The sequence below is a fragment of the Rattus norvegicus genome, chromosome X (assembly GCF_021556685.1).
Source record: "Rattus norvegicus strain SHRSP/BbbUtx chromosome X, alternate assembly SHRSP_T2T, whole genome shotgun sequence".
NCBI lineage: Eukaryota > Metazoa > Chordata > Mammalia > Rodentia > Muridae > Rattus > Rattus norvegicus.
In genome coordinates this window covers 50,289,317-50,550,738 of record NC_141554.1, presented here as the reverse complement: position 1 = coordinate 50,550,738, position 261,422 = coordinate 50,289,317, and the positions used below count along the sequence as shown (strand labels likewise).

At 38.2% G+C, this 261,422-nt stretch overlaps 1 protein-coding gene, 1 long non-coding RNA gene and 4 pseudogenes across 11 annotated transcripts; 4 read left to right on the top strand and 2 right to left on the bottom strand.

Annotated features, from left to right (window-relative positions):
- Positions 1-5,010: 5,010 nt before the first annotated feature.
- Positions 5,011-8,083, bottom strand: C8h15orf39-ps1 (similar to human chromosome 15 open reading frame 39, pseudogene 1; annotated as a pseudogene).
- A 31,508-nt stretch (positions 8,084-39,591) lies between these two features.
- Positions 39,592-83,677, bottom strand: LOC120099307 (uncharacterized). Its single transcript, XR_015646551.1, has 3 exons — positions 83,546-83,677; positions 50,216-50,311; positions 39,592-41,518 (listed from the first exon to the last, which is right to left on the bottom strand). It is a non-coding gene; the product is annotated as an uncharacterized LOC120099307 (long non-coding RNA).
- Positions 45,783-46,744, top strand: Rnf41-ps1 (ring finger protein 41, pseudogene 1; annotated as a pseudogene).
- Positions 83,678-97,647: 13,970 nt separating the features above from the next.
- On the top strand, positions 97,648-98,949 carry Tubb4b-ps1 (tubulin, beta 4B class IVb, pseudogene 1; annotated as a pseudogene).
- A 20,092-nt stretch (positions 98,950-119,041) lies between these two features.
- Positions 119,042-231,448, top strand: Prrg1 (proline rich and Gla domain 1). 10 transcript variants are annotated; one of them, NM_001434275.1, is given in 6 exon segments: positions 119,042-119,165; positions 175,522-175,573; positions 196,773-196,845; positions 211,497-211,593; positions 212,547-212,707; positions 227,873-231,448. In NM_001434275.1, coding segments are annotated over 3 exon segments (669 nt in total). In that variant the 5' UTR covers positions 119,042-119,165; positions 175,522-175,573; positions 196,773-196,845; positions 211,497-211,571; the 3' UTR covers positions 228,359-231,448.
- A 27,308-nt stretch (positions 231,449-258,756) lies between these two features.
- LOC147998222 (SIN3-HDAC complex-associated factor pseudogene) lies at positions 258,757-259,117 on the top strand (annotated as a pseudogene).
- The last annotated feature ends 2,305 nt before the right edge of the window (positions 259,118-261,422 follow it).

Here is a 261,422-nt window from a genome sequence, read left to right as displayed (position 1 = left end):
AATTTGTGATGAGCAGAGTATGCTTATTAAAGCTCTGTAGGGAGGGTATTCCAGATGATTTAGAGTTAATCTAAAAGATTCTTCTCTTGTTACTAATGAGTCTCAATCTCCCATGTTGTAACAGAGATTATCTGCATTAAAAGCCAAGTTCTTCCTTCAAGGGCACAGTACTGACCCATGACCTCAAGTTAGCTCTTACCTCTAAAGTTCTAAAATTTGCAAAAAAAAGACATCAATTTGCTACCAAGAGTCCAAAATATGAGAACGTGGGAAATGATATTTGATCTTTTTTTATATTGGTGAAAACATCAGGCTTGTTGAGATATATAGAAATGGAAAGGGAAGTAAGATTAGAACAGACTATTGATGGGAACAAAGGAGAACAAGAGGGAGGAGTGAATTAAAGAAGACTGGAGAAATGTCAAAAATTCTAGAATCATACATGATTGGTCAGGTTCCAGGGTTTAGGGTATGCATTAAAGTCAAGAGCAACTGAAAATGCCTAAAAGATGAGCACATTGATGATATTCTAGGACTTCAATGAGGACACAATGAATGGGATAAGATATTTTGCCTGAGAACAGATAAAATGCAAGGAGAAACAACTGAAATCGTCTTTAATGGAGTTAGTTAAAGGGGATAAACAATGATGCATCTCAGAAGAATAAAAGGATGGATGGTGATTCATAGATGAGAAGGTCTGTGTAGAAGTCAGAGATATTAAGGTATCTGGACAACTAAAGTTCAGCAGAGTTGGGTGATGAAAAATAAGGCAGGTTTCTCTGATAAAAATTTCTATTTCAGATTTATGAAACCCAGTCTAACCCAGGTGCCTAACTGTACTGAACACAGTCATGAGCCCAGACATTATCTTGTGTAGCATTTCCTGAGATTATAAACTAGCATCTGATTTCTACAGTTGAATAGTAAGTATTGGGATAACAACGTTTTTACTTTACCCGACACCTGTTTGTTTAGATTGTACCTTGATTCTAGAACCCACCATTGAGTGCAGCAAAAACCAACAAACCCATTATTTTATATGCCATCATAGGTTAATAAAAATGAAAAAAAAATACTTCATCCTAAGTTAGTCAAATGTCACTTTTATGTAATTGACCTTCAATAAGTTTTAGGAAGAATGGAGAGATAAATGTGGTCAAGAACAATTGTATACAGGTAGGACACTTTTAAAGAGTAAATAAAATTTCTATTTTTCAAAGGGTCAAACTGAAGATGACAATCATATATAGAGGACATATGAAGTTTAAAATGGACAATATAGTTTTTAAGCAAGTAACTGTGTTCAGTATGTATGTTAGTAGATTCTTCTTTTGTGGGGTTCAAAAGGACTACAGCAGTTAATCGATACTTGGTAAACAGAATTGAAGCAAGTTTGGAAATAAACAAGAGACTCAAATTATGCCTCATTATAACATCTTAGCCCATTTAAAGTATGTGTTTCCAATAAAGACTTATTAATGCTAATAGCACACCATATAAAGAATTATTTTAAATATGACTAATTTTTCTAAGGTGCCCTATGGATTTGTGGAATTCCCCTAATATTTCTTAATACCACTGAATGAAGCCATAATTGTAGATGCCCTATTTTCTTCACACCCAACATAGAGACTTCTTCCAACACCTCTGCCTGCAGTCCATTATTCATCTGAAATACTGGATAGTCTTAGCAAAAATCAATGAAAATGACTTTTAAAGGAGTAAGAGGCTCATCATAGGGAAGATGTTATAATTCATGGTAGTATGTAACTATGTCTGAACTATAACATCCATGTAAGGATAAGAAACTACTGGGAGATGGGCATTGGGTCAACCTTCAAAACTGTTCTTAAGGAGTCACAGTAAAAATAAGGTGGCAATAAGTTGATAGCAGCATGCCTGGGTAATTGATTTTATAAAAATGTTTTCAACAAAGTAAAGACATGAGATTTTCTAAAGCTATGGCTGGAAGGGTTTGTGATGATTAAGTGATGAGGTGTTTTCATTCAGTTTACTCTCATTGTTTTGGAGATAACCCTCAAGTTTTGACAGTTTTAAAGTTATCACCACATATTATTTCAGTACATATATCTATTATGACTTACGATGGGGCTTAAGATATAGATTATGTCTGAGACAGGGATGACAATTTAGGTTCAATGCAGTTTGGCAATATATTCTGTATCCCTATGCTTTATTCTAGTATGATACTGATGATGATATATGGAAAATAGAATCCTTATTCACTATTGTTGATCATGTGAATTGATATGGATACTATAAAAGCCACTGTGATCATGCCTCAAAAATTTTAAAATTGATTTGCCATAAGATAAAATTACACCAATCTTGGCTATAAACCCTAAGCACCCCTACATATTACTACAGACATATATGCTAATCCATGTTTACTGATCTTCTATTCCTAATAGCCAGAAGTTGTAAGGAAGCCAGATATCCATAAACTGACAAAGTGATGCTGAAAATGAGGACATTACCAGCTGCTGGACCAGGTAATGAGAAGAAAAGGCAAAACTTCAGGAGAAAAAAATCTCTTTGGTTGGTGGATCTGGGAGCACATATATTGCCTTGTCTGGACTCAGTGGGGGTGGGTGCATCTAACCAGTACAGAATTGATGTCCCAGGGAAAGAGGATTGGGGCACACAAGGTGGGTGTGACTGGGTTCGGCAGCTATTCCATGGCTTTGATGTCTCCAATATTTAGGGGTCTTCAAAGTAATCCAGGCTTCACCCACACAGCTTCATACACTGGTCAATCTGGGCCTCAATGCAGTGGCACCCCTGACATGCATTGCCTCAGTGACTTTCCTTAGTCATTTAAGGAGTTTCTATTACACTTTCTTCTAACCTAGACTTGAAGCCAGAGACACATGTTCAGTGTTGCCAAGCTCTCATGATTGTTGGAGCTGGAATATGGCCTTCTTGTTCACTACATCTGTATCAAATGTAATTCTGTTTTCAATGGTTTTCTTCATTGCTTAAGCTTTTCTTTAGTTCCTTTTAACAAATTGTGATTGTTTGCATATGCTTGGCCCAGGAATTGGCACTATTAGAAGGTGTGGCCTTGTTGGAGGAAGTGTGTAACTGTGCAGATGGACTTGGAGACCCTCCTCCTAGCTGCCTGAGGATGCTCAGTCTGATCCTGGCTTCTTCCGGGTAAAGATGTAGAACTCAGCTCCTCCTGCACCATGCCTGCCTGGATGCTGCCATGCTCTGCCTTGATGATAATGGACTGAACCTCTGAACCTGTAAGCCAGCCCCAATTAAATGTTGTCATTTAGATGACTTGCATTAATCATGGTGTCTATTCACAGCAATAAAACCCTAACAAAGACACAAATTAAAAGCTTAAGTGGGATGGGATCTTGCCCTAAGGTTACCATTTCCTTACTTTATTCCATTAAGTATCAAGCTTTTCTTTAAGATTTTTATCTTCTTGAGCAAAGGAGAAATATTTCATTGAAAAAGGAGTAAAGATTCACAAGAATAATAGTAATTTTAAGAGTTCTGGGACATGATTAAGAATCTCAAACAAATCAGTAGCCTTCCTCTACTCAAAGGATAAACAGACTGCGAAAGAAATTAGGGAAGTGATACCATTCACAATAGTAACAAATAATATAAAATACCTCGGTGTGGCTCTAACAAAGCAAGTGAAAGATCTGTATGACAAGAACTTCAAGTCTCTGAAGAAAGAAATTGAAGAAGATTTCAGAAGATGGAAAGACCTTCCATGCTCGTTCATTGGCAGGATTAATATTGTAAAAATGGCCATCTTGCCAAAAGCAATCTACAGATTCAATGTAATTCCCATCAAAATCCCAACTCAATCCTATCTTTCTATCATAGAGATAGAAAGAGCCATTCACAAATTCATTTGGAATAACAAAAAGAAAAAACAAAACAAAACAGGATAGTGAAAACTATTCTCAACAATAAAAGAAATTCTGGGGGAATCATCATTCCTGACCTCAAGCTGTATTACAGAATAACTGTGATAAAAACTGAATGGTATTGGTACAGACACAGACAGGTATATCACTGGAATAGAATTGAAGACCCAGAAATGAACCCTCACAGCTATGGTCACTTGATCTTTGACAAAACAGCTAAAACCATTCAGTAAAAAAAAGACAGCATTTTCCCCCAAGACAACCGAAATGTTTTAATAGCTGTCCCCCAGAGCCCACTCTCCTCAAAAACTTAAATAAAACAGGAACTTGTCAGCTACCAGCTGAATTCAGCCCACTGGAGGGAGGTGACCCCAAGGGCCTTGGGAAACACCATGAGTGCCCAGTCTAGAACTTCTCCCAGCATTGAGCTCATACAGCCTGTCAAGTCCAGTCCCTGTAACTCCCTTGGCTGTAGAAGCATACAATTCTACACAACCCTACTGGGGTGCGAGATGCAGCCCAGGTAGGTCACAGATATGAATCCAGAACAGAATTAGGCTCTTCAGGCCAGCCCAAGTCCAGCCCCCTGCACCTGCTGCAGCCTGGGGAAAGAACTGTATGAGTCATACACATTGTACCATGTACCTCTAAGGTAACTGGGTCCCAAGACACATGAGGGATTGATAAGAATGTTCTCAATCTTGTTATTGCACAGGCTAACTGAGGTCACAGGCCTATCCTGGGCAAGAAGCAAACCAAAGCATGGTAGTTGTATTTCAGACAACATCCCTAGAACAACTTTTGTGAGGTAGGCTATGTTGTCTTATGCTACAAATCGGGAACAAGGGCTCATGAGAGGTGAAGTGTTTGCCCAGAACATAGCAGTCAGGATTTAAGGCCAGGTGGGGTTGGTTGCAATGCCCACAGGTTTTCTCAAGGGAAACAAACTCTTCTAACAAAGATCTTTAAGTTAAAAGTTCAGGAAGTCTCTGCCTAGCCTTATATCCACTCCTAGCCTTGGGAAGCTAGATGTCAGGACAGGTTCACAGTGGTCCCCAGATGGGTTGCTGTCCCAACAGCAATAGTAACAGTGCTACAGATTATGGGTCTGGCTACACAAGAGCTAGAGGTGAGGTGAAGGCCAATCTGCTCTGGAAACTTTGTGGCCCCAAGTAGGCAGTGCCACACCATTGAGCCAGGCGGTTTCTAATAGGTTGTAGAAGTGGGCCCTTAGGGTATGACCTGGTGGGCTGGTGCTGGCACCAGAACAAGGTGGGGGATTACATAACCCTTCCCCAGTGGTGGTCTTTGCTTTCTTGGGGTCAGGCATTGGTGTCTTCCTCCCTGGCTAATTTACCGTACCAACTTACAACTTCCGAGCCAGGACTTGGCTTTCTGGCTCATCTCTGGTCACCATGGGTTCTAATGGGGATTAAGTTCTGGTAAAGGCACCTGCTACTCATTCACACAGTTCCAGTTGCTACAGGGCTGTCCTGTGCTCACTCAGCTGGTGTCAGATACAGTCATGCCATTGTAGGCCCAGCAGGTCAGGCTAGGTTTCAGGCAGGTGACACAGTGCTAGCAGCTTCAGCATTCATGAGGAGCAGCCCTGTAGGGCACATTCATTCAGTATACCCTTCTCTAACAGAGTGGTGATCCGTAGTTGTGCATGGTGGTCCTGCAGCATATAGTTCACAGAAGCCTGTGGCAGATTTGGAAAGAGAGACGCCTTCACCAGATGGATGGGCACGAAGATAGCAGCAGCCTGTACTACATGAGGGAAGGGGCACTATTGTGTGCACAGAAACTTACGCAGCTGGGATAGCAGTTTGCCTAGTAGCCCTGAAACCACTCTGGCAGTTGTGCTACACAGTCTGGCCCCATCACCCAGTTGTCCCAAACCACTCACACAGTTTCTCTGGTGGAGAATGGGCCACAGAGCCAGAGGTGGAATCACAGAAGGATGTGTGCATCCCTGTAAAGTGCTGTTCTGGGGAGTCCACTGGGGCTGCAATGGGAGCTTAAGCAGAGGCTGCAATAGGGCCTGAGAATGGAGCAGGAGCTGGTGATGGAAGTGGAGCAGAGGCTGGGGCTGGGGAGGCCATGGCTATGGCTGGTGGGCTAAGCGGGCCAGGTTGAAACATGCTACCGGCAAAGATTGAGTGAGAATCTGCAGTCCTGTGGGCACAGATTGGGGGTTAGATGCAGGCTGTACAGGGGAAGGGGCAGGGACAGTTACAGGAGTGAGGGTAAGGGGACATGGGACCATAGCTGTAGGTAAGGGTGCAGGAGAGAGTATCTTGAATTTTCGGAACATGAAGGCCACAGAGCTGTGGAAGTTGGTCCTTGGTGTGACATCTGCAGTTACTTCAGGTATTTCTGTGACTATCTTTTTTAGGCCAGGCATACCTGACACTGTGTTTTCTATACCTGGCCCATCCACAGCTTCACTGGATTTATCATGCACCTCAGGACTAGGGACCTTGAGAGGAACACCCTCTGCCATTGACTTTTTCACACTGGCAAGTCGAGAGCAGTGAGGCCTGGAGTCTCCATCCTGAACAGGCAGAGTCCCCTTGCAATCTTTGTATTGGGTCTTACTGGTGGCAGGGGCTGAGTCCTACTCAGATCTGGGCTTAGGTATCGGCACATCCAGGTAGTCATGGTAGAGGGGTCAGACTAAAAACATTGTCAATCACAGGCATTGGTGGAGAGCTGAGAGGTCTAGCATCCTTCTGTGGAAGAGACTGGTGCTCCTTGGCACAGGGATACAGTGCTGGTGAGGTGCAGGGAACTGGACTGTCTCGGATAACAATAGGTACTCCAGGACGCTTATTGGGCCTGAGCTGGAGTTGTTCTTTCCTCCAGCGGGGCAGCCACATCTCTAGAGTTTCTGGCATTGGCTTCTCTGCAGGTCTCATGGCTCAGAACATGGCTGGCTGGCTGGCAAAGGCTGGCATGTTTGCTGGAAGGCACCAGACTGTGGCACAGGCTGCACACTGGTCTGGGAATGGGAAGGTGGGGTGCCCCCAAGCCTGGGGTATGCCCATAGAGAGAGATGTCATTCCTGGCATAATAAAAACCCAGAGTTTTGGGGACAAAGTCCAGTGGGTACCTTGGAGCAAAAGGGGCTCCAGCTTGATCCCTTGTGAAGGTTCTGGGAGGGGTGCATAGGAATATAGATAACTGTCTATCCTAACAGGGGGCATGTAGGGATTCCAGGCTGCCTGTTGCCTCAGGTAGGGGCTTCTCAGTCCAACAGCTTGGTACACAGCCCTTTATAGGCTCCTAGAGGCAGAAGTTGGAGCAAAGATATTTTCTGGGTGGTGACAAGATGGAGGGCAAGCTAAGTCCTGTAGGGGTAGGGGCAGTGGATAGTGGGCTGGCACTGCATCCTGGCAAGGTTGTCCTTGGGGCTGTGCAAGCTGGATCAAGGGAATGGAGGGCCCCTCAGACATTGCTTGCTTGGGAACCTCAGAATAAAGACCAGTGTACTTGGAATCCAGGAAATCTGTGCTTTGGATAGTTTGACACTTCTCCAAGAATGCCTAGCATGGGGGAAAAGTAAGGGAAGAGTCCCTGCGCAGATGGTAACCCATGCAAGAATGTCCCATCCAGGGGCTGACCCTTGCTAGGAGCTGTAGCTAGAGAACAGGGTGGGTCAACAGAAGGCAGCAGGGGCCCTGACACCAGGGTCCAGACAACATTCAGTGGTCTCTTTGTTCCCCCATCTCCGAGGCAAGTGGAGAGTCCAGAATACAACGGGCTGGGGTAGACGGGCTTGGGTGCTACCAGAGGTGGGCCTGAGTACACATGAGCCTGGGGACCAAAGGGCAGGAGCTCACTGTAATCTTCTATCTTTTCAGAGCATTCAGATGGAGGATGGTAGGGCAGGCAGTTTGTCAGTAGGTTGTTACCCTGAAGCGGGGATCCTGCCTCACCAGTGGGGTACAAGGATGAATATGGGGTCCAGGATACCAACTTCTCAGATGCTGCCTTGGAAGTACAGGAGGAGAGCAGGAGAAGTATGCACCTTTGTAAATCCAGGCATCTTGGTACCTAGCAGAAAAGGACAGACCTTGTCCTGTCCCTGGATCTGGCTCCAGGCAAGGCAGCTTGTCATAAATCATAGGCCCCAGAGACCCCAGGGGCCACTTCTCTGCCATTACTGTGAAGGTGTCAAGCTCTCCAAAACCTCTGCTACTTGACTTGCTGACATTCAGAGCACCAAGCTTCTGGCAGCTGCCACCCAGAGCAGCAGCTGCATCCTCCAGCACCGCCTAAACTGAGGGTCCCTGTCCTTCTGGCCTTGCACAGGAAGTCCCAGCAGGCAACTAGCACAGAGGTACATTCCCCACTGCCATTCCAGAAATGGTGCTGGTTCAACTGCTGGTCAGCAGGTAGAAGAATACAAATCAATATATTCTTATCACCTTGTACAAAAGGTCAAGTCCAAGTAAATCAAGGATATCCACATAAAACCAGATACAATGAAACTAACAGAAGAGAAAGAAGGGAAGAGCTTGGAACACATGGGCACAGGAGAACACTTCCTGAACGGAGTATCAGTGGCTTATGTTCTAAGATCAAGAATCAACAAATGGGACCTCATAACATTGCAAAGTTTCTGTAAGGCAAAGGACACTGTCATTAGGAGAAAACAGCAACCAACAGATTGGGAAAAGATCTTTACCATTCCTATATCTAATAGAGGGCTAATATCCAATATATACAAAGAACTCAAGAAATTAGACTCCAGAGAATCAAATAACCCTATTAAAAATGGGGTACAGAGCTAAACAAAGAATTCTCAACTGAGGAATATCAAATGGCTGAGAAGCACCTAAAGAAATGTTCAACATCTTTAGTTATAAGGGAAATGCAAGTCAAAACAACCCTGAAATTCCACCTCATACCAGTCAGATTGGATAAAATCAAAATCTCAGATGACAGCAGATGCTGGTGAGGATGTGGAGAAAGAGGAATATTCCTCCATTGTTGATGGGATTGCTAGCTGGGACAATCACTCTCGAAATCAGTCTGGCAGTTTCCCAGAAAATTGGACATAGTACTACCTGAGGACCCAACTATACCACTCCTGGTCATAAACCCAAAAGATGCTCCAACATATAACAAGGACACATGCTCTACTATATTCATAGCAGCCTTATTTATAATAGCTAGAAGCTGGAAAGAACCTAGATATCCTTCAACAGAGGAATGGATACAGAAAATATGGTACACTTATATAATGGAGTACTACTCCGCTATTAAAAACAATGACTTCGTGAAATTCTTAGGCAAATGGATGGAGCCAGAAAATATCCTGAGTGAGGTAACCCAATCACAAAAGAACACACATGGTATGCATTCACTGATAAGTAGATATTAGCCAAAAAGAAGCTTGAATACTCACAATACAACTCACAGACCATATGAAACCCAAGAAGAAGGAAGTCCAAAATGTGGATGCTTCCATTCTTCTTAGAATGGGGAACAGAATACTCACAGGAGGTAGAGGGTTGGAGGGACTTGGGAGGAAGAGAAGGGGGAGGTGAAATGGGGGGACTGGATCAGGTATGGGAGGAGACAGGGATGATATACAATGGATCAGGAATTTGGTTCTTTTTTTTTTTTTCTTTTTTTTTTTTTCCGGAGCTGGGGACCGAACCCAGGGCCTTGCGCTTCCTAGGTAAGCGCTTGGATCAGGAATTTGAACGGAGATGTGTAGCAATGGGGTAGGGGGAACTGGAGGTAGCCACCAGCAAGTCCCAGATGCCAGGAAAGCTAGAGGCTCCCAGGATCCAACAGGGATGAGATAAACTGAAATGCCCACAAAGGAAAGAAGAAAGAGTGGAGCAGAGACTGAAGGAAAGACCACCCAGAGACTGCCCCTCCTGGTAATCCATCCCATATACAGACACCAAACTATTGGTGATGCCAAGAAGTGCTTGATGGCAGGAGCCTGTTATAGCTGTCCCCTGAAAGGCTCTGCCAGAGCCTGACAAATACAGAGGTGGATGTTCACAGCCAACAATTGGACTGAACATGGGGACCCCAATGGAAGAATTAGAAAAAGGTCTGAAGGAATTGAAGGTGTTTTCAATTCCGTAGGAAGAACAACAATATCAACAAACCACATCCCCCAGAACTCACAGGGAGTAAACCACCAACCAAAGAGTACACATGGAGAGACCCATGGCTCCTGCAGCATATGTAACAGAGGGTGGCATTGTCTGGCATCAGTAGGAGAAAAGACCCTTCTTCCTGTGAAGGCTTCATTCCCCAGTGTACAGGAATGCCAAGGTCATGAGGTGGGAGTGGGTCCTTGGGAGGGGAAGCACCCTCAGAGAAGCAGGGGGATGACATAGGGGAGTTCTGCAGGGAAAATCTGGAAAGCGGATAACATTTGAAATATAAATACATAAAATATCCAATAAAAATTAAACATAAAATTACTATTGAAATATTTTATATTAGGTTTTCATAGTATATCTTCAAATAAAAAAAAATCCAAACCTAAGAATTTCTGGTACAAAGTAGAGAACTCAGCTACTAACTAAAACATATTAAAGGTAACCAATAGAATTATAGGGAAGAAACCCGTGGATCCCGGCCTGCAGCAGCTCTCTGCTCCCAAACCCCGTGGGAGAGAGACCTCACCGCCTGGACAGGTGGGAACTCCTGAGGCTGCAGAGCAGAAGAGACCACCAACACTGCCCACCCCTGCCCAAATCCCTGGCCCAAGAGGAAACTGTATAAGGCCTCTGGGTTCCCGTAGAGGAGGGCCCAAGAGCAGCAGGACCGCTGCGTCTGAGACACCGCCAGAACCTGAAGGGATCTACCAAATAAACAGTTCTCTGCACCCAAATCCCATGGGAGGGAGAGCTAAACCTTCAGAGAGGCAGACACGCCTGGGAAACCAGAAGAGACTGCACTCTGCACACAGCTCTGACGCCAGAGGAAAACACCAAACGCCATCTGGAACGCTGGTGCACTGAAGCTCCCGGAAAGGGCAGTGCAGATCTTCCTGGTTGCTACCCCCGCAGAGAGCTCATAAGCAACACCCCACGAGCAAACTTGAGCCTCGGGACCACATGTAAGGCCAACTTTTCTGCTGCAAGCGACCTGCCTGGTGAACTCAAGACACAGGCCCACAGGAACAGTTGAAGACCTGTAGAGAGGAAAAGCTACACACCCGAAAGCAGAACACTCTGTCCCCATAACTGGCTGAAAGAAAACAGGAAAATAGGTCTACAGCACTCCTGACACACAGGCTTATAAGACAGTCTAGCCACTGTAAGAAATAGCAGAACAAAGAAACACTAGATAATCTGATGGCAAGAAGCAAGCGCAGGAACCCAAGCAACAGAAACCAAGACTACATGGCATCATCGGAGCCCAATTCTCCCACCAAAACAAACATGGAATATCCAAACACACCAGAAAAGCAAGATCTAGTTTCAAAATCATATTTGATCATGATGCTGGAGGACTTCAAGAAAGACGTGAAGAACTCCCTTAGAGAAACACAAGAAAACATTAATAAACAAGTAGAAGCCTACAGAGAGAAATCACAAAAATCCGTGAAAGAATGCCAGGAAAACACAATCAAACAGCTGAAGGAAATAAAAATGGAAATAAAAGCAATCAAGAAAGAACACATGGAAACAACCCTGGATATAGAAAACCAAAAGAAGAGACAAGGAGCTGTAGATACAAGCTTCACCAACAGAATACAAGAGATGGAAGAGAGAATCTCAGGAGCAGAAGATTCCATAGAAATGATTGACTCAACTGTCAAAGACAATGTAAAGCGGAAAAATCTACTGGTCCAAAACATACAGGAAATCCAGGACTCAATGAGAAGATCAAACCTAAGGATAATAGGTATAGAAGAGAGTGAAGACTCCCAGCTCAAAGGACCAGTAAATATCTTCAACAAAATCATAGAAGAAAACTTCTCTAACCTAAAAAAAGAGATACCCATAGGCATACAAGAAGCCTACAGAACTCCAAATAGATTGGACCAGAAAAGAAACAACTCCCATCACATAATAGTCAAAACACCAAACGCACAAAATAAAGAAAGAATATTAAAAGCAGTAAGGGAAAAAGGTCAAGTAACATATAAAGGCAGACCTATCAGAATCACAACAGACTTTTCACCAGAAACTATGAAGCCAGAAGATCCTGGACTGATGTCATACAGACCCTAAGAGAACACAAATGCCAGCCCAGGTTACTGTATCCTGCAAAACTCTCAATTAACATAGATGGAGAAACCAAGATATTCCATGACAAAACCAAATTTACACAATATGTTTCTACAAATCCAGCACTACAAAGGATAATAAATGGTAAAGCCCAAAATAAGGAGGCAAGCTATACCCTAGAAGAAGCAAGAAACTAGTCATCTTGGTAACAAAACAAAGAGAAGAAAAGCACACAAACATAACCTCATATCCAAATATGAATATAACAGGAAGCAATAATCACTATTCCTTAATATCTCTCAACATCAATGGCCTCAACTCCCCAATAAAAAGACATAGATTAACAAACTGGATACGCAACGAGGACCCTGCATTCTGCTGCCTAAAGGAAACACATCTCAGAGACAAAGACAGACACTACCTCAGAGTGAAAGGCTGGAAAACAACTTTCCAAGCAAATGGTCCGAAGAAGCAAGCTGGAGTAGCCATTCTAATATCAAATAAAATCAATTTTCAACTAAAAGTCATCAAAAAAGATAAGGAAGGACACTTCATATTCATCAAAAGAAAAATCCACCAAGATGAACTCTCAATCCTAAATATCTATGGCCCAAATACAAGGGCACCTACATACTTAAAAGAAACCTTACTAAAGCTCAAAACACACATTGCACCTCACACAATAATAGTAGGAGATTTCAACACCCCACTCTCATCAATGGACAGATCATGGAAACAGAAATTAAACAGAGATGTAGACAGACTAAGAGAAGTCATGAGCCAAATGGACTTAACAGATATTTATAGAACATTCTATCCTTAAGCAAAAGGATATACCTTCTTCTCAGCTCCTCATGGTACTTTCTCCAAAATTGACCATATAATTGGTCAAAAAACGGGCCTCAACAGGTACAGAAAGATAGAAATAATCCCACGCATGCTACCAGACCACCGCAACCTAAAGCTGGTCTTCAAAAACAATAAGGGAAGAATGCCCACATATACGTGGAAATTGAACAATGATCTGCTCAATGATAACCTGGTCAAGGAAGAAATAAAGAAAGAAATTAAAGACTTCTTAGAATTTAATGAAAATGAAGGTACAACATACCCAAACTTATGGGACACGATGAAAGCTGTGCTAAGAGGAAAACTCATAGCGCTGAGTGCCTGCAGAAAGAAACAGGAAAGAGCATATGTCAGCAGCTTGACAGCACACCTAAAAGCTCTAGAACAGAAAGTAGCAAATACACCCAGGAGGAGTAGAAGGCAGGAAATAATCAAACTCAGAGCTGAAATCAACCAAGTAGAAACAAAACGGACCAGAGAAAGAATCAACAGAACCAAAAGTTGGTTCTTTGAGAAAATCAACAAGATAGATAAACCCTTAGCCACACTAACGAGAGGACACAGAGAGTGTGTCCAAATTAACAAAATCAGAAATGAAAAGGGAGGCATAACTACAGATTCAGAGGAAATTCAAAAAATCACCAGATCTTACTATAAAAGCCTATATTCAACAAAACTTGAAAATCTGCAGGAAATGGACAATTTCCTAGACAGATACCAGGTACCGAAGTTAAATCAGGAACACATAAACCAGTTAAACCACCCCATAACTCCTAAGGAAATAGAAGCAGTCATTAAAGGTCTCCCAACCAGAAAGAGCCCAGGTCCAGACGGGTTTAGTGTAGAATTCTATCAGACCTTCATAGAAGACCTCATACCAATATTATCCAAACTATTCCACAAACTTGAAACAGATGGAGCACTACCAAATTCCTTCTATGAAGCCACAATTACTCTTATACCTAAACCACACAAAGAGCCAACAAAGAAAGACAACTTCAGCCCAAATTCCCTTATGAATATCGACACAAAAATACTCAATAAAATTCTGGCAAACCGAATCCAAGAGCACATCATTCACCATGATCAAGTAGGCTTCATTCCAGGCATGAAGGGATGGTTTAATATATGGACAACCATCAACGTGATCCATTATATAAACAAACTGAAAGAACAAAACCACATGATCATTTTATTAGATGCTGAGAAAGCATTTGACAAAATTCATCACCCCTTCATGATAAAAATCCTGGAAAGAATAGGAATTCAAGGCCCATACCTAAACATAGTAAAAGCCATATACAGCAAACCGGTTGCTAACATTAAACTAAATGGAGAGAAACTTGAAGCAATCCCACTAAAATCAGGGACTAGACAAGGCTGCCCACTCTCTCCCTACTTATTCAATATAGTTCTTGAAGTTCTAGCCAGAGCAATCAGACAACAAAAGGAGGTCAAGGGGATACAGATCGGAAAAGAAGAAGTCAAAATATCACTATCTGCAGATGATGTGATAGTATATTTAAGTGATCCCAAAAGTTACACCAGAGAACTACTAAAGCTGATAAACAACTTCAGCAAAGCGGCTTGGTATAAAATTAACTCAAATAAATCAGTAGCCTTCCTCTACACAAAAGAGAAACCAGCCGAGAAAGAAATTAGGGAAACGACACCCTTCATAATAGACCCAAGTAATATAAAGTACCTCGGTGTGACTTTAACCAAGCAAGTAAAAGATTTGTACAATAAGAACTTCAAGACACTGAAGAAAAAAATTGAAGAAGACCTCAGAAGATGGAAAGATCTCCCATGCTTATGGATTGGCAGGATTAATACAGTAAAAATGGCCATTTTACCAAAAGCGATCTAGAGATTCAATGCAATCCCCATCAAAATACCAATCCAATTCTTCAAAGAGTTAGACAGAACAATTTGCAAATTCATGTGGAATAACAAAACCCCAGGATAGCTAAAATTATCCTCAACAATAAAAGGACTTCACGGGGAATCAATATCCCTGAACTCAAGCAGTATTACAGAGCAATAGTGATAAAAACTGCATGGTATTGGTACAGAGACAGACAGATAGACCAATGGAATAGAATTGAAGACCCAGAAATGAACCCACACACCTATGGTCACTTGATTTTTGACAAAGGAGCCAAAACCATCCAATAGAAAAAAGATAGCATTTTCAGCAAATGTTGCTGGTTCAAGTGGAGGTCAACGTGTCGAAGAATGCAGATGGATCCATGCTTATCACCCTGTACAAAGCTTAAGTCCAAGTGGATCAAGGACCTCCACATCAAACCAGATACACTCAAACTAATAGAAGAAAAACTAGGGCAGCATCTGGAACACATGGGCACTGGAAAAAATTTCCTGAACAAAACACCAATGGCTTATGCTCTAAGATCAATAATCAACAAATGGGATCTCATAAAACTGCAAAGCTTCTGTAAGGCAAAGGACACTGTGGTTAGGACAAAACGGCAACCAACAGATTGGGAAAAGATCTTTATCAATCCTACAACAGATAGAGGCCTTATATACAAAATAGATAAAGAACTCAAGAAGTTAGACCGCAGGGAGACAAATAACCCTATTAAAAATGGGGTTCAGAACTAAACAAAGAATTCACAGCTGAGGAATGCAATGGCTGAGAAACACCTAAAGAAATGTTCAACATCTTTAGTCATAAGGGAAATGCAAATCAAAACAACCCTGAGATTTCACCTCACACCAGTGAGAATGGCTAAGATCAAAAACTCAGGTGACAGCAGATGCTGGAGAGGATGTGGAGAAAGAGGAACACTCCTCCATTGTTGGTGGGGTTGCAGACTGGTACAACCATTCTGGAAATCAGTCTGGAGGTTCCTCAGAAAATTGGACATTGAACTGCCTAAGGATCCATCTATACCTCTCTTGGGCATATACCCAAAAGATGCCCCAACATATAAAAAAGACACGTGCTCCACTATGTTCATCGTAGCCTTATTTATAATAGCCAGAAGCTGGAAAGAACCCAGATGCCCTTCAACAGAGGAATGGATACAGAAAATATGGTACATCTACACAATGGAATGCTACTCAGCTATCAAAAACAATGACGACACCGCCGGAACCTGAAGGAAACATACCGGATAAACAGTTCTCTGCACCCAAATCCCATGGGAGGGAGAGCTAAACCTTCAGAGAGGCAGGCACGCCTGGGAAACCAGCAGAGACTGCACTCTGTGCACATCCAGACGCCAGAGGAAAACACCAAACGTCATCTGGAACTCTGGTGCACGGAGGCTCCCGGAAAGAGCCGCGCAGATCTTCCTGGTTGCTGCCACAGCGGAGAGGACTTAGGCAGTACCCCACGAGCAAACTTGAGCCTTGGAACCGCAGGTAGGACCAACTTTTCCCCTGCAAGAAACCTGCCTGGTGAACTCAGGACACACAGAGGCAAAATTCCTCTAGGACCGGGCACTTCCTGTGTTTACCGGAAGTCCCACACCCGCAGATCCCGGCCCGCAGCAGCTCTCTGCTCCCAAACCCCGTGGGAGAGAGACCTCACCACCTGATCAGGTGGGCACTCCTGAGGCTGCAGAGCGGAGGAGACCACCAACACTGCCCACCCCTGCCCATATCCCTGGCCCAAGATGCAACTGTATAAGGCCTCTGGGTTCCCGTAGGGGAGGGCCCAGGAGCGGCAGGACCCCTGCGCCTGAGACACCGCCGGAACCTGAAGGAAACAGACTGGATAAACAGTTCTCTGCACCCAAATCCCATGGGAGGGAGAGCTAAACCTTCAGACAGGCAGGCACACCTGGGAAACCAGAAGAGACTGCATTCTGTGCACATCCAGACGCCAGAGGAAAACACCAAACGTCATCTGGAACCCTGGTGCACGGAGGCTCCCGGAAAGAGCGGTGCAGATCTTCCCGGTTGCTGCCGCCGCGGAGAGGACTTAGGCAGTACCCCACGAGCAAACTTGAGCCTTGGAACCACAGGTAGGACCAACTTTTCCCCTGCAAGAAACCTGCCTGGTGAACTCAAGACACAGGCCCACAGGAACAGCTGAAGACCTGTAGAGAGGAAAAACTACAGGCCCAAAAGCAGAACACTCTGTCCCCATAACTGGCTGAAAGAAAACAGGAAAACAGGTCTACAGCACTCCTGACACACAGGCTTATAAGACAGTCTAGCCACTGTAAGAAATAGCAGAACAAAGAAACACTAGATAATCTGATGGCAAGAAGCAAGCGCAGGAACCCAAGCAACAGAAACCAAGACTACATGGCATCATCGGAGCCCAATTCTCCCACCAAAGCAAACACGGAATATCCAAACACACCAGAAAAGCAAGATCTTGTTTCAAAATCATATTTGATCATGATGCTGGAGGACTTCAAGAAAGACGTGAAGAACTCCCTTAGAGAACAAGTAGAAGCCTACAGAGAGGAATCGCAAAAATCCCTGAAAGAATTCCAGGAAAACACAATCAAACAGTTGAAGGAATTAAAAATGGAAATAGAAGCAATCAAGAAAGAACACATGGAAACAACCCTGGACATAGAAAATCAAAAGAAAAGACAAGGAGCTGTAGATACAAGCTTCACCAACAGAATACAAGAGATGGAAGAGAGAATCTCGGGAGCAGAATATTCCATAGAAATCATTGACTCAACTGTCAAAGATAATGTAAAGCAGAAAAAGCTACTGGTCCAGGAAATCCAGGACTCAATGAGAAGATCAAACCTAAGGATAATAGGTATAGAAGAGAGTGAAGACTCCCAGCTCAAAGGACCAGTAAATATCTTCGACAAAATCATAGAAGAAAACTTCTCTAACCTAAAAAAAGAGATACCCATAGGCATACAAGAAGCCTACAGAACTCCAAATAGATTGGACCAGAAAAGAAACACCTCCCGTCACATAATTGTCAAAACACCAAACGCACAAAATAAAGAAAGAATATTAAAAGCAGTAAGGGAAAAAGGTCAAGTAACATATAAAGGCAGACCTATCATAATCACACCAGACTTTTCGCCAGAAACTATGAAGGCCAGAAGATCCTGGACAGATGTCATACAGACGCTAAGAGAACACAAATGCCAGCCCAGGTTACTGTATCCTGCAAAACTCTCAATTAACATAGATGGAGAAACCAAGATATTCCATGACAAAACCAAGTTTACACAATATCTTTCTACAAATCCAGCACTACAAAGGATAATAAAGGGTAAAGCCCAACATAAGGAGGCAAGCTATACCCTAGAAGAAGCAAGAAACTAATCATCTTGGCAACAAAACAAAGAGAAGAAAAGCACACAAACATAACCTCACATCCAAATATGAATATAACAGGAAGCAATAATCACTATTCCTTAATATCTCTCAACATCAATGGCCTCAACTCCCCAATAAAAAGACATAGATTAACAAACTGGATAAGCAATGAGGACCCTGCATTCTGCTGCCTACAGGAAACACACCTCAGAGACAAAGACAGACACTACCTCAGAGTGAAAGGCTGGAAAACAAGTTTCCAAGCAAATGGTCAGAAGAAGCAAGCTGGAGTAGCCATTCTAATATCAAATAAAATCAATTTTCAATTAAAAGTCATCAAAAAAGATAAGGAAGGACACTTCATATTCATCAAAGGAAAAATCCACCAAGATGAACTCTCAATCCTCATCTTCGGTTGGTTTATATACAAGTGTGCAATTTCTAGGCTTGAAAGTAAAATGATGCTATCTGGTGCTGGATAGAGGAGCCGTATTTTTTATTATGGCAGCTTGCTATTTTTGTAACATGGTGATTTGGTTGAACACAATAAAGTACAGTAGTAACTGATCTCCCCTTCTTCCTGGATGAGTGAGGAGATGATTAAATGTTGATGTCAGCATCCTTGAGCATATTCAGATGAGCTTCTGCTTCTGTTGAAAAGGATGCTGTGTTTGATTGTGGTCCGAAGCTTTGAAGCACTACTTGGCATCTCCTTCCTTGGAGGTCTCACTGTTTAAACATAACAGATTTGATAGCTTGTTGGTAAGGTGAGGTCCAGCTTGTCTCCACTAGGTCATCGTCATGTGAATCCGGTGGTTATACGGTTTTGTTCTAGGGATATTTCATTTTTTTAATAACGGTTTTAGCTGACATTCATGGAGAGAATGAATCCTTAGAAGTGTGCCACTAGTGAAAGGAAATCCTGTCTAGAGTATGTTTCTTTACAAAGCTGTGTCACACCATCCTTTGGGCCCTCTGCTGGAAAAGTAGAATCAGGTCTCAAATAATGCCTTTTAAATTGTATCCTCTAGTATTATAGATGTAGGACAGTACTGTATCATACCTCTGTGGATGTAAAATAGCTTGTACCAGCTTTATGATACGTAGTAGTGACCGTGCTTTATCAGAGCTGTTTTTAATGATGTTGCTGGGAATGTTTTCTTTCCAGATGATGATTGAGAAGCTAATTTAAAAAAAAATGGTGCCAGGTACCACAAGAGTAACAGAACTGTGCTGTTTTCTCGGGTTTTGTTTTTTTACTTTTTTTTTTAATGGAGTGTGCTGGATGTCTCTACAGTTTTGTTCAGATGACTGCAGAACCTGGAAAAGCTGTTGCTGCTGTTGATGCATAACACACTGCTATTATTGGTCTTTTTATATAAATATAAATATATATATACAGATATATAATTTGAATATTTTGAAACTTTACCTGTGCTGTCAACTTTGGAAAAAAGTATCCCCGTTTACTGTGTTGAGTTGGCACTGTACAGAAATTAACAGCCATATTGGTCTAGAAATGTTGAACTTAAGTTTTTTTCCATTTGTACAGGGGTACCACACTGTATTAAATATGTAAGGTCTTATCTACGTGGGTTTGATTACAAAAACTAATAAAGTATTCTCTAAATTTAAAAAAAGATAAAATAATAAACAACAACAAAAAAAAGTGGAGTGCTAAACAGAGAACTCTCAACTGAGGAATCTCGAATGGCCAACAAGTACTTTAAAAAATGTTCAAAGTCCTTAGTCATAAGGGAAATGCAAATTAAAACAACTCTGAGATTCTATCTTATGCCCATAAGAATGGTTAAGATCAAAAACTCAAGTGATAGCACATGCTGGTGAGGATGTGAAGCAAAGGAACCACTCCTCCATTGCTTGTAGGAGTACTGAGAAGACTGCTTATTTCATGAAGTGTTAGGTGTATAAGCATGAGGACTTCGTATACATACATACATATATACATACATACATACATGCATATATACATGCATACATACATATATATCCGTGTGTGTGTGTGTGTGTGTGTGTGTGTGTGTGTGTGTATGAATACATCCAATTTTTAACAAGTCACAGTGAAAATGGATTCTCTGTGATAGCATATGGGGGAGTAACAATATATCCACCAGAAACATTCCGTGAAGAGAACCATCACAATCTGTTTTGGCCAGTTGTGCTCTAAGGAAGGTCTTATTGGATAGAGGGTTTAGAGTAATATTTTTGCATGGTGACAAATATGCTACATCTTGTGTGGAGACAAAAACATCTACAAATCCCTTCATCATAAAATCAGCACACACAAAATTAAAATAATTAGAATTGGAAGTTCTAAACCAACCTTAACACAATGCTAATTACTTTAATACTGACAGTGTCCTAGGTGAAGTCCAAAGGGAGCTAGCCTTTGCTCTCTCCATGAAGCTCCCTGGCAGAAGTTAAGACCACCTGTAATAAAGGGACTTTGGGGATGGAAGCAAAAGCAGACAGAAACCAGCAATGACTTTTCACAGGATTGCCAAGAGGAGGAGTCACCCTCTTCCCCTATGGACAAATGGCAATCCCAGCTGCCCTCCCTCTGGACTTTCCACCGTAACATCTCATGCAGGGCCAGACCTGAACTAATGTCTCCTCTCTCAATTGCCAACCTTGTTCAATCTTAGTTTTTGTTCCTGAAGACAACAGATTTATCATTTTCCTCAGTTTTGAGTGTTGCTCAGTATCTCATATCTTGCAGCATTGGTCTCTGAAAGCAGTCAGGGATGGAAAGGCAGGAACACTATACCTTAAATTCAAATATTCTGTAAGTGTTATGGCCGTGAACAATTTCGATAATGTTAGAGACGCTCTGGTTTTTTATCCATTATTTCCTTCATCAATAAAATGAGAGCACAATGAGCCCCTATGGATTTTTTGCATTTATTTATGCTTTTGTAGGGGCATTTCTCAAATCCCTTCTAAGGCTCTAAAAGATCTCTAACTTGTGTCAAGTTGACATAAAACTATACTGCAGACTCTATTTTCAAATATACTGAGTTAGATACAAATCTGTAGAATATGCGAATAATATTTTTCTTCTCTTTCTATCTGAAAACCATAGGATTTTTAAAAACCAAAAGAAAATACCAAAAGTAGGAATTCTAGAAAAAAAAGCCTTCATTTTAACTTGCTATCAGCACAGATGGGACTCCAGACTTGTCTTGAAAGTTCTAAATGAGCAGCTGCCTAGAGAATGGCCAACCTCTCTTGGAAATGCAGTCCTGATATTTTGTGCTCCTCGGGGGATAGAGATGTGCTCAACAAAGCTCCAAGAAGCTAGGCTTGGAACTTGGGGGTTCTTATTCCAGCTGCTCCAGGCAGATTGTGTAGATCTGTAAGAGCTTCAGCTAGAGGTCATATGTGGGTCCTAGGGCGTGTCTCCATAGCCTCATTAGCACTGTGCTGCTTCCTGTATTTAAAAAAAAATGGAAAAAAAAAACTCAACAAAACCAAAACCCAAAATAAACCCGCACCCACAATACAGTAACAGAAACAGCAACAACAAAAAAAAAACAAAAAAACAAAAAAACAAAAAAACAAAAAAACAATGACTTTATGAAATTCGTAGGCAAATGGTTGGAACTGGAAAATATCATCCTGAGTGAGGTAACCCAATCACAGGAAAACACACATGGTATGCACTCATTGATAAGTGGCTATTAGCCCAAATGCTTGAATGACCCTAGATGCCTAGAACAAATGAAACTCAAGACGGATGATCAAAATGTGAATGCTTCACTCCTTCTTTAAAAGGGGAACAAGAATACCCTTGGCAGGGAATAGAGAGGCAAAGATTAAAACAGACACAGAAGGAACACCCATTCAGAGCCTGCCCCACATGTGGCCCATACATAAACAGCCATCCAATTAGACAAGATGGATGAAGCAAAGAAGTGTAGGCCGACAGGAGCCGGATGTAGATCGCTCCTGAGAGACACAGCCAGAATACAGCAAACACAGAGGCGAATGCCAGCAGCAAACCACTGAACTGAGAATAGGACCCCCGTTGAAGGAATCAGAGAAAGAACTGGAAGAGCTTGAAGGGGCTCGAGACCCCATATGTACAACAATGCCAAGCAACCAGAGCTTCCAGGGACTAAGCCACTACCTAAAGACTATACATGGACTGACCCTGGACTCTGACCTCATAGGTAGCAATGAATATCCTAGTAAGAGCACCAGTGGAAGGGGAAGCCCTGGGTCCTGCTAAGACTGAACCCCCAGTGAACTGGTCTATGGGGGGAGGGCGGCAATGGGGGGAGGGTTGGGAGGGGAACACCGATAAGAAAGGGGAGGGGGGAGGGGGATGTTTGCCCGGAAACCGGGAAAGGGAATAACACTCGAAATGTATATAAGAAATACTCAAGTTAATAAAAAAAAAAAAAAAAAACAAAATGCCTAATTACACACAAACACACATATAGACACACACACATACACACACACACACACACACACACACACACACACACAAACACACTCTATTATTCTAGATCATGGTTGAAAAATTTTAAATACTAAATATTTTAGTCCTTACAGGACAATGATCTTATCACTACTAAAAGGTATTGTGGGCAAAACTAGTGCCAGAGAATATATTTTTTTAAAAAAAAATCAATGTGTCTTAATTCTAGTAAAACTTTTTCTATGGCCATAAATGTCTGTTGTTCCATTTTCAAAAGAAATAATCAGTTCAAATGTTTCTCATAAATAAATTAAACCCTTAGTATTTAGTCAAATACCTTGATTAGCCAAATTTACCAAATCAATAGAAACTTTGTTTCTGGACTTTTAAAATATTCTTACTCTTTGAGAAATACATACATGCAAAGAATTATGATCATATTCACTCATTTATTTCTAAACTTTGTATTTTTTATTAATGGTATTGCTGAAGTGAACATTTGTTTCTAAACTTCAAATTTATCTCAATTTACTATCGAAATCCAGAATATTTTCTGGAATATTTTCAATATTTTTGAAAAAAAAAACAAGGCAGTTCAATACATAAAATCTATCTTAGATTGATCTGAATCTTCAGATGCAACTGCTGTGAATGCCCTTAAGGAACCCGGGTCAGTTGGCCTTGCATACTTTTCCAGTATTCTATAAATAAACAAAACCATTAGAATGTTTTGTGGAGTTTTACAACCAGCCTTCCAGCCCATCCTGATATCTTTCAGATTAGATTGAGTAAAGCAAGGTATAATTTGCCATGCATGAAACCTGTCCATTCTATAGGCTTTTATCTTCCAACACAAATTGTGGAGATTCACAACTCTTGCTTCTACCCTTGACCATGCTTTTGTCATCATGTCCCAAATAAATTGAATTATGTGAAAGCTTTGATCTAGCTGCCTTTCTTCAGTCTCTTAACTTCATCCACCTATAGTGACCAGTTCTTAAACATACTGATACTGTGTCTTAGCCCCCAAGAAATTCTATTACAATAGTAGAGTATAGGATATACTACAGTAAAGGAAAATATAGAAAACAACTGCATTGTAACACAGTAATAACACTTCAGTAAAGAATAAACACAGTCCAAACAATTCTACATTAAATGAATGCTGAAAGATTGATAAACAGATATCTTTAAAGGTCTTGATAACTACTGAGAAGGAAGCAATTCAGATGATGTCACTGAAGAATACACATAAAATGTTTTTAACCTAAAAATGTATAATTTCATCTTCCCTTTTTATTTTCAATGACGAGGGGAAATCAAGGATCTTCAACACACTTGGCTAAAGTACAGCCTCAGCCACTGTTTATTTTTTGTATCTTTAGTAGATTTTTTTTTAATTTGCAAGCCAGATTACATTAACCATTTACACATTCAAAGTCTTATGTTTTATACAGCATAAAGTAATGGTGGTAAATCCTTAATTACTTTTTAATGTACATTTCCAAAATTAGAATATATTCATAATAGAAAATAATGAAATTCATTATGACACACATATATTTCATGTACTCTTATCGTGGTCCCTCCAATCTCCTTCTCTTGTTCCTTTCTCTGGCTCTGTTCCTCTTTCCAACTCATCAACTACTGACTTTAATATTTAATGGGTCTACCAAGATTGCTCAGCATGTAAGGGTGCTTCTCATCAATCTAAGCCTGAAGATCTGGGTTCTAGCTATAGAAATCATGTGGTGTAGGGATAGAATCGACTCCGGAAGGTAGCCTTCTGATTTATACACACATGTACACACACAAAATAGATAAGTACAATATAAACACATACACACATACAGTATCTGCATATGAGAAAGTATGCACTATTAAATTCTATCGTGTGTTTGTGGATTTTTTCTGTATCTGGTTTTCTTTTGATGTACATCTAGGCTGATTCCATAACAAGGTTAATTGTTATGAATAGTCCCAAGAAACATGTGCATTCAGACACCTCAACTTTATGTTGATTTAGATGTCTAAGGAATCTTTTGTATTGAATATTCCCCAAGATATTTTACTTTAGGCCCCTTCTTTTCTTTTTTCTTTTTTTTGTTCTTTTTAACCATGTATATATGTGTGTGGGGGAGTTCTATACATGAGTTTGGTGCTCAAGGAGGCTAGATAAGAAGTCAGATTTTTCTGGAGCTAGAGTTACAGGTGTTTGTGCTGTCTGATATGGGAACTTAGAATGGAACTCAGATCCTCTGAAAGTAATATGTACCATAAAAACAAAAATGCAAAGTATTTCTTTAAAGAGTAGTGGACACTATGACCAAACATACAATGCCTATTAGTCATATTACACAAGTGAAAACCTTTAAGCTTATAAACACTAGAATCACAATCATTGTTAAACTACCACACATGGTTTATAATTGGAATAGGTAATTTATATCTGCAGGTGTTCAAGTTGGGATGTGTGTCTGTGGTCTTTGATTCCATGTCAACCTTTAGAGATTAACAGAAATATTCAGGAAAGGACTCATAAGAAATCAGAGTTAAGACTTATTACAACAATTTTAATATTTCTAAATCATAAAGGGAGAAGACAAAGTAAGATTCTTGGAATCATGGTCAAGTTTCCTAATACTTGCAGTGTCTCAAAAGCATTGATAAAAGGATATCCTTTTCCCCATCAAGAAAAATTCAGCTATATGCATACAGTGTTACTGATCCAGAAGATTCTTTAGTATTCACTTTAGCATTGTTTGTTTATTTGTTTGTTTGTTTGTTTGTTTGTTTTGGGCAATCCATGCTGACCATGAACTCACTACATAGCTAAAGATGGTCTTGAACTCCTGATGCTCCTGTGCCATCAAGCTCAATTTATCCTGGGGTTTGTTTGTTTGTTTTTTAATGGATTTAGTAGCCTAAGTACTTCTACCTAGCCTATGCCAAACAGTTCAGACTCACTAAAGATAAAACATTGCAATAATCTGGAGACTTTTATCAACTAAAAAACATGTTAAGAATTTTCCGTAAATCCAAATTATACAAGGCTTTCCAAGAGCCAAGCTTGCAAGCTAGCTATGATTCTTAAGAATAGTAGTTTGAGACCTGCTACATTATCTGTTTTTTGCACAGAAGCTTTAAGAATACAGAACGTCAAATTAAAATTTTTAAAGTATTGAAAAGGGTAAAAAGTGTAGGTGAAACCGCAAAGGTGAGAGGTCTATTAAGGCAAAGCAAGAGCTTTGTATTAAAGTCCAAAAGACTGATTCAGGTTCAGGCAACATAGCTTGACAGTGATTAATGTGAAAAAACCCTAAGGGGTTTGTTGATCAATATCAATTAACAGTGTTAACTGTTCCTTCAAAAAAACTAATAAAATCTTACTCTGAATTAATAGAAATATTGTGTATAGATCAATAGTTAAAACCCTCAATGTAGTATGAAGTCTTTGGGCAAATGTATGTCTTTATAAGGTCATCATTCTGATACAAATAGGAATACATAGTTTATGCAATTTAAGTGGCTAGGTTGATCCTGACATCGGACATGTCTTTACATTGGTTGAATAAGGTTTTAAAGTTTGTCAGAAAATTGTGACTATTTATTTACTTATTTGGGCTTGATTTGGAAGATTGGGGACCAATACTGACAGGTTTAGAGAAGCAAAATCAGAATCAATCACCTTAAAAAGCAAGTAAAAAGAACCCATTATGAAATTAGCTGATCTGCACTGATATGTTATTTCGCAGTAGTGGACATATGCACAAGATTGAATTTATCTTTAGGCTGGAAAAGTAAATGGTCCCAAATAATTCCAGATTCCCTGTTACTGAACTTGGAGATAGCAATCTATACCCCAAGCCTGACCACCTGTTCTCAATAAGCCAGTTTCCAAATGAGCCAAAGACATTCAGTAATGCCCCCTAAGTCTGTCTGGTCCCTCTTTCAAATGGATATCTCATTTCCAACTCAAATGGCTTGCCCACTGATTTGCTCCAAAATTGGGTCACGACCAAGCTCATGGTGTACTGTAGAAGTACAAAGATTTCTGGTAGTTAAATAAAAGTCACCATCCCTCAGGAACTTGTGAAATTGAATTTATTCAAGATGCCCCCTCCTCCAACAAAGGAGTCATTTCTCTTCCCTCCAACAAATGGGGACATTTGACTTTTCATTCACCTGTGGCAACTATCAGAATATCAAAGTTCATACTAACTTCCAGGCTTCCTTGATCCCTATTCAAAAGTGCTCTTTATGCATTTCAAAGTCTATCCCAGCCCTTCTTGTCCTTACCTCTACTCTGAAACTCCCAGACTGGTTCAGTTCACACTCCACCCTCCTCACATATATTTTCTCTTTATAAATCTAGAGATTTTTTCCCCCATCTCACTTCTCTCTGCTTTCCCCCAAGAGACATCCTTGGCTATTAGGAATAAACTTTCCCTTTACCACCCATGAAGTTGCCATTTCCATTACTTTATCGTGCCTTTCTCATGCATATCCACAGTGACAAAACTGAATAAATCTCCTTTAAATTTCCTTTTTTTTATTTCTCCTTTTAATTTGGCTCTTTCGATTCACTTACTGAGGATGGCCAGACCTGACTTGGGGCACAGGTTGCAAACCAAAGTTTGATAACATAACTTTAGAATAAAAAATTCACAAACCTATAGTTTTATTAACTTGAGACTTTCCCATCACACCTGTCATCTCCATTGTATGCATTATACTCAAAGCAAGAGTGATCTTGGATCAATTTTTCAAAATATATTGTGATGGTCACATCATGTACTGTAAGAAAGATCACAAATACTGTGAACTTGTTTCACTATAATTCTTCATAGAGAAGGGCTCTAGATTTGGACACAAACCTTTTACATTGGTAATAGTCACTCTTGAAGTTCTGAGTAGAGTTAAATATTTAAGATTAATTTGTGATAAACATCAAGAACCTCAAGAATGTACTTGGTTTACTTTTAGTTATCTTTTAAAAGGACACCAAGAAGTTTCACAAGCTTCAGGAAACCCTGTTAAAAGCAAATACCATCTCAAAATAGAAATATTTTAGCTACAATCACATAAACTAGGCATCTCTAATGTTTATGTACTGTGTGCACATCAGTAAAAAGGTATTTAAATGTGTATCTATAGTATGTGCCTCTGCATTTTTTACATGCATTTTCAACTTCTTTGACTAATTCTCATTCAAAGGTTTTTCCTTAAAATAACTTCAACTCCAGTCACATGCTTCTTTTTGCTTATTTTGCAGGTTTGCTTACTGTACATTTGAGTTGAAAAAACTAACAACTATGGTGATGTCTCTCTTTAAATTCTTGCTGCAAACTTCAAAGGGGCCAGTTTCTTTTTGCCAGCTACCTTTCTATTTCAATTGCACAGAGAAACAATTAGAACTTTAAAAAGAAACTATTTTTTAGCACTTCATCTATACACCATGTAGACTCTGAACCACATATTCTATCATCTGGTCTGTTAATAAATGTTGATAATAAACTTCCCTAAAAGTGAATTCCTGATAGTGTCATCAAAATCTCTTCCACTACATCCATGTTTCCATTTCAACCTGTGTTGCCAATTGCTAAAATCAGAAGCTTTAGAACAGTCATCATATTTCTTTATATCCAATAGAGAATTCTACTTCTTTTACTTCATATAAATAGTCTGATCACCTTTGTTATGATATGACATTCAAATATTATCACAAAAGAATATGATCCTAGATGACTAGATCACTTTAATTATTTATCTGATATCCTCATTTCTATCCTTCCTCTCTCTCTTTCTCTTTTTTTAACCTTTGACCCAATTGGTAAGATATAATTGCCCACCTAATCATACAAAGCCCGATACCATCTATCCCTTGAGAACATAATTAACAACCTGTAAATACACAGAGTAGAATCTTAATGTCACTGGCCATGGCTTCTCGCCTTCTCCCTCCTGTCTCCTCCTTTCCGTTCCAGTCTCCTCCTCTCTGTTCCAGTCTCCTCCTCTTCCTTCAAACTCTCCCGCCCATCCTTCCTTCTCCTCCAATGACCTGCCTCCTTTTATTCTGTACCTGCCCCTCACCTGTATGTTACAAATTCAATGGGGAGAAGGTTCTGGTGAAGTCACCTGATTCCTGAGTATGTGACTAGACAGCTGTCCTTGGGGCAGTGGAATTAGCATCAAAATACAGATAACTCCAGGGCAAACCACAACATTTCCCCCTTTTTATATAGTTAAAAAGCCTTTTCACTTATATATAAATTGAGTACAATTATTACCATTCTACAATTTATAAAACATATGATATACTCAACACCCAGACCACCACTATATCAGTTAAACAGAACATTTAGTTATCCATTCCAGCTTAAGAAAGGCTTAAAATCTATATTATATCTTGGCTAGCTTGTATACTATCTGATAACTATCCAATAAAATATGTATTTTCAGAGTTAAAGTCTGACAGGCTATGAGACTGTAATCAGTCTTCAACCCCGTCAGAAATCTTTGAATGGCCAAATATCTACACACATAGGAAGCCTAACATGGCTTCCAGAACTGAGAGGTTGTAGAGACAAATCTCTACTAGTACAGTTCCTGTTAGCAACATTTGAACGCAAGTCTTCAGCCTTCTGGCCCAAAATCAACTGACAGACTCTTGAAATGCAGATTGTGAAGGGCTGATCACCCTCTCTTGGCAGAGTTTATCAGTCAACTATTCTGCATAATTTGTCCTTTTCTGGGCAGTATTAGTCTGCAGAAGAAACATGCAGTTTTGTCCAGTGACTGCCTAGCCACAAAGTATTGCCTCACCTAGAGGTAGAGATGTTCAAATTCTTCATTAAATCCACCAAAGGGGAACTATTAGGAGCAGGTAAGTCTCAACAAAAGATAAATAACTTTAAATCTCAAATTTTGTGGATTTCTGACGTTTTTGAAAACCATCTATCTATATAAGACAATCTGGACTGTTGTCTTTCTATCTTAATATTATCTTGAAAGTACTCTCACAGAATCAGAGCCATAAATTTGCTATTTGGCCCTTAACTCACATGTGTAATCAGCTCAGAAGTTCGTAATCGTATCAATAGAAGGACTAGCTCTATACCTTGTACTTTTAAACTATTTTAACAAATTATATATCAAAGCAAAGATATGATTGTAGCTTAGTTACCAAATGAGATTATGACTGTATAACTCAATCTACCTAATTCCTCCCTGTTAAATTACAACTAATTTTAAATTCCTCATAAAAACAACTTTAGAATAACTGCTTTCAGCCCCCGAAAGTCCAGGGAATTTGGGTGACAACTCCTCCATAACTTCTTCAAGTTGTACATGGGTATTGAGATATCCTTGGGGGTAGGGGGTAGGAAGAATGAAGCAAATGCTGTAGCCAATGTGTCCTGACTGGATCCAGCTGAAAGTCCTTGAGACCAGGAATCCAAGTAGGCACACTGTAAAATACAACTCTCAAGACAAAAGTTTAGAATAGAAATCTCTTTTTGTTTGATTCTCCTGAATTAATTTTTTCAGGCAGTCTACCTCTATCAAATCTGATCAGTATGACTCAGTGAGGTTTCCAGAGCCTAATCACACTTTTTAAAAACACAAAGACAAAATCTTTTTCCCAAAATATGGTGTTCCTTAGTCTGTAACCAGAAAAGCTTGTATCTTGCACTCTCTCCCAGAGTAATAATATAACCCTAAAACTCAAAGTCACACCCATATGAAGATCAAACAATTTTTTGAAAAAGGAAGTAAGCTAAACAATGAGCCTGATAGGCTTTTGTACTCTATGATATCAGGAAATGAACTCAAAATTCCCGTGGAACCCATGTTAAGAGAATCTGAGCTTCCTGTTGTGGTAAATACCAAAAGTCACCACAAGTCCTCACTAGCCAGCATCAACAAGCCATATGGCCTTTAGTGGGGTAATTCATAAAACAAGCCAATTACCTTCTATCAATTCCAATATCAATAAGCAACATATCAAACCCAGACTTTAGCCCGAAATATCTCAATCTGTCAAGCTCTCTACCCGGAGCCACGGATTTTTATTTAACCTTAATAACTTATATAATATATGTCTGCATTCACTCTGCCTGGTGTTATAGACATTTATCACAACTCTCTACTTGGAGTTAGTGACTAATTTTTTCCTATCTAAGTTCTGAACTGTGGATGAAAATCCCCACCTGATTCAGGTAATCACTTTACTCTCTTCTTTCTAAAAACAAACTTAATCACCTTTTAATAATACCTGTCATTAAGAAGTAGCTTGTCTAACTAGGATTTCAACCCAAAATTCCTGTGGAGCCCACATTAAAAGGAATGTGAGTATCCTGAAAGACTTTCTAACAACTTGTGAGTATCCTAAACAACTTTCTTTAAAAAGCAGCTTTTAATCTCTAACTCTCTGATCTGCCATTACTTATCACATAGCCTGGGACCTACAGCCTGCCAGCCCAGGCTTCTTCCCTGTTTCTTTATTAAATTCCCCCACTTGAGATAGCACATGACTTAATGTGGCGCTGGCCTCCTCTTACTTAGGAAATAAAAGCTTTCTCTCAACACTAGGATTACTAGTGGACTCTTGTCCATCACATTGGTTTGCCATCTGTTGTTGTAAAAATATAAAAAGTAAAAAAGGTAAGGTTGTCTTTTATCTCACTCTGTCCAGCACCTCAGTGCCCCAAGATATCTGCTAGATATCTTGGTGGAAACACATCCCAACTCCGTGGCGGCCCAGTGTCTCCTGATGCCGCACACTTTCCTACACTCAAACCGTCACATAAAAGAACACACAATATAATAACCTTTAACCCAATTGGTAAGATATAATTCCCCACCTAAACATACAAAGCCTGGTACCATCATCCCTTGAGAACATTAATAACAACCTGTAAATACACAGAGCAGAATCTTAACGTCACCGGCCATGGCTTCTCACCCCATCCTTGCTCTCTTGACATCTATTTTCAACCTACAACTAAGAGCAGTGTTGTTAGAATATACCATATGTTACTGAACCTAAAAGATCACCAATTACAAGATCTTACTTATGCATAATTTATGTTATTGAATTTGGTATGTCATACCCTGTGTCTCAAGTCAGGTTCAGCCAACTGTCCTTAGGAAACCAACAAAAATTTGATAAGTCACATCATTTCAGCCAAATTATTAGAGGAAACCAGAAGAGATATATTCAATGTCACCAGACTGGGAAGAAGAACAAAGAGTTACAGTGATTCCCCAAGTAACTTTTAAGTGTCTTGAGGGAAATTAATGCTAACTAGGAGCCAAGGATATGCACATCCAAAGGGTCTCGGCTTAGGTGTACTCCCACCCACCATTGACCCATCACAGTATGTGCTTCAATCTCATTCTGAAGGTGACCTGACAAATTGTTAGAACTCTGTGAAATCTCTTTCCAGGAGAGAAATTCTCCCTCTGGCTGGCACCTTTTCTTTCTCCCGGCCTGATTCCTGGGAAAATTTTCATTCTTTGAGACCCATTGTTTCCAATAGTCATGTAGTCACTGAAATACAACAGTCTCCTTAGAATATTTTCATTATTGCCTTGCTACTTATGGGAATGTTATCATGAACTAAACTATGATAATGTGTAAAACATCATTTCATCACATCAGAATATGTCTGATCTCAAAATACTTCCATCAGTATCAGGATATTTGACAATTTTTACTGTGGTAAATTGCATTTCCTGATACAATTTTTATCAATATTTCCACATATGTACTCAGAAGTAAGGAGAAGGTAAGTACAATTGATCTGGGTTCTTTCAATCTTTAAAAGTTCTATCTTTATATAAAAGTATCAAAAATGAAAACTCATTTCACGATTGTCATATTTATATGGCTTTGTTGCCTTGAAAACATTTAACATTTTAGTACCAAATAATTTTATATATGTTCAGAATACCTTAAAAAGTAAATTATTGATACTTCCAGTTTCCATCTGCACCCAGAGTTAGCATTGTGCCACAGCTCTCTGTACCCAGATCCTGCTATTAGAGTGCTGATCTCCCAGAAGTTCTGACACTCCTGAGAGCACAGGTGAGACCACTACTTCTTCTCAGAGGGACTTGCCTGGAGCTTGTAGGACACAAGAAATGAGGAAGAGTTTAGAATAGTATCCTTCTGGTTCCTATCTGCTGCAGCAGCTGACACTGTACTACAGATGCCTGTCCACAGATCCTACCAGGAGAGAGCTGGTCTCTGGGTAGTGCTGACACACTTGAAAGCACAGGTGAGACCACCACTTTGCTCAAATACCTGGCCCAAGGGGAACCTTCGAGTAACCCTCAGAACACAGGAACCCAGAAGCAGTGTGGCACAGGATCCTTCCAGTTTCTGACTGCGTATGGAGATGACCCTGTACCACAGATCTCATTACCCAAATCCTGCTTGGTAAGAGCTGGTCTCCCGGGAGTGCTGACACACCGAATTAAAGGAGGGTCAAGTCACTGTCAGAGACAGCAAGAGTAGCTAAGACCAGAAATAACCAAAGGGCAAAAGGCAAGTGAAAGAATCTAAGCAACAGTAACAAAAGCCACTAATAATCATCAGAACCCAGATCTCCCACCACAGAGAATTCTGGATACCTAAATACACCAGAAAACCAAGAATCTGATTTAAAATCACAACTCATGATGATGTTAGATGACTCTAATCATTTATGAAGGACATAAATAACTCCGTTTAAGAAATACAGTACAATATAGGTGACCAGGTAGAAGCCGTCAAAGAGGAAACACAAAAATCTCTTAAAGAATTACAGGAAAACATAACCAAACAGGTGACAGAATTGAACAAAACCATCCAGAATCTAAAAATGGAAATAGAAACAATAAAGAAAACATAAAGGGAGACAACACTGGAGATAGAAAACTTAGAAAAGTGATCAGGAGTCATAGATGCAAGCATCACTAACAGAATACAAGAGATAGAAAAGAGAATCTCAAGGGCAGAAGATACCAGAGAAAACATTGACACAACCATCAAAGAAGATGTAAAATGCAAAAAGCTCCAAACCCAAAACATCCAGGAAATCCAAGACACAATGAGAAGATCAAACCTAAGGATAAGAGGTATAGAAGAGAGTGAAGATTCCCAACTTCAAGGGCCAATAAATATCTCCCACAAAATTATAGAAGAAAACTCCCGAAACCTAAAGAAAAAGATGCCCATAAGCATACAAGACCCCTAGAGAACTTAAAATAGATTGGCTTAGAAAAGAAATGCCTCCCATTACATAATAATCAAAGCACCAAATGAACAGAACAACGAAAGAATATTAAAAGCAGTAAGAGAAAAGGTCAAGTAACATAAAGGCAGACCTATCAGAATTACACCAGTCTTCTCAACAGAGACTATGAAAGCTAGAATATCCTGGGTAGATGTCATACAGAACCTAAGAGAACAAAAATGCAGGCCCAGTCTACTATATTCAACAAAATTCTCAATGAACATAGATGAAAAAAACAAGAAATTCCATGAGAAATACCAAATTTACACAATAAATTTCCACAAATCCATCCCTACAGAGGATAATAGATGGAAAACTCCAACACAAGGAGGGAAACTACACCCTAGAAAAAGCAAGAAAGTAATCATCTTTCAACTAACCCAAAGAAGATAGCCACAAAAACATAATTCCACCTCTAACAACAAAAGTAATAGGAAACAAAAGTCATTGGTCCCTAATATCTCTCAATATCAATGGACTCAATTCCCCAATAAAAAGACACAAAGTAACAGACTGAATACAGAAACAGGACCCAGCTTGCTGCACAAAGAAAATGCACCTCAAAGACAAAGATAAAAATTTCCTCAGATCAAAAGATTGGGAAAAATTTTCCAAATAAATGGTCCCTAGAAACAAGGTGGAGTGGAGTAGCCATTCTAAAATAGAATAAAATCAAATTTGATCCAAAAGTTATCAAAAAATAAGGCAGAACACTTTATATACATCAAAAGAATCTACCAAGATAAACTCCCAATTCTGAATATCTATACTTCAAATGCAAGGGCACTCCCATTCATAAAAGAAGACTTACTACAGCTAAAACAAATTGCACCTCCCACAATAATAGTGGGAGACTTCAACACCCCTCTCTTAGCAATGGACAGATCATGGAAACAGAATCTAAACAGAGATACCGTGAAACTAAGAGAAGTTATAAACTAAATGGACTTAACAGATACTTATAGAACATCTCAGCCTAAAACAACTACAACAACAAAAAAATACCTTCTACTCAGCACCTCATGATACCTTCTCCAAAATTGACCATATAATCCCTCACAAAAGTGGCCTCAGCAGATACAAGGAGATAGAAATAACCTCATGCATCCTATCAGGTCACCATGGACTAAAGCTGGTCTTCCATAACAACAAAAAGCTGAACTGAAGCTCAAAAACTATCTACTCAATGATAACTTGGTCAAAGAAGAAATAATGAAAGAATTTAAAGACTTTTTAGAATTTCATGAAAACGAAGGCACAACATATCCAAACTTATGGGACACAATTAAAGCAGTGCTAAGAGGAAAACTCATAGCTCTGAGGGCCTCCAAAAAGAAACTGGAGAGAGTACACAGTAGCAGATTGACAGCACACCTAGAAATTCTAGAACAAAGAAAAGCAAACATACCCAAGGGGAGTAGACAACAGGAAAAAAAATCAAATTCAGATCTGAAATCAACCAAGTAGAAACAAAAAGAACTATACAAATTATCAACAAAACCAGGAGCTGGTTCATTAAGAAAATCAACAAAATAGATAAACCACTAGCCAGACAAAACAGAGTGTACAGAAACAATATGCAAATTAACTAAATCAGAAATGAAAAGGGACAGAAACTGAGGAAATTCAAAAAATCATCAAATCCTATAACAAAAACCTGTACTCAACAAACTGGAAAATCTTGATGAAATGTTCAATTTTCTAGACAGATACCAGGTACCAAAGTTAAATCTGGATCAGATAATCCATCTAAACAATCCCATAACCACTAAGGAAATAGGATTAGTCCTTTAAAGTCTCCCAAATGGAAAAAAAAGCCCAGGATCAGAAGGGTTTAGTGCTGAATTCTATCAGACCTTCATAGAAGACACAATACCAATACTCTCCAAACTTTCCATAAAAGAAAACAAAAGGAACACTAACCAATTCCTTCTATGAAGACAAACCTGTGTGTATACCTAAATCACACAAAGAAGCAAAAAAGAAAGAGAATTTCAGACCAATTTATCTTATGAATATCGACACAAAAATACTCAATAAAATTCTTGCAAACCAAATCCAAGAACACATCAAAATGATCATCCATCATGATCAAGTAGGCTTCATCCCAAGGATGCAGGGATGATTCAATATATGGAAATCCATCAATGTAATTCACTATAGAAACCACTGAAAGTAAAAATCCATGATCATCTCATTAGACGCTGAAAAAGCATTTGACAAAATTCAACACCCCATCATGTTAAAAGTATTGGAAAGATCAGGAATTCAAGGCCCATGCCTAAAAATAGTAAAAGCATTATACAGCAAACCAGTAGCCAACATCAAACTAAATGGAGAGAAACTTGAAGCAATCCCACTAAAATAAGGAACTAAAAAAGGCTGCCCACTCTCTCCCTACTTATTCAATATAGTACTAGAAATCCTAGCTGGAGCAATTAGACAACAAAAAGAGGTCAAAAGGATACAAAATGAAAAGGAAGAAGTCAAAATATCACCATTTGCAGATTATATGATAGTATACTTAAGTGATCCCAAAAGTTCCACCAGAGAACTACTGAGTCTGATAAACAACTTCAGCAAAGTAGCTGGATATAAAATTAATTCAAATAAATTAGTAGCCTTCTTCTACTCAAAGGATAAACAGGCTGAGAAAGAAAATAGAGAAATGACACTCTTCACAATAGTCACAAATAATATATAATACCTTGGTGTGACTATTAACAAGAAAGTGAAAGATCTGTATGACAATAACTTCAAGTCTCTGAAGAATGAAAATAAAGATCTCAAAAGATGTAAAAATTTCTCATGCTCATGGATTAGCAGGATTAATAGAGTAAAAATGGCCATCTTGTCAAAAACAACCTACAGATTCAATGCAATCACCATCAAAATTCCAAGACAGTTCTCACACAGTTAGAAAGAGCAATCGGCAAATCATTTGGAACAATATAAAATCCAGGATAGCAAAAACTATTCTCAACAATAAAAGAATTTCTGGGGGAATCACCATCTCTCACTTTAAGTTGTATTAAAAAAATAGTGATAAAAGCATTTGGTATTTGTACAGAGACAGGCAACTATTTCAATGGAATAGAATTGAAGACTCAGAAATGAACCTACAGAGCTATGGTCACATGATCATTGGCAAAGGAGCTAAAACCACCCAGTTGAAAAAAGATAGATAGCAGTTAGCATGTAGAAGAATACATATCAATCCATTCTTATCACCTTGTACAAAGCTCAAGTCCATGTGGATCAAGGACTTTCACATAGAACCAGATACACTGAAACTAATAGAAGTGAAAGTAGAGAAGAGCCTCTAACCATGGGCACAGGGGAAAACTTCCTGAACAGAGCACCAATGGCTTATCAAGATCAAGAATTGACAAATGGTACCTCATAAAATTGCAAAGCTTCTGTACAGCAAAGGATGCTCTCATTAGGAGAGAACAGCAACTAGGAAAAGATCTTTACCAATCCTACGCCCTATAGAAGGCTAATATCATATATAGATATAGATAGATATAGATATAGATGTAGATATAGATATAGATATAGATATAGATATAGATATAGATATAGATATAGATATAGATATAGATATAGATATAGATATAGATATAGATATAGATATAGATAGATGTAGATGTAGATGTAGATATAGATAGATGTAGATGTAGATGTAGATGTAGATGTAGATGTAGATATAGATATAGATATAGATATAGATATAGATATAGATATAGATATAGATATAGATATAGATATAGATATGAAGAACTCAAGAAGTTAGACTCCAGAGAATTGAATAACCATATTTAAAAATTGGGTACAGATCTAAACAAAGAATTCTCAACTGAGGAATATTGAATGGCTGTAAAGCACCTAAAGAAATGTTCAGCATCCTTAGTCATCAGAGAAATGCAAATCAAAACAACTCTAAGATTCTTCCTCCCATCAGTCACAATGTCTAAAATCAAAAACTCAGGTGATAGTAGATGTTGACAAGGATGTGGAGATAAAGGAACACTCCTCCATTGTTGGTGGGATTTCAAACTTGTACAACCACTCTGGAAATCAATCTGGTACTTCCTCAGATAATTGGACATAGTTCTACCTAGAACCCAGATATACCACTCCTGGGCATATACCCAAATGATGCTCCAACCTACAACAAGGACACATGCTCCACTATGTTCATAGCAGCCTTATTTTGTTTTTGTTTTTGTTTTTTTCGGAGCTGGGGACCGAACTCAGGGCCTTGCACATCATAGCAGCCTTATTTATAATAGCCCGAAACTGGAAAGAACCTCAATGTCCTTTAACATATGAATGGAACCAGATGATGGGAAAATATGTTACATTTACACAATGGAATTCTAATCAGCTATTAAAACCAATGACTTCATGAAATTCTTAGGCAAATGAATGGAACTAAAAAATGCCATCCTGAGTGAGATAAACCAATCACAAAAGAACACACATGGTATGAATTCCCTGATAAGTAGATAGTAGGCAAAGAGCTTGGAATATCCAAAATACAATTCAGAAACTACTTGAAGCTCAAGAAGAAGGAAGGCCAAAGTATGAATGCTTCAGACCTTCTTAGAAAGGAGAACAAAAATACTCACAGGAGGAAATATGGAGATAAAGTTTGGAGCAGAGTCTGAAGGGAAAGGCTATTCAAATAGTGCCCTCCCTGGGGGATATATCTCATAAACAGACACCAAACCCAGACAATATTGTGAATGCCAAGAAGTGCATGCTGACAGGAGCCCAATTTAGCTGTCTCTTGAGAGACTCTGTCAAAGCCTGACAAACACATAGATGGGTGCTTGCAGCCAACCATTGAACTGTGAATGGGGTTCCCAATGGAGGAGTTAGAGAAAGGACTGAAGGAGCTGAAGGGGTTTGCAACCCCATGAGAACAACAATATAAAGCCACCAGAAACACTACCACCACCGGAGCTCCCAGGGACTAAACCACCATCCTAAGAGTACACAGGGATGGACATATGGCTCCAGCCTGTAACAGTGGATGACCTTGTTGGGCATCAGTTGGGGGAGAAGTTCTTGGTCCTGTCAAGATTTGATGCTCCAGTGTAGGGGAATGTCAAGACAGTGAGGAGGGAGGGAAAGGATGGGTGGGTGAGTAAGAACCCTCATAGAATCAGGGAGAAGGGAAATGGTATAGTGTGTTTCTGGAGGGGAAACCAGGAAAGGGCATAAAATTTAAAATGTAAATAAAATAAATAAAATAAAATAAAATAAAAAAATGTAAAAAAAATCTGAAAAATAAACAAACAAACAAACAAATAAATAAATAATCAATCTTCGAAAGTATGGAGCTCACAGTAATCCAAGGAACCAAGAACCCCCTTTTCACATTTCTGTATACTGAAGCAAAAACACCTATGTATAAATCAACACCTAGCAAACAATTATAAGGCAGTTTTAGGAAGAAATCTTGATAACTAAGATAATATAAAATGTGCAACTTGGACCAGGTCAATTTTGGTAAGTCTTACCATCTCAGTTCTATACTACAGAACTCTCTATTGTTCTTATCATTTTCAGTAAGATGCCATTTGCAACAAGAAGAGTTTTAAAATATATTTGGAAGAAGTTAGAATTGAAATCTAGATACAGACACATATTTTGTTGGATTTCTAAGACATAGTTTTTTGCTTCATTGTCCTATGTGGAGGTAAGTTATATTTTCCAAATACATGGAATCAGTTCTAGAAACTCACCCATATTGGGCATGTAAAGTTAGAACAACAAGGAAGAAAGGCCAGTAATAATAGCAATATGTGCTAAGTATCCAGTACCTGTAAATATGCAGTTAGTGTATGATAAAGAGTTGTTTAAATGTATGATGCCAGAAGCTAGACTGTGAGAAAAGTCTTTTAATCATTAGTCATAAATCCTTAAACAGAGAAGTTGCTTCACATCAATTTCTGTCTAACTTGAAGGTCTTTCCTAAAGAAATCTAAAAATCCATATAAGCAGTGAATCGTGGGAAAGGGGTATAGCTGAGTTGTTAAAGGGTTTGCCTAATATTCACAAAACCCTGGATTTGGTCTCCAGTACTGTATAAACTGCAGTGGAACATGCCTACAATTCTAGCACTCAGGAGATGGAGGCAGCAGAATCAAATGATCAAAGTCATCCATGGCAAAGTTTCTTAAAAACCTCCAAACTAGGTAGGGTAGTTTGGGTAGGTATGCTGGATGCTGGTAGAACCTGGAGGCCAGGTCGGCTTTGGTACGTAAAATATGCACATTAGTCCCTCATTCCTGGGTCTAAAAACCAAACATCAGGACACACTGTGACACACTACAGCTTCCCAGACAAGATGAGATATTTTGTATGTTTTGCATGTTTATTTGCTTGTGTGTTTTATTGGGAGGGGTTGCAAGGATGAAGGATAGATATGAGGGAATGGGGAGATGAGCAAGAATAAAACTCAAAGTATCAATAAAACTTTTAAAAACGAGAAATATCATACACGTCAAAATCCTTAAGTATTAGTCCATGTTTAATTTGTATATATGAATTCTTTCACCTAAAAACCTAAAGCCTGTTATGCCTCAGACTGTTCACATACCTAAAAATAAGCTCAATCTAGTCTATATGATGATTTTATGTGGTAAGATTAAAGCCATCATTCTATGGTAGATTGAATATGTACTTCTCTCTTCAATAGATTCATATGTTTGAATTCTTGGCCCATATGGAGTAGCACTATTAGGAAGTGTGGCTTTATTGGAGTAGGTATGGCATTGTTGGAGGAAATGTGTCAGTAGAGGTAGGCTTTGAGGTCAAATATATATGCTAAGGCTCTGCCCAGTATGAAATCTAGACTCTTCCTGGCTACCTTCATATCAAAATGTATACCTCTTGGCTCCTGCAGCACTATGTCTGCCTGTATGCTGCCATGTTTCCCACCATGATGATAATGGACTGACCTTCTGAAACTATAAGCCATTACTTGTTTGCCTTTGTAAGAGTTATAAAGTAGAAATTTCTGGTTTCTTTGGTGAATCAGTTAGGTCATAATGATGTTTTGCTGGGGCAGACAGATGAAATAATATTTTGTTAAAGCAAACAGATGAAATAATGTTTTACTGAAACAGACACAGGTGAAAAGATGTTTCTTTAAAAGAGACATGTGATGTTTAGAAAAAATATAAATATAGCAACAGACAGTAGGACAAAGGTTGCTCTTTGGTTCATCTTGCACTGCCTTGTTAGTCTCTGCTGACAAATGTCACTCTGAAATTAGTTGGCCTTGCACTGTATTGTTGATCTTCCATTGTCATGCTTTTGTAGAGAGTAACTCATCAATGAACCTCTCATGATATGCTGGTGACTTATTGCTGCTTCCATGGACTCATGCTGACATCGTGGTTTATTCTCATCAAATTGCTGTTGCTGATTCATGTACAGTGTTCACCAAGTGCACTGGACTCAAGCTGCTGTTTCATGTTCAGAGGCTTGCTAGTAAACTCAACTGCTGATATCCTGATAAGAAAGATTGGAATCACCCTCAAAGAATGGTTTGTAAATAGGTCTACTTTCCCCATGTCCTAATAACCATTTTTTCCAGTCCTTCTGGTTGGTGGTGGGTTGGAAGAGAAGTTAAAGGATTTAAGAACCTATATTAAACTAGGTTTTGAAAAATAGAAGCCAACAGAGTTGACTTGGTCATATAGTGTCTCTTCACAACAATAGAATCTCAACTAAGACATACTCCATTGACATCAATAGTGGCAGATTCCTACTATAGAAAACAGGAAGATTTTTTCCAGTTGAATGGCTATGTGGCAAAACTCTGAAGATGCCTTTTATTGAAGCTTCTCGGAATTTTACCTCTTACTACATAAAGTAAGTACAGTATTCTGGTGATTATTTAGTTGAGTTTTTAAAAATAAATACAACAAAAAGTCCAGAATGCTGTTAACATTGAATAGAGGCCAGATACTGAAAATGGTTAGTTATGAACTCCCTTTTCTCCTTGGATTATTTTTTTCTGATTGATGAGTAAGGATGAATTTTCTATAGGGCTGTAATACAGAAGCTTCAAGGCTATATTTGTAACAACATCTTTACAGACATTGATTTACTTTGTCTCAGAGTAATGAAGCTATAATTGCTTCAAACAACACCGATAGGGAAAATGCCAAAGAAACAATATGTGATATAGGAAACCAGCTATATTTACTTAGGGCCAGGATGACATGGAACCTCAAATTGTAGCACCCATTTCCCATCAGTCAATTTAGAAAGCATTGTCAACTTTGTCTACAAAGGAAAACTCACCTTCTAAACCTATAGACTACACTCTTTGAACAATGTTTCATAAAAGGGCTTCTGAAAACCTTCAAGGATGGAATTAAAGTCTACTAAAACTAAAACACACACACACACACACACACACACACACACACACATATATATATATATATGTATATATATATATATACACACACACACACACACACACACACACACACACACACACACAGACCGAGACAGAGAGACAGAGGCAGACAGAGAGACACAGACAGACAAAGATAGACAGAGAAAGAGACAGACAGACATCCATTATAAAGACACTTAAGTGTGTCTTAAGATCCTCTCTTAAAAAGTTCATAATCATGGTTGGGTATATCTCATTTGTTCCCTGACCGCACCTCTCTTTATATTATCCCTGTACTTAAAATTCATGTTGAAAATGCCTTTTTTATAAAATTCCATTCTGATTCATAGTGGCTCATTCTGAAATTCTTTTCTATAGTGAAGTCAGGAATCTTAGTTTTGCCTAATTGAAAATCCCTAAAGGAGAAAGGAACTTCTTAGGCTACCCACTACAAACTCACAGAATACAGATAACCACTCTGCTTATGTTTAGTGTATCCTTGTAAAGGATATCATAAATGATACTGATTTTAAAAAATCAGATGACGTGGTATGTGTATGTGTATGTATGTATGTATGTATAAGCAGAGTTTGGTATATCACCTTTCTAGTGCCTTTGTATGTTTAGAAAGACAAAAACTCATGAAAATTCAGGGATTGTTATTACTAGTTTATTTATTTACATTCTAATTGCAGCTTCCCGCCATCCTCTCTCCCAGCCCCACCCTCTTCCCCCACATCTGCCCTCCTCCCTTTCTCCTCAAAAAAGGAGAGGCCTCCCATGGATATTAACAAGCCTTAGAACATCGTGTTGCAGTAAGACTAGGCACATCTCCTCCTATTAACGCAAGACAAGGCAGCCCAGCAGCTATGGAAAAGGAATTTAAAGGTAGGCAACAAAGTCAGAGACAGCCCTGTTCTTGTTCTTAGGGGTCTCACATGAACACCAAGCTGCCCTTCTGTTATATATGGGCAAAAGTCCCATCACATACATGCTCTCTGTTTGGTGGTTCAGCCTCTGTAAGGGCCTATAGACCCAGGTGAGTTGATTCTGTAGGTTTTCTTGTGGTGTCCTTGACCTCTCTGGCTCATTCAATCCTTCCTCCCCCTCTTCTGTAGGATTTCCCGAGCTCTGCCTCATGTTTAGCTGTGGGTCTCTGCATTAGTTTCTATCAGGTGCTAGATGATGCCTCTCAGATGACAGTTATGCTAGGCTCCTATCTGCAAGTATGACAGAATATCATCAATAGTGTCAGGTCTGGGCTCTCTCTCATGGCATGGGTCTCAAGTTGGTTCAGTCGTTGGATAGCCATTCCCTCAATTTCTCTTCCATCTTCATCCATACACATCTTATAGATAGGACAGACTTTGAGTCTAAGGTTTTGAGGCTGGGTTGGTATCTCCATACCTCCATTTTTTTCTGTTACAGGAGGTGGGCATTTTAGGTTCCACATCCCTCATTGCTAGAAGTCCTAGCTGGGGTCATCCTCATAGATTCTGAAGAGTTTTCATTGTTCTGGGTTTTTTAGATGGTCCCACAAATGTCCCCACTACTATGGATTTCAGTTCTCACAGATTTTTCCCTCTTTCCTCCACACAGAAGGTCATCATATATTATTAATTCATATTCCAATCCTTCTCCTCATCCTGCAGGATGAATGGGTGAAACTGAAAACGTCAAACTTTCTAGTCACGCCTGACCAATTCCAATTCATAAGCCAGTCAAAACTTACTTCATTACAAAAGAATACTCCTTTAATTCAGGAGATTTTAAGAGACTAGTAGAGCTAACTTGGAGAATACTATCAAAGATCATGTATCAAAACAAGTATACAGGGGTTCCTAGAGGAGGTTTAGTTGTTAGGAGCACTTGTCACTCTTCTAGAGGACATGTCATTTGTTTACAGAACTCAAAAAGAAGCTTACAACCAGCTTTATGTCCAGGCTTCTGTAGATAAAAGTGTGCATGGTACATATACATGCATGCATGCAAAACTCTTATCGTTAGAAAATAAAATGAATAAGGCTTTTTCAATCAAAAGCAAAAGCAAAAGTGAAACATAAACTATATACCCAATACCCCCTATCAGTCAAAAAATAAATGTTTTAGGAGCTCTAAGATGGGAATTGGAAATAACCTATATAGATTTTATTATCAGATAACATCACACAAAAATTAGTTTTAATGTGAAATGCTCATGGTGGCATAATATTTTGCTTTTACATAACATATATTCATAGCCTTGCTTCCTATTTAGCTCCAGTCTTTGATATCAATGAACTATATTTATTAACATCATTTAAGACTGGTTAAAATAGGCCTCCAATGGACATAAAATTAATGTAATGTCTTATAGGGTCAAGGGAGGATATATAAGTACCATATTTCATCGAGATTCTCTTGAGAGTTTTGTTACTTTGTTCTTCAAATTGAACAAGATAAAAGTCTCCCTGTTTGCATTTTTTTAAATTTTTTTCATCTTTATTAACTTGGGTATTTCTTATTTACCTGTTTTCTTTCTTATACCAACAGTACACTGTCAACAGAGCAGTTGCAATGCATCCTAATGAATCCAGAGGCAAATCATGACTCCTGAAATGATCCACACATTCCTTACAGTATCAAAGAAAAAAGAGTTTTCAAAATGCCCTATAAAACTCTCCTTGAATTTACACCTGCCCTTCTCTTACCTGGGGCACACTAGATTTGTAACTATCCTGGCTTCAAGAAAGTTATTATGAAAAAAATATGTGCTCTTCCCCTTGGCTATCGGACTATTGAAACAATGGCTCCCAAGAATGGAATTTGGGACTGGAGAAATGACTCAGTGGTTAAAAGCTTCCCTTCCAGCCCTTGGTCCTGCCAAGACTGAATCCCCAGTGAATGTGATTGTTGGGAGGAGGGCGGTAATGGGGGGGGAGGATTGGGAGGGGAACACCCATATAGAAGGGGAGGGGGAGGGGTTAGGGAGATGTTGGCCTGGAAACCGGGAAGGGGACTAACAATCGAAATGTAAATAAGAAATACTCAAGTTAATAAAGATGGAGGGGGGGGGAGCTTCCCTTCCCCTTCTACTGGGAAAGAATTGGACCAGGCACCCAGGCTGCCTCAGCTGCAGCCAGGCTCCGTGTCCAGAGAAGGCAGACCACATCCTGGGCTAGCGTTCCTGATTGTGACGTCACACCCACTCCTGGGCTATGAAATTTGTCACTAGGAAGAAAGACTCAATTGGAGAATAGCAAACAAGATGGGAATACTCAGAGTATCTCCTGAGTAGCAATGAGAGGAGGCAGCAGGAGGTTGGATCCTTGTAAACAGGAAACCAACTCCCATCACTTAGAAGGACCTGGGTTTTCTTGATGAGACATGGGGTATGATGAAACCCATTTCCCGAGAGACATTGACAAGGACCTTATCTGCCGTATATGCAGTGGAGTCTTGGAGGAGCCAGTACAGGAGCCTCATTGTGAACATGCCTTCTGCAATGCCTGCATCACCCAATGATTCTCTCAGCAGCAGACATATTCCATAGACCATAGCATTGTCACGGTTGCCCACCTGTGCCCAGTACCTCTGATCGTGTGGACCATGTTGTCAAACTATAGATTGCCTGTGACAACTCTGTGTTTGGCTGCAGTGCTCTTGTTAGACTTGACAACCTCATGCCCCACCTCAGTGACTGTGAGTACAACCCAAAGCAGCTGTGACCGGTGAGCAGGGCTGTGGCCTAGAGATGCCCAAAGATGAACGGCCAAACCATAATTGCATTAAGAACCTGTGCTCCAAGGTCAAGCAGCAGGAGACGTGCATTGCAGAGCAGGAGAAGACATCTGCTGAACACAAGCACCAGCTGGCAGAAGAGAAAGGAAACATTCACTCCTGAAGGCATATATGCAAACAATCCACAGAGTCAACCCCAACCTTCAGAACCTGGAAGAGACAATCGAGTACAACAAGATCCTCAAGTGGGTGAACCCCCTACAGCCGGCAAGAGTGACCCACTAGGGAGGGCTGATCTCCACTCCTGACTCTGTGCTCCAGGCTGTAATCAAGTGTTTCTCTGTGGAAAGTGACTGCCACCCAGCCTCTACAGTCAATGAGCTGGTGACAAAGCCCAGTGAATGTAGCTGGCCCCAGGGTCTGACTGCACTAGAGACAAGACAGATGAGAACCATGTGGCCAAGTGCATCCCTGGCAAGCAGGCTATAGTGGTGATGGCCTGTGAGAACCAGCACATGAGTGACAACATAATGCAGGAGCCAGAGCTCATCATGATATTTGTGCATGGTGTGGTGTTGTGGCTTGCCCTGAAGTTATGTGTATTTTGATGCTAATTCCACTGCCCCAAGGACAGCTGCCTAGTCAAGTACTCAGGAATCAGGTGACTTCACCAGAACCTCCCCCATTGAATTTGTAAAGTACAGTTGAGGGGCAGGTACAGGATAGATGGAGGCCTGTCATTGGAGAAGGAAGGATGGGTGGGAGAGAAGTTTGAAGGAAGAGGAGGAGACTAGAGAACAGAAAAGAGAGAGAGGAGAGGAGAGGGTGAGAAGCCATGGCAGGTAGTGTTAAGATTCTGCTCTGTGTATTTACAGGCTTATTTTTTATATTTTTACAACAACAGTGTGGAGGAGATATAAGAGTGTAACTGGCTATCAGGAAGAGGTAGAGTTGGAAAATCCCATTGCTCCAGCCGCTGAGCCCTGACTTCCACAACCCTATTGCCACAATTCGTACTTGATCCACATACTCCCTGCTTTTCTGGAATAAAGGACCTAGGGGCAATTTGCTCAGCATTTCAGCAGGGAACCCAAATTCCTGCCTTTTGCTATATTTATTTCCCACCATATCTATAAAATTTTCAGTCAGGGTACAGAAATCCACACTTCTGTATTTTCCTAAGATCCCTGGTGCCCAAATATTTTCAGAAAGCACAAAGAAATTTATTTTCCCTAGAGGATCAGGGTGGAGTGAGACATTTTTAATTGGTCCTTTCTTCCAAAACCAGGGAATCTGAGCAGGCAGGCTTGCTAACTCCATACAGCATTGAGTGAACAGCTCTGACATCCAGCAGAAGAGCTAAGAGTATGATCAAAACCCCCTCTAACTAGTGAGGCCAGGACTTGGTACTCACTAACATTCCTTGGGGAAGACCTTTCTGCTGAGCACATCCCTGCCCAGGTCCCCTGTGAAGGTGTAGGCCTTTCTCCGTGTACAGAGTGGGTTGCTGAAATGTCCGTTGAACTCTTTCTTAAAATGTTTCATAATTAGGGAAGGGAAGGAAGGAGTAGGCATTAGACCATTGATGTTCCATACACTCAGCATGAAGCTGCTCTTGAGGTATGTCTATATTGCCTCATTAGGCCTGTCTTCAGCCCTGGGACTGTAGCTAGCTTGATTTACTCTGGTGTTTTTTTGTTTATATTTCCCAAGTCATAAACCCTATCTGTTACCCAGTATTGTTTTCATAAAATGGACAGGTTGCATCTGTCTTCTCCAGGAGCCTAGTCACATTGTTGGCAATTTAATTTATTTACTATTTTTCAAGAAAGGAGAAAAGAAAAAAAAAACAACAAAACTTAAAACCTTTTTTGGCCCTTTCTTTTGCTGTTTTTATTGCGGGATTCTGGGTAGGGTGGGACCAGGTAAGGTCTCTTTCATAGGCCTCCTTTTCAGCAAGAACTTTGGTCTGATACCTGCTCTGGCCCTCCCTCCATCACCCTGTCTGAGCATGAGCTTTGGCTGTGGCTGTCGGTCTTGATGCCTGTGCCCCATGAAGAAATTTGTTCCCTTCCCCTTCAGGTCTTCTTAGCAAAACCTAGAATTAATTGGCAAGTGCATTTTGAAGGTGACTCTTCCATGTTTCCTGAGGAAAGTTCCTGTTTATCTGTGTTCTAACCTTCATCAGACAAAGGGGATACACAAATTAGATATGTCTCTAAAACCAGGCTGAATACACTGCCTAACTCAGGTCCACCTAAGGACTTTGGGCCCATTTAAGGCGTTTTGGGTCATTGCTGGCTTCCCTGTAGTGGCTGATAGAGTGGCAAGGAGAAATAACAGGTGTGATTATTTTAAAAAAGCACAGATAGGACTGTGATTGGTGAGGTCACAGGGCTCTGCTTCACCATGCAGTAGTTTCTCTCTGGGAGTTCCATTCCACGTTAGCTTGCTGTTGGTCTCAGTAGTTGAGTCCTGACTCCTTTGGGATTAGGGTAGAAGGATATATCTTGAGAACCACAAGAACAGGTTGGGTGTTTCAGCTCCAGGGCAATGTGCTCAGGAATTTGAAAAAGGCTGCTATATTTAGTTAGGTTACTGCATTTCTTGTTCCTCTTTGCCACTGCCTGCCTTACCCAAGCTCACAATGTCCCTTCCTTACTCTAAGATGCCCTCTGTACTGGTGTCTACAGCTCTCTGTGTTGTGTGCTGTACATAGTGTTCACTGTACTAATAAATCTCTCACTCAACTCTAAAAAAAAGGGCTTTGCTGTTCTTGCAGAAGACCCAAGATTAGCTTCCAGCACCCACGTGGCAGTTCACAGCCATTAATATTGCCAGTTTCAAAAGATTTGATTCCCCTTTTCAGGCTTCTCTGAGCACAGAACCTATGTGTGGTGCACAGATATACATGTAAGCAAAATGATAACACATAGAATACAAATAAATCTAAAAAGAAAATAGAATTTCTCCAAGAATCCCATACTGGGAGAAGGAAAGGCCTGACACCTGATACAAAGCCAAGGGAATGGTTTTTCCTGGAAAAAGATTTCTCACAATTCTGACAACTTATCATGCTACCTTACATAAGAGACTGGAGCAAAGATGATGATGTGTCAGCAATGGCCAAGACCATACCTAGACCAGGACTACTTAGTGATGAATATCTTGCCTTGTACTTAAACATAAATTTCATGTTAGGAATATGAAGATGGACTTGAGGAGGTCTAGTCACTGATCTTTGTTGCTCTTCCCAATGTGGGCACATAGAAAGAAATCTCTTTTTTCTGATTCTTGCTTTTATTTGTCTCTTTAATTGGGATGTCAAATATGGGTGGCAGCCTCTGAACCTAACAATTCTGACAACATACACTCCATTTTTTGATCTTATGGATTGTCTCTCCTCCGTGTCTCAAACTTTCTCTTCAAAGATTTTCCTAAAACATTCTACCATACCATCTATTTATCTCTGCTCAGCCCACAATTTCTACCCAGTATGTTGGTACTCTCTGTTTTCTTGGCAACTTTGGACTCTGAACTGAGAGGATAACCTGAGCCCAGATGTTCCAGGCCTTGTTGGAAAACATGCTGAGAGTGCATCTCAATAAAAGAGTAAATTCAGAGACTTTTTAAAAAGTGAACACATTTTAATTTCACAAACACACATGGACACACACAGACACACACAGACACACACACAGACACACACACAGACACACAGACACACACACACACACACACACACACACACACACACACACGGGGGCAGGGATTCTTTTTCTAGTATTTTCCCCATAGCCCTTTAACAGTATTTTAACATTATACCATAGCGTTCTTCATTACTTGTTGACTGCCTGAAATCCCTAGGGTATTATAAGCTGAAGGGGAGGGGGTGTTCCTGATTTGTGCACTGCCTATGCTTTCTGTCCTTATTCAAGCTACTGGATTATCACTTGGAATAGAGCCAAGATGGAAATTCTTACAAACATGGCAGACCAGTATATAGTATTCCTATTGTCCTGGTGTGATAATCAGTTTTTCCATTTAACTATCCAGGGTATTGGATGATTTATGCTTACCATATAACAGCAAAGACACTCTCAATAAATGTTGTTTTTCAGTTGATAGTCTGTTCCTGCCAAAGTAGAGCCTTCTTGAGTTTGGTTCAGTCAGTCCTAGGAGAGAAACAAAATACCCATGTCACACAACCAAAGCTGGGAAATGTTAGTAAAGAACGGATGCATCTGCAAAGTCAGCCTTTGGACTATATTCCTGCAATATCTAATAGTCAGGTTAACAAAGTCCAAATCTCTAACATGGAGTACAGTAGAGTGACAATCCTGCAAGGAGAATTGGGAGCTAGTTAGACAAGTGAAGAAATTCTGAATTAAATTCAAGACATACATCCAGTTTTTAGATGATGTTAAGGGAGGAAACAGGTAATCACAAGTTTCATTTGAAATTGAAGGAGAAAGGGTATGAAAGCATGTGGGTGGTTACCTGAGAGCAGAAAGAATATGATCACAATATGTTGCATAAACTTTAAAAAATAACTTATTTTTCAAAAATCTAACTAGCAAGATGGATTATTATGCAACTGTGTATATGGCTCAATAGAATGCTTGGCTAGCATACACAAAGTCCTAGGAATAGATTGAACTCCAGCACCAAATATAACTGGACATAGTGCCATATGCCTATAATTCCAGCATTTGGGAAGTGGAGGCAATGATCAGAACTCTTCAGTTACATAAAATCATCTTCAGCTACATAATGACTTCAAGACCAGCCTGGGATATACAAGAGCATGCCTTAAATCAGTAAAGTACTAGAAAGGATTCATAATGTCTTACTGTCTTGAACAAATGTTTGAATGTCTTTTACTTATATTAAAAAAATACCCTCCTTTTAAATGTGTGTGTGTGTGTGTGTGTGTGTGTGTGTGTGTGTGTATGTGTGCGTGTGTATCACATGTGTGCCAGTACCCATGGATGACATAAAATGACATGATATCCTGGAGCTGGAGTTACAGATGGCTGTGAGATGCAAACTGAACTTGAGTTCTTTAGAAGAACACTTTTTTTTTTCAGAGCTGAGGACCGAACCCAGGGCCTTGCGCTTGCTAGGCAAGCGCTCTACCACCGAGCTAAATCCTCAACCCTGGAAGAACACTTTTTAAAAAAGTTTTATTTAATTTCATTTTTGCTCCACATTCCTTTTCTGTAGTGTCTCAGGTCAGGAGGAGTGTAACTTTGTGGAAGGGATTGTTTCAATCTCCTAGATTGCATCAACTCTTAGATTCCCTTGCTGTGGCTCTTGAGACCCTTCATCCCTAGTGGCATTTGGTAAGGACTCTGTCTCACAACAGGAAGCAGATGAAGACACACATGCATTATTTCACACTGTACCCTATGGTGTGTGCAATCATTAATTATCAGCTGAAAGTAAAAGGGGTTTGCATCCCCATAGGAAGAACAACAGTATCAACAATTCAGACCCCAACAGAGATCCTATGAAATAAACCAGTGAGAATACACGGAGAGACCCATGACTTCAGCTACATATGTGGAAGAACTGTTTTCTTTCTTTCTTTCTTCCTTCCTTTCTTTCTTTCTTCCTTCCTTCCTTCCTTTCTTTCTTTCTTTCTTTTTTGATATTTTTTTATTTACATTTCAAATGTTATTCCCTTTCCCGATTTCCTGTACATAAGCCCACTATCTCAACCCCCTCCCCTTCCCTTCTGCTATAAGGCTGTTCCCATCCTCATCCACCCCCTCCCCCATTCCCGCAACCTGCCCGACATTCCCCTCCACTGGGGGCACAACCTTGGCAGAAGCAAGGGCTTCTCCTTACATTGGTGCCCAACAAGGCCATCCTCTGCTACATTTGCAATTGGAGCCATGGGTCAATCCATGTACAGTTTTTGGGTAGTGGTTAAGTCCCTGGGAGCTCTGGTTGGTTCGCATTGTTGTTCTTATAAGGTTGCAAGCCCCTTCAGCTCTTTCAATCCTTCTCTAATTCCCCCAATGGGGGTCCTGTTCTCAGTTGAGTGGTTTTCTGGTAGCATTAGCCTCTGTATTTGACATGCTCTGGTTGCGTCTCTCAGGAGACATCTATATCGGGTTCCTGTCAGCATGCACTTCTTTTTTTTTTTTTTTATCTTTATTAACTTGAGTACTTCTTACTTACATTTCGATTGTTATTCCCCTTCCCGGTTTCCAGGCCAACAACCCCCTAGTCCCTCCCCCTCCCCTTCTATGTGGGTGTTCCCCTCCCCATCCTCCCCCCATTACCACCCTCCCCCCAACAATCACGTTCACTAGTTGTTCAGTCTTGGCAGGACCAAGTGCTTCCCCTTCCACTGGTGCTCTTACTAGGATATTCATTGCTATCTATAAGGCTGGAGCCCAGGGTCAGTCCATTTATAGTCTTTGGGTAGTGGCTTAGTCCCTGGAAGCTCTGGTTGATTGGCATTGTTGTTCATATGGGGTCTCCAGCCCCTTCAAGCTCTTCCAGTCCTTTCTCTGATTCCTTCAACGGGGGTCCCGTTCTCAGTTCAGTGGTTTGTTGCTGGCATTCGCCTATGTATTTGCTGTATTCTGGCAGTGTCTCTCAGGAGATATCTAAATCCGGTTCTTGTCAGCCTGCACTTCTTTGCTTCATCTATCTTATCTAATTGGGTGGCTGTATATGTATGGGCCACATGTGGGGCAGGCTTTGAATGGGTGTTCCTTCAGTCTCTGTTCTAAACTTTGCCTCCCTATTTCCTGCCAAAGGTATTCTTGTTCCCCTTTTAAAGAAGGAGTGAAGCATTCGCATTTTGGTCATCCTTCTTGAGTTTCATGTGTTCAGTGCATCTAGGGTAATTCAAGCATTTGGGCTAATAGCCACTTATCAATGAGTGTATACCATGTGTGTTTTTCTGTGATTGGGTTACCTCACTCAGGATATTTTCCAGTTCCATCCATTTGCCTATGAATTTCATAAAGTCATTGTTTTTGATAGCTGAGTAATATTCCATTGTGTAGATGTACCACATTTTCTGTATCCATTCCTCTGTTGAAGGGCATCTGGGTTCTTTCCAGCTTCTGGCTATTATAAATAAGGTTGCTATGAACATAGTGGAGCACGTGTCTTTTATATATGTTGGGGCATCTTTTGGGTATATGCCCAAGAGAGGTATAGCTGGATCCTCAGGCAGTTCAATGTCCAATTTTCTGAGGAATCTCCAGACTGATTTCCAGAATGGTTGTACCAGTCTGCAATCCCACCAACAATGGAGGAGTGTTTCTCTTTCTCCACATCCTCACCAGCATTTGCTGTTACCTGAGTCTTTTATCTTAGTCATTCTGACTGGTTTGAGGTGAAATCTCAGGTTGTTTTGATTTGTGTTTCCCTTACGGTATACACTTCTCAGCTTCATCAATCTTATCTACTTTTGGTGGTTGTATATATATGGGCTACATGTGGGGCAGGCTCTGAATGGTCATTCCTTCAGTCTCTGCTCCAACCTTTGCCTCCATATCCACTCCTGTGATTATTTTATCCCCCATTTAAGAAGGAGTGAAGCATCAGCATTTTGGTCATCATTCTTCTTGAGCTTCATGTGGTATGTGGATTTTATTTTGAGGAATTCAAGCTTTTGAGCTAATATTCATTTATCAGTGAGATATACCATGCATGTTTTTCTGTGATTGGGTTACCTCACTCAGGATGATATTTTCTAGTTCCATCCATTTGCTTATGAATTTCATGAAGTCATTGGGGTTTTTTTTGTTTTTTGTTTTTGTTTTGTTTTGTTTTGTTTTGTTTTTTTTTTTGGCGCTGAGGACCGAACCCAGGGCCTTGCGCTTGCTAGGCAAGCGCTCTACCACTGAGCTAAATCCCCAACCCCGAATTCATTGTTTTTGATAGCACAGTAGCACCCCATTGTGTATACATACCACATTTTCTGTATCCATTCCTCTGTTGAAGGGCATCTTGGTTCTTTCCAGCATTTCGCTATTATAAATAATGCTGCTATGAACATAGTGGAGCATGTGACTTTGTTGTACATTGGAACATATTTGGGTATATGCCCAAGACAGGTATAGCTGGATCCTCAGGGAGTGGAATGTCCAATTTTCTGAGGAACCTCCAGACTGAATCCCAGAGTGGTTGTACCAGTTTGCAATCCTGCCAACAATGGAGGAATGTTCCTCTTTCTCCACATCCTCACTAGCATCTCTTGTCACATAAGTTTTTATATCTTACCTTTCTTACAGGTGAGAGGTGGAATCTCAGTGTTGTTTGGATGTGCATTTCCCTGATGACTGAGGATGTTGAGCATTTCGTTAGGTACTCCTAAGTCATTCAATATTCCTCAGCTAAGAATTCTTTGTTTAGCTCTGTACCACATTTTATGATAGGGTTATTTGGTTCTGTGGAGTCTAACTTCTTGTGTTCTTTGTATATATTAGATATTAGCCCTTTATTAGATGTAGGATTGGTAAAGATCTTTTCACAATCTGTTGACTGTCGTTTTGTCCTAATGACAGTGTCCTTTGCCTTATAGAAGCCTTGCAGTTTTATGAGGTCCCATTTGTAGATTATTTTAGAGCATAAGACATTGGTGTTTTGTTCAGGAAATTTAACACAGTGGCCATGTGATTAAGACTCTTCCCTACTTTTTCTTCTATTAGTAAGTATATCTTGTTTGATGTAGAGGTTCTTGATCCACTTGGATTTAAGCTTTGTACAGGGTAATAAAAATGGATAGTTTTGCATTCTTCTACATGCTGACCTTCAGTAGAACAAGGACCAATTGTTGAAAATGCTATGATTTTTACATTGGATGGTTTTAGCTCCTTTGTCAAAGAACAAGTGACCATAGATGTGTGGGTTCCTTTCTGGGTCTTCAATTCTAGTTCCACAGATCAACCTGCCTGTCACTGTACCAATACCATACAGTTGCCATCATTATTGCTCTGTAACACTGCTTGAGGTCTGGCATGGTGATTCTCCTGGAAGTTCTTTTATTGTTAAGTATAGTTTTTGCTATCCTGTTGGGTTTTTTTATTATTCCGAATGAATTTGCAAATTGCTCTTTCTAACTCTATGAAGACTTGAGTTGGAATTTCGATGGGGAATGCATTGAATCTGTAGATTGCTTTTGGCAAAAAAAGGTCATTTTTACTATATTAATCCTACCAATCCGTGAGCATGAGAGATCTTTCCTTCTTCTGAAATATTCTACAATTTCTATCTTCAGAGACTTGAAGTTCTTGTCATACAGATCTTTCACTTTCATGGTTAAAGTCACACGGAGGTATTTTATAATTTTGGGGACTACTGTGAAGGGTGTCATTTCCCTAATTTCTTTGTCAGCCTGTTTATCCTTTGAGTAGAGGAAGGCTACTGACATGTTTGAGTTAATTTCATAGCCAGCCACTTTGCTGAAGTTGTTTATCAGGGTTAATAGTTCTCTGGTTGGACTTTGGGGGTCACTTAAGTATACTGTCATATCATCTGCAAATAGTGATATTTTGACTTCTTCCTTTCCAATTTATATCCCTTTAACCTCCCTTCATTGTCTGATTCCTCTGACTAGGATTTTGAGTACTATATTGAATAAGTAGGGAGAGAGTGGGCAGTCTTGTCTAGTCCCTGATTTTAGTGGGATTTCTTCAGGTTTCTCTCCATTTAGTTTAATGTTAGCTACAGGTTTGCTGTATATTGCTTTTACTATATTTAAGTATGGTCCTTAAATTCCTGTTTTTTCCAGGACTTTTATCATAAAGTGGCATTGAATTTTGTCAAATGATTTCTCAGCATCTAATGAAATGATCATGTGGTTTTTATCTTTGCGTTTGTTTATATAATGAATTACGTTGATGGTTTTCCATATATTGAACCATCCTTGCATACCTGGGATGAAGCCTACTTGATCATGATGGATGTGTTTTGATGTGTTCTTGGATTCGGTTTGCAAGAATTTTATTGAGCATTTTTGTGTTGATTTTCATAAGGGTAATTGGTCTGAAGTTTGCTTTCTTTGTTGGGTCTTTGTGTGGTGTACATAAAAGCATAATTGTGGCTTCATACAAGGAATTTGGTAGTGTTCTGTCTGTTTCTATTTTATGGAATGATTTGGACTGTATTGGTATGAGGTCTTCTATGAAGGTCTGATAGTATTCTGCAATAACCTTTCTGGTCCTGGGCTTCTTTTGTTTGGGAGACTTTTAATAACTGCTTCTATTTCTTCAGGACTTTAGGGGTTGTTTAGATAGTTTATCTACTCCTGATTTAACTTTGGTACCTGGTATTTGTCTAGAAAATTGTCTACTTCCTCCAGTTTTTTTTCAGTTTTGTTGAATATAGGCTTTTGAAGAAGGATCTGATGATTTTATGAATTTTCTCAGATTCTGTTGTTATGTATCTCTTTTTACTTCTGATTTTGTTAATTCAGATATACTCTCTGTGCCCTCTGCTTTGTCTGGCTAAGTGTTTATCTATCTTGTTCATTTTCTCAAACAACCCACTCTTGGTTATATTAATTCTTTGTATAGTCCTTTTTGTTTTACTTGGTTGATTTCAGCCATGAGTTTGATTATTTCCTGGCTTAAACTCCTCTTGGGTGTATTTGCTTCTTTCTGTTCTAGAGCATTTAGGTATGCTGTCAGGCTCCTAATGTCTACTCTCCCCTGTTCCATTTCGAGTGCACGTAGAGATATGAGATTTCCTCTTAGCACTGCCATAAGTTTGGGAATGTAATGCCTTCATTTTCTTTAAATTCTAAGAAGTCTTTAATTTCTTTCTTTATTTTTTCTTTAACCAATTTATCATTTAGTAGAGCATTGTTCAACTTCCATATACTTGTGAACTTTTTGTCTTTTTTTTTTATTGAAGACCAGCCTTAGTCTGTGTTGATCTGATAGGATACATGAGATTATATCAATCTTCTTTTATCTGTTGAGTGCATTTTTTGATCGATTATATGGTTAATTTTGGAGAAGTTTCCATGAGGTGCTAAGAAGAAAGTATATTCTTTTGCTTTAGGATGAAATGTTCCATATATATACACACACACATATGTGTGTGTTAAGTTAATTTGGTTTGTAAATTCTGTTAATTTCTTTATGTCTCTGTTTAATTTCTGTTTCCATATTCTGGCCATTAATCAGTATGGGATGTTGAAAAGTCCTAATATTAGTGTGTGAGCTGCAATGTGTGCTTTGAGCTTTAGTAAGGTTTCTTTTATGAATGTATGTACCATTGCATTTGGAGCATGGATATTTAGGATTGAGAGTTTACCTTGGAGGATCTTTCCTTTGATGAATATGAAGTGTCCTTCCTTATCATTTTTAAAGAATTTTGGTTGGAATTTGGTTTTATTCAACATTAGAATGGCTACTCCAGTTTGTTTCTTCAGACCATTTGCTTAGAAAGTTTTTTAACAGTCTTTTCCTCTGAGGTAGTGTCTGTCTTTGTCTTTGAGGTTTGTTTCCTATATGGAGCAAAATGTTGGGTCTCCTTTACATATCAAGTCTGTCAGTCTATGTCTTTTTATTTGGGAATTGAGTCCATTGATGTTATGAAATATTAAGGAACAGTGATTGTTCTTTCCTGTTATTTTTGTTGTTAGAAGTGGTCTTATGTTTGTGTGTCTCTCTTCTTTTGTTTTTGTTGGAAGGAGATTACTTTCATGCTTTTTCTAGGGTGTAGTTTCTGTCCTTGTATTGGAGTTTTCCATGTATTACCCTTTGTAGGACTGGATTTGTGGAAGGATATTGTGCAAATTTGGTTTTGTCATGAAATATTTTGGTTTCTCCACCTATGTTAAATTAGAGTTTTGCTGTTTATGGTAGTCTGGGCTGGCTTTTCTGTTCTCTTGCAGTCTATATGACATCTGCCCAGGATCTTCTGGCTTTCATAGTCTTTAGTGAGAAGTCTGTTGTAATTCTGATATGCCTTCCTTTATATGTTACTTGACCTTTTTCTCTTACTGCTATAAATATTCTTTCTTTGCTTTATGCATTTGTTGTTTTGACTATTATGTGATGGGGGCAATTTCTTTTCTGGTCCAATCTATTTGGAGTTCTGTAGGCTTCTTGTATGTTTATGGGCATCTCTTTCTTTAGGCTAGGGAAGTTTTCTTCTGTAATTTTGTTGAAGATATTTACTGGCCCTTTAAGTTGCGAGTCTTCACGTCTTCTATACCTCTTATCCTTAGGTTTGATCTTCTCATTGTGTCTTGGATTTCTTGCATGTTTTTGTTTAGGAGCTTTTTGCACATTACATTATCTTTGATGATCATGTTGATATTTTCAATGGTATCTTTTGTTCCTGAGATTTTTTTTCTTCTATCTCTTGTATGTTCTTGTTGATACTTGCATCTATACTTTTGATCTCTTCCCTAAGTTTTCTATTTCCAGGGTCATCTCCCTTTGTGCTTTCTTTATTGTTTCTATTTACGTTTTTAAATCCTAGATGGTTTTGTTCAATTCCTTCACCTGTTTGGATGTATTTTCCTGCAGTTCTTTAAGGGACTTTTGTGTTTCCTCTTTAAGTGCTTCTACTTGTTTACTTTTGTTGTCCTGTATTTCTTTAAGGGAGTTATTTATGTCCTTCTTAAAATCCTCCATCACCCTCATAAGATGTGATTTTATATCTAAATATTGCATTCCAGAGTGTTTGGATATCTAGTATTTGCTTTGGTGGGAAAACTGCGCTCTGATGATGCCAAGTGGTCTTGGTTTCTTTTGCTTAGTTTCTTGTGCTTGCCTCTCTCCATCAGGTTGTCTCTGGATTTAGCTTGTCTTGGTGTCTCTGACTCACTCTTGACCCTCCTGTAGGCCTCTGTATCAGCACTCCTGTAGACCTATTTTCTTTCAAGTGGATCTGGGAACAGCTGCTTCTTCTCTCAGGTATGTAGACACACTTGGTGACTGGCATTCAGCTCTAGGCACAGACAGAAACCGGAAGGTTCCTGCCCCTGACTGATTCTAGGTCCCTGTGCCCAGGGGACACAGATGGCACTAGGCGATTTCCTCTTTGGTCGGGAACATGATCAGAGAGTTGCCTCTTCTGGGTTCTGGGACTTGTTTGCACATTTGAGGGTCCAGCTCTCTTCCCCATGGGATTTGGCTGCAGGGAGCTGTGTAACCAGGTCAGTTCCGTTCTGGGTGCAGGGCAGACCCAGCAGGTTCCTGGCTCTGACTGCTCCTATATTCTTGTATCCAGAGGCACTATACAGCTTCCTCTTGGGCCAGGGATGAGGGCAGTGTTGGGCAAAAGTGACAGTCTATCCTAAGGTCTCTGGATTGTCTGCATTTCTGGGTGTTCAGCTCTCTCCCCCACAGGATTCAGTTGCAAGGAGCTGTTGGATCAGTTCAGTTCAGTTCCAGGCACAGCTAGAAACTGTAAATGCCCTGTCCCAGAGGACTTCTGTCTTTTTGTGATCTGAATCTACCCAGCAGGTCATCTAAATCAAAAAAGTTCATCTTGCCTCTGCTCTCAGGTGTGTAGGTGCACCTGGAGACTAGCTTTCAACTCTCAGCACAGGCAGAAACCCAAAGGGTCTTGCCCCTGACTGCTCCTAGGTCCCTGTGTCCAGGGGCACAGATGGCACTAGGCTATTTCCTCTCAGGTTGGGAATGTATGCAGAGTGTAGTCTCCTCCGAATTCTCAGGAGTGTCCACACTTCTGAGGGTCCAGCTCTCTCTCCAGGGAAGAACTACATATATGTTATTTCTCTAGTTTCACCTCCCCCTTTGGCTCCTTATCCAACCTAGGCCATGCTACCTCAAAATAGGAGATTTTGGTAATTATAGAAAGCAGCAGAAATAATAAGCAATAGATATTAGAAACTAGAAAAATTCCTTCTTTCCTGCTGTCCTCTGAATGAATCCATTAAAACCAATTGACATTCCCCTGAAAAAAATCCTAAGACTGTCATTCCAAAGATAATTTGCTCTATACCCAGAGGAAAGGAATGCCACACATAGGAGTCAAAAATAATCACAAGGGTTTTTGCTAACTTAACCCTGCTCCATTCTTTTATCCATCTGACCATACCCTTATTTTACACAGCCATGTTTTGCCAGTTATGCACATCTTAAGCAGAGAAGAAGAACAGGCACAATTCTCCATGGTGGTTCTAGGTCTTCATTTCTGAACACTCTCATTCAATACAACATAATACATACATTTGGGAACATGGTTCTCTGATGAAACATTTGCCTAGCATTTACACAATTCTAGATCTAATAGAGTGAGGCACATTATATTAAACAAAAGTGCATGGTTTTCTTTTCTCGCTTTTTCTTTTGTTATAACACTCTGATTCATGAAAATTGTGAGGTTTTGTTCTTCTGTATATTTCTTCTATTTATCTTGTCAACATTCCTCAACATATATAAATACAAATATCTTTTGAAATATGTGTTTCATTTCTATTTTGGTTTCTATGACTATTCTAAGGAAGTGCTAGAAAATTTGCTACTAGCAAAACAAATGATATAATATAGTTCTGTAGTTCAGAAGCATAAGGTAAGGCTGAGATACAAGATCAATTGGGAGATTGCTGGCCTAACATTAACAGCCGTAGGTTTGATCCCTAGTACTGAAAAGAAAAAGAAAAGAGAGAAAACAATTGTAGATTAGGTAAGCAAGTTTCTCTGTTTGGGATTACAAAAACCCTGAAATGAAAATACTATTTTATACATTTCTCTGTATATTTTGGAATAATTTTCCATCCCAGTTTAATCAGACTGTCAACTAAGTTCAGTTCTGTTATTTTAGGTTTGAGAGCCTTATATTTATTTATGCTGAGTGTTATCCAGAAATCATTCTCCAATTTTGGAGGCTGCTTGAAATTCATGGTCTATGGTTCCCTTCATATTTAAATGCAGTGATAGTAGGTTGTATTTTTCTAGAACTTTGAATTTCCCCAACTTCCCTTTCTACTATAACTTTCCTCAGCTAGATGTGTATCCTGGCTCTGCTTCCTACTTGGCACTTTCTTACCAGACTTTGCTGCGCTTTCTCTTCTGTTCTGAGCTCATCTTATTCCATTGGGCCTGAAGAATATTCTTCTAAATTTAATCAGTTTTTCATTGTAACTATAGTTTTAAAGTCCCTTTACAGAAGTATCTACATGAATATTTTATACAGTAACCAGAAAAAGATATGCTGGAGCTGTGAAGTACCTTTAGATTACTATCTACCATATTTCCTTGTTTATAAGATGTATACTTTTCAAAATTGCCTTTCCAAATTTTTATAGTCAGCTGCTTGAGGTTTCTTTCTTTGCTTTTGAGTCTTAATGTTTTACTTTCTTATAGCCACCACATTTAGCTTGTAAAAGTGGGGGATAAGTGATCAAAGTATTTGGGCTTACTTAAAGAAAAAAAGAAAAGGATAAAAATCATAGGATGAAAACTGAGGTATGATTAGTGATACCAAAATGTCTAATAAATATCAAATCATATAGAGGAAAACATTGTCTAGTCTTTCATTTGTAAGGTAGGATAAATGGTTGCATTATGAGAATCATGCTAAGAATATTGCTATCAAAATTGTACATTAAAGAAATAAAGCAGGAGGATTCTATGAAGATAAGATTCAATAGATGAGAATTGCATGAAAGTGAGTGGGGATGATCCTCTTAGAGCAACTTTTACGTGGAACTAGAAAAGAAGCAGTTCTTCAAGTAAGATTCTTAAAGTACCAGCAACCGCATTACCTGGACAGTTGTTATAAATGAAAAAGCTAGAGCTGCAACCTCTGTTAATTGCTTCAGAATCTGTGATTAGCCAAGCATACTCTGTTTCAAGATGCTCTCTAGATCTTCCTAATGCAGGTTAATGTGATTACAAATCATTCCTCTTTGTATATTAGTTAAGAAAGAAAAGGAAAAAACACAGATATGATTTGTTTTAGGCTATCCATCTATTAAATCACTATTACATAATAACTTTAGACACCTACACTAAAGAAGGTAAAGGCATAATAAAAGCACATTATATTTTTAGTTCCCTTTTATATAGGAACACTATGTTAGTGATTTTTCGTGTGTGTGTGTGTGTGTGTGTGTGTGTGTGTGCGTGTGTGTGTGTGCCTGTGTGTCTGTGTGTATCTATTTATGTATGTCTCTATATGTGTTTATCTCTTTGTGTGTATTGTAATTGTGCTTGTTTTACATATATGTAAATATGTACATGTGCATTGTATATGTGTCTGTTTTTTAAATACATATGTATGTGCATGTGAATCCCAGGATAGAATATTGGGTGTCCTGCTTTATCACTCTTTACTTTATTACCTTGAGGGAATCTTACTGGGATTCATTGTCTCTTTCTAAATCTTCCTGAAGCCAATAAACTCCAGCAATCCTCCTTTCTCTGCTCTTTCTTTTTCCATACCCCTGGCAAACTAGTGTTACAGAATATATGAGTATGTGCAATTTTTCGTGTGTGGGATCTGGGGACTTCAACTCAGGTCCTTAAACTTATAAAATTAACACACTTGCCTGCTAAGCTTTCTCACCACCCTTCATTTTGTTTGAGGTCTGGATACAGAATTTAAACAAGACATAGTCTTCGAGTATTCAGTGACATTTCCTTTAAAATAGGAGTGTTTACTTTGCAACAGCCCTGTGAATGTTTTCAAACTACAACAAATTAGGTCTTTTCTGTATGCCTTCCAATAGGAACATTTATATTTTGAAAGCTATCCCTGAAGAGATTCTAATTGAGTTTATCCTTCTTCTGCTCTTTGTGAAAGGGACTGAAGAGTGTTGCCTTTGCTATTCTGTTCTAATTTCCAGTGATATCATTCAACATCTGAAGCCCATGAGATTGAAGTAATTCCAGTAATTAATCTAACTGATTCCAGGATTGTTTTCCTCTGAGTTCTTTCTTTAGTTTTTCTGACATTCCAGGAACCTGAGTCTAAGAAACAAACAGTCTATAAAACAAAGATTTTCCTCTTTCATGGTCATAGAACTAGGGGATAAATAGTTTGCGAAGCAAATGAAGATTTCAACTTAAGCTGCAGTAACTTTCTTGGCACCCTTAAGATTGTGATACTCAAGCCTCCTCAACTCTTTTTGCTTTCCTCTTCCACAGACCTCAAATTCACTATTTTTGTATCCATGCCTACCCTTAAACTTATACTCCCACATGGTCACACTGAAACTGAACTATGTTTTCCTGTTTAACCTTCAACTTCTGTTTTTCTGCTCTCCTTTCTTTTGAAAAGAATTTGGGCTTAAGTCATTGTGATGTAGGAACTCAGAATCAAGATCTGCCACTACTGACCTTTGCTGAGTCTGGCATGGCCTTGCTAGGGACAGAATGACATGGTTCCTACCCCTGGGGCAGGAACAGTAGGCTCTTCACAAGTGTAGATGGCTGCTGTGGGCATAAGGCTTGCTTGTGTAATAATGCACATATTTTCACAATCCTCCAAGGAATGTCTCCTCTGTTAACGTTAATGACTCCATGACAATCACAGACATCATGAGTCTGTGTGATGAAGGTCTCCGAAAAATAGTAAACACTGGGGCCTTCAGCACAATTCTTAAGGCTATGGAAATGTATTCTAAAAACATGAGTTTTAAAATATGCAATTTCTCAACTATGCAAAAAAATAAGGATGCAATATGAATTGTATAAGGGTCTTCACAGATCTAAAGAAATGAGCCAGATACACTATGAACCAACTTGTCAAAAAGATACAAAGCCTAGCAAACTCAAATACAGGCAGATTTCTGAATTCAGTGTCAGCCTGGGACACAATGAGACCAGTTCCAGGAATGGTTGGAACCGTAATACCAAGGTAAAGTCCCACCCAGCTAGCTTGTAGGCTGTGTTTCACAATGTCTTTCACAATGTTAAAACAAATGTGGTTGCTATCTCCTAAGAATTAAGGGGTTGGAGTCACAGAATGCTGATTTATAGGATAATCAAAAGGAAACATGGAATAAATAACTGAATTGATACGTAAATAAAAACTGGGCTTTTGCTCTGCATGAGACTAACTAGCAGGAAGTGACAGCAGTCCTTAAATTATCTTTTTTCTAGGGAAAGCTGAACTATCTGGAAATCTGAAAAACAGAGAGCAAAAGCTCATCAAGAATTTTTTCTGGCACCCAAATCCCATAGGGGACAGAGCTGAACTCCAAGAAATGTAGACAATCCTGAGATCTCAGGGGATACCATTACTTCTGCTTACATTGCTGACCCAAGAGGAACCTGCCTCTGGATACAGGCATATAGAAATAGTCAGCAGCAGGAACCTGCTCATTTCTGCCTGGGTTCAGATCTGAACTAAACCAGTCCCACAGCTCCATGCACCCAAATCCCCTGGGGGACAGAGCTGGACTCTCAGAAGTAAGGACAATCCTGAGAACTCAGAGGAGACAAGAATTTTCTGGTCACAGTCCTGGCACAAGAGGAAACTTCTAAGCCTGGACTATCTAGTGTAGGGGAATGTCGGTGTTGTAGGAAGTGGGTGGTTGGGGAGCAGAACACCTTTATAGAAGAATAGGAGAGGCATGAGATAGGAGACTATGTCTGGGAAACCAGGAATGAGAATAACATTTGAAATGCAAAAAAAAAAAAAATCTAATAAAATAAAATGGCAAGAAATTGAAAAAAAAGAGAAAAAAAAGAATTTTTTTCAAACAGAATTTCTGATTTTAGTTAGAAAATCCATGGAGAGTTAATACAGCTCTTTAGAATTTTTCATAGCTCATTTAGAATTGTTTAAATAGGATTTTTGACCTATTTCATAAATCCCAAGAGTTAGAGAGCTAACAGAGTTCTTGGAGAATGTTCGAAGAGCAAACACAGCTCTTAGATTTTTGGAGTGGGGGAGGGGGTGTTTTCTGATTTAACTGGAAAACCCAAGAATTATTTTCAGATTTTTTTTTCTAACAGGATTTCTGACTTGGTTGAAAGAGCCAAGAATTTTTTTATAGCAGCTTTTCTGACTTTGGTCAGAAACCCATGAGCTATCCAGAGAGCTATTAGAATTTTTACTAGCAGGAGAACTTTTTCGAGCAGAAAGCTAACTCTCTTAACCAGAGAGCTTTTAGAATTGCAAGAAAAAAATCTGTCTAGACTAGAGGAGAACACAGAGAGAACAATCTGAACAGCCATGTCAGCAGAACCTACGCTATCAGCTTGGACCCAAGATTTGACATTGAGTAGTTTCTTTTCACTGCTTCCAAACACCCTTTCTCTCAGAACATGGACCTAGCTTAGGCTATTCCTTGGTAATCTTTATAATCCAAGGTATGAAAAATCAGTTTATCTTATTTATATATAATCACGTGCAGGTTAAAATTAAATGTATACATGGCAAGTGAGACCTTTCTTGATATACTGAATTATTCCTTTAGCTAAATTTGTATGTAAGGTTCACAAGCTGTTCAATTCGTTAGATGGCGAACAAATTTACTGTAAGTCAATATAGCAAGCGTTGAGGGTGTGTGTGTGTGTGTGTGTGTGAAGTGGGTTCAAGTGGCCACTTAAAAGAGAGGAGTGAAATGGGCTTAAAGGGATTGAGGCTTTATTCTCTTTCTCCTTCCTTGATAATAATTGGCATACTTTACATTAAACTATATGCTTCTGCTTTGTGTTTTGATCTATTGTTGATCTGGAAGTTCTAAGATCAAAAGACATGGACTTCCTTGACATTTTGCAAACAGTGGTTCTGAAATATGTTCGCTGAGAGCTGCTTGACCCTTTCATGATATTGCCAAACTGTAAGCTTAAAAAGTCATGCATCTCAGCATCTAATCTCTAAATTAAAGCAATTCTTCCCCTATGGCATTATTTTAACAATTATATGAGTTCACATGGGAAGCATAGGCACACATCACATGGAAATTAGCATTGCTGATGTAGTAATTTTGCCTTCATCTCAATTTGCCACCTATCACTTTTCTATCTTCACTCAATTCATACCACAAGTCTGGAGATTACAATTAGGGGAAAGGATAGAGGGTATTTTTAAAAATATATGTATTTTATTTTATTTTATTTTATTTATAAGTGTTTTGCCCACATGCATGTCTATGCACTGCATGTGTGCCTGATATCCAAGGAGCTCAGAAAGTGTTGGGTCTCCTGGGACAAAAGTTATGGATGATTGTGAAATACTACGTAAGTGCTAGGAATCAAACCCCATCTGCATGCATAGCATCTCTGTCTTTGCTCACTGACCATGAGTCCATTAATAAAATGAAAGCAAAGCAAAATAATATTTTAATTGTTCTTAATGGCCCAGAAATTTCCTGTTAGAAGTCATAAATGCAAAAGATAGATATTCCAAAATACGCTTACTAAATAATTTTAAATCTACTAGGGGAGATAAATGTCCACCATGGTTGGCTTGTGTGGAAATCAGAGGACAGCCTGTGGGGGGAGTCCTTTCTCTCTTTTTTCTATATGTGTTCCAATGATTTAACTCTAGGCAGCACATTTGGCAGCAAACACCTTTACACACTGAGCCATCTCATTGGATCATAGATCAATTCAATATATTATATAGACTACATAAGTTAGAATGGAATCCTTGAGCTGGGGCTCAAGAAATTAGCTCTGAAAAAAATGCTCATGCACTAAGATAGAAGCATGGGACTACAATGACATACAGAAATAAAGTCTTATTTATATATTTTCTTTAATAAACAATTTGCTTATGAATTATTTTAAAATTTAAATATGTTAAATAAACAAATGAAAGGCACAAACTAATGCATCAATGCAATTAGACAAAAGTTTTTGATACTATACAATTACTACTTCTAATAATGCCTTTTGCAAAACTGAAAAAAGAAAATCTCCTCAATATGCTGAATGTCATCACTGAAAAATATAGAGCTGATTTAAATAATGGTGAAAGTTCAAATCTTTTATTGCTGAAAAAGTAAAAAGACCCCTATTTCTCATCGCTTTTATTCATCATCAGGAAATAAACTAAATTTGAAACTCAGAAAAGACACAGTGGTTTAAAATGGTATTTTAAATACCGATACTACAAATTTAAATACTGATATTATTAAATACTGATATTACAAAAATTAATAAATAATCCACAAGTAAGAAACTATAGTTTCTTTAAATGGATGCAGAAAACTGCAGAGCTTACCTTGTGTCATAAAATAGTGAAATCACAGCAAATGCATTTTATTAATGACTCACAGCTGTAGTTTATTAAGAAAATGTTAGTATATAGTTAAGAATGTATATTATCTGAGAAAGGGGCTCTTAGAAAAAGAATAGTACACACTTGTGTTCTGTTCAAGAGACAGTTCTGTCAGAAAATCTACTTTTTAATTAAGCAGTGCACTATAGATACAATATTTTAACATAATACAAGAAAATACTTGGGCTAGAGAGATGTCTCAGCAGTTTAGAGCACTGGCTGCTCTTCCAGAGGTCTTGATTTCAATTCCCAGCATCCTCATGGTGTCTGGCAACCATCAAAAGTGGGATGCAATGGCCTCTTCTGGTGTGTCTGAAGACATTGACAGGGTACTCATATATATAAAATGAGTAAATTAATCTAGAAGAAGAAGAAGGAGGAGGAGGAAGAGGAGGAGGAGGAGGAGGAGGAGGAGGAGGAGGAGGAGGAGGAGAGAGAAGAAGAAGAAGAAGAAGAAGAAGAAGAAGAAGAAGAAGAAGAAGAAGAAGAAGAAGAAGAAGAAGGAGAAGAAGGAGAAGAAGAAGAGGAAGAAGAAGAAATGAAGGTGATAATCTATTAAATTATGCAATCATTACATTTACTCAGATAATACATATTTCTGTCATATGCGCTATGGTGTTTTGAAATATTTACACATTGTAGAAAAGTTACATCTATATAATTAACAAATTTATCACTTAATATGCTTATAATTTTTATAATGGGAGTGCTTCCCCCAAATTTTCAAGCATACAATATATTGCCATTAATTTGGTTTTGTTAGGAATGGTATTGACTCAGGAACACTCCCTCCCCCAACGACCAACCAAGTTATCAAACCTAAAGGAGAATTATTTGCCCCAGAAGAACAGAGAGAAGGAAATAAAAGACAAAGATAGGATATAGAAAAAGAGGAAGAAGAAGAGAACAAAGGAGAAGAGAGAAAGTGGGCAAGGGAGCGAAAGAAGAGGTATTTGATCCCAAATGGGACAAAGATTGTCTCTGAATAGAGAGGAGATAGATGTGGCACTTAGAAAAGTGGAGGTTTATAAAGGTACAGGAGGAAACTCTGCATTAGGATGAGGTATTTCATTTTTGTTGAATAGGATATTATTTAGGTGAGCCAATGGGAGTTTTTGACTGACAGATTTCATTATGTTGATACCTGGACATTAGTAGTCAGTCTCAGGAGGAGGAAATGGCCAAGTAAGGGAACAAACATTCGTGGCTAGTTTTAGAAATATAACGTAAGAGTTATTAGGAAGGTAGAGGCAATTGAGAAGGGTAAGGCCTGCCAGAGTCATGCTCACCATGCTTGAGCTGGCCAGAATTCCTTCAGGTTTAGCTTACTGTACAATGATCGGATGAAATTTATGTTTTTCTTTTCTGCTCATGTCTTATTTTCGTAACCTGATTTAGGCTGAATCAGGAAAAAAAGAGTAGGTGGTATGTAGTACTTCAGCCTTCTCATGACAGATAAGTTTTATATGTATATGTCTGTGTTACAGTTACTATTATGGCACAGGAAAATAATGACACATGACCATATCCTAGAAACAAGTCACTTCTACTCACATTCCTTTGGCTAAAGCAAGTCAAATGTCTGCACTTAATTTCTGTAAGAGAATGAAAATGACCAATGTTAGCAAGAAAAGAGACAGGGAAGCAGTGGTAAACTATTTCAAGACTTCACAAATAAATTTATATTGCTTCTGTTTATACTTAGATGGAGAAAAATGGCATACAGTTAATATCATCCTTCCTTATCCTTTAGGATAAGACTACTAACTTCACTCACATTGAGAAATTAGTAAATGTTGCGATCCCATCCTGAAATACATTAAGTTTACATTCATTATGAAAGGGGGTCTGTGAATGTGATTAGACTAAAAGTATTTTTAACTTCCCAAGAGGATGGAGCACCTTATTGTTACACTATTGTGTTGCCTTTAAAGGAAGAGAAAATGTTTCAGTAAAGGACTGCATATATCATTTTCCTCTGAGATCAAAGTCGCATCCTCCAGGGAAACTCCTTAAGCCAAAGGTAAATAACTGAAAATTAGTTTTAGGAAATCTTATTGAGATAACTGCAGGCATGAAGTGTATTCCAGATTCCTAGTTTTTGTGGACTGTCACTTGTGCTGGGGTGGGCCTTGTGCTACAGCCGTGTTTGACTTATTTCTGCTTTAGTAAGTAACCCTTCTCCCATATTCCTGTAAGTAACCCTGTTAAAATCATTGGTTTACCAAGTGGGACTTTGGCATTAGGCCATGTTTTGGTCTGGGTTCCCCATGCATGGTGAGTAGATGTGTTTTTGTTATGTCTCCCCAGGAAATGTCTTGTCACAAGGCTTAAAAGAAGTTTCAGTAACTTAGACTTACTTTAACAATTTTTATTACTTTACTGAAGACACTGTATCCTTGAATACAGGGCATAGAGCCATCACAGTCAAACTGGTCAGGAAATTCCCCACCCCACCTGTGTTTTGTTTTCAGAGGCTGTTGAGAACCACAGACTCAATCATGGCATGCTTATTATGGGGTAATTTAACTTCTCGCTGTTGAGATTTGAGGCTTGCTCAACAGGAGAGAGTTCTATGGCTCACCTGATAAATCTGGTCAAAAACCCATCCCTGGGGAGGGCTTGGGTTTTACTGTAGAGCCCACTTTTGTTATTTTGCTGAATGTTCATGTTGTCAAACTACTTTCTAATCTTTGTGTTTTTACTAATAGAGAAACTGGCCAACACTCCAGCACAGATGGAGAAGGTGATCTCAGTTTCCATGCTTCACTGAGGAGTTAATGGTTGTTGATAGTTGCTGGTAGGGAGGAAAATTTTTTTCTTTTTGAAGGTGTGGTCACTGTCAGGTTCCAATGTTCCAGTGGATGGTCCCTCACCCAGACATAAATTATCATTACTAACTGGACTTAGTAATTTACAAAAAAATGACATGAAATTAGGAAGGTATGTACTGGGAGGATCTGGAAGAAATAGAGTAGATTTAATTATATGTGTGAAATTCTCAAAATAAAAACAATTAAAAAGATAGGGCAATTAATTTGAATTTGGGTAGGAGTTAAAAGAAAAAATAACTAAGAATACTTAGAATTACTAGAGCACTGGAGAAGTAAAAAAAAAGAGGGAAATAAATAGATGGGGGAATTAGAAATTCAGCTCTAGAGAAAAACAGAATGAAACAAGTGGGTGAAGGGTAAAAAATACACAGTCATATAAGCTAAAGTATTCAAAACACACAGGGGACTAATCTAGAGATACCTCCAAGCCCAGACCAAACTGGGTTCCTTTGTTGGGAGAAAAAAGGAGAGAGAGAGAGAGAGAGAGAGAGAGAGAGAGAGAGAGAGAGAGAGAGAGAGAGAGAGAGAGACTTTAAAATGAAAATTAGATACCAAGTAGTGTTGGGTGCCTTGTTGTCACTCATCTGAGTGCAGGTACAGTATGTCTGGATGTGGTCAATCCCATCTATGCAGCATCAGACTATCTGTGGTCATTCATGTGGGTTTAGGTACAATTGTCTCTGTGTCATCACTTGCCTGAATACAGGTGAAAAGACTATCTTTATGTCCTCACGCTTTTCCTTCTCTAGTCATTTGGATCTTCTCACAGAGCAGAGACTTTGTAGAATTGAATTTTGTGTGTTTGTTGGTCTTTATGCTGTTTGCCTTACATCAGAGGATGAGGTTCACAGGCCAGGCAGTGATTGTTGTATCAAAGTATTTTTTCATTTTGGAAGGGAGTACAGCAAGCTTTCCACTGGAATGCATTAAACCCAGCCACATTTGCCATTTTGTTTTTTATTCCAGGCACTATTGCACACCAATGCAGCCTCTGACTCCCTAAGTAGTGGAATGCCGGGTGATAGACTGTAAGGAGAAACCTGGTATGGTCAAGCTAAAGACTGGAAGCCCCAGAGACCCTGAAGGGACTGTAGGAGCTTTACCTGCTTCCAGTACCGTCCTGTCACATAGCTACAGCATCCCATAGAGAAATATGTGGCCATCAGTCACATAAGGGCACTACCCCAAGCATTTCCACATGTAGGTGAGGCATCCCTAACATCTTAGACCAAGACAATAGGAAAAGAGAAGTGGCCACAGTCACATAGGCCCAAAACAGAGTTCTCCATGCTAATGCGGTACCTAGATGCCTAGAGGACTTAGCCAATAAGCTTCCTTTCCCAGACATTCCTCCTGCAAAAGATATTTAATCTTAAGCCCACCCTGAGAAGTGGGGTATGATTTTAAACATCTATTTTCTGCCATGACAATAAACTGTTTAGAACCACAGACTCTTTTCATCAAGTCTGCTATGGGGAGCCAGGAAGAAGGCCTTCACCTACAGAGCTGAAACCTAATCTTCCACAGAAGGTCTCTCTGTGCTCCCAGTCACAATCACCACCAAGTGTTCATCTGCCAAGCTAAGGACAATTATCCCCCATGAGACAAGCTGGAGCTCCCCTCCCTGTCCCCCAAGCACCAGCTAGACACTGTCCCTAGCCCAAGGGCCCCTAACTAAGGTCTCTGCCCTTCGGAAACTCTCAACAGGACTTGGATGTCCAAGAGTCTAAGAACTAAGTACTTCTCTACAGCCTAGCACTTGATCTGGTGGCGGCATGGGGTAAGCACAGTCAATCTCCCTATGTTTCACCTCTCCAAGTGACCTGTGACAAACAGGATGTGGGACTAAAACCCTACAGTGAAAAGTCCTCTTGAACTTCTGATTCCCCTGTCTCCACACTCTCAGTGCTGGAGTTAGAGGGGAACACCTTCAAAGTGAGTATAAGACTCTAGCACTTACTAATGGTGTAGCTCTTCTTGAGGGTTAGTGAGTTTCTAGTGCATGAAATATTACATGGTTCAGGCTCAGCACTTATACCTCATAATAGAGGTATTGTTCAGGCCAGAATTCAGAAAATAGTCCTATGAACCTTACCTGCATTTCAAGCATGACTTGTGCATAGGAAGATACCTATAGAACTGGCTAGGTATCTGCCAATGTTTTGTCTTCATGTATGTATGTGTGCCACCTGTTTACATTGTACCCAAAGAGGTTAGAAGAAAGCATCAGTTTTTTTTCTCTGAGTGCTGTCTTTAAAAAAATATTGGTTCCCTATGCTTACATCCAACTCCACCTTACCCCATAGATCACCTGGATCTTGCTTCCCTCTATCATAGGATACATTCCACTCATCCTCACTTACATGTCTCATGAATATCACTTCCCTGAACCATCAGGGTCTCTTTCTTTCCAAGCTACTTCTTTCCAAGTTACTATGGGATCTTGCTTCAATGTGTTGTTTTGAAATTCCTCCTACTTCTGTCAGAAAGTAGGCCACATTCTACCACCCTACATACTATGCAACTCTAGGTAGGTAGGCCCTATTCTCCTTTAGGATCTTGCTTTCTTATGCTTCCAGCTAGACTCACTCTTCTGAACCATAGATCACCACCACCACCCCGTTTCTCTCTCTCTCTCTCTCTCTCTCTCTCTCTCTCTCTCTCTCTCTCTCTCTCTCACACACACACACACACACACACACACCACCAGGCAGGTAGGTCCCACTTCTATTCTCTATAATGGCTACCTAACTCTTATGATATCTTGATCGCCTGCTCTACCATATAGACCACATTCTTCTATACTCCATAGGCTTTCTAAATACTCAGCCATTTCTCTTCCATGTACTCCTAGCCGTTCTGTTCTGTACACTTCAAGATCACCTGATTTCAAACTTCAGAAGCTTATTTCCCTGTTCTGCTGGGCTGCATGACTCTTCTAGAGTGTTGTATCCCCATTCCTCTGGCTAGGCCAAAACTTCCAACCAAATCAAAGAAGATATAAATACACTCCAAAAGAACACAAAAAAAGCTGTATGTAGTGGTTTGAATAAAAATGGCCTCTATAAGCATCAGTGGAAGGGGAAGCCCTTGGTCCTGCCAAGACTGAACCCCCAGTGAACGTGATTGTTGGGGGGAGGGTGGTAATGGGAGGAGGATGGGGAGGGGAAGCCCATATAGAAGGGGAGGGGGAGGGGTTAGGGGGATGTTGGCCTGGAAACCAGGAAGGGGAATAACAATCGAAATGTAAATAAGAAATACTCAAGTTAATAAAGAAAAAAATCTAAATCTCATTGCAAAAGAACTATGAGAATTTTAAAAAAAATGGCCTCTATAGGTCTATACCATGTGGCACTCTTAAGAGGTGTGGCCTTGCTGGAGTTAGTGTGATCTTGTTGGAGGAAGTGTGTCACTATGGGTGAGTTTTGAGGTCTTTGAAGCTCAAGCCAGTCCTAGTGGTTCACTGTCTCTTCCTGCTGTCCATGGATCAAGATACAGTATTCTCACTTATCACCCCAGCACCAGGTCTGCCTGCATGCTGCCATGCTTCCCACCATGATGATAATAGACTAAACCTCTGTACTGAAAACCAGCCCCAATTAAATATTTTCTTTTAAGGGTTGCCACAGTCATGGCCTTGTCAGGCATCAATGGGAATAGAGGCCCTTGGTCCTGTCAAGGCTCCACAACCCAGTGGAGAGGAATGTCAAGGTAGGGAGGTGGAGAGAGTCGGTAGGTGGGTGAGGGAGCACTCTCAGAGAAGCAGGGAGAGGGGGATGGGATATCAAGTTTCTGGAGGGGAAACTGGAAAAGAGGATAACATTAGAAATGTAAATTAAAAATATCCAATAAAAGAAAAAATAAAGGCAAAACTAAAAAAAGAAAAAGTTGCCACAAACATGGTGTCTCTCCACAGTAATAGAACCCTAACTAAGAGACTGGAAAAAATGAGAAAATCAATACAAGAAATACGGCATATTAAATGTTGCAAGGGAGAAAAGTTGATTCACTAATAAAGGCAGGCCTATTAGAATAGCAGCTGATTATTTAACAAAGAAAAAAATTTAAAGCCAGAAGGACCTAGAAAGATGTACTCCAAGTCCTGAAAGATCACGACTGTCAAAACAGATTATTGTACCCAGCAAAGTTATCTATAAATTGAAGGAGAGTCAAACACTTTATATAATAAGAGCAGGTTAAAGAATTTATGACTACAAAGCCAGCTCTACAGGGAATACTGGAAAAACATTTCAGACTAAACACATTCAAAGGAACCCCACAGATAAATAAATCATCATGGAGTAGGACTTGGGAAAATGAGGGGATGGTAAAAGGCTTAACCAAAATGAAGAATATAAAGAAAATGCTTATGAAAATATTTAATCTCCCAACCCAAGGAACAACAGCACAAATGTAATTGAAGGAAATAATACAACGCAAGTGACATGGAGTATAAAGGTTTAAGTGGAAATGGGTAGACTGACTGTAAGAGATAGGATAGCCCAAAATAAGAATATGCAATAAGGCCTTACAGAACAGGAAGTTTTCATCTACTAGAGATGTCAGAGAAGCTACCTATGAAGTCTCATCAACATAACTGCCTAAGAAAAACCTAAACAAGGACAACACATGTGGATATTGCAACATGAAATAGAATTTCTGAGACAAAGAACCACAGGCATCTAAAGGATACTGAGATTAAAAGAAATAGTCTTCCCTAAGGAAGAGCCCCTCAATTGGTTATCTATATCATTTATATGAAACTAAAGAAAAAGGGCCATGAATTTTGAGAGAGAGCTAGGCAGGGGATAAATACATTTGAGGGAGAGAAGGGGGAATGTGATAGTTATATTTAATTAGTTTAATTTTAGAAAATAAAATATAAAGTGCATTGCATAAGTGTAAAAAACTTTCAAAGAAGATATAAAAATACTATTTTTTAAAGGAATACATTTATAAGGACTGTATCTCAAATGGCAAGGTGGGCTCCCACTGTTCTCAGAACTTTTTAAAGTCACTCTGTGTACCCATCCTGTCTAAACAATGCTCATTTAAAATTTTATAACTTTTATTGACTTATTTGTGTGCAAAGGGGTTAGGGTGGGATATATATGCCAGAGCTCACATGTGGAGGTCAGAGGGCAACTGGCACAAATCAGTTCTTTTTATTATGTGGGTTTCAGGAATTGCCCTCAGGACAACAAGCTCATCAGAAAGTGCCTTTACCCACAGAGACATCTTGCCAGTTTTAAACATTGTTCTTAATCCTGAAATCTTGATTGTCTTTTGGGAGTCTGGTATTTTGATATATGACAATTAGAGAATATCTACTTGGAAAAGTATCAGTAAAAGTCCTGGATACTTTCTAGACCGGGATTATTTGAGCATAAGATCATTGCAAAGATCGCTGAGTGTTTGTTGATGATAGAAGAACATATCCTGTGTAACTTCTTAGAGAGAAGGAGAAAGGCAGCACAGGAGGTAGGTAGGGAGGCAGAGGGAAAGGGAGAGAGACAGAACATGAAGGCCTGTACACAAATTCTTCTACATTCTCCTTGTGACTTTGTCTTTTGTGGTCTACATTAAGTTTTAATCTTGTGTGCTGAGTCTTGGGAGCCTTTCATGTGAATCATCAGATGTAAGGGTAATTGTGGAAACCTTTGCCAGCAACGATTTTTGTAAGCATGTCACAGCAATTCCATGAGTACTATAAATGGCATTGTGTGTTTAATATGCTTCATTACAGAATTATTAAATGACTTGCATTTGGCACATGTACTGAAGGGATAAATAAAATGCTTCATTACAATGTGTGTTTCAGTAACTTGGGAGCAAACATTTTATATAATAAGAAACTCTCGAATGAAAGCAGAAAGGCAGCAAATGCACAAAATAGAAACAATGATGCACTTTTAAATCAAATGAAGCACAACTGTCATTGTTCCATCAGCCTTTGGGCACAATTACTCTTTGTTCTGAGAACTGTGAGAAATAATGTAAGAAGCCATGCAAAGATCTGCTGTGAACATGAAAAATGAGCTGTGGAAAGATAAAATGGAAAGAAATAGAGAGGGGTCATGTTATTAATGAATGTCATCTTTCAAAACTGAAAAAAAAATCCATGACCTGTGTCACAATATTGATGTGCTTTGCAGCTTTTCGTTTTAACTGCTAAGTAGCCACTGAATGTTTAGCCGGTAAAAAAAAAAGAAGGGAAAAATTCCACATGTGTGTTTTGAATTTTAATTGAAAGCAAAACAAGAAAGCAGAGTATTCACAGAGATCACCACATTCAAGACATCTGCTCTTACCATGAGATCAAATTAAAAAGCAAGTGCAATAAACAATGTCCCAAAGAGATACTGTTACATAATAAAATGATAGAAAGCAATAATCCCCTGAACATCTTCTTTGTAACATCCATTTAAGCAATGTGACTTGCTTGTGAAAGCATAAGCTGCAATGTTGTGACAGTTAAACAAACACATTTCATGTTATTTCCCAGTGTTTCCAGAAAATCATTTAAGAGAATTGTTTTGAGAGAGGGAGAGGGAGAGGGGAAGGGAAAGGGGGAGGGAAAGGAAGGGGAGAGGGAGGGGGAAGGGGAGGGAGAGTGTGTGTGTGTTTGTGTGTGTGTGTGTTAATCTATTGAGACTGAGACTACAGTTTTTGTTACCTTTCTCCAAGACTGTTGTGACATCTCTGCATCCTTGGTGTGTGTCCAACCCCCAGATTTTTAACCATCCCATCAACTTTTTTCTTTTGTAAACTAAGGGAGTTCTTAACTTAATAGAATTTAAAGACTGTCCTTAAAGGGAAATGAGGTTTGAAAGAAAATGGTAATAATACAGGATTGGAAGAAGAAAGAAAATATGAATGATGAATAGTTTGAGAAATACAGGTATTTATCCTAAATAATTGTCAACATATTCCTATGAAGATCATCTGTCATTAAAAGAGAGATGATTTGGGGGCTGGTCATATCAACACACAACTTTAATTGTAGCACTAGGGAGGCAGAGGCAGGAGGATTTCTGTGACTACAAAGCCAACCTGACCTACATAGTGAGTCTCTGGACGCCCAGGTGCTACATATTCAGACCATGTTTCACAAAAAGTTAATTTTGATATGGCTTTGTTGTTGTTATTGTTGTTGTTGTTGTTGTTGTTGTTGTTTTTAGTTAGGAGCATTGTGTGATGGTCTCAGACTAGTCCAAATATGATGTTGAAACATTTCAATATTCAGTTCTTTTTCATTGAGCTGTGCTAATTTGTGATTCAGCAGTTAGCTATCAAATTGAAGAACATATATAGAAAGAATTTGTTAAACTCTTCCTTTTTTTCTTAGTGTCACCTCAATTTCCAATTCCCTTTGTTTTTCAGAAATATGTACTGTGGGTCTTTAGAGCAGAATGGGTTTTATATCAGAATTCTAGCTACATGGTGTATGGCTTCTTTCAGTATACCATTAAGCTACAAAATTAACTCTTGCATTCTGATGCTTCTTTTGGTCTCTTTTTGTCTTCAGCATTTAGATGTTTTTATTTATTCTTCTATGTCTCTAAGTCACAATTTGGGATTATTTACCCACTTTTGAATTATTTACTCTGTTGGAAATAAACAAATTATACAAATTCTACAGCTCAATATAATTTACCATACTACAACTTTAAGTGAATCTTGTAAACAAATCTAAGGGTTTCTATGCATTTTTGCTTATGGGATGTTATAATAAAACAATTTAAACAATCTCACCGATAAAGATGAATTTTATTTAAAGATAATAAAGCAGTTTATTTTCTGACTTTGCAAAGTTGGGTGTCAGCCTACAATGGCAGGTGTATGCTCATTGAGGCAGAAAAAAATCTCAATAATCACGAACACTGTCCTTTCCATGTTATCAAAGTAACCATGGGGGAATGTGCTTATCTTTCTCTCTATTGATTATGTTTGCCATTTTCTTTCCAAAATTCGGTGCGTGAGTATACTCTATCTCTGTGTTGGCTAGCATTATGTCAACTTCATATACAAACTAGAGATATACAAATTTCCTTCCCGACTTTGTGTTTTGGTCATGATGTTTCATTGTAGCAATTGTAACACTAAAACAGAAGTTGGTACCAGTGGAGTGGTATTTTACTGTGCTATATCTTACCATGTTGTTTGAAAAGGATTATGGAAGAACTTTAGAAGTTTGGGCTGGAGAAGTCATTGAGTGTTGAGAGCTCAGTGGGGTGTTCTGTGGGAGGATGAGGCCTGACTTGTGAAATTTCAGAGGGAAATTTAAAGATTCTATTAGGCTGTTTGCTATTTTCGTTTAAGATTTTTGTCATTCTGGTTATGTGAGGCTGAAGAATCAACTGTAGTTAACAAGTTAGCAGAACTACTAGAGTGAAACCTTTGCTTTGCTTGGATATTTAATGCTGGTTATCTGGAGCTGAGAAATTATTGGTGAGTATGAAGTGCCCAGAATCATTGGCATGAAGTCCTCTGGGAAGTGTTTCCTGGGAGTCAGTACATAGAAGCTGTGTTACTGACATGGCTAAGATTGTACTTTGTGCTGGCAGATAAACTTGGTAGGTTCTCACCTACGTGGTACTGGTTTTGAAGGTGTGAAGCAGTCTTGGAGAGCAGCTGAGGCTTGGGCACTATGAGAAGCAAGAGAGGCTATCAGTGAAGGTTCTACCTCAGTAGCAGTTGAAGGCCCAAGACTGAAGAGGTCATGAGAGAAGTTGAGGCTTGGCACCATGAAGAAAGCCTTTTAGTAAAAGTGCAGTCCAGCTGTAGCACAAAACTCCAGAATTTTGGAAATTCCACTAGGATTGAAAGAGCTGAAGGGCCTTGCAAACCCCTAAGAACATCAGTGCCAACCAACTAGAGCTTCCAGGGACTAAACCACCATCCAAAGACTATACATGGACTGACCCATGGCTCCAACTGCATATGTAGCAGAGGATGGCCTTGTTAGGCAACAGTGGAAGGAGAAGTCCTTGGTCCTGCCAAGGTTGGACCCCCAGTGCAGGGGAATGTCAGGGGGTGGTGGTAAGGGGGTGAATAGGGGGAAACCACCCTTATGAGGGAGGGTGAGGGGAAGGAGAATAGGGGGCTTATGGACAGGAAACCATGAAAGGGATTAACATTTGCAATGTAAATAAAGAAATACATTCAATTAACAAAAAGAAAAAAAAAGATCACTAAGAATAGCAGCAGCAGTGGAGTGGAGCCTGCTGGTGCCTAAAAACAAGTTGTGTGTGCTGCAGAAGGCAGAGCTGGACAAGTGACTCAAGCTCCCTGGAGGAGCCCAGAAGACTGTGAGTGAATCCAAGACAGTTGAACATTGAGCTATTTACACTGTAGGAGTTTAGTTTTGCTTGATTCAGGTTATGACTGTGTCCTGGCATCCCTCTTAAAGAAGATATTTAATTTACTTTTGACTTTTACAGGAACCCACAGCTGAAAAACTTTTAACTCTTAAAAGATTTTGTAATTTTAGAGAGATTAGATATTTTAAAGAGAGTGAAATTTTAATTTGCTGGAATATGTAAAGACTGTGGAACTTTTAAACTATATTTTTAAAGTGATATTCATCACTTTAAAATTTTTTGGCTTAATCTTTTTTAAAAAAAAAAGACCTGTGTGCATGTGGTGTGTGTGTGTGTGTGTGTGTGTGTGTGTGTGTGTGTGTGTGTGTGTGTTGGACAAGAGGTCAGTTGTGCTAACTAGTCTTATTTCAACTTAATACACAAAGTAGAGATGTCAGAAAGAAGGAAACCTTAATTGAGGAAATGCTTCCATAAAGTCTGGCTGTAAGGCATATTCTTAATTAAAGAATGATAGGGGAAGTATTTTGGGTGGTGTCACCCTTGGCTGCTAGTCCTAGATTCTATAAGAAAGCAGGCTGAGCAAGCAATGGAGAGCAAGCAAGTATGTTGCATCCCTCTAAGGGCTCTGCATCAGCTTTTGCCTCCAGATTCCTGCCCTGTTTGAGTCTCTTTCCTCACTTCATTCAATGATGAACAGTAACATGGAAATGTAAGCCAAATAAACTTTTTTGTGTTCAACATGATTTTTGGTCATGGTGATTTGTGGTGGTAATAGTAACCCTAACTAAGACAATGTCTTATGAATTTCTACTGTTTTCCAGATTCATGACCTTATATGCAAGATTGGCTGTTAGTAATTTTTCAATCTAAATTTAAGATTAAATAAGGTTACTAGTATAACTACACATAGCCAAACTAGCAGACATTAGCAGAAGTTAAGTAGTTTTCATTCATCTGTACCCTGAAGAGGCTCAAGGAACCTTTGAAAATGATCCATCAAATATTATTTCTAACAGTTATCTTTTTCAATTAAGTATGTTTTTCTATTTAGGAATGACAATAAAGAAAAATGTAAAATTAGGCCCAATTTTATGATTGAATCATAAGCTGAGTAAGACATTGTTGCAAAGGCTCAAGAATTTCAGAAAATCATCAATGAATTTATAGGAGAGTATGAATGAGATGAGGAAAGAAAGCAAACAGGAAAGGTAAGAACAAAGCATGGCAAGAGGGAAAGTAAATTACAGAAGGCTTTGTAAAATTTTATATAAATATTTTTAAAGAAGTGGACCATATATGGTACAAGGTCTAAAATTCAATTTGAAAAACTATATAGTACCAAACATATAAAATCATTTGCCAAAAAGACACCTGTTTAATTTCTTGGTTGGGTGTTCTTGGTACCTTGTTTAAAATATCAACTTCATGGGGACTGGAGAGTTTAACGCACTTGTTTCTCTGCTCTTGCAGATGTCCTACATGGTGGTTCTCAATCATCCATAACTACAGTTCCAGGTGATCCAATGACCTGTTCTGGCCTCCTTGGGTACCTGTCATGCACATGGTGCACATACATACATGCAGCCTAAATACTCTTACACATAAAATAAATATTTCTAAAAGTATTTTAAATATCAACTTTATGGTAAAGATACTTAGCAGATATGAGTAAATTAAAGATTATGATGGAATTTAAATGTAATCTAAATGATTATTATAGAAGGAATGCAAAATATACAAAAACCACTAAAAACAAAATAGTAAATCAGCAAACAACCCAATCAATTGAAAGGTAGAAGTTTTAAGGTTGCCCCCCCTCCCCCGGACAAAGGTCCAGAGTAGAAGAAAAAAACTGGTTAGGCCCTGGAATTGTATGTTCCAGGAAGCTTCTCCTAGGACCATAGAATGGGTAATTACATCGGCCGGTTTGAAAACTCTCTCCCAGGAACTAGCTAACCATAAAGTTAGGTTAAAATCTTAAAGAACAACCTTGAGAAGCAGGAAGCTTCTCCCAGGAACTAGCAAACCATAAAGTTAAACAATCTTGAGAAACAGGAAGCTCCTCCTTGTGATTTTTCACTGGTATTCTTGACATTTTCCAATGACACCCTCCCTACCCCCTGGGGTTGTGGTTTCTTCCTTTAAATTCCCCTTCTCTTAGCTACTGGTGGTCAAACTCCACTGCCCCTGCGTGGAATACGAGTCTTGACTCCAGTGCACTGGTTCCTATTGATAAACCTCATGTGATTACAGCAAGGATGGTCTTGTGTGAATTCTTGGGGGGTTGCATCATCCCAAAACTTGAGTGAGGGTCTCCCCAGGCCGGGGGTCTTTCACAATAAATGAACTAAGGAACTGAACAGATTGAATAAGAAATATAAATAGCCAATAATTACTTATGAACGTGTTCAACATCTTTACCTGTCATAGAAATGTAAATTAAACTACTTTGAGATTCAATTTCAGGTCTGTCAAAAGGATTGCCATTAAGAAAATAAATGAGAAGTTGGAAAAACAGTGCATATGATAATACATTGTACAGCTTTCAGAAATTTAAAACATAAATTAATTTAAAAAACAAGGGGTTAGGGAGATGGCTCAGCTGTTGGGAACATTGGTAGTTATTTCAGATGACCTGGATTCAATTCCCAGCACACACATGGCAGCTCACAATTGTTTGTAGCTCCACTTCTAGGGAATATGACTCCCTCACACATGCAGGCAAAATACCAATGCACATAATTTTTTAAAGAAAATTTAAAATACATTGTATACCATTCTCAAAGAATTAATAAAACTATTTTTAAAAAGAAAATAAAGGACAAAAAATGTGCTGGTGAGTGTTGGTGGGAGTATAAACTGGTAAAGACACTATGGAAATAAAGGGAGTGGTTTCTCAAAAATCTAAAATCAGAACTACCACATGACCCATCTACATCACCCAAAGGATTCCTTATCCAACCACAGCAATATTAGTTTCTCATGTTTAATTTATTACTGTTCACAGCAGTGATGAAAATACTAGTTTATCAAGTTTATCTCAGTAGTGAGGAATTGGGATCAGTCCTGATGTCTGTCTATCATTAAATGAATAATTATGGTACATGTACATAATGTATTTTAAAATGCATTTTTATTCACTTTGTTTTCTTTTGTCTGATATTATTATTATTATTATTATTATTATTATTAATTTTTACAGTTCAGTCTTATTCTCCCAGTCTGCTTTCCAACTGTTCCTCATCTTATTCCTCCTCCCCTGTCTCCAAGAGGGTGTCCCCAACCCCTTAGTCCAACCCAACCCAACCCACCCCATCCCACCCCATTCCACTCCATCCCACCAGGACTCCCCACTCTCTGAGGCCTCAAGTCACTTGAGGGGTTAGAAGGCTCTTCTCTCACTGAGGCCAGACAGTCCTCTGCTGTATATGTAATGGATGCTTCATATCTGCCTGGTCCAGTGTCTGAGAGATTTCAGGTGTCCGGGTTAGTTGAGACTCCTGGACTTCCTATGGTGCCACCCTCTTCCTCAGCTTTTTCCAGCCTTCCGGTAATGGTCCCTGACTTCAGCCCATTGGTTAGGTTTAAGTATTAGCATCTTTCTCAGTCATCTGACTGTTGGGCCTCTTGGAGGATAGCTATGCTAGGCTCCTGTCTTAAGCCCACCACTGAATTAGTACCTCTCTCTGTAAACCCACCATCCACCAGTAAAAGTATCAGGCCTTGATGCTTCCCCTTAAGCTTTCCCTCAGTCTCTTGTCCCTGCAGTTCTTCCTTTGTCTCTGCAGTTCTTTCTATTATTTTTTGACTGTGGGATGGCACTTGATGTCCCCTCCACTCCTCTACTACTGGAGATGGACTCCACAAGTTCCCTCTCCCAGTGGACATTGAGTACTGAGAGTCTCTCACCTCCCCAGGTCTCTGGTATATTATACCCCCTCCCCAGCCTCCCGATGTTGCCTGTTTTCATACTTTCTCCTGGCCCTCAGGCCTTCGCCCCTGCCCATCCTCCCCCAAGAGGGCTTCACTCCTGCCCTCCTCCCCCGACCAATACCTGATCACGTTCCCTTTGTCCACTCTCCTTCATCCACACATACCCCAACTTGTGAGGGCTCAGCAGAGACCTGTGGAGGGGGTGAAAGAATAGGGGACAGGAGGAGCAAAGAAGGAGAGCAAGTTGTTGTCTGATCAAACTCTCTAACATTCCTGAAATATTCCTGAGAACATTCCTGAAACAGAGGATGTATAAGTGGACTTTACATTCCTAAAACATTCCTGAGAACTCCTGAGGCATTCCTGAGAACATTCCTGAAACAGAGGGTGTATGAGTGGGCTTGGCTCCTGGCACACTCAGGTCCTTCCTTCCCTCTACCCCACCCCACCTCCGAAAATCCTTTCTTCTCCCTCCCAAGTGGGATTGAAGCAACCTCCCTTGGGCCCTTAGGCTTGTTTGTTAACCTTGAGTTCTGTGGATTGTATCTTTGAGTGTTCTGCAACATATACATCGTCAGGCCAGAAGAGGGCACCAAATCCCATTATAGATGGTTGTGAGCCACTATGTGGTTGCTGGAAATTGAACTCAGGACCTCTGGAAGAGCAGCCAGTGCTCTTAATGGCTGAGCTGTTTCACCAACTCAGAATTTTTAAAATTAAATCGTGTGTGTGTATGTGTGTGTGTGTGTGTGTGTGTGTGTGTGTGTGTGTGTGTGTGTGTGTGTGTGTATTTTGCCAGCTGAATCAGTCTCTACCCCTATATACATACAGTAGAATTTTGGTCAGTCCTAAATTGATTGTAGTGAATTAAATGAAAGTGGACTCCATAAGCCACAATTACTCAGATACTTAAACCACACAAGGACTCTACCCAACCAGGGAACTTCAGACCAATCTCACTTATGAATATTGATGCAAAAATACTCAATAACATTCTCACAAGCCGAATCCAAGATCACATCAAAACCATCATTCACCATGATCAAATAGGCTACATCCCAGGGATGCAATGTTGGTTCAATATATGAAAATCCATTAATGTAATCCACCATTTAAACAAACTCAAAGGAAAAAAATCACATGATCATCTCCTTAGATGCAGAAAGAGCATTTGACAAAATAAAACAACCCTTCATATTAAAAGTATTGGAGAGTTCAGGGCTTCAAGGCCCATACCTAAACATAATTTTTAAAAAAATTACTGTAAGCATACAGCTAATATCAAATTAAATGGAAAGATTATTGAAGCTAGCCCACTAAAATCTGGGACAAGACAAGGATGCCCACTCTCCCCCTATCTAGTCAATATAGTACTTAAAGTGCTACCTAGAACAATAAGACAACAAAAAGATATCAAGGGGATACAACTTGGCAAAGAAGAATTAAAGGTATCACTATTTGCAGATGATATGATAGTATACATAACTGGCCCCAAAAATTCTACCAGAGAACTTCTCCAGGTGATAAAAAACTTCAACAAAGTGATCGGATATAAAATTAACTCAAATAAATCAGCAGTCTTCCTTTATACAAATGATAAACAGGCTGAGAAAGAAATTATGGAAACAATTCCCATCACAATAGCCACAAATAATATAAAATATCTTGGAGAAACTCTAACCAAACAAGTGAAAGACCTTTATGATAAGAATTCAAGTCTCTCAAGAACGAAATTGAAGATCTCAGAAAATGGAGAGATCTCCTGTATTCATGGATTGGCAGAATTAACATAGATAAATGGCCATTCTACCAAAGGCAATCTACAAATTCGGTGCAATCCCCATCAAAATCCCAACACAATTCTTCAAAGACATGAAAAGAGCAATTCTTAAATTCATCTGGAAAGGCAAAAAACCCAGAAGAGCAAAAATAATTCTAAACAATAAATGGCTGGGGGAACCACCATTCCTGTCCTCAAGCTCTACTACAGAGCAATAGTGATAAAAAATAACTGCATGGTATTGGTACATAGACAGACAGGTTTATCAGTGGAATAGAATTAAAGACCCAGAAATAAAACCACACACTTACGCACACTTGATCTTTGAGAAAGGAGCCAAAAATGTACAATGGAAAAAAGAAAGCATTGTCAATAAATGTTGCTGGTCTAACTGGATATCTGTATGTAGAAAAATTAAAATAGATCCATATTTGTCACCATGCACAAAGCTCAATTCCAAGTGTGTCAAGGACCTCAACATAAAACAAGATGCACCGAATCTAATAGAAGAGGACTTTGAACAGAAGAGAGCTTTGAACTCATTGGCATGGGCAGAAATTTCCTAAACAGAACTCCAATAGCTCACGCTCTAAGATCAAGAATTGAAAAATGAGACCTCGTGAAACTGGTAAGCTTCTATAAGGCAAAGGACATAGTCAATAAGACAAATCGGCATCCTACAGATTGGGAAAAATCTTCACTAACCCCACATCTGATAGAGGGCTAATATCCAAAATATATAAAGATCTCAAGAAGCTTACCATCAAAAAAAAAAATGAAAAACGGGGTATAGATGTGAACTGAAAATTCACAATAGAGGAATCTTGAAAGGCTGAGAAGCACCTAAAGAAATATTCAAAGTCTTTAGTGATCAGAGAAACGCAAATCAAAACGACCCTGAGATTCCACCTTACACCAGTCAGAATGGCTAAGATCAAAACTTCAGGTGACAACACATGTTGGTGAGGATGTGGAGAGAAACACTTCTGCATTGCTGGTGGGATTACAACCCCTCTGAAAATCAATTTGTAGGTTCCTCATAAAATTGGAAATAGACCTGGATGGAACTAGAAAATGTCATCCTGAGTGAGACCCAAAAGGACATGTACTATATGTTCTCACTAATAAGTGGATATTAGCCAAAAAAAAAAAAAAAGAAAGAAAGAAAAAGTACAGAATACCCAGGATACAGTTCACAGAACTCAAAAAGTTCACAAACTGAAGGGCCCAAATGAGGACACCTCAGTTCCACTTGGGAGAGGGAAGAAAGCAATCACAAGGTGAAAGGGACAGGGGAGGGAAAGGGGATGGGGGAGGAGGGAGAGGGGAACCTAATCTGGTATTGGGTGGGGGAAAAGGACTGAAGCCCTGAAGGCCAGCATAAAGAATGGAAAACAGCAACCTCAGGAGGAAGGAGGTTGGGAAGACACTCTAGAATGTACCAGAGACCTGGGGAGTGAGAGAAATTCGGGACTCAAGGTTGGTGGGAACCCTAGATGAAATGTCCTACAGTGGGGAGAGGAAAATTATTGAATCCACCTCCAGCAGAAAGATAGGGCATCAAGTGAGGGATGGGGTTGCTATCCCACAGCCAAAGCTCTGACCCCAAAATTCTTCCTGTCTGAAAGAAATGCAGGGATGGGAATGAAGAAGAGCCTGAGAAAGGAAGGTCTAGCAACAGACCCAAAGTGGGTTCCAGCTCAAGGGGAGACCTCAAGACCTGACACCATTACTGAAGCTGCGGGACACTCACAAAAAGTAACCTACCATGACTGCTCTCCAAAAGACCCAACAAGTAGCTGAAAGAGTCAGATGCATATACGTGTACCCAACCAAGGAACAGAAGCTGATGATCCCTCTGGTTGAATTAGGGAAACGCTGGAATAAGCTAAGGAGGAAGACAACCCTGTAGGAGGATCAGCAGTCCCAATTAATGTGGACCGTTGAGATCTCTTAGACACTGGATCACCAACCAGGCAGCATACACCAGTTGATGTGAGACCTACAACACATATAAAGTAGAAGATGGCTGGGTGGGTCTAGGTTCAGTCAGAGAAGGAGATGTATCTAATCCTCAAGGGACTGGAGACCCCAGGAAGTTTAGAGGTCTGGTGGGGTGGGTGGGTTGGGGACATGCTTGTGGAGATGTGAGGGGTGCAGAGGAGGTGGACCAGGATGGGAATAAAATCTGGAGTGTAAAAAATAAATAGATAAATAAATAAATAAATAAATAAATAAATAAATAAAGCAAGTGGCCCTCATAGAATCATAAGCAGTGACACTGTGAAGTAGGTGTGGACTTGTTGGAAAAAGTGGTTCACTGGGGTTGGGAGCACAAAGACAAAAGAACTTTGAGGTTCCAGATGCTTAAGCCAGACCCAGTGTGTCATTCCTTTCCTGCTGCCTGCCTAACCAGATATAGATCTCTTCTCTCTGCTCTTTCGCCAACATCATGTCTGCTTATGTACTGCCATGCTTCTTGCCATAATGAGAATGTGTTAAACTGCTGAACAATAAGCCCAGTGAATTCTTTCTTTTATTAGATTTTATTAGAAACACATGGTCATGTGTTTCTTCACAGCAATAGAACACTAAAACAGAAATAAGAGATAAAATCAATAATTTTGAAAGAAAGTAAATGGAACCAGAAAAATATTAAGTGAAGTAATCCTAAGACCAAAAAATCAAATGATCTTACATGTAGATCCTAGCACTCAAATAGTGTGTGTACATGTTTGCATGTGTATTTAAGTGGACTATGGGTACATGTCAAGAAACTAGAAAGCATCCCATGAGAATGGAAAAGAAAAGATTATTTAAGGTAGAGATGAATAAGCTATAATATACTGTAGATGCTATGAAAGTGAGAGGGAGGTTCCTGGAGACAATAGGGTTTAAACAAGAATAAGAGACAGGAAGATGGGAAAGAAGAGGAGGATAGTCTCAAACACAACTAAAAGGTACAATAATGTCAAGGAAACTTGTTATATTTAAAGCTAAATGTTTTAAAAAGGAAGAAAGGAGTTCTGTCAAATGATGTTTAACAGGGGCACAAAGGTGAAAGGATGTTTTGCTGTAGCAGACATGTGAAAGGACATATGATGTTTAAAAAGAATATAAATATGACCCCAGAGACAGTGGGAGTTGGAGCATTGGTTTGCCTTGCTCTGCCTTGCTAATCTTTATTGATGGCACACATACAATATTACACCTTACATTGCATTGCTTAGCTTCACTTGTGATGACTTCATAGAGACAAACTTTTCCTGAGGTTCCTGTAGCTTCTTGCCACTTCCAAGTACTCAGGCTATTTGTTGAGCCCACTGGTTTCTTCTGAATTGAACTGCCCCTGCTGATTCATGTGTGTTGTCTACTCAGTGGACTGGACTGTACCTGCTGATTCATGTTTGGTGTTTGCTAGTAGACTGGACTGAGAAAAACAAAGGTAACAATCACCCAAGAGAACTATTTCTAAAGAGGTTCTCTTCCACCATATCCTAATAATCTTTCTTTTCTACTATCCCTGGTGGATGGTGGGCTAGGGGGAAGCGTGAACCCTTATTAAAGTAGGCTGTGAAAAATATATGCTACACCGTTATGCTTGCAGACAGGAGTCTAGCATGGCTGTCCTCGGAGAAGCTCCATCCAGCAGTTGACTCAGACAGTTACAGACACCCACAACCAAACAGTGGATGGAACTTGGTCACTCTTATGGATGAATAGGAGGAAGGATGGCAGGGATAGGAAATCCACAGGAAGAGAGACAAAGTCAACTAACCTAAAAACTTTTATTTTTATTAACATTTTTCTTATATTTTGATCATATTTTTTACCTTCCCTCAACTCCCCTCATATCCTCTCCACCACTCTAATTACTCAACTTTATGTTATTTCATTCTCCTTTCCACTTTTAGAAATATTTATTTATTTCGTGTGTCTGAGTGTTTTGTTTGCATGTATGCATGTACACCATGTGCATACCTAATACCCACAGCAGTCAGAAGAGAATGTGGGATCCTCTGTAATTTGGAGTTGCAGATAGTTGTGAGTTACCACATGAATGCTGGGAACTGAACCTGGGTCCTCCACTAAGACATCTCTCCAGCCCTTATTTCATAGATCTTTAGGAGAAATAAAACAAAGTGATGTCATATAAAAAGAGAAGGAAAGCTTGTTTATGGGAAAAGAGAGTTTTCTTTTGTTTTATTCACAAGATAGCTTTGGAGCAAACTGAAAAAGAAGAAAAAGAATGACAATGAGGACTTTAGGGAATAGTATTCTAGGAGGAAGGAGAGGGTACAATTTGTTTTTTTGTCTTTGTTCTGAAGCATGTTCTCAGGTGTACAATAGTAAGAAAGGCTAATAGTTTTTAGTGTTAATTTAACAATTGCTGTTAAACAATGATGAAAAGAATTAGTTCTTATACAGGTGCCATCATATTTTTATTGCTGTGTTAATTACTATGACCAAAAGGAATTTGGGAGAGAAAAGGTTTTTTTCTGCTTACAGCTTACAGTCTAACATGAAAGGATGCCAGGGCAAGAACTGAAGGCAGGAATCTGGCAGTAGGAACTGAAGCAGAGGTCATGGAGGGACAATGCATATTGGCTTGCTCTCCATACCTAACTTACGTTACTTTCTTATACCCTCTGAGACCACCTGCCCAGGTGTGGTGCCAGCTCACAGTGGTCTGGGCACATCCAGATCAGTCATTAAATGAGAAAATGTAGTATAGACTTGCCTGTAATCCAATCTTGGGAAATCATTTTCTCAGCTGTGTTTCTCTCTTCTCAGATAACTCTAGCTTGTGTAAAGTTGATAAAATACTAACTAGAAAAAATCTTGGTTCTTGCCTTGGTTTCCCTCAATGACAGAATTTAATATGAAATAGTTTCCTACTCAAATTACTTTTAGTCATAATATTTGGCATAGCAACAACAAAAATGCAACCTAATGCAGATTTTGACAACATATTTGGCACTGTACATTGTAGAATATTTTCAGTGTTTCTCAGAGTTAAACAATATTTTACTTTGTTATTGTTAATGCTGAGAATACTGCTTCATACAGTGTACAGTACATAATGAGGGACAAGGGGAGTTTTTTAGGGCAGTCTCGGGAATTGTTAGAAATTCTGACCTAATCCCAAGCCAAAATACATTTCACAGAATTTATAAATAAAACTAAAGAAAGCATAACAGCAATTTAAAAATCACACATGTACTAATACTTGCATGATAAGGAAGCATAGTACATATGTATCAAAAGTTTTTTTGATTTTCTATAGCTAAACTATTGTTAGATCATGTCTGTTGTCCCTGTGGAGTCTTACAAACTATATAGTGTACTTCTTAAGCTACTAAGTGACAGATATATAACAGCTTCAAGGTACAGTAGGACAGTAAGTTTGGTTTCCTGATAATAACTCCAATGTCCATAAAAGTAAGACATTTTCTTTGTTCTACATACTTTTTCTTGTTGTGATGGCTGGAATTATTAAGAGGATATTTCTTCTGGAATAATATGAAAAGATTCTTTTTTTATTGCTTCTGTGCAGTTCTTTTTTGTCCATCTTCATTAAATTGGGTATTTCTTATTTACATTTCAAATGTTATTCCCTTTCCCGGTTTCCAGGACAACATTCCCCTAATCCTTCACCCTACCTTCTATATGGGTGTTCCCCTCCCCCATCCTACACTCATTACTGCACTCCCCCCAACAATCACGTTCACTGGGGGTCCAGCCTTGGCAGGAACAAGGGCTTCCCCTCCACTGTTGTTCTTACTAGGCTATTCATTGCTACCTATGCAGTTGGAGCCCAGGGTCAATCCTTGTATAGACATTGGGTGGTGGAGTGGCTTAGTCCCTGGAAGCTCTGGTTCGTTGGCACTGTTGTTCATATGGGGTCTCAAACCCCTTCAGCTCTTTCAGTGCTTTCTCTGATTCCTTCAACGGGGGTCCCGTTCTCAGTTTAGTGGTTTGTTGCTGGCATTCGTCTATGTATCTGCCATATTCTGGCCGTGTCTTTCAGGAGAGATCTAAATCCGGTTCCTGTCAGCCTGCACTTCCTTGCAATATACATCTTATCTAGTTTGGTGGCTGTATATGTATGGGCAACATGTGGCATAGGCTCTGAAAGGGAGTTCCTTCAGCCTCTGTTCTAAAATTTGCCTCACTATCCCCTCCTAAGGGTATTGTAATTCCTCTTTTAAGGAAGGAGTGAAGCATTCGCATTTTGGTCATCCTTCTTGAGTTTCATGTGTTCTGTGCATCTAGGGTAAATCGAGCATTTGGGCTAATATTCCCATTAGCAATGAGTGCATAACATGTGTATTTTTCTGTGATTGGGTTACCTCACTCAGAATAATAATTTCCATTTGCCTATGAATTTCATAAAGTCATTGTTTTTGATAGCTGAGAAGTATTCCATTGTGTAGATGTACCATATTTTCTGTATCCATTCCTCTGTTGAAGGACATCTGGGTTCTTTCCAGCTTCTGCCTATTATAAATAAGGCTGCTATGAACAGAGTGGAGCATGTGTCTATGGTATATGTTGGAGCATCTTTTGGGTATATGCCCAAGAAAGGTATAGCTGGGTCCTCAGGTAGTGCAATGTCCAATTTTCTGAGGAACCTCCAGACTGATTTCCAAAATGGTTGTACCAGTCTGCAATCCCACCAACACTGGAGGAGTGTTCTTTCTCCACATCCTCGCCAGCATTTGCTGTCACTGGAGCTTTTGATCTTAGCCATTCTGACAGGTTTGAGGTGGTATCTCAGGGTTGTTTTAATTTGCATGTCCTTTATGACTAAAGATGTTGAAAATTTCTTCATGTGCTTCTCAGCCGTTCGACATTCCGCAGCTGTGAATTCTTTGTTTAGCTCTGAAGTCCAATTTTAACAGGGTTTTTTGTCTCCCTGCAGTCTATTATTTTGGATATAAGGCCTCTATCTGTTGTAGGATTGGTAAAGATCTTTTCCCAATCTGTTGGTTGCCGTTTTGTCCTAATAGCAGTGTCCTTTGCCTTTCAGAAGCTTTGCAGTTTTATGAGATCCCATTTGTCAATTCTTGATCTTAGAGCATAAGCCATTGGCTGTTCTGTTCAGGAAATTTTCTCCAGTGCCCATGTGTTCGAGATTCTTCCCCTTTTTCTTCTATTAGTTTGAGTGTATCTGGTTTTATGTGGAGGGCCTTGAACCACTTAGACTTAAGCATTGTACAGGGTGATAAGCATGGATCGATCTGCATTCTTCTACATGCTGACCTCCAGTTGAACCAGCACCATTTGCTGAAAATGCTATCTTTTTTCCATTGGATGGTTTTGTCTCCTTTGTCAAAAATCAAGTGACCATAGGTGTGTGGGTTCATTTCTGGGTCTTCTAATCTATGCCACTGACCTACCTGCCTGTCTCAGTACCAATACCATACAGGTTTTTTTAAATCACTATTACTCTGTAACACTGCTTGGGTTCAGGGATAGTGGTTCCCCCAGAAGTCCTTTGTTGAGGATTCTTTTAGCCATCCTGGGTTTTTTATTATTCCAAATGAATTTGCAAATTATTCTGTCTAACTCTATGAAGAATGTGATTCGAATTTTGATGGGGATTGCTTTGAATCTGTAGATCACTTTTGGTAAGATGGCCATTTTTACTATATTAATCCTGCCAATTGATGAGCATGGGAGATCTTTCCATCTTCTGAGATCTTCTTCAATTTCTTTCTTCAGAGGCTTAAAGTTCTTATCATATAGATCTTTCACTTGCTTGGTTAAAGTCACACTGAGTTATTTTATATTATTTCGACTATTATGAAGGGTGTCATTTCCCTAATTACTTTCTTGGTTGGTTCTCTTTTGTGTAGAGGAAGGCTACTGATTTGAGTTAATTTTATACCCAGCCACTTTGCTGAAGGTGTTCATCAGGTTTACTAGTTTTCTGGTGGAACTTTTGGTATCACTTAAATATACTATCATATCATCTGCAAATAGTGATATTATGACTTCTTCCATTCCAAACATTATCTCTTGATCTCCTTTTATTGTCTGATTCCTCTGGCTAGGACTAGCAGAACTATACTGAATAAGTAGGGAGAGAGTGGGCAGCCTTGTCTAGTACCTGATTTTTTGGGATTGCTTCAAGTTTCTCTCCATTTAGTTTAATGTTAGCTACTGGTTTGCTGTATATGGCTTTTACTATGTTTAGGTATGGGCCTTGAATTCCTGTTCTTTTCAGGACTTTTATCATGAAGGGTTGTCGAATTTTGACAAATGCTTTCTCAGCATCTAATGAAATTATCATGTGTTTTTTGTCTTTCAGTTTGTTTATATAATGGATTACGTTGATGGTTTTCCATATATTAAACCATCCCTGCATACCTGGGATGAAGCCTACTTGATCATGGTGGATGATTGTTTTGATGTGTTCTTGAATTCGGTTTGCAAGAATTTTATTGAGAATTTTTGTGTCGATATTCGTGAGGGAAATTGGTCTGAAGTTCTCTTTCTTTGTTGGGTCTTCATGCGGTTTAGGTATAAGAGTAATTGTGGCTTCATAGAAGGAATTCGGTAGTCCTCAGTCTGCTTCAATTTTGTGGAATACTTTTGATAGTATCGGTATGAGTTCTTCTATGAATGTCTGATAGAATTCTGCACTGAACCCATCTGGATCTGGGCTCTTTTTGGTTGGGAGACTTTTAATGACTACTTCTATTTCTTTAGGAATTTATGGGGTTAAATGGTTTATCTGTTCCTGATTTAACTTCAGTAACTGGTATCTGTCTAGGAAATTTTCCATTTCCTCCAGATTTTCAAGTTTTGTTGAATATAGGCTTTTGTAGTAGGATCTGATGATTTTTTTTGAATCTCCACTGATTTCATTGTTATGTCTCCCTTTTCATTTCTGATTTTGTTAATTTGGACACACTCTCTGTGTCCTCTGTTTAGTCTGCCTAAGGGTTTATCTATCTTATTGATTTTCTTAAAGAACCAACTTTTGGTTCTGTTGATTCTTTCTATGGTCCTTTTTGTTTCTACTTGGTTGATTTCAGCTGTGAGTTTGATTATTTCCTGCCTTCTACTCCACCTGGGTATATTTGTTTCTTTTTGTTTTAGAGCTTTTAGGTGTGCTGTCAGTCTGCTGATATATGCTGTCTCCTGTTTCTTTCTGCAGACACTCAGAGCTATGAGTTTTCCTCTCTTTTTTTTTTCTTTTTCTTTTTTTCGGAGCTTGGGACCGAACCCAGGGCCTTGACTTCCTAGGCAAGCGCTCTACCACTGAGCTAAATCCCCAACCCCATGAGTTTTCCTCTTACCACAGCTTTCATTGTGTCCCATAAGTTTGGGTATGTTGTACCTTCATTTTCATTAAATTCTAAGAAGTCTTTAATTTTTTTCTTTATTTCTCCCTTGACCAGGTTATCATTGAGTAGTGCATTATTCAACTTTCATGTATATGTGGGCATTCTTTCCTTATTGTTATTGAAGACCAGCTTTAGCCTGTGGTGGTCTGATAGGACACATGGGATTATTTCTATATTTCTGTATCTGTGGAGGCCTATTTTGTGAGCGACTATATGGTTGATTTTGGAGAAGTTTCCATGAGGCGCTGAGAGGTTTATCCTTTTGATTTAGGATGGAATGTTCTAATAATATCTGTCAAATTCATTTGATTCATGACTTCTGTTAGTTTGTGTATGTCTCTGTTTAATTCCTGTTTCCAGGATCTGTCCATTGACAAGAGTCAGGTGTTGAAAACTACTACTATTATTGTGTGAGGTGCAATGTGTTCTTTGACCTTTAGAAAGGTTTCTTTTATGTATGTAGGTGCCCTTGGGTTTGGAGCAGAGCTATTTAGGAGTAAGAGTTCATCTTGGTGGATTTTTTTCTTTGATAAACATGGAGTGTTCTTCCTTATTTTTTTTGATGACTTTTAATTGAAAATTGATTTTATTTGATATTAGAATGGCTACTCCAGCTTGCTTCTCCAGACCATTTGCTTGGAAAGTTGTTTTCCAGCCTTTCACTCTGAGGTAGTGTGTGTCTTTGTCTCTGAGTTGTGTTTCCTGTAGGCAGCAAAATGCTGGGTCCTCATTACATATCCAGTTTATTAATCTGTGTATTTTTATTGGGGAATTGAGTCCACTGACGTCGAGAGGTATTAAGGAATAGTAATTGTTGCTTCCTGTTATTTTCATGTTTGGAGGTGAGATTATGTTTGTGTGCTTATCTTCTCTTTGTTTTGTTCCAAAACCATTAGTTCCTTGCTTTTGCTAGGGTGTAGCTTGCCTCCTTGTGTTGGGCTTTACCATTTATTATCCTTTGTAGGGTTGGATTTGTAGAAAGATATTGTGTAAATTTGGTTTTGTCATGGAATATCTTGGTTTCTCCATCTATGTTAATTGAGAGTTTTGATGGATACAGTAACCTGGGCTGGCATTTGTGTTCTCTTAGGGTCTGCTTGACATATTTCCAGGATCTTCTGACTTTTATAGTCTCTGGTGAGGAGTCTGGTCTGCCTTTATATGTTACTTGACCTTTTTCCCTTACTGCTTTTAATATTCTTTCTTTATTTTGTGAATTTGGTGTTTTGACTATTATGTAATGGGAGAGTTTCTTTTCTGCTCCAATCTATTTGGGGTTCTGTAGGCTTCTTGTATGTTTATGGACATTTCTTTCTTTAGGTTAGGAAGTTTTCTTCTACGATTTTTTAAAGATATTTAATGGTTCTTTGAGTTGCAAGTCTTCACTTTCTTCTATACCTATTATCCTTAGGTTTGATCTTCTCATTTTTTCCTGGATTTCCTGTATGTTTTGGGCCAGCAGCTTTTTCCATTTTACATTATCTTTGACAGTTGTGACGATGATTTCCTTGGAATCTTCAGCTCCTGAGATTCTCTCTTCTATCTCTTGTATTCTGTTGATGATGCTTTTATGTACAGCTCCTTGTGTCTTCCTTTGGTTTTCTACATCCAGGGTTGTCTCCCTTTGTGCTTTCTTTATTGTTTCTATTTCCATTTTCAATTCCTTCACCTTTTGATTGTTTTTTTTTTCTGTAATTCTATCAGGGATTTTTATGATTCCTCTCTATAGGCTTCTACTTGTTTATGTTTTCCTGAATTTCTCTAAGGGAGTTCTTTATGTCTTTCTTGAAGTCCTCCATCATCATGATCAAATGTGACTTTAAATCTAGATCTTGCTTTTCTGGTGTATTTGGATATTCAGTGTTTGCTTTGGTGGGAGAATTGGGCTATGATGATGCCATGTAGTCTTGTTTTCTGTTGCTTGGGTTCCTGTGCTTGCCTCTCTCCATCAGATTGTCTCTGGTGTCATCTTGTTCTGCTATTTCTGACAGTGGCTTGACCGCCCTATAGGCCTGTGTCAGGAGTGCTGTAGACCTGTTTTCCTGCTTTCTTTCAGTCAGTTATGGAAACAGAGTATTCTTCTTTCAGGCGTGAAGTCTTTCCTGTCCACTGGTTTTCAGTTGTTCCTGTGGTTGTGTATCCTGAGTCCACCAGGCAGGTCACTTGGAACAGAAAAGTTTGTCTTACCTCTGGTCTCAGGCCTGAAGTCCCTTCTTGGGGCTGGGTTTCAACTCTCTGTGAGGGCTGCCACCAGAAGGGTTTGTCCCTACTTCTTGGTCCTTGTGCACAGGGGGGCCTGTGTGCACTAGGTGTTTTCATCTAATGTCAGAAATGTGGGCAGAGAGTAGTTTCCTATGGTTTCCCAGGCGTGTCTTCCCCTCTGAAGGTCTAGCTCGCCCTCCCTCAAGATTTGGGTGCATGGAGCTTTTTGACCAGGTCCGTTCAGATCTGGTTGCAGTCTGGACCCCAGGGTTCCTGCAGCTTGAGTGCCCCTATCTTTCTGTGCCCACAGGCCCTATACAGTTTCCTCTTGGGCCAGGGATGTGGGCAAAGGTGGGCAGAAGTGATGGTCTCTCCTGCCCTGCAGTCTCAGGATTGCCCACACGTCTGGGTGATAAGTTCTCTCTCCCATAAAGTTTGGGAGCTGGGAGCTGTGGGCCGGGAACAGCGAGATTCCATGAATAGATTCTTATAGTATCCAATATCTGTAATGCCCTATAAAATTGATGAATTTAAATGTAACAAAACTGATCTCTTAAAGGAATTGTGGAACTGTGAATAACTTTCATTTGAATAGCCAAACACAGCAACTTTAAATATTTGGACAGTAATTTAGAAGCCTACAGTTGACTTTTCTAGTTAAGTGTTTTTTGTTCTAAGAATAATTGTATTTGTGCCAGACTGTTTAATTTCAATTGTATATTTATACAATTAGAGACTGAACACAGGGCTTTGAGTTTAACTGCATACCTATGCAGTCTACCACTGAGCTGTCTCCACAGTTTCTCATGTATTTCTTAGATAAAACCTGCTCTTCCCTAAGTGTTCCTCCTCCACAGCCACTCTGCAGTCACATCTGCTGCCATGAGGGAGATTGAGCACCTGCCGACTGGGCAGCATGGCAACCAGATTGGCACCAAGATATGGGAGGTAATCTGTGACGAGCATGACATTGATCCCATTGGCATGTACCATGATAATAGCAACCTCCAGCTGGAATGCATCAATGTGTACTACAACTAGGCCATCAGTGGCAAGTATGTGTTCTGCGCTGTGCTCCAGGACTTGGACCCTGGCACCATGGATTCGGTGTGTTCAGGGCCCTTCAGGCAGATCTTCAGACCTGGTAACTTTGTCTTTGGTCAGAGTGGGGCTGGGAACAACTGGGCCAAGGGCTGTTTGACTTGTTGAACGTTGTGAGGAAAGAAGCTGAGAGCTGTGACTGTCTGCAGGGCTTCCAGCTGACCCACTCCCTGGGTGGGGGTACTGGGTCTGGGATGGTACCCTCCTTATCAGCAGTATCCCGGAGGAATAACCAGACAGAATCATGAACACCTCCAATGTGGTACCTTCTTGCAAGGTGTCGGACACAGTGGTTAAACCCTAAAATGCTACCCTTTCTGTCCACCGGCTTGTTGAAAACACAGATGAGACATATTGTATTGATAATAAAGCACTCTATGACATTTGCATCAGAACCCTGAAGCTGACCACACCCACTTATAGTGACTGAAACCACCATGAGTGGGGTAACCACTTTCCCTGCGATTCCCTGACCTGCTGAATGCTGACCTGCAGAAACCAGCTGTAAATATGGTGAACCTCCTCCACCTGCACTTTTTCATGCCTGGCCTTGCCTCCTTGACCAGCTGGGGAAGCCAGTAGTACCGTGCCCTGACAGTTCCCGAGCTCCCACAGCAGATGTTTGATGCAAAGAACATGATGACTGCCTGTGATACCTGCCATGGGCACTACTTGATAGTGGCTGTGGTGTTTACAGGCTGCATGTCTATGAAGAAGGTGAATGAACAGATGCTTAACATCCAAAACAAGAACAGCAGCTATTTTGTTGGGTGGATCTCCAAAAATGTGAAAATAGGTGTCTGTATCATTCCACCTTGGGGCTTAAAAATGTTTGCCGCCTTTATTGGTAACAACACAGTGGCTATCCAAGAGCTATTCAAACACATCTCAGAGTAGTTCACAGGCATGTTCTGGGACAAGGCTTTCCTACACTGGTAGACCGGTGAGGGCATTGGTGAGATTGAGTTCACCAAAGCTGAGAGCAACATGAGTGACCTGGTGTCTGAGTACCAGCAGTACCAGGATGATACAGCTGAGTAGGATATAGAGTTTGAGGAGGAGGCTGAGGAGGAAGTGACTTAGAGCTGTCTTGGTCACTAAAGCATGGGAGCAGTGCAAACTCTTTATTCATTCAAAGTTCATCTGTTAACCATGTCCACTCTGCATTTGCTGTCCTGTGTACTGACATCACTTGTACAGATACCACCATTAACACAATTCATAGTGTGAAAAAAAAAAGACTAAAACTATAAAGTAGTTTGCATGCAACCTGCAACATTTTGTCTCATTTTGTCTCTGTTCTTCTATATCAATGCCAAAGTCCTTTTGAATTGAGATTGCCTTCAGTAGCAGTCCTCCTATCAAACAACATTTCAATGAACTTACATCTCTTCTGGTATCTTGCCTTACAGAATTATATTGAAATACATGATGCTATACCTGTATATCTCAACACCCATTGCTTTGCCGTATGTCACTCTGATAAACTTAGTAATAAGAAGTGAAGTAAATAGTTATTACCTACTGACAAAATAAACAGATCTCTTTTCTTTGAGATGTCTATAACTACTTCTGGTTACATGATACATACAGGTTTTAGAAATCAGTAATTGACCTTTCTCAATTTTTATAAAATGTTTATTTATGTGATGGTGGTGGTGGTGGTGGTGGTGGTGGTGGTGGTGGTGGTAGTGGCACTAGTGGTGATGGTGGCAGTAGCTGTGGTGGCAGTGTGTGAATATTGGAAGACAACTTTCAGGAGTCAGTTCTTACCTTCCATCATATTGAGGCAGAGACCCTCTTGTTTCCAGTGCTAAACCAATTATTCCATGCTAGCTTGTTCCAGCATTTCTTGTAATTCTACTCTATTTACCTCCATTCTTGAAATAGGAATACTGGAATGATACAAAAGCACATTTTATGAGTATTACAGAAAATGAAATCAGGTTGTTAAGCTTGCATAGCTAGCAGCTTTACCCAGTGACCTATCTTCCCGATCCTTTAAAGCTTTGTAATGGAAATATGTAATTATTTGGGGACAAAGATATATCTTAGTTTGGGTTTTATCTCTGTGAAGAAACACCATGACCAAGGCAACTCTTTTAAGGACAACATTTAATTGGGGTTGGCTTACAGGTTCCGAGGTTCAGTCCAGTATCATTAAAGCAGGAAGAATGACAATGTCCAGGCAGACATGAAGCTTGAGAAGGATTTAAGCGTTTTACACCTTGATCCAAAAGAAGCCAAAAGGAGACCATCAGCTGCAGCTAGGAGGGGGAATCTCCTCTGCACTGGATAGGGCTTGTGTACTCAGAGACCTTAAACCTTGCCTACATAGTAGCATACTTCCTCCAACAATGCCAGGGCCACATCTCTTAATAATGACACTTCTCATGGGCCAAATATATTCAAACCACCACACCCCATATTGGGAGAATCACATAGGTATAATCTAGCTTTGACCAAAATGGAAGAGTAATTAGGAAGAAAGAAATGATCATTAAAATATTTTATGGTTTCATTCTGTTGAGCATCATAGATGTTAATTAAATAACTTAACAGGTCTTCCCTCTGCTTTAATATATTTAAGAGGACAAATTTGGATTGTCATGTAACTAACAATGCATTTGACCTGAAGATACTGAATGGCCAGTAAATGATCTGACCAAGTAGAGGGCAAACAGGAATTTTTTTCTGTACCTCTTTCTGTAGATATTTGACTAAAGGAATTTTGGATTCAAACAAATGTCAAACTAAGAATGATGATTTTAGCATTAAAAAGTAAATTCCTGGTGTAGAGGTAAGAGGGTATAGTGCAGTATCTGATGACCTGAATTTTAAACTTGGTTTCAACCATACTTTCAAGTAGGAAAGATGAAAACTTTTAATGTCATACAAAGAATGAGCTGAGAACTTACCAGGTTCTAATCTAAAACATTGGATGTATTCTAGGACCTTGGATATTTTCCCACCTTCGACTCACTATTTATTGATCAAAGATAATAAAAGAACCAAACTATTATGGCCATAAGTTATGATTATATAGAATAATTATATAATTTAAGTTTAATGAAATATTTAGTAATAATACATATTGTAATATACTACTAAATGTTTACATATATAAAATTATAGGACTGTATCTAGAATAAATATGTTCAAAATGGATTAGCTGAAATTTATTTTTTAACTTATAGGGGAGAAGATTAAATAGATGGGTATGAAGGACTGTGTATCATAATTGGTAGAACTAGCTAATAAAATAGAATTTGTTTTTTAAAGTTACTTTTTACATTTTGTCCACCTCTAAAGAAATTCTAGTATCTCCACTCATATTGAGAGATATTAAAGACAGAACTACAATGGCTCAAGCTCTAAGATTAAGAATTGGTAAATGTGACCTCATGAAACTGGAAAGCTGTACAGCAAACAACAAACAACATAGCCAATAGAACAAATTGGCAACCTACAGACTGGGAAAAACTTCACTAACCCCATAATCCAATAGAGGGCTAATACCAAAACATATAAAAAACTCAAGAGGCTAATCACCAACAAAACCAAACAACTCAGTCAAAAAATGGAGTATAGAACTAAACAGAGAATTCACAGCAGAGGAATCTCGAATGGCTGAGAAACACTTAAAGAAATGTTCAGAGTCCTTAATGATCAGGGAAATGCAAATCAAAGCGACTCTGAGATTCCACCTTATACCAATCAGAATGGCTAAAATAAAAAAAAATTAAAAAAAACTCAGGTGACAGCAGATGCTGCCAAGAATGTGGAGAAAGAGGAACACTCCTCCATTGCTGGTGGGGTGGCAAACTGGTCCAACCACTCTGGAAATCAGTCTGGAGGTTCCTCAGAAATAGATCTACCTGAGGACCCAGCTATACCACTCTTGGGCATATACCCCAAAGATGCTCCACCATGCCACAGGGGCATGTTTTCCACTATGTTCATAGTGGTCTTTTTTTGTGATGTCCAGAAGCTGGAAACAACCCTGATATGTCCTTCAACAGAAGAATGGATACAGAAAATACTCAGATATTAAGAATAAGGACAACACAAGTTTTTCAGGCAAATGGATGAAACTAGAAAATATCTTCCTGAGTGAGGTAACTGAGACCAAAAGGACATGAGTGGTATGTACTCACTAGTAAGTGTATACTAGCCAAAAAGCCCTACAGACTACCCAGGATACAATCCAAAGAACTCAAGAAAGTTAACAAGTTGAAGGGTCTATAATGTATCAGAGACCTGGGAGGTGATAGAAGCTCAAGACTAAGGAGAGGGACCATAGATGAAATGCCCTACAGTGGGGAGAGAGAACCTGTAGAGTCCATCTCCAGTAGAAAGATAGGGCATCAAGTGGAGGGATAGGGTTGCCATCTCACAGTCAAAAATTTTGACCCAGAATTGTTCCTGTCTAAAAGAAATGCAAGGGCAAAAATGGAGAAGAGACTGAGGGAAAGGCTAGCCAGTAACCGATCCAAAATGGGATCTATGTTAAAGGGAGGCTCCAAGGCTATGGCATGATTACAGGGAGGAGCCTGTCACAGCTACCCTCTGAGAGGCCCAACAAGCAGCTGAAAGAGTCAGATGCAGATACTTACACCCAACCAATCAACAGAATCTGGGGACCCTTGTGGTTGAATTCCATAAAGGGTGACCTCACAGGAAGACCAGCAATCTCAACAAACCTGGATCTCCGAGATGTCTTAGTACTGAGCCACCAACCAGACAGCATACATGAGATGACATGAGGCCCCAATACATATACAGCAGAGAACTGCCTAGTCTGACCTCAGTGAGAGAAGAGGCACCTAACCTTGAGAGACTTGGGACTCCAGGGAGTGAGGAAGTCTGGTTGGAGTTGAGGTAGGGGCGGGTGGGGATATACTCTTGGAAATGGGGGAGGAGGTATGGGATGAGAAACAGCCAGAGGGTGGACCATGAAGGGGATAAGGACTGGACTGTTAAAAAAAAAGATTAAAAAGTAATTTTAAAAAAGAAAAAGAAATGCTGAAATCCAAGGACAGATCCCTTCATTGGCCATTAAATCTCTAGTTATAAAACTTACTTTTCTGTAAATCTAGTGTCTGTTAATACCTGGTTCATCCTTCTGTCTAATCATAAATTTAATAACTAGCATTGAAAATAAGATTAAATGTAGAATTATAGATTATATCTTTTAATTATTTTAGCTTTAGGGTAGCATTAATATTGTTTACCCTTATTCAGAAAATGGAAAGTATTTAATTACCAAGAAGATGATGCAAATTCAGTGAGGTTAGGGTTTATAGACTACACTGGTATGGCTACTTTTGGAAGCAGAAACTGAGATAGTCAGGATTTAAGAGTGAGATGGAGTTGAAGATTGTGGAGCAGCAACATCTTTAAAGGTAAGTGGGAGAGAAGTAATGAGCAGAGAAAGCCAGAAGTCTGAGGTGTTGATTTGGAACTGAAAGGAAAGTTGGAAAAGAACTGGTTCATGGTGGAATATGTAATTTAGATTGTTCTAAATTTGTTTTCTCTGGCCATAATCACTTAAAATGACTCTAAAATAAACTCCTTCATATTGTCTCTAAAAATGATTCATCTATTTTATAAGTTTTATGTTGATACACAATTTGTCTGTGTGTATGTCTGTGCAACATTTTGCAAGCCTGGTGTCCTTGTGGTCAGAAGAAAATATTGGGCCTCTGAAAGTAGAGGTATGGGTGATTGTGAGCCACTATATGGGTTCTAGGAATCAAACCCAGACCCTCTGCAAGAGCAGCCACTGTTCCCAAACCAAATCCAAGAACACATCAAAATGATCATCCATCATGATCAAGTAGGCTTCATCCCAGGGATGCAGGAATGGTTCAATATATTGAAATCCATCAACGTAATCCACTATATAAACAAATTCAAAGAAAAAAAACCCACATGATCATTTCATTAGATGTTGAGAAAGCATTTGACAAAACCCAACACCCCATCATGATAAAAGTTCTGGGATGATCAAGAATTCAAGGCCCATACCCAAACCTAGTAAAAGCAATATATAGCAAACCAGTAGCTAACATCAAACTAAATGGAGAGGAATGTGAAGCAATCCTACTAAAATCAGGGACTAGAAAAAGCTGTCCACTTTGTCCCTTCTTATTCAATATGGTACTTGAAGTCCTAGTCAGAGAAATCAGATAACAAAAGGAGGTCAAATGGATGCAAATTAGAAAGGAAGAAGTAAAAAATATCACTATTTGCAGATAACGTGATAGTATAATTAAGCGACTTCAGAAGTTCCACCAGAGAACTACTAAGCCTGATAAACTACTTCAGCAAAGTGGCTGGGTATAAAATTACCTCAAATAAATCAATAGCCTTCCTCTACTCAAAGGATAAACAGGCTGAGAAAGAAATTTTGGAAATGACATCCAAATATAAATTACCTTGGTGTGACTTTAAACAACCAAGTGAAAGATCTGTATGACAAGAACTTCAAGTGTCGAGAAAGAAATTGAAGAAGATCTCAGAAAATGGAAAGACCTTCCATGCTTATGGATTGTCAGGATTAATATATTAAAACTTTTGGCCATTTTGCCAAAAGCAATCTACAGATTAAAAGCAATTCCCAACAAAATTCCAACACAATTCTTCATTGAGTTAGAAAGAGCAATTTGCAAATTCATTTGAAATAATAAATAACCCAGGACAGTGAAAAGTATACTCCACAATAAAAGAACTTCTGGTGGAATCACCATCCTTGACCTCAAGCAGTATTACAGAGCAATAGTGAATAAAGCTGTATGTAATTGGTGCACAGACAGGCAGGCAGATCAGTGGAATAGAATTGATGACCCAGAAATGAACCCACACACCTATGGTCACTTGATCTTTGACAAAGGAACTAAAACCATCCAATTGAACAAAGATAGCATTTTCAACAAATGGTACTGGTTCAACTGTAGGTCAGCATGTAGAAGAATGAAAATTGATCCATTTTTATTGCCCTGTACAAAGCTTAAGTACAAGTGGATCAAGGACCTTCACATACAACCAGATGTAATCAAACTAATAGAAGAAAAAGTGGGGAAGAGCTTCAATAACATGGGCACTGGTGAACATTTCCTGAACAAAATACCAGTGGCTTATTATTTATCTAAGAGCAAGAATTGACAACTAGGACCTCATAAAACTGCAAAGATTCTGTAAGACAGAGAACACTGTCCTTAGGACAAAATGGCAATCAACAGAGTGGGAAAAGATCTTTACCAATCCTACATCTGATAAAGGGCTAATATCTAAAATATACAAAGAACTCAAGAAGTTTGACTCCAGAGAACCAAATAACTCTATTAAAAATGGGGTAGAGAACTAAACAAAGAATTCTCAGCTGAGGAATATCGAATGGCTAAGAAATGCAAATCAAAACAACCCTGAAATTCCACCTCTCACCAGTCAGAATGGCTAAGATCAAATAGGTGACAACAGATGCTGGCGAGGATGCAGAGAAAAAGGAACACTCCTCCATTTTTGGTGGGATTGCAAACTGGTACAACCACTCTGGAAATCAGACTAGAGGTTCCTCAGAAAATGGGACATTGTTCTACCTGAGGACCCAGCTATACCTCTCCTGGGTGTATATCCAAAAGATGGTCAAACATACAACAAAGACACATGCTCCACTATCTTCATATCAGCCTTATTTATAATAGCCAGGAGCTGGAAAGAATTGAGATGCCCTTCACCAGAGGAATGGATACAGAAAATGTGGTACATCTACACAATGGAGTACTACACAATTATCAGAAACAATGCCTTCATGAAATTCATAGGCAATTGGATTGAACAAGAAAATATCATTCTGAGTGAGGTAACCCAATCACAGAAAAACACACATGGTATGCTCTCACTGATAAGGGATATTAGTCCAAAAGCTCGAATTACCCAAAATACAATATACAAACCACATGAATCTCAAGAAGAAGCATGATCAAAGTGAAGATGCTTCACTCCTTCTTAAAAGAGGTAACAAAAATATTCATAGGGAGGTATATGGAGGCAAAGTTTGGAGCAGAGACTGAAGGAAGGAACAGCAGCCATTCAGTGCCTGCCCCACATGTGGAGATATATACAAAAACTAGATAAGATTGATGAAGCTAAGAAGTACATGCTGACAGGAACTGGATATAAATCTCTCCTCAGAGACACAGCCAGAGCATGTCAAATACAGAGGCAAATGCTAGCACTATACCACTGACTGGAGAACAGGATGCCTATTGGAGGAATTAGAGAAAGGATTGAAAGAGCTGACGGGGCTTGCAACCCCATAAAAACAACAATGCCAACAAACCAGAGCTCTCAGGGACTAACTCACTACCCAAAGACTACACATGGACTGACCCATGGTTCCAACTGCATATGTAGCAGAGGATGGCCTTGTTGGGTACCAATGGAAGGAGAAGCCCTTGTTCCTGTCAAGGTTGTACCCCTAGTATAGGAGAATGTTGGGGGGGCAGGAAGAGGGTTAGATGGGGAGGGGAACACCCTTATAGAAGAAGGGGAGGGGGATAGGATAGGGGGCTTATGTCCATGAAACTGGGAAAGGGAATAACATTTGAAATGTAAATAAAAATATCCAATAAAAAATAAAATAAAATAGAAAAAACATAAAATACATAACTGAAAAAAGGGGAACAAAAATGCTCCAAAATAGGAAAACAATCTTCCTCTTTTTAATGCCTATACAAGTTAAAGTTTTTATAATTTTCTTGCATGTATTTTGCCAACACTTGATTTGTTAATTTTAAAAAACAAAGATTACATATATATATATGAACTACCTTATTTGATGAACAGAAAATTCGTTCACATTACTACAATGTAATGAATGGTTATTTAAAATATACATTACATATTAGTGAAATAAATCACTCAGTGAAAATAAAATATGTTTTATAGACATTCCTCTACCTTAATTAAACCAGAATGATTGAGTGTAGATTTGGACTTTTTGTCATAGTATAAATTGTGTGCTACCAAAATTTTAGAAATGAAAAACAATGATCCTATTGTTAATCATGAGAGCAAAACAGTGATATTCTCTCATATACATTTTTACAGAGACATATGGAATGACAGCTTGAATTCTCTAAATATATGCTGTAGTTTGTGATTCATTTAAGGTATTTTAAGAATTATGTATATTGAATTCTAGGACAATATGAAGATTTAAGAGATTCAATCTCTATATAAATTACAGTCACAGCTATGTAATAAATCTCTGTATTCTGAAGCCAAATGAAACTTTTTATATAATTCTAATTCAATAAATATAGATAGAAAATGTGTGTTTGTGCATTTATATATATATATGTGTGTGTGTGTGTGTGCTTGTGTGTGTGTGTTTATGTATTTTATTTTAAAACTTTCATACATACAGAATATTGTGAAGAATTGCATTGTGCACTATAATCCAGATTGACCAAGTAAGGTTACTTCCTTATCATATCTGTCCAGTTACCCATTTCTCTTTTCTTTTGTTTTTTTAAGTTTTGCATGTGAGCTATCCCCCAAAGATTTAAGTACTTGAGAATTTGTACCATTGTGGTAGTATAAGAGGTGGTGGAAGCAGCCATTAGGTATGACCTCCGGATGGAGTAATACAATTCTCCTGAGACCCAGACTAGTTTTATAGTGGATTGATATACAGCATGATCTTGGCCCCAGAATGCTTCTAGATTTGCTTCTTATCATGTGACAGTTTATTTACACATGGGCTTTCATTATGATGCTGTGTGCCATATTGTGATATGGCCAAAGTGGCCATCAGAGAAGATGCTCCTGAACCTTCAGAATGATGAGATAAAGGGATCATTGCTTTCACCTTATTTTTGCATTTTTCTAATGATTAATAATGTTGGGGACATTTTAATGTTCTCAGTCATTTCCTTTCATGTCTACAGTTCAACTTATTAGTATATTTGTTAATTTAAAATTGTTCATATGGTGTTTTTCTTTCATTGTTGAATTGCAAAATTCTGCACATGTATTAATACCAGTATGTTGCCAGATAGGTGGTTTTCCAAATGGTTCACCAGCATGGAAATTGTTACTTTTCTTACTGAAATCATTGATGGACAAATGTTTTATCTTTTTCAATAGTTACCTGAACAAAAACTAAAGCATGAGGATATGCCCTGACATGACAAGGTGCAAGGCAGAATTATCCTAGAACTTCACTCCAAGAAGAACTTCAGAAGTCAATGGTTTCTAGAAGAAGAATTAATCTTTTCAAGGGATGAGTCCCTTGATAGGTTAACTAATCCCAAGAGGTCATCCCTATCTACATATGCGCCACACTAAATGATCTCAGCAGATTATATGTATAATGGTACACACACAGACACACACACACACACACACACACACACACAAACACACACACACACACACACACACACACACACACAGGAACACTGGCAGTTAAATGATAAGCCATGAATTAAGGAAAAAGTGTGAGGGACATTGTAAGAATTAGTGGAACAAGAGAAAGAGGGGTGAATGCATAGAGTACTTATATAGAAATATAAAATTTAAAAGTCTGTTATGATTACTAATTTGTTTTAAGAGGCCCATTCCCTACCCTCATTTAACAAAAATATTATGTTTTCTGCCAAAATGAAATATTTAGTTTTACTTTTACAATTTCTATGTCTCATCTGAGATTAAATTTTATGATATAACAAATTTAGTTTTCTTCTAATTTTTATTTAATTTATTTGCATTTTGATAATCAGTTGTACTATTATTTGAGGGAAAAATTTTTCAGTGTACATTGAATTGTATTTTTTTTAATCTGTTTTTAAAAACATCAGGAGCTGGAGAATTGGATCAGTGGTTAAGAGCACTGGATTTTTTTCCAGAGTGACCCAGGTTCCCCAGTACCTGTGTGGCAGCTTAGACTGTAACTCCAAATCCAGCAAACCAATGCCATCTTCTGGACTCTACAAGATCATTGTGCACAGATTGTATATGCATACCAAACAGTCATATGCATAGGAAAAAATAAATAAGTATATCACGGGGGACACACTTTTAGAGCCAAAATTCTCCTGTCACTTCTAATTCCTCTTAGATGTTTTGTGCTGGTATTTGAGTGTTGAGACCTAAGCTTATTGCTATGCTGTATCTACCATTAGGGACTCTAACCTTTTGGAGCTACAAGCTCAAAAACACTTTCTTCTATAAGTTGTCTTGGTCATGATATTTTAACAAAGCAATAGAAACATATCTAATCTATACTGGGTGATTAAAGACTCTATATAAATCTGCATATTATCATTAGTCCAAATACACACACAATAAATGTCATCACTGAATGAAAAATAAATAAAAATGTATAAAAGAACATGACTACTCCTAGGTATGGTAAAAGAGAAGCTTTATTATAGTTATGTAGGAGAGCATAGTCAAAAGCTGAGATATCTGGGAAAGTCCAGAGTGCATGTACATGATCAGATTGAGCTGGGCCATGTGGGAAGAATTGAGGAGGGGAAGAAACAGGGTAGAGCAGGGGAACCAGATACAGCAGGGAACTAGGTGCAGAAGCCAGAAGGACCAATGGTACCAAGAGCTAATAACTAAAATGGTTGGATTATATAGGGAAGAACACTCCAGTCCCCTGGGGTGGAAACTTCAGAGTAGGGATGGGGTATGCCACCCATGAGGACCCTGAAACAGGTAGGGACTTAGGGCTGCAGGAAGACCCTGGTGGCCAGGTCTGCTTTGATATGTTAAATAGATACCTCACTCATTTGTCCGGTTTGAAACTTAACATCTCAGCCACACTCTTGATAATAAATAGATAAGGGGCTGATGTGTAATCTTCTACATGATTATATCCTATTGACATTGGAGTGTCTTGTTGCCAGGGTGGGGAAATGAGGTATAGGGGTGGGCAGTCGAGCTGGAATGCTGTTCTGGGAAGAGGAGGTTGTTTAACTTGATGTTATAGGACATCCTGGGGCTAGAAAAGTTCATTCTGCTTTGGAACAGTTTGTGAGACTGGATCACCTGGGGCAAAGCTGTCTGGGAATACAGAATTTGAAGGAATACCTGGAGCTGGGGAATTGACTCGAGGTCTGCTAGAATAGATAGACTAAGGAGAGAAAATAAAGTTAGTGAAATTAAGGGAAAATGTTTATTTTGGGTGTACATTTGAAAGTTCAAGGGCCAATGTCCTGGCAGTTGGGGGAGGGGAATTCCAAGATCAGGGGGAAAGAGGAAACTAGGCAGGAAACCTTAGTCTGTTGGCTTGACAGAAGTTCTTATATGAAGTCCCTTTGATCTGTGAGAGGTAGATTCATGTTAATTCCCTGAAACTTGCAATAATTCTACTTTTAAAGTTTATAAAAAGAGGTAATATTTTCAGATACATTAGCATTACCACTGTTGGCAACTTGTACTGAAGTCCACATTGTAGAAAAAGGCAGAAGACTCATGCCTTTGAGTCACAGTAAAAGCTTGACAGTCTCCAAAATAATCCTCTGTTAAAAGAACAAACATACTTTTCTTTATCCAGATGACTGGGTGTATATAGATTGGACAGAGATATTTTGTTTACTACAATGAGAAGCATTTTTAGGTCTATACTTAGAAGACAACCAAAGAAAATTTAAAGTTTTGAGCTTGTGATTATAATAATATTAGCAGTATTTTACAAGGTTAAATTAATAACATCAGAATTCCATTGATTAATGTTAAAACTCTGAACGTTTGCAGTATTCATTTAACAATAGCATAGTGAGTGAAAGAAATCTGAAATATTTTCAAAAAGTTACTTTGAAACCTGTTTTGTGACTTTATCTCTTTTTAGATTCTGGTAGCAGGGTAGACTGTTTTTCTATACTGGAGCCTAAAAGCTCTAGGGAAGTAAGGCCTGAAGCCTGACTTTTACTTAGGAAGAGAATTGAGAAGGCAGCTGCAGCCTTTGGGAGAGGATTTGATATGCTTACTGGTTTTAAAGTGACAGTCAGTCAATATGATCAGAGATCTGAGAAGGATAAATTATTGCTAGAAGTATAATCTAAATGGTCTATGTATCAATTAAAATGTGAGACACACTTCCTAGATAGGTTACCTTAGCCTCCTGTCATCTCCAAAGTTTCCTTGAGGGTAATAGTCTAATACAAGATAGCATTTAATCTTTAACTGTTATACAAAGCAGCATAGGACTTTGGTTTTCAGAAACAGGTCTGAGAATTTCCTGTTAAGGAACTTGGGAAAAGTGATCTTAGTTTTAGTAGGAAAAGTAGGGCAATCAACACAAGAGTGTAGTGTTCACAGTTTGAGCAAAGCCCTGGCAGGAGGCAAACCATGGGGATATATATATATATATATATACATATATATATATATATATCCCATTGGATAGCGTTATTACAATCTAGGTGGAGTCTTCTTGCTCCAATTATCTTCTTTGGTGATATTAAGGGTGCTCTTGAGGAAGAGACATGCCTATTATGGGAAGTTTAAACATTTTAAATGCCATATTGGGCAGATCTCTGAAGATATTGAGTATACCTGTTTTAATTTAATACTAGATTTTAGGCTTAACCTTGACAATGAATGTAGAAGGCTAAATAAAGCTTGTCACTAAATAAACATTTTATATGTTAGTAGCTTAGGAAAGCAAGCAAAGACAAAGAAGCTAAAGTGCTATTACTTTGAACCAGAGTAGACATTAGGAAAGTAAAAACATTGATTATCAAATATAACTCATTTATCAAACATATGCTGTTACTTATTTACATTTTTTAGAAGCTTGGTAAGTTTTAAATTTTATCACCATACAAAAAATCCTATCAATTCAAAATATTTTAGAAACCTATTATTTCCTCAATTTAAAGAAAAATACAATGATAAACTAAGGGCTCATTAGGAATAAGAAGTCTTATAATTGTTGCTTTTTACCTTGTGGTCATCTTAAGATGGTGAAGTCACATGGCATGTATACTGTTAACCTTAGTACAGATGGCTGCCAGCCATGTGGTTACTTACATCCTGATGAGGTTATCTGTCAATATGCAGGAGAGCCATATGTTTGCTATTTAAAAACATCTTTTAAAAAATCATGAGTTGAATCTAAGCTACATATATATATATATATATACATATATATATATATGGAGAGAGAGAGAGAGAGAGAGAGAGAGAGAGAGAGACAGGATGCTGCAGCACATTAAAATTACCTATGCTTTTTAACTCTAAGGTTTTAACTATAAGCTTTTTGTTCTAAGTTTTAAGCTAAATTGTTATAGATTTTATACATTTTTAAACCATACCCTATGAACAACTTATAAATCCTGAGATAAGAGTTTATACCATAGTCTTAAAGAGATTCTTTTGTTGAAGAACAGAGTGCAAAGATATCATGGAAATAAAAGATTTGTAAGAGGGGAAAGTAAAACCTTAGCAATAAGAGAATTTGTGATAATTTACTTTGGTGTCAGAAGTTACAATCTGCATGAATTTGGAAATGAAGTGCTCTGATTTTTGCCATTGATCTGTACTGAGACCAAACTGTAGTGATATAATCTGAGTCCCTGGAGATAAAAAAGAGAGGAAAGTGTAAACAGAACACTGAACTTGTGAAGGCAGGGAGGGGGTGAAATATGATGTTCCTATAAATTCAACAGAGAGCCGACCATGCAAGTAGGCAGCACAACTGCAGGCTGGAGCTGAGACATAGATAGCTTATTGTTACTGTTGGCAGGCAGGCTATAGTTCCTAGGAGGGAACAAGAGAATAAAGAGTCAGTAAGTGTCTTTACCAGAGAGACCCATATGGGTGTAGAAGACCAGAGCCTAGAGAGATGCAAGTAGTTGAGGTGGATAAAGTGGCAAGAATTTTCCTTGGGGCATCACCAAATGAGATAAAAATGTTGCAAATCACAGAGGAAAGGCATCCCCGGTCCTTGCCATTGTGTGATTGGAAGCCAGTGTGTGTGTGTGTTGGGAGGGGGCATTGGTGGTGAGAGGAGCTTCTGGGAACACCATTGTAACCTTTGTAGTACAGTATAGAAGGGTAGTGGAGAGATCAGGAGAAAAGGAAGATGTAGTAGGCTGCAGGTAGTACCTATAAAGACAGGTGGTACAGGAGAATACAGCAGGTCAGAGCTCAGAGAGAGGAGAACAGCCCTTAGAAAACAGGCAGAAGGAAGCAGCAGAAGAGTCAGACTCTAGAATTTGGAATCCAATCTCTGTGTAGTAGAAGGCAGCAGAAACAAATGATCTGTATACACCTTAGGAGAATCAGATCAGGAGCTTGGTCCAGAACACCTGAGTTCCTTGGGAAGGGAACACATTTATGTCATTCTCAGTTTTTGGTACCAAATAAATGAAAAAGAAATAAAGAGAAAAGGAAAAGATGTGATTACTCCTGGGTATGGGGAAGGAGGAGGTTTAATATAGCTATGTGGAAGAGCACGGCTGGAGGCAGGGACATCTGGAAGAGTTCAGCATGTACGTGACACTGACGTGGGTCATGTGGGAAACTGAAAGAACAAGAGAGAGGAAGACTGGGTGTGACAGCCAGGAGACAAAGAGAGTAGGTAAACAAAATCTTTGGATTATATAGGTAAGAGCAGAGCTCAGTCCCCTGGGCTGGATAGCTCATTGTAGTGGGTGGGGTATGCTATCCAGGAGGGTCCTGTAACAGGTAAGAACTTAGGGATTACAAGAAGAACCTGGTAGCCAGGTCTACTTTAAATAGGCACCTCAGCATTTTTTTTAAAGAAACTGATGAGGATAGGGAGGCATAACACCCCATAGAATCATATATTCAAATGCTTGGTCTCCAATTGGTGGAACTGCTTGTTGAGGATTAGGAGGCATGTCACTTTTGGAGAAGATGTGTCACTGGGGGTGAGCTTTGAGGTTTCAAATGCCCATGCCAGGCCCAGTCCTCTGCCCACCTAACCTTCCAGCTCCTGTTGCTTGATGATCAGGATGAAAGGTTCTCAGCTACTGCTCCAGTGTCATGGTTAAAAGTGTAATCAAGACCCTAATTAAATGCTTTCGTTTATAAGAGTTGCCTTGGTTATAGTGTCTATTCAAAGAAATAGAACACTAACTATGACAATAAGAACTAGCTTATTGTGAAGTTAACTATGTAATTGAATATAGCATTATATTCAATGTTGAATATAGCATTCAATTGAATGTGCAATTAGGAGTTCTACACACACACACACACACACACACACACACACACACTCTTCTTTGGAGATCTCTAAGATGTTTCTTGGATTCTTCATTACCTTCTTATTTTGTACTTAGTTTGTAGCTCCATCTACTTCTGAAAAGATAACTAAAAATTATGATAAAATCTAGAATTTTTTCCTAATTCCAAATGAATTTGTTTTGTTTAATGAACAAAATTCATCTTATCTAGAGAAATAGGGGAAGTAAGGGGAATATATTACCAATGTATAGTAATTTAAAATATATGTATGTATGTGTTTGTGTGGTAAGAATATACATTTGTAATGATGTAACAGAACGAGATTAGATTTGTTTGTGTAAAATAAGTTTGCATTTGTTATGGTAAAGTGAATGAAAAGACAAAAAGTTAAAGTCTCACTATGTATTATCGTCTGGTCATAAACTCACAGAGGTCTGCCTGCCTCTGGCTTCATGTCTTTTTGTTGTACAAGTTTTGTATAGATGGGAACATGTACTGGGTTGGTAGTAGTCATACCACATACTCAAGAGAGAATTTCAGAGCACTTCTCAGCTTTCACTTCTTAAAGTCTTTCTGGCCCTCTTCAGTAATGTTCCCTGGATCCAACAGCTTCCTAAACATTTATATTTATGTGTATAGACGATTGCTGTTGCCAGTTCAAGTCAGAGAAGTTTCTTTTGGCCCAGAACAATGGTTAACACACTCACAATTGGTAAAAATGCTGAAAATAATTGACTGTGGAGTGCTTGGGTCTAAATAGGACATCCACATTATTCTGTTCAAGGGCCCAGGAACGTATTTAAGCAGAACTGTGAGTTGATTACATTTGTGTTGTTAAAAAGATAATTCTGAAAATTAGGCAAGGCAGATTGGAGTTGGGAGAACCTAGACACAAGAAAATTAATAGGAAGACCATCTTTTAGCTCATCTTTTAGAAAAAAAACAGTATGTGGCACATGTAGGTAAAATGTATCAACAAAGGCTTCAGACTGAAGCATCTGTGAATATATGTATTAAAGTACATGGTAGTTTCACTAACAGTGAAAGAAAATTCAAGATAAAAGATTTGGGGAGGAAAGTTAATCTTTATTTCTTGTAACTTGAAGAAAACTAATTCACTACTTAGTTGTGTTATAGATCTGAAAATCAGGAGAGAGTTTCAAGTTAGGTATTTGATTTACAAGTCACTAAGATTGAAATCAATCAAGCAGAAGATTGGATCTATACATGATTTAGATGTCTGATTCTGGAATATTGGAGAAGGAGGCTCCTTGGAGGCTTCTGGGTAGAAGACTATGAGACAACTGCATTATAGGGTGATAGTAAAACAGATATTACATCCAGAAATACCAGTTCTAAAATATGTTTTTGAATCCTGTCTCATTCATTAAACAGGATGCAAATCAGGGGAAAGTAACTTAAGGAAAATTAAGCTGATTGCAAATTACTTATAACATTTTGGGTTTAAACAAGATTGTCTCCAAAGGTCTTCCAAAAGGAATACCACTCTTACTTCTGGTCTCCAAAAATGTAAAATGTAAAAAACTGCCTTATTGCAGTTTTAAATATATATTTAAAGTTGCAAGTGTGTGTGTGTGTGTGTGTGTGTGTGTGTGTGTGTGTGTGTGTGTGTGTGTGTGTGTGTGCCTATGTGAGTTTAATTTGTGGGCAGGAGCCCAAAGGAGTCAGAGGGTACCAGATCCCCTGTGGTTGGAGTTACAGGCAGTTGTGAAACTCCTTTTGAAGGTTGTTCCAAACTAAACCTAGGACTTCTGCAAGAACAGAAAGTGCTCTTAGCTCCTAATCCACCTTTTCAACTCCAATAAGTTTGTAGTATGGCTTGTTACAGTAGCCACAGACAATAAATACACACATTATTAAGAGAGAAAGAAAGACTGAGAGACAGAGACAGAGACATACCCAGAGAGACAAATACACAGAAACAGAGAGAAAATATTCAGACTCTCTAGTCCTTAAATACAGATATTGTATTGTGTATATCTTCTTTTTCAAAACAGATTTTTATATTTTATGTGTATGTGTGAGTGTCTGTATATATGTAGGTGCACCATGTGTGTGCCTGGTACCAAAGAAGGCCAGAAGAGAGTGTCAGATGCCCTGGCTCTGGAATTATAGGCAGTTGTGAGCCACTGTGCAAGATCAGAGAATTGAACCTGGCTCTTCTGCAAGAGCAGCATTTATAATTTGTGAGCCATCTCTCCAGGCCAGTGTCCAACTTGCTTGTTTTTGTTTGTCTTGTCCTTTTCACTTCTTCTGTAAACAACATCTGGAGGCTAGAGAGGGCTCAGTGGTTATGAACACTGAATGCTCTTCTGACCTGGGTTCTATTCCCAGCACCCATACAGCTGCTCACAACTGTCTGTCCTTCCAGTTCCAGGCAATCTGGAGCTCTCTTATGGACTCAATGAACACTGCATGCATGGGATGCATAGACAGTCATGAAAATGAAATATCACACACATAAAATTTAAAAATTTAAAAACAAAACAAAATACTCCCAAACAAAACCCAGTGCTTTGTTGTTCTTGAGACCCGAGGGTCAGAACAAGTCTGAAAACATTTCTTCCTATCTTAAATTTTCTTTTAGAATTTTTTTTTTACTTTTCGAAAAATCATGTGGTTGGGTGTGTATAGGAGTCTCATTAACATATTATCTATACATTTTCTGTCCAGAAGCATTAAAAAGGCTTTAAAAAATTTGAACTAAGGGAACTAGGGGGAGAGACTTTTTTTTTTTTCCTGACCGGATTTGAGAGGCTTGAACCCAGTATTGTTCAGAGGCTGTGATTCCAAGCCTGTAGTAGGTGACTTTGGAAGGTTCTAAAGGAGTGACCCTGCCTGAGAGAAGAAAGATTGACAGCCTGAGATGGAATTTCAAACATTCTACTTTCTGGTTTCATTTATTCCCAAGGCTAACAACAAACCTACCCTTTCACAGTTTGTGTTACAGCATAATTTTGTCATTTAGTTTAAGCTATTTCAATGTAGTATTTTTTTTTACTTCTACAAAAATAACCTGATACATTAAGTAAAAAAAAAAAAAAGAAAAGAAAGAACCAGTAATCAAATTAAAAGCAAAATCCCCCACAAATCTTCCTCTATTAGAGGTGTAAAAATCAACTTTATTGACCCACTGTATTTTTAAAGCACCTTCTTTACAGGGAATGCTTTACTAATGAAATGTATAGGATAAAGTTACATTTTCAGTCACTTAAAGATTCATTTTTGCAAAACCTGCCAGCATACCTTTCAGCAAAAAGTACTTCCTACAATTTCCCTAAGCTTATTTTTCAAATGCAAAGTTGAAGTGAACTCAAGAAAGTCTACCTTGTAAAATACACAGATGGAAGAACCACAAAGCTAATGGGAAAATTTTCAGTATATTTAGATCTTTGGTAACAATGATCAGACTGCCCCATAAAATATTCTAGTCATGCCAGGTGGTGGTGGCACAAGCCTTTAATCCTAGCACTTGAGGAGTAGAAGCAGGTTGATTACGAAGTTTGAAGGTAGTCTGGCCTAGGACAGGCAAGGTTACACCAAGAAATCCTGTCTCAAAAAAATCCCTAAATAAATAAATAAAGTTCCAACCACAACTGAAGTACTTATTGGGAAGGGCAGACTAGTGTGGCAGTAATTATATCATGAATAAAGTTAAAGAAAGAAAGGAAGGAAGAGAGAGAGAGAGAGAGAGAGAGAGAGAGAGAGACAGAGAGACAGAGAGACAGAGAGAGAGACAGAGACAGAGAGACAGAGAGAGAGACAGAGAGAGAGACAGAGAGACAGAGAGAGAGAGAGGTGAGTATAGGGAAATTAGCTTGGAACAAATAACTTCAAGGCCACACCCTCTTCACTTTGAGTTCACTGAGGTGTGTTTATTTTAATAGCTGATCTGAAAGCATTAGATGCCATGCCACAGCCGACCAAAGCCAAAACAGAAAAGCTCAGAACTTAACTTTCAACTTCTTGAATTGGTAAACATCAGAAGAAAGTGTACCCAACAACATAGCCTTAGATGCTATATCTAAGAGGAACCTTTAGAAGCCCTTTAATGTTCAAAGTGTAAAAGAAACACCAAACAAAGACTTTAAAAATAGGCTTTACTTGACACCTTGTTTTTTCCTTTCCCAAGGCATTTGGATGAATTTTGCCAAGCTAATTAATTATTCAGAGCAAGGAACTGTGGCAAACACCAGAAATACCAGCACTTTGGGAGGCTGAGGCAGGATCTTCATGAAGTAGATGCTAATCTGGGCTAAGTATAAAAACGAACTATTAAAAACAACAAGGGCCTCAAATAAAGAGCCTATCCTCCCACCCCCAATCCATTTTGAAGAGAATGCAGGTTGTTGGCCTCCAAAGTTGTTCAGAACCAATATTGCTAATTTGTTTCCAGGGAAAGGACAATTCCCTGAGCTGTAACCATACTCAAAAGTAGTCACCAGTCCTGGGCTGGAGATGTGTGTGTGTGTGTGTGTGTGAATGTGTGTGTGTGTGTGTGTGTGTGTGTGTGTGTGTGTGTGTGTGAATGTGTGTGTGTGTGTGTGTGTGTGTGTGTATTCTCAGAAGGTCTGTAGATGAGAAATTTCCATTCCACTCAAAGAGGGCTGAGGAAAATGTGGAATATGTATTAATAAAAGAAAAGATGCAATGGAGTGGTGAGTCCGGAGACCAGCTGCTCCTACAACAGACAACTGTTTGTTTCTGTTCCAAGCAAGGTTTGCTCCTGGGTGGTATGGGGACGCAGAGATGGGATAAAGGCAGCTTTTCTAGTTGGGCTCCAGCTCAATGGCCTAGCATGCAGGGGTGGAACTTCTACTCTTCCCTTCCCACCCCGCCTGGCCACGCCCCTTGCTTCCCACCCCCTCTTGGCCCCTCCCTTTTTTTAACCCTCCTGGAGTGGGTCCCACAGCTTCCTAGTGCCCTTTGCTGAGGCGGCAGCTGGCTGTTGGCTCCCCCTCAGCTCCTGGCTCGGCAGTTGCGGGAGCGCGCAGGCGCGGCTTGCAGCTCTGCTTGCGAGAAGTAGCGGAGCAGGGCTAACGGTAAGTGTGGTAGCCCTGCGGGATTCCTCAAAGAGAACGTGGTTGCAACCGGAAAGGGACTCGGGTGTGTATGGAAGACTTTGATCCTGTTAGGGGAAACTCGTGCAGCTGTTTCAGTGGAGGGGCTGCCCGAGTTTGCCAGGCTCCAGTCGCATGGGGAGAGGAGTGAGCGGTGGCAGGAGACTTCAAGGTGTGTAGGAGCGGCTGAGTTGGAAGAAAAAAGGCATGTAGAAGGTGGAAGTCAGCTCTTGAACTTGGCCAGGCCAGGAGGGTTCGCCTGAGGACCCTGGAAGGGGGCCCAGCTTCAAGTTGAGTCCCACTACTTGGTGCCCACGAGCAGTGTCCCAGCTTACTCTTTTCCCTCTTGCTGCTTTCCCCGGGGTACCGAGTTGGCAGAAATGTTTCCTGTTTCTGGAGAGAGGATTTGGGGGAGGTGGGTTGTTGGTCCGGGCTGTTGCAATAGAGGGTGTGGCGTTCCTAGGACTTTCCTTCCCCACTCCGGGAGTGTGTCCCTCTTCTGAGACATTGTGGCTGAACATTTTTTTTAACAAAGGCTATAACTGTTTTGTAGGCTGTGGAGGGTGGCAACGGGGGAGGGGGGGCACGCGCGTGCGCGCACGTGCGCGCACGTTTGTGTGTGTGTGTGTGTGTGTGTGTGTGTGTGTGTGTGTGTGTGTGTGTGTGCGCACACGCTCGCCCCTGCGCGCACACGTGAGTTGACCCGCTCTATTCAGAAGTCCATGTTGCCGCCCTAGGGGGTGGGGAATTTCGAAGGGCCTGGAGTTGGGGGAATTTCCGGAAAGACCTAGCAACTTTTGCAGAGGCTTTTTTCTTTTTCCTTGTCTGTTGATTTTGGGATTAAGAAAATTCCCCATAGGAATGTGAGTGGATATTATTGTTTGTACTTGCTCTGGGTGCAGTGCTCAAGTTCGTTCTCTCATTCTCTCTCTCTCTCTCTCTCTCTCTCTCTCTCTCTCTCTCTCTCTCTCTCCCTCCCTCCCTCCCTCCCTCCCTCCCTCCCCCTCCCCCTCCCCCCCTCCCCCTCTCTCTGTCTGCCCTTCTCCCCCTCTGCCCTCTCCCTCTCTCCCCGTCTCCCCCTTTCGACTTCTCCTCTCCCTCTCCCCCATCCATCCCTCCTCTCTCTCTGCCCCTCTCCCTCTCTCCTTCTCTCCCTCTCCCTCTCCCCCTCTCCCTCCCTCTCTCTTCCTCTCTGTCTCTGTCTCTCCTTCCTCTCCCTTCCTCCTTCTCCCCTCCACTCGTGCGTGCGTGTGTGTGTGTGTGTGTGTGTGTGTGTGTGTGTGTGTGAGAGAGAGAGAGAGAGAGAGAGAGAGAGAGAGAGAGACTGTTATTTATATAAGTTTTTCAGAGTTCCAACAAAAGAAAAACAAAAACTAAGGGAATTTCAGAAGAAATAAGTGACTCTTAATGAAAGGGAGAACACTTGGAATGGCTAAGTAGAGCTAGATGAATCCCTTTTGATAGTCACAGTATATGGCCAGACTTGGGAAAATGTGGAGGTGTCCAAGTCAGTGATTTTAGCTACAGTTTTGTTCATTGTTTCAATGAGTTCTTAGGGGTATGGTGCTGCCAGATACGTAGGCTGATCCACTTTAGAAACTTTAAAAATGAAGTTAATATAAAACATTAGGGAAAGTATTGTGACACTGGATAAAGCCCCATCGACTTTCATGTTAAAAATTTACGAACTTTTATGAAAAGTGATACATGTGGTGCCAAGCACAGATGTTTATGTTTTATTTCATTTGTTTTAACTTAATACATCATAGTAAACTGAACTTCCTCCTCCTTCACCTATTTTCCTTGACTGGAAATAATGTTTTATAAACATATACTCTCGGGCTGGAGAGATGGCTCAGTGGTTAAGAGCACCGACTGCTCTTCCAGAGGTCCTGAGTTCAATTCCCAGCAACCACATGGTGGCTCACAACCATCCGTAATGGGATCTGATGTCCCCCTCTGGTGTGTCTGAAGACAGCTACAGTGTACTCATATACAAAATAAATAAATAAATCTTTAAACATATACTCTCAGATCTGAAGTATGATTAAGCTGAATTTCTTCTTTTTTTCTTGTTATTTAATCTTTTCTCCAATTATTCAAAGGATTTGTTGATAATATTATCCAACTTAGGAGAGGGATATTAGGATGCCTATTTCTTTTTTCCAGGAGCTCAGTGAACTATTCCTACTTCCAGATTCAGCCTTGTGAACTTATTGCAAAAAAATTTCCAACTTCCTCAAAAATAATCATCGTTTAACTATTTATCTGATAACACTACCCTCATTTTCTCTCTTGTTACCCAAATACTAGGGCTGCATTGTATATGTTAAGTGCCCAATAAACTTATAGTTGCATGTTATTAAATGCTATTAGAAAGATAAGTCATGCTATACAGAGTTCATTAAATAATAGAAGAAATTCTTGTCTTTTAATGTTTAACGAGCATTTCTTGAATAAGGATAAGTATCGAGAACATAGATATGTTCTCAGGTGTTAGCGATAGTTTATGCTAATAAACAAGGTGTAAAACTTTGTAGATAAAAGAGGAAATTGGAATCATAAAAGACACCAAAGCTTGTCATTTGCAGAGAGACATGAATAAGGTGCTGCTTGACTTTAGGAAATACTAAAAATGAATACAGCTTACCTGATACTATTTACTAAAGGTTAACACAATTAAAGAAAATTGCAATGTATTTTATGTTGTACTCCTAAGTCTTAAGGTGGTTTGAGCCTTTGACTAATGGGTCCTTTCTTATCCTTAATTATCTTGGTCTGATGATTTGTGCTATCTTATCTTTGACATATCTCTTAATTCCCATACATCACTGGCTTTCCAGGTACCTCTGCTTATATCAGGGAATTAACTTGCCCGATCCACTCAATCTCAACAGTCCTGTTCCCAACTTTCATCTTCTGAATGATTTATCCATTGCAAAGAGTATCCTAAGCAAGTACTAGCTTTATAAAATAATGAGTATATTCTCTGTTTAAAAATGAGTCAGGATTTGACAGCTTGACTGATACAGATTTGATGCCTGCAAAGCAAAGAACTGTATTAACCATTAGTAACCCCGGTTTTTCTCCCCTTACTTCTCCCCTGCCCAGTAAAATGTAAAATTGTTTTTCCCGTGTCTTTTCAAATAATCATCCTGTCAAAAACAATACTTCATGTTAGCGTTTGATACTTTTTTGTGTTTGATACCTATTAATAAAATTTGAAATGCACTCCATGATTATTTTTATTTAAAATTTCTACGTATTTTCTGACTTGTATGCATAGTTTTTGAAAAAAAATGAAGCCAAGTTATTTTGATTATTTTATACCTTTATCCTTTAATTTTATTTTCTCATCCAGATGTTCTATATTCATACAATTTTTCCCCCGCTTGTTTCTGTAGATAAACAGCAGAGTGCTTGTCTGGGGTTGTCATATCATCTATGGGTGGAAAGGACACAACTAAGGGAAGATACTTATATTTAATAACCAAGGGGCTTTCACTTGTTTTAGTTTATGGCTGAAAAAGCCAGAGGAAGCAATCCAGTAAGCAGCATCCTTCATGACCTTTGCATTAGTCCCTGCCTCCAGGTTCCTGCCCTGTTTAACTTACGGTCCTGACTTCCTTTGGTGATGAACAGCAATGTGGACTTCGAAGAGGAATAAACCCTTTCTGTCCCAACTTGCTTTTTGCTCATGGTGTTTGATTGCAGCAATAGAAACCCTAACTATGATAACTTTGTTTAAGAAATACTTAAAAGGATGGTAGTCAGGGTAGGGAACCAATGAAAATAAACTACTTTCTTTCTGTAAACTGTTGGTGAAAGAAGTTATGAGAGACATTGCAGTTTGACAGCTATATAAAATGGAAATGCATCAGAGAGAGTTAAACAAAACCTGTTAGAGCACAGGAGTGACTGAAGGTGTAATGCTTGAAATTATAATTAATTAATAGAATATCATACTACAGCAAAGAACCAAAGCCAGTGGAACTAAGGGCATGGGCAGAAGAGAAAATAATGAATTAAAATATAACTTTAAAGGCAGAGATGAATGAAACTGACAGTATTCTCTAAGTGTTTCACTAAGTTCTGGATACTGTTTCCCAATGAATCTGTTTGATTTGAGATTCCTGTTTAATGTCAAGGTAGAATTTCTAGGTATTTCTGAGTAGGAAACTCTAGGAATGAATCAAATTACTATAAATTAAAAGGTTATTCATTTTTTAATTAATAAGCTTTATTTTTTAGAGAAGTTTTAGGTTAACAGGAAAATGAAGTAGGAAATAAACTTCTTGTATGCCTCCTGTTCTTGAACACCTGTTTCCTGAACTAGGGTGTCCTGTACCATTGTTTCAACTGATAAGTCTACCATGATACATCATTATCACCTAAGGTGTGTTGTTTACAGAGGCCATTTTCTTTGGGTTGAACATTCTATAGGTTTGGACAAATTCACAATGACTTGAACTCACCATTGTCATACAGAATAGTTTGATTGCCCTACAGATTCTCTTTGTTCAATCTGTTCTTCACTTTTCCTCATCTCTAGTAACTCTTTATCCTTCCACTATTTCTATACTTTCACCTTGTGTAAAACACTCTGTACTTAGAATCATAATATGTAGCTTCATTTTTTTTCAGATTCCTTTCCTTTATTTAGTGATGATCATTTATACTTCCTACACTTCTTTTCATGATTTGATAACTTATTTCTCTTAAGTGCTGGGTAATGACACCTCACCTGACTATATCTATTTACCTCCTAAGAGAACATTTGGTCATCTTTAGGTTTTAGCAATAGTAAATTATTGTAATCATCAATATTCTATGCCCCCTCCACTTTTCCCACATCATAACTGTCCAGTTCCTTTGAGTAAATACTAAGTAGTGTGGGTACAGGAGTCTATGTTAAGAATAAGTTTGGTTTTGCTAGAAACTGACAGCATGCATAGTAACTGTACTATTTTTGCATTGATAGCAAATAAGCCTGTTCTGAATTTTTGACAACATGTGGTAGTATAAGTGTTCTCTATTTTGGCTACTTTAATAATTGTATAGTGGTATTTATTGTTGTTTTATATTGATCTTTCCCCAAAACACGTGTTGAACATCTTTTCATGTTTATTTTCCACTTATGTTTCTTCTTTAGTGAGGTATCTCTTCAGATACTTTAGCCAGTTTAAGTTTTCTGTTTTACTGAAGTCTATTTTATTAATCATTCTTTTTATAGATCATCATTATACCTGAAGTCTTCTAGATTTCCTTTTATGTCATCTTCTAGGAGTTTTAATGTTTTATATTTCACACATAACACTATGGTCCATTTTAGGTTAACAATGCATTTAAAGTTAATTGCTGTGGGTTTGAAGTCTGTAAACAGACTTTTTATCATTAGTCAACTTGAACTCAGTGATTCATGTATGTTAAGCAAACACTCTACCAACTGAACCATGTTTATTAGCTCTATATTCATTTTATTTGAGTCAGGGTCTTATTATAAAGTCCTGACTGGCCTCTTAATTGGTTTGTAGATCAAACTGGCTTCTGCCTCCTGAATGCTAGAACTAAAGATATGTAGGCACCATGCCTAGCTTTCTATATTCATTTCTGCTTTTGTATGTGTATATCGTGAAATATAAAAAACATCTCACACTATCACTAGCTAGGCACTGGCTTGTGGCCTCAGTCTGTCTCACCCAGACTGGCTGTGTCTCTCTGGAGTTCCGAAAACACTCCTCCTGTCTCTAAGTTCCCATGGCTGAGTGTTGCCATGCATACCCCATGCTACCAAATTCCTGTGGTTGGCTGGGATGCACTCTTGTCCACCATGTTCTGCTGTGATACCTTTCTCTGGAAACCAGTTGTTGAATTGCCACATGAAGGAAACCACCACATAATCTTAGTTTAGAATCAACAGGTAATGCACAATCACTGTGCAGAACCTAGCATCCTAATTTTACAAACTATTCTATGTTAGAAATCCTCTCATTGCAGATCCACCACTTCAACCAAAAGCCTCCTGCTGTCCAAAAAGACCTTTCCTTTCTCCTGCCTCTCTTTCCTGACCTAGAATTACCCCCTACTCGCCCAATGATTTTTTTTTTATAATGCTTCTTTATTAGGGGAAAGTCTTACCGCATTTCACCCTTGCTATCCAACAACAACAACAACAACAACAACAACAACAACAACAACAACAACAACAAAAACCAACCTTTTCTCTCAAATATAAATTGAGCATAACTATTACCATTTTGTAATTTATAAAATATAACATACACGTAACATCCAGTCCATCATTTTTAGGTCTGCAATAACTTCCTATCTGGACTGGTACTTGGTAGTAGATGGAGCGAGGCTGGTATAAAAGCCTTCAGTGTTTCTCATTCTCAATTATGAATCGACAGTTACCAATGCCACTGTAAAAGAAGTTTTCTTGCCTATAACAGCCAGTGGCAGCATGAATCATGGACTTCCATATGGTTTCTGATAGCAGTGCAGAACTCAACTGGTCCTCGGGCAGCACAGATCACACACCACAGATATCAACATAGCCTTTTGTTACAGGCCTAATCATAAATATCAACATGGCCTCAGGCATCTGTATAGACTGGACATAAACATGGGCAGCACATACTGTGTATATCCACATGGCTTCCAGTGGTGACATGGACCAAGGCATTAACACATCCTGTGGTGGCGTCATGAACTACAGACCACCAACATGAGTCCTGGCTTCAGCATGGACTTCAGACATCAATACAGCCTCTGGTGGCAGCATAGACCATGGAGATCTTTCAAGGAGACTTAATACAGAGAATGAACTATAGTTTATCTTAGATATCTTGTTGCTGCTCAGAGCGAGGGTGATCGTGGGACCAGATAGCATGTTTATGAACAGAGCCTGTGCAAGCTCCAGGCTGTTATACCTGCCAACCCTACTTGGCAACGACATGCTTGTTTGCTGCAGCTCCACTCTCATACCTCTCACCTCTCCTGTGTCTCTAGTTCTTCCTCTCTGCATACCTGCCCATTTTTGCCATCTTTCCTATGTCTATCGTATGTTCACTTATTAAAGGGGCATTGCAAACTACTGTATGTCACATAGTATTTAATTTTTGCTCAAACATCATTACATATACTTATTGCAATGAGTCATTGGTCTGGTTCAAGTTTTCTAGTAAATACTGGACTTATCTCTGAGACTCATTTCAGATACCATGTTCTTTTCCAGAGTCAGGGTGATCTTGTGGCTGGGTAGTATATCCAGTTCTGGGGTAGGATCCTTCAGAGCTCTAGGCCACTGTATGCCTCCCTGCCCTTTATGCCTGCTGCCTGTGGGCAGTGCCACCTCGGAATCTCTTCTGGATACCAGGGCAAGCAGCACAAGCACGCTTTGTTGTCTGCTGGAACGACACTCCCATGCTGTGTGTGGCTTTTGCTCCACCATTTTATTTCCACTTCCATAAGACCAATTTTTAAGATGATCTTTAAAGTTTGGGAAATCCTACAGAAGAGTTGGGAGAAGGATTGAGGGACTCAAAGAGGGCAGAGACTCGGCAGGAAAACCAACAGAGTCAACTAACCTGAACCCTTGGGGGATTCCAGAGACCGAATCACCAACCAAAGAGTGAACACAGGCCATACCTAGGCCCTCTGCACAGAAGAACAGCTTGTTCTTCATGTGGGTCCCCCAACATCTGGTGTAGGGGCTGTCCCTGAGCCTGTTGCCTGCCTATCTGCCTGTGGATCCCTTCTCCTAATTGGACCTCCCTGTCTGTCCTTAGTGGGAGAGGATGTGCCAAGTCATGCAGTAACTTGATGTGCCATGGTGGTGGTGTGTACGTGTGTGTGTGTGTGTGTGTGTGTGTGTGTGTGTGTGTGTGTGTGTGTGTTAGTGAGGGGCATTGACACGCGGAGGCTGCTTCCCCTTCTCAAAAGAGAAGAGGAAGGTGGAATGGAGGGAGAACTTATGTGAGAGGATACTGGGAAGGGAGGAGGGGCTGATATTGGGCTGAAAAGTGAATAAATAAAATTTAAAAATGATACTAATTAAGCAATATTAAAAAGAAATAAATATATTTCAAATTAAAAGTAAATCCAAGTTTATTTCCTGTAGGACACAGAATGATATAGATTCCATTTGATGCATGTGGAGTTATTTTAAAAATTCACCATTATGCAAAGAATAAACTAGAATAGCATAACCACATTCTTATATTTAGAAATGAAATAAAAATAGTGTCTGGGATTGATTCTTGCTCATGGGATGGGTCTTAAGTTGGGCTGGCCATTCATTAGTTGGCGGTTCCCTCTGTCTTTGCTCCATGTGTGCCTGCACTTCTTGTAGGCAGTACAAACTCCGTGTCTGAGAAAGATCTACAAGGAAGTATGTCCAGATCCCTCTAGGCTGCGGCATCTAGCCTTTAAAAGGTGACCATTACCTTAAAGAGGCAGGCCTGTGTTCTAACAACATATGGCTACTCTGAATTTAAGATTTATTGAAGAAGTTTTTCATTCCTCTTCACTCTCTCATCTGCTGGTCACTCATATAGCCCCTGGGTACCCCTATGTTCCCTAAGTGCATGACTAGTTAGTGTCTCCTCTGCTAAAATATGGCTCTTTATCTATTGCCCATTTTTCTCCTATTTAATATTTGGTATCTGAGAGATTTCTCAGGTGATATGTTCTTAGCATGGTGTGCAAATGTGAACATGTGTAATAATGTTAATATGTTTTATCCTCTGTCTTTGTACTACCCGTGAGTGCACTGATATGGTTATTATATTTATTTTAATTCATCTTTCTCATGTGTGACCCTGAAACTAATGTTTTGTGAGGTTTCTAATTATTTCCAATGCTGATACAACTGCAGAACATTGCCATTTATCTTATAATCACTCCGTGACCCACTTGTTTGGACATAGTGCTATGCTTTTGTACCTTCCATACTTCTGCAAATATATACATGTTTGCTTATTTTTCAATGATGGATTGTCTGGCTGTGAGAACCACAGGTAGGAGTTTTGTATATTGTGAAGACAGTAAAGTACATTGGTCTCCAAAAGAAAAAAATATCTTCCTATAAAAACATGGCTGTTTGTTTGTTTGTTTGTATTTTTTGAGGCAGGGTTTGGTTTTTGTTTTTTTGTTTTTTGTTTTTTGTTTAGCTTTAACTGTACTGGAACTTGCTGTGTAGACTAAGCAGGCCTTCAAACTCCCCGAGATCCTCCTACCTCAGCCTGCCAAATGCTGGGATTAATAATAGGCCTGTGCCACCATACCCAGCTGACTTGCTTTTTCTTTTTCTTTTACCGCTTCTTTTCTTTTTAGTTCAGAGGCGCTGTACGTTCTGAAGACTTGTCTTCTGCACATGAGACTCCCCTTGAAGCATCCTTGGGTCTTTAGGGCTCCTAGGAGTATCTCTGAGGCCCTGTGGGTGCCAGCTACTACTGCCATCCTGAATCCTGCTTTATCTAATCACATTTTATCTGTAGTCAAGAAGCAGATAAACCTTCAAGAGATGGTTCAGTGGTTAAAAATATTTTCTGCTTTTCTAGAGGACCTCTGTTCGGTTCAAAGCAGCTACATGGCAGGTGACAACAATTTGTATCTGTCATTCTAGGGGTTCCAATGAGTACCAGGTGTGTACATGGGGCACATACAAATAGACATGCAAGCAAAACACTCATATCTATATATGCTAACGACATAGGTATTTGAGTAACATGTCCAGTGTTTTGGTGAAAAGCAAGATTGATTGATTGATTGTTTCTCTGTTTGTTTGTTTGTTTGTTTATTTACTTCAAGCAGTACCTCTTTATCCCTGGTGGGCCTAGAACTCACTATGTATATACAAGGCTGGCCTGATGCTCAGACATATTTCTGGCTGAGCCTCGCAAGTGTTAGGATAAAAGATGTGTGCCACTATGCCCAACCGATAAAGATAAGGTATTTTATTTTATTTTATTTTATTTTATTTTATTTTATTTTATTTTATTTTATTTTTTTGATGAGGATAAATTTTTTCTCCATCTTTATTAAATTGGGTATTTCTTATTTACACTTCAAATGTTATTCCCTTTCCCGGTTTCCAGGCCAACATCCCCCTAGCCCCTCCCCCTCCCCTTCTATATGGCTGTTCCCCTCCCCATCCTCCCCCCATTACCACCCTCCACCCAACAATCACGTTCACTGGGGTCCAGCCTTGGCAGAACCAAGGGCTTCCCCTTCCACTGGTGCCCCTACCAGGCTATTCATTACTACCTATGAGGTTGGAGCCCAGGGTCAGTCCACGTATAGTCTTTGGGTAGTGGCTTAGTCCGTGGAAACTCTGGTTCCTTGGCATTGTTGTTCATATGGGGTCTCAAGCCCCTTCAGCTCTTTCAGTCCTTTCTCTGATTCCTTCAACGGGGGTTCAGTTCTCAGTTCAGTGGTTTGCTGCTGTCGTTCAATTATGTATTTACCGTTTTCTGACTGTGTCTCTCAGGAGAGATCTACACCTGGTTCCTGTCAGCCTGCACCTCTTTGCTTCATCCATCTTATCTAGTTTGGTGGTTGTATATGTATGGACCACATGTGGGGCAGGCTCTGAATGGGCGTTCCTTCAGTCTATGTTCTAAACTTTGCCTCCTTATCCCCTCCCAAGGGTATTCTTGTTCCCCTTTTAAAGAAGGAGAGAAGCATCTGCATTTTCATCACCCTTGAGTTTCAGGTGTTCTGTGCATCTTGGGTAATTCAAGCATTTGGGCTAATATCCACTTAGCAATGAGTGCATACGATGTGTGTTTTTCTGTGATTGGTTTACCTCACTCAGGATATTTTCCAGTTCCATCTATTTGCCTATGAATTTCATAAAGTCATTGTTTTTGATAGCTGAGTAGTATTCCATTGTGTAAATGTACCACATTTTCTGTATCCATCCCTCTGTTGAAGGGCATCTGGGTTCTTTCTAGCTTCTGGCTATTATAAATAAGGCTTCTGTGAACATAGTGGAGCACGTGTCTTTGTTGTATGTTGGAGCAAAATTTGGGTTTATGCCCAAGAGTGGTATAGCTGGGTCCTCAAGTAGTGCAATGTCCAATTTTCTGAGGAACCTCCAGACTGATTTCCAGAATGGTTTTACCAGTCTGCAATCCCACCAACAATGGAGGAGTGTTCCTCTTTCTCCACATCCTCGCCAGCATCTGCTGTCACCTGAGTTTTTGATCTTAGCCATTCTCACTGGTGTGAGGTGAAATCTCAGGGTTGTTTTGATTTGCATTTCCCTTATGACTAAAGATGTTGAACATTTCTTTAGGTGTTTCTCAGCCATTTGATATACCTCAGCTATGAATTCTTTGTTTAGCTGAAAGATACATTTTAATGATGCTTTTTTGTTTTGTTTTGTTTGATTTTGGTGAAATCAAAGTATACTTGATTTTACATAATGATCTGTATTTTTCTGTTTTACTTGATTTTTTATCTTCAGATCCTTCCTTACCTTTTGCTCTTTTTTGAATAATATATTCAATTAATATAATGACTCAGAATGATTTTGCATATAGAAAGTTTCCCACATTTATATTTAGCCAGATTTTTTTTTCATGAAGAGTCAGGAATGTAGCCATGATTGCCTTCCATAGAATCTCTTCCCCTGCCTCCTACCCCAGTTGTATATCTATTGTCCTTCCCTTCCTTCTTTGCTTACTTAAAAAATTAACATACTATACAAAGTTATAGCATCATACAAATGTTATAGCATTTTGAACAAAGTGCGTTGTAGTAGATTCTCCTTTTTCCTCATCTCTTCTGTACTTCCCTAGTCTCTTTTTCATTTTTCATGTCCATGTGTCCTTCATTTCTTATATTATTAAATGGGAAGACTATATCCAGATGTCTGGGTAAGAAATAACCTGAGTATAAGCAGGAATGTAACCACAAATGGAGGTCAGAAATCAACTTTGGGATCTGTTTTCTCCTTCTGCCTTACATGGGTTCTGGGCATGGATTTCAAACCCTCAGGCTTGCAAGACAAGTACCTTTATCTGATGGGCTATCCTGCTGGTGCCTCACAATCATGTTCCTAGTCCTAGACTTAAAGGCCTCAAATTAGGGAGCTAGCAGCAGTCTTCATTACCTTCCCTCAAAGAAATTTCTGTTCTTTTCTGCTTTTTTGACAGCTACCTTCTATTCTTCTTAGCTATACAAATAAGAACTGTAAGGAGGAAAGCTGTCTTTCATCACTCTGCCCCTTTTTTGATCATAATGAATTGAAATGGAACAGTTCAATGCATACTGCTCTCATTCCAAGTGTATATAAATTACAGGTATAAGGCTTAAAATTATCATCTTACCTGATATTTAGCATCATTTTGATTACAATAACCTTATAACCAAGTAAATAATTACTTTGAGAGTTTACACAGTATTGAGGATTTGGCCTGTCCCATTGTCTAATTGTATTTTTTAGTGAAGACTACTATAGTATCTTAAACTTTCATTGAAGTTTCCTGTCTACAAAAAATTCACAAAGATTATGTGGATTTTATTTTCCTTGTCTATTTCTTTCCTAACTGGACAATAGCTACAGGCTGTTTAATGAATTATGTTTCTTGTTACTTTCAGTCCTTAATGAGAGTCTGCCTAGGGACAACATTGTATATTTAACTGTTACTTGTTTCTCTATGTCTAACCAAGGCTTATCTTAGTAGCATAGGTTTTTCAACTTTAACTGACATCATTTTTCATCCTGTTAAATTACTGCAAAGACATGTATTTCTTCTTTTTTTAAATTTATCATATTGTGGTTAAGATATTTTTGAAAACACTGTGACTTATTTCCCAGAAGCTTTAATTAAATTGGGTGTCTCTGTATAATATTGGCCATGAAGTCTTGAATCTTAAGGACACTATGTTATTTTTATTTCAAGAACTGTTTAAAATATCTCTATGTACAGTATTATTGTAAGCTATGGGTTATATTAAGATGGCCAACAACTAATATGCTTCTGGCTTTCTTTTTGGCATAGATAAACCTTAATTGTTATGTGATTGTGTATTATCTATCTGTTGATATCTGTATTAAATGAAATATAATTCCAGTTCATTTTCTTGGCTTTTCTCCATCTAGGCAAAGCTCAGGCAGAGTGCTTAGAGAGCTTTGATGGGCTTGTTTTATAATCTGACCTTTAAAACGTATATTTGCATAGATTTTCTAATTTTTAACATTGCTGGATATTTTGGAACCATAATCTTTGATTTGATCACAAAATATTTAACAAAAAAGTACAATTAATTCTAGGAAATATTATCAGAGCTTTAGAGTATTCTTCCATGGAACCAAGACTCAGGAACTCAGCTGATATGTCTCTTATTCACCATACATAGCACATAATATCCACAAAGAAGCTGCCAGCTTCAAGGGTGCCTTCATCTGAAGTAAGTAATTGTATGAAACTTTATGGGAGGGATTCCAGAATCTTCTATTAGAACCATCAGTACTCGGGTTGGGGATTTAGCTCAGTGATAGAGCGCTTGCCTAGCAAGCACAAGGCCCTGGGTTCAGTCCCCAGCCCCGAAAATAAAGAAAAAAAAAAGAACCATCAATACTCAATTTATTAGTTTCTTTTAATCAATTCAGAGACTAGTCGAAATATCCAGTGTTCCTTCTTTTTTTTTTTATCTTTATTAACTTGAGTATTTCTTATTTACATTTTGATTGTTATTCCCCTTCCCGGTTTCCGGGCCAACATCCTCTAACCCCTCCCCCTCCCCTTCTATATGGCTGTTCCCCTCCCCATCCTCCCCCCATTACCACCCTCCACCCAACAATCCTGTTCACTGGGGGTTCAGTCTGGGCAGGACCAAGGGCTTCCCCTTCCACTGGTGCTCTTACTAGGCTATTCATTGCTACCTATGAGGTTGGAGCCCAGGGTCAGTCCATGTATAGTCTTTGGGTAGTGGCTTAGTCCCTGGAAACTCTGGTTGGTTGGCATTGTTGTTCATATGGGGTCTCAAGCTCCTTCAAGCTCTTTCAGTCCTTTCTAAGATTCCTTCAACGGGGGTCCCTTTCTCAGTTCAGTGATTTGCTGCTGGCATTTGCCTATGTATTTGCTGTATTCTGGCTGTGTCTCTCAGGAGAGATCTACATCTGGTTCCTGTCAGCCTGCACCTCTTTGCTTCATCCATCTTATCTAGTTTGGTGGCTGTATATGTATGGGCCACATGTGGGGCAGGCTCTGAATGGGCGTTCCTTCAGTCTATGTTCTAAACTTTGCCTCCTTATTCCCTCCCAAGGGTATTCTTGTTCCCCATTTAAAGAAGGAGTGAAGCATTGGCATTTTGGAGTTCTTTGCATCTAGGGTAATTCAAGCGTTTGGGCTAATAGCCACTTATCAATGAGTGCATACCATGTGTGTTTTTCTGTGATTGGGTTACCTCACTCAGGATTATATTTTCCAGTTCCCTCCATTTGCCTATGAATTTCATAAAGTCATTGTTTTTGATAGCTGAGTAATATTCCATTGTGTAGATGACCCTTCTTAATATGTGCTTAAAATATTTGAATTAATATTTCTGGTTTCTAGAAGACTGATAATATGGCATAGTGCATAGTGCAGCAACAGCTGCACAACTTCATATAGGCCATGGAGGCCATGCTTGGCTGTAGTCTGACACAGATCTTTTTTGTTTGTTTGTTTGTTTGTTTGGTTGGTTGGTTGGTTGGTTTTTAGTTTTTGGTTTTTCAAGACCAAGTACTTTTCAAGACAGAGTTTTTCTATGTAGCCCTTGCTGTCCTGGAACTCACTCTGTAGACCAGGTTGACCTCAAACTCAGAGATTCAACTGCCTCTTCCTCTAAAGTGCTTGGATTAATAATATGTGTCACTATGTCCCACCCTGACCCAGTTCTTAAGGAAATGCATTGCAGTTCTTGCTGGAGCAAGGAAGATAAGAAGCCCGGTAAAAACTTGTTATTAGGAATTATGTCTTCTCTCTGTGATATAGGAAACAAACTTAAGGTTATTCCTCATCTGTTTTCTAGTTTCAGTCCAGTGAATGGCTTTTTGCTTTGGGACAATAATACCACATTGATTTTGTTTTTGCTGTCCATGTACGTAATGAAAAGCCAAATCAGTGATGTATATTTGTTAAGGTAACATAACAGATACTACTGTTAGTAATAATAGACATAGGCCTGTTAGCCACTGTGTTGACACATTAGTGATGTTTGTGTGACAAAGGAAAATAATCACAGGCCAAACAACTCAATTAACATGTATGACTTGGGATAAGCCTTGAGCCTTGTGCCTATGTCTCGGCAGAATGGAACCCTCAATTTGACAAGTAAACCGAGTGCAGAACATTCTATTGGAATTAATCTGGATTGATTTTCTTATATTGTCAGACCAAGTTAAAGAACAAGATCTCCTCTGTTAAAAGCGTTTGTTTACAAAGTGTTGAAGGAAGTTTGCTTCTGAAGCTACCCTCTCTATAAACGTGTTTAAATATTGGTAGGAAGGGATAGTAGTGCCAATGTTTGGGCCTATTTAGACTAGTACCCTTTAAATTTGTTCTTGCCTCCCATTCACCAACCCAGTAGACCATTCAATCTACAGTGCTTTGAATCTTTATAAACAAGGCTTTACTCTATAAGCAACTACAGCTGTTCTTATTCTGGTATTATCTCTAGAAAATAATAGAAGGCAACATGAAAAATGTTTACTTTTTAAAAATTATTTATTTATTTATTTATTTTTATACTCCAGATTTTATTACCCTCCCTGTCCACCCTCCAACTATTCCACATCCCATACCTCCTCCCTGCCTGCCTCCCCTGTCTTCACTAGGATGTCCCCACCCTACCCACCCCACCAGACCTCTAAACCCTCTGGGGCCTCCAGTCTCTTGAGGGTTAGGGGAATCTTCTCTGACTGAACCCGGACCTGGAGTCCTCTGCTGTATATGTGTTGGGGGCTCCATATCAGCTGGTGTATGCTGCCTGTTGAGAGATCTCAGGGGTCTAGGTTAATTGAGGCTGTGGACCTCCTACAGGGTTGCTCAAGGGGGGAGACCCTGGATGAAATGCCCTACAGTGGGGAGAAGCAACTTGTAGAGCCTTCCTTCAGCAGAAAGACGGCATCAAGTGAGGGATGGGATTGCTATTCCACAGTCAAAACTCTGACCCATAATTGTACCTGTCTGAAAGAACTGCAGGGATGGAAACGTCGGGTCCAAAGGGGGATCCATCTCAAGGGGAGGCCCTAAGGCCTGACACCATTACTGAGGCTATGGTGTGCTCACAAAAAGGCACCTATCATGACTGCCTTCCAAAAACCCTCCAAAGCAGCCGAAAAGAGTCAGATGCAGATATGTGCACTCAACCAATGAACAGAAGCTGCTGACCCCTCTGGTTGAATTAGGGAAAAGCTGGAGGAAGCTGAGAGGAGAGCAACCCTGTGACAAAAAAGGCAAAGTAAATGAGATTATTTATAAGAAAACTTTAAAGATGTATATAGAAATTAAGATACTTGAAGAAATTATCACAGATTTAAAAGTATAGAATAACAAAGACTGAGAGGTTTTTAATTTATGATTTCGAGGAGAGCCTTCAGTGCTTTGTCCTAGGTCTGCACTTAGTGATACAGGTAGACTCAAGAACGCTGAAAATATTTGGGGATTTCTCATTCCTTAAGTGTTTATCTTGCTGTTACCTCTTGTGACTCACAGCTACTTATCAACTTATAAGCATCGTCTTTCTCCCTCAGATATCATAAGTTGAAATCAAGTGCTCTAAGCTACTTTCAGACTTTAATTGAAAATAAAACAAAACAAAATGATTTAAGACAAGAATGACAAGGCAAGTTAGACTAAAGAATGTTTTTATGGACAATCTTGAATGTGGCCTATGGTATACTTTTCCCCCAGATGGTTAAAAAAGATTCATTTGTAATTTAATGGATTTTTTTATTTTTATGAGGATCCAGTTGCATTCCAGTTGGTTCTCTAAAATACCACATTAATTACTATCCTTTGACTTACTCTCACATCTGTGGTATATGAATGAATTGTCTCAATTAAATAAGAAGGAGCTATGCTTTCAAGGAACTTACTGCCTATCTCCATATTTATGTTATAGACACAGAGAAAATCTGTTTTAGAATCAATAGTATATTAGAAACCTATTACATGATAGAATTTTGCAAATGCTTGTTCAAAGAGAATTTTCTCCTCAAATTAGTATCAATATTGTTATGTAGGAAGACCATTTCCTAAGACTGATTTTTCTTGGTAGTTAATTTTGCAGCTAGATATGTCAGAGCAGTTTCTAAGGAAATGAATATATGGTGAGATAATTTCTTAAAGCTTTTGGATCCAGTTAGTCTCTAGAGACTTTGAAGCTGTGAGTAGTCTGATTTGATCTCCTGGGATTTCTGCCAGGTTCATAATTGTATTGAGATTTTTAATGATCACAAACGACATCATGATTCTTTTCTCTTTATTCTGGAAGTGAGGTGATTACTACATAGGAAGGAACAAAAATAGGTTTTAGTCTGAAGGCTTGGAAGATCAGATATCAGGTCAGATGCAACAGTGTATCTGATACATACTTATGTAGTTACTGAGTTGTAACTAGTTATTTTGGTGAAGTAGCCTTGGTTATATCCATTAGTATATACACAGTGTGGGACAAGTTTTATATTCATTTTCCACAGTCCTTGAGTTCTGATAGAATACTTGGCTGTGGTAAATTCAGTTTTAATTTTTGTTGTAAAGACAAGTTATCTTTCATTACAGTGTTCTAGGCTTTCAATATTTTTTTAGCATTGGAATAGAGGTGGGAGTACTGGGTAGAATATAGAATAATGTGTTCTTTCCCTTTTGCTTCCGGCAAACATGTCTTTATTTTCATAATTTTTTCCAGGTGGAGCCAACCTTATCATTTTTCTTACAGTGTGCCCTTTTCATAGAGTGTAAGATGTATTTGTTGTATCTTTAATGTGTATCTGCCTTTCTTATACAAGTTGAGAGCTTAATTACTTTTCATCTGTCCGTCTTTGTTACACCTACTTTAAAAAAAAATCAGGAAGTGAAATCAATACAGCCTTAGGTAAATATGTAGCTACTTCTGAGAGTAAACTTCTAAATGCCTAGTTCCTTAAGGATGTCTTTCTATTTTTCTAATTTGCCAAACATAGCATAAAACTCTCTCTTGTTGCTGTGATTGTTCAAATGACTATATTCCATACAAGGAGAAAGAGGGCAAATAGAAGGAGGATTTGGCAGAAGAATCCTCTCTTACAAAGAAGATCTTCCTTCTTATATCACTTTGTTAAAAAGAATGGGTCAAATAATCGGCTCATCTTGTTTTAGTTTAGGATGCAGGACTTTGCTGCCAATTCAATAAGAATGAGAATTAAAAGCCCAGACAGTGTTGATAACAAAGTAGTTAACTAGGGAGACCAAGAGAACAGAGTCTGGTACCAATTATTTTCTCAACTATAGAAAGATCTTTTTCTACTTACTCCTGATCAATTAGCATAGAAACAACAGATTTTTCCCAAAGCCATTTATACTTTCTTTTATCTCATGAGAAGTCTAAGCCTCTCCAATTACGGAAGGACCATTTCTGCAAGGGAATTTAAATGTTGTTTTAATTGAGAAACTGAAACTTTCAATATCTCTATGTCCTTATCAACCTATCTACTTAGTTTAGAAAGCATCAGTAGAGGCACATTTAGTGAAACCATTAGTTCATGCCCACAAAGTAGTCCCAGAGGTCCAGGAATATTGCTGTTATCCATATGAATTAACCCATAAGGCAAAATAGTCCTTCCCTAGCTGGCTGGATCTTAGTGAAGTCAGTTTTTTTCCAGAGTCTGTGGGGGTGTTGGTCTCTCATTCTGATCTCTTCCTGGGCAAGGGCTCTCTGTTTTGGCTTTAGTTGAGCACATACCTGGCATCTGGCCAAAACATCTTATGATAGTCTGCCTAGTAAAGGTATAACATGTCTTGGTCTGAACAACTCAGAATGTCTTCTGGACCCAAGATAAGGAGCTGGCGAAGATTAGTTACCAAAAGTCCTGCCAATTGTTTCTAGGACTATGATCTTCCCCTCTGATATCCTCCATTGTGGTACTTTGAATATGTGTGACCCACAGAGTGGCATTATTAGAAGTTTGGCCTTGTTGGAGGAAGTATGTCACTATGTGGGAGTGGTCAATGAGATCTTCCTTCTAGCTATCTGGATGTCAGTCTTCTGTTACCCTTCAGAACAAGATGTAGAACTCTCAGCTCCTCCAGTGCGATGACTGCCTTTATGCAGTGATTGTCATGCTTCCTGCCATGGTGATAATGGACTGATCTTCAGAACCTGTAAACCAGCCTCAATTAAATGTTGTCCTTTATAAGAGTTGCCTTGGTCATGGTGCCTCTTCATAGCAATGAAGCTATAAGACATCCATCCACTTGTGGGCCAGCAGCCCAGCAGTGGAGGATAACAATTTGTAGGGGACAAATAGTCTCTATAGGAGAACCAAGATTTTATGTCTTTTTTTTCAGCATCGAGAAACCCTCTTTCTTTATAAACCACACCATGGACATGGCTGGTCATGAAACTGATGGATGGTCCATGAATATGTTGGTGGACTATGGTGGTGGACTTTTTGTTTTCCTTATCCAAGAGCCTGGGTCATATCAATCAGTACTGCTATTTGGGTTGCGGTAACTGATGTGGGCCCCAAATTGACTTGGTAAAAGTAACTACTGCAACTCCCACGTACTTGGTTTTATCTTTCATCTCCAGACATTCATGGATGAATACCTGTGCCTAACAGAATTGACGGTAGTGGTATTTTAACCAAACTTGAGGGTAGGTCTGGAGTAGGACCTGGTATTGGGTTACACAGTCTTTAGACAGCTAGCATTCTGATGAGAAAGGTCTCAATTTTGCTGTGAGTATACAATCTTGATCTAGAGTTAACTTGTTTATTTTCCTAGGGGGATGTTAGCCGGGAAACAGGGAAAGGGAATAACAATTGAAATGCAAATAAGAAATACCCAAGTTAATAAAGGTGGAGAAAAAAAACTTGCAGTAGCTGCTATAGCTCTTAGGCAGGTGGGACCATCCTGTGGCTATAGGGTACAGTCATTTCAACAGAAATGTCATAGGGCATTTCCAAGACCAAAATGTTCAGGTTAATACCCTTTTTGTCTTTTGTTTAGTCTCAATCTAGGTTAGGGACTTAGTACCTACAGTTGTCTCAAACCACTGCTCTCAGGCTGATGTACAGATGATTTGTTATTTCTACAAACTCTGGTTTGTAGATGCAGCAATAGCCTGCTACAGCTGTCTCTCAAATCTCAAACTCTCAATCTTGTTTTTTAGACTTTGGAGTTGGAACCTAAAGAATCGAAGCAATCCTACTCTGAGACAGGCTTCTGTTTCCTTAAGCTGGTAGCCAAGATAGATAACCTTCTATAAAACTGGGCTTTCTTAGCCAACATTTTGTAGCCAAAGATCTGTAACTCCTGCAGCAGTCCATCAGTGGCCTTTTTATAATCTATTTCTCTGAAAACCCGATGATGGGAGGGGAGAAGTCAACATTTAATATCTTTAAATCCTGGGGCAACTTGATCCAGGTATGTTTCCTGCTATAACCTCCCATCCTGTCTGTCCATTTAGAAGCAAAGATGGATCGAATCACCTCTGCTAATGGGAGGCTGATGCATGCATCTTTCAGCTCCAAGACAGTGTACACCTGCTTCTCTGGAAGAATCACAGTCATAAGAACCAGAGGTCCCAAAGTTTTTTCACAGGCAAGAGAGGTATTTTTCAGGAATGTCACCAGAATGACTCTCTTCAAGTCAAGGTCACTGGGTATTGTTTAATCTGGATGGAGGTAGCTAAACTGGTTAGTTGAACAAATTATAAGACCTTGGTGTTGGACCAGTCCTGGGCTATTGATTTCTTCTGACAGAGGGTGAGACATTAACATTTTGCTCAGTATCTGTAGGTCTAACTGCCTCTTATCATCACAGAAGGTGATGGTGTTTTTCCGTTTATGCAAAAGGTCTTGTCTCAATCTGTTCTCTGTTGTTAAATACCCTTTTGAGTTACCTCCAGTGATTGGGACCTACTAATACTTTTAATTTTTTTAAACTTTTATAAATTTTTCTAATATCTGGGACTGACTGGGTGACACAGGAATTCTTTTTAGCAGCTGTCTTTAATATTTCTTTAAAATTACCTAGTGAAAATTGCTTTAACTCTCCTTGGTTGTATTGAAGGAAAGGGAAAATCCATTTTGTCCAGGCTGTTTTCAGGCAGCAATCCCTCTGCCCAGCTCAAACATGGTATTTTTTAAACTCTTTTTTAGACAGCAATGGATTTTACAGATCATTGATTTAAAAAGTAGCATAAATCATAAATGAGAAAGAAAAGGAACTTTCTCTCTTCCTTCTGAATCAACCTAGGGTAATGTTTCCTCTTCCCTAGGGCTGCTTAGAGCAGGCATGGAGAGGGAATGCTCACCGGGGAGAACTAGTTACCTTTCCTTATATGCATTCTTCTTCTTTTTCTAAGCTAATTTTTTTAATTGGATATTTTCTGTATTTACATTTCAAATGTTATCCCCTTTCCTGGTTTCCCATCTATGAACCCCCTACTCCATTCCCCCTCCCCCTGCTTCTATGAGAGTGTTTCCCCACCCACCCACTCCCTCTCGAATCTCTGCCCTGGCATTCCCCTACACTGGGGCATCTAGCCTTCACAGGACTCAGGGCCTCTCCTCCCATTGATGCCCAACAAGGCCATCCTCTGCTCCATATGCAGCTAGAACCATGGGGTCACTCCATGTGTGTTCTTTGGTTGGTGTTTTAGTCCCCTGGCGCTTTGGGGTGTCTGGTTGGTTCATACTATTGTTCTTCCTATGGGGTTGCAAACCTCTTCAGCTCCCTCAGTTTTTTCTCTAACTCCTCCATTGGGGACCCTGTTCTCAGTACAGTGGTTGGCTGCAGGCATCTATCTGTCTCTGTATTTGTCAGGCTCTGGCAGAGCCTCTCAGGAGACATCCATATCAGGCTCCTATCAGCATGCACTACTTGGCATCTGAAATAGTGTCTGGGTTTGGTGAGTGTATATAGGATGGATTCCCGGGTGTGGCATTCTCTGGATGGCCTTTTGTTCAGTTTCTGCTCCATACTTTGTCTCTGTATTTCCTACTGTGAGTATTTTTTTCTCCCGTATAAGAAGGACTGAAGCATCCACACTTTTGTCTTTCTTCTTCTTGAGCTTCATATGGTCTGTAAATTGTATCATGGGTATTCTGAGATTTTGGGCTAATATCCACTTATCAATGAGTGCATACCATATGTGTTCTTTTTTGATTGGGTTACCTCAGAATGATATTTTCTAGTTCTATTCATTTGCCTAAGGACCTCAGACCCCTGGATGAGGGGCCTGGCTTCTCCCCACCTACACACAGGGACCAAACCTGACCATGAGCAGGAGCCAGTCAACAAAACAAGCAAGCGTGTTTGCTCCAGGTATATGGTTTCTGTTTGTTTTTCTGTATGACTTGGCAGAGTCCAAAGGATTCAGGTCTCCATTGGAATGGAGCAGAGATCTTAAGCCAGGGAGTTTTCACACCAGAGGCTTTGAGACATCCCCCACCCCCACCCCAGTGTCTTGAAGTCTGTCTTTTTGGGATCTCAGTGGGACATCCAGAAAACTGGGGTATTCACCAAAGAAGAGTACTTGGACTTGGGTTTAAACTAATAGAAAGTCTTTATTAGCAGGCCAAGAACTACACTGAGCAGTCGGGATGATGAACCTTTCTCAGGGTGAGCTTTTAAGCACAAAAAACAAGTTCTGAGTTGACATACTTTAGTTAACAAGAATAGTTAGCCAGAGGTGGAACTTCAGAAGTTAAAAAGCAAGGTTAATACATTTATAGACTTTCCCCAAACTGTATGGACTCTAATGAATTAGGCCTTTGTTTTAGATTTGGCAGGTGGTTCTGTCTAAGTGCTGAGTTTAACAACCTGAATGGTACTTCCATCATGGAGTCAGTTGTGTTAAGGTCCGGGGTCTACAAAGTTCTGGGGCCTTCTTACAACAGAATCTTTGGTTATCAGTGATTTTTGTTTTTGTTTTTTGGTTTTTTTTCCATTATTGAATCTGGTTGAAATGAGGCTTGGGCCAGGTGGAAACCCTTTAGGATCCTTGTTTTTGTTCTATTCATTTTGTTTTAATTCTATCTCTCCTTTATTTTCTATTGTATTCTTAATGGCCTCCTTTCTGTTATTTTGGAGTTTACATCTGTTCTTTATTCATTGTACAAAGAGTTGTCAATTAATTTTATGTATCCTTGTTATTATTCATATGCAATTCATTTGTTTACACATGAATTCCTATTTCTTTGCTACATTAACAGGAACCCCATGTTGATATTGATATCTGCTAGTAATCTTTTCCCCCAGAGACTGTGTTTCCCTCTACAGGTTTTGGGAAAAGAAGGAGCTTTTAGGAATGTTTCTGTAGTTTTTGTTTTCAGAAAATTTGTATTCAGTTTGGTAATAGAGCATTTTCTTTCTTGTGGAACACTTTTGAGGAAAAAAAAGGTTGAAAAATACCCATTATGTTAGGTTATTTCAGACCAGATTTGGTGCAATCAGAATGGTGTGGCCTTAGATGTTATGTCATTTTTTTCCTTCATCTTTATTAAATTGGGTATTTCTTATTTACATTTCAATTGTTATTACCTTTCCCCGTTTCCAGGTCAACATTCCTCTAACCCCTCCCCCTCTCCTTCGATATGTGTGTTCCCCTCCCAACCCTCCCCCCATTGCCGCCCTCCCCCCATAGACTAGTTCACTGGGGGTTCAGTCTTAGCAGGACCCAGGGCTTCCCCTTCCACTGGTGCTCTTACTAGGATATTCATTGCTACCTATGGGGTCAGAGTCCAGGGTCAGTCCATGTATAGTCTTTAGGTAGTGGCTTAGTCCCTGGAAGCTCTGGTTGCTTGGCATTGTTGTACATATGGGGTCTCGAGCCCCTTCAAGCTCTTCCAGTTCTTTCTCTGATTCCTTCAATAGGGGACCTATTCTCAGTTCAGTGGTTTGCTGCTGGCATTCGCCTCTGTATTTGCTGTATTCTGGCTGTGTCTCTCAGGAGAGATGTACATCCGGCTCCTGTCGGTCTGCACTTCTTTGCTTCATCCATCTTGTCTAATTGGATGGCTGTATATGTATGGGCCACATGTGGGGCAGACTCTGAATGGGTGTTCCTTCAGTCTCTGTTTTAAACTTTGCCTCCCTATCCCTCCCAAGGGTATTCTTGTTCCCCTTTTAAAGAAGGAGTGAAGCATTCACATTTTGGTCATCCTTACTGAGTTTCATGTGTTCTGTGAAACTAGGGTAATTCCAGCATTTGGGCTAATATCCACTTATCAATGAGTGCATGTCAGGTGTGTTTTTCTGTGATTGGGTTACCAAACTCAGGATGATATTTTCTAGTTCCATCCCATTTGCCTATGAATTTCATAAAGTCATTGTTTTTGATAGCAAAGGAGTATTCCATTGTTTACATGTACCACATTTTCTGTATCCATTCCTCTGTTGAAGGGCATCTGTGTTTTTTCAGGCTTCTGGCTATTATAAATAAGGCTGCTATGAACATAGTGGAGCATGTGTCTTTGTTATATGTTGGAGCATCTTTTGTTATTTTTGGAGTATATGCCCAAGAGAGGTATAGCTGGGTCCTCAGGTAGTGCAATGTCCAATTTTCTGAGGAACCTCCAGACTGATTACCAGAATGATTGTACCAGTCTGCAATCCCATCAAAAATGGAGGAATGTTCCTCTTTTTCCACATCCTTGCCAGCATCTGCTGTCGCCGGAATTTTTTATTTTAGCCATTCTGACTGGTGTGAGGTGGAATCTCAGGGTTGTTTTGATTTGCATTTCCCTTATGACTAAAGATGTTGAACATTTCTTTAGGTGCTTCTCAGCCATATGGCATTCCTCAGCCATGAATTCTTTGTTTAGCTCTGAACCACATTTTTTAATAGGCTTATTTGTCTACCTGCAGTCTAACTTCGTGTGTTCTTTGTATATTTTGGATATAAGGCCTCTATCAGTTGTAGGATTGGTAAAGATCTTTTCCCAATCTGTTGGTTGCTGTTTTGTCCTAAAAACAGTGTCCTTTGCCTTACAGAAACATTGTAGTTTTATGAGATCCCATTTGTCGATTCTTGAGCTTAGAGCACAAACCATTGGTGTTCAGGAAATTTTCTCTATTGCCAATGTGTTCGACAGTGTTCCCCCACTTTTTCTTCTATTAGTTTGAGTTTATCTGATTTGATATGGAGGTACTTGATCCACTTGGACTTAGGCTTTGTACAGGGTGATAACAATGAATCAATCTGCTTTCTTCTACATGCTGACCTCCAATTGAACCAGCACCATTTGCTGAAAATGCTATCTTTTTTCCATTGGATGGTTTTGGCTCCTTTGTCAAAAATCAAGTGACCATAGGTGTGTGTGTTCATTTCTGGGTCTTAAATTCTATTCCACTGGTCTATCTGTCTGTCTCTGTACAAGTACCATACAGTTTTTATCACTATTGTTCTGTAATACTGCTTGAGTTCAGGGATAGTGATTCCCCCAGAAGTCCTTTTATTGTTGAGGATAGTTTTAGCTATCCTGGGTTTTTTGTTATTCCAGATGAATTTACAAATTGTTCTGTCTAACTCTTTGAAGAATTTGATTGGTATTTTGATGGGGATTGCATTGAATCTGTAGAACGCTTTTGGTAAAATGGCCATTTTTACTATATTAATCCTGCCAATCTATGAGCATGGGAGATCTTTCCATCTTCTGAGGTCTGCTTCAATTTCTTTCTTCAAAGGCTTGACGTTCTTATCATACAGATCTTTCACTTGCTTGGTTAAAGTCACACCGAGGTATTTTATATTATTTGGGACTATTATGAAGGGTGTCATTTCCTTATCTCTTTCTCGGCTTGTTTCTCTTTTGTGTAGAGGAAGGCTACTGATTTATTTGAGTTAATTTTATACCCAGCCACTTTGCTGAAGGTGTTCATCAGGTTTAGTAGTTCTCTGCTGGAACTTTCGGGATCACTTAAATATACTATCATAACATCTGCAAATAGTAATATTTGCAATCTTTTCCAATCTTTATCCCTTTGATCTCCTGTTGTTGTCTGATTGCTCTGGCTAGGACTTCGTGAACTATATTGAATAAGTAGGGAGAGAGTGGGCAGCCTTGTCTAGTTCCTGATTTAGTGGGATTGCTTCAAGATTCTCTCCGTTTAGTTTAATATTAGCTTCTTGTTTTTCTGTATGTGGATTTTACTATGTTTAGGTATGGGCCTTGAATTCCTGTTCTTTCCAGGACTTTTATCATGAAGGGGTCTCAAATTTTGACAAATGCTTTCTCAGCATCTAATGAAATGATCATGTGCTTTTTATCTTTCTCTTTGTTTATATAGTGGATTACTTTGATGGTTTGCGTATATTAAACCATCCCTGCATCCCTGGAATGAAGCCTACTTGATCATGATGGAAGATTGTTTTGATGTGCTCTTGGATTCGGTTTCCAAGAATTTTATTGAGTAGCTTTTTGCTGATATTCATAAGGGAAATTGGTCTGAAGTTCTCTTTCTTTGTTGGGTCTTTGTGTGGTTTGGGTATAAGAGTAATTGTGGTTTCATAGAAGGAATTCGGTAGCGCTCCATCTGTTTCAATTTTGTGGAGTAGTTTGAATAGTATTGGTATGAGGTCTTCTATGAAGGTCTGATAGAATTCTGCAGTGAACCCATCTGAACCTGGGCTCTTTTTGGTTGGGAGATTTTTAATGACTGCTTCTATTTCGTTAGGAGCTATACGGTTGTTACCATGGTTTATCTGTTCCTGATTTAACTTCAGTACCTGGTATCTGTCTGGGAAATTGTCCATTTCCTGCAGATTTTCAAGTTTTGTTGAATATAGGCTTTTGTAGTAGGGTCTGATGATTTTTTGAATTTCCTCTGATTCTGTAGTTATGTCTCCCTTTTCATTTCTGATTTTGTTAATTTGTACACACTCTGTTTCCTCTCGTTATTCTGGCCAAGGGTTTAATCTATCTTGTTCATTTTCTCAAAGAAACAGCTTTTGGTTCTGTTGATTTTTTTGTATAGCTCTTTTTGTTTCTATTTGGTTGATTTCAGCTCTGAGTTTGATTATTTCCTGCTTTCTACTCCTCCTGGGTGTGTTTGCTTCTTTTTGTTCTAGAGCTTTTAGGTGTGCTGTCAAGCTGCTGATATATGCTCTCTCCTGTTTCTTTCTGCAGACACTCAGAGCTATGAGTTTTCCTCTTAGCACAGCTTTCATTGTGTCCCATAAGTTTGGGTATGTTGTACCTTCATTTTCATTAAATTCTAAGAAGTCGTTAATTTTTTTTCTGTATTTCTTCCTTGACCAGGTTATCATTGAATAGAGCATTGTTCAACTTTCATGTATATGTGGGCATTCTTTCCTTATTTTTATTGAAGACCAGCTTTATCCCATGATGGTCTGATAGGACACATGGGACTATTTTTATCTTTCTGTATCATTTGAGGCCTGTTTTATGACAGATTATATGGCCAGTTTTGGAGAAATTACCATGAGGTGGTGATAAAAAGGTATATCCTTTTGTTTTAGGATAGAATGTTCTATAAATATCTGTTAAGTCCATTTTTCATGACTTCTCTTAGTCTGTCTATGTCTCTGTTTAATTTCTGTTTCCATGATCTGTCCATTGATGAGAGTGCGGTGTCGAAATCTACTATTACTGTGTGAGGTGCAATGTGTGCTTTTAGCTTTAGTAAGGTTTCTTTTATGTACGTAGGTGCCATTGTGTTTGGAGCATAGATATTTAGGATTGAGAGTTCATCTTGGTGGATTATTTCCTTTGATGCACATGGAGTGTATTCCCTTATTTTTTTGATGACTTTTGGTTGAAAATCGATTTTATTCGATATTAGAATGGCTACTCCATCTTGCTTCTCCAGACCATTTGCTTGGAAAGTTGTTTTCCAGCCTTTCACTCTGAGGTACTCTCTGTCTTTGTCTCTGAGTTGTGTTTCCTGTAGGCAGCAAAATGCTGGGTCCTCATTCTGTATCCAGTTTGTTAATCTGTGTCTTTTTATTGGGGAATTGAGTCCATTGATGTTGAGAGACATTAAGGAATAGTGATTATTGCTTCCTAGTATATTTGTATTTGGATGGGAGATTATGTTTGTGTCCTTGTCTTCTCTTTCTTTTGTTGCCAAATCATTAGTTTCTTGCTTTTTCTAGGAAGTAGCTTGCCTCCTTGTGTTGGGCTTTACCATTTATTATCCTTTGTAGTGCTGGATTTGTAGAAAGATATTGTGTAAATTTGGTTTTGTCATGGAATATCTTGGTTTCTCCATCTATGTTAATTGAGAGTTTTGCAGGATACAGTAACCTGGGCTGGCATTTGTGTTCTCTTAGGGTCTGTATGACATCTTTCCAGGATCATCTGGCTTTCATAGTCTCTGGTGAGAAGTCTGGTGTAATTCTTTCAGGTCTGCCTTTATATGTTTCTTGACGTTTTTCCCTTACTGCTTTTAATATTCTTTCTTTCTTCTGTGCGTTTGGTGTTTTGACTATTATGTGAAGGGAGGAGTTTCTTTTCTGGTCCAATCTATTTGGAGTTCTGTAGGCTTCTTGTATGTTTATGGGCATCTCTTTCTTTGGGTTAGGGAAGTTTTCTTCTATGATTCTGTTGAAGATATTTACTGGTCCTTTGAGTTGGGAGTCTTCACTCTCTCTACATGTATTATCCTTGGGTTTGATCTTCTCATTGTGTCCTGTTTTTCGTGTATGTTTTGGGCCAGTAGCTTTTTCCATTTTGCATTATCTTTGACAGTTTTGTTAATGATTTCTATGGAATCTTCTGTTCCTGAGATTTTTCTCTTTTATGTCTTGTATTCTCTTGGTGATGCTTGTATCTATGGCTCCTTGTCTTTTCCTTAGGTTTTCTATATCCAGGGTTTTTTCCCTTTGTGCTTTCTTTATTGCTTCTATTTCCATTTTTAATTCCTTCACTTGTTTGATTGCTTTTTCCTGTAATTCTTTCAGGGATTTTTATGATTCCTCTCTATAGGCTTCTATTTGTTTATTTATGTTTTCCTGCATTTCTCTAAGGGAGTTCTTTATGTCTTTCTTGAAGTCCTCCATCATCATGATCAAATGTGATTTTAAATCTAGATCTTGCTTTTCTGGTGTATTTGGATATTCAGTGTTTGCTTTGGTGGGAGAATTGGGCTATGACGATGCCATGTAGTCTTGTTTTCTGTTGCTTGGGTTCTTGTGCTTGCCTCTCTCCATCAGGTTGTCCCTTGTGTTACCTTGTTCTGTTATTTCTGACAGTGGCTATACCGTCCTATAGGCCTATGTGTCAGGAGTGCTGTATACCTCTTTTCTTTCAGCCAGTTATGGGAATAGAGTGTTCTGTTTCAGGCGTGTAGTCTTTCCTGTCTACTCTTCTTCAGCTATTCCTGTGGGCATGTGTCCTGAGTCCACCAGGCAGGTCACTTGGAGCAGAAAAGTTTGTCTTACCTCTGGTCTCAGGCCTGAAGTCCCTTTTCGGAGCTGGGTTTCAGCTCTCCATGAGGGCAGCAACCAGAAGGGCCTGCCCCTACTTCTGGGTCCCTGTGCACAAGGGGCACAGATGGTGCTATGCTTTTTCCTCTTGAGTCAGAAATGTGGGCAGAGAGTAATCTCCTCTGGTTTCCCAGGAGTGTCTGCCCCTCTGAAGGTCTAGCCCTCCCTCCCACGGTATTCGTGTACAGGAAGCTCTTTGTCTGTGTCCCTTCAGATTTGGGCACAGTCTGGACCGCAGGGGACCCGCAGCTTGAGTGTCCCTATTTTCCTGTTCCGAGAGGCTCTATACAGTTTCCTCTTGGGACAGGGATGTGGGCAAAGGTGGGCAGTACTGGCGGTCTTTCCTGTCCTGCAGTCTCAGGAGTGCCCACCTGTGTGTGCGATGAGCTCTCTCTCTCTCACGGGATGTTATGTCACCTTAAAGAAGAATTATTTTGCTGCAAAACTAAGAGCTCTTAACTATGTGACCAACTATTTCAATTCTCTATAGGATAATATAGTCACTCAATATATTATCAAACTTGGTGACTAAAGCCTGTGCTTCAAGCCAGGTTTGGACACCTGTCCTCAGTAAAAAGAGATAAGAGTGGAAAGCAGAAAACAGACATTTATTTAATGGGGCAACATTTCAAAGAGGGGAAAAGAGAGCCAGAGAAATGTTTCTGAAGTACAGATTCTGAAATAAGATTAAAATGTATATTGCGGGCCAAGGACATTTACACTTAATCAGTACCCTCCAAAGTGTATTTTTACCCACCATTGACCCATCATTGTCTATGCTTCAATTGCATGTATAAAGTGGTCTGAGAAATAGTTAGAAGTACTTGAAATCCCTTTCCTGGAGAAAAGTCCCCTCTCTGGTACTTTTTCCTTCTACCAGTACTAGATTCCATGTTTTTTGTAGGGTTCATTGTTTTATAGTATGATAGTCAGATTGAGCAACATAAAATATCTTTATTTCTGCCAGACCTATTATAAACAGGGCTTTTTTCCTGTGGAGATGTAAAGTCGGTGATTTTGAAAAATAAATATATTTCGTAGATTGATTTATCTGTTTGTATGAATTACAGCTTCATAAGTTTATATAATGTATTTAGTTCTTTCCCCCTTTCTACTCTTTGTTTCTGCAGCCCTTAAGAAATTTCCCTTCTACTTCTTTTTGTATGTGACCCACTGAATTTAATGGAACTTAGTTGCTCTACATGGTAGGAGGTTATTGAGTAGATCAAGGGCAACTTATCAGACTCTATACCACCAAAGTACAAAAAGACTATATATCTATATCTATATCTATATCTATATCTATATCTATATCTATATCTATATTTCTAACAAGGTTTTTCATCTGTGTAGAAGGTTTATGTTTTTGAGAGGAAAATATTCTTAAATGTTTTTTAAAAAATCTTGCCAGTGAGGGTACATACCCATGACAAAAAGAAACCTTATGGTTTTATGCAAAAATGATAAGAGATAATTGCATCTAGCCTGTTACATGTTCTATGAATGGTAAACTAATGAAGTACCATTTTTTAACTTACTGAATCAAAGTTGAAAAACAAAATGCTAATACACGTGTTAAGTAGGCAGTGTTTTAAGAAAAAAATTGTTGTTTATTTCTTTGAGACATGGTCTAGCTTTATACCCCCCACTGGCCTGATACTCACTGTGTAGCCCATACTTATCTTGAACTTACAGCAGTTTCCCTGCTTCATGTTCCAAATGCTAGGGAGATAGGCATATTCTACCATGCCTGAAAAAAATCTTTCTTTTAAATATAAAAGATGGAAATGGGCCTGCATGCTGCATCACCTTTTCAAGTATCCTGAGCCTGCCCACAGGACTCCTTGCAGCAACTGCCTGAGTCTGGAGCTGCTGTGGTGCAAGTCATGGTTGGAAAAGCTTTTAAGAAAGTTTCTTCAGCTCTTTGTCAGAGTATTGGTTGAAAGGAGTGCTACTGAAACAGTAACCAAAGGTGGCATTATGTTTCCAGAAAAAGCCTCAAGGAAAACTATTGCAAGCAATGGTCCTCCTGGCTTTGGGATCACCTGCAAAAGGAGAGGGTAGAGCGATTCAACCAATTAGAATGAAAGTTGGAGACAAAGTTCTCCCAGAATATGAAGGTACCAGAGTAGCTCTAGATGACAAGGATTATTTCTTACTTAGAGATTATTAGGACTGAAACTAGTATTGAAATGGTTTCACATGAAGCTGCTTATTTCACTATTCTGAACTATTTGATCATGTAAATTTCTGTACTTCCGTTTTGTAATAAGTGGATAATTCTTAAACTGAGACATTGTCTCTGAAATTTAGTTTTGCTGTACCGTTAGAAATATTTCCAAGACGGATGATCAAAATGTGAATGCTTCACTCCTTCTTTAAAAGGGGAACAAGAATACCCTTGGCAGGGAATAGAGAGGCAAAGATTAAAACAGAGACTGAAGGAACACCCATTCAGAGCCTGCCCCACATGTGGCCCATACATATACAGCCATCCAATTAGACAAGATGGATGAAGCAAAGAAGTGCAGACCGACAGGAGCCGGATGTAGATCGCTCCTGAGAGACACAGCCAGAATACAGCAAATACAGAGGCGAATGCCAGCAGCAAACCACTGAACTGAGAATAGAACCCCCGTTGAAGGAATCAGAGAAAGAACTGGAAGAGCTTGAAGGGGCTCGAGACCCCATATGTACAACAATGCCAAGCAACCAGAGCTTCCAGGGACTAAGCCCCTACCTAAAGACTATACATGGACTGACCCTGGACTCTGACCTCATAGGTAGCAATGAATATCCTAGTAAGAGCACCAGTGGAAGGGGAAGCCCTGGGTCCTGCTAAGACTGAACCCCCAGTGAACTAGACTATGGGGGGAGGGCGGCAATGGGGGGAGGGTTGGGAGGGGAACACCCATAAGGAAGGGGAGGTGGGAGGGGGATGTTTGCCCGGAAACCGGGAAAGGGAATAACACTCGAAATGTATATAAGAAATACTCAAGTTAATAAAAAAAAAGAAATATTTCCAAATAAAATGATGTAAATGAGTGGACAGTTTTTGGTAAAAGTAATATAAAAGATCAAGGTACCCTAAATAGAAAGTCCAGTAGAGTAGAAAATTCTGCATTTCCTATTTTTTCTAAATATGTTTTCTAAAGTCTTATCTTCCCTAGTTAGATTTGCTTTCTTCTGCTGCTGCTAGTCTTCTTACTGCTAATTTGAGACAACCATTCTATGATCTAATACTCATGTTACACTAGTTGTAAAATGAAATTCATCATATCCTTCTAGATGGTAAGTTACCGAATAATGACTCACCCAGGGAATTTATTATTAGAAAATAATAAGTATATATAAAAAATAGGAGGGTGTTTTTTTCTTGTTTGTAATGAAATGAAACCATCCTAAATGAACAATTAACAGAGGACCGCTTATAAATTATTGCATATAGGGAGTTATAAAGCAGCTAATGAAATGTATGCATTTTGCAAGTTGTTGCCCTAAAGACTGTAAATCAGTTTAGATAACAGAAAATATTCATGGATTTACTACAAAAGAATCTATATTCAGGAGCAGTGTTGGCACATACATTTAATCTCAGCACTTGCACTTGGATGGCAGAGGCAGGGGTATCTCTGCACTCTTTAGCACTCTTTAGTTCAAGACCAGGCTGTTACACAGAGTGAGTTCCAGGACAGCCAGGGTTACACAGAGAAACCCTGTCTCAAAAAAATAAAATCTATGTTCAATACAGTGCTAACGCACATGACTTTGTGTTAGGTATAAAGTAGAAAAATAAAAGTAGAGGAAAATCAAAGTAAAATGATATACATGTATGAAATATTTTAAGGAAATAAATTATTTTGTATGAATGTAGAAGTAAAATAAACAAAAAAGCAAAACAACATAAAAGAACAAAACCAATTATGTGATTATTGCCCATATTTTACTCTTTCTTGTTGATAATGAAAACAATATTTTATCAATGAGTAAAAAACATTAGTGGAATTTATGGTTAAAGAAAAGCAGTGAAACAGGCAACTAGTTTATTTAGACTGCTGAGGAGATTTGGTATCTTAGCTGTGAGCTCCTAAGCATTTTCTGTGCCAGCTCATTGCTGAATGACAGTACCGCAGAGGCCAAGTCATGTCTTAATCTCTTAAGTAGTTTGTAATATGAGGGAAATACTGTGCACAGTTAGAAAGTCAGTTCATAAGAATGAGTTCATTTGACTTGAGTCTTCTCAGAAATTCAGACAGATATTCCGGCTAATCCACATGATTGCCTAAGAAGGAAGGAAATTGTACTGCTTTAATAATTACTTTCACAATCAATTAAGTTTTGAAAATGGACTAGCATTTAAATAAAGGCACATAGTATGAGCAAAGTCTTTGAATTGGGAAATTATCCAACATATGTAGAGGTCTGAGATGATTCAATTGTAATGTTCTCATTATAAATGTTTTGGAAGAGTTGATCTCTGATCTCTGAAAGTCTGGGTTTAAGACATGTATTTCACCTTTGCAAAGGTAGACTTTTAAATATCAACATCTACTGTAGAATAGAATCTATTTTCAGGTTTAAAAAAACCTGTTCTTTTCATTGTTAGTTTAATGCTACAATATGGATAGCATTTGAGTTTGAATCTGACCTGGGGTATAGTAGTTCTTTTTTTTTTTTAATCACACAGTGGCTTTATCTTTATGATCAAGCCAAGATGGGGTTTTCTTTTTTCTGAAACAGAAATATTATTAATCATCCTGGATTTGCAGAACTTTGATGCCATTCAGAAAGCCTGTCAGGATATGAGATATTCTAAAGAAAGACACTTGTTCTCCCTTTTGCCCATCAAGTACTTTTGTTTATTTGGAAAACTTTTATATGAGACAGGAATTTAGACATTTACAGCTTGAAGCTAGTCTCCAAAGAAAAGACAAAAATGGTGGCCATTTCCCACCTACCAAAGTCATTGACTTGTGGATAAAGGGCTGAATGGGCAAAAGAACTCCACCAACAACTGAGTGGGTAGGACTGCTCTATTTCATAAAACGCCATATTTTTTGACATGGAGAATCCTCTAATCTCCATTTTCTTCATCCTGGGAATCAGGTCTCCTATAAACCCTCCCCCATCCCCCCAAAAAAGGCAGTTTCTTCTTACTTTAGTGTTGCTATGATCAAGGCACCATATAAGAAAAAAACATTCAACTAGGACCTTTCTTACAGATGCAGAAGGTAAGTACATAACCATCACAGGGAGGAGCCTAGCAGAAGGCAGGCAAGTACGGTGCTGGATCAGTAGTTGAATGCTTTCATCTGATCCACAAGCAGGATGCAGAGAGAGAGAGAGAGAATAAGATTGAGCCTGGTGTGCACCCACTCCTGGTGACACACCTTCTAATCCTTCTCAAATAATTTCACCAACTAGGGACCAAACAGGCAAACATATGAGCCTGCAGGAGCCATTCGCATTCAAACCACCACAAACAGTTTAGCCTATGATGCAGGTAAATTTCTAGATGTCACAGTAGGTATGGCATCCCTTGCCTATAATCTTGGGGAGTGGAAAAAAGAGGTTCATAAGTTTGAGGCTAGCCTAGGCATTATGACAGGACCTTGTTCAAATAAAAAAGATGGTGTTTCTTATGTCAAAACTTCTGATAGTAACTAAAAGCAATGCGGTTATGAACAGTGGTTCTTATATGTGGCTGTGTACGATTGTGCCTAATCTTGATCCCAACTTGCATTCTGTTTATTATATTTACTTCAGATATATACATATTTCACCTCAAAATTGAAGTATTCAAACAGAAAGTGTTGAAATTGTAATGGTTCTACAAGAAATAAAGGTAGTCCATAGATGCCAAAGGAATGGTAATTTCCCCAGTAATCTCATGCTGCGAGAAGGAAAGGGGCTTAGCTACAGTGGGAACTTGTCCTCTTGGAGAAATTTCAGTTTTAAAAACTTGTCAGACCACTTTAGAGGATTAGACTGAAATCCATTTAATGAAAAGACAATTCAGTTCTAAGCAGGACCATACTTTGACTGGGACTTCTTAGATTTGTGTGTCCTTTACCTTGTATTTAAACTGAAATCTTACTTCAGAACTTCTAATATAGATTTGGTGGTAGTGGTGCTGGTGGCAGCAGTCCCAAAGGCTATTTGTTAGGTCTCTAATTTCCTCTTCCCAGTGTGGACACATTGAATAATTTCCTTTTTTTTTTTTTTTTGCTTTCCATTGAAAAATGTAAGTGTTCTAGCCTTTGCCCCATGTATGGATTTTTATAAATGTAAAATGATCATAGGCATAGAGTGAAGAAACCAGATTTCTCCTTTGACCAAATTGTAATTCGGTCCACTTTTTGACCATTTTTATTTATTAATTCTCTTGGAATTATATAGACAAACTAGCCAAGTATATGTACTCAAGTGCCTAGGAAATATAGTTATACACTCATTGAAAGCTAGAAGTATAAGCATGTTATGCCCTATTGGCTTTACCGGGTTTTTGTTGTTTGTTTTATTTGTTTTTTAGATAGGGTCTCACTATATAGCTCTGACAGGCCTTGAACTCAGAAATCTGTATGCTTCAGCTTCTAGAGAAATGGTATTAAAGGCATAGGGCACGATTTATAGGGATCCTAATATACAGATTAAGTGTAGTAGTATAATGGCCTTAATGTAGAACTGAGACAGCAGAAGATTTTTCAAATCTGCTCCGTACCTGTTTCTTTGCATCATTTTACATTTATAGAAATCCATACATGAGGCAAAGGCTAGAACACTTACATTTTTCAATGGAAAGCAAAATAGGTAATTATTCAATGTGTCCACACTGGGAAGAGGAATCTAGAGGTCTAACAAACAGCATTTGGGGCTGCTGCTGCCACCGCCACCACCACTACCACCACCATTACCACCAAATCCATATTAGAAATAAAAATGAAAAGAAAAGTATGTATAGTATATAAGAAATAAAGGATTAACATAAAATATTTTCACTCTTCTGAAAGTGGAGTGCTAAAGTGACAAAAATCCAGAGAAAGAAAAAACAAAACTGTAGTACATCATTTCTAGATTAAACTCCAGCACAAGTCGTAGAGGTTTCTTCTTATGTGACTTTGTGATAACAGATATCCTGATTCAGTTTGAGTTTTGATTTTCAATACAGATTTGGAGAATCAACGTGGTAGGCATTCCACAATCTGCTGATGTTGAGTAGTAATTCTTAGGGACCCAAGGCTTCCCCCAGATGAACTATAAACTTTGTCCTTCATAATTTAGAATAGAATGGCATTCGAAATTCTTTTGGCCCATGTGCTTTCTTATCAGTGGTTCTTCCAGGGATGCTTGCTTCCTTTTTGGAGAAGGGCCAGTGAGTCAGATCTTTCAGGTTTTGTTTGAAGAATGGCCATTGGTCTGGATCAGGTAGATTCAAAATGTTGTGTTTGTTATGGTTACTTCATTGGTTGTACTTTCTATTGTATAGCTAGGAAATTTTAGGAAGCAATTTGTGTGATCTAATTTCTAAATATATAAACATTGTGTATACTATGCTTCTGACATATTGCTGTTGGTGTACTTAAAGTGTATAAGAAATTTATTATAAAATCCGCTTATGTGAATATTGAATTTTCATTGCTTTTCTTTTGAGAATAACAGAGTAAGATTTTTTTTCTCTAGTCTCAAATCATAAGTGATGAAATTTCTGGTAAATGATTTTGTTTTTATCTTAGTGATGCCACGATTCATTTAACTCATGTTTCTTGGCACTGGCTACTGGGGAGTACATTCTTTCTTTATCAGTGTTACAGAACCTTTCAGCCAATTGTTTTATACAAACTTCAATCTTTGTATTTTTATTCATATTTTTTCTGTGTCACATTTTCCTCATATGCTTTTTTATAAACTTCATATTATTTCTTTTTATTATATCATTTCACTTATATCTTATTTAATTTGTCTGAAAATCAAGTAGATAAATTGCATTTGATGCTGAAATTATGTATTTAATTGATGTACAGTATTTTTTAAATTTTTATGATAGTCTATGGCACCAAATTAAGTGAGATCAAAAATAAAATCGGGCCTATAGATAAATATAGCAACAACTAATCATGTGCATACAATACCCCATGCAGTGAACACTTGAAGTGTATGTAAATTATATCAGTACATTTCACCAGGAAACCTTTTAATGAGAGAGGAAAAAGTGTCCTACACACATTTCACAACTGAATAAGGAACAGAACACACTGACCTAGTTGAAATTGCCTTACTGGTGTCAGTTATCTTGCACTTACCCTCTGTGGTCTAACACTACCACTGTCATCCTATTGTCATACTATGCCCATTTCCCATAGTGATAGCTCCAATGTTGTTTCAGGTAGTCTGTAAATCAGTTAAATCAATTTACTTATGTATAAAAATCTAGTAGTCATCTGTTTAATTTTCCCAGGAAAAAATATGCTTGCTGCAAAGGATAAGGTAGTTAACTACATATTTCCACATCTGATGGTCTCATTTGTTTGTCCCCAGGAAGTAATCAGAAGTAAGAATAAAAGTTGCCGTTTAAAAATACTGATACATTATTGTTACTACTACTACTACTACTACTACTACTACTACTACTACTACTACTACTACCACCACCACCACTACTACTACTACTACTACTACTACTACTACTACTACTGCTAATACTATGTCTCTGTATGTGGTTTCAATTACATCTCATTTCTGGCTGGCTTGGAATTATATAGACAAGACTAGTGGGAACTCATAGAGATCTGCCTGCCTTTGCTTCCCAAGTGTTAGGATTAGAGGCATTCACCACCATGGTCTGCTATATTATATTTGTTTATTTATTGTAGGTGAGGTTTTTAAAAACATTTTGTTATTTTATGTATATAAGTGTTTAGCCTGCACATATGTCTAGGTACCACATGTGTACCTGGTACCCAAGAAAGCTAGAAAATTGTGTCAGATCCCCTGGAACTAGAGTTACAGAAATTTTGAACCATCATGTGGGTACTTGAAATTGAACCCAGATCCTCTGTAAGAGTTGCCAGTGCTGTTAACTGCTGAACCATCTCTCCAGCCTCCTGCTACAAGGGCTGCCAGTTTTAAATGATTAGATCGACCACACTTTGTTTTTAAGTAGTAAAATTTTAGGTCATGGTTAAATTATTGTATATGACTATAACACAGATATTAACAATAATGCTTGTGAAATTTTAATTTTATAGAAAAGTTCTTAGAATGAATTAATATCAAGAGTAGATAACAAATAGCACATCATGTAAGCTCAACTTGTATGTTTCAAGTATAATAAGTATGAGTATATAACATCAAACAGGGTATATGTGTTTCCTTCAGGCATTAAACAAAATGGAACTTTATGAGATTATATTTCCCTTTAAGGATTGGTGATATTTTGATTAAATATGATTAAGCTTATTTCCCAAGTGGTAGAATTTTCTTTGACCTTCAATTCATAGTTCTTCTGTTTTTTCCTCTGAGGATCCATAGCTTTCCAGTTCAATTAGATTGAAAAGAGTTTAAAACCAAAACATTATTGTGGCCTAGAACTGCCCAGCATCTTTTAGTTTTCCCTTGTCTTTGTGGTTAGTGTCACAATAATATAATCTTCAAGGAATCCATCATGAATTTCTGTGGGCTGTTTTTCCAGGACAAGTTATTATTTTGCAAAAGGAAATAGCACTGCTTCAGAGTTTTTAAAATTTGGTTTTATAAACAAACCTATTTGCATGCTTATACAGGTTGTAAATCTTACTGTTTGTGTGATGTATTAGTTTAATTTTCTGAAACAAATTTCTCTTCATATCCTTACATGATATTTTTAGAAGATAGAGCATTGATAAGAAAAATCACTTCATTATCAAATATTTTTGAAGTGCTAGGGTTTGAACCTGAAGACTTGTCTATGGTAGGCAAACACTCAAGGATGAGCTATAGCTCCAGACCTCAAATAGTTTTTTTTTCTGGGAGTTGTTTGGATTTTGAACCCAACAGAAACAATTGTTGAAGGAACTATATAGAAGTGTTGTTTATTTAAGAATTTCATCATTCAAAATAATCATTCTGTGAAGATACATTGATGTTTATTTTATGTGTCTGTATAAGTAACTGCATATATGCATGTATGTGCATCACATGCATGTTTAGTAGCTAAAGCAGTCAGAACAGAGCATCAGATCCCATGGAACTGGAATTACAAGTAGTTGTGAACCACCAGATATGGGTATTGGGAACCTTAACCTAGGTCCTCTGCAGTAGCACCAATCGCTCTTAACTGCAGAGCCATCTTGCCAGCTCCGTATTCAATATTTGGAATTGAGGTTAATGTTTTAATTGTGCATACAGGCAATTGAAGTTTTGTTCTCTCAATGAATTTAATGTATTTTCATTACAGTGGCATGATGTGTTAGATAGTTATGTAGTAGCAATACATAGTTTAGAAAGTACTGTTTCCTTTTAAAGCTTTAAGGCATATCAAATTCCTTTCATATGCTATTTGCAGTGATTATTCAATATCTTTCTTGGTGACATACAATATGATGATACCAGAATTTTAATTGTGACAATCTATTCGGCTTTTATAGCTTTTGTTGTGGTGAGCTCTTTATATATTATCTAATTTGTTTTAAACATCTTATAAGACCACATTTAAAAAAATACCTTTTTAAATTTTTTTTTATTTCAGGCAGAAATTCTGTGCTGTGATGTGCTTAAGGTTTTGAAACCCAAAGCCACATTATTCCTTTTCACTTACGTATAGTGGCCATTAGGCATTGATCTTGTTCAGTAATATAAACTTTCTTTAACTGATTGTTCTGCTATCTGAAGAGTCTTATTAAAATTTAATAAGTAAAGCAAAAATAAGCTGCTAATGCTATGGAATATTCTGGTAACTCATAAAAGAAAGAAAAAGAAGGAACATAAAGTAAGGTTAAAGAAAGGATAATATAACCTTGCTGGCTAATTCAGTAGTATCTGTAAAGGGTGAATTTTTGACCCTTGAGGTCAAAATACCACTAACAGGCAGGATACATGTCTATTTATGTAATATTTAGTGTTGTATCCTAAGAGCACTGAACTGCCCTAAATTACACAGCACTATAAAACAGGCTAAAGACCATCTATACCTTCTTTTATTCCAAAAAGCCTTTATGGACTGTGACTATGGGTAACATGTTTCTTGACCTATTTCAGTTTTGTGGTTTACTTCCCATCTACTAAAAAGATTCTGATCTTACTCATTTTTTTTTCTTCATAATATCCCCCACCTCTTGTCTTGTTTTTGCTTTAGAGGTTCTTTTTCATTACTACTTTTCTAGATTTTATTTTCAACCTTTATAAACTCGAAGAGATAACTATTGGTATTCCTACTTGATGTTCTTTATCTTTTAAAAATTACTACAGTTTGTGTGCACATGATATTTACATGTGAGCACATGTACGAATGGAGGTCAGAAAACAACTTTTTGAAGTCAGTTCTCTCCTTGTATCTTTACATGGGTTCTGAGGATTGAACTAAAATTGCCAGGTTTTGGTGGTAAGCACCTGTACCGCACCCTGAGCCATCTTGCTGGCCCTCTTTGTCTTAATGACTCTTCTACTGTTCAAGCCTTTGTTTTCCCATAGAGAATGTTTATAAAATTAGGACTATTTGCTTATTTTAAAAGTATATGCTCCACCTGGCTTCCTGTCTCATATATTTGGGAGTTTGAAATAGGATGACCAAGAGTTCAGGGGCCAATCCGGGCTACATACATTTGAGGACTTATGCGAGATCCTGTCTTCACAAAACAATGAAAGAAGGGAGTGAGATGTTAGTAGATAAAGGTACTTGTCATGTGGGACTACTGACATGACTTTGTTCATTGGAATGTACAAAAGGAGAAAGTAGAGTGCTGTCTCTATGTTTTTGACCTCATGACAAATGGCCACAAATACATATCACATGTGCATTTACACATGTATACAAACACAGATAATAAACCAAAAACTTAAAATACAGACAAAAGTATATACTTCAGTGGATATAAGTTGAAGTAAATAATGTACAAAAGATCTGCAGAAGACCAGCTAACACATAGAAGTACGTTCAGATTTCTCACTCAGTAAAAAAAAAAAGGTATAGCATAATACTTCTTCCTTCTATCAAAGTACTGAATTTTTTAAAACGATCTTTAAGAATGTATAACAACTGGGATCCTGCTATTAATTGCACAAAAATTTTGTTTCATACAAATAAAGCTGAATGTAGGCATGTCTATGAATCAGTAATTCCAATTAGAGGTATATATTCAAAAGAAATAGGGAGATATATTATCAGTAAGAGACAAGAATGTATACAGCATCACTTATAGAAACCTTACAGCTGAAATAACTCATCAGTAGTAGAAAGTGCAACATACACCCAAAGTAGAATCAGTAGTGAAAATGAATGTACTCCAGGTCTACACAACAATATGAATGAGTCTCATGGCAGCATACTGTGATGCCATTTTTGTGACAATCAGAAACCTGCAAAACTTAGCTAGGCATGTTATCACACACTTGTAATCCCAGCACTGAGCAGAAGGAGGCAGTGTTGAGGGAGAACAATTATGAGTTTCGGCCAGCCTGGGATACAGAGAGTTCAGGGCAAGATTAGGCTATATGGCAAAATCATGTCTTAACTGCCCCCTCTAAAAGTCGTGCAAAACTCATCTATTGTGTACAAATGAGCTGAATAAGCCTGGTCACTCACTATCCATGCTAGAAAGTAAGAATTGGATATATGGAGGGCTTCTAGGGTGTCCATGAACTTTTGTTCTGTGTCTTAGTCTGCACATTTTGGATACATGGTTGCCTTTATTTTGTGTGAATTCAGCAAGTTATATTGTTTTGTGTCTTATCTGGATATTTCAGTTACATAGGAGTGTTTATTTTGTGAGAATTTAGCAAGGGATATGTTCACGATTTCATATTTTTCTTTTTGTGTTCCCAGTCTGGTAGCTGTGATCCTTATGCTCTACCCAGACAAACATTTTAGTAGGTGATGCGATGTATATCTGTAGTTTGCAGTTGTGGACTTTTATGCACTAGCTCTGTGGCTGGGCTAGCAGTCATAAAAGCTTATATTCACAGTCCTGAGAGCCAGAGATTTATTGTTCCACGTTTTAAACTAAGAAACCGACAGTTAAGTACCAATGACCCTAGCACTATGTAGCTTTTCTAATCCTTGGCTTCCAGCAAAAATGAGTTCCAGCGTAATTCAGTATCTGCTAGTGTTATGCTCCTTTGATGGGTATTGGGACCATCAGCCCCTACATTGGTTAATATTACAGCTCTTGAGCCTAGGGTTTTAGGAGACCTAACTCTTACAGTGACTAATGTTACAGCTGATAGGCCTAGTCTGTTGTCACTCTTGAGCCTTAGTAATGACTAATTTATCAGGCCTAGAGTGTTATGGTGCTTGGCAGTTCCTTAAAATGCTTCCAATGTCCAAGAACTTTCTTGCACCCCTTCACCCACTTCAGCCTTGTCCTCTTCTCTCTCTGGAAGTCTATGTCTATCTCCTTGGCACTGTAGCTGCTGCTTCCTTCCTCACTGCTGCAGCAACACTGCTGCAGCCATTGTATGCTCTTCATGTTACTATTGTAGCCTGTTCTAATGAAAACGTTTAAAAGTGGACAAGAACAAAACACTGTAGAGAAGACTTTTAATGTGCTCAGTGTTGCAACACACAGGGGAAATAGTCCCTCTCCCCTACTTCCTTTCTTCTCCAGATTCACTTCCTCTGTTTTCCTCCAGAAAATAGCAGGCCTTCCAGAGATATCCACAGAACACAGCATAACAAGTTGCAATAAGACTATGCACAAACCTTCATATCAATGCCGGAAGAAGTAACCTAGTCGAAGGAAAAAGCAGTCAAAAGAAACACAGTCCCCACCCCTACTGTTAGGAGTCATACAAAAACACTAAGTTAACAACCATAACATATTTGCATGCAGACCCAAATAAGCTCCATGAATGTCACTTCAGTCTTTTTGAGTCCCTATGAGTCCTGCTAGGTTGATTCTGTGGACTGTGGTCTCATGGTGTCCTTGAACCCTCTGGTTCTGGCAATCCTTCCTCCCTATTCTTCCATGGGAGAGGGAAGGTACTGGGAGGAGTTCAGGGAGGGAGGCTGAGGGCAGAATATATTGTATAAGAGAACAATAAATAAAAAAGGAAAAAGAATAAAGAAAAAGACCTGTCAAATACTATTGGTATTTTTTAAACTTATAAATGTTTAGACTTTTTTGATTTTTCTTTTATGTGTTTAAATGTTTTGCCTGAACCTTGTGTGTACTACATGCATTTCAGGCTAGTCAGGAAGAGGGACTTGGATCATTAGGGACTAGAGTTACATGTGCTTGAACCACCATGTAAGTGCTGGGAGTGACCCTGGGTCCTCTGCAAGAGCCATCAATACTCTTAACACTGAGCAGCCCCTACCATTGATACTTTTAATCAAAGAAAACATTAAAGGAAGTATGGCAGATCAATATAGAGTTAGCAAAAACTCGGGGCTGGGGATTTAGCTCAGTGGTAGAGTGCTTGCCTAGCAAGCGCAAGGCCCTGGGTTCGGTCCCCAGCTCCGAAAAATAGAAAAAAGAAAAAAAAAGAGTTAGCAAAAACTCAACATAGAACTAAGATTGCTAATACATGTAACAGTAGTTAATAATATTTAACAATGCTTAGCAGTGATTGACTATTTCTCTATGTCCCCAAAGAGTTGGATATTTCTTTTTTTTATCTTTATTAACTTGAGTATTTCTTATTTACGTTTCGATTGTTATTCCCCTTTAAAAAACTTTTCCATCAAAATGATATGTGGTACATTATCTATGTTATACTGCTCATTAAATTATACCAATTTTAATTAGCAGGTGTGTTTTTCTGAGACTCAGTAGTCCAGGAGCAATATAAGTGTGGTTTTAGTATAGCATATTCCTTTCATATGAACCTCAAGTTGTTGGCCAGGGCTGCAGTTATTTGAAGGCTTAAAGGGGTTTGAGGATTTGCTTCCAAGAAAGCTGACACATACATACTGAAGCAAGCCTCAGTAAAAGCTGTTTGTGTTAACCAAAGCTAAAGCATATATATACACACACACACACTACCACACACTGAGGTAACATTTTATTTCCAATCTTACAATGTGATTATACAAATTTTAAATCCATTGTGACTTGAAATATTTTAAGTTGAAAATGCAATTAATGCATCCAAACTATCACATATCATAGTTCAGCAGCATAGTCACCAAGTTTTGCTTGACTGACTTGTGTCTGTGGCTAACTGCTAATGCCTAACAAAACCAAGAGAGGATCAGATTATATATTACCAGCCTGGAATGAGATCCAGATTGAAAATTCATGTACATTTTCTTTTGAATGTATGTATCTTTCCTATAGTTATGAATTTGAAAACTAGCAAGTTGATCCAGTAGATGTCGAGAACCATATGTGTATAATATTTTACATGTATATGCATAAATATATATTTAATATATATTAAATGAAAAGATATCACGAGTATACTATGTGGAAATCCCTTTGTAGATTTTTGTGATTGGATTATTTACTGATTTAGTTCAGCTTTTTTGTATCTAATTTTATTGAGGTATAATTGATGTGAATTGTTATCATGTTTGTGTTTGAAGATAAATTTGGAAACATATTGAATGTGTATATCATGAAATGGTTGTCACAGTCAAGGTAATGAATAAGTTGTCACACTCCCCTGCATGCCTTAAAAAAAGCTTTCTTCTGTTCCTTTGTAATCTCTGCTTTTATTATTTAGTTTTTGAGACAGAAACTCCTAAAGGAGCCCAAGAATGACCTTGAAATGATGCTGTTTTTCAGTTTCATTAGTGTTCAGATTAAAGGTATTTACTGCCTTACCTGACCTCATTATCTGTGAGTAAATGTTCTCCCTCTTCATATGCATACATACATATGTATACACTCACACATATATGGTTTTCTATATATGCCATATTTCTTTCTAATAGAATTTTGTTGGGGATTACATTGAATGTATAGATTGCTTTTGGTAATATAGTCATTTTTATTATGTTAATCCTACTGATCCATGAGTATAGGAGATCATACCATCTTCTGAGGTCTTCGATTTCTTTATTCATGGACTTGAAGGTCTGGTCATACAAGTCTTTCACTTGCTTAGTTAGAGTTACACCAAGATATTTTATATTATTTGTGGCTATTGTAAAGGACATTGTTTTCTTAATTTCTTTTTCCACCAGTTTTTCATTTGTATAAAGGAGGGCAACAGATTTCTTTGAATTAATTTTGTATCCAGCCACTTTGTTGAATGTGTTTATCAGCTGGAGGAGTTCTCTGGTAGAATTTTGGGGTTCCCTTATGTATACTATCATATCATCTGCAAATAGTGAAACTTGACTTCTTCCTTTCCAATTTGTATCCCCTTGATCTCCTTTTGCTCCCTAATTACACTTATCTACTGGTTCTCCTTTTAAAGTCTATAGATCCTGGGGATTGAACTTGAGTTGTCAAGCTTTATGACAACTATCATAACCCACTGACCCCTCTTACTGGCACTGTTAAATCATAGTCACATACAAATTCACTTCTCTGCCTGATTTAATGCTATAACAGGAGAATGTCATAGCAGTAATCTTTGAAATGTAAATATTTTCTCTTGTATATGCTATAGAAAAAGTCTAATGACCACCTCTGTATGATATATACCAACTACTATGTTATAAGTACCAGAAGATCAGAAGTGGGTCTTGCATGATGGTGTACTTTTTTTATAATTCAACTTGGAAGGTTGAGACGAGAGAAGTTCAAATTCTAGATCAGCCTTGGTTTTATAGTAAGGTTTATAGTAAAACAAACATACAAACAAACATACAAGTAGCAGCAATAAAAGTAATAGAAATATTTATCTTATACTATTATTATTTTATAGTTTATATTATTTCCTCTCTAATTGTCTTTTTTGGTATGTACCACTATTGCTAATTATTTAAAATATCATATATTTTACTTATTTAAATAAAATGACATAGAAATAATTTTGTGTTTTTCTCTGTAGGTTGTAACTTTCATGAGATCAGAGAATTTTTTGCTTATATTGTATACTACCACACTCTGAGGAACCTAGGCATATGTACTTCTACCTACAACAACTATATGCATACATAGATATATGATTTAGTATATAATAAATTTAAAGTATCTATAGTGTTATGTTATTTTAATATAATCATTTGTATATTTTAAAAGATAAATATTAATACATAGAATTTACTTATGACATATATATCAGCATTTCAATCCTTTATGTGCGTTAGTGCAATCTTTTATTGCACTATAGACAATGGAGATGGTAAAGTGAACATTGCACAGGAAGTAGCTAAAGGTTAGTGGAATTCAGAATTCAGCAAGCTCTTAGGGAATCAGTTGTTTTATGACCACAAGGGAATTGCTTAATGGTTCTCACTGCAGTTAGAACAAATTTCTCATTGTTGTGCCACCTCATAATGCCTTGTACCATTGACTTTCATCTTTATCCTTCTCTCATTTACTGTGCTAAAGTTGTATTGGACTTTTTGTTTTTCTCTAATTAAGTTTCTTTGTTCACACCTTAAAAATATAATGAACACACACACACACACACACACACACACACACACACGCATCTCCACAAATTCTATACTTTACAGTGGCAATTATCATCTGTGTTATTTGCCATTAATGATCTAATGTTCAGGAAAATTACTGAAACATGATATTAAGTCAATATTTGGTTTTGGCTTTTGAGACATGATATCATGTATTCTAAGCTGGCCTTCAACTTGCTGTGTAGCCAAGGATAACACTGATTCCCCTGCCTGCACAGCCTACTGCTGGATTTACAAGTATGTATCAGCATGCTGAGTTTTACATGGGCCTGGGAATCAAATGCAGCCTTGTGCATGCTAGCGAAACAGTCTACCAAGTAAACAATAACACTCGCGTTCAAAGTAAATAACTACTTAATGATTAAATATTTGACTGAAAGAATACCAGATTTTGTGTAAGAAAACCCATGTCAAAATCTTGAAATGTATTCTAAATCTTGATCTATTAGTAACACTCTTGTATTAGTCAGCTCTCCTTCTCAGTGATGAAATACCTAGGAAAATCAGCTTAAAGGAAGAACAATTTATTTTGGTTTCTGATGCTTCAGTCCACGGTCACTTGACTGTTGTTTTTTTCCCTGTGGTGTGCTGGAAGAATGCTGCACTCTTATGGCTGTCAGGAAGCAGACAACAACAAAGGGAACAGGGACAGGATGTGTTCTTTTGGGACATCCCTATTTCATATTCTTTTGGGACCTATTCTATGACACTGGTTTCATATTTTAAAGGTTTTTTTTTTTTTGCTACCTTTTGAGTACTAGCATTAACTGGTGACCAAGCCTTAAACACATGGCTTTTGTGGTTCATTTTTACAAACACAGCATCACAAGTGTCTGTGAAGAAAAGAAAATTACAGTATTAGCATTTTCAGTATAAATGTGTTGAGACATTAACCCAATCCTGAAATGCTCTTACCTATTAGCTGTTTGAGCATGAGGAATTTTATTTCTTCAAAAGTTATCAATAGTTATTTTTGTTTCTAATTTATAAGGTTGCTTTTGGCCCTGGTAAGGTAGCCAAGTGAAATTGCCTTAAAAGAGTGCCCGTGTATGCAACATGTACCAGCTGAACCTTTATTATTTCAAGGATGTGGTATCAGAAAAAAATAAAAGAGGGAAAAATAAAGGAAACTTCCAGAGACCTAATAGATCTTACCAGGTGTGGTGGTGCAGGCCTTTAGTTGCACCACTTGGGACACAGGAGGATCTCTCTGTGAGTTCTAGACTGACCAGGGCTACATTGTTTATTCATGTCTCAAGACAAAGCAAGACAAGACAGGAGAAGACACAACCTTTTTCTTATAGAAGAGACCTCTGACAACTGAAGGTATCTATAGCTTTCAGAGATGTCCTAAGAATGGAATGGTTCCAGGGAGTATTTTATATCTAGCATGTGCTACAAGTGCCCTTTGGCCTTTTAAACCTTAAATTAGAAGAGCCTTGGGATGTGGTAAAGAAATTAAACATTAGAACTATAAGCAGGGTGTCCAGAGGTTATTGTAAAGTGAATCAACATGCAGGGGAGGGCTTAGGAGTGAGCAGTTTGCCCAACCGTTGATGACATCCTTGTAGCTGAAAACTAACAACAGTGTAAATGTGGATCTCAGCAAATTATAACGTAGCCTGCAGTGTTTTGAAACTAATAGCTAACTGTCATTGTAGCTCAGAGGATTATTAGAAGAATAACTACAAGGTATAGGAGACTGGGGAACAAAGGGCAAATATTTGCAGAAATGACAAAGGACACAGTTAAAGAATCACCACCCCCAAGTTTAATAGTTATTATAGCTGAAGAAAAATCTTAAAAATCAAACTGTAATTTTCAGAATTCCACTTGTAAAATAAATATTATGCTACTCTCTGTCTTAAGTTGTTATTATTAGTTCTGAAGGCATTGAACCATACTGAACACCTGAAAAGGAAGCCAGAAGAATCAGATGGAACCAAAGCATTAGGGTAGTAGGTGCTAAACCTAACGCCTTCATGATCCTACTTACTGATTCCAGGAACTGTTAATATCTTCTTCATTTAAACTTTCCTCAAGGCCTGTAATACTAGAGATGCTTTGATATTCCCAATATCGTGAAATAAAGGTGTCAAAGGTTAAATGAGGTGCCTGAGATCAGAGAGTAGTTGGCAAGCCAGGCATAAATTCTAAAACCTGAAATGTGATGTCACATTTTGTTAGAAGTCTTTATTAAATTATATATTACCCAACATTTATTTATTCAGTTCCTTATTTTCTACTTTATAACTTTCACCTTAATGGCTAACAATCAGTTTACAGACATTTCAATTCTTGTAGAATTCCTAATTTACATACAAAGATTCCAAAGAGCCATTCTCCTATTTAATTATATATAATTATATACATATATATGATTTTATTATTTTAAATTTAATTTATAATTTGATTTTTTTGTATGTGATTTGCAATATGTGTATCTGGTGCCTGTGAAAGTCAGAAGAGGGTATCAGATTCCCTGGGACTGTAGTCCCCATTTAAGTATTGAGAGTTAAATTCAGATCCTCTGCAAGAACAATTGCTCTCAACTGCCAAGCCAACAACTCTTCAGCTCTTGTGTTTATTTTAAACAGTTGCTACACTGATGTTCCAGTTTCAAATTTGTTCACAAATTTTCCTTAAGAAGATCTCACATGACTATTAAATGTTCATAATCTTTTTAAAAAAATTTTATTGGATTTTTTTTAAATTTTACATTTCAAATGCCCTTTTCCAGTTTCCCCTCCAGAAACCCGATATCTCATTTCCCCTCTCCTTGCTTCTATAAGGGTGTTCCCCCACCCACCCACCTACTCCCTCCTACCTCCCCATCTTGACATTCCTCTACACTGGGGCATTGAGCCTTGACTGGACCAAGGGCCTCTCCTCCCATTGATATCCGACAATGCCATCCTCTGCTACATTTGCAGCTGGAACCATAGGTCCTTCAGTGTACTCTTGGGATGGTGGTTTAGTCCCTGGAAGCTCTGGAGTGTCTGGTTCGTTGATATTGTGGTTGTTCTTATGGAGTTGCAAACCCTCTCAGCTACCTCAGTCCTTTCTTTAACTCTTCCATTGGGGACCTGGTTCTCAGTCCAATGGTTGGTTGCGAGCATTTGCCTCTGTATTTGTCAGGGTCTGACAGAGCCTCTTAGGAGACAGCTATATCAGGCTGCTGTTAGCATGCACTTCTTGGCATCAGCAGTATTGTCTGAATTTTGGTGGCTGTATATGGGAAGTTCATAATCTTTTACTCTGACTGGTTCATAATTTTATGTCACACATCCCATATCTATCAAAATTGTTTGGGAAACTGGCCACCACAACCAGAATAGAGGGCAGGCACTTCTGATAGGGAAAGAACCAAGTGCTTTTGTTGTTTGTTTAGAAATAATTTTACTAAAAAAGGAGACAAGGAATTGAAACTAATCTAGACATAAATACATGACTCTGAATTGTTATTTAGAATGCTTTGTAGTGAAGATAGAAAACTAATCCCTCTCTGTGGATGCTTTGCTTGCTGACCCTCAGAAAATAACAGTCTCTCGATTCAATAGCCTGTTGTCTCTGCTGATACCTAAAAAGTAAGCAACCAGTGAGTAACTCACCTCTAAAAGTTATTTACAGCTAAAAAAAATGGGATGAAGTGGGATTTCCTGCTTTTTAAAAATGTTGCTAGAGCTCCTGAGAAGCTCACATTTACAAAATAGTTAAGAATATTCCTCTCCTTGTTGAATCAGGAAGACAGGGTGTACTGAGAAATATGACAGATGATCAGTTGGACTTGGTTTCTTTCTTTGTGGCTCTAGAGTCTGGTCTCTAGTTTTCAGGGTCTCCCTTTTTGCAGGTAAATCCTTAGTTTCCTGGTTAGCCACTCCAGCCTGTTGGCCTTTTGCTACCATTTCCCTTTTTGTTTGTACTTTTTCCTAATGTCTTACTCTTAATGCCTTATGACTATTTTAACTATCCTGCTACAGTGAATTCTTTGCTTAATATCAATACAATGAGTGCTAAAATGATCAATTTTGAGCTATCATTTTCATTTAGGTGTTTGCAGAATATTTTTCAATGCTACCTTGGCAGGAGTGCCTTGGCTTGACAACCTTGCAGGGGAGCATTAGACCCCTTCTTTTCCCTTTCAAGGTGAACTTTCCCATAGTCATCATGGGACTGGTGAGGCCACTAGGTGGCTGAAGAAGTACATAAAACAGGATTAGAGTTGTATCACTGCCCCTCAGTTTCCTAGCCCCCTAATAGTGCACTGGCCAGTTACCCCAGCCTTTGACAGAAGTGGCCCTGTCATTATTTTAAAGGCAATGGCAATGCTTTCCTGTAATCATTACTTTATGCATCTATCTATATATGTATCTATGTATCTATCAAGAAATATTATATATATCATAACACTGATCTCTCTCTCTACTTTAAACATACACAGTTTTAAAAACTACAATAAAAATTCAGATGTTGAAAACAGAAAATACAGCATAGTTCTTAATATCTATCTGTTTAAAATTAGAGAAAATATGAGATAAGATGAAGAATTGTTTTACCAAATTGAGGATATTTTAACTCTTTAGACTATAAACGAGTCTAAAAATTTGCCTGGTATTATTATGAACTAATTATTTAATTGGTATTCAAACTGCTTAGTGCCATAAAATGTTATTTGGTATTTAGTAAATTAAAGTAATAGCACATCACAGATATTGACATCAGGTTGATCAGGATACACACACACACACACACACACACACACACACACACACACACACAGAGGCTTACCTAAAGTACTATATGGGACATGACATTTCTGTCAAGTTGTCATATCTAAATTGTACTAATCTACCAAAGCAATAAAATTTAATAATTATAGCACAAGTGTAAAGTGAATAAAGGCTGAAGTAAAAATGTAATCTTATTGGAAGACTAAGTAGTATTTCCTATGGAATGAAATATACTCAAAAACAATTGAAAAAGTACCTTTTAACCAAATACTAAGAAATATAAGTTGGCTGGGTATGATTGTAAATAATCAGTCTTCCATGTATTTACCCAACCTAGCACAAAATGACCTCTATAACAATGGTTCTCAATTTGTGGGTGAAGATCCCTTTGTGGGTCAAATATCAGGTATCTTGCACATAATATATATATATATATATATATATATATATATATATATATATGTATATATGGCTGACAGTAGCAAAATTACAGTTATGAAGAAGCAATGAAATAAATACATGAGATAATGATTATTTTTATTTTATTTTATTACTTCATTTGAAGCAGGGTCTCACTATGTAACTCTGTCTTGAAACTCACTATGTAGCCCAGGTTGGCCTTAAAGTCACAGAGGTCTGATTTCCTTTGCTGGGATTAAAAGTGTGCCATCATGCCCAGCCTATTTATATTTCTTCTTTTTTAAGATTTATTTATTTATGTTATGTATATGAGTACACTGTCACTCTCTTCAGACACACCAGAAGAGGGCATCAGATCCCATTACAGATGGTTATGAGCCACCATGTGGTTGCTGGGAATTGAACTCAGGACCTCTGGAAGAATAGTCAGTGTTCTTAACCACTGAGCCATCTCTCCAGCCTCTACTTATATTTCTTAATATTTGGCCAAAAGGTACTTTGCCAATTGTTTTTGAGTATATTACATTATGTAGGAAATACTATTTAACATTTTTTACTATAAAAAGCTACTATTGCCTCTAGTTCATACTAAATTATTTTCAACACTTAAAATATTTCCTATGGAAAAATATTTCCTATGGCTAATGTCTACCCTCAGATATAATAAAATGAACAAAATAATGTATTTTGTATGATTAGCTAACAAAAAGTATAATCAATTGACATGGTATCTATTAATTTTATATTTACATGACACATTTTCATGATTGTTTAAATAATTAAAACTTAAATGAAATAAAATTAATAGTTAAATAATTCACAATTATCTAGTGCTTTAAATAAGATATAACTTTTAAAAATTTTATTTATTTACATCCTAAGTCCTGTCCCCCTACTCCTGGTCCTTCCTCACTAAGACCATCCCCTTTCCCCTTCTCTTCGGAGAGGTTACCCCCACTTGGATGTTCCCTCACCTTGGTGCATCACGACACTGCCAGATCAGGCACATCCCCTCTCTCTGAGGCTAGACAAGGCAGCCCTGTTGGAGTATAGATACCACAGTCAGGCTAAAACTTTAGGGAGAGCCTCTGCTCCAGTTGTTGTGGGAGACTGGGCTGCACATCTGCTATTTATTTAGTTTTAAGATAGGGACCTGTCTGAGAAACAAGATTGAGTAGTCCTCATGTTTAAAGAAATATAAACTTTATCACTGCCCTGCCCCAACATCTCTCAAATGAAAGGATATGAGTGTTTAAGGAACAAGCTAAACCTTGGCAACAGAAGCAGCAGCAAGAGACACCCTGGAGTAGAGAGTATGGCTTGGGGTTGATGTACACAGTAGGCTATGAACCCTGTATATTTAAAGAAATCATTTTGTTTAAAACAAGAGTCTGGGTTTTTTTGTTTTTTTTGTTTGTTTGTTTGATGTTTGCTTCTAGATGTCTAGGTGAGGTGGTTGATGGGCAGGTTTCATCTTCTTGGTTTCTTCCTTGGTTTCATCTTCTCTAGATGACTTTTCTTACCATACTGACCTCTGGAAAATCCTGGCCATGTCTCATAGTCCTTTCTTTCCTTTGTGGTTCCCACTTATAACAGAAATAGGCTTGTGTTTTTCTAAAGCAATTGATTACATAATAAAGAAGAATAAGCAAAAAATAAAAGAAAACAATGAAATCAAGAAGTCCTGCCAGATTTCTTTAGAATCTTTGATATCATTGTCACCAATAAAGCTATCCCCACCCCTTAATTTTCCCTTCCTCATAGTTACCAATGATTGTCTCTTAAAATTCAACTTGAGCCACCCCACCAACACTCTGCTTTAACTCTTTCAAGTCATCATTTGTACAAGGATGGATTACCCTTCATGTACTGGCTTTTTCCTAAAGCATTCCCAGAATAATTTCACTTGAAAGGTCAAAAGACAACTGGGGCTTCAAACTCCCAGTTTCTGATGACAGCATATACAGATGACTTCAAGAAGTGGGATAATAGTTCTTACTCTAATTTAACTTAAATTTAAGCTATTTATTAACTAGTGTTTTTCATAAAAATTTGTTATCCTTTTTATAGGCATTTATAAATTATATAATAGTGGATTTAATGATAATTTGATATATATGTGTAATGCATTTTGATTATATCACCCTTCATTACTCTCTTGTTTATCTCCCACTTTCTCAGTCCCCTTCTTCTGAACTATTAATCATTCATTCATTCTTTTTTCTGCTTTATTTGCAATACTAAGCATGGTGGTGTTGTGAAGAGCTCACAAGACCTGACCCTTCCCTGTATAATATTGTTTTGAAGAACCTCAACTGATTTTAAAAAAAATGAAATGAGAAGAAATGCTTTAAAGAATCAAATTCTGAAAAATATTGTCATAATAAAATGTCATATAATTTTAGCTTTTGCTACATTTCTCATTATCCAATTATAAAATTTTATATTCTTTATTTTGTGTGCATTTGTGTATGTGTTCTATGTGTCTGTGGAAGTCAGAGCTGGGGGCTGATCTGGAACTAGTATTCAGGATGGTTTCGATCTACTATGTGGGTTCTGAGTATTGAATCTAAGTCCTCTGTAAGAGCAGTAATTGCTCTTAGCCATTGAGCCATCTGCCTAGCACATCATCATTTTTAAGTATCTGAAAATTTTGTTGACAAGGAAATTTGTATAGGCTTATGTCAGCATTTCAGGTATTTATTTTACCAAAAAACGTTCATTGCTTTTGAATGATATATTTTTTAATACCCTACAGGATAGTCAGAGCATACTTAAATGCACACACACATACACACACACACACACACACACACACAAAATAAATATTTCTATAATATACAAAATAAGAGTATATATTTGAGAAACCCAGGTGAAGGACATTCCCCCTTTTTGTGAAGAATTTGAAATTTAAAAAATGGTTAATTTGGTGTCATAAAACTAGTTATTAAGTTTTAGTCTACCATTTATTTACTGATTTCCCCTACTGAACTTTAAGTAATGTTCCTAATGGGCTGATGGACCCTATTTTTTAAAACACACATACACACACACCTAGTCCCCCTGCTAAGCTACACATTGAGAGCTTGAAAAGTGACTAGAAATAATAGTTTATGGCTTGTATGTTAAATAAACTAAGGCATTGTTCATATGCATTGGCTTCTGCATTTGTTCTATGTTTATGCTTTTTTTCACCTATAAAACAGAATTTCTTCCATTGCCACTGCAATTTGTATGCTTTCTGTAATTCTCTTATATTGTTGTTGTCAGGAATCCATGGTCTTTGATTCAGGAGGTTTATTCAAAGTAACTGTGGGCTGCTTTGCCTCAAGGATAACTTGATTAGGGGGAACGCTGTTTGACACCATTCAGGAAAATGTTACACAATAAAGGGTATTGTACTTGTCACAATGATAATGAAGGGAAGGCAGTAAAACTAATAACATGGCAGCATGATTATTAGCATTGAGCCTTTGGTATTTTTGCCTGTCGTTTCTTATTGATATGACTATCTTTCTAAAAGTTAAGCATGTGACCAAATTGATGAGAATTATTTGACAGGAGCTAAAACTATCCAGAGAAAGAAGATCAAAGTTAGTTGATATAGACAGCCTGTGCTTTCCAGAATACTGTTTCTGTCCTCTGAGGTTAGGTATCTGTGGTTGAGAACACAGTTTTGTTAGGGAGCAAGATTAGAATGCATTGAAATGACATGCTCACACTGACTACATCAGCTGTAATGGGGCTTATCTGATGTCGTGACTCAGCCTCTCTGAATCTGATTGTGTATGTGCTCTGTTTTGTACAGAGAATCGTCATTCAAGACCTGTCAGAAGCCACAAGAAAAAAAATGGGAAGAGGTAAGTCTTTCTTCCCTTTTAAAATTATTTAGCTTCTCTTAATTGTAATCTAGCGTAATGGAGAAATTGAGTTATGTTTGTAGAGGCTTAAATTGTGTTTTTACTTGGTGATAGAAAAATTTGTCTGATTCAATACTGGGTAGAAAAATACCAATATACTATGTGATACTCACTGGTTATTTTTTAAATTTCTTTATTAATCATTTTATTCATTTACATTTCAATGATATCCCCCTCCCCAGTTACCCCTCTACAAGCCCCTCACGCCATATCCCATCTTCCCCCTCCCCTTTGCCTCTAAGAGGGTGCTCCTCCACCCATTCACCCACTCCTGCCTAACCCCTCTAGCATTGCCCTACACTGGGGCATCAAGCCTCCACAGGACCAAGGGCCTCCCTTCCCATTGATGTCAGATAAGGAAGGCCATCCTCGGCTATATATGTATCTAGAGTCCTGGCTCACTCCATCTATACTCTTTGGTTGGTGGTTCCCAGAGTCCCTGAGAGCTCTGAATGGTCGTTAGTTGCTAACGTTCTTACGGTGATGTAATCCTGTTCCTTTAGTCCTTCTCCTAGCTCTTCCATTGGGGTCCTTGGGCTCAGCCCTAAGGTCCTTTTATTTATTCTGATTTTTGGTTCTGTTGGTGGTGGTGGTGGTGGTGGTGGTAGTCGAGGTGGTGTTGGAGGTGGTGTGTGTGTGTGTGTGTGTGTGTGTGTGTGTGTGTGTGTATGTAATAGTTCAAATTTGATATTATATAAATCTGCCCAAATTCCAACTTCCTTATAACTCTAGCCAAAACTACCCATATGCCTTGATCATATAGAAGTTCTGTTAATAGTAACACAAATGGACTGGCTTCGTCATTAAGAACACTTACTGCTCTTTCAGAACACCTGGTTTTGGTTCTCTGTATCTACATCAGGCACCTTACAACTGATTTTAACTCTAGGTTTAGGTTTTCTAACACCCTATGGCCTCTGTAGGCATGTATATATACATTGTACACACAAACTCATTCAGATACACATGCATTGACATATATAAAAAATAAATTACAAAATCTTTTTAAAAAATTTAAAAAGAAATATGGTAAAACAATTCAAAAGGTCCTATTATGCAACCAGTGTTTTAATATTGTTTAAAGTGGGAACCATTACATGAATTCTTTGAGCTTATTTTTAGTTTTTCATAAGGGTATTATGGATTTTAAATAGAAATGTTTAAGTTCATTTCATTACTAATATGGACCATCTGTCACAGTGACTTTATAAATAATTCTAATTCATATAAATCATAAAACAATGCGCTATAAAGAGTATTAAGTATATAAAAATGCTATTTGGAGTACTATGTTGAGTCATATGAATCCAGGGTTTAAAGGCTTGAATTCAAATTCCATGGCCACTACTTCAGCTAAATCTGAAAGCTTTCCTAAATGGATTTTTTCATCTTTGAGGTAGAATTAATGCATCCTGTACTTCCACCTTCAGGAAGATGTGGTTAGAAGAATGTGATTAATATATGTGAGTGTTGAGAGCTATAATGTCTAATAGCATAGAACATTGGTATCAGCTGATTGCTACCTTTATTGAATAAGTTTATCTTTATTTGTCCTTTCAATAGTCAAAATAAAGTTATTTGTTCAGATTCTTTTGAAGGCAACAGAGCTTGGGGTGGGGCTCTGAAACTCACTAACAGCTCTGCCTTTAGTTGCTTGCCTCACCGTCATATGTATCTTTACTGGCAGTATCTACACCATTGCTCACTCGTAGGAATTCTTCCTGCACTTTGTTGCTCTTGTGTGCTCCAGAGCTTCCTTTGGAAGCTGATTTGTTTGAGAGATCCAGGTTCTTTCCAAACATTCTCCAACCATTTACAATTTTTTTAAATGAGTAATAATTGTAAATACAATAAGACACATTTTTAGGATTAATTCATACTTGCTGTATCCTAAAGTCAGCTGCCAATTGAAGCTTCCATAGTATCTCATTGCTTGGTCCTCACTCAATCCACAAATCTGTAAGCAGATTAGGAGAATTCCCTTGCTATTGGCAACTGTTATCACCATATGGAAAAGAGCTACCCAAGTCAAGGGACCTTTCCTTTTTCTTATTTCTTCTTTTAATTTTGGGCTGATCATCAGTCACCAACAAAGGAACCTCCTTTAAAATATGCTAGAGCAAATAGTTATTCAAGCTCAGGCAGATAATAGAACAGAGCATAGTAATGTAATGTAATCTGCAAAGATGGGCATATTTCCAACCTGGAGATTAAAAAAAGGAAGTGCGTCACATAGTGCTGTTTTTACAAACACAGGAAGCATGTGATAGCTGGGTTTTTTTTTTGTTTTTTTTGTTTTTGTTTTTGTTTTTGTTTTTGTTTTTTTTTTGCCTGCTGGTGGTGAGCATCATGGAAATATTCTTGTAAATGTCAAAGAAACACCATTCTTCAAGCTTTGTTTAGGTTTGCATGGATATATTGGTTAATTGCTGCTACTTTTATGGTGCTGTATAATGAATTGTGCTGCATTTGGTAAACATTCTTACAAATAACTCACTATGTTATACAACAAGACACAGCTAGAAAGATGGCACCAGGCTTGTATAAAAATTAAAATTAATTTATTTTACTGTTCTTTAATAAGAACAAAACGATTCTTCATAAACATATGAAACTTTTCTTTTATTCATGGGACATGAAAGATCTTAAAATTTAAATCTTTGAAAAAAAAAGGAAAAAGGACTATGTAGTTTAGTTGTTAGAGTCTTTGTATAGCATGTACAAGGCCCTGGATTTAGTCTCTATCATTACATGAACTGTTGATATTCCTAGCTCTTGGGAGATGAAGATTGTGAGACCAGGAATTCCGATAAACCTTGAATATATAGCAAGTCTGAAGCCACCCTGCAATTCATGAGACCATTATCACAATGAAATAAGAGGGCAGGGAAAGAAAAAAAATATATATGTATTGTTTCTTATTTGACTATAATAAGTGTTTATCATGTGTAGTATTAAAATCACTTTTAGTATTTATGAAGTCATTAATTGTGGCTTACTATTTAGGACTCCAGAATCCTAAATACTTTTTTTAAAGATTTAATTTATTTATTCCATGTATGTAAGTACACTGTTGCTGTCTTCAGACACACCTGAAGGGGACATCGGATCCCATTATGGATGGTTGTGAGCCACCCTATGGTTGCTGGAAATTGAACTCAGGACTTCTGGAAGAGCAGTCCGTGCTCTTAACCGCTGAGCCATCTCTCCAGCCCCTAAATACTCTTATACTATGTAGTTACTTTTATACTAATAAGTATTTGCAGTACTTGTAATTCACAGATGTTTCCTCTGACATTCATCTTACTTATCTCAAGTCATAAGAAAATCTTTACTACAAAATAAGAATAATCATTTCTATTAACATATTTATATTTACACTGAACTTGATTTAGGGAAAAAATCTGTAGTGAATAACCTATAAACAGTTTTTATATTAGAAAGTCAAAATGCAAAACTAAGTCTTATGTCATTGTAAGTTTTCAGTTTTCCTGAAAAACTCTGAATATAATAACAATAACGTGTGAAGTTGATTTCATCATAGGAGCACTGTGTTGCTGATTAAAGTATTGGGTAGTAATTATTTTTGATATTTATAGTGGCATTCTAATATTATGTGGGGATAAACAGTTCACTGTCCACTAACATTTCTGGTAACAGATAAAGCACACATCTATTTTAGATAACAAAGTGCCACACATATAAAAATCCTATTATCAACAATGATCTGTGCCTAAAGTAATTAAAAAGCCAGCAGCCCACTTTGGGAAAGATCATAGTAGATGTCAAGGCATTTCACTTCACAAGGTTTGCTCTGAACAAGGGAAGGTGCCTAAAAGAAGTTCAGCATTATTTACTTGTCCTATGTGAAAGCTTCCCTTTTTGACTAAAGACCTTTTATCTTTGTGCTTTTCTTGAAACAAAAAATGTAATGTGTCATACAACCCAGACTTTAATGATATGAAAAAGCACAATGTACAATTATATGTAAATGTCTAATAAAAATTAGCATTTTCATAAAGAAGTGAATGGGAAGACTTTACACATTTAGGTTCAATTGAAGGTATATTTTTAATATTCTTCCCCTGAATAATTAGTACATTTCAAAAATTAAATCATTTTTAGAAAACACATTACTCTTACTAATGTCTTTATCTACAAAACAAATAGATTATTATGATTTTTTATAATCTGCATTCTGATTTTTAAAAATATATGTATCCATATGAATTGTTTCTGTGCCAACATTCATTGCTTTTATAAGTGCTTTTGCAATAACTTTTATTATCTACTTGTCACTCATGGCTAATTTCCCTGTTTTAGCTTAAGAACAGAGATGCTGAGGAAGCTCACCATGATATTTTTTTTCTTTTTCTTTTTTTTTTTTTTTTTTTTTTGGAGCTGGGGACCGAACCCAGGGCCTTGCGCTTGCTAAGCGAGCGCTCTACCACTGAACTAAATCCCCAACCCTCACCATGATATTTTAATAGTAGTAAACTATGCTTTACAAGATAGGAACTATGGCCATGCATCTTTAAACACATTGCTTTTTTGCTTTTCTTTACAAAAACTAACATACTTGAATAGTAAGCAGGTGTTATTTGGGAACAATAATGAAACAAAAGTGTGAAGATTAACATTTTCTCTCCTTTTCCTTTTACAGTATTGAGATTTTGGAACTCATTCAAATGTTCAGGCAAGAAACAGAGTTCCAAGTTTAGAAGAGTTCTTAGGTCTATAAAATCTGAGTCTGAAAAATCATTTTATACTTTTATGTTCCATACATAATGGTACCTTGCTGTTCTGCTATGAATGAATATAGAATAATGATGTCAACTGTGATATTCCTTGGTCTGGGCATAATGGCACAATCCTGTAAACCAGTTACTCAGAAGGTGGAGGGAAAAAGAATAGGAGCTCAAGACCATCTTCACAATTGAATGCCAGCTTTTCCCCTATGTGAAAACCTGTTCAAAAACAAAAGGAACAAAATACAAATAAAACCCCCTGATGATGGTAATAGCTGTAATTAAGAACTCCTGAAAAATATTTTTAAAAAATTAGCAAAACCACTGTACAAAGTCTCAAAAATGTTACTTAAAAGAAGAAAAATTGATTTAGAAAATGGGACTCAGGATTCAGCAAACGTTCGTAGCTCATAGGTTTTTTATTTTTATTTTTTTGTAGTCTCTATTGTTGCTATTTAAAGGTTATTTCTCCCAACTATACAAAAAAGAATTTGATAAAAATGAAACAAAACCAAAACCAATTAATATACTCTGATCTCCTTTTGGAGTTTTTAATGGCTGAGTCATATCTCCAGGCATATTCTGATCACTTAAGGTATCACAATATGGTGTAAAAATCACTAAACTCAGAAAATAAAATGCTTTCTTAAAAAATAACAAAACACTGCTGGTCCTGCATACTAAGTCTTGATAAATTTAGAACATGGTCGTGTTCTTTAGGGTAAAAAACACAAGCCCATGCCAGGAGTTATACAGTATGACTGTATGAGGAAAAATGGCTTACAGTGGATATAGTGCATCTCAATTCTTTGCAATTCTGAATATCAACTTTGGCATAAAGCTCTATATTTTCAAACATTTGAAAAACACATTTGAATCTTTAGATTGAAAGTTTTGTAAAGTGGAAGTTTTATAACATTTTATTTGGGAGCTCCCTGGTTTGTATAGTTCAAGTAAGGGTATTTTTTTAAAGTCAATTAATTATTTCATACTTCACCTATATTAGATGTGAGTCTCTTTATTATGGTGACATTAATGTTGTAGTTAAGATGATGTCACTAGTTTATTGTAAGCACTTGTCTTCCTAATTTTATAACAGCAATACAAATCTGCTTGGGGCTGACAGCTACTATTATTTCTTTCTGGTAAGTGCTGTCCACTAGGAAAAGGGACTGTTTAATGAATATGATACTTTTTAAAACCCATTAAAGAGAGCACTTGTTATTGACGCAGCCTTTTTTGCCTTTTGTGTAGATTTGAGAATATAACACTTGATGTATAAGTTGTATTTTTAAATTACATTTTATTATATAAATTTATCTTTAAATTTTGCACATGTACAAAATGCATACTGACCACTCTACCCTCCCACCTCCTTGCTGCCTCTGTTAACTCACATCATTCCTGTGAAATCTCAATGTGATGTTTCTATTGATTCATTTTGTTTTGTGATCCACTGAGATTAACCAGTGTGATCACGAGTTTGGAGCTAATGGCTGGAATTAGGTGAGCTCAGCAATAGGTACACAACTAAAGACAGTGGTTCTCATTTCTTAGAACCTATCAATAGCCAACAGGTCAGAGAGAAGGAGTAGGGCTCCAGGTTCCTCCCTCCTTTTTCCTTCACTGATTGATTATAAGACTGATCTTATGATGGCCTACATCAGGTACCTATAGTTATTGCGAATTACTGAGTTCAATCGTTGTGTCAAGTCCAGAGAATGTTATTCACAGCTCTGCACCATAGGTTTTACCTAATTCCTTCTTGCACAATATTTTGTTAAGTCATAGAATGGGTTGTTTAGGGCTTGACCCACAACAACTACTTATTTTCTACATTTTGGGCTGCCATGAAGCTCTGCATTAATCAGCATTCATTGTCAGGAAAGGCTGCTTTGATTAAGACTAGGAGTGGCTTTTGTATGAGCATAGCTATTTAACAATATAAGAGTTTTTAATCATTTCTTAATCTCAGAATAATTGAACTTTTTACATTGAGTCAAAAGTGACACAATATAGGTGTGGCCATTTTAAAATATGTAGGTCAGTGATATTTATTACATCTATAGTACTATTCAGTCATCTATATCTAAACCATTTTTGTCAATCACAAAGGAGACCCCACACCTAGTAATCTGTACCTTTGTATTTCTTCCACCTTGAAGGCCCTGGACCTTTTTGTTTTGTGTTTTGTCTCTATAGAGTCAGCTAGTTTAGATATTTCATATAAATGGAATCAGGTAGTATATGACTTGAAGTTCCCTAATGGTATATTTTATAGAGCAGCAGTTCTCAATGTGTGGGTTGTGACCCCTTTGAGGTTGCATAACCCTTTCATATGGCTTGCATAAGACAATCATAAAACACAGTTATTTACATTATAATTCATAATGGTAGCAAAATTACAGTTATGAAGTAGCAATAAAAACAATTTTGTGGTTAAGGGTAACTACATATAAGACACTGTGAAACAGTCACAGCGTTAAGCAGTTGAGAGCTGCTGATTGTTTCATAGATTTATTTGACATCTTTGCTGAGGTATTGTTAAGGTCTTCGGAACATTTGTTAATTCATCTGTTTGTTTCTTTATTCTTGAGTTTTAAGACTTGTTTATCAATTTAATGAAATGATTTTTTTCTTTTGGAACATTTGACTCAATGTCAGAGTATGTAACCAGGACTAACTTTGAACTTAACCATCCTTCTCCTTAACCATAACTGTCTTTTAGTACCTGTAATTTGTAAAACTTTTACCCAGCCTGTGATTTGTCTTTCTTCCTTATGACATGATTGTGTTTCTTATGAGTTAAAAAAGAACAGTAGATGGTTCTAGAATTGAGACATATTCTAACCCTATAATTAAATATCTGCTTTTTTGCTTTAGTCACTTATCCTGTACATTTTCATTTCCTAGTCAGTTAGATGAAAGGATTCAGATGGATCAGTGGTTTCTATTATACTCAGTGAAGCATTACATTTTCTAAATGTGCCCCTGAAGGGAGGGAGAAAAGGAAGGCCTTCAGACAAAAGAACTCTATTTTTTCTGTCTTTTTTCTCCCTATAATTTTGATTTGAAGAGGATTCTTTGCTTGTTAACTTTAGGATAGTACCACTGGATTATATCAATCTAAAAAAAAACTTTTTGATATTTTAGATTGTTTGATTCATGGAAACTAGATTGAATCTACTAAAGTCATTTCAGTGTGCAGAGGAAAAAAATCTATCCATAATTTTGTTGATCAACTCGACTTTAACAATTAATAGCTAGTATCTTAGTAAATGTTTGTTGTATCCATCTTTTAAAGGGTTATGAGATATGGGCCTCCCCAATAGCTACTAACTAGGCCATAACTAAGGTCTTAGACCATATTTTTCTACATGTAAACTTTTAACAGTAAGAAGACACCTATATAGACTACAGAGATGGCTCAACAGTTAACAGCACTTATTGGTTTTCTAGAAGACCTAGATTTGATTCCCAGCCCCTATGTGGTGGCTCATAGCCAGTAACTCTAGTTCCATAGAATGTGACATCCTCTTCTGGTATCTTTGGGCACTAGGTGTACATAAGGTACAAGGACGTATATGCAGGCAAGTATACATGTACACAGAAAATAAAAATAAATCTCTTCTTTTTTTAAAAAACAGAAGGGATATAACTGTTATATGTTCTATTCTGTAGACTCCATGGAGTTTCATTTTTTACCATTTTGGATACTATAGCCCTGTCTTAGATTAATGAACACTTTATCTGAAACCCATGACAGAATTCTAGCACTGATACCTTCTAGTACTTTGAAAATGACCAGCAATACTCAAGTCAGAAACTGCGTACAGAGCCTTGTAAACTGGACACTGACCAGCTTTACCTAAGGGTACAAACTAAAAATACTGTGTTCAAGCCAAACTTTAAATACATAATTTCTAGAGCAAATTAACATTTAAGCTAATTTTACCCCCCAAAGGCATCCCTGAATGAAATCCATGTTCGAACAAAACAAAAACATATTCATTATTGAAACTCTACTTACCTGATCTGTTAGACTTCATTTGTAAGCTAGAGAGAACAGTAGCTGAAAGTTTTGTAGTAGTTATGAAATGTGATGTTTTTATTATATGAATTAGGTATCTTACCAGGACAGTTATTCCTTTCTTAGAATCTAGACTGTAGCTGTCTCATAGAATACCTATTATACTATCTCTGTTGATTGATAATATAAGAATCAGTATAGCATAAATCTATGTGTTCAGAACTGTTGCTCAGATTTAATAAGTTATATATGGCTGCCTTTTGCCCCATTAAATAAAGATAAATAGTTCTTCCACTTGAGATAGAAAAATGATCAATGTAGACAAGATTCATAAATCAAAAAAGAAGTTCTGTTGGTTTGAATATGCTTGGCTCATGGAAAGTGCTATTATTAGGAAGTGTGGCCTTGTCCAAATAAGTGTGGCCTTGTTAAAGGAAGTGTATCACTATGGGGGTGGATTTTGAAGTGCAAAAGAGACCCTCATTCTAGCTCTGTGAGATAGCCTATTCTTGACTTCATTTGGACGAAGGCTCTCAGCTCCTCCAGTGCCATGCCGACCTGGATGCTGCCATGCCTCCTGCCATGATAATAAGGGACTGAACCTCAGAACCAGTAAGCCAGGCCCAATTAAATGTTGTTCTTTATAAGAGTTGCCTTGGTCATGATTTCTCTTTACAACAGTGGAAACTGTAAATAAGAGAGAAGTTTTATTCTGGTCGTCTGTGTAAGCAGTAACACTACTTATACCTTGATAATTATATCAAGTCATTACATACAGGAGAAATAGCCATCATCAGATATTCCTGTTTTGATGACTCTACTTCACTATATATTTAATTATGCCCAAGTAGACCACTATGTTTTTATATTTGATTTCTTTTAGGTAAGCCACTGTCCCTAGTGTAGAAATATAATGTGCTAACATTCCATACTTCAAATCAATTGATGTAATTACTAAAAATTTAACAGAATTGTTAGTGGTAATATCATCTGCCATTTCCTATGAAAATGTTTTTGTAAGAGGTAACATATTTTAACATTTATCCAAAGAAAAGTCAACTATTTACCTTTCTTTGGTGAATACTATATTAGATAATTTCGTTGTGTCTCATTTTTCTTTATGCAGCGTAAAAACTTTAGACTAGAGTCCTCTGAATATAAGAACTAAAATTTAGGTTTTATGAAAACCTTGTTAAAGTAGTTAGTGTCACTGCAGAGAACTATGTTTATTTTGCTTTTAAAGGATATCAACTTTATAGATATCCATTACTTCTTTTGTCTTCTCTGTTATACAAATCCATTCCTGGTACATTCTCTGGACTTATTCCAGGATATTTGCCTGTTATCTGGTATCTTATTGTATGCTTCCTGTATTACAGTGCTAATTCTGAAGTCTTGTAGCCATCATATCCATCATGTCTTTAGAAACCATGTTTGGCACATTAAAGCATTTAATAAAAATTATTTCTTCCCTTAAATCTTTAGGCTTGGGGTTGGGGATTTAGCTCAGTGCTAGAGCGTTTGCTTAGCAAGCACAAGGCCCTGGGTTCTGTCCTCCACTCCGAAAAAAAAATCTTTAGATTTTCCAGGCTTAGATGCTCCATTGCACAACTTCAATTTTTAAATTCCCTGAACTCTTGTGTGAGTTTATGACAACCTGATTGTGTATAACCATACTAGAAATTTTGAATTATAAATACAGCAGTCACATAAGCACCAACCTGTAATTTTCATAAATATATTGTTGTTTTAAAATAATACTGAAAACTAATCTGTTTTCCTTCATTCCTAAATAAAAGAACATCACCTAAGAAGCCTTTAATTTATGCAATAAACACTTTACTTTTATTTTCATAATTTTATTATTTTAATAAGCTTTGTTTTATAAGGATAGCTATTTCCATCAGTCTGATAAGCAGCTGCTTAATACCTATGTCAGCATAAAAAATAACATGAAGGCGTTATATTGTTTGCAGATACAGTGAAGTAGCAATATTACTCTGGTTTATGAGGAAGAAAATGTGGGATTTTGAGAGTGACACTTTATAAGATCATTCAATACAGGATCTCTCAGCATTACACTAGCTGTTCTAGAACTTGCTCTGTAGACTACACTAGCCTCTAACTCAGAAATCTGACTGCTTCTGCCTCCCAAGGGCTGGGATTAAAGACATGCACCATCTCGCCTGGCACCCAACAACATACCTGCCTAATTTATAAAATTAAAATAATCTTTTAAGTATAGAATTAGATAGGGATGATATTTAGTTGAATTCTCTTCTGTGTACATACATGTGTTGGTTTGTGGGATGATGAAGCTTTGGATGCTACCTAAGATTTGCATATAAAGCAGTATTCCAATTTTTCAGAATATTTCCAGTTATAGAGATCTTTACTGTCACAACTTTAAGAAATCACATTTAGCACCTTCACTTCAGTAATTAAGAAGCAGACTCTGATAAATTAAGTAACATATGCAAATGTTAGAGTCATGCAGCCACTCTAGTACTAAAGCAGGAACAGAAAAGGATATTTCTTAACCTTCAAATGCAGAGCCTTTTAACCACAGCACTGTTCTTATTCTTCCCTTTTCCTTGCCTGAATAGAAGGTTGGTCAAGATGGATCTCTTAGATTTGAACAATGTATCACAAAAGGCCACCTTTATATTGCAGTCAGAAAACTTGAATTAGCAGATATTTTGTATGTTGTTCAGTCTTGTATGAGAAATTCACTAGATAAATAAGACATCAGAGAGTTATTCCAGAAAAAAAATCAGCTTTCTTAATAGTTTGTGGACTTATCATAGATTTAGTTTCTGATACACCAACACTTAGACAATCTCGTCTAAGGAACAAATTTTCCATTTGAATAACTATTATGGATTGATGACTGTTTGAAAACCTGAGCTGAGAGTGAAGCGCAGTAGTAGAGAACTTTCCTAGTATGCAGTATAGCATTAGTTCAAGCCCTGATGATATGACAAAAATTTAAAAAACACATTTTTCTAAAGAAATATTTTTAAATTGGGTCTGTAGCTTAGAAGCAGGAAACTGGCCTAGCATGCACAAAATTCCATACCTTTTTCCCCCTTCAAACAGTTCTAAATTAAATCCATATAAACATACTGTCTTTATAAACATTATCCTGAACATCATATGATCCTTTATTGGCTACTCATATTCACCATGATAAAAATAGTGAGAGCTACTACTTTGAGACCTGTCAGTGTGAGAGTAGTTAGATCTTTCTCTAAATAACTCCTGAAGGGCTTTATTTTCTTTTCCTTTGCAGTCAGATTAACTAGCTTTCACCTACTGTTCCTGTCAGCATATTGCTTTAGTTCAGTTTAAATCTCCCTGCTGTACTTTTTAGTGCTAATGCTCAATATGACATTCAAATCTCATAGTCTGGCTTGAGGATATGGATAGCATAAAATGACTCTTGATTTCTATAAAGGAATGGGCTTCCAATGTAAAGTGAGCATTAAATGGATTGTAGCACATTTGGACATAATCTCTCATATTTTACTTCATTAGATTGATTTATTTGAATACTTCTAAATAAACAAAATATTATTATTAATATTCAAAATTATAACATAAAATATTTGAATAGTCACCTGTATTATCCACCTAAATTCAATAAAATATAATTAATCCAAGTTTGCTTTTCTTGTTAACTATGCATGACTCTCAAATTTTACATACTTGTTGCATATGCAGTTTACATTTCTCAGCAGGTTCTTGTGTGTGGCCTGTTGTTAAAACTCCAATGATGAGTCTATCAACAGGCAGCTAAAAAATAAAAGTAAGAATATAAATTACAGTAAAGGATATTTAATTTCTTTGTTACAAACACTTGGCATCTATAAAACGAGTCCTCCGTTCCATTCAAAAGAATTTCTGAAACTTTAAAACCTGATTATATCCCCCAAATATCCATGACTCACCACAGCATACTGAAGCAAGCATACATCAATGTATAATTGAAGGGAGTTAAGACAGCCTCAGTGTAAGCCAGCCCTGTCTGTGTTTATTCCATATTTTCACAGCATATTTCATTATCAGTTGAATAAATCTATTGTTTTATTTACATGGATTAACTGCCATAAGTAATATTATTACTTTTATTACTTACTGGTCATCAAGTTTTTGCTAAGCTGTTTGCTGTGACAGTATCTTATTTTCTACCTTGTTCACTATTTAACCTTGCGATATTGGGTCATATTCGTTACCCAAACAAATATAAGCTTCCTATAGTATAAAAATGAGTTCTTTTCTCTTTCCATTTTAACAATATTTTCATAGGAAACCCATGAAATCTAGACAATAAGCCTATAGGGCCTTTCACTTTCAGCAGTTCATTTGCAGAAAGTTTCCTTTCTCTGTTAATGTAGATTTTCTTGTTGATGGTGCTGGTAAGGACTCTTATAGCAAAACAGATCACTGGACACAGGTATGGAGGCACATGCCTGTGCTTCTAGCAATTGGAAATTTGAGGCAAGAGGAGCCCAACTATGGGCCCAGCCTGAGCTACAAACAAGACTTTTACTTTTAAATACAAAAAGATGGCAGAAAGAAAAATAAAGCAAAGCATGTAAACCAATCCTTTTGGTAATCATAATACTTCCAGTGTCACTAAAACCAGCAGTACAGTAAATGATGCAGATATTGTCTACCTGGGCTGGTAATAATTTACAACAATGTTAGGATGACACCTTTCTACCTAGTATTTCATTTTTCCATACTTAACCATGGCACAATAGTAATTACTAATCATGACATTTCAAGCTGGCAAATGAACCTCACTGATCCCAGCCCACAGCTCCCTGCTCCCAAACCACGTTGGAGAGAGAGCTCATCACCCAGAAGTATAGGCATGCATGAGACTGCAGGGCAGGAGAGACCGCCACTTCTGCCCACCTTTGCCCACATCCCTGGCCCAAGAGGAAACTATATAGGGCCTCTGAGAACGGGAAGATAGGGGCACTCAAGCTGCAGGAGCACTGCGGTCCAGACTGCGCCCAGAACTGAAGGGACTCGGTCAAACAGCTCCCTGCACCCAAATCCTGTGGGAGGGAGAGCTAGACTTTGAGAGGAGCAGACACACCTGAGAAGCCAGAGGAGACTACTCTCTGCCTACATTTCTGACTCTAGAGGAAAACACCTACCGCCATCAGGGACCCTGTGCACAGGGATACAGTAGGGGCAGGCATTCCTGGCTGCTGCCCTCACGGAGAGCTAAATCCCAGCCCTGAGGAGCGACTTCAGGCCTGAGACCAGAGGTAAGATCAACTTTTCTGCTCCAAGTGACCTGCCTGGTGGACTCAGGACACACATCCACAGGAACAGCTGAAAGCCAGTAGACAGGAACAACTACATGCCAGAAAACAGAAAACTCTGTTCCCATAACTGGCTGAAAGAAAACAGGAAAACAGTTCTACAGCACCCCTGACACACAGGCCTATAGGACTGTCAAGCCACTCCTAGAAATAATAGAACAAGGTAAACCTGAGACAACCTGATGACAAGAGGCAAGCGCAGGAACCCGAGCAACAGAAACCACGACTACATGGCATCATCAGAGCCCAATTCTCCCACCAAAGCAATCACTGATTATACAAACACACCAGAAAACCAAGATCTAGATTTAAAATCATATTTGAACCTGATGATGGAGGACTTTAAGACAGACTTAAAGAAGTCCTTTGGAGGAATGCAGGAAAACCCTAGTAAATAAGTAGAAGCCCTTGGAGAGGAAACACAAAAATCACTGAAAGCATTACAAGAAAACACAATCAAACAGGTGAAGGGATTGAAAATGGAAATAAAAACAATAAAGAAAGCACAAAGGGAGACAACCCTGGATATAGAAAACAAAAGAAAGAGACAAGGAGCAGTAGATACAAGCATCACCAACAGAATGCAAGAGATAGAAGAGAGAAACAGAGGAGCAGAAGATTTCATAGAAATCATCGGCACAACTGTCAAAGATAATGCAAACTAGAAAAAGCTACTGGTTCACAATATACAGGAAATGCAGGACACAATGAGAAGATCAAACCTAAGGATAATAGGTATAGAAGAGAGTGAAAACTCCCAGCTCAAAGGACCAGTAAATATCTTCAACAAAATGATAGAAGAAAACTCCCCTAACCTAAAGAAAGAGATGCCCAGAAACATACAAAAAGCCTACAGAACTCCAAATAGATTGGACCAGAAAAGAAAATCCTCCCATCACATAATAGTCAAAACACCAAATGCACAAAACAAAGAAGAATATTAAAAGCAGTAAGGGAAAAAGGTCAAGTAACATATAAAGGCAGACCTGTCAGAATCACACCAGACTTCTCACCAGAGACTATGAAAGCCAGAAGATCCTGGACAGATGTCATACAGACCCTAAGAGAACACAAATGCCAGCCCAGGTTACTGTATCCTGCAAAGCTCTCAATTCACATAGATGGAAAAACCAAGATATCCCATGACAGATCCAAATTTACATAATATCTTTCTACAAATCCAACCCTACAAAGGATAATAAATGGTAAAGCCCAACGCAAGGAGGGAAGCTACACCCTAGAAAAAACAAGGAAATAATGGTTTTGGAACAAAACAAAGAGAAGACAAGCACACAAACATAATCTCACCTCTAAATACAAAGATAACAGGAAATAACAATCACTATTCCTAAAAATGTTCTCAACATCAATGAACTCAATTCCCCAATAAAAAGACACAGATTAAAAAACTGGATACGTGGGGTTGGGGATTTAGCTCAGTGGTAGAGCGCTTGCCTAGGAAGCGCAAGGCCCTCGGTTCAGTCCCCAGCTCCAAAAAAAAAAGAACCAAAAAAAAAAAAAAAAACTGGATACATCATGAGGACCCAGTATTTTGCTGCCTACAGGAAACACAACTCAGAGACAAAGACAGACAGTACCTCAGAGTAAAAGGCTGGAAATCAACTTTACAAGCAAATGGTCAAAAGAAGCAAGCTGAAGTAGCCATTCTGATATTGAATAAAATCGATATTCAACCAAAAGTCATCAAAAAAGATAAGGAAGGCCGCTTCATATTCATCAAAGGAAAAATCCACCAAGATGAACTCTCAATACTAAATATCTATGCTCCAAATACAAGGGCACCTACATACATAAAAGAAACCTTACTAAAGCTCAAAGCACACATTGCACCTCACTCAATAATAATAGGAGATTTCAATACCCCACTCTCATAAATGGACAGATCATGGTAAAAAGAAATTAAACAGAGACATAGACAGACTAACCAAAGCCATGAACCAAATGAACTTAACATATATTTATAGAACAGTCTATCCTAAAACAAAAGGATATACATTCGTCTCACTACCTCATGGTACTTTTTCTAAAATTGACCATATAATCGGGCACAAAACAGGCCTCAACACACAAAGAAAGATAGAAATAATCCCATGCATCCTATCAGACCACCACGGGCTAAAGCTGGTCTTCAATAACAATAAGGAAAGAAGGCCCACATATACATGGAAGTTGAACAATGCTCTATTCAATGATAACCTGCACAAGGAAGAAATAAAGAAATTAAAGACTTCTTAGAATTTAATGAAAATGAAGGTACAACATACCCAAACTTATGCGACACAATGAAAGCTGTGCTAAGAGGAAAACTCATAGCTCTGAGTGTCTGCAGAAAGAAACAGGAGAGACCATATATCAGCAGCTTGACAGCACACCTAAAAGCTATAGAAGAAAAAGAAGCAAATACACCCAGGAAGAGTAGAAGGCAGGAAATAATCAAACTCAGAGCTGAAATCAACCAAGTAGAAACAGAAAGGACTATACAAATAATCAAAAGAACCAGAAGCTGGTTCTTTGAGAAAATCAACAAGATAGATAAACCCTTAGCCAGACTAACCAGAGGACACAGAGGGTGTGTCCAAATTAACAAAGTCAGAAATGAAAAGGGAGACATAACAACAGAATCAGGAAATTCAAAAAATCATAAGATCCTACTACAAAAGCCTATATTCAATAAAACTTGAAAATCTGGAGGAAATGGACAATTACCTAGATAGATACCAGGTACCAAAGTTAAATCAGGAACAGATAAACCATTTAATACCCCATAACTCCTAAAGAAATAGAAGCAGCCATTAAAATTCTCCCAACCAAAAAGAGCCCAGGTCCAGATGGGTTTAGTGCAGAATTCTATCAGACCTTCATAGAAGACCTCATACCCATATTATCCAAACTATTCTGCAAAATTGAAACAGATGGATCGCTACTGAATTATTTCTATTAAGCTACAATTACTCTTATACCTAAACCACACAAAGACCCAACAAAGAAAGAGAACTTTAGACCAATTTCCCTTATGAATATCAACACAAGAATACTCGATAAAATACTTACAAACCGAATCCAAGAGCACATCAAAACAATCATTCATCATGATCAAGTAGGCTTCATCCCAGGGATGAAGGGATGGTTTAACATACTTAAAAACATCAGCATAATCCACTATATAAACAAACTGAAAGATAAAAACTGCATGATCATTTCATTAGATGCAGAGAAAGCATTCATGGTATTCAATACCCCTTCTTGATAAAAGTCCTGGAAAGAACAGGAATTCAAGGCCGATACCTAAACATAGTAAAAGCCGTATACAGCAAACCAGTAACTAACATTATACTAAATGGAAAGAAAGTTGAAGCAATCCCACTAAAATCACTCTCTCCCTACTTATTCAATTTAGTTCTAGACATCCTAGCCAGAGCAATCAGACAACAAAAGGAGATCAAAGGGATACAGATTGGAAAGGAAGAACTCAAAATATCACTATTTGCAGATGATAGGATAGTATATTTAAGTGATCCCAAAAGTTCCACTAGAGAACTACTAAAGCTGATAAACAACTTCAGCAAAGTGGCTGTGTATAAAATTAACTGAAATAAATCAGTCTTCCTCTACACAAAAAAGAAACAAGTCTAGAAAGAAATTAGGGAAACAACACCTTTCACAATAGGCCCAAATAATATAAAATACCTCGGTGTGACTTTAACCAAGCAAGTGAAAGATCTATATGATAAGAACTTCAAGCCTCTGAAGAAAGAAATGGAAGCAGACCTCAGAAGATGGAAAGATCTCCCATGCTCATGGATTGGCAGGATTAATATAGTAAAAATGGCCATTTTACCAAAAGCGATCTATAGATTCAATGCAATCCCCATCAAAATACCAATCCAATTCTTCATAGAGTTAGACAGAAAAATTTGCAAATTTATCTGGAATAACAAGAAACCCAGGATAGCTAAAACTATCCTCAACAATAAAAGGACTTCTGGGGGAATCACTATCCCTGAACTCAAGCAGTATTACAGAGCAATAGTGATAAAAACTGTATGGTACTGGTACACAGACAGGCAGATAGACCATTGGAACAGAATCAAAGACCCAGAAATGAACCGACAAACCTATGGTCACTTGATCTTTGCCAAAAGAGCCAAAACAATCCAGTGGAAAAAAGATGGCATTTTTAGCAAATGGTGCTGTTTCAACTGGAGGTCAGCATGTAGAAGAATGCAGATCGATCCTTTTTTATCACTCTGTATAAATTTTAAGTCCAAGTGGATCAAGGACTTCCACATAAAACCAGATACACTCAAACTAATAGAAGAAAAAGTGGGGAAGAATCTCGAACACATGGGCACTGGAGAAAATTTCCTGAACAAAACACCAGTGGCTTAGGCTCTAAGATCAAGAATCGAAAAATGGGATCTCATAAAACTACAAAGCTTCTATAAGGCAAAGGGCACTGTTTTTAGGACAAAACGGCAACCAACAGATTGGGAAAAGATCTTTACCAATCCTACAACTGATAGTGGGCTTATATCCAAAATATAAAAAGAACTCACGAAGTTAGACTGCAGGGAGACAAAAAAAACCCTATTAAAAAATGGAGTTCAGAGCTAAATCATAAATTCACAGCTGTGGAATGCGGAATGGCTGAGAAGCACCTAAAGAAATGTTCAACATCTTTAGTCATAAGGGAAATGCAAATCAAAACAACCCTGAGATTTCACCTCACACCAGTGAGAATGGCTAAGATCAAAAACTCAGGTGACAGCAGATGCTGGCGAGGATGTGGAGAAAGAAGAACATTCCTCCATTGTTGGTGGGATTGCAGACTGGTACAACCATTCTGGAAATCAGTCTGGAGGTTCCTCAGAAAATTGGACATTGAACTACCTGAGGCCCAGCTATACCTCTCTTGGGCATATACCCAAAAGATGCCCCAACATATAACAAAGACATGTGCTCCCCTATGTTCATAGCTGCCTTATTTAGAGTAGCCAGAAGCTGAATAGAACCCAGATGTCCTTCAACAGAGGAATGGATACAGAAAATGTGGATACAGAAAATCTATACAACGGAATACTACTCAACTATCAAAAACATGACTATATGAAATTGATAGGAAAATGATGGAACTGGAAAATATAAACCTGAGTGAGGTAACCCAATCCCAGAAAAACACCCATGGTATGCACTCACTGATAAGTGGATATTAGCCCAAGTGCTCGAATTACCCTAGAATGCACAGAACACATGAAACTCAAGAAGGATGACCAAAATTTGGACATTTCAGTCCTTCTTTAAAAGAGGAGCAAGAATACCCTTGGGAGGGAATAGGGAGGCAAAGTTTAGAACAGAGGCTGAAGGAACACCCATTCAGAGCCTGCCCCACATGTCGCCCATACATATATAGCCACCAAACTGATAAGATGGACGAAGCAAAGAAGTGCAGGCTGACAGGAACTGGATGTAGATCCCTCCTGAGAGACACAGCCAGAATATGGCAAATACATAGGCGATTGTCAGCAGCAAACCATTGAACCAAGAACGGGAACCCCATTGAAGGAATCAGAGAAAGGACTGCAAGGGCTGAAGGAACTTGAGACCCCCATGTGAACAACCATGCCAGCCAACCAGAGCTTCCAGGGACTAAGCCACAACCCAAAGACTATATACATGGACTGACCCTGGGCTCCAACTGCATAGGTAGCAATAAACAGCCTAGTAAGTGCACCAGTGGAAAGGGAAGCCCTTGGTCCTGCCAAGGCTGGACCCCCAGTGAGTGGGATTCTTGTGGGGAGTGTGGTAATGGGGGGAGGATTGGGAGGGGAACACACATGTATAATGGGAGGGGGAGGGATTAGGGGGATGTTAGCATAGAAACTGGGAAAGGGTATATTTGAAATGTAAATAAGAAATACCCAATTTAATAAAGGTGGAAAGATAGAAAAATAATCATGACATTTCAATTTTCATGCCCCTGATTATTGCCTATTTTGTGTCACATTATGATTCATAAAAGTAGCCAAATTATGGTTAAGAAATAGCAATGAAAATAACTGTATGGTTGGAGTCAGCATAATATGAGAAATCGTATTAAAGGGTCATAGCCTTAGGAAGGTTCACAACCATTGTACTAAAAGAAATCAGAGAGATTTTATAAAACAAGAGAATGTATTCTCTCAGTGAAAAATGAAGAGAACCATTTTATAAAATTTGAAAGATAATTTTCCTTAGCTGAAAAGCAGAAAGTTATATGCAATAAATGTGAGTGGAAGTGTCATATATCATATAGACATTAATATTGAGGCATATAATAATTAGAAGCCTATGCTTATCCTTTCCTTGAGTCTTCAGGTTTCTCTTATTTATTTATTTATTTATTTATTTATTTATTTATTTATTTATTTATTTATTTATTGTTTACACTCCAGATTTTATTCCCATCCTGATCCACCCTCTGTATATTCTATATCCCATACCTCCTCCCTGCCCCCCTGTCAACACGAGGACATCCCTACCCCACCCATCCCACCGGATCTCTAAACTTCCTGGGGCCTCCAGTCTCCTGAGGGTTAGGTGCATCTCCTATTTTCTCTATACTTACTGAATCATGTTCTACACTGAATTCTTTACTAGGTGGTACAAAACATAGACATTGAACCAAAACATTAATAATACTTGGTACTCCTAATCATGTTATACCCTTGAAGGGGAACAAATGTGTTGTCAGAATGCCCAAATCATGAGTATGATTGATTTCTCTATCCAAACTTTACTTAGATTCCATAGTAAACCTGTCTAATAAGTTGAAGTGTTACATTAGAAAAGGAGTTCATCAAGCAAAGCAAGTATTAGGTGAAAAATTGTGTAGACCCAAAAGGGTCAGTTTGTAGACTGACAAGATTTGGGCATTTTGTTGTTTGTTTTTGAGATGGGGGCTCATGATATAGCTTTGGCTGGCCTGGAACTCACAGAAATCTGCCTGCTTCTGCCTTTAGAATGCTGGGATCAAAGATGCACTCCATCCACCCTGCTGATTAGATTTAGTTTGACTGAAGAGAAAGATGCATGGTGAGTGAAGTGGCCACAGAGATTACTTTGTAATCTTAGCTTTCATTTCTGACCTTTCCTTTCCATTCATTTTGCAGTCATCATTCTAAAGCAATCTTAGTATCTCTTAACCTGTCTATCTGAAGGGACCTTTTCAAAACCTTTCCATTTATATTTTCCCCTTCTATTACCCTACTCTCTTCTGTTGTTATATCTTAGTTTCTAGTATTGTATTAATAAACCCCAAAAGACCATTAAATATTTCAATTGTGGTAGTTTAAAATGAGGCACCTCCATGACACAGCAATTTGCTAAGTATCCTGCTTTAATTTCCCAGCTATTTTCTACTTGAACCCTATCTATGAGCTGCTTTAATTCCCCTGTTTTCTTAATTCAAATTTTTGTTCACTTCTGTTTTCCCAGTACATATGTTACCACCATTTCTACATGTCCCCATCCTGCTACTCCTTACAAAACCAACTCAGATAATTTTCATGGGTCTTTCTCTTTCCACCTCCAAAGCATACACACCCCATAGAAAAATTTGCCTGTTTTCTGAGCACCAACAGAACCCATTGTGTTAAGTCTTTCTGTGGAATTCTTTGTTTCTTTAATCTTTGTCCTCGAGAGCAGAGGTCAGTCTGGTCCTTATCTTGAGTTGCTACATTCTCATTGTATATAGTATTGTTTAGTAATTATACCCCAAGACAAACAATGTTGTTCACTTTAAAATGTCAATGTTTAATACTGTCTCCATCAATAAAATCAGAACCAAGATGATAAAACTAATGAGATAAGTGTAGTAGAACTGTAGTAGAGAGCTTTCCATCTTCGGGCTAGGCTCTAGTCTGTCTGCTCTGGTGTTTCTCACCAATTTCACAGCTATAATTTTGCATGAGTGAAGATTATTTGCTATTTAAAAGCTTAAGATACCAATTTTGACTAACTTGTGGATTAACTTCAACACATTTATGAACTAGTATTTATTGTATATTTTGGTTTCACTCAATAATTTAAATAATCATTTGAAAAACTCTTATTTCATTTTGTTTTATTTGTTTTTTGAAGAGAGTATAAGCTTATTTTGAAATATTGAAAAATTATATTTTCTCAATAAATTACTATCTTTTTGAGTATTCAGGTATTGGTTTTAGATATGAAATATTTTTAAATAATTTTATTTTTCTTGGATATTTATGTATCTACATTTTAAATGTCATCCCTTTTCCCCCTTTCATACCCCTCCCACCTGCTTCTATAAGGATGCTCCCATTCCCAGCCACCCATTCCAACCTCAATGCCTTGATATTACCATACATTATAGAAACAAGCCTTCACAGGACCAAGGACTTTTCCTCACATTGATGCTGGACAATGCCATGCTCTGCCACATATGTGGATGGAGTCATAGGTCCTTCCATGTGTACTCATTGTTTGGTGGTTTAGTCCCTGGGAGGTTTTGGTGGGGTTTGATTGGTTGATATTGTTGTTCTTCCTATGGTGTTGCAAACCTCTTCAGCTCCTTCAGTCTTTTCTAACTCTTCCACTGGGGTCCCCTTGTACAGGCCAATGGTTAGCTGCAGCCACCCTCACCTGTATCAGTAGGACTCTGGCATAGCCTCTCAGGATACACCCCTATCAGGCTCCTGTCAGCAAGCACTTCTTGACATCAGCAATAATGACTAGGTTTGGTGACTGCATATGGGATGGATCACCAAGTGGGGCAGTCTCTGGATGACTTTTTCTTCAGTCCCTGCCACACTCTTTGTCCCTGTATCTCCTCTTGTGAGTATTTTGTTCTCCCTTCTAAGAAGTAATAAAGAATCCATAATTTGATCTTCCTTCTTCTTGTGTTTCATATGATCTGTGAATTTTTTCTTAGGTATTCCAAGCTTTTGGGCTAATATCCACTTATCAGTGAGTGCATACAATTTTGTGTTCTTTTGCGCCTATGTTACTCAGGATGATATTTTCTAGTTCCATCCATTTGCTTAAGAATTTCATGTAGTCAAAAAAATAAAATAAAATAAAAAGAATTTCATGTAGTCATTGATTTTAATGGTTGAGTACTACTCCATTGTGTAAATGTACGACATTTCTATATCTATTCCTCTGCTGAGGGACATCTGGGTTCTTTGCAGCTTCTGGCTATTATAAATAAGGCTGCTATGAATATAGTGGAGCATGTGTCTTTGTTGTATGTTGGAGCATTTCTTGGGTATAGGCCCAGGAGAGGTATAGCTGGGTCCTCAGGTAGTGGTATGTCAAATTTTCTGAGGAACCTCCAGACTGATTTCCAGAGTTGTTGTACCAGTTTGCAATCCCAACAAAAATGGAGGAGTGTTGCTTTTGCTCCACATCCTTGCCAGCATCTGTTATTACCTGAGTTTTTGATCTTAGCCATTCTGACTGATGTGAGGTGGAATCTTAGTGCTACTTTGATTTGCATTTCCCTGATGACTAAGGATATTGAACATTTCTTTAAGTACTTCTCAGACATTCAATATTCTTCAGCTGAGAATTCTTTGCTTAGCTCTGTACACCATTTTTAATTGGGTTATTTGGCTCTCTGGAGTATAACTTCTTGTGTTATTTGTATATATGGTACATTAGCCCTCTATTGGATGTAGGATTGTTAAAGATCTTTACCCAATCTGTTGGTTGCCATTTTGCCATAATGACAGTGTCATATTTGTATATATGGTACATTAGCCCTCTATTGGATGTAGGATTGTTAAAGATCTTTACCCAATCTGTTGGTTGCCATTTTGCCGTAATGACAGTGTCATTTGTCTTACAGAAGCTTTGCAGTTTTATGAGCATAACCAATTGTATTTTTTTCATCTTTATTAACATGAGTATTTCTTATTTACATTTCAATTGTTATTCCCCTTCCCTATTTCCTGGCCAACATCCCCCGAACCCTTCCCCCGCCCCTTCTATATGGGTGTCCCCATCCCCATCCTCCCCCCATTACCACCCTCCCCCCAACAATCACGTTCACTGGGGGTTCAGTCTTGCCAGGACCAAGGGCATCCCCTTCCACTGGTGCTCTTACTAGGCTATTCATTGCTACGTATGCAGTTGGAGTCCAGGGTCAGTCCATGTATAGTCTTTGGGTAGTGGCTTAGTCCCTGGAAGCACTGGTTGGTTGGCATTGTTGTTCATAAGGGGTCTCGAGCCCCTTCAAGCTCTTCCAGTTCTTTCTCTGATTCCTTCAACTAGGGTCGCGTTCTCAGTTCAGTGGTTTAATGATGGCATTCGCCTATATATTTGCTGTATTCTGGGTGTGTCTCTCAGGAGAGCTCTAGATCTGGTTCCTGTCAGCCTGCACTTCTTTGCTTCATCCATCTTATCTAGTTTGGTGGCTGTATATGTATGGGCCACATGTGGGGCAGGCTCTGAATGGGTGTACCTTCTGCCTCTGTTCTAAACTTTGCCTCCCTATTCCCAGCCAAGGGTATTCTTGTTCCCCTTTTAAAGAAGGAGTAAAGCATTCACATTTTGGTCATCATTCTTAAGTTTCATGTGTTCTGTGCATCTAGGGTAATTCAAGCATTTGGCTAATAGCCACTTATCAATGAGTTCATACCATGTGTGTTTTCCTCTGATTGGGTTACCTCACTCAGGATTATATTTTCCAGTTCCCTCCATTTGCCTATGAATTTCATAAAGTCATGGTTTTTGATAGCTGAGTAATATTCCATTGTGTAGATGTACCACATTTTCTGTATCCATTCCTCTGTTGAAGGGCATCTGGCTTCTTTCCAGTTTCTGGCAATTATAAATAAGGCTGCTATGAACATAGTTAATCATGTGTCTTTGTTATATGTTGGGGCATCTTTTGGGTATATGCCCAAGAGAGGTATAGCTGGGTCCTCAGGTAGTGCAATGTCCAATTTTCTGAGGAACCTCCAGACTGATTTCCAGAATGGTTGTACCCAGTCTGCAATCCCACCAACAATGGAGAAGTGTTCCTCTTTCTCCACATCCTTGCCATTATTTGCTGTCACCTGAGTTTTTGATCTTAAGCCATTCTCACTGGTGTGAGGTGAAATCTCAGGGATGTTTTGATTTGCATTTCCCTTATGACTAAAGATGTTGAACATTTCTTTAGGTTTTTCTCAGCCATTCGGCATTCCTCAGCTGTGAATTCTTTGTTTAGCTCTGAACCCCATTTTTAATAGGGTTATTTGTCTCCCTGCAGTCTAAGTTCATGAATTCTTTGTATATTTTGGATATAAGCCCCCTATCAGTTGTAGGATTGGTAAAGATCTTTTCCCAATCTATTGGTTGCTGTTTTGTCCTATCAACAATGTTCTTTGCCTTACAGAAGCTTTGCAGTGTTATGAGATCCCATTTTTCGATTCTTGATCTTAGAGCATAAGCCATTGGTGTTTTGTTCAGGAAATTTTCCCCAGTGCCCATGTGTTTGACGCTCTTCCCCAATTTTCATCTAATAGATTGAGTGTATCTGGTTTTGTATGGATGCCCTGGATCCATGTGGACTTAAATTTTGTACAAGGAGATAAGAATTCGTTGATTTGCATTCTTCTACATTCTGACCTCTGGTTGAACCACAACCATTTGCTGAATATGCTACCCTTTATACATTGGATAGTTTTAGCTCCTTTGTCAAAGATCAAGTGACCATAGGTATGTGGGTTCATTTCTCAGTGTTCAACTCTAATCCACTCATAGGCCTGCCTGTTTCGGTACTAATATTATAGAGTTTTTATCACTATTGCTCTGTAATACTGCTTGAGGTCAAGGATTGTGATTCCCATAGAAGTTCTTTAATTGTTGAGTATACTTTTCTCTATCCTGGGTTTTTATGTTATTCCAAATGAATTTGCAAATTGCTCTTTCTAACTGTATGAGGAATTGAATTGGAGTTTTGATAGGGATTGCATCGAATCTGTAGATCGCTTTCGACAAAATGGCCATTTTTACTATATTAATCCTGCCAATCCATGCGCGTGGGAAGTCTTTCCTCAGAGACTTGAAGTTCTTGTCATACAGATCATTCACTTGCTTGGTTAGAGTCACACTGACGTATTTTATGTTATTTGAGAGTATTATGAATGGTGTCAATTGTGTCTTTCCCTAATTTCTTTCTTAGCCTGTTTATCCTTTGAGTAGAGGAAGGCTACTGATTTGTTTGAGTTAATTTTATACACAGCCACTTTGCTGAAGTTGTTTATGTGGCTCAGTATTTTGCTGGTGAATTTTTGGTGTCACTTAAGTATACTATCATATCATATGCAAATACTGATATTTTGACTTCTTCCTTTCCAATCTGTATTCCTTTGACCTCCTTTTGTTGCCTGATTGCTCTGGCTAGGACTTCAAGTACTATATTGTATCAGTATGGAGAGAGTGGGAAGCCTTATCTACTCTCTGATTTTAATGGGATTGCTTCAAGTTTCTCTCCATTCAGTTTAATGTTGGCAACTGGTTTGCTGTATATTACTTTTACTATGTTTAGGTATGGGCCTTGAATTCCTGATCTCTCCAAGATTTTTATCATGAAGGAATGTTGAATGTTGTCAAATGCTTTCTAAGCATCTAATGAGATGATCATGTGCTTTTTTTCTTTGAGTTTGTTTACAGAGTGAATTAAGTTGACACATTTCTCTATATTGAACCATCCCTGCATCCCTGGTATGAAGCTCACTTCATCCTGATGATCATTTTGATGTGTTTTTGGATTCCATTTTTGAGAATTGTATTGAGTATTTTTGCATCAATACTTATAAGGGAAATTGGTTTGAAGTTCTCTTTATTTGTTGGATCTTTTTGTGGTTTAGGTATAAGCAGTATTGGGTAGTGCTCCTTCTGTTTCTGTTTTGTGGAGTAATTTGTATGAGGTCTTCTATGAAGTTCTGATAGAATTCTGCACTAAACCCATCTGGTACTGGGCTTTTTTTTGGTTGGGAAAATTTTAATAACTGCTTCTATGTCTTTAGAAGTTATGGGATTATTTAGATGGTTTATGTGACCCTGATTTAACTTTGGTAACTGTTATCTGACTAGAAAATTGTCCATTTAATCCAGATTTTCCAGTTTTGTTGAATATAGGCTTTTGTAGTGGGTTCTGATGATTTTTTGAATTTCCTCAGATTCTGCTGTAATGTCTCCGTTTTCATTTCTGATTTTTTTTTTTTATTATTTCGATACTCTCTCTGTGCCCTCTGGTTAATCTGGCTAACAGATTATCTATCTCGTTGATTTTCTCTGGTTTTGTTGGTTCTTTGTATAGTCCTTTTTGTTTCAACTTGGTTGATTTCAGCCCTGAGTTTGATTATATCCTGTCTTCTACTCCTCTTGGGTGTATTTGCTTCTTTTTGTTCTAGAGCTTTCAGGTGAGCTGTCCAGCTGCTGATATATGCTCTCTCCTGTTTCTTTTTGAAGACATTCAGAGCTATGAGTTTTCCTCTTAGCACAGCTTTCATTGTGCCCCATAAGTTTCGGTATGTTGTACCTTCATTTTCATTAAATTCTAAAAAGTCTTTAAATTCTTTATTTCTTCCTTGACCAAGTTGTCATTGAGTAGAGAGTTGTTCAACTTCCATGTATATGTGGGCTTTCTTTCCTTTTCATTGTTATTGAAGACCAACATTAGTCTTTGGTGATCTGATAGGATGCATGGGGTTATTTCTATCTTCTTATGTCTGTTGAAGCCTGTCTTCTGACTGAATATATGGTCAGTTTTGGAGAAGGCCCCATGAGGTGCAAAGAAGAGGGTATATTCTTTTGTTTTAGGATGAAATATTCTATAAATATCTATTAAATCCATTTGGTTCATAACTTCTGTTAGTCTCTTTATGTCTGTGTTTAATTTCTGTTTCCATGATTTGTCCATTGATGAGAGTGGGGTGTTGAAATCTCCTACTATTATTGTGTGAGGTGCAGTGTGTGATTTGAGCTTTAATAAGGTTTCTTTTATGAATGTGGATGCCCTTGCATTTGGAGCACAGATATTTAGGATTGAGAGTTCATCTTGGTGGATTTTTCCTTTGATGAATATGAAGTGTCCTTCCTTATCTTTTTTGATGACTTTTAGTTGAAAATTGATTTTATTTGATATTAAAATGTCTACTCCATAAGAGAAGTCATGAGCCAAATGGACTTAACAGATATTTATAGAACATTCTATCCTAAAGCAAAAGGATATACCTTCTTCTCAGCTCCTCATGGTACTTTCTCCAAAATTGACCATATAATTGGTCAAAAAACGGGCCTCAACAGGTACAGAAAGATAGAAATAATCCCATGCGTGCTATCAGACCACTACGGCCTAAAACTGGTCTTCAATAACAATAAGGGAAGAATGCCCACATACACGTGGAAATTGAACAATGCTCTACTCAATGATAACCTGGTCAAGGAAGAAATAAAGAAAGAAATTAAAAACTTTTTAGAATTTAATGAAAATGAACGTACAACATACCCAAACTTAGGGGACACAATGAAAGCTGTGCTAAGAGGAAAACTCATAGCGCTGAGTGACGGCAGAAAGAAACAGGAAAGAGCATATGTCAGCAGCTTGACAGCACACCTAAAAGCTCTAGAACAAAAAGAAGCAAATACACCCAGGAGGAGTAGAAGGCAGGAAATAATCAAACTCAGAGCTGAAATCAACCAAGTAGAAACAAAAAGGACCATAGAAAGAATCAACAGAACCAAAAGTTGATTCTTTGAGAAAATCAACGAGATAGACAAACCCTTAGCCAGACTAACGAGAGGACACAGAGAGTGCGTCCAATTTAACAAAATCAGAAATGAAAAGGGAGACATAACTACAGATTCAGAGGAAATTCAAAAAATCATCAGATCTTACTATAAAAGCCTATATTCAACAAAACTTGAAAATCTACAGGAAATGGACAATTTCCTAGACAGATACCAGGTACCGAAGTTAAATCAGGAACAGATAAACCAGTTAAACAACCCCATAACTCCTAAGGAAATAGAAGCAGTCATTAAAGGTCTCCCAACCAAAAAGAGCCCAGGTCCAGACAGGTTTAGTGCACAATTCTATCAGACCTTCATAGAAGACCTCATATCAATATTATCCAAACTATTCCACAAAATTGAAACAGATGGAGCACTACTGAATTCCTTCTATGAAGCCACAATTACTCTTATACCTAAACTACACAAAGATCCAACAAAGAAAGAGAACTTCAGACCAATTTCCCTTATGAATATCGACGCAAAAATACTCAATAAAATTCTGGCAAACCGAATCCAAGAGCACATCAAAACAATCATCCACCATGATCAAGTAGGCTTCATCCCAGGCATGCAGGGATGGTTTAATATACGGAAAAACATCAACGTGATCCATTATATAAACAAACTGAAAGAACAAAACCACATGATCATTTCATTAGATGCTGAGAAAACATTTGACAAAATTCAACACCCCTTCATGATAAAAGTCCTGGAAAGAATAGGAATTCAAGGCCCATACCTAAACATAGTAAAAGCCATATACAGCAAACCAGTTGCTAACATTAAACTAAATGGAGAGAAACTTGAAGCAATCCCACTAAAATCAGGGACTAGACAAGGCTGCCCACTCTCTCCCTACTTATTCAGTATAGTTCTTGAAGTTCTAGCCAGAGTAATCAGACAACAAAAGGAGATCAAGGGAATACAGATTGGAAAAAAAAAGTCAAAGTATCACTATTTGCAGATGATATGATAGTATATTTAAGTGATCCCAAAAGTTCCACCAGAGAACTACTAAAGATGATAAACAACTTCAGCAAAGTGGCTGGGTATAAAATTAACTCAAATAAATCAGTTGCCTTCCTCTACACAAAAGAGAAACAAGCCGAGAAAGAAATTAGGAAAACGACACCCTTCATAATAGACCCAAATAATATAAAGTACCTCGGTGTGACTTTAACCAAGCAAGTAAAAGATCTGTACAATAAGAACTTCAAGACACTGAAGAAAGAAATTGAAGAAGACCTCAGAAGATGGAAAGATCTCCCATGCTCATGGATTGGCAGGATTAATATAGTAAAAATGGCCATTTTACCAAAAGTGACCTACAGATTCAATGCAATCCCCATCAAAATACCAATCCAATTCTTCAAAGAGTTAGACAGAACAATTTGAAAATTCATCTGGAATAACAAAAAACCCAGGATAGCTAAAACTATCCTCAACAGTAAAAGGACTTCAGGGGGAATCACTATCCCTGAACTCAAGCAGTATTACAGAGCAATAGTGATAAAAACTGCATGGTATTGGTACAGAGACAGACAGATAGACCAATGGAATAGAATTGAAGACCCAGAAATGAACCCACACACCTATGGTCACTTGATTTTTGACAAAGGAGCCAAAACTATCCAATGGAAAAAAGATAGCATTTTCAGCAAATGGTGCTGGTTCAACTGGAGGTCAACATGTAGAAGAATGCAGATCGATCCATGCTTATCACCCTGTACAAAGCTTAGGTCCAAGTGGATCAAGGACCTCCACATCAAACCAGACACACTCAAACTAATAGAAGAAAAACTAGGGAAGCATCTGGAACACATGGGCACTGGAAATAATTTCCTGAACAAAACACCAATGGCTTATGCTCTAAGATCAAGAATCGACAAATGGGATCTCATAAAACTGCAAAGCTTCTGTAAGGCAAAGGACACTGTGGTTAGGACAAAACGGCAACCAACAGATTGGGAAAAGATCTTTACCAATCCTACAACAGATAGAGGCCTTATATCCAAAATATACAAAGAACTCAAGAAGTTAGACCGCAGGGAAACAAATAACCCTATTAAAAAATGGGGTTCAGAGCTAAACAAAGAATTCACAGCTGAGGAATGCCAAATGGCTGAGAAACACCTAAAGAAATGTTCAACATCTTTAGTCATAAGGGAAATGCAAATCAAAACAACCCTGAGATTTCACCTCACACCAGTGAGAATGGCTAAGATCAAAAACTCAGGTGACAGCAGATGCTGGCGAGGATGTGGAGAAAGCGGAACACTCCTCCATTGTTGGTGGGATTGCAGACTGGTAAAACCATTCTGGAAATCAGTCTGGAGGTTCCTCAGAAAATTGGACATTGAACTGCCTGAGGATCCAGCTATACCTCTCTTAGGCATATACCCAAAAGATGCCTCAACATATAAAAGAGACACGTGCTCCACTATGTTCATCGCAGCCTTATTTATAATAGCCAGAAACTGGAAAGAACCCAGATCCCCTTCAACAGAGGAATGGATACAGAAAATGTGGTACATCTACACAATGGAATATTACTCAGCTATCAAAAACAACGAGTTTATGAAATTCTTAGGCAAATGGTTGGAACTGGAAAATATCATCCTGAGTGAGCTAACCCAATCACAGAAAGACATACATGGTATGCACTCATTGATAAGTGGCTATTAGCCCAAATGCTTGAATTACCCTAGATCCCTAGAACAAACGAAACTCAAGACGGATGATCAAAATGTGAATGCTTCACTCCTTCTTTAAATGAGGAAAAAGAATACCCTTGGCAGGGAAGGGAGAGGCAAAGATTAAAACAGAGACTGAAGGAACACCCATTCAGAGCCTGCCCCACATGTGGCCCATACATATACAGCCATCCAATTAGACAAGATGGATGAAGCAAAGAAGTGCAGACCGACAGGAGCCGGATGTAGATCGCTCCTGAGAGACACAGCCAGAATACAGCAAATACATAGGCGAATGCCAGCAGCAAACCACTGAACTGAGAATAGGTCCCCTGTTGAAGGAATCAGAGAAAGAACTGGAAGAGCTTGAAGGGGCTCGAGACCCCAAAAGTACAACAATGCCAAGCAACCAGAGCTTCCAGGGACTAAGCCACTACCTAAAGACTATACATGGACTGACCCTGGACTCTGACCCCATAGGTAGCAATGAATATCCTAGTAAGAGCACCAGTGGAAGGGGAAGCCCTGGGTCCTGCTAAGACTGAACCCCCAGTGAACTAGTCTATGGGGGGAGGGCGGCAATGGGGGGAGGGTTGGGAGGGGAACACCCATAAGGAAGGGGAGGGGGGAGGGGGATGTTTGCTTTGCCCGGAAACCGGGAAAGGGAATAACACTCGAAATGTATATAAGAAATACTCAAGTTAATAAAAAAAAATAGTAATAGAAAAAAAAAGAAATACTCAAGTTAATAAAAAAAAAGAAATACTCAAGTTAAAAAAATTAAAAAAAATAAAATGTCTACTCCACCTTGTTTTTTGTGGCTATTTGCTTGGAAAATTGTTTTTGAGCCTTTTTCTTTGAGGTAATGTATATCTTTGTCACTGAGGGGTGTTTCATGTATGCAGCAAAATGCTGCATCCTCTTTCCGTATCCAGTCTGTTAGCGTATGGCTTTTTTGGCAAAATGAATCCATTGATTTTAAGAGATATTAAGGAATAGTGATTGTTGCTTCCTGTTATTTTTTATATTAGAGGTGGAATTATGTTTGTGTGGCTGTCTTCTTTTGCTGTCTTTGCAAGGACATTACTTTCTTGCTTTTTTCTAGGGTGTAGTTTCCCTCCTTGTATTGGGGTTTTCCATCTATTATTCTTTGTATAGCTGTATTTGTAGAAAGATTTTATGGAAATTTGGTTTTGTCATGGAATATCTTGGTTTCTCCACCTATGTTTATTGAGAGTTTTGCTGGATAATGTAGCCTGGGCTGGCATGTATGTTCTCTTAGGGTCTGTATGACATCTGTTCAGGATTTTCTGGCCTTTATAGTCTCTGGTGACAACTCTGATGTAGTTTTGATAGGCCTACATTTTATGTTACTTGACCATTTTTCCTTATTGCTTTTAATATCCATTCTTTGTTTTGTGCATTTGATGTTTTGACGATTATGTGACAGGAGGGATTTCTTTCCTGGTCCAATGTATTTGGAGATCTGTAGGCTTCTTGTATCTCTATAGGCATCTCTTTCTGGAAGTTAGGGAAATTTTCTTCTATAATTTTGCTGAAGATATTTACTTGCCCTTTACATTGGGAGTCTTCACTCTTTTCTATATCTACTATCTTTAGATTTGATCTTGTCATTGTGTCCTGGATTTCTTGGATGGTTTGCTTTAGAAGCTTTTGGTGTTTTACATTATCTTTGATGGTTGTGTCAATGTTTTCTGTGGCATCTCTTTGCCCCTGATATTCTCTATTCTCTCTCTTGTATTCTATTGGTGATGCTTGTGTCTATGATTCCTGATCTCTTTCCTAGGTTTTCTATCTCCAGGGTTGTCTCCCTTTGTGCTTTATTGTTTCTATTTCCATTTTTAGATCCAGGATCATTTTTTTAATTCCTTCACCTGCTTGGTTGTTTTTTCCTGTTATTCTTTAAGGGATTTTTGTGTTTTCCTCCTTAAGGGTTTCTACTTGTTTACCTGTGTTGCCCTGTATTTCTTTAAGGGAGTTATTTAGGTCCTTCCTAAAGTCCTCCATCATCATCATAAAATGGAATTTTATATCTAATTTTTGCTTTTCTTTGTGTTTGGATATTCAGTATTTGTTTTGGTGGGAGAACTGGGCTTTGATGATGCCAAGTAGTCTTAGTTTCTGTTGCTTAGGTTCCTGTGCTTGCTTCTTGCCATCGGGTTGTCTCTGATGTTAGCTTGTCTTGCTGTCTGTGACAGTGACTTGACCCTCTTTTGAGCATGTGTGTCTGCACTCTTGTAGACCTGTTTTTTTTTTCAGTTGGATCTGGGAACAGAGAGTTGTTCCTGGGTTTGTGGGTCTGAAGCCTCAAGGTGGGTTGCTTGGCACAAAAGAGTTGGTCTTACCTCTGCTCTCATGTGTATCAGTGCTCCAGGTTACTGACTTTCAGCTCTGGGCTCAGTCAGGAACTGGAAGGTTCTTGCCCCTGTCTGCTCCTAGGTTCTTGTATCCAGAGGGCAATCAGCAGGTTCCTCTTTGGTCAGGAATGTGGGCAGAAGTAATTGTCTCCTCTGAGCTCTCAGGTCTGTCCATACTTCCGAGAGTCCAGCTCTCTCGCCCATGGGATTTGGGTACAGAGAACTGTGGGAGTGGTTCAGCTCCAGGTTCAGGCACAAACCACTGATGCCAGATAAGGAAGTCCTCTCCAACATAAGTAGCTGGAGGCATGGTCCCTCCATGTGTACTCATTGATTGGTGATTCTATCTCTGGGAGCTCTGGGGGTTCTGGTTGGTCAATATTGTTGTTCTTCCTATGGGCTTGCAGTCCCCTTTAGCTTCTTCTGAACTAAGATCTCCTAACTCTTCCATTCTCAGTCTGATCGTTGGCTGCAAGCATCCACATCTGTATTGATGAGGCCCTGGCAGAAGCTCTCAGCGGACAGTTATACTCGTCTCCTGTCAGCAAGTGCTTCTTGTTATCAGCAATAGTGTTTGGTGTTTGGGTTTGATGTTGTCAGATGGGATAGATTCGTAGGGGTGTCAGTGTCTGGATGGCCTTTCCTTCAGTCTTTCTCCATTCCTTGTCCCTGCATTTCCTTTAGACAGGAGCAATTCTGTGTTAATATTTTTGAGGTGGGTGGGTAGCCCCAAGACCCAACTAGGGGAACCATACCTAACTTCTGGATATGGACTCTATAGGTTCTCTCTCCTCTTTTCTGGGTATTTCAGCTAATGTCATCCCCCTTGGGTCCTGGTAGCCTCTTGCTTTTCTGGCATTTGGGCCTTTTCTCGTGGCTATCACCAGTTTCCATCCCCGACTGCTGCACACCTCCATTCAATTTCCTGCCCCTACATATTTTCCCCCAACTCCTCCCATACCTCATTCTTGCCCCCACTTTCATCTCCATTTTCCTCTTCCTCCTAGGTTCCTCTGTCCCTCTAACTCCTTTATTTTGATCCCCCTTCTAAGAATGACTGAAGCATGCACTTTGGTCTTCCTTCTTGTTGAGCTTCATCTCGGCTGTGAGTTGTATTATGGGTATTCTGAGCTTTTTGCCTAATGTCCACTTATCAGTGAGTACATACCACATGTGTTCTTCTGTGACTGGGTTACTTAGGGTGATGTTTTCTAGTTCCATCCATTGGCCTGTGAATTTCATGAAGTCATTGATTTTAATAGCTGAATAGTACTCTATTATATAAATGTACCACATTTTCTGTATCCATTCCTCTGTTGAAGGGCATCTGGGTTCTTTTCAGCTTCTGGCTCTTATAAGTAAGACTGCTATGAACATAGTGGATCATGTGTCTTTGTTATATGTTGGAGCTTCTTTTGGGTATATGCCCAGGAGTGGTATAGCTGGGTCCAATTTTCTGAGGAACTGCCAGACTGATTTCCAGATACTGGTTGTATCAGTTTGCAATTCCACCAGCAGTAGAGAAGTGTTCCTCTTTCTCCATATCCTCACCAGCATCTGTAGAGCCCACTTTTAAGATTTATTTTGCAAGTAAGTCTTTCTGTTTGTCTGTCTGTCTGTCTGTGCCTGTGTTTCTGCATCTGTGTCTCTATGTGCAGTTGTCCAGAGACCAAGAGGATGTTCAAGCTCCCTGGGGCTAAACTTCCAGGTATTTGTGAGCCATTCATGGGTGCTGGGACTGAACTTGAGTCATCTGCAAAAGCAGCAAGTGTTATTAACTATCTTTCCAACTGCTGTAACGTCCTTTATCCATGTTAGAAATCTGTAAAGTGGAAATTTTTAAATCTTTTTATATTAACAGATTAAATTATGATGCATGGAATTTACATACCGCGCAAGTAAGACATTTTCAGAAAAACAAAGTATATAAAAATAAATGCATCTTTTCCCCATAAAAGGTAAACATAACCATTGTCTATTCAGTGTCTGCTTTTTTGAATTCATTTATTTGTCATTTATTTATGGAAGGGCTGAGGATTAAACCCAGGGCTTTAGATACACTAGGCAAGTATATTACCATTGAACTATATTCCCAAACAAATATTTGTTTATCTTTCAAGATCTGGCCTCACTGTTTAGTCCAAGATGTTATTGCACTTACTGTGACTTATTTATTCTACTGGATTTCACAAGTGTATGTCGAATGTTTCGATATAATTCATGGGAAGCCTTTTTTTTCCTTTTCCTTAAGGACAATGAAGTGAGATTAAATACCTTGAAGTACAGCTATACTATATTTAATGTGTTTATTTAGAACAAAATTATTATTACTGTTTTCTTAGAATGGGATGTAAATAAATTTGTCTTTTTTTATTTCATTGATTTCAGAAAGTTCTTTGGAATATGCTCCTTATTTTGCTAGCTAGAAAGATATGTAATGAGACTTTCACTGTGTTAAGTCTTTAAGTAATGGTTCTCTAGGTTTATATTATTTAGGTCAACTGGATTTCTATTTATTTTTAGGTAGGCAGAGATACTGTCTAGAGACTGGCTTTTGGTTTGGTTGCAGAATGTGTTTGGGTATCCATTTACAGTAATGGATATAAGTAGTGATATCATTGTTGCTATTTTTAAACATCTACTGGTCATCAGGAATGTGCTAAAGTCTGAATATAACATGGTTAATTACGTTACTGTTCCTGCCCATGTTGACTAAAGGGAGATATTCCCATTATGAGTATACTATCAAATGCTTTGGTTTAAAGTTCAACATTAATTCACTCCTGAATTACTTAAAGATGTTTAGAAGGTTGCCTGTGATTTCTAAGGATCATCTGACAGTTTTCTTCTTCTTTATCAACTTCCCACATTAGATTCTTATTTTTATGCTTATTATTATATCTCTTTTTAGTTTTCCTCACGGGAGAAAAAGCAAACTCAGTCCTAAAACGCTACCCAAGAGCAAATGGGCTTTTTGAAGAAATAAGACAGGGCAACATCGAGCGTGAGTGCAGAGAAGAAGTCTGCACATATGAAGAAGCCAGAGAGGCTTTTGAAAATCATGAAAAAACCGTAAGTATACTGACAACTTAAAACATGTTCACAGAATTACCATTTGACATATTCTGAAACCTACATTCCCAAAGAACATGAATTGATTCTAAAAAGTAAAGTTAATTTACTGAAGAAGTCTCCATCTGTCTTTGAGCTCCATATTTCCACAGTGCTCTGCTTAGCTAGCAGTTATGGAGGTAAGGCATCCATTTCACACAAGGCCTTGATCTGGAAAGTAGGTTGTGTCTTTATCTTGCAATGCTTAATCAGAGAGAGAGAGGGAGAAAGAGAGAGAGAGAGAGAGAGAGAGAGAGAGAGAGAGAGAGAGAGAGAGAGAGAGAATAGAGGAAGGTAAGGAGCACAGTTAGTGTTTTGATGTTTTCTCCTGGACTGGGGGTTTAGCTCAGTAGTGGAATGCTTCCCTTGTATAATTGAGACCCCAGGTTCCAACTATAGAACCAGAAAATATTTGTTTTAGTTCTTTATACTTTTGGTCTCTTCCACATTTCACAAGACTGCATTACTTCACTTTACTCTGACTGCAGGCTATTCAAAGGTAAGAGGGTTGTGAAAGCAGAAGCAAGGATGTAAATTTTCTAGGTCTTCTCTCAGTTGTAAATTAAAACATCAGAGGTAGCTGTTCTGTAAAGATCCATGCCTGTGCGCCAAGAAAATAATACTATATGCTAAAAGTACTATATCGTGTGCTATAGGGACAATCATTGTGGCACAAGAACAGTGAGAACATACACATTTTAAAGAAGGAAGGTTTGACCTTTTGTTTACTAAAGAAGGCTCTCAAGATGAGAGAAATGGCCTCAAAGAAGTTCCTAGAGTCTCATGTTCAAAACAAAACCAAAATCTGTTTAAAAATAAACAAGCTGTCATCTTCATAAGCTTTATGGGCTTTAGAAGGAGTAGTTTCTTGTCATATATGTACTGAATTAGGGTATAGTTCTCTTTGTATGACTATCTAGTTTTTCAAACACTTTACCAAACCGCCCCTTTTCACAGTCACTTAGCTATCCTTCATTAGATACATATTTTCTATATGTACTTCATCTATTTCTAGATTTTTTTGGTCTAGTGTATGCTTCTCCTTTCAGAAGATTTGTTTTATGTTCTAATATAAATTAGAAGTAGTTCCATATTGTTATGGTATATTCTACAGTAGTTTGTGAACTTTCTTACCTACCAAAGAGACAATGGGCTGCCTTTGTCATGTGAATTTTAGTATTAAATTGTCTAGCATAAAAAAAGTATTTTATCGGTATTTTTATTGGGATTTTTTTTTCAGTTTGCACTCCTTCCCAAATAATCTGCTCTTGCCATGGTAAGTAGTAACTTCACCCATGTACTTGTTGCCTCCTTACATCAAAACCATTTATTATGGTTTGATACTAAGTGACCCTACAGGCTCATGTGTTGAAAGTTTAGTATCCACCTACTGGGAACTTTAGAAGGTAGGGCCTCAGGAAACAAAGTAGGTCACTGGGAGTGTATCTTTGAAAGTTATCTTCCTCTGCCTTCTCCTGTCTGCCTCTGCTGTCTGACCTCCATGAAGTGAGTAGATGGCCACATTTTCCTGTACATGGTATTCTGCTTTGCCTCAGATTCAGATAAATATATCCTAACAGCCATAATTTGATACCTCTTAATCCATAAGCAAATTTCAATCTCCTTCCTTTAAACTGTTTCTTTCAGGTATTTTCCTCAGCAAGAAAATGTATAATTAATACATTACTACTACCATCTTAAGTCCATTTTTATCCTTACCACATAATTAAAAATTTTACATTTATTTATTCATTAGTTCTTTGAGAATTTTGTACAATGTTGTCATATTCCCTCTCTTCCCAAACTTTTCCAAAATCCACCTCCACTTCTCTGAGCACTCAAGTTTTTTTCCCTCTTTATTTTTGTCTTTTACATTTTAATAAAATAGACGTAAAAAACATTTTCTGAATATGATTCTGAAACCTCATAGAATAAGATAGATCTGATTTGGTGTCTCTACTCTGTCACCTACTAACTGTAGTATTTTCAATTAAATAAACATTTCAACTCTATAGATGTTAATTTTACAGATATTTTAGGTGTGATGTTTTGTGCTTCGTAGTGCTTATAACAGACAAATCCTACAATAAATATATTTCATTCAAGTTTCAGCTGCTGAATTATAGCTATTTTATTTAGGACTCATATTTCTGCCTGATAATGTTCCCTCTTTTTTCTTTCTGTCTGTCTGTGTGTGTGTGTGTGTGTGTGTGTGTGTGTGTGTGTGTGTGTGCATGCGTGTGTCTGTCTGTCTGTCTGTGTCTGTGTCTGTCTTTGTAGAGATAAAAAGATAAATTTGGAGGAGTGAGTTCTCATCTTTATTTACTTTGTTTTTTTCTGTCACTATAGTGCCACCCTCCTCTTCCATCTTCTATATTACAGTAGAAATGCTACAATTACAGATTTATGCCATCACATATAGCTTTTTATGTGGGTTGAATCTATAGTCAAGCTTAGCTTATAGGCTCTGCTAATGCTTTTATGCATTGAGCCATCTCTCCAGCCTCTACTTGGGTTTTCAGGGGTAAAGAATCTCTGCATGCTGGAATTTTTAATCTTGAACTAGTGTGAAGAATATTCTAGTTATTGTTTCAGAACATTTTTTTCCACAGATAATGTAAGGTTTACTTTTCTTGACTCTAGGATAGTTGAACTCAAATTTAAAGGATCTAGAAATAGTTTATATACTTATCAGATTTGTACAATCCTATCTGATGCTTAGTTCTATATTCTTTTCTCGTCTCTCTGTGGAGCTGAGGATTGAATAAAAGGTAGGCAAGTGTTCTATACTGAGCTACTACACATTCCCAGCCTGGAAAAGAAACCAGCATTCTTTGAAGAAATGGTTGATTATGGGCCTGGCACATATTGTAGTATTAGGAAGTAAGGACATGCCAAAGAGAAAGAAATCAAACTAACGCAAAGGATAGAAACATGATAAATGGACTTGACAGTTAGCTTTAAGGAATCCCAGTGGCTGAAGCTGAGTACTTAGAGCAAGATGATAAATAATATAGTATTGGATTATAGCCCAAAGCATAAAATAGACTCTCAAAATCTGTTTCAGTGACATGCCTCCTCCAGCAAGGCTACACCACCCCCCAAAACATGTGCCATAAAATGGGGGAACAAGTGTTCAAATACTTGAGCCTGTGGGAGACATTCCTCATTCAAACCACTACAATGACCAGTAACAACTTATTTTATCATCATCATCATCATCATCATCATCATCATCATCATCATCATTATTTTTACTTTTATTTCTTTACAATGCTTTTTTAATACCACGTTGGATAGACAAAGTTAATATTTTCCATCTTTAAACCAGTAGAGTGAATGCCAATAATAACACTTATGGTGGTTTTTGTTTTTTTGTTTGATTGTTTTTTACTGGAATTGAAGAAACTTGTGGCTGTTGATTCCTCCTCAAAAAGTTCACTCCTCAAAAAGCAACATACTATATTAGATGACACACTCAAAACAAGGTAGGAAGTCTGGAAGAAAAAGAAAACTAATAAAGCTAACACAAAAAATAGAGAAGTTGAGATTCCCTGCTATATGAGAAGTGACAACCAGAAGTATACCTTAGACACTTAGACAACTAAGAGATATGATGGTGCAATAGTTTTTGAGACAGTTGTCTTTAAATTATGTAAATTAATGAGGTTTCATTTAAAATCTAGAGTACTGTGTAAAGGAACAGAAAAATGATAAGCACTTTGCTCTACCTAGTGAACTCCCTTAAAGCTACAGAAATTACTGTATTTTACTCTGAAAAATAGATTGTATCATAGAGATCCAAGTTGGACATAGTGGTGCATACCTTTAATCTCAGCATTTGGTGGCAAAGGCAGGCAGATCTCTATGAATTTGAGGCCATACTGGTCTATATCCTGAGTCTGAGAACAGACAGGGCTATACAGTGAGACCCTGTTTCAAAAAAACAACAAGAAAGAATTTGTACTGACAAGTAAAATGAGATTAACAAATAAAAGTTACAGTTTCCCCCCAAAACATAGATTTTTAGTAGTATGTTCCTAGCATGTGACAACAAATTACCAATGTCAGGAATAAGAGAGAAGTCATCACTACAGAGAGAAAATAATATTCTCTAGTCTAGTTATGATCTAGGCTACTAATTAGATATATTTTCATTCATAAATGGGCTCAGTTTTTTCTATTTTTAATATCAAAATCTTGGAGTTTTATTTTGTCTATATTTCATTGAATGCTGCACCTTTAAAAGGCAATCTTCTTGCTTTTGCTTGATTTAGGTGTGTATTGCTTTGCTAAGTTTTGGTACTTAGAGCAGAATTTTTATTTTCTATTTTAACATATCATTTTCCCTTTCTAGTGTTATATAAATTGAATCTTTTTGGGTTTATTCATTCAACCATTTGGAAGCTCAGTTATTACTCAAAAGACGACTTTTGGTAAACATTCCATTTTTACTTGAGAATACGCTTTTATAAAATATAGGCTAAAGTTTTTCCTACTTAAATATTATTACTTTCTTTTCATATTCTATCTCTCTATAATCATACAAGCAATTGACACACACCCCTATGGATTTTATAGCATCTATCATGTATTCAAGAGATTATATGCACTTTCACAAATATTTAAAATTACAATGGAATTGTGACTCAATACATGAAAATATATACACAGAAAATCACACACGTATATGAAAGGATACCATTATCAGATTACAATTTTATATGAAGAAATTGTACTTTTTGTACTGACTAATGATTCTCACTAACCTGAAAATGAAAAGATACCATAATGAACATATAATTAATACTGAAGGAAAAACACCCAAAACACAGAAACAGAAGAGAACTTTCAAAAATATCAATTTCATGTTCTTATAATTGTTAAGAAGACAATAGAGTTAATATGAAAATTGCCCATGATAATTAACAATAAAGGAGAAGAAAGAGTACTTAGATGATACAAATATTGTAAAATTAAAATTAATGATGGCAAAACTGTCAAGTCTCATAGAAAGCTGAGGGAACTCAGGGCTTGCCTGCCTCCACCTGCCCCAGATTCTTGACCTCACTTTTAGAAATGTCACTGGATGTTAAAGTTACAGAGAAAAACAGCCTTTCAAATAAAGCTTTATATTAAGTTAATGGCATTCCATAATGTGCTACATTTAACAAAATTATTATATTTAGATAGTATTCAATGACTTTTAAAAAAAGAAGAAAAAATCAGGAAAGATTTCTGATATAGCACAGTTAGTAGTGAACTTGTCTAGTATGAAGACAGCCCTAATGTAGTCCCCAGCATCTCATAAACAAGGTACAATGCTATAGGTCTGTAATCCTAGCAGTTATGAAGTAAAGGCAGTAGAATCAGGAGTTCTTTGTGGCTACTTGGCAGTTTTAAGTCTAGCATGGGATATATAATACCTTATCTCAAGAAAGTGGGAGGGACTGGAGAGGTGGCTGAGGGAGATATGTAGATGGATGGGGCCAGTGTACAAGAGCACTTATTAACATTGTGGGGTTGTCTCCCTAGCACTCACATAGTGGTGAACTCCAGTTCCATATCATCTGAAAAACACCCCTTGCACTGGGACCAGACATGTACACAGTACACATTCATACATATTATGTAAATACTCATATACAGTGTATAAATCTAAATTTAAGAAAAGTTTTGAAGTTGGTTTGGGACTAGAGTTATAGATCAGTGGTTAATAGTGCTTGCTGCTTTTGGCAAGTACCTAGATTGATTCCCAGCACTCAAAAGAGTGGCTCACATCCCATCCATTAACTCTTGTTCCAGGAGATTGAATGGCCTCTGTGAGTATTATATGCATGTGATACACAGACATACATATAGGCAAAATATACATATACATGACAATAAATAAAATACAAAGTGGAGAGGTATCCAGATGATTTACTAAAACACCATTTTACTTTATTTATAAATAACTTTTTAAAATTAACACTTTTGTGGCATTGACTCACTTAAGCCAGGGTATGTGTGCTATGGCCTGCTGCTATGGCCTGCTGCTTCCCTGATAGAAGTCAGATAACAGTTTCTTCATGTGTGTCCTGCTGGTTGAACTTGGACTGTCTGTCTGAGTTGATGTCTGTCACCCTCATTGCCTGAATCATCTCTCTAGCTCCAATAACTTTTATAATACTGCACAGAAAGTAGAATTCACACCCTGACCTCTGACCCTTCCCCTCTGACCCTTCTACCTCAACATGGACAGTTGACCCCTTTTGTGGAACCCCACCATCATCATTACTTCCTTCCGGTGTTTCCTCCCCCTCTTGTGCCTCTCCCTCTTGTCTCTTGTCCCGCCATTACTTTTCCCGCGATACCTCAGACTTGTCCCAGATAAACCAGAGCCCTATTCTCAGGTTATCCCAACACCCGAAATGGGATTGCCACACAGGGCACAGCAGCACCAAAGCCGCCGCTGCCCTCTCCGCACTTCCAGTGTGAGCTTCACCTACCCACTCCTGTTCTTGCCAGCCACCCTGACTGTTGCCATATCCTCTCAAGTGCGACAGAACTACCATCCTGACTTCGAGGCCGCTATCAACAACCACATTCAGTTCCAGTTCTATGTCTCCTACCATCTACCTCTCTCCATGGCTGCCTTCTGTAACCTCGGAGGTTTAAACCAAAAGCACTTCACCTGCTTCTTCATGAGTAAGTCTCATGAATGGTCGGCACTTACTGAGATGTTCCTGACCCTTCAGAATGAGCGAGGAGGCCACATCTCCTTCCGTGACATTGAAAAGCCAGACAATGACAAATGGGTGATGGTGTGTCTTCCACCTGGAGATGACTGTCAGTGAAAGCTTCCAGGACTTGTACCTGCTGGCTTTTAGCAAAGGAGATGCTCATCTTTGCAGCTTCCTGAAGGACCAGTGTCTGCAGCCCCATTTGAGGGAAATCGAAGAGATGTTTGTCTTTCTGTCCAACCTGTGCCAGGTAGAGCCTGGGAAAGATGATGTTATTGAGTATCTTTTCAGTAAGTTTCTCCTGGATGACAGCAGCTCAAAGAATTGACTGGTGATTGTTGCTGGGTCACCAGACTGAGATCCCATATTGCCCTTAGAGCAAGTTCAATAGTTTTTTCAGTTTCAGCTGCTTTCTATAAAGTTCTTTTGTTCTCAGCAAAATTAAAAGTGTTCACTCGATTTATTTATGCATAATCCTTACCTTTAATGAAAGAGGTCAGATTCCCTTAGTATCTAAGAGTTTTCAAATTTTCACGGCTTGGATCTTTAAAGGATTGAGAGGGAGGGAGGGAGGCATTCTGTGGCCCCTATGATACCAGGTTAACCTTCTTATAAACCTTGTGAGTATGGGATAGGGTGGGGTAGGATGTGATTGGCTAGTTGACCTGGGGCCTTGTTGTCTGAGCTTAGTACATGTATAACTGAGAGATTGTCTCTGGGCTTAAAATAGAGGAAATGAAATGGAGCAAATATTTTAGGAAAAGAACCTTGGGCTTCAGATATTCACCTATCATGTGAGACCCTTGTTTCCATCTCTGGTACCCTCCAAAACTAAAATAATTTTCAACTTTCCTTAAATACGTTTAGTTTAATAAAATTAATGTTTATCAATTCTAAGTAGCAAGAAAGAATCCATGGAATCATATGTGGCCAAAATACAAATCTGACCAGGTCACACTGAACCATGGTACTACTGGGTTTGAGACTTAGCCTGGCTTCTCCATAAATATAGGATAAATCTATTGTGGTCACTAATAGGGCATCATACATATTGCCGTCAAACTGCTTCTATTGCTGTTTCTTATAAAATATGTTATTTATACCACTAAAATGATTCCACTGACCCCTAACCCCAGACACATAAAAGTCCTCCTCAGAAGGGCTAAAAAATCATGAGGTCAGGAGTAAAGGTCATATTTAAGCCATTAAATATAAAAGCATAAATTCCAAATAAATGTTAAGTCAGTGAAATGACAGCTTTAAATAATGTAGCGGATGGGGAGAATTAAAGTAGAGATCAGTTACAGTTATATAGTTTATAACAGGATTTATTAAAATATGGGAAGAAAGGCTGGATTTTGCTACAGTGACCATGTACAGTCTGATCAGCTTTGGTAAATCAGTCTGAGAAGCCAGAAACCTATAAAGAAGGATCAGTTAAACTTCTATAACTACCCCACACTTATAAGTAGGAAGGAGGCTGGGGTAAAGAATCTGGTGTCTAATGTGCATGCGTATGCCATCATTGCAGTAAGACAGCATTTTAAGAAAGTAAAGTTTGTACAGACATGTTAGCTTCCTCTTTTGTTTTTTTACTTAAAATTATCTTATTCTAGAATTTGCACTGGTATTCATTCTCAGTGTGTCTGCCTGGTTTAGACGTTAGTATAATCTTTGGGTGTGTAGAGAAGAATTGATATTTTATTTGTTTCTATGCTGGAACAGCAGTTATTCTGTATGTCTCCTCTAAATGTGCAGGTACCCTGTCTGTACTTGCCATGTTCTGTTTTCTTTCTGGTGAGTTTATCTAGGTACATGACATAAGTACTATCTATAGTTTCTCTCAAATATCTATTTTAAAGCACTACATTTCATCTCAACTCCTAAAAGGCCAGGAGAATGGCCTCCACGGTCTAAATATATGTGAATGCTTGGTTCCCAGTTAGTAGAACTTTTTGGGAAGAATTAGGAGGTATGGCTTTGTTAGTGGAAGTGTGTCACTGGATGTATGCTTTGAAGTTTCAAGAGCACATACCATTCTCAGCACATACCCCCAACACACACACACACACACACACACACACACACACACACACACACACACACACACACCTGCCTCATGCTGTGTATCAGGATATTACCTCTAAACTCCTATACCAGAGCCATGCTTGCTTACCTGCTACCATGTTCTCTACTATTATGGTTATGGACTCACCCTCGGAAACTATAAGCCCCCAATAAACTTTCTTCCATAAGTTGCCTTGGTTATCGTATCTTAGCATAACAATAGAGAAGTGATGAAGACAATAAATGGCGATTCTTTTAAAAGTACTTTATTAAATTTATTCTTTGACAATTTTAGGCACATATAAAGTAACACTCTTATTACCATCACCCTCATTCTCTTATGTCCTTGTCATTGTCACTTTCTTATATCCCTCCCATTCCTTTTACCTCTTCCCTCCCTGCAAGTCCTTTTCTCATATTCTTGGCCATTTTATCACATTAGTATACAAAGTGTTAAATATCATTATGACAGTTTTGAACAAAGTATTTTAATTGATTTGCTTCTCCCCACTTCCTTTGCTACCCCCACCTACTTCCCTTGTAGCCCTCAACTCAGTCTCTTCTTCATGTTCCATGCATCTCTTTCATCATTACTTACTATTTCTCTCTCTCTCTCTCTCTCTCTCTCTCTCTCTCTCTCTCTCTCTCTCTCTCTCTCTCTGTATGTGCGTGTGTGTGTGTGTGTGTGTGTGTGTGTGTGTTTGGTTTGTTGCTTTACCCACCCTTAGACCTATTTATATGCATACATGTATACGTTATAAGGTTTCCATCTGCATGTGAGATAAAATGTGTAAGTTTTTTCTGAATATGCCTTATCTTGTTTAATGTTTAATATTGCACTTTCCAAGTCAATCTATTTTCCTATAAATTTCATGATTTCATTTTTCTTTATAACTGAATACTGTTTTTATTATGTACCACATTTTCACTACCCATTCACCTGTTAATAATTTGGCTGGCTCAAAAAATCTTGTTATCAGTTTTTACTTTATGTGTATGGGTATTTTGGTTGCATATATCTTTGCACCATGTACAGGTACCACAGGTACCAAAGAAAGCAAGAAGGAAGTGTGGGATAGTCTGAAATTGTAATTATGGGTGTTTGTAAGCTGCTGTAATGTTGGGTACAGGTGATTAAACTTGAGCCCATTAAAAGAGCAGTTAGGGCTCTTAACCATTGAGTCATCCCTCCAGTCGTATTAATCAAGTTTCCATAAAGTATTCTTTCTCCTTTGCCACTCCCAGTCTAACTTGTTTCCCTTACAATCTTTAGCTGATTGAGAACCTCTGTCTAGACTTTTCAATTCTGTGACCAAATACTGAACAAAACAATTTCAAGGAAAAAGAATTTGGTTTTGCTTTCATTTCTAGCAGGCTTCACAACTCTGAGCCTGGGGTGAGGCAGAATGTCACAGTGGAAGGGCATAGTAGCTATCTGCTTACATTATGGCTGTATAGAGAGCAGAAAGAAAGGAACCCAAGAACAAGCTAAATCTTTCCAGGACGTACCACTAGTACCATATTTTCCACAACTGGGCTTGACCATCTAACTTTTATCAATTCCCAATAATATCGTGAATCAGTCACAAAGGATTAGGACAGAACCCTAAGGATCCGAATACTTCCTAGAAGCTATCAACCAGGTCTCTACTATATGAACCAGAACATAATATTTCACATTCCTATTTATGTTCTGTCTCCCCATATGCAAATGTCAATACACTACTCTCTCCTACACATGAGGAGAAACAATCATTTTTGCCTATTGTAAAACTCAGTTGGATGTGGATGCTTCTTGTTTCTGTGTTTTAGAGGAACATTTTGCTATTGTGGTCTTTTATCCATAGATTGCTGAGTGAAAGTCTCACTTTAACTACTTGTCTTCAATAATCTTACATAATTTCTTTAAGTTTCTGCCTCTGTTTTCCTCTTATGTAAGATAACAAAAGAATTAATCATGTTTCATTATGAAGATTATATATGTAAGTCATTTAGTACATAACATTATACATCAATCACTATAACAGCCAGTGTTATTTTACATCTAATTCTAGATTTCTTTCTGGTATTTAGGCTTTGGGGAACGGAGTATACATTGCATGTTTTGCCACTGGAGGTCTCCCTTTTATTACAGCTAATAAGATTACTGTACATTTAAAAGGAAAAATTCTTAGCTGTTGCTTTGTTAAGAATGTAGATGGCATCCTTGTGCTTCTTAAGTAGAAGAGCAAAAAGTTATAGTGTTAATCTTGGTCTCCTGGGTATTTGGACTTAAAACCGACAAGAGTAGATGGTCAAGGTTGGGAAGTAAATGAGCAAAGGGGACCACATTAAAGCTACTAATATCAGCCAGGCAGTGTTACCCCACACCTTTATTCCCAGAGCACAGGAGGCAGAGGCAGGGCAATGTCTGAGTTCTAGGACAGCCTAGTCTACAGAGTGAGTTCCAGGATAGCCAGAGCTATACAGAGAAACCCTGTCTCAAAAGACAAGAGGAAAAAAGTTTACTAACATCATCATAAGTAAAGTGGATAGTTTGCTATGAGCTTTGGCATAGAAGTTTTCAAGCTATTCCGTAGAATGAGTAACCAAAGAGCTTTGGAAATATCACCTAGGTCTCTATCAGACTAAATGTCTTAGCCTCTGGGCTAAGGCATTGGTTGGCAGGCATTGAAAACTGGTGCATCATATAATTCAGAGAGTGCTCTGTGGCCTAGTATTAGGCATCTGGCCTCACAGCTTGTTTGTAATGCAAATTCTAAAGCCCCATCTTCCTGAATTAGAATTTACATCCTAAATTACTTTGTAATAAGTATGTACCTTGTGTTTTTGAGGTATTCTTTATCATTCTGAATGTCACCATAGATACAACTTAAGATAGCTTAGGATGCTGAAAAATAACAGTGTTCAAATGATTTATGCACTCATGGCCTCATGCACACACTGGACCAATCACTGAAAATATGCTATAATTCAATAACAACTGAAGTAGCAAATGTCCTAGAAAACTAGAAAAAAATGTGCTTTACAAAAAAAAATCAATGGATTTTTATACATACATATATAAACACCAAATATGCACATTTTTTAATCATTCTGTTTTATACACATTTTGGCAACTTGTTTGTTTTATCATGAGCATGAGCTGGAAAAATATATATAGCCTAGAAGCCAGATCCACCCAATCTGTTCTTGTAGATAAATTTCAAATCCAGCCAATCTGTTCTTGTAAATAAATTTCAAAAGAACAGATGTATAGATATTTGTTAACATACCACTGTGTTTCTATAGCAAAGGTAAAGTCAATAGGTAAAACAGAGGCATTATATCCTACAAAGTCTAAAGCATTAACTAAATTAATAGGAAATGTTTGCTGATTTATTTTTTATATATAGTAAATGAGTATTGGTCTATGTGTATATCTGTTCACTTCATGCATGCCAATGTTCTCAAAGGCCGGAAGAGGGTGCCAGGTGCTCTGGAATTACAATTACAAACAGTCATTAACTACCATGAGGGTGCTGGGAACCTAACCCTCTATACTTTATGATACCATTTTATAGTAACATGTAATAGCATATAAATTTATCTGATACTCCTAATAATTAGGTGCTTCACAGCCATTCGATATTCCTCAGTTGAGAATTCCTTGTTTAGCTCTGTACCCCATTTTTAATAGTGTTATTCTCCAGAGTATAACTTCCTGAGTTATTTGTATATTTTGGATATTAACCCTCTATAGGATAGAGGATTGGTAAAGATCCTTTCCCAATCTGTTGGTTGCCATTCTGCCCTATTGCCAGTGTCCTTTGCCTTACAGAAGCTTTGACGTTCTTATCATACAGATCTTTCACTTGCTTGGTTAAAGTCACAGCAAGGTATTTTATATTATTTGGACTATTATGAAGGGTGTCGTTTCCCTAATTTCTTTCTCAGCTTGTTTCTCTTTTGTGTAGAGGGAGGCTACTGATTTATTTGAGTTAATTTTATATCCAGCCACTTTGTTGAAGGTGTGTATCTAGTTTAGTAGTTCTCCAGTGCCCATGTGTTCGAGATTCTTCCCTACTTTTTCTTCTATTAGTTTGAGTGTATCTGGTTTGATGTGGAGGTCCTTGATCCACTTGGACTTAAGCTTTGTACAGGGTGATAAGAATTGATCGATCTGCATTCTTCTACATGCTGACCTCCAGTTGAACCAGCACCATTTGCTGAAAATGCTATCTTTTTTCCATTGGATGGTTTTGGCTCCTTTGTCAAAAATCAAGTGACCATAGGTGTGTGGGTTCATTTCTGGGTCTTCAATTCTATTCCATTGGTCTATCTGTCTGTCTCTGTACCAATACCATGCAGTTTTTATCACTATTGCTCTGTAATACTGCTTGAGTTCAGGGATAGTGATTCCCCCTGAAGTCCTTTTATTGTTGAGGATAGTTTTAGCTATCCTGGGTTTTTTGTTATTCCAGATGAATTTGCAAATTGTTCTGTCTAACTCTATGAAGAATTGGATTGGAATTTTGATGAGGTTTGCATTGAATCTGTAGGTCACTTTTGGTAAAAATGGCTCTTGTTTTGTACTAGGTACATTCCTCAATCCTATTTGCTTCTTGGTAACATAAAGTCAGAAACTCTGTATACCATACCGTAAGTCATTATGTATTGTCTCAGTGCAGATCCAGACACAACAGAGGCAGGGACAATGGACTGAAGGCTGTGAAACCAAAAGCCAATAAAACAAAACAAAACAACAACAAAAACACCAAAACTTTTCCTTCTTTTAAATTCATTTTCTTCGAACTTCTCAATGATAACACAAAAGTGACTAACACTAAAAAGGAAGAAATTAAGGACATGGGAGGGAGTGAATGACACTGAAGGTGCCCTGAATTAAAATATAGAATAATTTAGTCATTTGAAAGCAAAGACTTAAAATTCATTATAATCATTACAATTGAGAGTTCATACACAAGAAACTTAACTAGATGTGCTGTATTGCTATCTGATTTACTGTTTAAACAATTTCTCTTGTCCCACTTTAAAGGTAAAGAAATTAAGGCTCAAGAAGAAATGTGATACCTTATAATTACATGAAGTTTCCTTTGCATCTTATACTTCCCAACAAACATTAAAAAGTTTTAAATTCCTGATATTTTTTTCATTTGGAACATGCAAGTCTATGTTCCAGAGTACAGTGACAGAATTTCTACACCACCCTAATGTTTCTTGTGGGAATACTGTCTTTTATTCATAGGTAACATGTATGTTGCGTCCCCCAAACAGAACTATTAGGAATCAAAGTGTATATCTGCTGAATGTTTGGTACTAAAAATATTTAATAGCCTTAACCAGCAGATGGTATTAATTATGATGCAGTCTACATATTTAGAGTGCCAGATTTGGATATGAAGAGTGACAGTTCATGACCACATATCTATATGTGTTTACATTTATGTGCATATCCATATTGCAAGTACTCTAAACCATTCCCAGCACTTTGACTTATATTTGAAAAGGTAAATGATATTATCTTTAAAAGAGGAAAACTCAGTTCTTAATTTTTATTTTGTATATGCATATGTGTGTACATGTTTCTTAGTGTACACATAAGATAGTTATTCAACTCAGGTTCTCATGTTTGCATAGCAAGCACTTTATGTACTGTAACATCCCATACTCCTTTAATTTTCACTCTCTTCCTGAGTGTAAAACTCTTTCGTACTCTTAAAAAGTCACAGCTAAAAGTGTAAATAGCTCTAAATCTTAAAGAGCTTTGAGTTATGACTGTTTTAGGCAGCATCCAGAATGAACATGATGATCTATATAGGTAATCCCTGACTAATAACGGTTTCACTTACTTTTTTTCAACTTTACAGGGGTATAGAAATGATATACATTTAGTAGATACTGTATTATAGCTTTTGGATTTTGAGCTTTTCCTTATCTCTAGCACTGTTCAATAAATCACTCTTTGTGGATACTCGTAAGCACCAACAAATGAACTGCAGCCCTTTGCTATCTCTCAGTCAGCCATGGAACCACAAGATACTTAAAACTTCAGTGTACTGAGCCATAAACTAGGATAGTTGATAGTTAGGTTCATGAAATATAGTAAATTAATGATGTTTTAACTGATAACCATTTTCTCTGTGAATAACCCCATTCTAATGATGAGCTTCTCTATTTGTTATTTACTGGTATGGAAAATGGTGCTCTGTCAATTGACCTAATACATCAGATTCTGTTTTTTTTCAATATCTAAACATAATTATTTGTTCATACTTGACCATGATTTAACCATATTGAATTTTTACCTATTTATTTTGTTTTGTTTTTATAGAAGGAGTTTTGGAGCACCTACACAAAAGCACAACAAGGAGAAACCAACAGAGGAAGTGACTGGTTTCAATTTTATCTTACTTTTCCACTAATCTTTGGCCTCTTCATTATTCTCCTTGTCATTTTCTTAATCTGGAGATGCTTTCTAAGAAACAAAACTCGGAGACAGACAGTGACTGAAAGCCACATTCCTTTCCCTCAACATCTTAACATCATTACTCCACCTCCTCCACCAGATGAAGTCTTTGATAGCAGTGGATTGTCTCCAGGGTTTTTGGAATATGTTGTTGGGCGCTCAGATTCAGTTTCCACTCGCCTTTCCAACTGTGATCCCCCACCGACATACGAGGAAGCCACTGGCCAGGTGAATCTGAGAAGGAGTGAAACAGAACCTCATTTAGACCCACCACCAGAATATGAGGATATAGTCAACTCCAGTTCAGCCAGTGCCATCGCTATGGTGCCTGTGGTCACCACCATCAAATGAAGCTGTAAATCTTTTTTTTTTACTTCAATCATTTCTAAAATACTAATGGAAAAACTTTCTAGCACTTTAATACTACAGAAATGTGCATTGACTTATTTTATTAGACTCTTAGAGCATACCACTTCACATTTACTGGTTTGATTTATCTTTGGTTTTGTTTGTTATTATAAAATTATTAACTGTGTTTGTTTTTTTACAAGAGGAAACATGAATGAAAGACATATCAGTGGCAGTCTTTATGTGCCGTAAGGAATACACATGTATGCATATAGCCACATATATACCATCTAATTTATGTACAACTAACTTCTACTACACCACCAATAAAAACAGCATTACTCACAAAAATTAAAAAGTCAGGGGGCACAAACAGTGTATGTGATAGACAGCAACATGCATGTTTTCTAATTAAAGACATTGGTTAACCTCCTATTTCTCTTTCATGAAAGGAAAAATATGCATGGATTCATCCTCAATTTTAGAAACATCTCACAGAGAAAGACAGAGACAGAGCATGTAGCATTTACTATATGTACTTGATTGTAATATATAACAAGGAAATCATTGATCATTAGTGGCATTTAGCTCATTTTGTACTAGGGTTTTTCTTCTTGGCTGATAACCTAACATTGTCCCATTAAAATTTTCTTAACATCTTTGGATGTTTTATGCCACTCATATTAATATTTTGCTTGCAAGTATTTCTAGGTAATTAAATAATATTTATGTTAATGACAAGGAGTAGGTATTGACTACTCCATTGCTCATTGTGTGGTTAGCAATAATGTTCTTATACTAATTTTTATTCTCATTGCTACTACAGACTCTCCATTTAGACTCAAGAATTTAGCCAAAATCAATTTTGAATCATTTTCTTAATGTTTTGCACAGGTTAAAAATCTTATTCTCAAAATTGTTAGTACAGAATTTTTCACTTATTTATAAGCTGTGACTTTTGTGTTAAAGTTCTGTTGATAGGTTACACAGTACCTGCCATAGTAGATGCACATTAAATCTAGTTTAGTTCCACATATATCTCATTATGTTGCTGTTTTATATTCTATCCTTTTAGCTGCAGTCGTTTTTGCTTCTTTTCCTTAGAGGAGAGAGGGAGTAGGTTATGAATGAATTGCCAAAATAAACTATTTCAGAAAGAATAGAAAAAAGATCAAATGAGATGGCATGTATACAAGTAATTTTTCAGTATGAAGAACTATTTAATTCTAAGATCCTGATATTATTATTGTGCTTCAGGGTGACATTTCTCCTTGTTTCGCTATAATTGCATCAGAGCTTTACATAATGAGAAATAGAACAGGCTGCTCCATGAATAGTTAATATTCTGCTAAGCTGAATGTATGGGCTATTACTTGTCTTTACACATAATCTGGACTATACAAAAGCTGTGCCTATTTAAGTATACTTCCCAGTGCTGTATTGGATGAAGTAATGCTGGAATTTACACTAAAGTACATGAATTAATAGGTCTGCTAGGTGAAAAGGGTATTTGTATCTTGATAATGGTCTCAGCATGACAATATTGCTTTAAATATTTTCCCTACTATATAATAATTGTTTCTAATTAAATTTGAGGTTGGAGACATTTGATCCAGTGTACAAGACTAGTTATGGATTGATTATCACTGAAAATTAAGGCTGTGTGTGTGTGTGTGTGTGTGTGTGTGTGTGTGTGTGTGTGTGTGTGTTACGAATATTAGGCTTTAGATGAGACCAGCAATTTTCAAATTGTAGCCCATAAACCCTAGGAGTTTTCTGACATTCTTCCATGGAATCTGTGAAATCAAAATATTTTCATCCTATTTGTTTCTTTATTCAAGTTCTCTCAAAACAGAGTTAAAAAATGGAAAACAATAGTATTCACACACATCTTTTTACAAAGACAATTTAGCTATTTTTCATAAAAATGTAATTTGTATTAGCATATTTTTTTAATTTTTGGCTGAATGACTGCTTTAACTTTTTTCAGTTCATTTCTAACATGTTAAATATCGATAGACATAATCTCAAAAACAAAAGTTCTTTGGAGTCTAGATTCCCCCAAGAATTTAAGGAGGGATCTAGAATCCAAAATTTTAAGAACTGTAGGATTGGACAAAATAACAAGACATCCTCTCACTACGTTAGGCTTTTGTTCTTATAAAATTGCTTTATATTTTGTAGTCTCAGTATTGGATTGACCACTTTCTGAAATAGAATAATGAATGATGGTTCTTGAAACAAAAGCTAAATAAATTGATCTGTAATGATAGCTGTTTAGATTGTTGGTCAGTAAAAACACTATTTCATAGTAATTAATAGCTGCACTAACCATAAATTTCATGGCAGCTTGCTATGATAAGAGTATAATCAAAATATTACTTCATGAAATCTTATTTTACACTTTTTGTTGCGTTTGAGTACAGTTTATGTTTCATACTTTTAAAATCCTCTTTGCTACCCCTTCTGGTTTTATAAACTGAGATTCTTAACATTTATGATATAATTAAGGGGCTTATCTGGAATAATGTATATTTTTATGCTTTGCCTTTCCTACCTGGTTGATACTGCATTTGCCTTTCATCATTTTTAATGAAGATTTATTTTTGCAGAGTATACTTAGTACCTTTCTAAGCAGTAAGTAAATGGAATTAAACAATTTATATTTCAATAAAATGATCTGCTCAAGGTTCCTGCAGTATATTGATTTTCAAACCTCCACCTACATTGTTTCTGTCTGGAATCCTTAAATGGGTACTTTTTGCTTTCCTGCTCTAAATGTCACAATGAATTATATATGTTTTAAATAAATAAGATAACTGCTTCTTTTCCTGTTGACTAATAAAAAAGGGAGATGTTATGTTTGTTGATTGCTAATGATAACTTCAAGATTGATGATCTGACCCAGTAACTACAGAGGTAGCTTTAACTTCGTTCTGTATTAATAGCGTGTATTTTATTACAGTACTTCACATTTTCAAATGCTTGATTTACATTAAATTATCATATTTAACTTTTTATGTTTATACTAGATACAATTTTCTTATGTTTCTGTGTTTTTGGTATGCTAAATAAAGCTATTTTTAAACCCAACAGTTTATTTTTTCTTATATGATTAGATAGAAAAATACTGCATAAGTTCTTAGTAATTACATTTTAATTAGGTAAAATTATTGTATTTTTATTATGAATTTTTAGGCTATCACTGTACAGAAATCAGAAATAATCTAGTGCAAACATCAGTTTTCTCAGAATTAAAAACTTTCTATACTATTTTTTAATTACCTAAAGAAATGGAAACATCTGTTTCATGTGAGACACCCACTATTGTGTATTTTGTTAACTCATGGTAATAGTGAGTGATTTCTACAGATATTTTTTTAAAGCTGGCTTTTTCTTGCTTAAGATAACTTATTTTTGGCATTTGGCATAAAGGTAACAAGTGATTAAAATGTTGTGACCACATGACATTCCCCCAAATGTAGCTACCTTAAAATACCAAAGGCTGATTTCAATAACGTTAAGGTAGCATTGTAAAAATGATTTGATCTTTCTGCTATAAAATTTTAAGTTATTTATATATGGAGAAATTGTAAATATAAATTTTAAGTATATGTATTTAGTTTGGGGCAAAATATTTTTGCTTAATTATGGCAACTATGAACCTCATGGCATCAAAACATGCACAACAACCCAGACGACTGGGATCACACACTTACTCACTTACTAGTCACTTGAGCACATCTAAGATTCCCTCTTAAACTTTTATCAGACCTGTGTTTTGGCTTTTGGATTGATATCTTGTGGATTTGGTCTCTGACAATCCTTGTTAGTCCTCATCCCTCCTACTTTTGCTTTTCAGGTTCAATAATTTCAAAGTAGGATTTTGTTTTTTGAGAGTTTTTGGTGTTTTTTGGTTGTTTTTTGTTTTGTTTTGTTTTGTTTTGGGTTTTTTTTTACCCACATAGGATTGATTTTTGAATGTTTCTTTACTACTCGATTCTGATACAATCTACGAACTATATATATTTTGGCACTCACACATATATACAGACAATTTTAACTTGGTATTTTTGCTCTGTACATAATATAATATTGTCAGTTTTTATTTAAAAATATGCTTTGATATGGCAGCATAACTGCTTTAGCTTTTTGTGTACCAGAGTACTACATAGCTTCATATAGTACCTGTGAACAGATACAAAGGATAGTCATTATACATTTTATGAAAGTACTTTTGTACTATTTTTGTGTACCCCATCATTTTTGTAAGTGGTTCTCCCCACAGCCCCAGAGTTGAGGACCAAATCCAGGACTTTGTGCTTGCTAGATAAGCTCTTTACCACTGAGCTCAATTTCCAATCACTTTTACTTACTTGATTTTTACTGCACACCTAGGCACACGCGCTCGCACGCACACGCGCGCGCGCGCGCGCACACACACACACACACACACACACACACAGAACAATTCTCACCACAGAAATGCTTTTCATCTAGGGATCTCAGTAACTCCCTTTTCATGCATAAGGATTATTATTGGTGATGCTTCCATAAAATGTAAATTGTTAGAAAATGCTAGTATTGTCTCTTTAGAGCTCTGATTTATCAGAGGTTGTTTGTATTTTTTTTTTGTGAAAGCTTGCAAAATAATCCTATGTTACAGGTGCTTTGTAACTTACAGATTTATTGACTATAAATGTATGGCTTTTTAATTTGAATGAAATATACTTTAGTCTGATTCAGTAAACAAGTGAGAATTTTGTAGTCTGAACATAGTAAATTGATATTTCTAACATCATCTAACAGAAAATACTTGAGTCTAGTTATTTCAAAACTGGCATGTGAAGAAAAAGTTAACCCTGCCAAGGATTTTAGACAGATCATTACAAAATGGACTGAGTTTCTTTAACTTATGAACCATTTACATAAAATACTTTCTTTTTAAAAAATAAAGAATGCATGTTATGGTGTCCTCATGCATACACACACATGAGGGAGGGAGGGAGGAAGTGAGGGAGGGAAAAAGAAGGGGGGAGAGACAGAGAGACAGAGGGACAGAGAAAGAGAGACAGAGAAAGAGACATAGACAGAGACAGACTAATAAATTACTATGTCAAATCCCTGCCAAGTTTTTAAATGTATTTAAAAATAGAATATATTTTAGATGGTCTTAGAAGAGTTTAATGAAGCTTTAGTAGTTTGCATGATACACAAGCTTCACAAATTTCCCGCTCTACTATAGCCTCACAGGTAATTAACTTAATATCACATGGGATATTCTGTAAGGTTACGTTTACATCCCAGATAAAGCAGGTTCTCAAGACCACTTTAACCAAAATAGAGTATAGATAGTGTTCTTGGGTGCTGTGGCTGCCATGGCTTTTTACTTTACTTGATTGGGCTAATAGGGAATAAAGAAAGGACAGACACACAGACATTCATACAGAAAGTTGGGGATCTGTTCAAAGATACACTGTAACAGAAACGTATGAACACCCCCCCAACTCAGGACATTTATTATATTATAGATGAACTAATCAGGTTAATATATACAGCTGAACTAGGAGGCTGGCTAATTGCTATTCATAGGGGATCTCTGTAGCGAGGAGTCTGAGGCTGTAGTCATTCTAAGTATTTTAGGCTAGCCTTGAATTACAACTCTTCCTGTAATTGTGAGCCTTCATTACCATGATCTCCTTAGAGTACCTTTAGAACATTAAGTTTTTCATCCAGGTTTTATTAAGGGCTATCAGGATGACTACAATTTATTTTTAGAATTGCATACAAATAGAATGCATACAAATATTCACTTACCTCAACAATACACAACCCACAATGATATAGCTTCTGAAACTCAACAAGTTTCTTAATTTCTATTTCAGATAAACATTTTAACCAAAATGTTTCCATCAAACCAAAAGTTTTAGTCATGCTACAGACTCAAAGTGGTCTTGTGGGGGTTTTCTGTGGCTGGGTAATCATCCCAGACAGGGAGACTGTCTAAAATTTGAAAAAAAACTCAAATGCCTTTAGCTTGTGACAGAATTTTCTAATTTCAGTGTTTAAGAAATTCCAAAACAGGTTGGAGGTGGGAGAAAAGAGTACTACTCAGCTATCAAAAACAATGACATCATGAAATTCATAGGCAAATGGATGGAGCTAGAAAATATCATCCTGAGTGAGGTAACACAGTCACAAAATAATATACATGGTATGCACTCGCTGATAAGTGGACATTAGTCCAAAAGCTGGGATTACCCAAGATACAATCCGAAGAACACAAGAAACTCAAGAAGAAGGTCAACCAAAGTGCAGATGCTTCAGTCCATCTTAAATGAGGGAACAAAAATACTCATAGGAGAGGATATGGGAGAAGATTTGGAGCAGAGACTGAAGGACTAGCCATTCAGAGCCTGCCCCACCTGGGGATCCAATCCATATGTATACAGCCACCAAAACTAGACAATATTTATGAAGCCAAGAAGTGCATGCTGACAGGAGCCTGATATAGATGTCTCCTGAGAGGCTCAGCCAGAGCGTGACAGATATAGAAGCGAATGCCAGCAGCAAAATATTGAACTGAGAAAGGGGTCCCCATTGAAGAAATTACAGAAAGAATTGAAGGAGTGGAAGGGGCTTGCAACCCCATAAGAACAACGATATCAACCAACCAGAGCTCTCAGTAACTAAACCACCATCCAAAGAGGAGACCTATGGGCAGACCTATGGCTCCAGCTACATATGTAGCAGAGGATGGCCTTGTTGGGCACCAATGGGAGGAGAAACTCTTGGTCCTACCAAGGCTGGAGCCCCAGTGTAAGGGAATGTCAGGGAAGGAGACAGAAAGTAGGAGGTGGTTTGGGAGGAGGAATACCCTTATAGAAGAAGGGGAGAGGGATGGGATAGGGGGCTTATGGAAGGGAAACAGGGAAAGGGAATAACATTTAAAATGTAAATAAAAAATGATCCAGTAATTAAAAAAAAAGAACTGGTGGGAAGATTTTATGCAAAAAAATGAGAGAGTTAAATTTTCAGTGCTTAAGTACAGAACAGTAAGAAAAAGTTAAGTTTTTAGCACAGAACAGTAAAAAAGTATTGTTTCCCTAGTGCTTATTTAATCATAAAAAGTTACAATTTTAGTGCTTACTAAAACACAGAAGGATTGAGTTACTAGGAACCAGTGGCATTTGGCCTTAAGGATAGCAAAGAATTTTAGAAAGTAAGCTATCTTTGCCCCAGTAATCACAACTTCTGCCACCACAAATGTCAAAGCCCCCATCACTGCCTTCCAGACCTGAAAATCCGACAGATGTCACTGGTAGTTATGTTTGAATATTATAAAGAGAATCAGGCGAATCCTGTTTACTGGGCTTGTTATCATTAAACCAAATGTATCAATATGAATCCTTGGAAGTTTCAATTTTAGTTTTAGTGTTATAACATTGCTCAAAATTGGTAGAATCTCTGATTAGATGTCATAATAATATTGCTTGCTACCTCTCTTCCTGCTAAGTTCTAGAACTTCTAGTGCCTTTTATAGAAGTTCTATAGGAATATCTTCTTCACATGACCAAAATAAATAAATAAATAAATAAGTAAAAAAATCGTAAAAACAAAAAACAAGGGGTGTCGTGTCAAATGGGATGTAACATTTTTGATGAGAGTCCTAGATGTCTTCTTGTCCAGTGAAAGTATGTAAAAAGAAAAACAACCAACCAACAAACAAGCAAATAGATTTACATCCTTCCATAGTTTCTGTGACTCATTTAGAGGAAAAGTTGTAGACTGCATGAGAAACTATGAGGACAAAACCTCTTATTGTCTCAGTGATCAGACTTCCAGAAGATAAGCAGCCTCTCTAGATGCTGACCATCTCTTCAGTTACAAATATCCAGCTCTTGATATCAAGGGAGGCTGGAAAATTAGCTTCTTCTTCTGTTGCTTTGAGAAATGCTTAGAATGCAACTAGATTTTATGCTAGCTAGCACTATGTACTGGTTGTGTTTTTATTTTTTCAAGGGTTTAGAAAGGTCTTTTTCATGTGTATCAAAAGTATAGACTGTTTTAGTTTATCCTGCAATGCTTTGAAGAAGTGGCTCCATTGTTTTCTCACCTGCAGAGATTTTGATGAAGAGTTTAGTATCATTGTGGCTTTGGTTTCTTTGTATCCAAGTCATCTTCCTTTTTCTGATTGATCAGAAAAGACATTCTTCTAAGTATTATGCAGTTGCCAGAGACTTCTCCCTATCACCTTTTCAAGTGACATTTGTAATCAATCAAGGTTTTCTTTTATGTGTATGTAGGTGAGCCTTAATGCATGTTTGTGCACTATGTACAGGAAGGTGCCTATTAAGACCAAAAAAGAACCTCCTGGAACTGGACACATGAATAATGGGAGCCACCATGTGTGTATTGGGAACTGAAGCCAGATCCTCTAGACACAAACAGAAATCTTAACCTCTGAACTCTCTCTCTACCATCCCCCCAATCCCCGCACTATACACACAAGTTTCTTATCTTCTTTTTTTCCATTCTTTTTTTATTTACTCATTTTTATTAGATATATTTCTTTATTTACATTTCAAATGTTATTCCCTTTCCCGATTTCCTGTCCATAAGCACCCCCATCCCCTCCCCCTCCCCCATATGGGTGTTCTTCCTCATCCACCCCACTTAACCCACCCCCTGACATTCCCCTGCACTAGGGGTCCAACCTTGCCAGGACCAAGGACTTCCCCGAAAGTTTCTTATCTTGGTATCTTCAATGTAGTGACAGTGCTTGTCCTCTTTGTAGGTTTTCTTCCCTGAGTTCTGGCCTAGATAGTCAACAATCTAGGGAGATCACAGGGCTCTCTTCTCAAGCTACAACATGAAGTAACCGAACAGTGTTTGTATGTGTATATATACATATATATATACTTAGATTACATCAAAATTATAAAGTGTGTAATTTCACTTTATTTTTTTTCTTTTTTTTTTATTAACTTGAGTATTTCTTATATACATTTCGAGTGTTATTCCCTTTCCCGGTATCCGGGCAAACATCCCCCTCCCCCCTCCCCTTCCTTATGGGTGTTCCCCTCCCAACCCTCCCCTCATTGCCGCCCTCCCCCCACCAGTCTAGTTCACTGGGGGTTCAGTCTTAGCAGGACCCAGGGCTTCCCCTTCCACTGGTGCTCTTACTAGGATATTCATTGCTACCTATGAGGTCAGAGTCCAGGGTCAGTCCATGTATAGTCTTTAGTTAGTGGCTTACTCCCTGGAAGCTCTGGTTGCTTGGCATTGTTGTACATATGGGGGCTCGAGCCCCTTCAAGCTCTTCCAGTTCTTTCTCTGATTCCTTCAACGGGGGTTCTATTCTCAGTTCAGTGGTATGCTGCTGGTATTCGCCTCTGTATTTGCTGTATTCTGGCTGTGTCTCTCAGGAGCGATCTACATCCGGCTCCTGTCCGTCTGCACTTCTTTGCTTCATCCATCTTGTCTAATTGGGTGGCTGTATGTGTATGGGCCACATGTGGGGCAGGCTCTGAATGGGTGTTCCTTCAGTCTCTGTTTTAATCTTTGCCTCTCTCTTCCCTGCCAAGGGTATTCTTGTTCCCCTTTTAAAGAAGGAGTGAAGCATTCACGTTTTGATCATCCGTCTTGAGTTTCATTTGTTCTAGGCATCTAGGGTAATTCAAGCATTTGGGCTAATAGCCACTTATAAATGAGTGCATACCATGTATGTCTTTCTGTGATTGGGTTAGCTCACTCGGGATGATGTTTTCCAGTTCCAACCATTTGCCTACGAATTTCATAAAGCCGTTGTTTTTGATAGCTGAGTAATATTCCATTGTGTAGATGTACCACATTTTCTGTAGCCATTCCTCTGTTGAAGGGCATCTGGGTTCTTTCCAGCTTCTGGCTATTATAAATAAGGCTGAAATGAACATAGTGGAGCACGTGTCTTTTTTATATGTTGGGGCATCTTTTGGGTATATGCCCAAGAGAGGTATAGCTGGATCCTCAGGCAGTTCAATGTCCAATTTTCTGAGGATCCTCCAGACTGATTTCCAGAATGGTTGTACCAGTTTGCAACCCCACCAACAATGTAGGAGTGTTCCTCTTTCTCCGCATCCTCGCCAGCATCTGCTGTCCCCTGAGTTTTTGATCTTAGCCATTCTCACTGGTGTGAGGTGAAATCTCAGGGTTGTTTTGATTTGCATTTCCCTTATGACTAAAGATGTTGAACATTTCTTTAGGTGTTTCTCAGCCATTCGGCATTCCTCAGCTGTGAATTCTTTGTTTAGCTCTGAGCCCCATTTTTTAATAGGGTTATTTGTTTCCCTGCGGTCTAACTTCTTGAGTTCTTTGTATATTTTGGATATAAGGCCTCTATCTGTTGTAGGATTGGTAAAGATCTTTTCCCAATCTGTTGGTTGCCGTTTTGTCCTAACCACAGTGTCCTTTGCCTTACAGAAGCTTTGCAGTTTTATGAGATCCCATTTGTCGATTCTTGATCTTAGAGCGTAAGCCATTGGTGTTTTGTTCAGGAAATTTTTTCCAGTGCCCATGTGTTCCAGATGCTTCCCTACTTTTTCTTCTATTAGTTTGAGTGTGTCTGGTTTGATGTGGAGGTCCTTGATCCACTTGGACTTAAGCTTTGTACAGGGTGATAAGCATGGATCGATCTGCATTCTTCTACATGTTGACCTCCAGTTGAACCAGCACCATTTGCTGAAAATGCTATCTTTTTTCCATTGGATGGTTTTGGCTCCTTTGTCAAAAATCAAGTGACCATAGGTATGTGGGTTCATTTCTGGGTCTTCAGTTCTATTCCATTGGTCTATCTGTCTGTCTCTGTACCAATACCATGCAGTTTTTATCACTATTGCTCTGTAATACTGCTTGAGTTCAGGGATAGTGATTCCCCCTGAAGTCCTTTTATTGTTGAGGATAGCTTTAGCTATCCTGGGTTTTTTGTTATTCCAGATGAATTTGCAAATTGTTCTGTCTAACTCTATGAAGAATTGGATTGGTATTTTGATGGGGATTGCATTGAATCTGTAGATCGCTTTTGGTAAAATGGCCATTTTTACTATATTAATCCTGCCAATCCATGAGCATGGGAGATCTTTCCATCTTCTGAGGTCTTCTTCAATTTCCTTCTTCAGTGTCTTGAAGTTCTTATTGTACAGATCTTTTACTTTCTTGGTTAAAGTCACACCGAGGTACTTTATATTATTTGGGTCTATTATGAAGGGTGTCGTTTCCCTAATTTCTTTCTCGGCTTGTTTCTCTTTTGCATAGAGGAAGGCAACTGATTTATTTGAGTTAATTTTATACCCAGCCACTTTGCTGAAGTTGTTTATCATCTTTAGTAGTTCTCTGGTGGAACTTTTGGGATCACTTAAATATACTATCATATCATCTGCAAATAGTGATATTTTGACCTCTTCTTTTCCGATCTGTATCCCCTTGACCTCCTTTTGTTGTCTGATTGCTCTGGCTAGAACTTCAAGAACTATATTGAATAAGTAGGGAGAGAGTGGGCAGCCTTGTCTAGTCCCTGATTTTAGTGGGATTGCTTCAAGTTTCTCTCCATTTAGTTTAATGTTAGCAACTGGTTTGCTGTATATGGCTTTTACTATGTTCAGGTATGGGCCTTGAATTCCTATTCTTTCCAGGACTTTTATCATGAAGGGGTGTTGAATTTTGTCAAATGCTTTCTCAGCGTCTAATGAAATGATCATGTGGTTTTGTTCTTTCAGTTTGTTTATATAATGGATCACGTTGATGGTTTTCCTTATATTAAACCATCCCTGCATGCCTGGGATGAAGCCTACCTGGTCATGGTGGATGATTGTTTTGATGTGCTCTTGGATTCGGTTTGCCAGAATTTTGTTGAGTATTTTTGCGTCGATATTCATAAGGGAAATTGGTCTGAAGTTCTCTTTCTTTGTTGTGTCTTTGTGTGGTTTAGGTATAAGAGTAATTGTGGCTTCGTAGAAGGTATTCGGTAGTGCTCCATCTGTTTCAATTTTGTGGAATAGTTTTGATAATATTGGTACGAGGTCTTCTATGAAGGTTTGATAGAATTCTGCACTAAACCTGTTTGGACCTGGGCTCTTTTTGGTTGGGAGACCTTTAATGACTGCTTCTATTTCCTTAGGAGTTATGGGGTTGTTTAACTGGTTTATCTGTTCCTGATTTAACTTCGGTACCTGGTATCTGTCTAGGAAATTGTCCATTTCCTGAAGATTTTCAAGTTTTGTTGAATATAGGTTTTTATAGTAAGATCTGATGATTTTTTGAATTTCCTCTGAATCTGTTGTTATGTCTCCCTTTTCATTTCTGATTTTGTTAATTTGGACGCACTCTCTGTGTCCTCTCGTTAGTCTGGCTAAGGGTTTATCTATCTTGTTGATTTTCTCAAAGAACCAACTTTTGGTTCTGTTGATTCTTTCTATGGTCCTTTTTGTTTCTAATTGGTTGATTTCTGCTCTGAGTTTGATTATTTCCTGCCTTCTACTCCTCCTGGGTGTATTTGCTTCTTTTTTGTTCTAGAGCTTTTAGGTGTGCTGTCAAGCTGCTGACATATGCTCTTTCCTGTTTCTTTCTGCAGGCACTCAGCGCTATGAGTTTTCCTCTTAGCACAGCTTTCATTGTGTCCCATAAGTTTGGGTATGTTGTATCTTCATTTTCATTAAATTCTAAAAAGTTTTTAATTTCTTTCTTTATTTCTTCCTTGACCAGGTTATCATTGAGTAGAGCATTGTTCAATTTCCAAGTATATGTGGGCATTCTTCCTTGATTGTTATTGAAGACCAGTTTTAGGGTGGTCTGATAGCACACATGAGATTATTTCTATCTTTCTGTACCTGTTGAGGCCCGTTTTTTGACCAATTATATGGTCAATTTTGGAGAAAGTACCATGAGGAGCTGAGAAGAAGGTATATCCTTTTGCTTTAGGATAGAATGTTCTATAAATATCCTTTAAGTCCATTTGGCTCAAGACTTCTCTTAGTCTGTCTACATCTCTGTTTAATTTCTGTTTCCCTGATCGGTCCATTGATGAGAGTGGGGTGTTGAAATCTCCCACTATTATTGTGTGAGGTGCAATGTGTGTTTTGAGCTTTAGTAAGGTTTCTTTTACATATGTAGGTGCCCTTGTATTTGGGGCATAGATATTTAGGATTGAGAGTTCATCTTGGTGGATTTTTCCTTTGATGAATATGAAGTGTCCTTCCTTATCTTTTTTGATGCCTTTTAGTTGAAAATTGATTTTATTTGATATTAGAATGGCTACTCCAGCTTGCTTCTTCTGACCATTTGCTTGGAAAATTGTTTTCCAGCCTTTCACTCTGAGGTAATGTCTGTCTTTGTCTCTGAGGTGTGTTTCCTGTAGGCAGCAGAATGCAGGGTCCTCGTTGCGTATCCAGTTTGTTAATCTATGTCTTTTTATTGGGGAGTTGAGGCCATTGATGTTGAGAGATATTAAGGAATAGTGATTATTGCTTCCCGTTATAGTCATATTTGGATGTGAGGTTATGTTTGTGTGCTTTCATTCTCTTTCTTTTGTTGCCAATACGATTAGTTTCTTGCTTCTTCTAGGGTATAGCTTGCTTCCTTATGTTGGGCTTTACCATTTATTATCCTTTGTAGTGCTGGATTTGTAGAAAGATATTGTGTAAATTTGGTTTTGTCATGGAATATCTTGGTTTCTCCATCTATGTTAATTGAGAGTTTTGCAGGATACAGTAACCTGGGCTGGCATTTGTGTTCTCTTAGGGTCTGTATGACATCAGTCCAGGATCTTCTGGCCTTCATAGTTTCTGGCGAGAAGTCTGGTGTGATTCTGATAGGTCTCCCTTTATATGTTACTTAACCTTTTTCCCTTACTGCTTTTAATATTCTTTCTTTATTTTGTGCGTTTGCTGTTTTGACAATTATGTGACAGGAGGTGTTTCTTTTCTGGTCCAATCTATTTGGAGTTCTGTAGGCTTCATGTATGCCTATGGGTATCTCTTTTTTTAGGTTAGGGAAGTTTTCTTCTATGATTTTGTTGAAGATATTTACTGGTCCTTTGAGCTGGGAGTCTTCACTCTCTTCTATACCTATTATCCTTAGGTTTGATCTTCTCATTGAGTCCTGGATTTCCTGTATGTTTTGCACCAGTAGCTTTTTCCCCTTTACATTATCTTTGACAGTTGAGTCAATGATTTCTATGGAATCTTCTGCTCCTGAGATTCTCTCTTCCATCTCTTGTATTCTGTTGGTGAGGCTTGTATCTATAGCTCCTTGTCTCTTCTTTTGGTTTTCTATATCCAGGGTTGTTTCCATGTGTTCTTTCTTGATTGCTTCTATTTCCATTTTTAGTTCCTTCAACTGTTTGATTGTGTTTTCCTGGAATTCTTTCAGGGATTTTTGCGATTCTTTCAGGGATTTTTGCGATTCCTCTCTGTAGGATTCTACTTGTTTATTAATGTTTTCCTGTGTTTCCCTAAGGGAGTTCTTCATGTCTTTCTTGAAGTCCTCCAGCATCATGATCAAATATGATTTTGAAACTAGATCTTGCTTTTCTGGTGTGTTTGGATATTCCATGTTTGTTTTGGTGGGAGAATTGGGCTCCGATGATGCCATGTAGTCTTGATTTCTGTTGCTTGGGTTCCTGCGCTTGCCTCTCGCCATCAGATTATCTCTAGTGTTACTTTGTTCTGCTATTTCTGACAGTGGCTAGACTGTCCTATAAGCCTGTGTGTCAGGAGTGCTGTAGACCTGTTTTCCTCTCTTTCAGTCAGTTATGGGGACAGAGTGTTCTGCTTTCGGGCGTGTAGTTTTCCTCTCTACAGGTCTTCAGCTGTTCCTGTGGGCCTGTGTCTTGAGTTCACCAGGCCGCTTTCTTGCCGCAGACAAGCTGGTCTTACCTGTGTTCCCGAGGCTCAAGTTCACTCGAGGGGCGCTGCCCACGGGTTCTCTGTGGCTGCAGCAACCAGGAATACCTGTGCCGCCCCTTCCGGGAGCTTCAGTGCACCAGGGTTCCAGATGGCCTTTGGTGTTTTCCTCTGGCGTCTGAGATGTGTATGCAGAGTGCAGTCTCTTCTGGTTTCCCAGGCGTGTCTGCCTCTCTGAGGGTTTAGCTCTCCCTCCCACTGGATTTGGGGGCAGAGAACTGTTTATCCGGTCTGTTTCCTTCAGGTTCCCGCGGTGTCTCAGGCAGGTGTCCTGCCGCTCCTGGGCCCTCCCCCACGGGAGCCCAGAGGCCTTATACAGTTTCCTCTTGGGCCAGGGATGTGGGCAGGGGTGGGCAGTGTTGGTGGTCTCTTCTGCTCTGCAGCCTTAGGAGTGCCCACCTGACCAGGCGATGAGGTCTCTTTCCCACAGGGTCTGGGAGCAGAGAGCTGCTGCGGGCCGGGATCACTTTATTTTTTTATTCCACTTTGAGTAACAAGCTGCTTTTAGTGTCTGCTTTCATTCTAGAGTCTGCACTTCTGTCCTAGTTTTTATTCATCTATTATGTTAAACCTCTATTGAATTTTAAATTGTGCAGTAGTTGTTGTGCCCAGATTGTAAAATCCCCAAAGAGACCACCGGGAATCACAACCTGATGTAATCGCATGTGGGTCTTTATTCAAGCTCGAGCTTGGGTCACCAACATTTCTGATGGAACAGAAAGGGGAGTGCACCCCAGGTCTAAATGAAGAGACTTTATAAAGGAAAAAACCACAAGCAGGGCTTTCCAACCCTTAGCATTACATGAGAGGGTAAAGGAATGTTGGTATTTAAGCTAATTGGTTTATAGTACCTGGTTAAACCATAGGAGGGAGTATACATCAAAAAGGAGTATCTTGACTCAGGAACAACTTATGTTTCCTTAGCCCACTCTGTTGTTGTCAGCCAGCTGCAGCTGCGTGTCTGTCTATTTTGCAACTGCCAGGAACATTTCGTGATTTTTTCTGAGACCTCAAGGAAGGGGGCCATGCCTCTCTAAAGGCAAGTTAGCGTAGAATAGAGTCTCAAGAACAAAATGGAGTTTATTCTGCTAACTCAGTCCCTTCAAAACATTTTTCATGTTCACAGAATTTCTCTTGTCCTCTTTATTTCCTTTTATAACAATCAGTGCTTACTTGATAATCCCGTTATCTTGTACAAAATTGTGAGAATATTATGTTAATTTCTGGTTAAGTTCCCTTCTACTTCCTGTAAGATATCTGTTTTTGTCTCTCTAGACTTGCTAATATTTATTCATTGTAATCTCTATAGTTTGTTTAAAAGTATTATCTACTGAAGTTGTTTATCAGGTTTAAGAGTTCTCTAGTAAAATTTTTGGAGTCAGTTCTAGTAATATACAGGAGTTGGGAAACTTAGGAACAATATTATAATAGAGATTCATGAAATTTGCTTATAGAATCAGAGTTAGGATATTGCCACAATGGAAATAGAAAAACTGAAGAGTTGGGAATTCCAAAGTCAAAATTCAAAGTGAGAATCAGGAGCCCTACAGGCTCCCTCTCAGGAAAACTTCAATCTGTGCACAAATGTGAGCTATCTGTTTTGGAGTTTACTTTCACCTATTTGACATATTTGGGGGGCTTAATTTTTACATTTTTTTTTTGGTTCTTTTTTTCGGAGCTGGGGACCGAACCCAGGGCCTTGCCCTTCCTCGGTAAGCGCTCTACCACTGAGCTAAATCCCCAGCCCCGGGGGCTTAATTTTTAGGGGGGAATAGTTTCACCTATTTGATAGTAATGCTTCTATTCAGAGTAGGCCTTCCCTACCAATTTAATTGAGATTCACAGCAATCCTTTGTACAGACACATCTAGAAGTGTGCTTTATCAATTTTCTAGAATTTACTCCATCCATTCAAGATGACAACCAAAACTAACAAATTTCCAGTCCAGAAAAAAGACAAATATAACTTGAACTGTCTTGGTGACTGAGGAACTTGAAAGGAGGAATAGTTTAGTTGGATTTTGGACACGTCAATAAGATTTTCTCTTCGATGGATAAATTGGAACAGAAGAAATAATCTAGGTTCTACAATTGATTTTAAACATGTGCCTTGATCATATTAATATAATTAGTTTAATGAGGGCCTAATGTTGGGGTCAAGAAGAAACAACAGTAGTGGAATTTGATATTCTTATTACAAAAAAAGAAATGGAGATATAGTACAGAAGGTGTGAAAAATAAATTAACCCTCTCTCCTCTACAGAAAAACACTTAGCCTTCTACAAATGTTAAAGAAACTGTGTGCTTGGAAAACTCACCAGAAATAGTACATGGAGTACATAGTGAGTATGGACAATTCCAGTGACAAGCTAAGGGCATCTGATATTTCCTAGAGAGCTCATATACTGGAATACCCAGAAAGCTGCTGCTTTCATGTTGACTATTTCCTTCTTTCACACTGGAGCCCCAATGACTTCTACAAGGTAATTCTGAAATCAATTTGTTAGTTAGTCTTACAGTGACCTATTTTTTCTCTTTTGGATGTGGATGAAAGGTCTTCATGGCCTCTAAAGAAGCAGAAGAAGCTTTGGTTGCTGTTTTCTCCCTTTGTAAACTTTGTACACTCATAAGACAGAAAGTGTCCAGACCTGAGGAGCTTCAGCAGCCAGGACCTGCTCCCCAAACTTCCTTAACCAACCATCCTGTTCTAATAGTTGTAAAGGTCATTCCCAGTCCTGGGATGAGAGAATGGCCAGGCTCATCCTACAAGGAAAAAAATAAAATCCCACCAATCCCTAAACAAGAAAGCCTTCCAATCTCTGAGTTTGCCACAGAAACACACACACACACACACACACACACACACACACACACACACACACACACACACACAGGAACCCTATATAAAGCCTGTGTCTGCTTACAAAAGGTTTTCCTTTTATTTTTAGTCACAGTACTTAGAAATTATTTCCCTTGATAAAATCATTCCACAAATAAGTCACATCTGTTTCTTCATGTAATTGTCATTTCTCTTTAAAGTCATTCTCTATACTCTATCCACTTTGACTGTATGTACACGGAATTTCGATTATTATAATCTCTAATCAGTGCAAAGAAAAACCTGAATATTTATTCTTTTGTGCCATATGTGTTTCAAAAACAAAAATAAAATTTTGCAGAATTTGGAAAAATGGTTGAGCAATCAAGGACACTGAATGCTTTTTCAGAGAAGCTGTGTTTGATTCCCTGCACCTGCAACTGCATGTATTGACTAAGACGCCAATTCAATCTGCAAGGAAAGCTTTGCCTGCCTTGGACTCACTTTGTCAATTTGTATACTTTGTAAACTTTGTAACTCTTCAAGGCATGCACTGACTAAGCCCCTGCCTAAAGAGCTCCAGTGGTCAGGCCCCATACCCAGACTTTCCCACTAGCAGTAAAGGATAAAACATCTCCCTTCCATCCCCCTCAAGGTGAGAAAACGGCCAGGATCACTTACCCCCTCCCCCTCTCTGCCCCCATTCCAGACTTCCATAAAGTCCCTAAGGGTCCTTTTCTAATGGCTGAAACAACTGTTCCCAATTCCTGGAAGAAGAGTCCCCAGGCCCCACCCAACAGGAAAAAAATCACAAATCTCCAAGTTTGCCCCAATGATCTGGCCACATTACCCTTCCAATCCCAGGCCAGCTTAAAAAGCATCCCCCCATCAGACTGAGCTTGGCAACCCCTTTAGGGGAATTAGCAGAAGGACTGGAGGAGCAGAGGATTGCTACCCCATAGGAAGAACAACATCAGCTTGCCAGACCACCCAGTGCCCCCAGGAACTAGACCACCCACCAAGGAACGTACAGGGAGTGATTGATGTCTTCAGATACATATGTAGCAGAGGATGGCCTTGTCTGACAGCATTAAGAGTGGAGGCCCTTGTTCCTGTGAAGGTTTGATGCACCATAGTAGGGGGATGCTTGAGTGGTGGGGCAGGCACCCTCATAGAGGCAGAGGGTGAGGAGAGGACAGATGTGGGATGGGGGATGTGTGGAGGTGTAACCAGGAAGTGGGATATCTTTTGAGAAGTAAACGAATGTAATGACTAATAAAAAATAAAATAAATATAATGTAGAATCAAAAAAAGAAAAGAAAAGAAACTCTATTTAAACTCTGCATTCTGCCCAGCTCTCTGATGCTTCACACCTAAAGCAGAGGCAGCCACCCTCCTGGGTTCTTCCTTTCCCAATAAATCTTTTTTTTTTTTACTTTTTAATTTAATTTAATTCTGATTCTCTGTGAGTTCACATCAAGCACCCCAGTCCTGCCCTATTGTATCCACTTTTGCAATCACACCCCAGTGTCATGGTTTGAACCACAGGATAGCCTTTTGTCCACATTTCATTACAATGAATCATTGGTCTGGTTTGAGGCTTCTAGGCTTCTGCTACAACATTATTAATATTGGATCCTCACTAGGACTTCTCGCAGATATTTTGTTGCCCTTTATCACAGAGATCCTGCAGTTTTGGATATGCAGGACCAGCCCCTTCACATGCTCTAGCAGGCCATAATAGATGTCAAATATCTTGGGGTAAACCAAATCAAAGCCCTGGATCTGGGCCTGGGTGGTAGTTGAACTGGTCAGCCTGCCCGCTCTCCTCTACCCAAACCACCACAGCAAGCTCTCCTGGCTAGTCAATCTAATTCCACACCTGGCAAGGAGACTAAGCTATAGCTCCTGCTCTCATGCCCTACAGGCTACATACCCATGCCCACCCCAACAGGGCCAGCTTTATTCTATTGCTCAGGCAAGGTACAGGGCCAGCTCTTCCAAGGGCTGTAGCAGATACATTGTGGGGCAGGCTCCCCCATGCCCCTGCCACCAGGGTCAGCTCTACTATGCTGCCCAGAAGAGATGCAGGATCCACTCTCCAGTGTGCTGCAGCTGATGCAGGACAGGACCAGCTCTCCTGTTCTCATGACCCTTTGACCAGTGCTCTCACTTACCTCAGGGGGCTTGGGCAAGGGGGGAAGCATCTCTTCCTCACTTCCCATACTACCACATGGCAGATGAGTAAGTAGCAGGGCCAGATGACCCATACTTACATCCTTGGAGGGCAGCTCATCTAAAACTCCTACAATCAGGACCAGCTCTACTGTGCTTTCTAAGCAAGGTGCAGGGCCCATTGTCCTCAGTATGGCAGCTGGGGATGTGCAGGGCAAGCTCTCCCACAATGCCCAGCCAAGGGAGGTATCCAGCTCTACATAGCCCTCAGATGTCAACAAGACATATGCCTGACTTTGATGGTAACAGAGACTAAGATGCATGTAAATCAGGAAGAGTGCCTGGTCCAGGTGAGGGAGGACCTAATGTGTTTCCTATTCTCTATCATTCCCATGCCTACTAGCATCTTAGACTAGTTTCTAATTTCCTTTGTGATGTGGTTTTAGAAAAGATTTCAGATTCATATTTTGTTACTTGGTGTCTTTCTTTTATATTTATTAACCATGTCACCCCTCATACTTTAAAGAGGGAAATTCTTAGCTGTGCCTTCTTTGGTTGTCTTGTCCCAGCTACCAGAATTGTAGAATAGTGTTTTAACTATCCACCTCGGCATCAGACCCGAGGCTTCAAGCAAGTTTTGCAATGTCAGGTTTCCATGGGGATTTTACCTGTTGTGTTTCTCTCTGTTTTTCTTCACTCGTGGAATGCTTTGTACCCAGTTTTCCCAAACTCAGGCTTCCTGAATTCCCTGATCCTTTCCTTAACTTTTTAATCATCACTGCTAATCCTACCTCCCACTACCCAATGCTTGGATCTGAATCAGAGAGCATTGGGTTTTAATGGGTGATAGAGAATAAGCAAAATGGGACCATACTGATAATGCTGATAAAAAAAAACCTTGTGACTAACATTAATAATTCCTGAGATTTTACTCAGAGCCTTGTTGTATATGTAGTCACCTGCAGACCTTTTGAAAATCTTATGGTATGGACCCTTCCCAGACACAACCCATCATCAGTTTCTAGAGCAGAACCAAAACATTCCAAGCATTGAAAACCAGTGTCTTAGGCTATGGTTCAGCTTATGAACCAGAAGCATCAAACTGACCTACTTGTTGCCAACCCCTACCCCATCAAAGAATGAGACTTTGCATTTTCCCAAAGCCCCAGATAACCAATCTTCATACTGAAATTTGCACACCACTACTTTAGTGTTCTTATTTTCAAACATGTCTGATTGTAACTTTATTCCTCTGTTATAATATACTCAATGCCCTCCAAACATTCATCTGTCACAACTCTAATCCCCAATATGATAGTTAATTGTCATCTTATCTATTTTGCAAATAAATGGGAAATTTTGATGTGAAGTACTAAAGACAGTTACACTATCCCTCAATATGAAATTAAAATGCAGAAACACTGCCAATTCCATCTGTTTAGGACAAAGAAAAGAGAAAACAGAACTTTCAGAACTTTTGTATTTGTTTCTATAAATATGCTAGAGCTATTTATCTAAAACTCTACACAATTCTCCTCTATCCCCAAGTCCTCAAGCATGATGGTGAGAATATTAGGGACATTTTTATTGTTATCAGGCATACAGCTTTTTCCTACAACTGTGGTAGCCAGATGATCCTGCTGAACCATGCAGATGGGTATAACTTCAGCCTTCCTGGAGAGATTACCAGAAGAGGTATAGAAATGAAAACAACCCATAAAGAGAATCATTAAACTGACTTTGATACTGTAATGAGGAAGGAATGCAGGTCAAAATGTAGGACCAAAGGGAATTATTGTCACTCCTTAAGACACAATAGAATTTGCCTTCCTTTTGGACTTTCTTGAGTTTCATCAACTCTTCCTTCCTTCCTCTTTGTCCTTGCTCTAATGGAGATGTATATTCTATGCCAGATTTAGAAGTAAAACTTAGTCCAAGGAAGTGTTGTGAACCCAGAAAGAACAGTTGGGAGCCAATCTGATGCAATCATACATGGGTCTTTATTCCAGCTAGCTCAGGCTTAACTCACCACTGACCCACAGGATTGTTCCACTGGAGAAAAGCCCTGAACATTCATCTAGACAAAGTTTTATAGAAAGCAGAAAGCGAGGGGGTTGAGTGTTTGTAACCTGGCAAGCGTCTAATTGGAGAACTACTGTGGCCTTTAGTATAATTGACTGGTACTAGGAGCCAAACCATAAACTTAACTTCTGCTTTCCTCCTAATTGGTGGTTGTTAGGCAGAGGATGGTTTGTAACCTGAGGTGTAGATTTGTTGGGAATTAACTTGGTAACTGATGCTAAAGGCTTGGTTTCTTAGGGGAGAATAAGCTGGAGACCCAGGTCTTATTGGTGGTAACTTGAAACTAGAACTAGGCTCAGGTTTTGTTGGGGGAAGGGGAGTAACTTGGAAACTGAAGCACAGTACCAGCTTGTTAGTTTACTTAAGTTCAAACTTAGGTCAGGTTCCCTAAGATGTAATCTGAACCCCCAAAAATTAGTCTCTCAAGTTACTCTTCTATGATAAAATATTTGACAAAAGTAACTCAAGGAAAGATTTATATATACCTACATTTCATAGGTTCAGTCCATCATGGTGGAGAACATATGGGAGCAGGAGTATGGGGTAGATGGTCATGTTGCTTTGAAAATATGAAAATAAAGAGATGAACACTGCTGTACAGTTCACTCTTTTATATTCAGTCCAGAATTTTTGTTATGAGAGATGGTATCATCACCTTCTATGGGTTCCCAAGCCAGATGAGGTATGGTAGAGTACTGCTCATACCTTGGACAAGCTCTCATAGAGCAAGGCAGAAGTGGGGCCTACTCAACCTCATAGAGACAAAGACCATGTTATGAAACAGCCAATTAGGCTTCTGTTTCCCCTCCAGTGAACTGGCTTCTCAGAAATCATGTGACCAGCAGTCTGCTAATCTAACTGATACACTTGTGAACTCCCTGCCTCCTCCCATGTGCTTTGTTATTTTGAATTGGTGTGTCATTAATATTTGCCCATCTTCAATCAGGATCACATAGCATTTTCTCCCTTATCCTTTTTCATGACCTCCCCCCTGACTCGAGCTATTTAAGCGAGCCCTGCCATTTCAATAAATGAGCTGCCCTACGAATTCTCTCATGTCATTTACAGCTGTTGTAATTACTGCTGCAGGAGATCCTAATCCCCAGCTCCTCTGAACCCTGAGACCGCTGGTGCACAATGGCTTATCACGGCCATGACATCCACAATCTTCCTACCTCAATTAATCTAATTGAGAAACTCATCGCATACTTTTGCAGTATGTGAATTTTGGGTAGTTTGGGGTAATTCTAAATCTCATCAAGATGACAATCAAGAATATTATAAAAATACTTGTCTAGTTTCATATTTATAATTGATGCTGTTAACTTCACTCAAGACCTTCAGCTACCATCAGTATAAACTCCTCATTTCCTCCCTCTTTCTTGACAGATGCAGCCATGTGGCATTTTCTTGTCCAACTGTTGTGGGCTCCTTGAATATTACAGAACTTTACCTAGCTTCTAGTTTAATCCAGGGAGCTTGTCAATAAAGACTGCCCTTACTTGTATGACTCTCATTTGCATGACACTCATTTACATGTAAATTACATATGCAGTATATCATAATAACCTCATAAAACTGTATAACAGCTAATTTGGACTGCCCTTCCTTACAAAGCAGAATTAGATGTTAGGAAACTACTCATCCTAACCAAACAAATACTTATCCAAATTCGCTCTCTATACTCATTATTGCCCTCTATAATCAGTTTTGAAGTTGTTGTCTAGCTTATCCCCATCCTGCAGTATGCTCAACAAACTTTTGTTTTCAGTAGGATTCAACAGGTTAAATCACTCAGTGCCAAGCCATTATGAGTATTAAGATAAATAAGACTCATTGACCTGAAAACGCTGTTATATAATGGTTTGAATAATCAATCTAGAATACAGCTATTTTCTTTATTACATTTTGAAACGAAACTATGCTTATATGAAAAAATATAAATTTTGTCTTCTACCTAAATATGTTTAAATTATCTATTGAATAGATGTCATTTCTAATGTATACAAAAGTAGATGGAGTAGTATAGTAAATTCTCATCTTCACTATGAACAACTATTATCTCAAGATGCTGTAATTCTTTTGCAGTTTTCATTTGGTTTTGAAGAAACAAAACATTCTACTAGTTTATAAACCCAAATAAAATATTGCTTGAAAATTATTTTAACTTCAATAAGTGGAAAGACACAACATTCACCTACAAAAGTATATTTTGTTCCAGATAAGCTCTCACGCTTAAGAGATCATTTTGAGTAAATACCATTGTAAGGAGCAACAAATTGCAATAAGCTAAAGGGCCTTTCCCCTCTAACTGAATTAACAAATCTTCAGAGTTACATATCAGCATTCAAGGAGATTTCAATGTGTTTTCTCAAGTCAGTTTTATGTTTTTGGTTTAAATAAAAGAAAAGAAAACAACTTGCAATTTTGTTTTCTGAATAATAAGTCATCTCATAAAAATATTTCACCTCATAAAAAATATGTGTTCCAGTCAGACTAGTTCCAGGAATTTCATATTTCCTGTACAAGTACACAAGAGTTCTATCATTTTGATGTTTTTAACATTGATGGATTCCTTTAAAAATAGTGACCTAAAGAACAAAGCCTTTTTAAAAAACAATAATTATGCATTTAGAAATTGTGACTTGTAGAGTCATTTAATAATTTTAGTTTTCTGTTTGGTATACCTTCTGGAGAAAGTGTATTTTATTTTTTTTATTTTTTTTATTTTCTTTTTTTTCAGAGCTGGGGACCGAACCCAGGGCCTTGTGCTTGCTAGGCAAGCGCTCTACCACTGAGCTAAATCCCCAACCCTAGAAAGTGTATTTTAAATCATAGAATTCAAATTCTGTGCTATAGAAATATTGACAGGTTCAAATGGCTCAAAATTGATTACTGAAGAGTTAAAGGAAATTCTCAAATAGCTTTCTAATGCACCACAATGAGAGGAGTCATATATATATATTTAAGACTCCATTTTTCATCTGGTAGCAGCAAATCATTATTTAATACTGAACAGTAACTCTTTCCAAAGAATAGACCTAACAAGAATTTCACAACTAAAAGTTAAAACTGCAAATTATAAATTTAGAATTATATCGTAAATAAGACTTTATAAGCTATCTCATTGCTAACTAAATCTCAATATTTTTTAGTCTTCTCTCTCTGCTCAACAGAAGTCCCAATATTTATCTATTGCATAACAAACCAATATAAAGACTTGTATACATGCATTTCTGGTGGCTATTTTGACTATCTAACTTAGCTCTGACTAATAACATAAAAAAGTAACTGATTTCTCCTCTCTTCTGTTCTCTCTACTGGGAGGGTAGAGTACAGATAAGGTAGTAGTAGAGTATTTGGGGCTATGTGCGTAAGCACAACATTCTAGAAGTAGACCAGTAAGATGAAAAATGAGACACTTTTGTATTTTTAAAGGCCCTCTGCTAGCCCACGTTTGTACAAGAGATGTAAATCATTATATTCTAATACAATAGTCCAATGTTCTTAGTGTAGAAGTGACAAAATAAAACCCAGAGGCATGAGTCAATATCCACAAGAACTCACACAGAGGATAACTGTTTTAGTGTCTGCCTTAGGGGTTCAGTTTTATTGCTGTGATAAAGCACTACTACCAAAAGCACACTAGGAAAGAAAGGGTTTATTTCATCTTACATCTCTTAAGGAATATTCAATCACTGAAAGAAGACAGGGCAGGAACTCACAGCAGGAATCTGGTGGTCAAAGGCTATGAAGGAATGTTCCTTACTGACTGTCTTCCCATGGTTTGCACAGCCTGCATTCTTATAGCACCCAGGACCCTCCTGCCCAAGAGTGGCCCTGTGTTCTCTGGGATGGGTCCAAATATCAATCATTAATAAAGAAAATGCACTACAGATTTGCTTATGGGCAGGCTGATGGAGACATTTTCCTCAATTAATGTTCTTTTTGCTAGGTAAATCTAGCTCGTGTCAGGTGGGCAAGAAAACTAACTGGACAGTATCTAATTCAGACCTCCTATTCAAATGCTTATTTTTTTTACCATTTGTTATAACTGTGGAAATAGGAACACTTAAATATCCAGAATCATAGGTTAAAAAAATTTTAAAATATAAAATACTGCTTAAAATTAAAACCTAAAATATTTTATGGTAATAACCAACTTTCACAAAAAATAGACCTTTGAGCCAACTTAAAAGATTTTATTAATGCAAATGTTAGATAATGAATTGTTCAGTTGTATAGCTACTTGTAAATTTCACTTTATGTTTGTTTTTACAAGCTAATAGTATTGTGTTTGTTTTCTAGCTCATTAAGACTAGAAATAGACCTCCCTGCTTCCAAACCCTGTGGGAGAGAAAGCTCACCCAAACAGGTGGGCACTCCTGAGACTGCAGGGCAGGAGAGACTGCTAGTAGTGACAACCCCTGCCCACATCCCTGGCCCAAGAGGAAACTGTATAGGGCCTCTGGGAACAGGAAGATAGGGGCACTCAACACTGCTGTCCAGACACCACACTCAACTGAAGGGACGGGGTCAAACGGCTCCCTGGACCCAAATCCCATGGGAGGGAGAACTTGACCTTCAGAGGGGCAGACACACTTGGGAAGCCAGAGGAGACTACTCTCTGCCCACATTTCTGACTCTAGAGGAAACCGCCTAGCTCTATCAGGGCCCCTTGTGCACAGGGTCCCGAACGAAGGCGGGGAAGGACCTTCTGGTTGCTGCCCTCATGGAGAGTTGAAACCTGGCTCTGAGGAACAACTTCAGACCCTAGACCACAGGTAAGACAAACTTTTTTGCTCCAAGTGACCAGCCTGGTGGATTCAGGACACATGCCCACAGGAATACCTGAAGAACAGTAGACAAGAAAGACTACACACCTGAAAGCAGAACACTCTGTTCCCATAACTGGCTGAAAGAAAACAGAAAAACAGGTCTACAGCACTCCTGACACACAGGCCTACAGGACAGTCTAACCACTATCAGAAATTGCAGACAACCTGATGGCAAGAGGCAAGCATAGGAACCCAAGCAACAGAAAACAAGACTACATGGCATTATCAGAGCCAAATTCTCCCATCAAAGCAAACACTGAATATCCAAACACACCAGAAAAGCAAGATCTAGATTTAAAATCACATTTGATCATGATGATTGAGGACTTCAAGAAAGACATAAAGAACTTCCTTAGAGAAATGCAGGAAAACACAAATAAGCAAGCAGAAGCCTATAGAGAGGAAATGCAAAAATTGCTGAAAGAATTACAGGAAAACACAATCAAACAGGCAAAGGAATTAAAAATGGAAATATAAGTAAAGAAAGCACAAAGGGAGACAACCCTGGATATAGAAAAACAAAGGAAGACACAAGGAGCCATGGATAAAAGCATCACCAACAGAATGCAAGAGATAGAAGAGAGAATCTCAGGAGCAGAAGATTCCATAGAAATCATCGACACAACTGTCAAAGATAATATAAAATGGAAAAAGATACTGTCCCAAAACATACAGGAAATCCAGGACACAATGAGAAGATCAAACCTAAGGATAATAGGTATGAAGAGAGTGAAGACTCCCAACTCAAAGGACCAGTAAATATCTTCAACAAAATCATAGAAGGAAACTCCCCTAACCTAAAGAAAGAGATGTCCAGAAACATGCAAGAAGCCTACAGAACTCCAAATAGATTGGACCAGAAAAGAAACTCCTCCCATCACATAATAGTTAAAACACCAAATGCACAAAATAAAGAAAGAATATTAAAAGCAGTAAGGGAAAAAGGTCAAGTAACATATAAAGGCAGACCTATCAGAATCACACCAGACTTCTTGCCAGAGACTATGAAAGCCAGAAGATGCTGGACAGATGTCATACAGACCCTAAGAGAACACAAATGCCAGCCTAGGTTACTGTATCCTGCAAAACTCTCAATTAACATAGATGGAGAAACCAAGATATTCCATGACAAAACCAAATTTACACAATATCTCTCAACAAATCCTGAGCTAGAAAGGATAATAAATGGTAAAGCCCAACATAAGGAGGCAAGCTACACCCTAGAAAAAGCAAGAAACTAATCATCGTGGCAACAAAACAAAGAGAAGAAAAGCACACAAACATAATCTCACATCCAAACATGAATATAACAGGAAGCAACAATCACTATTCCTTAATATCTCTCAACATCAAAAGACTAAATTCCCCAATAAAAAGGCACAGATTAACAAACTGGGTACGCAATGAGGACCCAGCATTTTGCTGCCTACCGGAAACACACCTCAGAGACAAAGACAGACACTACCTCAGAGTAAAAAGCTGGAAAACAACTTTCTAAGAAAATGGTCTGAAGAAGCAAGCTGGAGTGGCCATTCCAATATCAAATAAAATGGATTTTCAACCAAAAGTAATCAAAAAAGATAAGGAAGGGCACATCATATTCATCAAAGGAAAAATACACAAAGACGAACTCTCAATCCTAAATATTTATGCTCCAAATACAAGGGCACCTACATACATAAAAGAAATCTTACTGAAGCTCAAAACACACATTGCACCTCACACAATAATAGTGGGAGATTTCAACACCCCACTCTCATCAATGGACAGATCATGGAAACAGAAATTAAACAGAGAAATAGACTAAGAGAAGTCATGAACCAAATGGACTGAACAGAGATTTATAGAACATTCTATCCTAAAACAAAAGGATATACCTTCTTCTCACCACCTCATGGTACTTTCTCCCAAATTGACCATATAATCTGTCATAAAACAGGCCTCAACACATACAGAAATATAGAAATAATCCCATGCATCCTATCAGACCATCATGGGCTAAAGATGGTCTTCAATAAAAACAAGGAAAGAATGCCCACATATACATGGAAGTTGAACAATGCTCTACTCAATGATAATTTGGTCAAAGAAGAAATAAAGAAATTAAAGACTTCTTAGAATTTAATGAAAATGAAGGTACAACATAACCAAACTTATGGGACACAATGAAAGCTGTGCCAAGAGGAAAACTCATAACTCTGAGTGCCTGCAGAAAGAAACAGGAGAGAGCATATATCAGCAGCTTGACAGCACACCTAAAAGGTCTAGAACAAAAAGAAGCAAATACTCCCAGGAGGAGTAGAAGGCAGGAAATATTCAAACCCAGAGCTGAAATCAACCAAGTAGAAACAAAAAAAGACTATACAAAGAATCAACAGAACCAAAAGCTGATTCTTTGAGAAAATCAACAAGATAGATAAACCCTTAGCCAGAGTAACCAGAGGGCATAGAAAGAGTATACAAATGAACAAAGTCAGAAATGAAAAGGGAGACATAACTACAGATTCAGAGGAAATTCAAAAAATCATCAGATCCTACTACAAAAGCCTATACTCAACAAAACTTGAAAATCTGGAGGAAATGGACACTTTCCCAGACAGATACCAGGTACCGAAGTTAAATCAGGAGCAAATAAACCATTTAAACAACCTCATAACTCCTAAAGAAATAGAAGCAGTCATTAAAGGTCTCCCAACCAAAAAGAGCCCAGGTCCAGACAGGTTTAGTGCAGAATTCTATCAAACCTTCATAGAAGACCTCATACCAATACTATTCAAACAATTCCACAAAATTGAAACAGATGGAGCACTACCGAATTCCTTCTATGAAGCCACAATTACTCTTATACCTAAACCACACAAAGACCCAACAAAGAAAGAGAACTTCAGACCAATTTCCCTTATGAATATCGACACAAAAATACTCAATAAAATTCTGGCAAACTGAATCCAAGAGCACATCAAAACAATCATCCACCATGATCAAGTAGGCTTCATCCCAGGCATGCAGGGATGGTCTAATATACGGAAAACCATCAATGTAATCCAGTATATAAACAAACTGAAAGAACAAAACCACATGATCATTTCATTAGATGGTGAGAAAGCATTTGACAAAATTCAACACCCCTTCATGATAAAAGTCCTGGAAAGAATAGGAATTCAAGGCCCATACCTAAACATAGTAAAAGCCATATACAGCAAACCAGTTGCTAACATTAAACTAAATGGAGAGAAACTTGAAGCAATCCCACTAAAATCAGGGACTAGACAAGGCTGCCCACTCTCTCCCTACTTATTCAATATAGTTCTTGAAGTTCTAGCCAGAGCAATCAGACAACAAAAGGAGATCAAAGGATACAGATCGGAAAAGAAGAAGTCAAAATATCACTATTTGCAGATGATATGATAGTCTATTTCAGTGATCCCAAAAGTTCCACCAGAGAACTACTAAAGCTGATAAACAACTTCAGCAAAGTGGCTGGGTATAAAATTAACTCAAATAAATCAGTAGCCTTCCTCTACACAAAGTGAAAACTCAATCTGGAATCAGGATGGAAAGCAACCAGATCAGTAAACTGCAGAAAGAATTCAAATTCCACAATTCTGATGTTCATAGCACCACCTCAAGTGCCTCTACAGCCCAGTCTCCATGCTACAATAACCGGTTGGATGAGGGCTCGGATTGGGAAATGTCTTCCAGCTCTAATAGAACTCTGGTATTTTCCTTCTTAGATCTTATCTACTAGGAAAAGATAGAAAATGTGTTGTGGGATCATCTATAAGGGTTGTTTAGGAGAAGTTATCTTGGACACTCATCTCTTTAAGCCTTGCTGCAGCAGTAAGAAAGCAGCTGCCAAGAAGCCTGAGGACCAGTCCCCAGTGCCTCTGCCCATATCCACTCAGGATTGGTGATTGAGGTTCATTTAGAAGGCAGTAAAGAGCAATTTAAACTTCAAAAAGACCAGAAGACACATCGACCCTCCTTTTTTTAACTTGGATACCTGCTATTCTGCCAAAAGACATTTTCTAGAATAGTTTTTAATGAGTTACTATCCTTATCCTTTACCCAATAAACTCTGAAGCCAGTTTCTAGCTTACTGCAAGAAAAAGAAGTCTACATAATATTTAAAATGCCTGGGTATTTCATAGGAAATCTGAATGCTGCTGTAAAGTGCTCTTAAAGTTGTTTTTAAAAATCTCCTCTAATGAATGGAATTAAGGGAATTTCAGGGGACAAAGATAGGATTTGTTGTGTGATAAATCATATGTAGCTTAGTCTTTCTGTGGAGAGGCAGTGGTTGGGGCATTTTTAAATGTCTGGCTACACTTGTTTTCCCTCATGATAATTTGTCATAGCTCAGTAGCATTACCTGCCCTAGAAGGTAGTTAAAATTTTTTAAATGCTAAGGCGCTGTCAAGATTCTGATGATTTAGACCTGTACTACTGACTATTAAGCAGGACAGACTGAGATTTCTGTAAATAGTTTGAAGGAGGAAGCAATTTCTGAGCACACAAGTAGCACCTTGTTATCTCTCTTTATCTTCATATTGATAAAAGATTTATGTGGATCTTGTAAAACAGAACCAGATCTCTTTCTGGGGATGGCCTGTCTCCTGGATGGGCAAGGTCCTATATGGCAAGGTCAAGTACCAGAGCATCAACCAAAAGTAGAGAACACATGTGGTTAATAACTACTTAATCAGAATGTGTAAGTCCTGGGGATGCACAGGCACAGTTGTTGCTGCTTGGGGCATATTTCCTAGAGTGCTTACAGTATGTAAATAATTGACATTGGTTTTAAACAACTGTCTGGGATTCACTGTGCCTTGATCTCAATGATTCGGTTGGCTTCTCAGTGGAACCCAATTGAAGTTGTCTAGTTGCCTCTTCTCAAAGTTCAGAAAAAACAGTAGTGCCATTTGAGATCTCGTAGAGGAGGTGTATGTGTCTACCTTAGTATTCTGTTGCTCATGATTGTTTTAGAAACTGGGTTTTTAAAGATTTTTAGAGTTTCACAACAGGGAAAAGGCACAGTTTGTGGCATCGTATAGGTTTTTTTCATTGTGTATATCTTTCTTTTAGAAAAAAGCTACCTAGTACAAGCTAGCACATGCACAGACTGCCCAACGAATGGGTTATTTCTCCACAACCTTGGTGTAGTAGAGTCCAGCCATTACCATTCTCCTGTATTACTCAGACATGGTAGAGTATACTTTGATGGATCTTCTCTACTTTTGTCTGTCTGTCGGTCTGTCTGTCTGTATTTATTTAATTATTCATTTATTTATTCATTTTTTTATTTATTACTAGACCTCCACCACAGCCTTCTCTGCCTGTAGGATGTACTGTATATAGTCATGCACTTTGCATTAATACATTAGAAATCTACAGATCTGTTTTGTACTTTTTATACTGTTGGATACTTATAATAAAAACTTTAGGATATTGAATACATTTTGTCTTATTAGAAAATAAAAAAGACTAGAAGTAATAGATGCTAGACTCTATCCATATAGGATTTTAAAACTTCTCATATGCCTCAGTTTATTCTAAATGGTCTAAGGACACAAATCACAATAAAAATATTACTATCATATATGGAGTTAAATTGAATCCTTCTAAAAGATGACACAGTCTCCAACCTTACTAAATTTAGGTAGTCAAGGATTCCCTCTCTTATTTTCTTGACATAAACAAATATGTATTATAACGTTCTACATAATAAATCTTATTAGTACTGAAAGCTGATTTTGAAAAGTGAATGTGAAATTAATACATTCCATTTTCTGAGGTTGTCTTCAATTTCTTTCTTCAGAGACTTGAAGTTCTTTTCATACAGATCTTTCACTTGTTTGGTTAGAGTTACCCCAAAATATTTTATATCATTTGTGACTACTGTGAAGGGTGTTATTTCCCTATTTTCTTTCTCATCCCATTTATAATTTTTATAAAGGAAGGGTACTGATTTGTCTGAGTTAATTTTATATCTAACTACTTTACTGATGTTGTTTATCAGCTGTAGAAGTTCTCTGGCAGAATTTTTGGGGTCACTTATGTATACTATCATATCATCTGCAAATAGTGATACATTGACTTCTTCTTTGCCAGTTTGTATCCCCTTGATCTCCTTTTCTTGTCTTAGTGCTCTAGCTAGAACTTCGAGTACTATACTGAATAGATACTGGGTGAGTAGGTAGCCTTATCCCTGATTTTAGC

Coding starts and splice junctions, on each gene's coding strand:
- Prrg1 (XM_087600330.1), top strand. CDS start 211,572: ATGCATCTTTTCCCCATAAAAG. Junction 211,594..212,546: donor GCATCTTTTCCCCATAAAAG/GTAAACATAACC, acceptor ATCTCTTTTTAG/TTTTCCTCACGGGAGAAAAA. Junction 212,708..227,872: donor TTGAAAATCATGAAAAAACC/GTAAGTATACTG, acceptor TTGTTTTTATAG/AAGGAGTTTTGGAGCACCTA.